General features: G+C 39.4%; 1 protein-coding gene and 1 long non-coding RNA gene across 3 annotated transcripts; both read left to right on the forward strand.

Moving 5' to 3' along the window:
- Positions 1-90,333: 90,333 nt before the first annotated feature.
- Positions 90,334-235,150, forward strand: LOC132650632 (uncharacterized). The gene is made up of 3 exons (XR_009588878.1): positions 90,334-90,408; positions 91,587-91,741; positions 235,075-235,150. It is a non-coding gene; the product is annotated as an uncharacterized LOC132650632 (long non-coding RNA).
- Positions 191,495-216,129, forward strand: LOC132650634 (vomeronasal type-2 receptor 26-like). Of its 2 annotated transcripts, XM_060375982.1 has the most exons (3): positions 191,495-192,074; positions 197,419-197,588; positions 215,796-216,129. In XM_060375982.1, the coding sequence occupies exons 1-3, from the start codon at positions 191,854-191,856 to the stop codon at positions 215,834-215,836; spliced, it is 432 nt and encodes a 143-aa protein (XP_060231965.1). In that variant the 5' UTR covers positions 191,495-191,853; the 3' UTR covers positions 215,837-216,129. The 2 variants fall into 2 exon arrangements, with proteins under 2 accessions (XP_060231965.1, XP_060231964.1); XM_060375981.1 differs by lacking the exon at positions 215,796-216,129 and having other exon boundaries at positions 197,419-198,173.
- Positions 235,151-288,358: the final 53,208 nt, after the last annotated feature.

Genomic DNA, 288,358 nt, shown 5'->3' on the forward strand with positions numbered 1-288,358 from the left:
TTGTATTTGTTTTTGACACTGGGTCTCTCTATGTAGTCCTGGCTATCCTGTACTCACGTTGTAGACCAGGGTGGCTTGGACCTCATGGAGTCCACCTACTTCTGCCTCCAAATTGCTGGGACTAAAGTATACACCCCCACTCCCTCCTTGATCAGACTAAAGTTTAAGGCAGTCAGCTGGAAGGGGTAGCATTATGAAGAAGGACCGAATTGAGGAAGGGGAATGTTTTTTTTTTATTTGTAATTTCCTAATACTTATTTATTAATTCATTAATGTGAATGAAAAGAGATCACATTGGTGGATGTACAATTTGGGTCAGGTAGCTTAATCCAGTGAATATTGAATTTCGAATTAAGGGACTGTCTTATGCCCATATGTACAATCCTCATTGACACTGTTATGTTATGTCAGTTCAAATTTGAGACAAAGGATATTAGCTAAAACTGTGTCTGTCAAGTTGTAGGTCTAAGCAGCTAACATTGTACATAGGGACAAGGTCTAATACTATCTTATTAATGGATTTGCCTCTACCACAGAATGGCCTATTCTTTTTCAAAGTAAGTATGTTTATGTGTTTTTTCAACTCTGAGTTTAAGAACACTGGCTGCTTTTCCAGAGGTCATGAGTGCAATTCCCAGAAACCACATGGTGGGGCACAACCATCTATAATGAGATCTGGTGCCCTCTTTTGGCATGCAGGTGTACATGCACACAGAACTTTGAATATATAATAAAGAAAATTTTTTTAAAAGTCAGTTGTTGGTATTGTTAAATTTTATTGTGTTGATGCATCACTGCTCTAGTATCTTATTAGTTAATATTTTCTGATAATACCCAGTCATTAAGAATTTCATTCATTTTTCTCTAGTGCTTTGATATTTGTTTTTGTGTAAAGCAAAACAAAACAATATTTGTTGTCTCCTGTAGATCAACCTTTCACATGTTATGTAACTGAGACTTTCTTTGCAGACTAAATGCTGCCCTTACTGCCCAGTGCCTAGAACATAGTCCTGCAGATCTTTTTATGTGGAGCCTGACTGGTGAATGTGAAGTAAAAGAGACCAGTGAATGAATGTCCACTGAGCACTCTGATACTTTTTGGAGGTGGGCAATTACAAATAAAGAGTGACCTGTGTAAGAATTGAGTTCACTGACCTACATTGAAGCTGATGTAGTCACAACACAGAAAGGGAGGGGGAGGAGGGAAGATGGCAATGAGTCAGGTAATCAATTTTAGATGGTCAATAAAAGTGAAAAATGTACATTTGGGAGTAGTTATACACAAAGGGAGTCAAGAATATGGATTAGTTGCTGAACTTGTTTCTGGAAAGCAAATATCTATAGTTGCACGAGTTCAAACAACACAGAAGTTCTGGATAAACTGCTGTGGTAGTGACTAACAGGAACGTTTCTCCTTCCCCCATTTGAAAATGTACAACCTGAGAGAAAAGTTGTAATACTTGGTGTGCTCTAATACATATTATAAGTCCCTGAATAATATTGGACTGTAAAACCATTTTCAACTTTTAAAAATAATTTTTGAGATTATAGTGAAATTGTTTTAACCTTTTCATTCCTCTCTACTCTTACATCTCAAATGCTGGGATGAATGGTTAAGGTGGCTACTTAACAATCAAAGAAGATAGGGTTGTCAGGTTCTCCCAGAATTTCTCAGTCCTTACCTGTTACAAGTTATGGGTGTCATACCCAGATTTCTAGCCCAGGAGTTGAACTGCCCTCCTCAAAGCTGTCTTTTCTTATGTATTCCAACCATTTTGGTTACCTGGTATTTTTCATTTATCATTTACCCTCCTGGCCTTTTGTTCTGGCCCTCCACTTTTCTCTTTCCTCTCTTCTCACATGGCTCAAGGTCATGTCATATCTAGACTGTCCCAGATGTTCCTGTATCTGACTCTGTTCTCCCTTCTATCTGTAATAAACTTTCAATTCCAACATATCAAGGAACAGCCACATCCTTTTTGTTTTATTTATCATTTTCATTGAGCCCCTATTAACTATTCCTTGCTTTCAAAGTCATGGCCATTTGTTTCTTTAATGGTTGTTACTGTTTGGCTTTGACTGAAGTTTGGCTGAAGGACTTCCCAACTATGAGGTAGAGATGACTGCACTGGACACTGATTCTGTAATACAATGTGCAGCATAAATGACCTGTATCTTGGAAGATGAGCTGGTGCCATGGGAAAGTGGAAGACTGTATTTTAAAACATTTCTAAGATGAGGGTGTTGCAGGATATTTGATCCCAGTGTGATCCCTTAGATTGTGAACGGTAAAAACCTGAGCTTTGTTTAGTGTGGTTGAGCCCTAACACAAACCTTAATTCCAAGAACTTTCTGTTTATTGTAAACAGGTGATTCTGGTGGTGTTCCGTCAGCCCTAGAACATACCTTTAATTCAAAAGCTCCCTGTGCACAGGATTTAATAATGTTAACCCTAGGTCAGGAAGCAAAGCAAGAAACCTGCTGACAGGGATTAAAGAGTAAGAGGAACTTTCAGCTGAAATGTATTTAAGACAGAGTGTAAAAGTGAAAGGAGGTTTAGTTTGGTGGCTTTTGGGCTTTTGGAGCTTTGAGGTAGAAAGCCTTTGGCCGTGGCTTCCTTTGGCCTATCCACCCTGAGCTGTCATCTGAACTGGTGAGATTTTGGGGCTTTTTCCTCTTGGAGGTGAGGTGAGTACCAGGGTCAGATGGCGCTTTCTCTGTCTCCCTGCACTAGCAGGTTTTAAAATCGAATAATTGGGGTTTTCATTCTTTTATAACAACACTAAGCTATTAGCTAGTGTTTCCCTAACTGTGCCCAGAGGGGTTAGGGAAAAGTTAGAATGCCTCTGCTATCTGCATCATTTGATCTTTGATCCACTGGTAGAGGAGCTACTACTCTCCTGAGATTCAGCTGTATTGTTCAAGCTAATTGGAAACCCTGGGTAGGCCTAGCAGTCAGGAGCAACAATGGGAGGTAGTTTATGAGGTTTTTTTCTGGGATTTTCCTTTGATGTAGCTCTAAAGAGCTGTGAGTGTGACCAGAGGCCATGTCATGCTGAGTGTGGGGTCATTGTCCCCAGGCCAGGAAGAGCAGGCTGCAGAGCTATTATAGCCTGATCTGCTTCGAACGATATGGACTGTGGTTCAGATTGTGTTTCAGGCTGTGGTTCTGTTGGTCTCCATGTGGTGATCTCAGCAGAGATACTTGGCCTCCAACCTGTCATGAGTGTTGATTGTACAGAGAAATGAGGACTTTGCAGCCTGGGCAGTAGAAAGTTGTGGTGCTTATAATATCACTATCTAGTGTGCATACTCAGGCATTGGTTTTGCAGTGGACAGATTGGAAAACTGAAGGTCTCATTTCTAGAAATAATGAATGTTGTATTCCACACATGGTTTTGTGTAACAAATTTTACAAATAGTTTTGAAACTGGAAGAAAAAAGTTGGTGATGATTATCCTTCAGCAATAATTATTTGTTTTTGATTTTTTTTTTACCTTGCATCTACCACCAGGCACAATGGCATGCTTTAGAGAAATTCAATTCCAGGGTACAAAATGAATTTCTGAGATGCAGAATTTTGTCAGGTGTGCCTGGTTGTAGGTAAGTGGATAGGGCAGATTCTACAACTTGTGGCATAATCCATGCATCAGGAAAAATATTAAAATATTCTCCAACATTGTTTTGTGTGTGAGTGTTGGCAAGAGCTGGGCTGTGCCTGAACCCACAAGGGAACATGAGGGACTGCAAGCCATAGCCCAGGTTTATGATCACCTCCATTTTCCAAGAGACTTCCAGAGCAAAAGGACTCTCTGTAACGGAGGTTAGTAGTAGCTGGAGGGTCAGAAATATAACAGCTTAGGTATCCCTTTGTGTTTGTCTTGTAGCAGTTGTGAAATCCGTGTTTATTTAATTTGTATTAATTAGAAATCAAAGGAATCTCTGGTCTAGTGCACATTTTTTATGCTAGATTTTCTTTGTCTATTCATGTAAACTTGACTATATTTTAGGCTTATGTTTTTGGCTTTTTCTCCCACCCCCTCATTCTTTCACAAACATTGTACACATTCTTGATTAGTGAAATTTGTGGTAAGTACAGAAGTCACATCATGCCAGAAGATTATGAGATTCATGACAATAGAATCATCCCTTATTTTTCTACTTTCCTCTGTTTCTTACCAGGTGGCTTTTCTGACATGAAATAGAGATTTTTGGATTGTTCTTTAGCAATCACATAAAGACATTTTGCACTTATGTCTGTAGAAGACAGAAGAGATAACATGAAGGTGAGTGATACCAGTTGGACAGTTTACTCCTTCTCTTTCGACATTTTCTTTTGGTGATCTGTCCTTTTCTTCATAAGTTTCGTGTGTCCAGTGGGCTACATATTCTTAGTTGGATGATTTTATTCTCCTGAAATGATTAAATCAAAACCCAGCCCCATCCCTAAATCAGGGATGAGGGTTGTACCGTTTTAGGCATGTTATATCTTTTATAGGGCAAAATGTTTTTTTGGAAATAGAAAAAGTATAGTATATCAATTAAAGTTAAAAAATCTTTGAAAGTTTACAAATATACCTTAAAGTGTATTTATTTTTAGATAATAAAGGGCATTCACTTTCATTTTCAGCCTGCCTTTTACAATCAGCTTTTAAATAAAATCACTGTAAATCCTATGTGCCTGTTTCTGCCTCCCAGGCAGTATGTAAAAGGCATGTGCCTCCCAAATGCTGGGATTAAGGCTATGAACCACCAACACCCTGTCACTGTAACTCCTGAATTTAGAAAACAACAAATTAATAGAGAACTCTTGTCTCTGCTGGGATTAAATGCATGGTCTATCACCACACTGCTCAAATATGTTATATTCACTCCAAATTATTCCAACTCAAACAAGTTTATACCTTTGAATTTACTTAAAACATTTTAAATCTCTTAACTCTTTTTAATATGAAACAACAAAATTATCCTTTTTTATTTAAGAAGAAAACTTTAGTCTTTATTAAGTTAGTTTGGACTGAATGACCACACTGTCTGATGAACAGTTACCTCTGCTTATTCAGGAGATTTCTACTATTCAAATCTAATCATTATCAATTTTGATAAAATCCACCTTTGTTTTCCTGTGGTAACATTCGGTTTTACCAGTGAAGATATAGTTCAGTAATTTCTCACTGTCTACTCCTTTTAGATTTGTTTACTTCTTTTTTTTTTCTAGAGTATTTAGGTGTGCTGTTAAGTTGCTACTAAGAGATCTTTCTGATTATTTTTTCTGAATGTACTTAGTGGTATGAACTGTCTTCTGGTCAACAATTCCGTTGTGTACTAAGACCTTTGATATTTGTGTATTCATTTCATCGACTTTTAGAAAGTCTTTAATTTCTTTCTTTATTTCAGTTTTGATCCATTTTTTATTCAATAGAGTGTTGTTCAATTTTTATGAGTTTGTAAGCTTTCTATTGATTTTGTTATTGGTGATGTGCTGCTTTAAACCTTAGTGGTCTGATAGGATGCAGGAGGTTATTGAAAGTTTCTTATATCTTTTGAGACTTCCACAGTTCAAGTATACCATCAATTTTGGAGAACAATATATGTGTTGCTGAGAAGAGAGAACAATCTTTTTGCTTGGGTGGATGTTCTGTAAACATCATTTGGGTAGTGTTTTGATGTTAGTTATCTGGACCATTTCTCTGTTCAGTTTGGTCAGGAGGACCTGTCCATTGGTGAGAGTGATATATTGAAGTCTTCCCCTATCGGTTTATGAGGGCCAGGATGTGATGCAAGCTGCAGAAGTGTTTCTTTTATAACTTGGGTGCTCTTCGGTTGGGGGCATAGATGTTAAGTATTGAAATGTTATATTGCTGGATATTTTTTTTTAATATGTCATGTCTTTTGCCATCTTTTGATTAGTTGTTTTTGAAGTCTGTTTTGTTAGATATTAAAATTGCTTTACAAGCTTGATACTCTAATTCATTTATTTGGAATATCTTTTCCAACCCTTTACCTTGAGATAATGTCTATCTTGATGTGAAGCTATGTTTGATGTATTTAGAAGAAGGGTGGATTTTGTTTTATCATCCATTTTTGTGAGCCCGTGTCTTTTTATTGGTGAATTTGGGTCAATGGTATTAAGAGATATCAAAAAACAGTGATTGTAAATCCTGGTATTTTGGTGGTGGTGGTGGTGGTGGTGGTTTTAGCACCCTGTGTTGGGCTATATTTATAGATACATATTGTTTAAATTTGACCTTATCATGAAACATCTTATTTTTATTCATTTGCTGATTGAAACTTTCTGGGCATGGTTAGTAATTTGTCTTGGCTTCTGTAGTTTTTTAGAGTCAGAAGCACTCTGTCTAAGCCTTTCAACTTCTAGCATTTTTACTGAGAATACAGGATTAATTCCAATATATCTGCCTTTTTTGTTTTTTGGTTGGTTTTTGTGTTTTTGTTTTTTGTTTTTGTTTTTTGTTTTTGGTTTGTCTGGTTGGTTAGTTTGGTTTTTTGTTTGTTTGTTTTCAGTTGCAGCTTTTCATATTCTTTCTTTGTTCTGCATGTTTTGTATTTTGATTATTCTGTGCTAAGAGGACTTTGTTTTCTGGTCCAGTCTCTTTGGTGTTTTGTATGCTTCTTGTGCCTTCATAGACATCTTCTTCTTTAGGTTAAGAAATTTTTCTTGTATGATTTTGTTGAAAATATCTTCTGGAACTTTGATCTCATCCTCTTCTTCTAATCTGATTATCAGCATGTTGTGTGTTATCATAATGTCCCAGAGTTCCTGGATGTTTCCTGAAAGTTTGTATGTAGACCAGGCTGGTTTTGAACTTAACAGCTCTAACTCCAGTCAAGTGTTGGGCTTAAATCTAGGCCAACATACCTGGCATCAACATCACCATCATTGGCTGCTGAGCATGGAATATAGAGTTTTAGGTATTTATTTTCTTTTGTTTTGTATATGTAAGCATAGGTTATTGTGTTGATATTCATCAACATCTTGCATTTGAAATTTGGCAGGGAGTATATTTAATTTCTTAGGATGCCATTTATTCATGACACTAACACTATCTGAGCTTTCTAAGTCATTGAATTGTAGGTGTGTGAAGCTCTTCTTACCAGTTGTATTTGTTTTTTTTTTAATTTTGTTTGTTTTATTCACATTTAATTTATTTTTAATTTAAATTTGTTTTTTTTTATTTATTCTCTGACATGAACTTGAGTCTTTGATCACCTCCTCCTGGGTGGTGCAACCTTGCAAGGCCACAGAGGAAGATGATGCAGCCATCCTTGATGAGACCTGATAAGCTAGAAGGGAAGGAATCCCTCCCCAATTAGGAGACTAGAGAAAGGGCATAGGGGCAGGAGAAGGAGGGTGGGTGGGACGGGGAGGAGATGAGGGAGGGGGCTATGGTAAGGATACAAAGTGAACACATTGTAATAAATAAATAAATTAAATTAAAAATAATTTACCCACTTAACATCCCAATTGTAATCATCTCCCTTGTCACTTCCAAGTCTCACCCTCCATTCTTCTTTCGCCCTTATCCCATTTCCTATATCTCAGATACAGGGAGCCCTCCTCTCCTACCATCTGAACCCAGCCTATCAAGTCTCATTAGGACTGCCTGCATCCTCTTCCTCTGTGACATATAAATGCCCCTCCACCAAGGGGAAGTGATCAAATAGCAGACAACAGAGTCCATGTCAGAGCCAGCACCTTCTCCCCTTACTATGGATCCCACATGGAGACTGAGCTGTCTATCAGCTACATTTGAGCAGCAGTCTGGGTCCTCTTCATGAATGGTCTTTGGTGGGTACATCAGTCTCTCCAAGTCCCATGGGCCCAGATATTTTGTCCTTGTTGGTCTTCTTATGGAGGTCCTGCCAGCTCTGGGTCTTTCTACATTCTATCTCCCCACTCTTTCCTATGATTTCCTGTGCTCTACCCAAAGTTTGACTGTGAGTCTTAGCATCTGCTTTGAACCCCTGCTGGGTAGAGTCTTTCAGAGAATATATATATATGTTAGGCTCTCATGCTATTCCCTCTCCTCTATCACTTCTGGTGTCAATTCTATTTGCCCTTTTGAATAAGAATTGACCATCCTCCATAGGGTCCTCCTTTTTATTTAACTCCTTTAGGTCTGTAGATTGTAGTATGTTTATCCTATATTATGGCCATTATCCATTTATAAATGAGTATATACCGTGCATGTCTTTCTGGTTTTGGAATAACTCACTTAGGATGATCATTTCTAGTTCCATCACTTGCCCGAAAATTTCATGGTTTCCTTTTTTCTTTTTTAAATACCCGAGTAGCATTGTACTGTGTAAATGTACCACAATTTCTGTAAAACAATGGTTCATTTGAGAGACATGTAGTTTGTTTCCCTATTCTGGCTATTATGAATATAGATGCTATGAACATAGTTGAGCAAATATCTTTGTTGAATGGTGGAGCATCTTTTTGATATATGCCCAGGAATGGTAGAGCTGGGTCTTGAAGTAACACTATTTCCAATTGTCTGAGAAAGCATAAGATTGATTTCTAAAGTGGTTGTATAAATTTGCACTCCCACCAGCAGTTGAGGAGTATTCCTCTTTCTCCACATTCTCACTAGCTTGCTGTCACTTCAGGTTTTGATCTTAGCCATTATGGGTTTAAGATGGAATGCCATTTGCATTTCCATGATGACTACAGATATTGAGCATTTAATGTCCATTTGATATTCCTCTGTGGAGAATTCTCTGTTTAGTTCTGTAGCCCAGTTTTCAAGTGGATTATTTGGATTGCTGGAGTTTAATTTCTTGAACTCTTTATATATCTTGTTTATTAGCCCTCTCTGTTGTATGAAGGGTTGGTGAAGATCTTTTGTCAGGCTGTAGGCTGTCATTTTGTTCTATTGACAGAGTTCTTTGCTTCATAGAAGCTTTTTGTTTCATGAGATCCTATTTATTAATTCTTGATCTTAGAGCAATTGTTCTTGGTGTTCTGTTGAGGAAGTTACCTTCTATGCCAATGAGATCGAGGATCTTTCCCACTTTTTTTTCTAACAGATTTAGTGTATCTGGTTTTATGTTGAGGTCTTTGAACAACTTGGACTGCAGTTTAGTGCAGGGTGATAAATATGGATCTATTTTCATTTTTCCACATGTAAACTTCAGGTTAGACCAGCACCATTTGTTGAAGATGCTGTCCTTTTTCCATTGCATGGTTTTGGCTTCTTTGTCAAAAATCAAGTGGCCATAGGTGTGTGGGTTTATTTATGGGTCTTCACTTCAATTCCATTGATCTACTGATAGTTTTTATTACAGTACCATGCAGTTTTTATTACTATTTATTTATAATAGAGCTTGAGATGAAGAATGGTGATACCTACTGAAGATCTGCTATTGTACAGTATTGTTTTAGTTATTCTGGCTTTTTTTATTTTTCCATATGAAGCTGAGAATTGTTTTTTCAAGTTCCTTAAGGAATTGTGTTGATATTTTGATGGGAATATCATTGAATCTGTAGATTGTTTTTGGTACGATGGCAATTTTTCCTATGTTGATCCTACTGATCCATGAGCATGAGAGATATTTCTATCTTCTGGTATCTTTTTCAATTTATTTCTTCAGAGACTTGATTTTTTTTTTCTTTTCATATAGGTTTTTCACTGGCTTGTTGAGGATAACATCAAGATATATATATATATTATTTTTTTCCTGGCTATTGTGAAGGGTGTTATTTTCCTAATTCTTTCTCAGTCTATTTGTCTTTTGCATACAGGAGTGCTAATGATTTTTTTTAAGTTAACTTTATATCCAGCCATTTTGCTGAAGTGTTTTTCAACTGTAGGAGTTCCCTACAGTAATATTTTTGGGATCATTTTTGTATAATGTCATATCTTCTGTGAATAGTGATATTTGACTACTTCCTTATCAAGTTGTGTCCCCTTGATTTCCTTTAGTTGTCTTATTGCCCTAGATAAAACTTTGAGTACTGTATTGAAGAGATTGGTAGAGAGTGTGTAGCCTTGTCTTGTCCCCAAGTTCCATGGAATTGATTTAACTTTCTTTTCATTTAGTTTGATGTTAGCTATGAAGTTTCTTTACATTGTCTTTACTATTTTTAGATATGTGACTTTGTTCCCAGTCTCTCCAAGACTTTAAACAAGAATAACTGTTGCATATTGTCAAATGCTTTTTCAGCATCTAAAAAAATGATCCTATGTTTTTTTTTTCGATTTGTTTATATGGTGGATTACATTGATGGATTCCATATACTTAACCACCCCTGCATGCCTGGGATGAAGCCTACTTGGTCATGGTGGATGATATCTTTGATATGTTCTTGGATTTAGTTTGTGAGTATTTATTGAGTAATATTTCTGCATCATTGTTCATAAGAGAATGGTCTGAAGTTCTCTTTCTCTTGGAGGATCTTTGAGGATTTATCAAGGTGACTGTGGTCTTATGAAAGGAGTTTGGTCATGTTGCAGCCATTTCTCTTTTGTATTATAATTTGAAGAATATCAGTATTCGCTCTTCTTTGAAGGTCTTGTAGAATTCTGCTCTGAAATCATCTGGCCCTTGGCTTTTTTTGGTTGGGAGTATTTTGATGGCTCCTTCTATTCCCTTAGGCAGTTTAAGACTATTTAATAGCTTTACCTGATGTTGATTCAACTTTGTTGAGTGGAATCTAAAGATAATTGTATATTTCATTTAGATTTTCATATTTTGTGGCATATAGGCTTTTGACATAAGAGTTAGTGGTTCTTTGGATTTTCTAAGTATCTGTTATATTTCTTTCTTTCAGATTTTGTTGATTTGGATAGTGTCTTTCTGCCATTTACTTAGTTTGGCTAAGAGTTTGTCTATTTTTTTTTTATTTTCTCAAAGAACTAGTTCTTGGTTTCATCAATTCTTTGAATTATTCCCTTTGTTTCTAATTTATTGATTTCAGCCCTGAGTTTGGTTATTCCTAGTGGTCTATTCCTGCTGGGTGTGTCTGATTATTTTTTCCTGGGGCTTTCAGGTGTGCCAATAAGTTGCTTGTATGGGATGTATCCAATAGCGTATGAAGGCCTTTAGTGCTATTAAAACTCCTCTTAGGACTGCTTTCATTGCATCCCATATGAAGTTCAGAATTTTTCTTTCAAGGTTTGTAGTTGTTTCAAGGTTTGAAGTTGTTATATATATATATATATATATATATATATATATATATATATGTTTTTCACTGGCTTGTTGAGGATAACATCAGGATACATTATGTTTTTTTCTGTTGTATTTTAATGGAAATTGCATTGAATCTGTAGATTGCTTTTGGTAAGATGTACATTTTTATTATGTTAATCCTGCTAAGCCATGAGCATGGGAGATAGTTCCATCTTCTCATATCTTTTTCTAATTCTTTCTTTAGAGACTTGAAATTTTTTTCATACAAGTCTTTGACTTGCTTGGTTATGGTCACAGCAAGGTACTTTGTGTCTTTTTTGTTATTGTGAAGGGTGTTGTTTCCCTAATTTCTTTCTCAGTCCTTTTATCTTTTGTATACAGAAGGACTACTGATTTTTTTGAGTTAATTTTGTATCCAGCCACTTTGATGAAGGTGTTTATCAGCTGTATAAGTTTCATGGTAGAAATTTTGGAGTTACTCAGGTATACTTTCATATCATTTGCAAATAGTGATACTTTGACTTCCTCCTTTCCAATTTGTATCCTTTTGATCTCCTTTAATTGTCTTATTGCTCTAGCAAGGACTTCAAGAACTATGTTGAAGAGATATGGAGAGAGTGGCCAGCCTTGCCTTGTCCCTGAATTCAGTGGGATTGCTTTAAGTTTCTCTCCGTTTAGCTTGATGTTGGCTATAGGCTTGCTGTGTATTGCCTTTACTATGTTTAGGTATGTGCCTTGTATCCCTGATCTCTCCAATACTTTAAACATGAATGGATGCTGGATTTTTTTCAAATGCTTTTTCAGCATCTAAGGAGATTATCATGTGTTTTTTTTTCTTTCAATTTGTTAATATGGTGGATTATAGCGATGGATTTTTATATATTGAACCACCCCTGCATACCTAGCATGAAGCCTACTTGGTCATAGTGGATGATATATTTGATATGTTCTTGTATTGGGTTTGCAAAGTATTTTGTTGAGTATTTTTGCATCAATGTTCATAAGGGAGATTGGCCTGAAATTACCTTTCTTTGTTGGGTCTTTCTTGGTTTAGGTTACAAGGTAACTGTGGCTTCAATGATTGAGTTTCGTAGTGTTATTTCTGTTTCTATTTTGTGGAATAGATTGAAGAGAGCTGGAGTTACTTCTTCTTTGAAGGTCTAGTAAAATTCTGCACTGAAACCATCTGGCCCTGAGCTTTTGGTGGATTAGAGACTTTTGATGAATGCTTCTATTTCCTTAGTGGATAAAGGACTATTTTATTGATTTACCTGGTCTTGATTAAGCTTTGGTAAGTGGAATAGATCAAGAAAATTGTCCATTTTATTTAGACTTTTCAATTTTTTTGGCATATAGACTGTTGAAGTAAGTCCTAAGATTGTTTGGAGTTCTTCAGTGTCTATTGTTTTCTCCTCCTTTTCATTTCTGATTTTGTTAATTTGGATAGTGTGTCTGCCTTTTAGTTATTTTGGCTAATGGTTTGTCTATCTTGATTTTCTCAGAGAACTAGCTCTTGGTTTCATTAATTCTTTGAATTGTTTTATTTGTTTCTAATTTATTGATTTTAGCCCTGAGTTTGATTATTCTACTCCTTTTTGGTGTATCTGCTTCTTTTTTCTAGGGATTTTAGGTGAGCAATTAAGTTGATTTTATGAGATGTAATAAATTTCTTCTTGAAGGCACTTAGTGCTATGAACTTTTGTTTGGCACTGCTTTCATTGTGTCCCATAAGTTTGATTATGTTGTGTCTTCATTTCCATTGAATTCCAGGAAGACTTTAATTTCTTTCTTTATTTCTTTCCTGAATCAGCTGTCATTTAGTAGTAAGTTGTTCAGTTTCCATGTGTGTGTAGGATTTTTGCTATTTCTGTTGTTGTTGAGGTCCAGCTTTAGTCCATGGTGATTAGATAGGATACAATGGATTATTTCACTCTTCTTATATCTGTTGAGACTCACTTTGTGACCAACAATATGGTCTATTTTGGAGAAGGTTCAATGAGGTGCTGAGAAGAAGGTAAATTCTTTTGTGTTTGAATGTAAGATTCCGTAGATATGTTAGGTCCATTTGATTCATGACCTTAGATATATTGTTTCTTTTTTTTTAATTTCTGTTTTGTTACCTGTCCTTTGTTGAGAGTGGGGTGTTGAAGTTTCCCAGTCATAATGTATGGGGATTTGTGTGCGGTTTAGGTTTTATTAATGTTTCTTTTACAAACGAGGGTACCTTTGTATTTGGGGCATAGATGTTCAGAATTTTGATTTCTTCTTGGCAGAATTTTCCTTTGATGAGTATGAAATGACCTCCCTCATGTCTTTTGATTAATTTTGGTTGAAAACCTACTTTATTAGATATTAAAATGGCTACTCCTACATGTTTCTTGGGTCCATTTGCTTGGAACCTTCCAGCTTTTTACTCTCAGGTAATGTCTATCTTTGTGACTTAGATGTGTTTCTTGTATGCAACAGATTGTTGGGTCTTGTTTACATATCCAGTCTGTTAGTCTGTGTCTTTATTGGAGGGTTAAGTCCATTGATGTTGAGGGAAATTAATGACCAATGGCTGTTAGTTCCTTTTATTTTGATGTTGCTTGTGGTAGTGTGTTTGTGTGCTTGGTTACTTTTAGTTTTGCTGTAATGACATTATTTCTTTCCTGTGTTTTCCTGAATGTAGTTAGCTTTCCTGGGTTGTAGGTTTCTTTCTAGGAGCTTCTGTACCTTTGGATTTGTGGGTAGGTATTGTTTAAATTTGCTTTTGTCATTAAATATCTTGTTTGCTCCATCTATGATGACTGAAACTTTTGCTGGGTATAGTAGCCTGGGTGGTCATCTGTGTTCTCTTAGGGTCTGCATGATATCTGTTCAGGCCCTTCTGGCTTTCATAGTCTCTGATGGAAAGTCAGGTGTGATTCTGTTTGGTTTGCCATTATATGTTACTTGGCCTTTTTCCTTTGCAGCTTTTAGTATTTTTTCTTTGTTCTGTATACTTACTGTTTATTATGTGGTGGTAGGATTTTCTATTCTGTTCTAATTTATTGGGTGTTCTGTAGGCCTCTTATATTCTTATAGACCTCTCTTTTAAGTTGGGGAAATTTTCTTCTATGATTTTGTTGAAAATATTTTCTGGGCCTTGGAGGAGAGAATCTTCTTTTTCCTCTATTCCTATTATTTTTAGGTTTTGCTTTTCATGTTGTCTTGGATTTCTGGATGGTCTGTGTCAGGAATTTTTTAGATTTAACATTTTCTTTGATAGCTACATCTGTTTCTTCTATTGTGTCTTCCACACCTAAGATTCTTTCTTCCATCTCTCGTAGTCTATTGCTTATGCTTACCTCTGTAGTTCCTCTTTTCCTCCCTAAGTTCTTTCTCTCAACAGTTTCCTCCACTTGTGTTTTCTTTATTTTTTTTTCAATTCTCTTTTCAGATCTTGAGCCATTTTATTCATTTCCTTCACTTCTCTGACTGTATTTCCCTTCAATTCCTTCAGCTGTTTGTTCAAACAATCCTCTGTTTCTTTAATATCTTTCAGTGATTTAAGTATTTCCTCTCTAAAGGCCACAAATTGTTTGGTTGCAACTTCCTGTATGTCTTTAACAATGGCAATAATTTGTTTGACTTTATCTTCCTCCATTTCTTTGCAAATGGCAATGATCTATTTGACTTTATCTTCATCTAGGTCTTTACGCAGTTTATTTTTTCCTCTATTATCCTGTTCATAAGCACATATGTAAGGTCATCTTCTTGAATTTCATTTACCCTGGTGTGTCCAGGGCTGCTTGCCCCTGAATAACTGGGTTCTGGAGATGCCATATTGCTCTGTCTTTTGTTGGTTGAGCTTTTACACTTGCCTCTACCCATTTGGCTATCTTAGGTGTTGGGTGTTAGTTTCTGGTGCTTTCTGGAATCCTGTGGTGGGGAGAATCCCGTTGGCAGGAAGATGATTTTCCCGGAGGAGGCCTCCCTAGCTTTTGGCGTATGGTCACTGAATAGCAGGTATTTTTCAGGAATTTTCAAAACTCACCTCAGGCGTACAGACCTGAGAGGTAATTGTGGTCTTTGTTAGTCAAGGGGGCTATCCTCTCACCCAGAGAAGTCCTGGAGACAGCTGTCCTGCTTCTGGGCTTCTTGCTGTAAATTTAGTGAGCTGCAGCTCCAAACTGGGTACCCCATGGTTTGGTCAGTTTAGTTAGGGATAACTGGTTGTCTTTTGGAGCAGTATCTGGGGGTTCATCTTGGGGATCCCAGGCTTCTGTAGGTCTGAGGTTGGAGTTCTGTGCCCCAGTAGCCAAGCGGTAATCCATGGCAGGTAAGCACCGCTCTCACATATGCAGCAGGAGGCTAGAGTCTGGAGCCTGTGAATAAGCAGAAACTTTTCCAGAGCTAGGTGTCCTGAGGTAGGGCCAGATGTTTTCCCCACCTTTGGGTTTTCTCCCAACAGGAAGACCCAGTCTGTGGTGCTTGAGGTGATGTGTAGAGTGTGTAGGCACTTGCCAATGATGGCTCCAAGCTGGGGACTGAGAAAGAAGCTGGGAACTTTTCCAAGAATGTTTCTGTGTGTGGTGGTGGTAGTGTGTGTGTGGGGAGTTGGCTGAGTGCTCTAAGATGGGACCTTCTATTTCTCTGCCTGTGGAGTTTTCTCCAGACACGGAAACCCAGCCTCTGTGTCCTGGGGCACACAGTTCTGTCTGTGATGGAGAGCAGGGAATGCAGGACTAGCGGCTGGAGGCCCACTTAGGCCTGGTGGCTGTGCATCCACCAGTCTGCAGGACCTTTCCAGTGATAGACTGGGTGACCTGAGGTCAGTCCTGCTTTCTTCTTCCTTGTGTTTTTTTGTTTGTTTGTTTGTTTGTTTGTTTGACTGGGGCTCCCAGTCTCTGGTGCCCTGCAGCACACAGTTTGGCCTGGGAAGGTGATCAGGACACACAGGTGTATCCTGTACCTGGGATATTTTCCGGGTTCTCACTGAGTGACCTGAGAGTGGAATTGAGTGATCCCCATACCACAGAGTTTCCTCTCACCTTGGAAACACGATTGCTGTTGTTTTAGGGCCAGAGTTCAGTCTTTAGTTGCTGTACCAACATTGCTGTCCTGTTCCTGTCCTGGTCCTCCTGGCAATGCCATCTTGGATTCCCCCTTCCTCATCCCTTTCAATTAATTTTGGTTGAAAGTCTGTTTTATTAGATATTAGAATAGCTACTCTTGCTTGCTTCTTGGGTCCATTTGCTTGAAAACCTTATTCCTGCTGCAACATCCAAAGAATTTTCACAGAGATTAGCTGGGTGCTCTGAGGTTGGACCCAATTGTTTCCCTCATCATTGGTTTTCTTCTTACCTTGGAAACACAGTCAGTGGTGTTTGGGGGCCCACACATCCAACTATTGGTCACTGTGCAGTCTCTGCTACCCTGCTGATCAGACACAGTGTGCAATCAGCCCAGCCATCTGGGATCTATTTTTAGTTTTTACTGAATATAAGTATTTTGATTGTATGCATGAATATGCACCTCTTGTGTGCCTAATCCTCACAGTAGTCTGAAGATGTCTTCAGAACTCATGAACGTATAGCAATTAAAAGTAGCAGGTCCCAGGTAAATACTAACAATTGAGCCCAATTATTTGCAAGAGCAGTAAGAGCTCCTCACTGCTGAACCATCTCTCCTATCTTATATTGCTCATTTATGATCAGCATTTACACTGCTAATATTTTGTCTTCTATTTTTACCTTAAACATGCATTCCCTTTTAATAAGATATCATTGAAGTTACAGTTTAAGCTGGGGCAGTACAGATTTCTGGAAAATAAATATACAACAGGAGTGAATGTATAATTCCTTGTAGAGGCTTCAGTAAAGACCTCTGAGTTCTTTCAATATTTTGTGTTTGTTTGATTGACTTTTAGGGGAGGCTCTGTCTTACTATATAGGTCTGGCTGTCCTAGAACTCTTTGAATAGATCATGCTGACATCCAGATCAATAAGATATACCTGCGTCTGCCTCCTGAGTGATGGAATTGAAGGCAAGACAGAATACCCCAGCTTGTCCACCATTTTTTGTAGTTAGTAACTGTTAATAAATTTCTGTTATCTGTACTTAGTATTGTTCATGTGTTAATTTCTCTCTGTGTGTCTCTGTCTCTATGTCTCTGTCTCTCTATTTCACACTCTTCTCTCTGTTTGTCTTTGTCCACATTAATTGCCATGTCTATTCCAAAGCTATATCCTCTTCAAAAACTTCAGATAAGATACAATTAAAACTTGTTATTCTGTTTTCTTCGAAAATGACTTAGTGATAACATTAACACTTCATTTTTAATAGAAAAGTTTTAATCTTTATTTTTAATCTATATACTACATTATTTAATAAGGAGGATATACAAAACAATGATTAAAGAATAATCATGTGCTCTATTCCTTTTCTTTTGTCTGGTCACTCAGAAATATGATGTTATCGGCTATGATTGTTGTTGCTTGCCACTCACATTATTTTTATCCATGTATTCACTGTAGTCCACTTTCCCTTCCACAAATATATGATCCCCATCTTCACATACTGATATGCCACATCCCTGAGCCCTCGTCAAAACATAATCAGTACCATGTTGTCTTTTGATTGATGTTACCCATCTATTCAGTGTCCCCTGGTCAACACATTTCATTTGTTGCTATATAAAAAATCATGACTGTGTTTTCTCCTTCCACCTGTCTCATGACAGGGTCCTGACCTACTCACCCAAGCAACTGAAGATGATTCATAGATTGCTCAAGAACCCAACTAATGGCTACTTTATATTCCTGTCTTACAAACTGATGAAACATAGGTTTTTGAAGCATGCCTTTGTTTTTTTTTTTCAATCTAACCTTTAGGCTTTTTCATTTCCCCTACTTCACATCACACACAGCACCCAACTGTATAACATTCGCACTTCTGTGTCAGAAAATAAATTGAAGAAGCAGTAGAATTATATGATTATATTGACAATGAAGTATAAATTTATATTGTTGCCACTGTTTCTGTTGTACAAATGCATGGCATATTTTAGAATTCAGTGACCTTCGATGATGTATATGTGAAATTCATTCAAGAAGAGTGGGCCTTGCTGGAAACTTCCAAGAAGCATCTCTACAAAGATGTGATGCTAGAAACCTGTGAAAACCTCACTGCTATAGGTAAGACTGCAATTTTTCTTTCACTTTTAAAATAAAGAGACAACTCTTACTTTGTTATTGATCCTCTTCTGTAATTCCAATTGAGAATGAGGAGGAATGAGGTAAATAAATCAGGCATGGTTCTAAGGGTCACAGAAGATAGTGATTTAAGTTTTGCCTTAATAATAACATGATATTTCCAATAATATATATTTTCTCATACTATATTTTAGGCTACAATTGGGATGACCACAATATTGAAGAATATTTTCAAAGTTCTACAAGTAATAAAAGGTAACTTTATGTGGATGTTGATACAGATATAAATCTTAAATTTTAATGTGTCCTGGAAGTTTGGTATTTTTTGTTTGTTTGTTTGTTTATTGGCTGCTTTTTATTTTCTCTTTCTGAAATAGATTTTTTTTTCTGGGTATCTGTGAATTTCTTAGACTTGCTTGTTAGACCAGCCTGACCTCAAAATCACACAGATCTGCCTGCTTCTACCTCCACAAGTGCTGAAATTGAAGGCATGTAACAGCACACATGGCTGTGTCCTGGAAGTTTTAAAGAAAAGCAACAGTGTATAAACAGCACTGCTTTACGTGTACTGATGATCATTAAAATCTCATAATTCCATGTACTTCAATGTCAGATATCTGATTTGTGTTTACAAGGCACTCCCCTAAGATAGAAGAAAATAAAATAATATTGTAACAAAAATACCATTTGAATCATATGGACATTACAGCTACTGACTTGAACTGCCAATCTTTTTAGTTTCATTCTATCTACTCAGATATTGTAAGAGGTATACACACTGAATTGGTGATCAGTATGTGTCCAAAACCTTCTAATAAGCAAAAATTTCATAGTAGAACCAGTGTTGCTAATTTTTGTGCAGTAACATTGTAAAGTTTAGTGAAAGGAGCAGTTTATGAGAATCAAGAATATTGTTGTGGAGAAACCTTAATCCCTATATGACATGTCTATGATGAACAAAAAACAAACTGTGTTAATTCAATGTGGAAATCTTCATTATTTTTGTAAATTAAACTGGTATATCATATGTCAAAATGATTCTAAGACACATGAGCATAGGGATATTGAAAGAAGCAGTGTCCCTGTCTTTCTCCAAGAACAATTGATTTGGTAGTAGTCCCCACTGTGAGTAAATTTTCTGAATGTGATAAATGGTTACTGTTAATTGGTTTTGCAACTTCACTGAGAATTCATCAGCAAAATCATACTGCTGAAAATACCTATGAATACTAGGAATTTGGAACTTTTGCTTCTCTTGGCTCACTTTGTAAATGAAGTATCATTCATAGAATATAAAAATTTGTGAATGGGATTGCTGTGGTAAAACTCTGAATTCTTATAATACTCTTCATATACGTGAGAAAACCTCTTATAGAAAAATGATGCTATAAAAGTGATCCACCTAACAAATGCTCTTACCACCACAGGAACCTTCAAAAATACCCATAACGAAGGGGAATACCATGAATGTAAATAAAGTGATAAAACTTTAAAATTTGATTCTTCTTTACCATTAGACCAAATTATGAAATTAATTCATATAGATAAATATATTTATTAGTGTAATGAAATGACTGTGGTAAATCTTTCACATATGCCAATTTTCTTTGCAGGCATGAAAGCAGTCATACTGGAGAGAAACCCTTTAAATGCACTCTATGTGGTAAAGCCTTCCCCTATATCACTGTTCTCATATGGCATAAAAGAACACACACTGGAGAGAAGCCTTATAAATGTAATCAATGTGGTAAAGCCTTTGCAAAAAGCAGTCATCTCACGCGACATAAAAGAACACATACTGGAGAGAAACCTTATGAATGTAACCAGTGTGGTAAAGCCTTTGCACAAAACAGTCATCTCATAAGCCATAAAAGAACACACACTGGAGAGAATCCTTATGAATGTAATGAGTGTGGCAAAGCCTTTGCAGAAAACAGTCATCTCATATGCCATAAAAGAACACACACTGCAGAGAAACCTTATGAATGTAACCAGTGTGGTAAAGCCTTTGCACAAAACAGTACTCTCTTAAGCCATAAAAGAACACACAGTGGAGAGAAACCTTATGAATGTAACCAGTGTAGTAAAGCCTTTGCAAAAAACAGTCATCTCGTAAGACAAAAGAATACATACTGGAAAGAAACCTTATGAATACACCCAACGGGATAAAGCCTTTGCACAGCAGGGTAGTCTCCGAAAACAGGAAAAGACACACAGTGGAGAGAAGCCTTGTGAGGGTAATTAATGTGATAAAGCCTTTGCATGTAACAATCATCTCCTAAGACAACAACACATTCTGGAGAGAAATCGTATGACTATAACTATGTGGCAAAGCCTTTGCACATAGCATCTCCTAATAAATAAAATAACACATACTGGAAAGATGTCTGACTGTAACCAATGTGAAAAAAATTTTGGACTTCAGGATAATCTCCACATTCATGAAAGAAATCCTAATGGACAGAAAGCCTGTGAGTGCTTTTAACATGGTGAAACCATTCCACATTTGTATAATCTTCATCATCATGAAAGGATTGTTAATAGAGGAAAAACTTATGAATGTGTTAAAATGGTGAGGCCTTGCACAAATCTAGAGTCATCATCAACATAAAAGTATCCTTACTAGAGAGGAATTCTGTGAGTATAAGCAAAGTGTAAAGGTCATTGTGTACTTTGGTCCACTGAGATGCAACAGAACTGTAAAACTAGCTCAATGGAAATGACCTCCCTTTTCTGAAGGGGAAAGGGGATAGGGGCAATAGGAACGGAGGGTAGTCATGGGGCAGAGAAGGGAGGGGGATTACTATTGGAATTTAAAGTAAATAAACTTATTTTTAAAAAGAATACAATGAATGGTGAATATCAATTACATGCAACGGTATTATATAATGTGTTTAGGGAAGACTTATTGATAATCCTGATTCTCAACATTTACTATTTTCAGTTGCCTCACTTTACACAAGAAACTTTTAGTCCAGTGGATGAATATGTAGGGAATGGTGAACTAACACCAGCCAGGAAGTTCTCTGAGAGTAACACAACAGTGGTAGCCTGTAGAAGTTTCTTTGTGTACACATACCTATTGTTCCAGGGGTACTATTGAAAAACATCACAGCCCACACTGAATTTTGAGATATAAGGGAGGAGGCTTTCTTTTCCATGTATGAACCTGCTTCTGGAGTAGATGTGTAACCATGTCAAGGGTGAGTTTTCTCTGCCTGACTTCATCTAGAGAGTGTCTTTAGACATAGACACCACCAATCAAATTTGATAGATGGCCTTTGACACAGATCACTGGTAAGTCTCCCCTCCCTTTAAATATAGGATAATTTGGATCTGTGTCCTTGTTCTTATTCATATAATAGGAATGTGCTGTTTAATGCAAATCGGGCATCCTTGAATTGCCTAGCATTAAACAATTATCTACACCTATGCTTGGAGCATCCCAGGCACTCCCCAAGGAATATAAGCCTCTGTTTTCTGTTTTCTGGAATTAAAGTTGAACCTACTTTCTAAGGTGGTTCCCAGAGTGGCTTACCACAGTTATCCTTTCGGGCTTTCTAAGCTTTATGCTAATCATCTTCTGCCCCTTATGCCTTCCTGGGCTGGTGGGAAACAACCCTCCAGGCAGCAAGAGAATCACATTCTCTGAAATGCCTGTGATAAAATGTTTCAGACATCATAGCATTTCAAAGTTCACATGTTTCTGGATGTGAGATGGTCAATCAGCAGTGTCTTGGAGTAGGACTCTTTAAAATGAGTTATACTTAGTGTTTTATTCATAGTAAGATTGCAGGCAAGCTTCATGGTATGAAATCTTCTGAGGTGAATACAGTGGCCTATGGAAAAGAAATAAGAGCAGAAATTTTATTTCTCTGTTTTTAATAGCTGAGTACTGTTCTGATAATGTATGGGTGGATGGCAGAGGAGTGGAACTCCCCTTTTGAGTGGTCTAGGGAAAGGCGATGGGGGAAGATGGAGGGAGGATGGGACTAGTAGGAGTTGAGGGAGTGACCTTCAATCAGCATATATAATGAATAAATTGTGAAAAATAAAAACAATTAATAAAATAAAACATAGTAAGAAAAACAAAACAAAAAAGCAAAAATTTGAGTCTAGTTTGGGTAACGGTCCTCCCTCAACGAGAAGAAGATATACAGAAAGAAACGAAAAAACATAATATTTGTCTTTGTCACCTTTCTTCCCTGTGAGCTCACTTGAAGATCATTATCCAGTGGAGACCATGCTTCTCTCTCTGAAGTTTAGATTACCATAGAAGTAGTATTCAAACCTGGAACTAATGGCAGAGGTTCCTAGTTAACATACCAAATCAAATCTACCTGCTATTTTCTCCCAGCAATCCTTCACTCCTTCTGTGTTATCTGGTCTTCCAGGCTAGTACAGCCCATGCATTACCCTGAATTCTCCTTCCCAGGGCCTGAGCTAACCTCACTCCCCCCCTTTCCCATTTATAGGCAAACTATTTTGGCTACCTGTCCCTGTCAAGAGCCATGCAGGAGCAACAGCAAAACAGCCTTAGAACTCATGGAATGTGGCTCCCCTGTTAGCATAGTCACAATGAGTTTGTCTTGGAGAAGCATAATCCCAAGAACTGATTTTCCTGAGGACTTTGTGTTCTTATGTAGCATGTCTCTGCTCGTTGCCCTTATGATGCTCATATTCCTCATAACATGAGTTGTATGAAAACTCTAAGGAGGCTTCTAGCCCATCACTGGGCGATATCACTGGCATTTAAAATTAACAATGCTTGATCTCTTTTCACATGTTTACTGGAGCAGATTAATGAATTAACCAGTGCCCTTGAAAGGAGTCATAGATATAGATTGTTAGCAATGACCATTATACTTAGAAACAATTTGGAAAAATAGATTGTTTAACAAGGACAGGGAAGATGTTTTTGCTAATGGCTCTGATGTAAAAAATCTTAGAGAACAATTTAAAGTTAAGAAAAGTCCACTGTTAATAGAAATGCCAGGGATGTTTTAAGGTTGATGATCAGAAACAATAGCCCAAGGCAGCATTGGCTGTCTGAGCACCCTAAAGCTGGGTCTGAAATTGAGATACCATGTGATTCACCTATACTTGTTTTTTCCCATCAGCTTATTGATATAATTTAATAAAAATGATTAATGAGTAGAGGCACACCTCATTAAAATTTAAAGTACAGGTGCCAGTACCATGCCATTTTTTATTACTGTTACGCTATAGTACTATTTGAGATCTCGGATGAAGATACCTCCATAAAATCTTTTATTGTACAGGCATTTTTTTAAATCAATTCTGGGTTTTCTGTTTTTCCATATGAATCTGAGAATTGTTCTTTCAAGTTCTGTAATGAGTTGTGCTGGTATTTTGATTGGAATTGCATTGACTCTTTAGATTTCTTTTGGTAGAGTGGCCATTTTTACTATGTTAATCATACCAATCCTGGAGAATGGGAGATCTTCTTATGTCTTCCTTGAAGGTCTTTTTTTTTCATACAAGTCATTCACTTGCTTGATTAGAATCACACCAAGATACTTTATGTTATTTGTGGCTTTTGTGAAGGGGTTTTGTTTCCCTAACTTCCTTCTGAGCCCATTTGTCTTCTGTATGCAGGAGGGCTTCACTTTTTTTTAAATTTAATTTTGTATCCAGTCATTTTGATGAAGTTGTTTATCATCTGTAGGAGTTCCCTGGTTGAATTTTTAGTGTTATTCATGTGTACTATCACATCATCTACAACACAAGCTGGACTGGATGTGGAGAAAAATGAACCATCCTCCATTGCTGGTGGGAATATAAACTTGTACAACCACTTTGGAAATCAATCTGGTGCTTTCTCAGAAAATTGTGAATAGTGCTACTAGAATATTCAGTTATATCAACCCTGGGCATATATTCAGAAGATTATCAACCATACAACAAGGACATTTGCTCAACTATGCTCATAACAGCTTTATCGACAATAGCCAGAATTTGGAAACAATTTAGATGTCTCCAAACCGAGGAATAAACACAGAAATTGTGGCACATTTATACAATGCAATACTATTCAGCAATTAAAAACAAGGAAATCAACAGGCAAATGGATGCAACTAGAAAAGATCACTCTGAGTGATCTTCTCAGAAAGACACTCTTAGTGTCTTAGTGGCTTTCTGAGAAGCAGAAAGACAATCATGCTATATTCTCACTTATATGTGGATATTAGCTATATAATATAGGGTTTAAAAATACTAAAATCTATAGTCCTAAAGGATCTAAACAACAGGAAGAACCCTAAGGAAGATGCTTAATCCTCATTAAGAAGGGCAAATGGGATAGACATTGGTAATGGGGGAAGATAGGAAACAGGGCCGGAAACTACCACAGAGGACCACTGAAAGAATCTACATAGCAGGGTATTGAAGCAGATGATTAGACTCAGCCAAATTTTGTGCAGAAAGTATGGATTAATATGGAAGATTCAGAAGCTAAAAAGACCTGGATGGGAGAGGCACTCCACAAGTAGGCTAATTGAGCCAAAAAATATGGGCCCAGGGGGTCCTGTTCCAACAAAGGACCATGCATGAAGAACACCTAGAATCCCTGCTCAGTTGTAGCTCATAAGTATCTCAGTTTCCATGTGAGTTCCCTATTAAGGGTAACAGGGGCTGTCTTTGACATGAATTCAGTGGAAGGCTCCTTGATCACCTACTCCTGGAAGGTGCAGCCTTGCCAGGCTGAGGAGGAAGAAGGTGCCGTCATTCTTTGTCAGACTTGATAAGATAGGCTAGCATAAGATAGTAGGGAAGTAGGACTTCCCCTATTAGTGGACTAGGAGAGACGGCATAGGTGTAGAAGAGGGAGGTAGGTTGTAACTGGTTGAAGATGTGGGAGGGGCTTACAGCCAGAAAACAAAGTGAATAAATTGTAATAATCAATAAAAAAATGAGGTTTTTTTTTCCTGAAATGGTTGGACTCAGGCAACTGTCTCTTAAAAACAACTAGAAAGAATTGTACTTCATCGCTTCACATTTTCCTTTTTCTTGTAATACTATATATAATAAATACCCTTGATAAAACTCAGTGGTTTATTATATATTCCTAGTAGTATAATATTATAAAGTATTTTAAAAATCAAATTTTGATATGTTAAGTGTGTAAAAATAGTTTATGAAAAAGTGCCTTGAATTTTCAAAGGAGCAAAGAGTGATTACTCAAAACTCAGGAGAGTGAAAATGGAAGGAAAATTGATGGAAGAATAAATAATATATAAATGAATTAATATCTCTTACACAGTAATTATAACATTTTGGTTATTGAGATTTCAAAAATATACACAGAATATTTCTCAAGTAAACAATGTAAGCTATTATTAATAGCTCTTATGCACACACCCCAAAGTATTTCTTTATATTATTCCTCTTGTCACTGAAATGTGTTCTTTGACAAGTCATGCCACTACACCATGATGTTCAGGCTCTAATACTGACTATTCAATTCTTATTTCAGAGCACTGACTGCTTTTAGCCAAATTAGGACTGAAGTCAGACAATGTTTGATTTCTGTGTCTAACTCAGGTCATAACTTTTGATGATACATTTTGAGTTCATCCACAATTTCAAAGTAAAATGATTGCCTTTCTTGAAATGTTAAATGTTCTCTCTCCCTCTCTCATACACGCATACGCACACACACACACACACACACACACACACACACACAAGCATGATACATATAATAGCAGTTATTGGCAACCCAAGACTTGAAATTGAAAGAGACAAAAGAGAGATATATGAGAGATTTTGTAGGTAGGACAGAGAAATGGGAAATAATGTGATTATATTAAAAATCTCAAAAAACAAAAGTACATGCTTTCCATGAATAAAAAAATTGAATAATATTATATTTTGCACTCATGTGATTCAGGACAATCAAGTCCATTCTATCTTAGCACACGGTAAGCTTTGCTTCAGTAAACATGAGTGTAGATGTGTGCTGGACCAGCCCTGTCATCTCTTTCATATGGATAATGGTGGAACTCCTCATTCGGTGTGTACAGTACATACTCTCTTTTAAATTGACTCAAGAATTTCTTGTATTTGTTTGTGTGAACTGTATAAAATAAAGTTCCCCTAAACTTCTTTTTTTTGGTCCAATTTCTTCTACTGTCTCCTTCCATCCTTTTACACACAGATGCTCTCCAACCTGGATGATAAAGAGTGTTCAGTAGGTGCAGCAGAAGAATGGACATTTTTTGTCTAGTCCATTCTGTTAGTTCCTGTCTTTCTACTGGAGAATTGAGCATCCAAGTTGAGACTTTTCAATGAGCAATTTTTATTATTTCCCTTTATTTTGTAGTTATGGTATGGGGGTTTTGCCTTTTTATTTGATGCTTGGGATTATTAATTTTTTGTGTTTTATTGGGTATGGTTAACATTTTTAGATAGGAGTTTTGATTGGCTTCTGTAGTGAAGGAGTTTTACAGACATACTGCTCATATTTGGTTTTATTGTACAATATATTTTTATTTCACCATTCATATTGAAAGTTTACTGGATATAGTAATAAGAATCCCTTAAAGATTATATACAATCTGTCTCAGCCATTCCAGTTTTAGAATTTCTTTTGAGAGATCAGGAGTTATTCTAATGAGCCTGAATTTATATGCAACTTAGTCTTTTCAACTTGCAACTTTTAATATACCTTCTTTGTTTAATATGTTTTTCTTTACATTTAGGGTTTGGTTTTATGTGGCAAAGACAAAGATTCTGTTTTTCTTTTCTTTCTATATATCTTCTTTTATTTCTTTGAGGGAGGGTGGTTACTCAAACTGACTTAAATTTTTGGTCTCCTGTTTTGCTTTTCTTACTATTTTTTTTATTTTATTAATTGTTTTTATTTTTCAAAATTTATTCATTATATATGCTGATTGAAGCTTACTCCCTCAACTCCTATTGGTCCCATCCTCCCTCAACCACTTTTCCTAGTCCATTCAAAAGTGGAGTTCCCCTCCTTTGTCATCCACTCATACCTTATCCACCCATTACTTTAAAAACAGGGAAATAAAATTTCTGCTCTTATTTCTTCTCCAATGGCCACTGTACTCACCTCAGAAGATTTTATACCATGACGATTGCCTTCAACCTTACTGTGAAATAAACACTAGGTATAACTCATTTTAAAGTGTTCCACCCCAAGACACTCTTTGATTTACCATCTCACATCCAGAAATGTGAAATTTGAAATGCTATGAAGTCTGAAACATTTTATCACAGCATTTCAGAGAATGTGATTCTCTTGCTGTCTGGATGGCTGTTTCCCACCAACCCAGAAAGGCATGAGGGGTAGAAGATGAGGTATAAAGCTTGGAAGACCCACAAGCATAACAGTGATCAGAACACTCTGGGAACCACCTCAGAAAGTAAGTTCAACTTTTTTTCTAGAAAACAGAGGGTATGTATCCCTTGTGGAGTGACTGGGATGCTCTAAGGATAGGTGTAGATAATTGTTTAAAACTGGGCACTTCAAGGATGCTTGATTTGCATTAAAAAGCACATTCCTATAATATGAACAAGAACATGGAACCTAATTATCCTATATTTGAAGGGAGGGGAGAGTTATCAGGGATCTGTGTCAAAAGCCATTTATCAAATTTGGTGGGTGGCATCTATGTCTAAAGACAGTATCCAGATGATGTCAGGCAGAGAAAACACACCCTTGCCATAGTTATACAACTAGGCCAGCAGCAGGGTCATACATAGAAGAGAAAGCCTCCTCCCTCACATCTCAAAATTCAGTCTGGGTTGTGATGGTTTTCAATAGAACCCCTGGAACAATAGGTATGTGTACACAAAGAAACTGCTACAGGCTACCACTGTTGTGATACTCTCAGAGTACTTCCTAGCTGGTGTTAGTTCACCATTCCCTACATATTCATCCACTGGACTAAAAGTTTCTTGTGTAAACTGAGGCAATTGAAAACAGTAAATGTTGAGAATCAGGATTATCAATAAGTCTTCCATAAACACCTTATTATATAATACTGTTGCATGTAATTGATATTCACCATTCATTGTATTCTTTTTAAAAATAACTTTATTTACTTTAAATTCCAATTGTAATCCCCCTCCCTTCTCTGCCCCATGACTCCCCTCCGTTCCTATTGCCCCTATTCCCTTTCCCCTTCAGAAAAAGGAGGTCATTTCCATTGAGCTAGTTTTACAGTTCTGTTGGATCTCAGTGGACCAAAGAACACAAAGGCTTCTCCACATTGCTTATAATCGCAGAATTCCTCTCCAGTAAGGATACTTTTATGATGATGATGACTCTAGATTTGTGCAAGGCCTCACCGTTTTAACACATTCATAAGTTCTCTCCAGTTTTAACACATTCATAAGTTCTCTCCAGTATGAATCCTTTCAAGATGATGAAGATTATACACATATGGAATGGTTTCACCATGTTAAAAGCACTCGTAGGCATTCTGTCCATTAGGATTTCTTTCATGAGTTTGAAGATGATTCTGAAGTGCAAAAGTTTATTCACATTGGATGCAGACAGCTTCTTTCCAGTATGTGTTCTTTTACGTATTAAGAGATGTTATATGCAAAGGCTTTGCCACATAATTATAATCATATGGTTTCCCTCCAGAATGTGTTGTTGTCTTAGGAGATGACTGTTACATTCAAAGGTTTTATCACACTAATTACCCTCACCAGGCTTCTCTCCACTGTGTGTTTTCTCATGTTTTTGGAGACTACTCTGTTGTGCAAGGGCTTTATCATGTTGAGTATACGTATAAGGTTTCTTTTCAGTATGTGTTCTTTTATGGCTTAAGAGATGACTGTTTTGTGCAAAGGCTTTACCACACTGGTTACATTCATAAGGTTTCTCTCCACTGTGTGTTCTTTTATGGCTTATGAGAGCACTGTTTTGTGCAAAGGCTTTACCACACTGGTTACATTCATAAGGTTTCTCTCCACTGTGTGTTCTTTTGTGGCTTAATAGAGTACTGTTTTCTGGAAAGGATTTACCACACTGGTTACATTCATAAGGTTTCTCTCCACTGTGTGTTCTTTTATGGCTTATGAGATGACTGTTTTCTGCAAAGGCTTTACCACATAGGTTACATTTATAAGGTTTCTCTCCAGTGTGTGTTCTTTTATGCCGTATGAGATCAGTGGTATAGGGGAAGACTTTACCATATAGAGTGCATTTAGAAGGTTTCTCTTCAGTATGACTGCTTTCATGCCTGCAAAGATAATTAGCACATTTACACTAATAAAGATATTTATCTATATGAATTAATGTCATATTTTGGTCTAATGGTAAAGGAGAATCAAATTTTAAAGTTTTATCACTTTATTCACATTCATGGTTTTTCCCTTCATTATGGGTATTTTTGAAGATCCCTGTGATGGTAAAATTATTTGTTACGTGGTTCACTTTTATACCATCATTTTTCTATAAGAGGTTTTTGTTTTGTATATATGAAGAGTTTTGTAAGAATTCAGACCTTTACCACAACAATACCATTCACAAATTTTTGTACGGTATGAATTACACTTCATTTAAAAAGTGAGCAGGACATGCAGAAGAAGTTCCAAATTCCTAGTATTCATAGGTTTTTTTCAGCAGTATGATTTTGCTGATGAATTCTCAGTGAAGTTGCAAAACCAATTAACAGTATCCATTTATCACATTCAGCAAATCTACTCAAAGTGGGGAGTACTACAAAATCAGTTTTTCTTGGAGAAAGACAGGGACACTGCTTCTTTCAATATCCCTATGCTCATGTGTCTTACAAACATTGTAATATATGATATACCAGTTTAATTTACTATAATAATAAAAGATTCCCACACTGAATTAACAGAGTTTGTTTTTTGTTCATCATAGACATGTCATATAGGGATTAAGGTTTCTCCACAACAATAATTTTGACTCTCATAAGCTGCTCCTTTCAGTAAACTTTACAATATTACTGTATGAATATGAACAACACTGGTTGTACTATGACATATATGCTTATTAAAAGGTTTTGGACACATACTGATCACCTATTCAATGTATATGCCTTTTACAATATCTGAGTAGATTGAGACTAAACAGATTGCCAGTTCAACTCAGTAGCTGTAATGTCTATATGATTCAAATGGTATTTTCTGTTACAATATTATTTTGTTTTCTTCTATCTTAGGGGAGTACCTTGCAAACACAAATCAGATTCCTGACATTGAAGTACAAGAAATTGTGAGATTTTAATGATCATCAGTATACTTAAAGCAGTGCTGTTTATACACTGTTGCTTTTCTTTAAAACTTCCAGGACACAGCCAGGTATGCTGGTACATGCCTTTAATCCCAGCACTTGTGGAGGCAGAAGCAGGCATATCTCTGTGATTTTGAGGTCAGGCTGGTCTAACAAGCAAGTCTAAGTCAAGCCACAGCTACACAGAAAAATAAACTATTTCAAAAACAGAAAATTAAAAACAACTAACAAACAAACAGAAAAACAAACGTCCAGGACACATTAAAATTTCTTAAGATTCATATTTGTATCAGTGTGCACATAAAGTTACCTTTTATTACTTGTAGAACTTTGAAAATGTTCTTCAATATTATGGTCATCCCAATTGTAGCCTAAAATATGGTACCAGAAAATATATATTATTTGAAATATCACATTATTATTAAGGCAAAACTTAAGTCACTATCTTCTGTGACCCTTAGAACCATGCCTGATCTATTTACCTCATTCTCAATTGGAATTATAGAAGGTGATCAAAAACAAAGTAAGAGTTGTCTCCTTATTTTAAAAGTGAAAGAAAATTTGGAGTATTACCTATAGCAGTGAGGTTTTTACAGGTCTCTAGCATCACATCTTTGTAGAGTTGCTTCTGGGAAGGTTCCAGCAAAGCCCACTCTTCTTGGCTGAATTTCACATGCACATCATCAAAGGTCACTGAATTCTAAAATATGCCATTCATTTGTACAACAGAAAGAGTAGCAACAGTATAAATTTATACTTCATATGTAATATAATCATATATTTCTTGTGTTTCTTTGATTTATTTTCTGACACAGTAGTGCTACTGTTAGACAGTTGGGTTCTGTGCATCAGGTGAAGGAGGGAAGAAGAAAAAGCCTAAAGGTTAGATTGTAAGGAAAACCAAAGGTGTGCTTTAAAAACCTGTGTTAAAGGAGTTTTATTAGTTTGTAAGACATGAGTATGAAATAGCCATTAGTTGGATTCTTGAGTGATCTATGAATCACATTCAGTTACTACTCAGTGGGTGAGTAGGTCAGGACCCTGTCATAAGACAGGTGGAAGAAAAAAAAAACACAATCATGACATTTTATCTAGCAACAAATGAGATGGGGCTACCAGGGGACAGTGAACAAGTGGGTGACATCAGTCAAAAGACAACATGGCACTGAATATCATGTTTTGACCAGGGATCAGAGATGTGGAATATCAGTATATGAAAAGGGGAGCTCATATACTTGTGGAAGGGAAAGTGGACTGCAGTGAATACATGGATAAAAATAATGTGAGTGGCCAGCAACAATAATCATAGCTGATAACATCAAATTTTGAGTGACCAGAGAAAAGAAAAGGCATAGAACACATGATTAGTATTTGATCATTGTTTTGTATATTGTCCTTTCTAAGTCACGTATAGTCTATATTTAAAAATAAAGATTAAACCTTTTCTATTAAAAAACTAGTGTTAAGTTATCACTAAGTCATTTTAGAAGAAAACGGAATAACGAAGTTTAACTGTGTCATATTTGAACTTTTTGAATAGGATATAGCTTGGGAATAATCATGGTAATTAATGGGGACAAAGACAAACAGAGAGAAAAGAGCAAAATAGAAAGAGAGAGACAGAGACACACACAGAGAAATTAAGAGTTGAACAGTATTAAGTACACATCAGAGAAATTTATGAACAGTTACTAACGATAAAAAATGATGGACAAGCTGGGTGTATTCTGTCATGCCATTAATTCCATCACTCAGGAGGCAGAGGCAGAGGCAGGTGTATCTTATTGAATTGGATGCAGCATGTTCTATGCAAAGAGTTCCAGGACATCCAGACCTATATAGTAAGACAGAGCCTCCCCTAAAAGTCAATCAAACACAAAATATTGTAATAACTGAGAGGTCTTTACTGAAGCTTCTACACGGAATTATACATTCACTCCAGTTGTGTATTCATTTCCCAGAAATCTGCACTGCCCTAGCTTAAACTGTAACTTTAATAAGATTTTACTAAAAGGGTATGCATGTTTAAACAGCTAAAAATAGAAAGATGAAAACAGCAATAAAAATGATGATCTTAAATAAGCAACATAAGGCAGGAGAGACGGCTCAGCAGTGAGGAGCTCTTGCAGCTCTTGCAAATAATTGGTCTCAAATGTCAGTGTTTAACTGGGACCCACTATTATCAATTGCTATAAGTTCATGAGTTCTGAACACATCTTTGGACTACTGTCATGATCAAGCACACAAGAGGTTCATATTCATGACTACAATCAAAATACTCATATTCAGTAAAAATTAAAAACAGATTCCAGATGGCAGGACTGATTGCATACTGATCAGTGGGGTAAAAGAGACTGCACAGTGACAAATAGTTGGAACAGTTGGTCCCTAAACAACATTGACTGTGTTTACCAGGTGATAAGAAACCAAATGATAAGAAAAACAATTGGGTTCAACCTCAGAGCACCCAGCTAATCCCTGGAAAATTTCCTGGGCTGTTTTGGCAGGAATAAGGTTTTCAAGGAAATAGACCCAAGAATTGTGTCCTGATCACCTTCCCAGGCTGAACTGTGTGCCACAGACCACCAGAGATTGGGAGTCCCAATCTCAAGAAAAACCCACAGGGAAGGAAGCAAGTGGGACTGACTGAATGTCACCCAGTCTATACCTGGAAAAGGTCCTGTAGACTTTCAGGTGCACAGCAGCCAGCCCTGAGTGGGATTCCAGACGCCAGACCCACGTAACTGACTCTCCATCACAGACAGAACTGTGTGCCCCAGGGCACTAAAAGATGGGTTTCCCTGTAGAAAGAAAACCCCACAGGGAGGAAAAACAGCAGGTCTCAGCTTAGAGCACTCAGCTGACACTCCCACCACCACTACCATGACCACTACCACCACCACATATGGGAATATTGTCAGAAAAATTTCCCAGTTTCCTGTCCAGTCACCAGCTTGGAGCCACCATTTGCAAGCAAGTGCCTATGCACTCTACACGCCCCCAACAGTACAGACTGGGTCTTTCTATTGGGAGAAAACCAAAAGGTGGGGGAAATATCTGGCCCTACCTCAGGACACCTAGCTCCAGAATAGTTTCTGGTTATCTACAGGCTCCAGACTCTAGCCTCCTGCTGTACACATGAGAGTGGTGCTCACCTGACACTGATTACCACCTGGGTACTGGGGCACAGAGCTCAAAACTCAGACCTACAGAAGCCTGGATTCCCTGAGAACAACCCCCAGATAATGCTCCAAAGGACAACCAGGTTTCCCTAACTAAACTGACCAAACCATGGGGTACCCAGATTACAGATGCAGCTCACTAAATTTACAGCAAGAAACCCAGCAGCAGGGCAGCTGTCTTTAGAACATCTCTGGGTGAGAGGATAGCCCCCTTTACTAACAAAGGCAACAATTACTACTCAGGTCTGTACACCTGAGATGAGCAGTGGCAATTCCTGAAAAACACCTGCCATTCAGTGACCATACCTAAAAAACGGAGGAGAGCTCCTTTGGGAAAAAATCATCTTCCTGCCAAGGGGATTTGACCCACCACAGGATTCCAGGAAGTACCAGAAACTAACACCCAACACCTGAGATATCCCAGTGGGTAGAGGCTAGTGTAAAATCTCAACCAACAAAAGACAAAGCAATATGGCATCTCCAGAACCCAGTTATTCAGGAGCAAGCAGCCCTTGATACCCCAGTATAAAGACAATTTCAGGCCAATCTCTCTTATGAACATTGATGCAAAAATACTCAACAAAATAGTTTGCAAACCCAATACAAAAACATATCAAAGATATCATCCACTAGAACCAAGTAGGCTTCAGGCCAGGTATGCAGGGGTGGTTCAATATACAAAAATCTATCGATATGATCCACCACATTAACAAATTGAAAGAAAAATAAACACATGATAATCTCCTTAGTTGCTGAAAAATCATTTGAAAAAATCCAGCATCCATTCATGTTTAAAGTATTGGAGAGATCAGGGATACAGGGCATATACCTAAACATAGTAAAGGCAATATACAGCAATCCTATAGCCAACATCAAGCTAAACGGAGAGAAACTTAAAGCAATCCCACTGAAATCAGGGACAAGACAAGGCTGCCCACTCTCTCCATATCTCTTCAACATAGTTCTCGAAGTCCTTGCTAGAGTAATAAGACAATTAAAGAAGATCAAGGGAATACAAATGGGAAAGGAAGAAGTCAAAGTATCACTATTTACAGATGATATGATAGTATACCTGAGTGGCCCCAAAAATTCTACCAGGGAATGCCTAAAGCTGACAAACACTTTCAGCAATGTGGCTGGATACAAAATCAACTCAAAAAATAAGTAGCCCTCCTGTATACAAAAGACAAAACTGCTGAAAAAGAAATTAGGTAAACAACAACTTTCACAATAGTAAAAAAGGACATAAAGTATATTGGTGTGACCCTAACCAAGCAAGTCAAAGACTTGAATGAAAAAATTTCAAGTCTCTAAAGAAAGAAATAGAAGAAGATATCAGAAGATGGAAACATCTCTCATGCTCATGGCTTGGCAGAATTAACATAGTAAAAATGGTCCTCTTACCAAACGCAATTTACAGATTTAATGTAATTACCATTAAATTACCAACACAATTCTATACAGACCTTGAAAGAAAAATTCCCAACTTCATATGGAATAACAAGAAACCCAGAATTGCTAAAACAATCTTCCATAAAGAAGATCTTCTGGGGGTATCTCCATCCTTGAACTCAAGCTGTACTATTGGAGCAACAGTAATGAGAACTACATGGTACTTCCAGAGACACCAACTAGTGGATCAACAGAATCGGATAGAAGTCTCAGAAATACACCCACACACTATGGACTCCTGATTTTTGACAAAGATGCCAAAACCATACAATGGATAAAAGATAGCATCTTCAACAAAAGGTGCTGGTCTAAATGGATGTCTACATGTAGGAAAATGCAAATAGATCCATATTTATCACTCTGCACAAAACTAAAGTTCAGGTGGATCAAAGACCTCAGTATAAAACCAGACATACTAACCCTGTTAGAAGAAAAAGTGAGGAAGAGCATTGAACTCATTGGAACAGGAAACGACTTCCTGAACAGAACTTCAACAGTACAGGTTCTAAGAGCAACAATAAATAAATGGGACCTCATGAAACTGAAAAACTTCTATAAGTCAAAGGAAACTGTTGTCAAAACAAAATTACTGCCTGCAGATTGGGAAAGGATCTTCACCAACACTATATCTGACAGAAGGTTAATATCCAGTATTTATAAAGATTTCAAGAAGTTAAACACCAACAAATCAAGTAACCCAAATTAAAAAATGGGGTACAGTGCTAAACAGAGAATTCTCAATAGAGGAATATAGAATGGCAGAGAAACACTTAAAGAAATATTCAACATTCTTCGTCATCAGAAAAATGCAAATCAAAACCACCCTGAGATTTCACCTTACACCCATCAAAATGACTGAGACAAATAACTCAAGTGACAACTCATGCTGGATAGGATTTGGAAAAAGGGAAACCCTCCTTCATTGCTGGTGGGAATGTAAACTTATACAACTACTTTACAAATCAACCTGACACTTTCTCAGACAATTAGGAATAGCACCTCCTCAAGATCCAGCTATACCACTCCTAAGCATATACCCAAAAGGCGCTCAAGTATACAACAAGGACATCTGCTCAACTATGTTTGTAATAGCTTTATTTGTAATAGCCAGAAGCTGGAAACAGCACAGATGGCCCTCAGTTGAGGAATGGATACAGAAATTGTGGTATATCTATATGATGGAATATTACTCAGCAATGAAAAATAAGGAAAACATGAAATTTGCAGGTAAATGATGGGAAATGGAAAACATCATCCTGAGTGAAGTATCCCAGAAGCAGAAAGACTCACAGGGTATATACTCACTCATAAGTAGATATAGGATATAAAATATAGGATAAAAATACTAAAATCTGTACACCTAAGGAAGTTAATCAGGAAGGAGTATGCTGGCTAAGATGCTCAAATCCCATGCAGAAAGGCAAAGAGGATGGACATCAGATGAGGGAGAATACAGGGACAGGACAGGAGCCTACCACAGAGGGCCTTTGAAAGGCTCTACCCTGCAGGGTGTCAAGGCAGATGCTGAGACTCATAGCCAAACTTTGGGCAGAGTGCAGGGAATTTTATGGAAGAACTGGGAGATAGTAAACCTGGAGAGGACAGCAAGGACACAAGGACAGTAACAGTTCCAAAAATTCTGGGCACAGGGGTCTTTTTTGAAACTGATATGCCAGCCAAAGACCACTCATGGAGATGGCCTGAAACCCCTAAACAAAAGGTAGCCTATAGAAGTTCAGTATCTATGTGGGCTTCATAGTAATGGGGACAGGGACTATCTCTGACAGGAACTCATTGGCCTGCTCTTTGATCACCTCACATTGAGGGGGAATCAGCCTTGCCAGGCCACAGAAGAAGAAAATGCAGCCACTCCTAATGAGACCTGATAGACTAGGATCAGAGTGAAGGGGAGGAGGACCTCCCTTATCATTGAAAACTGGAAAATTGTCAGGGGTGGGAAAGATGGAGGGTGGTATTGTAAGGGGTGGAAGGAGGGAGGTACAGAGGGGATACAAAGTGAATAAACTGTTATTAATAAAACTTTAAAAGGGACACAATAAAATGTTGAAAGATTTTTTAAAAACTATGCTGTTTCACATACTTTTAAACTTTAAAAATATTGCCTGATATTAGTTTTTGCTCCTAAATAAAAATAAATAAATAAATAGATAGATAGATAGATAAATAGATAAATAAATAAATAAAAATGAGGAAGGATACTTCATACTCACCAAAGGAAAATTCCACCAAGATGGCATCTGTATTCTGAGCAACAATGCCCAAATACAAGGACACCCACATTTGTAAAAGAAACATAATAAAACTTAAAGAACATATCAATCACCGTACATTAATAGTGGGAGAGGTCAACATGTCACTATCATCAAGGGACAGAGCAATGGAAAAGGACTTAAACTGAGAAATAATGACACAAATTGATGTCATGAATCAAATGAACCTAACAGATATCTAGAAATTTGTTTAACCCAAACAGAAAAGACTCTATCTTCTTTTAGCACCTCATGGACCCTTCTCCAAAACTGAACATACAGTAGGTCACAAACCAGATACAACAAGATTGAAATAATATCTTGTATCCTATCAGACCATGATAGACTAAAGATGAACCTCAACAATAACAGAAATAATAAAAAAGGAACTTCCTACAGTTGAATGAAAATGAATGCACATCATACCCAAACTCATGGGATGCAATGAAAGCAGTCCTAAGAGGACTTTTAATAGCACTAAAGGCCTTCATAAGCTATTGGAGACATCCCATACAAGCAAATTAATAGCACACTTGAAAGCCCTAGAAAAAAAGAAGCAGACACACCCAACAGGAGTAGACCACTAGGAATAACCAACGTCAGGGCTGAAATCAATAAATTAGAAACAAAGAGAATAATTCAAAGAATCAATGAAACCAAGAGCTAGTTCTTTGAGAAAATCGAATATATAGACAAACTCTTAGCCAAACTAAGTAAATGGCAGAAAGACACTATCCAAATCAACAGTCTGAAAGGAAAAGAGAGAGAGATAACAGACACTGAGAAAATCCAAAGAACCATTAGATCTTATGTCAAAAACCTATATGCCACATAATTTAAAAATCTAAATGAAATATACAATTCTCTTGTTAGATTCCACTTACCAAAGTTGAATCAAATCAGGTAAAGATATTAAATAGTCTTTTACTGCCTAAGGGAATAGAAGCAGCCATCTAAATACTTGCAACCAAAAAAAGCCAAGAGCGAGATGATTTCAGAGCAGAATTCTACAAGACCGTCAATGAAGAGTCAATATTGATATTCTTCAAATTATTCCACAAAATAGAAATGGACGCAACATGACCAAACTCCTTTTGTAAGACCACAGTCACCTTGATAAATCCTCAAAGACCCCCAAAAAGAAAGAGAACTTCAGACCAATCTCTTTTATGAACAATGATGCAAAAATACTGAATAAAATAATCGCAAACCAAATCCAAGAACATATCAAAGATATCATCCACCATTACCAAGTAGGCTTAATCCCAGGCATGCAGGGATAGTTCAATATAGGGAATCTTAATCCATCATATAAACAAATTTAAAAAAAAGGATCATTTCCTTAGATGCTGAAAAAACATTTGACAATATCCAACAGTTATTCTTGTTTAAAGTCTTGGAGAGACTGGGAACAGAGGCACAGATCTAAAAATAGTAAAGACAATATACAGCAATCCTATAGCTAACATCAAACTAAATGAAAAGAAAGTTAAATCAATTCCACTGAACTCAGGGACAAGACAAGGCCACACACTCTCTCCAAATCTCTTCAGTACAGTACTCAAAGTCCTATCTAGGACAATAAGACAACTAAAGGAGATCAAGGGGATACAAATTGATAAGAAAGAAGTCAAAGTATTGCTATTCACATATATGACAGTATATAAAAGTGATCCCAGATATTCTACTGTAGGGAACTCCTACAGTTGAAAAACACTTTATCAAAGTGGTTGGATATAAAGTTAACTCAAAAAAAAATCAGTAGCACTCCTGGATGCAAAAGATAAATGGACTGAGAAAGAATTAGGAGAAAAACACCCTTCACAATAGGCAGGGAAAGAAACCATAATGTATTTTGGAGTTATCCTCAACAAGCAAGTGAAAAACCTGCATGGAAAAAAACAAAACAAAACAAAACTTTAAGCCTCTGAAGAAAGAAATTGAAAAAGATACCAGAAAATAGAAATATCTCTCATGCTCATGGATCAGTAAGATCAACATAGTAAAAATTGCCATTGTACTAAAAACAATCTACAGATTCAATGATATTCCCATCAAAATATCAAAACAATTCAATAAGGAACTTGAAAGAACAATTCTCAGCTTCATATGAAAAAATAAAAAAGCCAGAATAGCTAAAACAATACTGTACAATAGAAGATCTTCAGTAGGTATCACCATTCTTCATCTCAAGCTCTATTATAAATCTATAGTAATAAAAAATGCATGGTACTCTAATAAAAACAATCAGTGGATCAATGGAATTGAAGTGAAGACCCATAAATAAACCCACACACCTATGGCCACTTGATTTTTGACAAAGAAGCCAAAACCATGCAAGGAAAAAGGACAGCATCTTCAACAAATGGTGCTGGTCTAACCTGAAGTTTACATGTGGAAAATGAAAAATAGATCCATATTTATCACCCTGCACTAAACTGAAGTCCAAGTCATTCAAAGACCTCAACATGAAACCAGATACACTAAATCTGTTAGAAAAAAAAAGTGGTAAAGATCCTCGATCTCATTGGCATAGAAGGTAACTTCCTCAACAGAACACCAAGAACACTTGCTCTAAGATCAAGAATTAATAAATAGGATCTCATGAAACAAAAAGCTTCTATGAAGCAAAGAACTCTGTAAATAGAACAAAATGACAGCCTACAGCCTGACAAAAGATCTTCACCAACCCTTCATACAACAGAGAGGGCTAATAAACAAGATATATAAAGAGTTCAAGAAATTAAACTCCAGCAATCCAAATAATCCACTTGAAAACTGGGCTACAGAACTAAACAGAGAATTCTCCACAGAGGAATATCAAATGGACATTAAATGCTCAATATCTGTAGTCATCATGGAAATGCAAATGGCATTCCATCTTAAACCCATCATGGCTAAGATCAAAACCTGAAGTGACAGCAAGCTAGTGAGAATATGGAGAAAGAGGAATACTCCTCCATTGCTGGTGGGAGTGCAAATTTATACAACCACTTTAGGAATCCATCTGATGCTTTCTCAGACAATTGGAAATAGTGTTACTTCAAGACCCAGCTCTACCATTCCTGGGCATATATCAAAAAGATGCTCTACCATTCAACAAAGATATTTGCTCAACTATGTTCATAGCATCTATATTCATAATAGCCAGAATAGGGAAATAAACTACATGTATCTCAAATGAACCATTGTTTTACAGAAATTGTGGTACATTTACACAGTGCAATGCTACTCGGGTATTTAAAAAAGAAAAAAGGAAACCATGAAAATTTCAGGCAAGTGATGGAACTAGAAATGATCATCCTAAGTGAGTTATTCCAAAACCAGAAAGACATGCACAGTATATACTCATTTGTAAGTGGATAATGGCCATAATATAGGATAAACATACTACAATCTTCAGACCTAAAGGAGCTAAATAAAAAGGAGGACCCCATGGAGGATGGTTAATTCTTATTCAAAAGGGCAAATAGAATCAACACCAGAAGTGACTGAGGAGAGGGAATAGAATGAGAGCCTAACATACATATCGTCTGAAATACTTTACCTAGTAGGGGTTCGAAGCAGATGCTAAGACTCACAGTTATCCTTTGGGTAGAGCACAGGGAATCATAGGAAAGAGTGGGGGGATAGAAAGTAGAAAGATGCAGAGCTGGAAGGACTTACATAAGACCAACAAGGACAACAAATCTGGGCCCATGGGGACTTGCAGAGATTGATGCACCCACCAAAGACCATTCATGAAAAGGAACCATTACCCTGCTCAGATGTAGCTGATAGAAAGCTCAGTCTCATGGGGGATCCATAGTAAGAAGAGTAGGAGCTGGCTCTGACATGGACTTGTTGCCTGCTCTTTGATCACTTTCCCCTGGTAGAGGAGGCATTGCTATACCACAAAGGAAGAGGATGTAAACAGTCCCAGTGAGCCTTGATAGGCTGGAGTCTGATGGTAGGAGATGAGGTCTCCCCTTATCTGAGAAATTAGAAATGGGATAAGGGTGAAAGAGGAACAGAGGGGTGAAACCAGGAAGAGACAAGGGAGGGGGGTAAAATTGGGATGTTAAGTGGATAAATTATTTTTAAATTTTATTTATTTATTTATCACAATTTATTCACTTTGTATACCCACTGTAGCCCTCTCCATCGTCTCCTCCTAGTCCCACCCACTCTCCTTCTTCTCCCCCTATGCCCTTTCCATAGTCTCCTGATAGTTGTCCCCTTCTGTCTGACCCTAGCTTTTCAGGTCTCATCAAGGATGGCTGCACCATATTCCTCTGTGGCCTCACAAGGCTACACCCCCCAGGAGGACGTGTTCAAAGAGCCGAGTTCATGTCAGAGAATAAATTATAGAAAAACAAATTTATATTAAAACAAATTAAGTGTGAATAAAATAAATAAATAAAGTCTAAAAAAAAAATACAGCAGGTAGAAAGAATGTTACACACCTGCAATTCAATAACTCAGAAAGCTCAGACCTGTTAGTGTCATGAATACATGCCATCCTAAGAAATTAAATATACTCTCTGCCAAATTTCAAATGCTGGATATGGATGAAGATCAGCACAACAACCTATGCTTACATGTACAAAACAAAACAAAACAAAATTAAAAAACAAAACCCAAAATGCTACATTCCAGACTCAGCAGATAATGTTGATATGTATGTTGATGCCAGGCATTTTGGACTATATTTAAGCCCAACACTAGACTGGAGTTAGATCTGTAAATTCAAAACCTTTTTGGTCTACATACCAACTTTCAGGACAGCCAAGGCTACAAAGAAACTTTTTATTCAGTGTCAAAGATAGAAACATGATCTTCTCTGGGAGCTTTTTTGATTCAATCAAATAAGTTCTGACCAAATTCACTATAGGATTATTGTCATCCCATGATGAAAATGTAGTCTAACTTCAATGATCCTAAAATTCTGCAATAGCTCATACACTGTACAAATTTTCATAGTCTCTTCTGATACACAAGAGAATTTTTGGGGTGCCACATCTTGTAACATCAGAAGCAAGTTACATCATTCCAACATAGATGCACAGAATACCCCTTTCCCATTCTTGTAGAGAGGAATTGTGTACATATTTAGGGAAGAGTAGACCAAGGAAAGAAGATCAGCAAGGAAAACACCAAAGCCTGATGCTGTTTGAAAAGGTTTAGATGGTCCTATCCCTGAAATATCTCATACATTTCCAAGATTGCTTACTTCCACTCCCTATAGGTAGCACTTTATGGTAGGTATCTCATAACTTAGGCACCTCAACATCTTGTACTGTCAAGACACAACTCAGGCTTCACCCTCACTGCTTCATGCAATGAACAGTTACAGTATCTTTCCTGGGGAGCTGACTCTGCCAAACACAGATGGCTGTCACAGTGTTAAATGAAATCACAAAGGAAGAATCTATTATCTTAAATTTTGCATTTTTCTTGTTTCCAGAATGTGCATAAGATGAGTGAGACTGTCAAGTTGGATTTTAAGTTGGGATGGACAAAATGGGATGGATCGTGCCACACTTGGAACACATTTGGAGCAGGTTTTATATGAAGTTCTTTCCTGGTATTAGGAATCACTTAGCCTACTTCTTTGATTAACAGAAGAATTATCAGGAGGGAGTGTTAATTTAAGGACACAAACTTAGGCTTCAAATCTAGACCTAGGACATTCTCTTTGATGATGATCTCCTTAAAAATTCCTGTCTCTGTTTCAGCATGTGACTGCCATCTGAAACTACCTAGTGATGCTTTTCTCTACAAACCAAAGACTACATTTATTTCTGCTCCACTTGACTCTTTCTTCCACTGTGGTCCTGAAGGTCTCATTAATAATAACCATTCAACAGATTCAATGTTCTTCCTAAGAAATCCAGCCCATGCAGGGGGTGCACGTGTTCTGGTAGGTTGTATGCCACCTGATACCATCAGTCTTCCATCATGGCCTCTGAGATTCATCATTTATTCCCATCTGGGCTTGCTCACTGGCCCACTGGGCCTAGGCCTCACTGGGTCTGTGTCTCACAAGGCCTATGTCTTGGTTGCAAGCCAACCAGGCATGGACTTTTACTTGAACCTCTGAGGTGAAAGTCCTTAGAGCAAGGCACAGCAGCTTATCCAAGAATGGTAACACTTTGGTATTGCCATAGGCTCTGGAATACCAAAGTTTCCACTACCACTGGTGATTTCATTTCAAAAGAGCTAGCTACCTGTAATAGTCAATAGAAAATTCTTTCCACACCCCCATCTAGTGAAAATGGGTGTTGCCCTAAACTGTTCTAGCTGTCCCTGAGAGAAATGGAGCCACTGTTCTCCATCTGAAAGCTGAGCTCCAGGCCTCCGCTGAATGGAGAATGACAGAATGAAGCACATTCTAGAAATATGGAAATATTATCAATAAAGAAAGCAAAAACAAGCTGGCCATGGTGGTGCACACCTGTGATCCCAGAACTTGGGTAGGTAGAGGCAGAGTGACTTTGAGGCTAGCCTGGTCTACAAAGCAAGGCAAGGACAGCATATGCTACACAGAGAATCCCAGGCTCAAAAATCCAAAAGAAAATTATTTTTTAAATGCAGAAATTTAGGGAATCCTGGAGTTCCCTATCACAAAACATCCAGGAATTCTGAGACATTATGAAAAGACAAAACATGTTGATAATCAGATTAACAGAAGGATGAGATCAAGGGTCCAGACGATATTTTTAACAAAATCATACAAGAAAACTTTCTTCACCTAAAGAAGATGTCTATCAAGGCACAAGAAGCATACAAAAATACCGAAGACACTGGACCAGAAAAGAAAGTCCTCTTACCAGAGAATAATAAAAACGCTAAATATACAGAACAAATAAAGAATATTAAAAGCTGTAATAGAAAAAAAATCAAACAGGCCACACTAACCAATAAAACAGACAAACCAAAACAAACAAAAACCAACCAAGAAATAAACAAAGGCAGATCTATTGGAATTAATCCTGTGTTCTCAGTAAAGATGCTAGAGGTTGAAGGACATAGACAGTGTGCTTCTGACTCTAAAAAACTACAGAAGCCAAGAAAAATTACTAACTATGCCCAGAACCTTTCAATCATCAAATGGAGAAAATACGATGTTGCATGTTAAGGTCAAATTTAAACAATATGTATCTATAAATACAGCCCCACACAAGGTGCTAAAACCACCACCACTTTCACCATCAAAATACCAAGATTAACCATCACTGTTCATTGATATCTCTTAATACCATTGACCCAAATTCACCAACAAAAAGACACAGGCTCACAAAATGGATGATAAAACAGAATCCACACTTCTAAATACATCAAACACAGCTTCACATCAAGATTGATATTATCTCAAGGTAAAGTGTTGGAAAAGATATTCCAAATAAATGGACTAGAGTATCAAGCTCGTATAGCAATTTTAATATCTAACAAAACAGACTTCAAAAACAACTAATCAAAAGATGGCAAAGGACATGGCATATTAAAAAAAAAAAATCCAGCAGTATAACATTTCAATACTTAACATCGATGTCCCAAACATAAGAGCACCCAAGTTATAAAAGAAACTCTTCTGTAGCTTGCATCACAGCCTAGTCCTCTTAAACTGACAGGTGAAGACTTCAATATATCACTCTCACCAATGAACAGGTTCTCCTGACCAAACTGAACAGAGAAATGCTCCAGCTAACTAACATAAAAAAAAACTAAATATACCCAAATGATGTTTACAGCAATCTACCCAAGCACAAAAGACTGTTCCCTCTTCTCAGCAGCTCATATATTGTTCTCCAAAATTGATGATATACTTGAAGAGTGGAAGTCTCAGAAGATATAAGAAACTTGCAATAACCTCCTGCATCCTATCAGACCACTAAGGTTTAAAGCAGCAAATCACCAATAACAAAAACAATAGAAAGCTTACAAACTCATAGAAATTGAAAAACTCTCTACTGAATAAAAAAATGGATCAAAACTGAAATAAAGAAAGAAATTAAAGACTTTCTAGAAGTCAGTGAAATGAATACACAACATATCAAAACTCATAGTACGAAATGGAAGTGCTGACCAGAAGACAGTTTATAGCACTAAGTACATTCAGAAAAAATAATCAGAAAGATCTCTTAGTAGCAACTTAACATCACACCTAAATACTCTAGAACAAAAAGAAACAAACATAACTAAAAGGAGTAGACAGTGAGAAACTACTGAACTGTGTCTTCACTGGTAAAACTGAATGTTTATACAGGAAAAGAAAGGTGGATCCTATCAAAATTGATAATGATTAGATTTGAATAGTAGAGATCTGAATAAGCAGAGGTAACTGTTCATCAGAGAGCTTGGTCATTGAGTCCAAACAAACTTATAAAGACAAGTGATTTCTTCTTAAATAAAAAAGGATACTTTTGTTGTTTCATATTAAAAACAGTTAAGAGGTTTAAAATATTTGAAGTAAATTCAAAGGTATAAACTTGTTTGAGTCGGAATAATTTGGAGTGAATATAACATATTTGAGCAGCGTGGTGATAGACCATGCATTTAAGCCCAGCAGAGACAGGCAGTTCTCTATTAATTAATTGTTTTCTAAATTCAGGAGTTACAATTACAGGGTGTTGGTGGTTTATAGCATAGCCCTAATCCCAGCATTTGGGAGACACATGCCTTTTACATACCACCTGGGAGGCAGAGGCAGGCACATAGGATTTACATTGATTCCACTTAAAAGCTACTTGTAAAAGACAGGCTGAAAATCAAAGTAAATGTCCTTTGTTATCTAGAAATAAATAGAGTTGAAGGTATATTTGTAAACTTTCAAAGATTTTTGTAACTTAGATTGAGAGATTATACTTTTTCTATTTCCAAAAACCATTTTGCCCTATAAAAGATATAACTGCCTGAAAAGGAACTATCCTCACCCCAGAATTAGGTATGGGGCAGGGTTTTGATATAATATATTCAGGAGAATAAAAACATCCAAATAAAGAATATGGAGTCCACTGGAAACATGAAACTTCTAAAGAAAAAGGACAGAGCGCCAAAAGATTATGCCCAAAGAAAAGGAGTAAACTGGCCAAGTGGTATCACCCACCTTCATGTTGTCTCCTCTGCCTTCTACAGACATAAGTGCAAATTGTCGTTATATGCTTGTTAAAGGACAACACAAAATCTCTATCTCATATCAGAAAAGCCACCTGGTAAGAAACAGAGGAAAACAGAAAAATAAGTGACAATTCTATTGCCACTAATCTCATAATCTTCTGGCATGATGTGACTTCTATACTTAGCAAAAACTTCAGCAGTCAAGAATGCACAGTATTTGTGAAAGAATGAGGGGATAAGAGAAAAAGCCAAAAGCATAAGCCTAAAATATAGCCAAGTTTACATGAAAAGGCCTAAAGAAACTCTAACATGAAAAAATGTGCACTGGATCAGAGATACCTTTGATTTTTTTTAATTTAATACAAATTAAATAAACACAGATTTCACAACTCCTACAAGACAAACTCAAAGTGACACCTAAACTGCTATATTTATGACCCTCCTTCTACTACTAATCTCCTTTCCAGAGAGTCCTTTTTCTCTGGAAGTCTCTTGGAAAATGGAGACGATAATAAAGATGGGTTATGGCTTGCAGTCCCTCATGTTCCCTTGTGGGTTCAAGCATAGCCCTGCCCTCACCAACACTCACACACAAAACAATGTTGGAGAATAATTTAATATCTGTTTCTTGCTGCTTGGATTATGTCACAAGATGTGGAATCTTCCCTTCCCACTTACCTAAATCCAGGCACACCTGACACTGACAAAATTTTGCATCTCAGAAAATCCATTTGAACCCAGGAATTGAATTTCCTTGAATCACACCATTGTGCCCGGTGGTAGTTGAAAGGTAAAAAATATTTTTTTAAAAAAGTAAGCAATTATTGCTTAATGATGACCACCACCACTTTTTTTTTACTAGTTTCAAAACTATTTGTAAAATTTGTTACATAAAACCATGTGTGGAATATAACATGAGGCATTGAGATTTTCAGTTTTCCAATCTATCTATCTAATGCACAGCAAAAGCAATGCCTGGGTGTGCACACTAGATAGTGATACTATAAGCACCACAACATTCTACTGCCTATCCACAGGGTCCCCTCCTCCTTGGACAGTCAACACTCAAGAAGGGTCTGAGGACAAGGATCTCTGCTGAAGTCACCACATGGAGAACAACAGAAACAGAATTTGAACCACAGCCCATCTTGGTCAAAGCAGATCAGGCTGTCATAGCTCAAAAGACCTGCTCTGCCTGGCCTGGGAACAATGACCCCTCACTCACCATGGCATGGGCTCTGGTCTCATTCACAGCTCCCTACAGCTACATCAGAGGACAATCCCAGAACAAACTCATAAGCTACCTCCCTTGTTCCTGACTGCTAGGCCCATGCAGACTCCCTCATTAGCTTGGACAATACAGCTGAGTCTCAGGAGAGTAATAACTCTTCTACCAGTGGATCAAAGATTAAATAATGCAGATATCAGAGGCATTCTAGCTTTGCCCCAACCCCTATGGGCACACAGAACCCTAGTGTTATTATAAATTAAGAATGAAAAATGCCAATTGTTCAATTTTACCAAAACAAACCCAGGAGCCATATACTTGGGTGAAAACTTGCTAGTTCAGAAAGGCAGAGAAAGCACCCAGCTGACCATCCTACTCACCTCACCGCTAAGAGGGAAAAGCCCCAAAAGCTCACCAGTTCAGATGACAGTTCAGGGGGGATAGGCCAAAACAAACAAAAAACAAACAAAAACACCCAAGGCCAAAGGCTTTCTAGCTCAAATCTCAAAAAGCCCAAAAGCTACCAAGCTAAAACTCCTTCTACTTTTACACTCTGTCATACATACATTTCAGCTGAAAGTTCCTCTTACTCTTTAATCCATGTCAGCTGGTTTCTTGCTTTGCTTCTTGACCTAGGGTTAACATTATTAAATCCTGTGCACAGAGAGCTTTTGAATTAAAGGTATATTCTAGGGCTGACAGAACTACACCATAATCACCTGTTTATGATAAACAGAAAGTTCTTGGAATTAAGGTTTGTGTTAGGGCTCAACCACACCAAACAAAGCACAGGCTTTTACAGTTCACAGTCTAAGGGATCACACTGGGATCAAATATCCTGCAACACTCTCATCTTGGAATTGTTTTAAAATACAATCTTCCATTCTCCCAGGGCACCTGTTCATCTTCCAAGATACAGGTCATTTATGTTGCACATCCCATTACAAAATCAGTGTCCAGTGCAGTCATCTCTACTTCATAGTTGGGAAGTCCTTCAGCCAAACTTCAGTCAAAGCCAAACAGTAACAACCATTAAAGAAACAAATGGCCATGAATTTGAAAACAAGGAGTAGTTAATGGGAGCTAAATGAAAATGATAAATAAAACAAAAAGGATGTGGCAGTTCCTAAGTATGTTGGAGTAGAAAGTTTATTATAGATAGATGAGAGAACATACTCAGACACAGGAACATCTGGGACAGTCTAGAGTTGACATGACCATGTGAGATGAGAGGAGAGAGGAAAGTGGAGAGCCAGAACAAAAGGCCAGGAGGGTAAATGATAAATGAAAAAGACCAGGTAACCAAAATGGTTGGAATACAGGAAGAAGGACAGCTGGGAGAAGGGCGGCTCAACTCCTGGGCTAGAGATCTGTTTTTGACACTCATACCTTGTAACAGGTAAGGACTGAGGGATGCTGAGAGAACTTGACAACCACGTCTGCTTTGATTGTTAAGTAGCCACCTTAAGAATTCATCCCAGCATTTGAGACGTAAGAGTAAAGAGGAATGAGGAGGTTGAAATGATTTCATTAAAATCTCAAAAATTATTTTTAAAGGTTGAAAATGACTTTATAGTCCAATATTCTTCAGGGAATTCTAATATGTATTAGAGCACACCAAGTATTACTCACAACTTTTCTCTCAGGTTGTGCATTTTCAGATGGGGAGGGAGGAAACATGCCTGTTAGTCACTACCACAGCAGTTTATCCAGAACTTCTGTGTTGTTTGAACTCGTGCAACTATAGAAATTTGCTTTCCAGAAACAAATTCAGCAACTAATCTATATTCTTGATTCCCTTTGTGTATTACTCCCCCAAATGTACAGTTTTCACTTTTATTGACCATCTAAAATTGATTACCTGACTCATTGCCATCTTCCCTCCTCCCCCACCCTTTCTGTGTTGTGACTACACACTCTTCAAAGTAGGTCAGTGAACTCAATTCTTACACAGTTCCCTCTTTATTTGTAATTGCTCACCTCCAAAAATTCAGGGTGTTCAGTGGACACTCATTCACTGGTCTCTTTTACTTCACACTCACAAGTCAGGGCCCACCTAAAAAAACTGCAGGACTATGTTCTAGGCAGTGGGCAGTAGGGGCAGCATTCCATGTTCAAAGACAGTCTCAGTTACATAACATGTGAAAGGTAGATCTACAGGAGACATTACTTTAAACATAAATATCAAAGCACTAAAGAAAAAGGAATGAAATTCTTAATGACTAGGGATTATCAGAGAATATTAACTAATAAGAGACTAGAGCAGTGATGCATCAACAAAATAAAATTTAATCATACCAACAACTGACTTTTTAAAGATTTCTTTATTTAGTATGTATACAGTGTTCTGCATGCATGTACACTTGCACACCAGAAGAGAGCACCAGATCTCATTATAGATGGTTGTGAGCCACCATGTGGTTGTTGGGATTTGAATTTGTGACCTCTGAAAGTCCAGCCAGTGCTCTTAATCTCTTAGTTGAAAAATACACATAGGTATACTGACTTTGAAAAACACAGGCCATTCTCTTGTACAGGGAAAGCCATTAATAAGATACTGTTTAAGGTTGTCCCTGTGTACCATATTAGCTGATGAGACCTGTAATCTGACAGACACAGCTTTAACCAATAGCCTGTGTCTCAAAGTTGAACTGACAGAACTGTGTTAATGAGGATTGTACATATGGGCATAGGACAGTCCCTTAAATCAAAATTCAATATTCACTGGATCAAGCTACCTGACCCAAACTGTACACCCACCAATCTGGTCTGTTTTCATTCTCATTCATGAATAAATAAATACACATTGGAAAACTTCAAATTAAAAAACCTCATCCTGCCACATTCCTAGATAATCCTGGTGAGCAAACATGTATCCCCAGATCCTAATCTCTAACAGGCCTGGTTAGCATACTACTTATCTGTGGAGTGTTTTACAGGCAGGCTTCCCTCAGCTAAATTCTAATTGGTGCCACTAGTTTCTCAGCAATAGGAAATCTTTTATATCATCAGTTCTACTCTTCTATATCACAGTTTAATATTGGAGTGCTCTCTGACACATGACATACAATTTACAATCCCCACAAAGTCCAAATGGATTTTTTAGAACTGAGAGAACCAGACCTGACACCCCTAAAGGTCACCAGGAACTAGGCCTAAAAAAAGTCACCCAAAGGTCACCAGACTACTGACTCTACCCCAAGGTCACCAGGAGAGATGATGAATGTGCCCCTATCTGTAAAGGGTGGGAGGGAACCCAGTTTTCTGTGATCTCTGAATCTTTGGATAAGGACAAGACAGGTAGCTCCTGCAGCACTGATTCACTGATGTCCTACTTTCAATTTTTCTGCTGCATGAGTAGTGGGATTTGTTGTCTGGCCCTGTGTTTTCTGTTGCACAAGCAGTGGGTTGTGGCTGTTTGTGTCTTTTTGTTTGACTGTATTGTCTGTTGCTGCCAGCTGCCTTTTTTTTTTAATTGGGACTGACTGAGGATATGTAACAGAATCCTTCTATCCCCCTTTACTTGATTCTTTCCCATTTCAGGAGGCTTGAGCCATGCTCCACAGGCTCCAGTGACAGTGGCAAGGAGACACCATGGGACGGATAAGGTATACGGAGCCCCAATCTTGGCACCTCTGCAAATGTTCTCTGGCCTCTGGTCTGGCAGAGCTTGGCTGCTGCTATGGTCTCTGGTTTGGTAGAGATTGGCTGCTGCTTTGGCCTCTGATCTGGTAGAGATCAAAAGATATGTTGCTGCTCTATTCTATGGTCTGTCTGAATGCGGTCACCAATCCAAACTCTGGTGTACTTGGGTGGAGCCTGATTTGGTGGTAGACCACCACTAATGGAACAGGATAGATGGCCAGTAGAGTGACAGGCCACTGTTCTGAGTTTTGGTATTTTCTTCTTCCATTCTCTTTGTGCACATTGTACCTGGTACATTCTTTTCTTGTGTTGTTCTTTTGTGGTTTTGCTTGTTTTTGATGGTCTCAGTAGGCCAGTGACCAAACAGCTGTGTTTCTTGGTGACTTTGCCTGCCCCATGTTTCCAGCACTACAAGTAGGGGCACCTCTGGTCACTAGTAGAAGCACACATTTCTACATGGTTGGCTGGGAAGGCTCAGTTGCAGAGGGGTCTGTGTGCAGAAAATCTTGCTGGGCTGGACCTCTTTGCCTCCTTGCTTCCTCTCTGAGGAAAGTTGGTGACCTGAGGTTAGCTCTGGCTTGGAATAATGATTTGCCAAATATGCTCACAGCCAAAATGTATTGTGGTTATTACTATTGTTATTATTTGGTCAGGGTTCCCTGTAGCCCAGCCTGGCCTGAAATTAAACAGCTATAAGATGACCTTGAATTTATGATCCTTCTTCTCCACCTCTTAACAACTGAGCTACCCCCCAATTCCTCAAGCTTCTTGTATTGAACCACAGGTGGCTTCCACAAGGAAATGGACCAAACCCAAAAGGAGAAGGCTTGGTTTCATTGAGCTCCTGGGTCTGTGCCAAGAATGCCCACCTGCACACCTTGGCACAAGGTTTATTAGCCTGACTGCACTTATGAAATTGTCACCTCAGAACTAAGCCAATTCTTTTCCTTTTTATTTTTATATTTATTTTTTTTATACAGTGTGCTGCCTGCATGTGTAATAGCAGGCCAGAAGAGGGCACCAGATTTCATTATAGATGGTCATGAGCCACCATGTGGTTGCTGGGAATTGAACTCAAGACCTTTGGAAAAGCAGTCATTGCTTTTTAACCTCTGAGCTATCTCTCCAACCCAGCCAATTCTTTTTTAGGTGAGGTCTCAGACTGGCAACTACAAGAATTTTGTTAGAAAATCTTAAAAAGCACATGTATGATTGTGGTTTCCTTAGGTGGGGATGTAATACCAGGAACACAAAACCCTCAGAGACCACCAGGAGATTAATTGATGCAAGAGCAAGAGAGCTTTTTTACAAGATGACTGAACTTGGGGCCCAAGTCTCACTGACACAGCAGTAGAGAACTAGGACCTTGAGCCCTGAGTGAGCAGGGTTTTTGAAGGGAAAGACTCTAAGCAGGTGGGTTTCCATAACAGCAAGCAGGAGGATACATGTTTCCATGAGAGAAAGCAGGAAGGTTCATGCCTTGATGTTACAGAATTGGGTAGAAGCCATAAGGGAGAGGTGACCGTTTACATGATCACAATTCCCCAGGAGATTGTCTCAATTTTTTACTAAACATTTATTCTGTCATATTTCCTGGAGGCCGTTGCTTGGAGAGCTAACTTTGTATTCTGTCAGGTGCACATTCTATGATATTTCCTGGTACCTGAGTTCAGCTCCTGGTCAAGATGGTGCCTTATTTCAAAATGGAGTCACACATGCTAACTTAAACTCCTCAGGGAACTTCTGTCAATGTGCTCTTCAAAGAGCAAAAGGACTTAAGTGGAGAGTGCAGTAGAGGGTGGGGAGATGGATAGATGAGGAATTCACCATGTCTGGGTATCTACCCCTCCCCCCAGAAAATAAGTTAATTTACTTAATCACTAGTGCAAGAAAAAATAGCTAGAATGTATTAGTTCAAGGTCTAAAAGTGAGGCTGGAGGGGTCCTTTTGGCAATGCTTTTGCAGAATTGCATTCATTCACTTGCAATGTTTGTAAATTCACACTGAGCAATGAAGGAAAGGAATGGGAGGAAAGTGAAGGGGAGGAGAGAGTAGGGGAATGGAGGGAGCGGGAAGGAACATGTTCAAAATCTTCCTGGAAAGAAAACAAAAAGGAAAAAAATCCTGCTTAATGAATTTCCACTTTTGTGTGTCCAAGAATCCTTAAGTTGTGTTTATGTGTACATCCTTTCATCATATTTACATATATGATGGAAAAGCTGGCTGAATAATGGTGTTTCAATGTCATCCTTAAATTTCAACTGAATTATTTTGGGGCCCTAAATCTAAACCTAATTTTTATCAATATTGTAGGTTTTGCTTGTTTTGAATGTGTTGTTTTATTTTCTTAGTTAATAGTGTGTCCACAGTCCATTACACCAGGGTCATCATACTTGGGTCTCTAGAAAAGTAATGAAAAACAATAAATAGTACTAATAATGTTGGTGAATAAAATGAAAGTAACTGAGTGCATTGTACAATGATCTCAGATGATCTTTTCAAACAGGTCATTTTATGATGAAATCTTTTTTTCATGAGGAATAAAATGTCTGTTAATCTTAGGGCTTGTTTACAGCATGCTCTTGAAAACAAGGTTCAAGATTCATCCTGAAGTCATAACATCTAATGATGTACAGAGAGGACACAATCAGCTTTGCGGATATGGTCTCCTAGGGATAAATATGGCAAGATGCAAAGCCCAGAACATATTCTGAGGATCTGACCTCTCATAAAACCTAATGAAAATATAGATTCTTCTCAGAAAATGAACATGTACATAAAACCAACTATGTATAAAACATGTATACAGCAAATGTCAGGAGAAGGACCAGGATAAAACTAACACCAAATAAGTAACACTGTTGCTGTACCTGTAATTTCTATCTTACCTGGAAGGCAGAAACAGGAAGACTGTTAACCCCTGTATTTAAAGCAGAGCATCTGCATAATGAAAAGCAATGCTTTGCTTCTCTTGTTCCTTTTCTTCCTCCTCCTCTTTCTCCTCTTTCTTTACCTTATATTGGTGAAGGAAATGTTCTACCTCTGAGATATATTCCTAGCTTCTGTACAAAACAGATAGATACAGATTGTCTTTGCATATGATAAAGCCAGATGTTAAAGCTTACAGAAAGTAACTTGTTATGGGAGAAATGAAAGAGAACACAGAGAAGGCAACAGACATAGAGACTGTCCTACTAACAGCAAAAACAGAACAAAGATAAAAAATACTTCAGGAGAAGTTTATTACAGTTGGTACAATGGCTGGCATTAACAAATAAAATGCTACATGCTCCCATCTTCTAGGTGGGAATGCTGTATTACTGTCAGATTATGAAGACTTTGTTAAAGGCATTTACTCTTTAAAAGGTTATTTGCCCTTCCCCAGATAGTTACTGTTTGTGAATTAGGTACCCAATACTGTGCTAATTCCTGTACACACAAAAATGATTCATGCAAACACTATTCTATCTCTATAAGCTTACAGTCTTCTGGGGTAATCCACCATAAACAAACCCATAGACCATGCATAGAAATGTATACATCACTATAAATTCCACTATGAAACCTCAAGAAAAGCAAGAGGGATGTAACACGCCAGAAGATATAGAGAACATACGTATTCAAAGGCTGAGAGTTGAGAACCTTTTAGTTCAGTAGGTGAAATGAAAGAAGGTGAATTTGTTTGGAATATACTAGGGAAGGAGAAAGGAATTATAATAATAATAACAACAATAATAAAGATTAAAGAGGAAGCCAGAGGGGCTGAAGAGATGACTCAGTGATGAGTATTACCTCCTGTGGGGCTGGAGAGATGACTCAGCTGCTCTTCCATAGGTCATGAGTTCAATTCCCAGCAACCACATGGTGGCTCACAAACATCTATAATGAAATCTGGTGCCCTCTTTTGGCATTCAGGTATATGTACAGATGGAACATTGTATATGTAATAAAAATAAATCTTAAAACAAAACAAATCATTCCCTGCTTTTTTACAGCGTTTCTAGCATGTCCATGGTGGCTGACCATCTTCTGTAGCTCCTGTTTTAGGGAATTTGATGCCATATGACCTCCTGGAATATAACGCACTCATGTAGTAAGCTTATATATATGCAAGTAAAGTACTCTTATCTCTCATCTACGCAAAAGATAAAAATACCTCCCCCTAGCCCCCCCCCAAAAAAAAAGAAGAGGCCAAACACATCAGATGTGAGTTCAAGGCCATCCTGGTCTACAGAGCCAAAGCTACACAGGGAAACTCTGTCTTGAACAGCAGAACAAAACAAACAAGATCATAAATCAAGTGTGTTGACACATGCCCGAAAATGGAGCATCAGGAAGGTCAGGAATGAAGGTCAACCTGGACTATATGAAACTGTCTCAGAAACAAAACAGCAGCAACAACAGCAAAACCTCACAAGAATCTGAGTGCCCGAGATGCTTTGGGATATTCAAATTTTTTATCTGAATTCTTGGCTACATAGGGAGCTATTGAGGAGTGTAGTTGTTTAAATGAAAATGACCCCTACAATCTCATATATTTGAAAATCTGGTCCCCAGTTGGTGGAACTGTTTTAGAAAAATTAGGAAGTGTGATCTTGTTGAAGAGGTGTGTTCCTGTGGGTGGGCTTTGGGTTTTTTTTTTTAAATCCCACACCATTCTCAGCTCTTTGCCTCATACTTGTAGATCAGGATGTAAGCTCTCAGCCACTGTTCTGTCTGGTTCTCTGCCTGCCATTCCTGTCTGCCACTATGGTCCTTTACCATCATGGTCATGGACTTACCTTCTGAAACTCTAGGTACCCAAACAACTGTTTTTTCTATAATCAGCCGTGGTCATGATATCTTAGCACAGTGATAGAAAAGTAGCTAAGACAAGAGGTTTGAGAACAGGAGAGAAATGCTTTGATGTACACTTATCTCAAAGATCCTTTTGTCCTGTAAAATTAATAACAAGATTTCAGAAATTTCAGGCCTCACAGCACCCAACCCAGAAGGCAGAACCTACTTGGGTGGGGTGGTGGAGGGGCTTGCGCGAGGCGTGGCGCAGGGGCAGTGCGTGCCTCCATTGTCAAGCGTGACTTAAGCGCCATTGCTATGGCTACAGACGCTGAGCTCGTCCCGGGACTGGTGGGCAGCAGCGTCGAGGGTGGCGACGGGAACCCACTTCCTGGGCGCGGTGGCGGCGGTCGTGTCACAGCTTCAGTGTGGTAGGCTGAGACCAAGAGAAGCCGGGTAAGGGTGTGTGTCGGGCTCCGCCTGGGCTCTACCTCCGCCCCGGGCTCCGCCTCCAGCCCTGGCTCCACCTCTGCTCCCCCGGGCTCCTCCCCCGTCTCTTCTCCGGGCTCCGCCTATGCCTCGGGGTCCACTCCCCGCCCTGGGCTCCTCCCTCCACCCAGGGCTCTGCCCCCGCCCCGCCCCACGTTCCACCTCCGTCCCTGGGCTCCGCCTCTGCCCGCCCAGGCTCCGCCTCCACCCCCGAGCTCCGCCTCCACCTGCGGGCTCCTCCCCCGCCTGTGCCTCTGGGCTCCGCCTCTGCCCCAGCAGCCAATCCAGTGGGTAGGTGGTGCTGGACCTGGCATCGCGGCTGGGAGGCAGGGAGGAGAGAGGGTTGCCTCCCGAGGTGGAGGAGCGGCGGATCCACGGGTGTTGGCAGCTCTGGCCATCGCAGAGCTGCCGAGCCTGGATGGCTGTGGGCATGTGTGAGGGACCCGCTGGAAAGCGGTCTTGGGGAGAGCCTGCAATGTTGCAGCCAGGGACTGGCGGGATGGGCGGATTGGGAGAGCCTGCCCAGGTTCTGCCAAGAGCTTCTGTGGAGGCTGCTGGTGCCCGGGACCGCGCCCTCTGGCCTCCGGGGTTGGGAGGGCAGGAGCATAGTGTGTGGAGTTCTAGGGGTACACTTTTGCCCTGCATCCTGAGGAAGAGTGATGCTGGGGCCAGTCCTCCCGGAAAGGAATTGAAGAGAGTCCAGTGCTGCCTCCTGCTTGCCCTCGGGCGGGTAAGGTGGGGGAGCTTGAGCATCCTGGTCGAACAAATGTACTTGGAAAGGCCACAGGATCCATGCACATTTCTAGGAATATTTTTTCAGGACCTATGTGGAGGCATTCCAGAATGAAATGTCTCTTAAAGACAGCCACTGCAGGTGCTCTCTCTCACTTAGCTTTCACGTGATTTTATTGTTCCCTTTATTCGTCAGAGAATTCTTCATAAGGAACAGTTTGGCAGATACATTGCTGTTTATACTTTGATGGACTTGCACAACCAGGAGTATACAGGGTTTAAGCAGGCTTATTTTCCTATTGGTATCTCTTTGTGTTGCTAAGTATAGATAACCAGGATGTAATTACAAGTTTACTGTAGAGCTGGGAAAGCTCTTTTATTTCAGGGTAATTCCAGTTCTACGCTTGCAAGGAATTTTATCTACCAGCCCTACAGCTCTTTGTCTCAGGAGGTGCTTAGGTTGTGTTTGGATGATTGTTAGTCATTGGTAGTACTAGGGTACTAATGTTCTTCTCATCACTTTTTATTATTTTTTCATCCCTAAGAATTTGTTTAAGAGAAGGGATCGTTCACATTTTTTCTCACCACTGCCTAATTGAGGTCACTTAAGAGAATAGCTTGCAGGCCGGTGAGATGGATCAGCAGATAAAGGCTCTTGCTGGGCAAGCCTGGAGACCTAAGTTCCATCCCTGAATGCATGAGAAGGTAGAAGGCAAGAAGTGATTGCATACAGTTGTGTTCTGAACTTCCTATGTGTATGTGTATGTGTATGCATGCTTTACCCGCATCATGAACACAAACACACACTAAAAAAAGAAGACATTGGGCTGTATTTTGAGAATCTTCTTGCTCCATAATGACATGTCATTTCAATTGTCTGTCTCTTACAGACATAGTCTTATCACACTGCCAGTGTGGAGAATCAATTTTGTTTTTAATGCTGTTAAGTTTTTAGTAACATTGTTCTTCCCCCTACAACAATTTTATTTATTTATGTATGTATTTACTTATTTATTTAGACAAATTCTCTCTGCAGAGCCCTGGATGTCCTGGAATTCCCTATGTAGACGAGGCTGGCCTTGAACATACAGAGATCTGCCTTCCTCTGCCTCCCAAGCGCTGAAGTTAAAGACCATTCCGAGTTTCCCCATAACAATTTTGAAACAATAAAAACTTGAAAAAGTACCAAGTATGGTACACAGTTAATTACTGTTTTACTTTGGACATTTTGAGAGCAAGTTGCTGATCTTATGCCCTGCCACTCTGAATGGTTTACTGTCAGTTTTATACAATCAAGAACCTTGTCCTACATAAAGTTCAGTCTCTATGAGGCCCCATGGTCCCAGATTAGCTGGCTATGTAGGTCTTATTGTGGTGTCCTACCCCTCCAGCTCTCTCAATCCTTCCTCTAACTCTTCCACAAGACTCCCCAAGTTCTGCCTAATGTATGTTTGGGTGTAAGTCTCTGCAACTGTTTCCATTAGCTGCTGGATGAAGCCTCTCAGATGACCGTTATGTTAGTTTCTTCACTACAAGCATAGCAGAGTATTACTGATAGTGTCAGAAGTTGGGTATCTTCATGGGTTGGGTCTCAAGTTGTGCCAGTCATTGGTTGGCCATTTCCTCCATCTCTGTTCCATCTTTTATCCCTGCATATCTTGTAGGCATACAAATTTGGGTCGAGGGTTTTGTGAGTTGATTGGTGTCCCCTTCCCTTCACTAGCTACAGGATGTGTCCACTTCAGTCTCAATATCCCTGCTGCTAGGAGTCTCAGCCAGGGTCACCCCCATATCTTCCCAGTTCCCTTCAAAATTCTAGTTCTTTGTCTTGTCTCAGAAATGCTCCAACACCAATTTCCCCTTTCTCCTAGCCCTTTCACCGCTATACATTCCCCACAGCTGATCCCTCCTGCTTTTCCTCTCTTCACTCCACTCTCCCATCCATTTCCTCTCTCCCTCCACTTCCCATGTTTGTGATGTCTATTTTATTTCCCCTTCTTAGTCAATTCAAGTATTCTCTCTTGATCGTTCTGAGTCACTTAGTTGATTTGGGTCTGTCAGTTCTACCATGCTTATCCTGTACTATATGGCTAATATCCCAGGTTAGTTATTTTTGTAGACTGTCTCTCAGCTCTCTGTGCTCTCATGGATCGATATGTATACTTGGGCAAGGGTATTACAACAGTGGTGCACCCTATGTCTTGTTAGGTGGTACACACTTTCATTTTCAGTGTCTGCCAGGCTTTTCTATTAGAGAGTTAATACCCTGCACCCCATGAGTACCTTGGAACTCGGTGTCTTGGTATTTATCAGAATGTTAATGCATTTGCCATTCACTTACATCAATATGGATTCATGATTTATGTGTCTTCTGTAGTGGACTGTACTGTTATTGTTTGTTTTACTCTTCTGGGGCTGCTCTGACAAATGATTTATAAAAAAAAAAAAAAGCCCTACTTTTCACAGTTGGAACCTCCGGGAAGTCTAAAGTTAAAATATGAGGTCTAGATGGGGACATGCTTGTCTACAGTCCTGTTCTCACTTTAATCTCAGTGGCCTAAAGGGCCACAATATGTTATAGGATCTCTTCAATAAGGTTATGAACCTATTTATAAATACTTCACCTCCAAGACCTGAATACCTCCCAAAGATCTCATGCAGTTCTGTTACTTTGGGTCTTAGGACTTCAACATAGGAATTTTGGGAGGACATAGATATTCAAATTATTTTGATGTTTAAATTGTTTTGTTATTTGACCAACAAGAGCTTATATATCTGGCCTCTGTGTTTTTTTTATAAGAATTTTTATTATTTATACAATGTTCTTCTGCCTGCATGTATGCCTGCAAGCTAGAAGAGGGTAATAGATCTCATTTTAGATGGTTATGAGCCACCACATGGTTGCTGGGAAATGAACACAGAACCTTTGGAAGAGCAGCCAGTGCTCTTAACCCCTAAGCCATCTCTCCAGATCCTTCTGTGTGTTTTTGATATGTCCCATTTCCATCATTTTTTTGAGCAGCATTACTTTTTGACCTAAGGTATTTCTGGCATACATACATGCCCATTTCTATAATCTCTATCATCTGTGTGTATGTTGTTGTCCCTATCCCTCCACTGGAATTCATAGCTGGCTATAGAGGTAGCCACTTCAGACTGCATATCCCTCATGCTAAGAGTCTCAGCTAGGGTCACCCATAGACATCCAGGAGCCTTCCGCATACCACCCTGAACATGTCCAATCTTGTCTGGTGTTTTGTTTTTAATACCTGAGTAGTTTTAATACCTGAGTGTAAAAGTACCACATTTTATGTATTCATTCTGTTTTTGAGGGACATTTAGGTTGTTTCCAGATATATAATAACAGCTTTATAAGTAAAGCTGTTATAGACATAGTTGAACAAGAGTCTTTTGGAATGGGATTGTTGGGTCTTGTGGTAAGACTATTTAAGTTTGCTGAGAAACCACCAGACTGATTTCCACAGTAGTTGTACAAGTGTGCATCCCCACCAGCAACAGGAGTGTTTCCCTTCTTTCACATCTTTGCCAGCATGCACTGTCTCTTGAGTTCCTGATCGTAGGTTCTGACAGGTGTAAGATGGAATATCACTGCTTCTCAGCCATTAGAGATCCCTGATGAATATTTTGTATTTTGTTCTGTACCCAATTTTTAATTGGATTATTTGGTTTGATGGTGTTTAATTTCTTGAGTTCTTTATATATTTTGGTTATTAGCTCTTTGTCAGAAGTAGAGTTGGTGAATATCTTTTCCAATTCTATCTGATGCCATTTTGTCTTCTTGACAGTGTCCTTTGACATGCAGCTTTTCCATTGCATGAGCACCCATTTATTAATTGCCTATTTTAGAGCCTGAGATGTTAGTGTTCTCTTCAGAAGCTTGTCTCTTGCACTGATGTGTTCAAGAATATTTCTACTTTCTCTTCTGCTAGATTTAGTGTATCTCGTTGTTTGTTGAAGTTTTTTATCTGCTTACATTTGAGTTTTATTCAACATAAATATTTGCATTCTTCCACATGCAGACAACCAGTTAGCTCCACACCATTTGTTGAAGTTCCCCCACCACTACCACCACTGTATAGCTTTGTTTTCTTTGTCAAATATCAAGTGTCTGTAGGTGTGTGGGTTTATTTTGGGGGTCTTCAGTTTAATTCAATTGATCAACCTCTCTGTTTTTATGCCAGTATCATGCAGTTTTTTATTACTAATGCTCTGTAGTACAGTTTGGAATGAGGGATGTTGATACCTCCAGAATTTCTTTTATTGTATAGGATTATTTTAGCTAATGTGAATTTTTAATTTTTCCACATGGAGTTGAGAAGTGCTCTTTCAAGGTCTATAAAGAATTGTGTTGGGATTTTGATAGCAATTTCATTGAATCTGTAGATTGCTTTTGGTAAGATGGTCAGTTTTACTATGTTAATCCTAAGGATTGATCCATGAGCATGGGAAATGTTCCCACTTCCATTTTTTTCTTCATAGACTTAAAATTCTTGTCATACATTTCTTTCACTTGCTTGGCTAGAGTTACAGCAAGATATTTTATTTTATTTGTGTCTTTTATGAAGGACACTGTTTCCATAATTCCTTTCTTGGCCTGTTATTTTTTTGTATACAGGAAGACTACTGATTTGTTTTTTAATTTAATTTTGTATCAACCACTTTGCTGAAGGTGTTCATTAGCTGTAGGAATTTTCTGGTAGAATTTGGGGGGTCACTTATGTATACCATCACGTCATCTGTGATTAGCAATAGTTTGACTTCTTACTTTCCAGTTTATATCCCATTAAGCTCCTTTAGTTATCCTATTGCTTTGCTAATTTTGTCTGTACAGCTGTCTTTGTACATATAAACTCACAAAAGATTATTCCTCCATCAATTTTGATTCATACCTTTGCTGACTAGAACATCTTGGCTAACAGTTATGAAGTCTCAGGAGTAAAAGTATATCTTTTTATTTTCTTCTGATGCTAAAGTTTATTTCAGTTTGGTATTATTTTAATAGGCTTGCACTTTTGTAAGTTATTTGATCTTTCTCAATTCAAATTTAATACTATTTTTTGTGTTTCTACTATTTTAAGTATAATACATTGTTAAAGTTCACATGTTAATCTCTTTCTCTCCCTCTCTCTATCTGCTTTGGCATGTTTCAGGTTAGGATCTGGGACAGGATGAAGATTCCCTGTGTGCTTTATCACTTGGGTCACCATGCAACTTACCAGGAAGGATGACTGAAAGGAAAAAGAAGTGGGGAAGGGTGAGAAGGCCAAGATTTATTTTCTAGGATTAGGGACCAGCTACACTTTTGCTAATGAGGAAAACTAAAGCTGACTACATATTTTTTTTTACTCTGACAAAAATTGTAAAGCATCTTCTAGGCAAACCTGATCTGAGATTAGTTCCTCTGAAGGAGCAGGCTTCTGCAGAGACCTCCAAGTTAGATCCCAAATCTACTCACGTATTTGTGAATTGATAAGAAAAGGAAAGAGGAAATTAACAAAACAGCATCCATACATAAGTGCTTAATGGAAATGGTGAATAAAATTAAAACCTTAAAGTTCAATTTTGACAAATTTTCACAAGTTTACATACAATAATGATGTTGCTTTTAACTAGCATCTCCTCTGTAGAAACTGCAGCAAGTTCAGGGTGCTGGTTCCCAGGTATCTACCTGTGCACACACATAGACAAACAATCAGACATATAGACATGTTCATATTCCTAAACACATCACATAGATGATATAAATGGGGCTCCTTACATACAAGTGACATACCCTCATGTAAAACACGTACAAGATACAGGCAGATGGACTTATTTACATATATGATTCTCAAGGATGAATCAAATTCTATCAGGCTCCACCCTAACAGGCTTCTACACGGTGGTTTTCTACCACCAGGCTTCAACCCTCATTTATTGTCTGGTTATCGTATTATACTTCAGAGACAAATAAATTACCTCATAGTAAAAGGGCATTTAATTACAAAAACAGATGAATTCTAAATACAACAGGTTATATATGTTAAAACTAAACATTTCTTATCTATGTATCCATTACATGCATTCATAGTGAGCTCAGAATGACAAAGGGTGAAAAAGGTCTAAAAGTTACAAGAATATGTCTTTTCAATTAGGACTGACCTGGCTACACATTTTCAGCCATCTCTATTTTACAGTGAATTCAGAACAATAACTTTCTCTGTCTGTCATTCTAACAAACAAAATTAATTTAAAATGACAATATATTTTGTCATTACTTGACAAGGTATGAGGAATTACAACAATATAGTTTGTATTTAAAGACCTTAATATTTATTTTTAATTTAGACATTTCATGGTAGCCCCATTATATTTTGGGTTCATGGAAATTATAAACCCGCATACCTATATTTATGTTGTATACCAGGAATCACGTTATCATCTGGAGTAAAGGCTATCTGTGGTCACGAATATGCCTCATACCTGTTCCTAGTGCACAAAGGTATTTATTGCAGACATAAACTTGCTAAAATGGTTTTGGAAGTTCTAAAGCAATATAACTTTAAAATTGTTTGAATCAAATCAGGAATTTCATAATCAAGAACTAATCCATCTATACAGCAGTACATCTTCAATAACATCATTTAGGAAGTTGTTGTTTTTTTTTTTTTCAGTCAGAATAGGTAAATACCCAGAAAGCGACAAATCACACCATACCAGATTTTAGAGAGATTCAGGAGGGCAAAAATGATGGGGTTGTCAGAGGTTGGACTAAATTCTGGGGTGAATCATGGTACAGATATAACATAATACCAGAAAACTCTCATACCTACTGAACTTCCCTAAACAAATGGTTCTTGACATCATGTCAGAGGCTAGAAGCATTTCTGGGCTGCATCACAATACAGATGCAAAATGCCAACTCATCTTCTAGAAGGCCCACTTGCCTAAAGAGCTGCTTTTACAGAGTGGATCCTGATGATAGATTCTGGAGAATTTATCTTATAATCTCATGTAATTGGCATTATGTAATTCACTCAGAACTTCTTAGGCATCAGTTTTATAAGCTTTTGGAAATTTTCTTCAATATTTTTACTGAATATACTTTCTGTGCCTTGGCTGATGTTTTCTTCTCCTCTTTTTATAATCATAAGTCAGGGATTAAGTATTTTCTTGGTATGCCAAAGTCTCTTATCCTCCATGCATATGTGCTTTTAAATTTCACATTTTCAACATCTGCTTTGATATTCTGCTGGTTAATCCAATTGGTAATACCAATCCATGAGTATTGGAGGTCTTTAATATCTCTTGGGTATTAAAGCAGATGCTGAGACTCATAGCCAAACTTTGGGCAAAGTGCAATGAATCTTATGAAAGAAGGGGGAGCTAGAAAGACCTGGAGGGGACAGCAGCTCCACAAGGACAAAACAGAACCCCTCAAAAAAATCTGTGCATAGCTGTCTTTTCTGAGACTGATAGTCTAACCAAGGATCATTTATGGATATAACCTAGGACTCCTGCTCAGACATAGCCCATGGCAACTCAGTGTCCAAGTAGTTTCCCTAGTAAAGGGAACAGGGAATGTCTCTGACATGAACTCCGTGGCTGGCTCTTTGACCACCCAACCTGAGGGAGGAGCAACCTTGCCAGGCCACAGAGGAGGACAATGCAGCCAGTCCTGATTAGACCTGATAAGCTAGGGTCAGATGGAAGAGGAGGAGGACCTCCCATATCAATGGACTTGGAGAGGGAGGAAGGGTGGGGTTGGGAAGGAATGAGCGAGGGGGCTACAGCTGGGATACAATATGAATAAACTGTAATTAATATAAAAATAAAAGATTTTAAAAAGTGAATGAATTGTAATTAATAAAAATTAGTTAAAGGAAAAAATAAACTAAAAAGGAAACAAACTACTCATATCACATTGATGTAATATTTCTGACTTCTACAGCAATGAGGTAATAAACATTTCTCATTTCAATTAAAATGTTTCTTATTTTCTGTTATTGAGTATTTTAGTTCTCCTAATTAGCCTTCTTTCCTCAACTCTCTGTTTTCAACATGATCATTTTTGTTAGTGTGGATTTACACTGAGGTTTGTAATTGTGTGTGTCTTTTTGCTTCTGTGATACCTCACTCAAGATGATCTTTTCTAGTTCCCACCATTTTCCTGCAATTTTCATGATTTCATTGTTTTTAATTGCTGAGTAATATTCCACTCTGTAAATGTACCACATTTTCTGTATCCATTCCTCAGTTGTGGTACATCTGGGTTGTTTCCAGGTTCTAGTTAATAGGGTTGGTGAAGATCTTTTCCCAGTGTGTAGGCTGTCATTTTGTTCTGAGGACAGTGTCCTTTGCTTTACAGAAGATTTTTCTGTTTTCTGAGGTCCCATTTATTGTTTGTTGATATTAGAGCCTGTGCTATTGGTGTTCAATAGATTGGAAAGATCTCCTGTGCTCATGGATTGGTAGGATTAACATAGTGCTAATGGCCATCCTGCCAAAAGCAATCTACAGATTCAATGCAATTCCCATCAAAATACCAACACAATTCTCTACAGAACTTAAAAGAAAAAGTCTCAACTTCATATGGAAAAACAAAAAATCCAGAATTGCCAGAATGATCCTGCACAGCAAAAGATCGTCTGGAGATATCTCCATTCCTGATCTCAAGATACACTACAGAACAATAGTAATAAAAACTGCAGGGTACTGGCATAGAAACAGAATGTTGCATCAATGGAATCAAATAGAAAACCCAGAAATAAACCCACACACCTATAGATACTTGCTTTTTTGACAAAAGAATCTAAAACCATACAATGGAAAAAAAAGCACAGCATCTTCAACAAATGGTGCTGGTCTAACTGGATGTCTACATGTAGAAAAATGGAAATAGACCCATATTTACCACTCTGAATAAAACTAAAGTCCAAGTGGATCAAAGACTTCAGCATAAAACCAGACACACTGAATCAGTTAGAAGAAAAATTGGAGAAGAGCATAGAACTCATTGACTCAGGAGACAACTTCACAACTTCCTGAATTGTGGAAGTCTTACCAGTGATTTTAAATGCTGAACCAGCTCTCCAACAACAATGTTGGTGCCTTGATTTACTCTGTCTGATCTTTGGGATACAGTCTTCATTCAGGTCTCCTTTTTCATGGCTACAGTACAGAACTTCCAATAGTTAGGAAAAGGAATCTACAAAAAAATTCCTCTAACAGTGTCAGTGATCCTGGGTCTCAAGGGTGGATAGGGAAACTGAAAAATTCTAGTAAGACATCTTTTATGTATATATGACTCTGGGTCATGTGTGGTTCTTATAGATTCCCTGGGTCTGCGAAGTATAGTTTTAAAGTGTCTGTGTTTATATGAAGAGTTGAGTGACACCCAGAAGAACACAGATTGAGAAAAAGTATAAATGAATATGTTTTAACTTTACTCTCATACTTGAATTTGACAGATATGAAAGTAAGACTAGTGTTAACATAGCCTGCTCTCCTAGCTTCTGATGAGGACATGGTGCACAGTGCTGCACTGTTGCACCTTAAAAGTCAGGAAATGAGCTTATATTTCACAGACAGTCCCATCTGTTTACTAAAGAACTTATATTTCTCTTCAATTGTCATCTCTAAATAATTGTGAGAAAATAGTTTGCTGTATCTTATGTTCTTCTTAGATTATTATAACTGTATGAGTAATAAACTGATTATATTTTCAAAATCACTCTCTTCATACCTTGTAACAATGATTTTTTGTCAGAAAATCTATAGAACAAAAAGACTTAATAGATGCCCACTCCTCTTACCAGGACATTCTCTCAAGCCTACGAGTTTAAGTCTCATGGTTATTCTGCATCAAAGGATCTTGTTGAAGAATTTCTCAATAAACTCCATATTATACACATTTAGTGCTCTAAGGGAGGATCAACTTTGAATTGATTGAGACATGGGTTTGATCTATTATCCAGAATTGCACAGAACTTTGGTTTACTCAGAAACAAGTTTCCCTGCGCCTTTTCATTACATATAGTCTTATAAAAGATAGGTTCTATCTCTTATGTAGTCATTGCAAATTGTTAATCTGAAAAAGAAAGGAAGTCATAACAAGCCACAGTATGGCCAGCTAACATATCTTTTTGTAGTGCTTTTATAATTGTTATGTCATTTGAGCTTCTGTTCACTCAAAACTCAACCATCCTTTCTTAGGGAAGTCAATTTATTTTAGGGGTCCTGCTGTCCTTACCATATCATAATACATAGTATATTTATTGACCTAAACTCCTAGTGGCTAGGGAATAGATCCCTGGGAAGAATAGCTTTCATCAATGTAGTATGTGAAAATACAGACTGTGAAAGCTTAATATTATTGGATGTTTTACAGAACTGAGTAGTATCTCTCTCTCTCTCTCTCTCTCTCTCTCTCTCACACACACACACACACACACACACACACAAATGTTTTCAAAGCAGGCTAAGGAGTAGATGGACACTGATACTGATCAAAATGCAGGAATGGAGGACACCTCTACTTAGTGACTAACCCAGGATGAAAGAGTAGTGTAGGACTATGGAAGTTCAAATCTCAGAATATAAACAGGAAACTTGATTTCTGCACTGAAATGAAGTAAATTATTTAGAAGGAAAGAAAGCAGCAGGACTATTGGCTTTTCCAAAGTGGGAAATGAGCTGATTTTGTTGAGTGTGGACATCACAGCCATTTGAAGATACAGATGTATGTATCATGGAAGACTATATGAAAGACTTATACTTATTAGGAAGAGTCAATTCCACTGGCTGTCTTTGATTTGGAAAAGCATGGTCCTCTTATTTTGCTGTGTATGCACAACATGTGCATTTTCAGGCCTTCCTCTGATCTAGGATGCCTTCACCAGGCAAACTTGTCATATGAAAAGTTTCTTGCTTCAAACTTGGCCAAAACACCCCAATTAGGAAGTTGATCCCTGAGCTCTTACTGTCTATTTTCTTTGCTGAAATCATGGTGCCTGTGGCTAGAGAAGATTCAAAACATATTTTCCTACTTGTTTTCAAGCAGAACACAGGACCTCAGATGCAGAGCATAAGGGCAGAGTTTCAGAACTCTCAGTGGCAGTGGAGGAAGTGTCAGGAAGAACTTAGGGTGATTAGTGTGACAGCTGAACTCATTAACAAAGTGAGAAACACACGTTCCCAAACACTTGAGCTTAATATATACCTACTGGACATAGTTAGAGCTGTATGCACCAGTCTTATGGCTGGGCATATGTGCTTGTTAATACAATGATCTGGGTTTTTATCTTCGATTTCCTATATATTCCCAATTTTGTTTGTGCCTTTACTGACAATGAATGCTATGGAAAAATCGAGGAAGATTTTCACCGTGAAGGAGATGTGATGCTTGGTGCATTTTCCCTCTTCATATTGCTTATACAACCAAAACCAGTCTAAAGGAAATCTATTTCCAAGACTTTTATGTACAGTAAGTATAATTATTCATTTTAAAAGTTCAGAATTCTGTGACTTAAATGATGTATGAATTAAATCTTCCTTTTTTTCACAATATTTTCCATGATCAAGTATGTTCAAGTATATTTTCATGTGGACTTATTTACCTCTTTCAAAGGAAAAATGATAATTTTTATGTTATTTAGTTTGCTTTCCTCTTATGCTTTTGGAACTTCCTGATTTTTTTTATCATGCTTGTAATGGAAAATGATTTGAATATTTTTGGAGATATGTTTTTAGAGTATGGATAATTTTACCTAAGTACAACATGATAAAGAAAGCTTCTGGGCTTTCTTTAAGTCCAGATATGCTCTTGTAAGAAGAAATGATGCCACTGAATGTAGAGACTCCTGAGTGCCTGCAATGTTGCTAAAGTGACAATATTGTCTATGTTACATACAGTTGATTTTACAGCATATCTGTCACCACTTTGGGTACAGTACATCATTTTGGGAGTACTTTTTTCTCAACATATAACTTTTTCTATCTCATATTCTTTATTTTGCATCTCAGTGTTTCCTTGCTATTTTTTTATTATCAGACTGATTTTAATATGTTTACCTGTTTGCCATATGTTTCCAGTGCATTGGTTCTAATTATATGGTTGTGCACATTAAAATGCTCATTATGTGAGAGTGGCCACTTAAGACTGTTTTTACTGTAGCTTTTCAGAAGTATGCAAGTTTAAGGAATAATGTCAGAAAAGTCAGATTTCCCTAGAGAAATATTCAATTGTATCTCTTATAGAGGAAATAAAGGGTGCTTATCTAATACAGACATCATAAATCTCTATGAATAAATTAAAAAGACCATGAAATAGAGCAATAGAACTTGTAAATATATGAATACACAGGAAATTGATAGAAAGACAATAGGTTTTTACAACATTAAATATAGTTATGAAGGTGAATTGTGCTCAGTGTGACATTACATATTTGTTAAAACCTTGGTGGGATGCTAAGTAAAATAAAACAAGGACAGTGAAGTAAGAAATATGATCAGATGTAAAAAGTTATCAGATATATGAGGGTAATGACACATTTATTTTAAAACAAACACATCAAGGATAGCCACAGATTCAAAATTTTATATGTAGATGCAATAATTTGTAACTCAATAATTATAATCAGCAATTCAAGGTAAATATAAGTTCTTAAGGATCATATTTTCTTTCAAAATCACAAATATGTCTCATAGGCCTAGCAGACTGGGGACTTGGGATGCTGGGTAGAACACATTTACTTCATCATAACTAATACCAATTGTTACTCTCCCTTTCCCCTGCTCTCTGCTTTCAGCAGCTCAGGCCCCAGTGTACTTTTCTCAATCATCGTGTACCAACAAGCCAATATGTGAAAAGACTTTACTTTCAGTTATATGACCCGTGAGCGTCTTGTTGTAATTGATGAATGAAAGGATTGTAACCTTTAAAAAGCAGTTAGCTTTTTATATAGTCAAAATAAAATCAAAGTAATTCACAACCGGAAAACAGTATTTTTACTATAAAATATCATCAATTTCTTTATCCAAACATTTTTCTAAGTACACATACACTAGTTTGTATTATTTTCTCCTGGAGATATATATACGTGTGTGTGTGTGTGTGTGTGTGTGTACATGTGTATATGAGCAACTGAAAGTTTTCTACAAGTATGTGTAAAAATCATCCTGGAATTTTTTTCTCCATTTTGACCCTTCCAAATATTTACAGTGAAAATTGTATCTTGAGCATGAGTACATTCCTCCACTCCTGGCTGCAGCCTTATAAATGAGTTCTCTATTTTCATGAATTGCAGTCCTGTGGCCTTTTCTTTGTACACAGTCAGAATGGCCATTCATGTCCTTTAAATCCTTTTGTGGAGATCTATAATGTACCTGGCCTGCATTCATTTACCTGAGAAGTACACCTTTGGTGTCTGCTCATCTGTATTCACTGATCCTTCTACATCTCCAAATTGTTCTTTTAACTGGTTCCCCAGTTGTATTTTTCAGCTCCACTTTTCTCAGATAATTTAATAAAAAATGTAAGTTTTTTTTTCAGAGTCTAGCAGAAGTGAGTTCTGATGGCAATCATTGTCACCATTGTTCTACCATTTATTGTTCAACCAGTTATCTCAAAATCTTACTTACAGAAATTGAGGTGAATTCAGAACTGTGTAGATTACTTAGTAGATTACTTTTCTCTTATAATTTAGAGATTATAAGAGTATTACATTGTATTATGTTGCAAATTTATTTACTCTAATTAAATAAGTAAACACTTCATGAAGTATTCTCCCATTTTCATAAGATTACCTGCACTCTGACTAAAGTGTGGCTATAAGTCTCAGCCTCTTCTTTGATACCTCAATCAGTACAGTCTCTCAGAGGCCCTTTGTGGTAGGCTCCTTTCATGTTACCTGTCTTCTCCTGCTTCCAAAGTCTATCCTGTTTGTCCTTCTGAATGAGGATTGAGCATCTCCCCTAGGGTCTTCCTTGCTGTTTGGCTTTTTTAGGAGTTTAGCTTTTAGTATGTTTCTCCTTTATTATTATTTATTATTATTTACCACTAATGAGTTGAGTATATACCATGTATGTCTTTCTCCTTCTGGGTTACCTAACTCAAGATCATCTTTTCTAGTTCACACCATTTTTGCCTGGAAATTTCATGATTTCCTTGTTTTTAATTGCTGAGTAGTATTCCAGCATGTAAATGTACCACAATTTCTGTATCCATTCCTCTGCTGACGGACATCTAGTTTTTTTCCAGCTTCTGGTTATTATGAATAGAGCTATTAAGAACATGGTTGAACAAATGTCCTTATGGAATTGTTGAGCATATTTTAAATGTATGCCTAGGAGAGGTATAGCTGGATCTTGAGGTAGCACTATCCCCGATTTTCTGAGAAAGTGCCAGATTGATTTACAAAGTGGTTGTACAAGTATACATTCCCACCAGAAATGGAGGAGTGTTCCCCTTTCTGCACATCCTCTCCAGCATGTGTTGTCACTCGAGTTTTTGATCTTAGCCATTTTCATGGTTGTAAGGTGAAACTCAGGGTTGTTTTGATTTGCATTTCCAGATAAATAAAGATTTTGTGCATTTAAAAATTATTTCTCTGGCATTCAATATTCCGTTATTGAGAATTCACTGTACCACATTTTTAATTGGATTACTTGGATTGTTGGTATTTAACTCTTACATTCTTTATGCATTTTGGATATTAGCCCTCTGTCAGATATAGGGTTGCTGATGATCCTTTCCCAATCTGTATGTTGTTTTGTTCTGACAACAGTGATACTTGCTTTACAGAAACTTTTCAGTTTCATGAGATCCCATTTATGGATTGTTGATCTTAGAGCCTGTGCTGTTGTTATTCTTTTCTGGAAGGTTGTCTCCTGTGCCAATAATTTCAAGGATCCTCCCCACTTTTTCTTCTTACAGATGTAGTATGTATGGTTTTATGTTGAGGTCTTTGATCCACTTTGACTTTATTTTTGCAAAGGGTGATAAATATGGGTCTTTTTGCATTTTCTACATGTACACATGCAATTACAACAGGATCGTTGGTTAAAGGTGATATATTTTTTTCCATTGTATCATTTTGGGATCTTTGTCAAAATCAAGTATCCAGAGCTGTATGGGTTTATTTCTGGGTCTTCCGTTTGATTCTATTGATACACCATTCTGTTTCTATGCCAGTAACATGCTGTTTTTATTAGTGTGCTATAGTTCATCTTGAGATCAGGGATAGCGATACCTCCAAGATGATCTGTTATTATACAGGATTGTTTTAGCAATTCTGTTTTTTTTTTCCGTATGAGATTGTGAATTGTTCTTTCAAGATTTGTAAAGAATTGTGTTGGTATTTTGAAGGGAATTGCATTGAATCTGTACATTGCTCTTGGCAGGATAGTCATCTTTACCATGTTAATCCTAACAGTCCTTGAGCATGGGAAATCTTTCCATCTTCTGATATCATCATCTATTTCCTTCTTCAAAGACTTCAAATTATTTTTTTCATGGAAGTCTTTCACACGCTCTGATTCTGTAGAAATTTAGAAAAAAAACACAGAAATTTGTCTCATGTATGATCTTTCCTATTAATTTTTTGTATGTTCTGTTACTGTTATTATCCTAATGAAAATATTGTAAATTAACCACATTTAAGAGCATCAGCTGCTTTTCCAGAGAAGCAGTGTTCAATTCCCCACATCCACATTACAGCTCACAACCATCTGCAACTCATTTTAGGGGATTTGGCCCACTCACACAGATATACATGGACAGAAAACACCAATGTATATAAAATATATATAACAATAAATCATTTAAAATTAACCATATAATAAGATTATTTTTTGAGCTTCATTACCTTATACTTTTATTCAGCTATTAATAGTAATTTCTTTTTTATTTTTTTATCAGTTACATTTTATTAACTCTGTATCCCAGCCATGTCCCGATCCCTCATTCCCTTCCAGTCCCTCCTGCCCTCCCTCATCTCCACTGTGCCCCTTTACAAGTCCACTGATAGGGGGGGAATCTTCTCCCCATTCATCTGATCCTGTTTTATCAGGTATCTTCAGGACTGGCTGCAAAGCCCTCCTCTGTGGCCTAACAGGACTGCTCCTCCCTTCGGGAGTGGGGAGGCCAAAGAGTCAGTCATTGAGTTCCTGTTAGAAATAGTCCTTGTTCCCCTCACTTTGGGAAACCAATTGAGCTACCACAGGCTACATCTTAGTGGAGGTTCTAGGTTATATCCATACATGGTCCTTGATTGAATGTCAGTCTCAGAAAAGACCCTGTGCCCAGATATATTTGGTCCTTGTGGAGCTCCTATCCTTTCCCCATCAGACTAACTCCCCTTCTTTCTTATGATTCCCTGTACTCTGCCAAAGGTTTGGTCTTGAGTCTTTGCTTTGAAAACACTGATGTAAGAGTCTTTCAGATGCGCTCAGTAGACTCCTGTCATACATTCAATGCACATCCGATCTGTCTTTCTAAACAAGGATTGATCATCTTGCCCCATGTCCGCTCAATTGATTATCTTTTTTAGGTGTATAGATTTCATTATGTTTATCATATCTTATAGGTTTATATAAGTGAGTATATCCCATGTTTGTCTTTCTCCTTCTGGGATATTTCACTCAGAAAGATCTTTTCTAGATCCCACCATTTGCCTGCAAATTTCATGATTTCCTCCTTTTTGATTGCTGAGTAGTATTCCATTGTGTAAAAATACCACAATTTCTGTACCCATTCCTCTGATGATGGACATCTGGGTTGTTTCCAGGTTCTGGCTATTACAAATAAAGCTGCTATAAAAATGGTTGAGCAAGTATCCCTTTTGTGTACTTGAACGAACTTTGGGTATATACCTAGCAGTGGTATAGCTGGGTCTTGAGGAAGCACTATTTCTAATTGTCTTAGAAAGTACCAGATAGCTTTCCAGAGTGGTTGTACCAGTTTACATTCCCACCAGCAGTGGAGGAGGGTTCCCCTTTCTCCACAACCTCTCCAGCATGTGTTGTCGCTTGAGTTTTTGATCTTGGCCATTCTGATGGGTGTAAGGTGATATCTCAGGGTCGTTTTGATTTGCATTTCCCTGATGGCTAATGAGGATGAACATTTCTTTAAGCGTTTTTCTGCCATTCGATATGCCTCTGTCGAGAATTCTCTGTTTAGCTCTGTTCCCCATTTTTTAATTGGATTACTTGGTTTGGTGCTTTTTAGCTTCTTTAGTTCTTTGTATATACTGGATATTAGTCCTCTGTCAGATAAAGGGTTAGTGAAGACTCTTTCCCAATCTGTAGGCAGTCGTTTTGTTTTGATGACGGTGTCCTTTGCTTTGCTCTTAGAGCCTGTGCTGTTGGTGTTCTGTTCAGGAAGTTGTCTCTTGTGCCAATGAGTTCTATGCTGTTCCCCACTTTTTTTTCCAATTGATTTAGGGTATCTGGTTTTATGTTGAGGTCCTTGATCCACTTTGACTTTAGTTTTGTGCAGGGTGATAAATATGGATTTATTTTCATTTTTCTGCATGTAGACATCCAGTTGGTCCAGCACCATTTGTTGAAGATGCTGTCTTTTTTCCATTGAATGGATTTGGCTTCTTTGTCAAATATCGAGTATTCATAGGTGTGTGGGTTTATTTCTGGGTCTTCTGTTCAGTTCCATTGATCCTCCTTTCTGTTTCTATGCCAATACCATGCATTACTGTTGCCCTGTAGTACAGCTTGAGATCAGGAATGGAGATACCTCCAGACGATCTGTTGTTGTACAGGATCGTTTTGGAGATTCTGGGTTTTTTGTTTCTCCATATGAAGCTGAGAATCTTTTTTTCAAGGTCTGTAAAGAATTGAGTTGGTATTTTGATTGGAATTGCATTGAATCTGTACATTGCTTTTGGCAGTATGGCCATTTTCACAATGTTAATCCTAAAAATCCATGAGCACGGGAGATCTTTCCATCTTCTGATATCTTCTTCGATTTCTTTCTTCAGAGACTTGAAGTTTTTCTCAAACAGGTCTTTCACTTGCTTGGTTAGAGTCACACCAAGGTACTTTATGTTATTAGAGGTTTTTGTGAAGGGTGTTGTTTCCCTAATTTCTTTCTCAGTCTTTTTGTCTTTGGTATATAGGACGGCTTCTGATTTTTTCGAGTTGATTTTGTATCCTGCCACTTTGCTGAAGGTGTTTATCAGCTGAAGGAGTTCTCTGGTGGAATTTATGGGCACACCTGAATTTTCAACAGAGACTATGAAAGCCAGAAGGGCCTGGACGGATATCATGCAGACCCTAAGAGAACACATGTCAGCCCAGGCTACTATACCCTGCAAAGCTATCAGTCCTCATAGACGGAGAATATAAGATATCCAATGACAAAAACAAATTTCAACAATACCTACACACAAATTCAGCATTACAAAAGACACTGGAAGGGAAAATACAACCCCAAAAAATTAGCTTCTTTCAAGAAAACACAGGAAATAATTAACCTTACTACAGTAAAGCAGCCAAGCACACAACCTGATGACCACAGCCAACATCAAAATCAAGGGATCTAACAGCCACTGGTCATTAATCTCTCTCAACATCAATGGACTCAACTCTCCAATAAAAAGACACCGAATAAAATGGATAAGTAAACAAAACCCAGCATCTGTTGCATACAAGAAACACACCTAAGGCACAAAAATAGACATTACCTGAGGGTAAAGGGTTGGAAGATGACTTTCCATGCAAATGAACCCAAGAAGCAAGCAGGAGTAGCCATTCTAATATCTGATAAAATAGACTTTCAACCAAAATTAATCCAAAGAGATGGGGAAGGACACTTCATACTCATCAAAGGAAAATTCCACCAGGAAGACATCACAATCCTGAACATCTATGCCCCAAATACAAGAGCACCCACATTTGTTAAGGAAACATTAATAAAATTTAAACCACATATAGATCCCCACACATTAATAGTGGGAGACTTCAACACCCCACTCTCAACAAAGGACAGGTCAACAAAACAGAAATTAAACAAAGAAACAATGTCTCTGACAGAGGTCATGAATCAAACGAACCTAACACACATTTACAAAACCTTACACCCAAACGCAAAAGAATTTACCTTCTTCTCAGCACCTCATGGAACCTTCTCCAAAATAGACCATATAGTGGGTCACAAAGCAAGCGTCAACAGATACAAGAAGATTGAAATAATCCCTTGTATCTTGTCTGATCACCATGGAATAAAGCTGGACCTCAACAATAACAGAAATAGCAAAAAGCCTACACACACAGGGAAACTGAACAACTTGTTACTAAATGACAGCTGGGTCAGGGAAGAAATAAAGAAAGAAATTAAAGTCTTTCTAGAGATCAATGAAAATGAAGACAGAACATACCCAAACTTGTGGGACACAATGAAAGCAGTGCTAAGAGGAAAGTTCATAGCACTAAGTGCCTTCAAGAAGAAATTTGAGACAGCTCATTCAAGCAACTTAATGGCTCACTTAAAAACCCTAGAAAAAGAAGAAGCAGACACACCAAGAAGGAGTAGACGGCTGGAAATAATCAAAACTCAGGGCTGAAATCAATCAATTGGAAACAAATAAAACAATTCAAAGAATCAATGAAACCAAGAGTTGGTTCTTTGAGAAAATCAACAAGATAGAAAAACCCTTAGCCAAGCTAACTAAAAGGCAGAGAGACACCACCCAAATAAACAAAATCAGAAATGGTAAGGGGGACATAACTACAGACACTGAGGAAATCCAAACAATCATTAAGACTTACTTAAAAAGTCTATATGCCACAAAATTTGAAAATCTAAATAAAATGGACAATTTTCTTGATTGATTTGACTTACCAAAGCTGAATCAGGACCAGGTAAATCAACTAAATAGTCCTATATCTCCCAAAGAAATAGAAGTGGTCATCAAAAGTCTCCCATCCAAAAAAAGCCCAGGACCAGATGGCTTCAGCGCAGAATTCTACCAGACCTTCAAAGAAGAGCTAACACCAATTCTCTTCAAACTATTCCATAAAATAGAAACAGAAGGAACATTAACAAACTCATTCTATGAAGCCACATTCACCTTGGTACTTAAGTTCACAAAGACTCAACAAAGAAAGAGAATTTCAGGCCAATCTCCCTTATGCACATTGATGCAAAAATACTTAACAAAATACTTGCAAACCGAATCCAAGAACACATCAAAGATATTATCCACTATGACCAAGTAGTCTTCATCCCAGGTATGCAGGGGTGGTCCAATATATGGAAATCCATCAATGTGATCTACCATATTAACAAACTGAAAGAAAAAAAACACATGATAATCTCCCTAGATGCTGAAAAAGCATTTGACAAAATCCAACATCCATTCATGTTTAAAGTATTGGAGAGATCAGGGATACAAGGCACATACCTAAACATAGTAAAGGCGATATACAGCAAGCCTATAGCCAACATCAAACTCAATGGAGAGAAACTTAAAGCAATCCCACTAAAATCAGGGACAAGACAAGGCTGCCCACTATCTCCATATCTCTTCAACATAGTGCTGGAAGTCTTTGCTAGAGCAATAAGACAGTTTAAGGATATCAAGGAGATACAGATGGGAAAGGAAGAGGTCAAATTATCACTATTTGCAGATGATATGATAGTATACATGAGTGACCCCAAAAACTCTACCAGGGAACTCCTACAGCTGATAAACACCTTCAGCAAAGTGGCTGGATACAAAATTAACTCAAAAAAATCAGTAACCCTCCTGTATACAAAAGACAAAAGGGCTGAGAAAGAAATTAGGGAAACAACACCCTTCACAACAGCCACAAATGACATAAAGTACCTTGGTGTAACCCTAACCAAGCAAGTCAAAGACTTGTATGAAAAAAATTTCAAGTCTCTGAAGAAAGAATTAAAAGATATGAGAAGATGGAAAGATCTCCTATGTTCATGGCTTGTCAGTATTAACATAGTAAAAATGGCCATCTTACCAAAAGCAATCTCAGATTTAATGCAATTCCCATCAAATTGCCAACACAATTCTTTACAGACCTGGAAAGAAAAATTCTCAACTTCCTATGGAATAACAAGGAACCCAGAATTGCTAAAACAATCCTCTACAATAAAAGATCTTCTGGAGGTATCTCCATCCCGGATCTCAAGCTATACTATAGTGCAACAGTTATAAAAACTGCATGGTATTGGCATAGAAAAAGAATGGTGGATCAATGGAACTGAACAGAAGACCCAGAAATAAACCCACACACTTATGGACACCTGACTTTTGACAAAGATGCCAAAGCTATACAATGGAAAAAAGATAGCATCTTCAACAAATGGTGCTGGTCTAACTGGATGTCTACATGTAGAAAAATGAAAATAATCCATACTTATCACCCTGCACAAAACTGAAGTCCAAATGGATCAAAGACCTTAACATAAAACCAGACACATTAAATCAGCTAGAAAAAAATGTGGGGAATACCCTAAAACTCATTGGTACAGGAGAAAACTTCCTGAACAGCACACAAACAGCACAGGTTCTAAGAGCAACAATCAATAAATGGGACCTCATGAAACTGAAAAGCTTCTGTAAAGCAAAGGATACTGTCATCAAAACAAAGTGACTGCCTACAGATTGGGAAAGAATCTTCACCAACCCTTTATCTGACAGAGGACTCATATCCAGTATATATAAAGAACTAAAGAAGCTGAAAAGCAACAAACCAAGCAATCCACTTTAAAAATGGGGAACAGGGCTAAACAGAGAACTCTCTGTAGAGGAATATCGAATGGCAGAGAAGCATTTAAAGAAATGCTCAACCTCATTAGCCATTAGGGAAATGCAAATCAAAACAACCCTGAGATTTCACCTTACACCCATCAGAATGGCCAAGATCAAAAACTCAATTGGCAACACATGCTGGAGAGGTTGTGGAGAAAGGGGAACCCTTCTCCACTGCTGGTGGGAATGTAAACTTGTACAACTACTCTGGAAATCAATCTGGCACTTTCTCAGACAACTAGGAATAGTGCTTCCTCAAGATCCAGCCATACTGCTCCTAGGCATGTATCCAAAAGACGCTCAAGTACACAAAAAGGAAATTTGCTCAACCATGTTTGTAGCAGCTTTATTTTTAATAGACAGAAGCTGGAAACAGCCCAGATGCCCCTCAACTGAAGAATGGATGCAGAAACTGTGGTACATCTATACAATGGAGTATTACCCAGCAATGAAAAATAAGGAAATCATGAATTTTGCAGGTAAATGGTGGGACCTGGAAAAGATCATCCTCAGTGAGTTGTTCCAGAAGCAAAAAGACACACACGGTATATAGTCACTCATATAAACATACAACATAGGATGAACCCACTAAAATCAGTACATCTAAACAAACTAAACAAAAGAGAGGACCCTACCTAAAACAGTAAATCCCCATCCAGAAAGGCAAAGAGGATGGACCTCAGAAGAAGAAAACAGGAAACAACCTAGGAACCTGCCACAGAGGGCCTCTGAAAGCCTCTGCCCTGCAGACTATCAAAGCAGATACTGAGCCAGATGGCCATCTGACGGCAGAGTGAATGGAATTTTATGTAAGAAGTGGGAAATAGCAAGAGCTGGAGAGGACAGGAACTCTACAAGGAGAGCAACAGAACAAGAAAATATGAACACAGGGAACTTTCCAGAGACTCATACTCCAACCAAGGACTAGTCATGGAGATAACCTAGAACCCCTGCATAGATGTAGCCGATGGCAGTTTAGTGTCCAAGTGGGTTACATAGTGATGGGAAGAGGGACTGCCTCTGACATAAACTGATTTGCCTGCTCTTTGATTACCTCACCCTGAGGGGGGAGCAGCCTTACCAGGCCACAGGAGAAGACAATTCCTGATGTGATCTGATAGATTAAGATCAGAAGGAAGGAGAGGAGGACCTCCCCTATCAGTGGACTTGGGGAGGAGCATGCATGCAGAAAGGGGAAGAAGTGTGGGATCCGGAAGGGAGGAGGGAGGGACATATGGGGGGATACAAAATTAACAAAGTGTAATTAATAATAATAATAATAAAATTAAAAAAAGAAGTAATATGGGAAGTCCATTCACATAGGGGGAGAAATCCAGCAGCCATTTATCAGAGTCTTCATCACCTTTAAGCGCTAGGAGACAGAAGCACAATACAGCATCTTCATCCTCTCCATTATAATGACATCACTGGGATCTAGAGAGTTAGTGGTACTACTACCTTTTGAAGCCAATTTTAATTCCTAGCACTTACATCAAGGGCTCAGAACTGTCTGTTTCCAAGTCCAGGATATCAAATGTAGTCTTTTGGCATCCTAGAGGATAAGACAATGAAAATGGTGACAATACACATGCACATGTAATTTCCTAAGGTTTTCTTCCTGTATATGTTATTTTTTCTTTAGAAATTAAAATAGATTTATTTTAGGTGCATAAGTTTTGCCAGACCCTGCTGTGTAAGACCCTAGTTGTGTAATGATGGCAAGAGTGAGTTTTCTCTGATTTTCTGTGTTCTTTAATCTGGACATTCTTACTTTCCTTTTCCTTCACTACAGACACTACAGACCTGATTCCTGTAACTGTTTTTGACTGAATTCTACAACCTAGAGAAGCTTCTAAGGATTGTTGACTCAGGCAGCCAATGTGTCCTTCAGTCTTTTAACAGTTTACATACTGACCTTGACTGCTCTTAACTGACTCTTGGTGTTGACAAGGCATGATTCCTTTTATGGCATAATATATTAAAAATTATGTTTGCACTATTTAAAAATCTTCACAGAAATGCAAAACCATAACTATATAAGATGCTGTCATTGATAATGGAAAAAAAATGATGTTGGTAATTGCTAGAGGACCTACCTGGGCAGAAGGCCCTCGCCTTGATTCTCATCATCACCAAACAGCGAACAGACAGGCTGGTACTGCATAAGGAGCACTGTTAAACTGTTGATACTGAGGAGTGGTTGCAGAACCTCAGTTGTGGGACTCTGAATATAATTTTGTAGTATGACCATTCCAGATAGCCTCTGAACTTGGTGTGTAACAGTATACTCACTTTCTCAGTGGAATTCTCTCTTTGCCTGATCTGGGGAACCTCAGATCCTATAAGGAGCACCACATAGCCCTAAGTGACAATTACATGCCTGTCCTTTTCCTGATAAGAAACCTTCTCAGCAAGCACCTGTGGATTCCTGAAAATAATCTACCCTATCCTAAGGAGATCTTGGCTTTCAGCAAATGCCCTTCAACTGTACCTGGAGATGTTCCCACATGAATAGGATAATTAATTAACATATTCTCCTTGTAATAGTACTGTGATACTACATGCAAATGAGGTACTGTACCACAACATGTAAATCAACTATATCCCTAGCATCTCTATCCCCAGGGAATCAAATACATGTACCCTTTAATCTCACCTAAGGCCCAAGGATTATAAATCCTTGATATCACAGGACAAAAATGCATTTCATGATATAATCAGCTTTCCACCATGGCTACTTGAAATTTGTCAATCATTTATCCTGGGGGGAGGGAGTACTCCCCTCCTTCCTGGAGATTTGCCACTGAATTCTCAGGGCTTGGCTGCCAACTATGGTGGCTGGATAGTGCAGTATATCCACAAACTCTGTCGACCTCAGGTGAAGCACCCATTGGGCTGAGACCTGCCTTTTAGTCCAAGAGGCCTGCACCTCCTGGCTTTCTGGATCTGAGCCTGGCCAGGCCTGTGATTTTTCTGCAATCCCACAGCACTGATCTTAATACAGTAGCTTATCCAAAGAGATGGAACACTTCCACATAATCACAGGCACTGATGTGTAATACCGAAAACCTCATTTTAAAAAGCTAACTAACACCTGTTGTAAACCTCATTTCCATCTCCCACAGTGAGACCATGTGCCTGGCCTAGAGCTTGAACTAGTTTTCTCCCTTGAACAGACTAAGTTGTTTTACAGAGAAATGGTACCTATGGTCTCAGGATCCCTCTTTTCTTTGTCCAGAAACTGAGAACTGGTTCCAAACATATCACCAGATGAAAAAATGACACTCAATGCTTTATGAGAACATGAAACTATTTAAAAAGAAATTAAGTAATAAACACTCAAAATATTAGTCTACATGGCTTTTTGTTTGTTTGTTTGGGTTTTTTTTGTTTGTTTGTTTGTTTGTTTGTTTTTTGTGCTGCATATCCCTCAAATCTTTTAGTCAGCTAAACTACGATTTTTTTTTTGTTTTTGTTTTTAACTATATTTATCCTGGACCTCCCTCTGTAGATCAGACTAGCCCCAAACTCACAGGGAATTCTCTGCCTCTGCCTCCAGAGTGCTGGAATTAAAGGCCTAAGCCACCCACCATCCAGATGATTCTGATTAATTTTTAGGTAACAATATGACAGTGTTAATTGTATTCAACTGTTATTAGTGTTTTAATTATTTTATTTTGAATTATGTATACACACACAAATATATATATATACTGTGTGCCTATTCACACACAGATTACAGTTCTGTATAATTGATAAATTTCATTAATGAAGCAGTATTTTTGAAAATGTGTATAAAGACTTTGATGCACATGGCTTGTAATATCAACATTTGAGAGAGGAGAAGAATAAGGAACACAGAAGATCTTCAGCTTTTTACCAAGTTACATGCTCATCTATCTTTAGTAAAAACAAAGTATAAGTTGATTTTTAAAGATATATTTTTAGGTTTATTTTATTTTTAATTAAGTATATTTGTAAGAGTCTGTATGGACGTATATGCACAGTAAGTGCAGGTATCCCTGGAGGCCAGAAGAAACTTTCAGACTCCTTGAAGGTAAGGTTAAAGGAGATTGTAACCTGACTGATGTGCACAGTAGGAACTGAACTGGTACTCTAGAACAGTGGCTGATTAATTGGCTAATTAATTGGATAAGAGCACTTTTTGCTCTTGAGGACCCGAGTTTGTGAATTTGAAAAGATCTGCCAACAAAAGATCTCCATTTTTAGTTGTTAATTACATGCAAATTGCAGGCAGAATGTCTCTTCTCTGGATAGAAGTACCCTGCTGTTTAAGGTTGCAGCCCTCCCTTCTGTATAGCCATTCAGAGCTATGCATTAAGATGCAGGACTCCCTCTCCCCACCAGAGCCTCCTGATCTCTCAGATGTCACCAACCACATTTGATGGATGTCCTTGGACACAGCCTAGCTAATTCTCCACTCCCTTCACCTATAGGATAATTATTTGGTACTGTGTTCTTGTTCATATGATAGGAGTGTGCTGTTTAATGCAAAGCAAGCATCCTAGATGTGCCTAATTTTAAACAATTATATACACCAATCCTTGGAGCACCCCAGTCCCAAGGGATATGTTGTTGGGAGCCACTGTTCTGGCAGCTGCTTTGATATATTTAAATCTCAGTGGAAAGACTGCTTTACCAGGCCTTCACTGAAGTCAGGGAAGAATTTCCAAGCCCATCTCCTTTTGTTTGTGACAGCAGGTGAGATAGCTTGTCAAGATCACACCTCTTGTTTCACCTTCTTGTAAATTTAACCCATTGTTCTGAGCTGTTTTTACTCTGGCTTAAAAGCACTCAGCAATAAAGCCAGGCTGCTGATTGAGTCTACTCTCCAATAGAGCCTCTCAGAAAGGTTCCATGTGTTGTGTGTTAGTTTATTTATTTTAATCCTCACTCCCAACTCAAGAACCATTCAACTCAACTGGCAGGCTCCAGCAACATATAGTCTTTGTTTTCTTGAATTAAAGTAGAACTTGTGCTCTGCGGTGGTTCCTAGAATGTCTGATCTCAGTCATGTTTGCTGGGCTTCCAAGCTTTTCACCCAATCTTCCCCTCCTGCTTTCCTGGGCTGGTGGGAAACATGCCCTGAGGCTGGAAGAGAAACACCTTATCTCTGAAATGCTTGGGATAAAAAGTTTGAGACGTCACAGCATTTCTTATTTCAGATGTTTCTGGATGTGAGATGCCCACTCACCCAGTGCTTTGGGGGTGGGACTCTGTAAAATGAGTTACAGGTAACGTTTATTTCTCAGTGATGTTGCAAGCAAGACTCAGGTTACAGAATCTTCTCAGTTGAACAGAGCGGCCTATGGAGAAGAAATAAGAGCAGAAATTTGAGGCCAGCCTGTGTAACTGCCCTCCCTTACAGAAAAGAAAGGAGATTTAAAGAAAGTAAAGAAATTATAGAATCTTCTTTGCCACCTGTCTTTCTTGTAGGCTCATTTGATAATCATTACCCATTGGAGACCATACTGCTCTCTAAAGTTGTTATTTCCATAGATGTAGGTTTCAAATCTGAGACAAATGGCAGAGGTTCCTTATTATCACATTAAACCTAGCTGCCAATTTCCTCCAAGAAATCCCTCAGTCATTCCAAAGCATAATATGGTTCTTTTGGCTGGCATACCCCACTCCCTACTATGAGTTTACCTGCTCAGAGTCTGGGCTAACCTCTCTTCCCCTTAGCAACTTGTAGATTGTTTTGCAAGGTCAGGGAAGATGTTTTTACTAATGACTAATGTAAAAAATCTTAGAGAACCATGTAAAGTTAAGAAAATACCCTCTTAGTAGTAAAGCGAGGGACTCTTTAAGGTTGATGAGCAGAAATCAAAGCCCAAGATAGCACCTCCTGACTGACACTCTCCAGCTGGGCCTGTAACTGAGACAACAATTGATTTCCTTATACTTGTTTTTGGCCCTCAGCTTCTTGATATGTTTTAATAAAGTTATTAATGAGCAGATGCACACCCCACCCATCAAGATTTAAAGTAGAGGTGGCTTATTTTTTATATAAAAGTTTAGATTTGTGATACTTTAAAGACTTTCATAAGATTATTTTTATTGTAATTGATTCTTGGTTACCCCAAATTTCACCTTGCCAGTAAAGAAATGCTGGCTGAGAAGTTAAGTTGCTGGCTCATCTTGTTAATTTATCACAAGTTGGTTAATTAGAAGTGTATATGGGGTCTTGGGACTAACTTGTTTTTTTATATTTGTTTTTCACCCATAATACATAAAACATTTGATCATGTGAAGGTATGGGGGAATATGTGGTTTTTTTTCATATATTCATTGTACTCACTCACTTAAAGAAAAATTGAGTGTAACCATATTGTGTGTTTAGCTTGAAAGATCTTGCTGGGATAGATAAGCTGCGGAAAAAGAGTAAAAGTGTGGTCTGAACTGGCCTTCTGGGTCTTGTTCCATCCACCAAGGTGTATGTATGTTGGGTGGTTTGCACCTCACTCTTTGGAGTTAGTTTCATCTGAAAAGATGTATGTATATGTATGTATGTAAGGTTGGGATGGAGCTTGCTCTTTTGTGTTTGTTCCATCCATCATGATGTATGTATATGTAGGTAAGGTGGTTTGGTGCTTGCTCTTTGGAGTTTGTTCCATCCACCTATATGTATGTATGTAAGGTGGTTTGGAACTTAATCTTGCAAACAAACAAAAATATTCACTTGAGTGCTCTATCACATCCCAGAAGAGAGCCTCAGATACCAGTGTAGATAGTTGTAAGCCTCCTTTGTGGGTGCTGGGAAATGAACTCAGGACCTCTGGAAGAGCAGCTGGTGCTCTTAACCACTGAGCCATCTCTGCAGCTCACAAGTGCTTTTCTCTTATACTGCTCAAAATCCACTGCCTCGGGAATACCACTGCCCACTAGGGCCTAGAACTTCCTTTATCAATTAACAATCACCATTTCTGAATTTCAGTAACCTGATAATTACTAACTGACCATCTTCACACCTAATGGACTAGCTTTGATAGCTCAGTATGGCCAAATTCCATGTTGTATGATTGGCTTTCCTTTATGATCCCGTGGCTTAAGCTGCAGCCCTGGCCAGTGACACAAGAAGGAGGGTTCATCTGCCTCCTCCTTTGTGGCTAGACTGTAATTGTTGGTTCCACCATATGTGTGCACTTTGATCTCTAGTATATACATGATAATGTGTCTCTGTCTCCCTCCCTCTCTATCTCTCTATTTTTAATTTTTTTTTTAAAGACGTGATTTCTCTGTGTAGCCCTGGCTGTCCTGGAACACCTCTATAGACCAGGCTGGCCTCAAACTCAAACATCCACCTGCCCCTGTTTTCCAAGTGCTGGGATCAAAAGTGTGTGCCCCCACTGCCAGGCTCCATATCCTTCTCAAATTTTCCTTCAGAAACTTATTCTCAAAGACCCACTGTGGTTCTTCAGACGGTTCACTGAAGGAATGTATAGTCTTGCTGTACAGATCTGTTTTGGATGAAACTAATGGTGGCCAGTGCCTTCACCATGTGCTTTCACCTTCTAAAACCCATTTTAATTGTCACCTTGAGCCCTAGGAGGCTCATCTGAGAGAAAAGCTTCGACTGAGGAATTGTCTAGATTAGTTTGACCTTAGGACATATCTGTGGGAAATTGTCTTGGTTATTCACTGATTAAGGAGAACCCAGCCCATTTCAGGTGGCACAATTTCAACTCCAGAAGTTTTGGGCAGTGTAAGAAGGCTAGCTAAGTGTGAGCCTGTAAGCAAGCAAGCTAGAGAGCAAACCAGCAAGCAGGGTTGTTCCTCTGTGGTCCCATCATGACCTCCCTCATTGATGGATTGTGACCTGGAAGTGTTAAGTCTAATCCTTTTCTCTGCCAGTTGCTTCTGGGTAGAAAATTTTATGATCACAACAACAAAATGAAAACAGAATGGCACCCAACTCTTTAAGCAGCTGATGAGGAGTATCAGTCTCATAAAAGATCCCTAGGCCCAGATTTATTAGTTCAGTTGGTCTTGTTACACCCAGTTCGCGAGCCCCCAAAAGATCTCCAGGAATTGACTCCCTTGCAAAACACATGAGGGTCTTTTTTATTGAAAAATTACAAGCTGCAGCTTGGGCTACACAGCCCCATCGCCGAAGCTGTGGGAGCTGAGCGCGCTGCGCTCAGGTTAGTTGGGTGATATATAGATTCTGGTTCCTCCCAGCATGCCCAAAGCAGGGGCAATTCTTGCCTGGCAAGCATCCATTGGTCAAAATGCTACATTTTGAATTGGCTATAGGAAGGTCCCCAGACCATAATGACCTGGTGTCCCTCCCTAGGGAGATGGGCCAGTTTCCTAGCAACTGTTATCTCTAGTAGGTGGGGAAATAATGCAGTAAGGCAGTCCTTCCCCTCAGGGCATCAACAGACTTCTCCACCCACATAGTTTAGCCCTTAATAATAGCTGCTAATTTTTAATCTTTTTGGTCTCTCAGTCTCTTTGTAGTCCCTTCTTTCATAAGATTCCCTGCACTCTGCCCCAAGATTGGCTATGAGACTCAGCATCCACTTTGATACCCTGCTGGATAGAGTCTTTCAGATGTCCTCTGTAGTAGGGTCCTGTCTTGTTCCTTATTTTCACTTTCTTCCAATGTCCATCCACTTTGCCTTTCTGAATGAAGATTGAGCATCTTACCCAGGGTCCTCCTTGCTTAGCTTCTTTAGGTATACATATTTTAGTATGATTATCTTATAAGTCTAATATCCACTTATAAGTGAGTATATACACCATGTGTCTTTGTGCTTCTGGGATAGCTCAATCAGGATGATCTCTAGTTCCCACTATTTGCCTACAAATTTCATTTTTTTTGTTTTTAACTGCCGAGTAGTATAAATGTACCATAATTTCTGTATCCATTCCTCAGTTTAGGGACATCTGGGTTGTTTCCACATTTTGTTTCTGACATGAACTCAGTGGCTGGCTCTTTGATCACCTCCCCCTGAGGGGGGAGCAACCTTACCATGCCACAGAGGAAGACTAAGAATGACAGTCCTGATGAGACCTGATAGGTTAGGGTCAGATGGAAGGGGAGGAGGTCCTCCACTATCAGTGGACTGGGGAAGGGGCCTGGAAGGAGATGAGGGAGGGAGTATGGGATTGGGAGGGGATGAGGGTGGGGCTACAGCTGGGATACAAGTGAATAAATTGTAATAAATTATAAAAGAAATTACAATAGTTGGTGTATTTATCCATTATGAAAAACTGTATGAAATAAAATATAATTACACATACACACGCAAAGAACTGATGACGAAGGGCAGACTATCCCTCAACCAATGATGGAGATTCCTTAAAGCTACTTTCTGTTCTTTTCGACTTCATTTCTCTGTAGCTAAACAAGGCTCTCCCAACTGGGCAACTCTACCTGTCATGGAGTTCATGGAGGAAACATTTTAAGCGGCAGAAAGATGGAGGCAGGAGGTGAAGAAACCGGCAATCAGCACAGTCCCACCGAACCCTCAAATACCCCCACTGATATCCAATTAGATCAGCACGTCCTCCTAAAATTCTCACAGTAGGCACAGTGCATGGAGAAATGAAAGGTTAAATAAAGTCAGGGGATGGAGACATGGTTCAGCTGACCAAATGCTTAGCAACCACAAGAAAATCTGAGTCCCCTCTTCACCACTGCTTGAACTGAGGTGTGGTGCTGCACACCTGGAATCCAAGCACCCAGGAGTTAGAGGCAAGATGATTGGATCAAGGTCATTTTAGTTTATATGTGCTTTTAAAAGACAATACAAATGGGAGATCCTGTCATACACACACACACACACACACACACACACACACACACTCACACTACCCTTTCCCCCTCTCACTTTCCTCTCTCTCTCTCTCTCTCTCTCTCTCTCTCTCTCTCTCTCTGTGTGTGTGTGTGTGTGTGTGTTTACAGAGGAATGTGGGTCCTCACGGAGGCCAGAAGAGGGTGTCAGATCACTTGGATCTGGTGTTACAGACCATTGGGAGTAGGCCAATGTGAATGCTGGACACTAAATTCAGTTCCCCTGGCAGGGCAGCAAGTCCTCTTAACTGCTGAGTCATTCCCCCAGTCCCGATTTTTAGCCTGTAATTTGTGACACTCATTTTCCTGTGGAGTTTGTGAAAACATAGTCCAGTCAAAACAAGCGATACAGAAAGGAAACACTAGTCACTGATTGGCAGTAGAATACATTTATGTCTCCAGCAGAATTTTACATTTTAACTTTGGGTACATATCATGTGTGCATCTTAGTTACTTTCCTACTTATGTGATTGAAGAGTTTAAGTTAGCTTGGGTGACTCCATTTTGAAAGGAGAAGCCACAGAGAGAGACAATGCAGCCACTCCTGATGAAACCTAATAGACTAGGATCAGAAGGAAGGAAAAGAAGACCTCTCTTATCAGTGAACTTGGTGAGGGGCATGCGTGGAGAAGGGGGAGGAGGGGAGGAGTTGGGAGGGGAGGGTGGAGGGAGCTACATGGGGGAGACAAAATGAATAGTGTAATTAATAAAAAATTTTAAAAAAAGTCCCCCTCCAAAAGAAGGGGGTATTCATGTAAAAAAAAAAAAATACTGTCTGTGTCTGACTCCCAGTGACATAGGAAAAGCTACCAGGGACAGGACTTTTTACTGTAGTAGCAGGAGCAGCTACTGTGTGTTGACTTCATGGACAAGGGGCGGGGCGATGACGTCACAAAGCTCCTGATCCCAAGGACAGTAAGGAGTGGCAGAGAGATTGACAGGGAGAGCAGGGGAAAGGCTGTGCGGGGTCTGAGGACAAAGATTTCTCGTGCCTACTTCCACGCTCCTCGCCAAGCCAACTGCTGGTAATCAAGGAACACATGCATATGATGCTGGCAACAGCACTCAGCGGATTCTGGGATTTGTAGGCGACTCCTGGGCCACGGTCTAGGCAACAGAGAGGGAGAGACGCAGGCTCGTGACTACAAACAATCCCAGTATGCATGGCGCCGCCTGGACGCCATTTTTGTAGTTCTAGTATACAATCCCAGAAGTCCCTGCTCCGAAGCCATGTTTGTAGTTTTCGCGCCGGTGAGTCTCAGCGGCGATTCCTCTTGGGACTCTTAGGACTTCCGTGACCAGCAAGAGCTCTGAAGTGAGAAACGAAGGGATAAAGGTATGTCTGTGACTAGACGGTTTGTGTTTACATCCCCGTGGCGGAGGCCAGGGAGATGGCGGGGCGGCCTTGGTGCCTCCGAGCCCGGAAGTCTCTGCGGGGCGGATCTGGAAGCGAAGCTCTAAGGGGCGGGACTTCCGCCAGAGACGTGCTGCTACCCGGAACGGTTTTTCCAGGTCAGCAATCTTCTTATCCCAAGCAGTTATGAATTCATAGTCCTGCTCACACGTGGGGTGGGTGCGGGGAGTTAGGGGAGAAGGAGGGAATCTGGGGTTCCCCGCTTCCCTCCTCTGTCCGCTCCTCGCCTTCCATCCGTCCGCCTGGAGTCCCCCAGCTGCTGGTGCGGAGGGCAGAACTGCAGGCAGAGGGTTGGCGGGATGAGAAGACGCACAGTCCTCTGCTCCCTCCAGGCCTGCAAGCTTCCTGGGGGAGATGGGTGCACCCCGTCCTGGGTGAGGCTGTGCAAGACCTTGTATTGGTTGTTTTGGCGCCCTCTGCTGGCCTGCGGGTGCACGAGCAGGGAAGATCCTATAAATAATTTTTAGGGGGCTGGGGGTTGAGTAGGTAAGGTGCACAGGGCTTAGTTGTTAGGGTGCTGGGGACTCAGTACATAAGCATCTAACCGCCTCTGCTGGGCTGAGGGCATATACATATGGGCAAAGAGAAAAAAAGAGATGGAGGAGGAAGAAGAGGGAAGGAAGGAGAGAGAGAAGAAAGAAAGAAAAGGAAGGGAAGAAGGAAAGAAAGAAAGAAATCTGTTTGGCTTTGCAGAAAAACAGCCAGCTAATTGAAACTTGGGTACTATTTGCTGTTGATTTGCTGAATTTGAACCAACATACACAGGTAAATGTGCAGGTATTCTGTAGTCATATAAGTAACTGAAGTTTTTTCACATGGTAAATAAATTATTTTCAACCAGAAGGAAAGTGTAGAACATGGCAAACCAACACATTTTATTTTGAGTCCCTATCAAATAGGAATGACTTGATGAACTTTTTCAGAGGAAGCTTCTCATATTCGAAGACAAGAGCTATCCCTGGCTTAATGAACTTTCTGTCTTCTGCAGCCTCCCAGTACCCAGGAGATTTTTACTTCCATAAATTTTGGATTGACAGGATTTATTTGCTCACCTCCTGCTTTGCTATGTGAAAATCATGACCCATACCCAATTTCTATAGAGATTAAACCAGAAGAAAATGATGTGGTGACCATTTCTGAGCCCAGCTATTCCATATGGAATGCAGTGTCCCATGCCCTCCATAAAACGCTGTTGAACAAAATTGAAATGGGATCTAAAGCATACAGAAACATGGACCGGCTTCTTCCATGCCAGGTAAGCCTCACTGGTAAGCAAGGGTAGCATCAGGATCCTATATTATTGGTAAGTAATTCACTGTCATCAAGCCAATAAAACATTTTCACCTTATAGTTGAAAGTACAAAATAAAATGGAAAAAGGTTCTGTCAACATGTATGTGTATATATCTGTATCTTAAATGATTTGGAGACTGCAAGCACTCACTTGAAGACATTTAATTTGAATGTCTTTCAACAAATGCTTTCCTAGTGTGAGATGAAATTCTGTAAGATATATGTGTAAATATGTAAAAATATGGCAAGTTCAATAACAAGATTTTCATGATTTCATGGAATATGTCCAGTGCCATAAGATGTATATATACGAGAGGACTGTATCCAAAGCAACCATTTCACATAAAATAGAATCTATATTTATGGCAAAAAACCATAAAAAGATTCTTTTGTGGACAATAAATAGACTGTCTTAGAGTCACAAAAAAAATTCTGCTCAGTTCCCTCTCTTCATCCACTTCTGCTATCTATTCTGTTTTCTATTCTGGGTGACATTCTGGCACCCTCCTGTGGACCCTTCTTGTTATTTAGCTTCTTTGGGTCTGTGGATTGTAGTACGGTTATCCTGTATTATAGATCTAATATCCGCTCATAAGCGAATTTATACTATGTGTTTCTCTCTGTGTTTGTGCTACCTCACTCAGGATGATTTTTTCTAGTTCAATCCATTTGCCTGCAGTTTCCATGATTTCTTATTTTTAATAACTGATGAGTATTCCATTATGTAAGTGTACCAGAAGTACTTTATCCATTCTTCTAGATTTGAGGGACACCTAGGTTGTTTCCAGTTTCTAGCTGTTATGAATAAACAGCTATGAACACAGTAGAACAAATGTCCTTGTTATATAATATAAGGGAACAACTTTTGGATATTATTCCTGGAGTGCTATGGCTGGGTCTGGAGGTAGAACTATTCCCAATTTTCTGCAAATGCACCAGATTGATTTCCAGAGAAGTTGTACAAGTTTGCACTCCCATCAGCAGTGGAGGAATGTTCCCTTTTTACCACATCCTCACCAGAATATGTTGTCACTTGAGTTTTTTATCTTAGCCATTCAAGTGGTTTAAGATGGAATCCTGGAGTCATTTTGATTTTTGTTTGATGACTAAGGACTTTGATGATTTCCTTTAGTGCTTCTCAACCATTCGAGATTCCTCTGTGATGAATTCTCAGTTTAGCTCTGAACCCCATTTTTAAATTGGATTAGTTGATTTGTTGGTGTTTAATTTCTTAAGTTCTTTGTGTATTTTGGATTTTTAATGCTCTGTCTGATATAGGGTTGGTGTTGCTATTTTCCCAATCTGTTGGCTGCTGTTTTGTTCTTTTGATAATGTCCTTTGACTTACAGAAGCTTTTCAGTTTCTTGAGATCCCATTTATTAATCGTTGATCTCAGAGCCTACGCTGATTTCTTCTATTGTGTCCCATGTTACTGAGTTCCAAACTTTTTTCTACCTTGTCTTCTAAATGATTTAGAGTCTCTGGTTTTAGGTCAAGGTCTTTGATCCACTTGGACTTGAGTTTCTGCATGGTGATATACAAAGGGGTCAATTTGCATTTTTCTACAGGCAGACATCTAGTTAGACCACAACTATTTGTTGAAGATGCTGTCATTTTTCCATTGTATGGTTTTGTCTTTGTTGAAAGTAAAGTTTTAGTAGGAGTGTGGGTTTATTTCTGTGTCCTTATTCCAATTGTACAGGATTTGTCTTCTCTCAAGGGTGTTTTTTGGTTCTCTGACTATTATTTCTTACCTTTCTCAGACCCATGAGACTTTGGGTATTTGTGGGCACCCCATGCACAAACAGCCAATGTGAAGGTATTTGGGGGAAATCCTAATAAAAAATCCTATTGTTTTCCTGAGCATATCTTAAATGATAATATAGGAACCATATGCTGAGATTTGGTTGACCTCACTGTTTGTCCTTGTGAAATATTGAAGACTCTGAAAATCAAGGCAGGGCCAGCATGGCTCCTGTTATCATGCTTTGGCATACTTGATTCACTTTAGGACACCATCCTAGGGAATTTACTCTTTTCCATCTTCTCTGGAGAGGTGCACCAGCTTGGGTGACCCCATCAAAAAGGAATTCACCAATTCCATTTTGATAACTACATTTGCTCAGGAAGAAAGAAATAGCTGCTGGGTTATAACATTCATTTTGGTTTGAGAAGATACTGGGATTGTAAGAAAGGAACTTTGGGACCTAGAAAATCATAGCTACACTGAGAATTTGCTGTGATGAATGAGAGGGGGAAAAAAGGCAACAATACCAAGTTACATTGATGCTTCCTGTTGTGTGTTTTGGAAGATGTCACATTATTTAAACATTTTGTATGATCGTGGTGAAAGCCACGCAGTTACTACTTCCAGGATAAGAACAGACATTTTCCTGGCTGGTTCAGTGATGTCAAGCACACATCAGGAAGTGTTCATGTTCTTAGAAGTGTTGGAGATGCTTCACTGTCATTTGGAGCTAGCTGGAAGGTAGGGGTACTGATGGTTTTCTGGGTTTAGGCTGAGCACAGTTTGGGAGAATGTGAAGACTGGCAGGAAGAGCTGAGCTGCATGTCTACTTCTGTGGCTGCTGGGAGTGATGCTACTCTCACAAGCACAAATCTCCCTCTCTGACTCACCTGGACAGTCTACCATGCAGAGTGATTATTGGGTTAAAGACTATAATTTTATTTGAATTCCACTATAACACTGGTCAGTGGGCAGCCTCACTGTGATTGTCTGGTTCATACTGGCCATCTTGGTACATGATGATGGTCATTGTATCAAAGGTTCTTATACTTCGTGATAGGTGCATGTGTTCTGGGTGCTAGCTAGTGAGTTTTTGGCAGTGTAGGCTCTTCAGAAATTATGATTTTGTCAGACATGGGAAAAGAGTAATGCTGTATTTTTTTTTGAGTGTGTGAAAGTGGTGCATGTAGGGGAGAGTCGTTTTAGAAAACCTTCCACATGTTCCTCAGAATATGAATTTTCACCAGAGATGAAATTGAGTAACAGGAATAACATCATCATTTGCTATTTAAACTTCACTAAATATTATGATAGTCTTTTAAGAGGCCATGACTGAAGACATATGCATCCTCAGATATTCCTCAATAAATGGAGATCAGTGGGAATTTGCTCTCATTTGATACCAATTAGGAGCCAGAACCAAATCCCTCTCCAAATTTTTTCTGTATGTGGGCCATTAAAATGAAAACAAAACAAAAATTGTTCAAAACTACTTCAGGACCTGGAACCCTTGTTATTTGAGAAGGAATGAAGTGGTCCTCAAGTGTGTGTGTGTGTGTGTGTGTGTGTGTTTGTCCATTTACACATCCGGGAATGGTTTGTTTGGTTTTTATCCTTTGTATCAAAGTTGCTGCACCTTGCCCCTTTATGTACCTGGGTGGGTACACCTGATCACCCTATGTGTTATCACCTGTGGGATCATAACTGCTACAGCACTGCAGAAAACTCAGAAACACAAAACCAGCCCAAAGCACAGCCATGTTTTCCTCCAAGAGTGAAGTAGTGTCATGTACACTTTATGCTTTTTGTGTGTGTGAGCAGAGGAGAGCAACTGAAATTGTTGTGCATGTACAATACAGGTCAATTACTTGTTTGTATTAAAATTTGGAATAAATTCTCTCAAGTTTTTTTTTCTAAATTAAGGGAAAACCTGTGTCCTCCATAGCCTGCAGCAACAACTTTTAGAGGTTGAATACAGGTGCAGGGGCCCAGGTAAATGCCTTAGCATCCCCCTCCCCTCCACTCCCTTGAGCTTAATTCTGGCACAGGGTCCCTCCATGCTTAGGGCAGAATAAGGCCATTATCTTTCAGTGGTTCATCCAACGATGCCACAGGACTAGAGGATGTGGGTACTCAAGACAGTTCTGTCTTTACTAAATTAAAATATATAGTATTAAAATTATCTCATATATAAATCTAGCTATTAGGTGCAGGAGCGCTCTGTCTTCATGGACACGTGCACATCACCAGAGGGAACCAGATGTTCATGCACCACCCTGTTGTCCCTGGGGATCCAACCTGTTGTCCCTGGGGATCCTGGGAAAGAAATAGCGATTCTGTGTCCCTGTCTTTCCTGGACTCGCTTTCTCTTCAGGAACACACTGAGAACCGCCTGCCCCTGCCTCCCCAGTCCTGGGATCCTAGGTGTATGCCACTGCGCCGCCTTTTGTTGTTGATGTTGTTTAATCTTTAAAAATATTTATCAGGGTGAGCGCATTTCTGCCTTCCCGAGAGAGCAGCGCTGCTTTGACTGGGAGGGCCGCAATTACAAAAAAAAGGGGGGCCGAGACCCCAGGATTCCTTTCCCATAGACGAGGTGGGCGGCCTCTGAGCAGAAGAATGCAAACTGCACATTCTTCCTCTACACAAGCTACTTCCAGCAGCTGGTGTTTACTTCCATTACCAGGGGGCGGGGCGATGACATCACGGAGATGCTCCTAGAAAGGTCTTGATTCCTAAGATGGCAAGGGGCAAAGGGAGGGGACATTTACAGAACCGTGGGACCGGGGGAAAGGATGTGTGCACTGGTTGGTCGGTGACTTCCCAGACCAGGGCCTCTGCAGCAGTGGAAAACAGCTTCAGGGCGACTTCCGGTCCAGGCTACCCTACCAGGGAGGGAAAACAACCCAGGCTGCCTTGTGAAGGCATAAACAATGCCCGCAGCATTCTGGGAATTGTGTTTCTGCGCCTGCACCACGTTATGGCTTGGCCGTAAGCGGAGATGACTACAAACAATCCCAGAAATGTTTGCTCTGCAGCCCGCCATGTCTGTAGTTCTCATTGAGACATGCTTATAGTTCTCACAGAAGCTTGCTGTGGGCACAATGCATTCTGGGACTGTTTGTAGTTCTCTGACTTTGGTGAGCTCTGTATTGATCAACGAAAGGGGTAAATGGCTCCTGTGCTTTGCAGGTTTCTGTTTACAGTTCAGAAACATGGTGGCCTGGGAGATAGTTCGGAGGCTACCGAGCCAATGTCCTAACTGCTGAGTCATCTTCCCAGCTTTTTGTTTATGTCTCGGGAATGCCTCGGAGTGAATATTCTCATAGTTTAAAAACCATTGACAATGGAAAATGCATCACCTACCCAATTTCTCATCTGCACTCATTCAATTTAAAGCCGAACAGTACACACCATGAGCATTTAAAAATTCGCATGCATCTATGCGATGTCCTGTGACAATCCATTGTGTCTGCAGTGCTCCTGTTGTGCAAAATGCATTCTTCGGGAGTCTGAGGACACCTGCACTCATTTGCATAGACCCTTCTGGCCTCATACTCATAATAGAGACCTGCTGCCTGAGCTTTCCTCTTTGCTAGCTCTTCAGTCTTGCCATTTACAGGTCAGGGGAACATCCACTGACACTTGCGAGTAGACATGGACTAGAGAATTTATTAGCAGGGCTATGGGTCCCTGTGAATCAGGATGGCAATTTCTGACACTTGCGAGTAGACATGGACTAGAGAATTTATTAGCAGGGCTATGGGTCCCTGTGAATCAGGATGGCAATTTCACCACTCATACTGAGTTCCAGGGCAACAGAATTTCTTAATCTATAGCCATATTTGGGATTCACAGTGTGACTGTCTTAAGCTAGTGGTATACAAATAACACCGAATTTAGGCTCATTCTGGCCTTTTCAGTTTGTTTGTATTGAAGGAACTGAGGATGGCAGTGGTGGCTCCATTTTGTTTCTCAGACTCTATCTTAAGTTGACTGACCTTGGAATGATTTGGTCACCACCTTTGGGTTCCAAAAAGGGCCACATGGCCCTCCATCCTGCAGGTTTTGTGGATACCACAAAATGTGTAAATAGATAATTATAACCAGGCCTCCACCCCACATGTTATCATAAATGCCACAGAGTGTGTTAGTGGATCCTCCTCTTCACCCAGCTGGCTATCATACAGATTGCTATTGAGAGACCAAAAAGATTAAAAATTAGCAGCTATTATTAAGGCCTGAACTATGTGGGTGGAGAAGTCTAGTAATGCCCTGAGGGGAAGGACCGCCTCGCTCCGTTCTTTCCCCACCCACTAGAAATACAGTTGCTAGGAAACTGGACCCTCCCCCTAGGGAGGGACACCTGGTCATTAATGGTCTGGGAATCTTCCTATAGCCAATCGATTCAAAATTTAGCATCTTGACCAATAGATGCTTGCCAGGCAGGAAGCGCCCCTGCCTTGGGCATGCTGGGAGGGACCAGAATCTATATTACCCAACTAAGGGTGTGTCGCGCTCAGCTCCCACCGTTTCGGCAGTGGGGCTGTGTAGGCCTAAGCTGCAGCTTGTAATTTACAATAAAAAAGACCCTCATGTGTTTTGCAACAGAGTCGATTCCTGGAGATCTTCTGGAGGCTCTCGAACCGCGAACTGGGTATAACACTATCTGTCGGTTTGGCCAGGGTGCTTGGAACAATTAACCAAAAGGTCAGATTGCTGAATCCCCTACCTAAAACTTATCCTCTGTAACTCTAAGGCTAGGAATCCCCTGCTTGCCGTTTTTTCCCTTTAAAAAGTCTGCCTCCCTGAGATTAAGGGCCTCACTCTCTAACCTGCTATGTTGGGGAAGATTGGTGGCCAGAGATTTAGCTTGAATAAAGATCCTCGTGTGATTTTCAATGGACTGGACTCCTAGTGGTCTTTTGGCATTTCTCAAATCAGGCACATCATACCTACCTTGTCCTCATAAAAAACTGGGTGCTCTCCCACCCTTTACAGATAGGGGTGCATCTTTGGTCACTCAGATGGGTAACTATCTAGGAAAGAAATAGTCTGAGATAATCATCATTCTGGAAAATTTTGGTAAAGTCTGCCTCTGTAGCAAGAGGTAGGTGAGGTCTGCCCCCACAGCTAGCAAAGAAGTCATTAACAAATTCCACTCCCAGCCTTTTGGATTGAATGCAGGTATTTGATCTAATGCACTGAGAAGAGGCCTCTGCATGTTTAACATTCCTGGTTTCCCTAGTGATCTGTGGGTACAAGGACCTTTGTGGTTCAAGATCCTGTTATTCATTGAAGAGTGGAATTTTCCTGAAAGTAGGATAATTAGCATCAAACAAGGATGAGCTCCCTAATTGATTTTCCAATACAATGTGGTCAGTCCTGAAACCATATATAAACAATCAACAGAAAGGGACTCAGCAAGTTTTATTCAAATATTTGAGCAGACTTATTCACCCATACTTAGCTTGGAAGAAATAGCCTGGGAAGAATAAGGAATAGATAGAGGACAAGAAATGGGTAAAGCAATGTAATATATTTTAATTAAATATATTTTAAATTAGAACATGGCTATAGAGATAGTCTAGCAGTTAAGAACAATGGATATTGGTACAGAAGATAGAGGTTCCATCTCCAGAAACCACGTGGTAGCTAGCCATTTGCTCTAATTCCAGTCAATGTCATCTCCTGCCATCTTCTGGCTTCTGTTGTTACTGAACATAGACACACACAGAAAAACACCCATGTATATAAAATAAAAATAAAACTTAAAATTGTAGTAATCTCTACAGAGATATCACAGCATTGAGACAGACAGCAGCCAGGGCTAGTTAAAAATGAACTCTTTCTATTCCTGTATGAAAGTAGCTGCAGCATTCCTCTGAACCAGCCATCTCACAGGCAAAAACAGGCTCATTGTGAGGTTAGACTAGCTCAGCAAAGCTGTTCCTCTAAGAATAGTGTCCATGGTGCTGATAGGTGACTTCCTTGATATTTTCTGAATCTGTATTCTCTGAATTTGTATGTGTGAGAAAATGGCCTTGATACTTCTATCTGTGAAATCATACAACATGATTGACAGGTAGCACTGGCCACATGCAAACGATTTCTAGTGTCCCTTATTTTCATCTAAGACCTTGTGGTACCAGATGAACATTCCAGAGGCATTTCTGTCCACTTTTATAATTTACATATGTTTCTGCATGACTTTGAGCTAAGATGCATTTAAATATATCTCCTTATACACTACCACCATGTTAAGAAAAATGATTTAACTTAGCATGCTTTAACATAGGCAAACCTATAATTGAACTTTTCCAGATTCCCAAAGTAAAACATCAAAGATTCCTTTGATGAAGAAAATCATGCTTTGGAAAAGACTCCCATGCTCTCCTTTCCTGCCACAGGGGAAAAAAATCTGTTTTCACTGTTGTGATGGCTATTCTAGGCAGCCAAATTGACTATATGTATGGAATTAACTAAAACCCAAATTGTTGGGAAGTGGAAAAACTCTTCAATCACGATCTAGATTTTTGATGTGATAAAACCCACCTTTAATCTCATCCACAGTCTCTGATGGTAACATACATACATACACACACACACAATACATACATATAATATTGGAGATGGTAGCTCTTTTTCTTTGTCTGCTGGCCCTACCTCTGGCTAGCAAGCTCATTTAAAAAAAAACTGGCATTAAAGCTTATTTCTTAAGAATTATGGTATATACTGAAGACCATCTGAGACATCGAGCTACATTGGCTGAACCATTACTGTATTTTTGGTTTTTAAGCAAAATCCAAAATATTGGATATCACCAATAAAGATGCTGGAATCAGATGCCTGGGTGAAAACTTACTATCTCAGGGAGGCAGAGAAAGCACCCAGCCTACCTTCCTACTCAGCCAAAGGCTCAGAAAACAAAACAAAAACTACTTCACCTTCCATGCTTTTTTTAAAATCCTCTCAAACTGAATGTCCCTACATTCCACTTAATGTGAATCTCTCCCAACTGGTTGCTTGCTTGGCCTCTTGACCTATGGTTGAATTAATCCAAGCCTGTTTCGTGGATTAAAGGTATATGCTTACACTAAACCACACCACAACTAGAGACAGATTTTTCCAGGATACCATCTCAGGGTTCACAGTATAACTAAATAATCCTGCAACATGTGTTCTTCAACTTTCCATTGGTAGACAGGCATTATTGGACCAGTTGGAACACTGCCTGTGAGCCATTCTAAAAAACCCACTGTCTACATATGTACATGCATTCCATTTGTTCTGTTCAGCTAGAGAATCTTTACTAATATGTATGTTTTGTTTTGTTTACCTTTCCATTTGGGAAGCTATGGCTGCTAAAAACACTGCTCCACAAAGTTTTTCATTTGTTAACTGTTTTTCTCTCAGGGTGTTCACAGATACCAGGTGAAACATAGGTGCAGTTATCTGAGCCCAGTATGAAGCCACAAAACACAAATCTTGTTTCTTGAAATTTCTCTGATAGGTCTCATCAGGAGTGGCTTTAATGTCTTCCTCTATGGCCTGCTCCTCATTCAGGAGGAGGTGATCAAAGAGCTAGCCACTGATTCATGTCAGAGACAGTCCCTGTTCCCATTAATATGGATCCCACATGGATACTGAGCTACCATGGGCTACATCTGTGCAGAAGTTCTAGGTTATCTCCGTGCATGGTCCTTGGTTGGAGACTCAGTCTCAGAAAAGACAGATGGAGTGGGGCATGGATGGAAATGAGGGAAAAATGAGACTGGGAGGGATTGAGTGATGGGGCTACAGCTGGAATACAAAGTGAATAAACTTAATATAAAAAATTTAAAAATATTCATAACATTAAGAAATGAAATGTATAAGGAACACACAGTCCCAACCAAAATTCTGTTATCAGATTTTATACTTTTTGCCAAGCGTGCATTTTGCATTTATTACAAAACACAATTCATATTTTTCTCTGAGAAGACTATATAACTCTCTGATAGTCATTTATAAAATCTAATAAATTCCTTTGTGGTACTTGTAAATCACTATAAACTAGATATTCCACCAAAGATGAATATGATTTAGCACAACTTATGAATCCTGCAATCATTTTGTCAGAGTTGTTTGATTGTACTGAATATGTTCTCTAGACATGTTAATCATCTCACAGGAATGGGGTTCTTGGAGTATGTGATTCCTACCTTTTATATTTTATAGTTAAAAGCTTTAGCAGTAATATACATATATACATATATATATAATATACATATATACACATATATACGCGTGTATATATGTATATTACTGCCAAAGCTTTTAAACACCATGGCAATTTAATTGATTTGTATTTTGTTCTTTAATAATAAAATGTATGAATAATTTAAAAAGTTCTCCTTACCTGTTAATTATTCTAGGACCCCTTCCATTTGTGGGACAGATGGGCAACTCCACTGCACTTTAGTAATGGGCTGTGGAAGCCTGATCCACCAGGAGGAAGAAGCAGAGCTGTGGGGGAGCTCAGGAATGCCCTGAGATCTTGAGTTGGGGAGCCTAGTGTCCCCTTCCACAGAGGAGAGCAGCAGATGGCCGAGCGGCCAGGGTAGGAGGGCTGGGTGGTCCCGAGGCTGGGTGTGCAGGCAGACTTGTAGGCAATGGGAGGACAGGCACTAGTGCTGATGAAATGCGAATCTCTGTAGATATGGAGAAGGCGCAGTCCTGGACTGGATGCCAGAGTCAGGAACTAAAGGGCTGTGTCCCTTCCACACACTCTAACCCTAAGGGAGACACCCTACCCCTAAGGGAGGGGCTCCTGTCACTCAAAATGCTCTGGCCAATCAGGTCCCCGCCTGGGCCCACCAGTGAAGAGGGGGCGTGTCCTTCCGGATCCCTTTCTGCTGGTTCAGCTTCCGCTGCTGAGCAGGCTCTTGTGGTTCCGGGTGAAGTGCTCTGAGCGCCATCGCTGCTGCTTCTTGCTGCGAGGTGAACTGAGGCAAGCTCCAAAGTCGCACTATGGTGAGTGCAGGGAGGAGAAGGCAGCTGAGCGGCGGGAGCTGGTATGCGGGGTCTCTTCCGAGACTGGCTGATCAGCAGCGGCCCCTGGGGAGGGACCTTGTGGTCCTGGGCGCTTGCTGGACCCAGTGGTGGCAACTGAGTCACTCATGTGCTGGAGCCTTATCCGCGTAGAGCGTTTGCAGCAGGGGTTTGTGTGCAGAATCATACTCATGGCGGGAGTCTTTGGTGTTCCAGTTTCTCTCGTGTCTTCTACAAGTACTGCTCTTAGCATTTAACCTTTAGGTGTGAGTTCCATTCGGAGGTAGTTTTGGGGGGGTTGTAAGTGGCATCTTGTATGTTGGGTAGCACTCCAATATTAAGCTGTGATGAGGAAGAGTAGAATTGATGATGTAAAGGATTTCCAATGCTTGGGAAATAGTAGGTGACAGTAAATACAATTTAGCCAGGGGAGGACTGCCTCACAATCACCCCACAGGTAAATAGGATGCTAACCAGGCCTGTTAGAGATTAGTACTCTAGCAAACACATGTTGACCGGGCTTGTCCAGAAATTTGTCTCCAACCATAGCAAAGGAGAGAGACAACTCTGATTTACAACCAGCTACCAGGCCGATCCTCATATCCAAAAAACAGGCCTCTACCAAGCTGCTCAAGGCAGTTTTACAGGGTCACAACCAACATTATAGCCTGTGGTGACATAAAGGTGTTAAAGTAACATTTATTTCCCTGATGTAATTGTCCTCCAGGAGCTTAGTGCCTTCATCTGCTAACCTAGGCCTAGTCTTGCAAGCATCTAGCCTCCATACAATCAAATCTAGGCCTAGAATGTTTTCATCCTCTGAGACTTAGTGCTGAATAAGTTCAACCTTTCTAGTTGTTTCTGAACTCTTACTGGCCTTTTCAGCTCAACTGTTCTGGCTCAGACTCCCCTCCAAGTTGACTGAATCAACCCGCCTTTTCTGATTGAATTGCTCTGCTAATTTTGGCAATATGTTATAATATTCCTGATGGTTTTCATTCTCAGGCTCTGTCTGTCTTCACCTGTGTCTAGTTTCTCTCTTCAACGTGTGTCTGTAAAAGTCTCCCAGTGAAAACTTTTTCTGAATTCTGCAAACTCAACTTGAGCTCACTGCCTCTCAACTCACTGACTTACCAGAACAGCCTGAGCAGAAATGTCTAGAACTCAGTCATCTGAATGCCTCTGTTTCCTGAGGGCTAGGGTTAAAGTTTTGTACCACCACACCCAGACCTAAGCTTTTCTTTACCTGAAGCTTGCTCTACTGGCTGGCCTTGATGACAAAGACTGCTTATCTCTTTCTCCTGGGAGTAAAGGTGTGTCTGTTTTCCAACCAGATCATATAGACCTAGAAAGTCTTTGGATGTGTTCTCTTGCCAGAACAGCCATGTTTTGAATTAAAATTCATTTACCTAAAGATCCAGTTTTGTTTTTGAGAAAAGAATAGTTTTGCCACAGGGGCGAGCCTATACTGGTTGACAACTCTTTGAAAAGGGAAAAACAAACAAACAAACAAAAAACTTGTTTGTGTTCATGGCTGACTTGATCAATAAAGGTATTCCATGAGGCCTTCATATAAGGGGAATGGCATAGTTCTTTCTTAAACCCATTAACATTCTTGGCATAGCCAGTAACAGACTGGGGCTTAGGCCTTTGGAACTTTCTCTACCGTCTCCATGTATTGAGAATAAAATTGAGTTTATTCTCAAAAGCCACAAAAATGTTTGGGAGAGACTGTTATGTTCTGGGCCCCAGGCCTTTGGGGAGGCATTGCTTCAGATCATGAGATCCCACCTCTTCCCACCACATTGGGCTGTGGTTGTCAATTCCAAGGCCACTGTAGGCTTGGTTAGTAATGTTCTTGAGAGAACCTGTGTTCCTCTTAATGCAGCTCTGTTTCATTAGACTCCTCGTGAATTTGTTTCTACTTATGATATTTTCTTCTGACATCACAGAAGTTAACCATTTCCTTCCATTTCCCCTGAAAGTAGTATACCAGATGCTATTCTTGAGAAGCTAACTTGGCCAAGGACCTCTCAGAGGCTGAACCACCAACTAAATAGTATTCATGGGCTGGACATAGAACCCCTCCACATATGTAGCAGATGTGCAGCTTGGTCATCATGTAGCTCACCTAACAGTGGGAGTCCTGGCTGTTTCTGACTCTGTGCCTGAGTTGGGATCACTTTCCTTCCACCTGGACTGACTTGCCTAGCTTCAGTGGGAAAGGGTACAATTGGCCCCATTTAGACTTGATGCATCAGGGTAGGTTGGTACTTAAGTGGGGAAGTGGTTATGCTTCTATGAGGATAGAGGTAGGGAGGAGTGGGGTGTGGGGATGAGACAGGGAGGAAAGGAGGGTGGCATTTTCCAGCTGGCTGTTAAGTGATTAAATAAATGAACTGAAGGACAAAAATGCTTACTCGGCTTAACACATACCTTGCATAAGACCTCCCCGCCCCAGCTTTTATTTTTTCCAATGTTACCTTTTCCTGTCTTTTCCTCTTCTGGCATACTTACTTCAGGACCCTGTCACTGAATAGTGACCTGCTGTTTGAGGGCACTTGTCTACTTCTGGCAATATTTTTGCTGTGTAAATCTCTCTAAGTGGTTAGACTTAGAAGTCTCCAGTCCACATTCAAATTGTTGAAAACAACCTGGGACTGAACCTAAAAGTGACTTAAGGGTTACAAGATATGTGTAATGCAAAATTCTGTCCTCAACTGGCTCCTTTTAAGCATTGGCCAGAGCTGAATGTATGCTGTCATTAAATGTATTCTGTCTTAATTACTCTTTTAATTGTGTTTGCAGTGATTTCTCCTTGGGAGGGGATATTAGTTCTAGAACAGTTGCATCTTCACCCTTGTAGATAAATGTTTTCAAGGCAAGCTATTCGGACTGAGGTCACCTTCATCCCTGTCTGTTTCTCCCTAGGGCAATGACCTTGCTTTCCTCTTGATTAAAATTTCTAAATTCTTTAGTTAAATGGCTGTACCACAAAAGAGCTTTATAATTTGAGTTAGTAATAAATTGTCCATTGTAGTTACAGTGAAAGGATTTACATGTAGAGCATGGTTTGTGCCTTCTGTTCAGAACAGGAAGAACGATCTATTATATACAATTGCTGTGTGAATCACGGAAGGCAATAGCTAGATCAAAGACTAAGGCAGTCAGCTGCAGGCACATCTCACAACTGTCTGTAATGCCAATTCCAAGCAATCTGACACCTTCATACTACTGCACAAAAAATAAAATTAAATATTTTTTAAAAAGAATTTTATGCCTAATTAAAAATGATTTCTCATTATTTTCTGTTTAGAGAAATGTCTCCAAAAACTCAGCCTTTCTTTATGCTATGTAGTTAAGACTTGCTTTGAACCACCTAATCCTGCCTTTGTGGCCCAGCGTCTTGCAACTCATGTCAGGCTGGACTTTAACCTGATCAGTGAAATAGAAAAGGAACCAGTGAATGAGGTCCCTCAAACATCCCTGGCTTTCATAGGGTAGGTAATTACAGATAAAGAGGGACCTGTGTATGAATTGAGTTCAATGACCTACTTTGAAGCTGGTGTCATCATAGCACAGAAAGGGATGGAGAAAAAGGATGGTGAAAGCTTTCCTGCTTGGACAGAAGTGTCAGTTATTCAATTTAAATGGTTAGGAAGTCCAAACTGGCACTACTTGGAGTTCACAGACCAAGGCAATCAAGATTCTGGAAGAGGAACTAAACTTATTTCTAGAAACCAAATTTCTATAGTTACACTGGTTCAACAAACACAGAAGACCTGGGCAAACTGGTGTGGTCGAGCCTAACAGGAATGTTATTACTCTAACAATAATGGTGCATCCCAAGAGAAAAGGAGTGCATAATACTTGGTGTGCTCTTCTATGCATGTCTAGTCCCAGAAAAATCTTGGGGCATGAAGCCAGTTTCAACTTTTTAAAACAAGTTTTGAGATTATAGTGAAATCATTTCAACCTCTTCATTCTTCCCTACTGTTAAGTCTCAGATCCTGGGACAAATGGCTGAGGTACCTATTTAACAAATAAAAGCAGGCTCAGCTGCTGGTTCTCCCAGCATCCCTGTTTCTACCTGCCATAGGGTAATTGTTGGCATACCCAGCCTTCTAGACCAAGGTCTGAGTTCCCCTTCCCCTGGGTGGTCTTCCTTATGTAATCCAACCATTTTGGTTACCTGGGCTTTTTCATCTATCATTTACCATCCAGGCCTCTTGGTCTAGCTTTCCCCTCTCCCCTCCTACTTTTCCTCATAATGCTCACAGTCATGTCCCCTCTGGACTCCCCCAGATGTCCCTGCATCTGGCTATTCTGTCCCTTTTCTCTATAATAAACTTTCTACCCCACCATACCTAGAATCATCCATGACCTTTCCTTTTTATTTCTTTTTTTTTTTTCATTTATTTCCCATTTACCACTCCTTTCAAATTCTTCGACAGTTTTTGTTTTAATTGTTACCATTTGACTTTGACTTGTCTGGCTTCAGGATTTCTCAGTTATAAGATAGAGATAGCGACACTGAACAATGATTGTGTGTTGGGATGTGCACACAAAGGACCCTGTGAGGTAGAAGAGGAACTGTCTCCTTGTGTCTTGGAGACGGGAAAGTCATACTAAAATACAGATTTCTTAGAGTACGACTCTGTGTGTGCCTAAGGTGTGGGCCCAGCTGGGAAGGTCTCAGCTCCCTGAGCTATTTGATCTTATCCCCCAGTAGAGTAGCTGTTAGTGTCCTTAAGCCCAGCTGAGTGGTCAAAGGAAATGAGGGACTCTAGGCAGACCTATCAATCAGCAGCACCAGTGGGAGGTAGCTCATAATTTCTTTTCTGGATTCTTTTCTGATGCAGCTGAAGAGAACTGTGAGGGGGACTTCAAACCATGCAATGGTGAGTGTGTGGCCCACTGTACCCAAACCAGGAGGAACAGGTCTGCTAAACTCTCAGAGTCTAATATTATAATGCTGAGACTGTGGGTCAACTGTCATTCTGTTGATCTATGTGGTGACTTTGGGATTGGTCCTTGGTCTCTGACTCTTCCTTGAGTGTGGATTCCATGGGGGCAGTGGGTGGGGTTGGGAGAATTCCTCTGCATCCCTGGCAGCTTAAAGGTGTGATACTTAAAATATCACTGTCCATTGTGCGCGCACACACACACACATTGCTTTTGATGTGTGGTAAAAAGAGAAATTGGAAAACTGATGGTCTGCTCTCTAGAAGTTCTGAACCTTGCATTCTACATTCAGTTTTGTGTGGCAAATTTTATAAGCAGTTTTGAAGCTGGTAGAAAGGGGGCAAGGTGCATTCTTCAGCAATTTTTGTTTGGAATCCTTTTATCTTTTCAATACTTTCAACCATAGTGGTGTGATTCAGGAAAATTTAATTTCAGGACACAAAAGGAATTTCTGAGATGCAGAGGTTTTTAAGGTGTGCTAGTGTTGGGGAGGTGGATAAGGCAGATTCCATATCTTATGGCACAATCCATGTGGGAGTAAGCAAACATGAAAACACTAACCAGATTGGTTCGTGTATTGCTTTCAGTGGGGCTGGATTTGCCTGAAACCACAAGAAGGCATGAGGGGCTTTAGAATCGTAGCCCTCTTTTTTGATCACTTATTTTCCACAGTGAGCTCCAGACCATTGAGCATGTGGTCTCTCCTTTTGGAAGAGCGATTTGTAGTAGCTGGTTTGTCAGAAATATACTTTAGGGGTCAGTTTGAGTTGCTTTTGTAAGAGTTTTGCAGTCTGTGCTTATTTAATTTCTATACACATATAACCATAAGTAACCTTGGTCAAGTCACATTTTTCCTGGCAGAATTTTCTTGGGTCTTTTGAGGAAAACTTGAATATATTTTTAGGCTTATGATGTTGGCTTTTTCTCTTTGTCTCCTAATTTGGTCACAACTGTTGTACACATTCTTGATAGTTGTAGCTCTGAGATACGTTCTGAGGTCACAGCTGCATATGTGTGTACTCTTACTTCATTATCCTATTTGGAATTCTTTGTCATTTTTTCATGGGACATAGCTTTGGAATCAGCTTTCCTCTTAGAAATTCATAGAAATTTTCTTTGGATTCTGGTGAATTCATACTGAAATAGAAAATAGCCAACATCTTTTTTTTTAAATACATCATCCCATTGGTGTTGTTTACTCTAGTATAAAAGGGTAAATGATATCCTACATAATCATTTGTTTAGCAAACTACAGTTAGTATATAAAATTGAAAGTGATGAAATAATTTACGCAGCCATAGAAAGAAGACTTCAGTATAGAGTTTACTGACACAAAATGCATTGCTATGGTCACAGAAGCTATCCCCCCATGTATAATTTGAGAAGACAAAAAGTGAAAGTAAAACATGGTTCTCAATTGAACAATAAATTTGAATGTGGTATGGGATCATGTATTAGCATACAAAATAATCTCATGATAGCAGAATTTAGGAATTCCCACAGATTCAAACTAAAATTAAGTAACATCAGGTTGTGTTCTTATAGTTCATGTAAAACTGCAAGTATTTAGTGTTTGTAATCTGATGCATTTGTTAGTGTTACCTACAACCACACCTCCTCATTACCAAAAAACTCACAATAAATCATGTTCTTCTCACATTCTCTTTGTATCCATGTGTTTATGTGTGCCTACATTGCACGTAGCTCTCATAAAATGACAAAATTGCTATTGATCCCAGCAGTCTTCTCAGTAAAGTTTTATGTACTTTTGATTGGTTTTAAAACAGTATTTGAATTCTCATGATTTTTGCGTTCATGTTCATGGTAAATAACTTTTAAAATAACCTAATTCCTTATTTGTTGAGGTTATGGTTTGTGTCTCAGAAGGATGGTAAGGTAAATCAATGAAGACAATAGCAATGGTAAAGGGATTACACACTTATAAAAGACTTTCACAGTCAGTGCTGTATTGGTCATGAAACTGTATAATTACAGCATAATCAATGTCAAATCAAGAAACTTCTCTCTCTCTCTGATTTCAATCTTGCTGCATTCCCATTTATCCTTTGGGTAGGAGAGCTTCAGTCATCTTGTCTACCTTATAGTTCACAAGAGAAAATGAAGGGCAGAAACAGCACAACCTAGCTGAAGCAATCACTTTCAAAGAATTTTTGTAACTTATTTTTATTTGGTATGTGGAGAAGGAAAATCAAATATCAGGCTTTTTAGAGCAAAACTTGTGACAGAAATAAAAAGCAAGTGTACTTTTACAATATACTATAAAAATGCAGAAAGTTGGTTTATTTTGATGGCATAAGAGTTTTCTGCCAATGAGTCATGCTGCATGAAGTGAAAATGAGTTAAGAAACAGAATGACTTGTTTTGTTTGAATTGAAATAATGACAAATTACAGTTGAATAAAAATGTAATAGTCTTAGACAAGTAACACTTTTCTTAGTTTTGTTTTGATCAGCTAACCCACCTTAAATGATGACACTTTTATTTTTATTGGGAAAACATGCTTAAACACTTAGCATTTTAAAATATCAGTTTGTGTATGCTTAATGTATTATATAGTTAATGTATAAATAGTGTATAACATTACATACTTATTTCTATTATTGTGAATATTATTCAAATTTACTTTTTTGTTTTCTTAAAGGCTTTATTTAGTTAATTAATGTTCTATCAGCATTTGTACCTGCATGCCAGAAGAGGGCAACATATCTCATTATAGATGATTGTGATCCACCATGTGGTTTCTGGGAATTGAACTCAGGACCTCTGAAGGAACAGAGGGTGTTCTTATCTGCTGAGCCACCTCTCTAGCTCCAAACTTCAGTTTTTATTATAGAGAAGAAAGAGTACTCTTTTGGAATTAAGTGAGCAGGGACCCCTGTAATTCCATATAACAGCAGATAATTACCTTATTTTACCTGCATGATATATATTTCACATTGGTGGGAGCAAAATATCTGATTTCATAGATCTAGATAAGACTAAAAAATAAGCTTGTTAAACTCCTGAGTGATGTTTCCCTCTTTACACACAGAATAATAACTGTACATCATGATTTTGTTTTCCTTGTCTTCACTATTTCACTTCTCTTTGATTTCTTCCCTTCTTTGCATTTTTAGGTAGGAAAATTAAATTAATGCTTTTTAATTGAAAATGATTCTTCCCTCATACAATATATTCTGACCACTGTTTTCCCTCCCTCCACTTCTCCCACATCCAGCATACCTCCCTTCTTTCCCCATATCTATGTCCTTCCTCTGTATCCATTTCAGAAAAGGCCTCTAAGATAGGACTGCCAAACAAGATACAAAAAAGACAAGGCCAACAGACCTCACAGTGCAGATGGACAAGGAACTCTAAATAGGGGAAAAAGAGTCTCAAGAGCAGGTGAGAGAGTCAAAGCTATACCTGTTCTTAATGTTAGGAGTCTCACAAAAATATAGAACTAACAGCCATGACATCTCAGCAGTGGACCTGTAGCGGACACATGCAAACACAATCCTTAATGTTTATGTCTTGGAGACATTCCTGGCCATCAAGGGAGTGGGTTCCATCTAATGGATTGTGCTGCAAGTTAAACCAAACATTAGCTCACCACTCAAGCAAGTTTGGTGTAATCGTGCCCCCTTTACATCTTGTAAGCAGTACAGATTTTAGGTGGAGTGGTTTTTATTCTGGGTTTATGTCCGGGTTTCTCTTTTGATATCCTATACAGTACTATCTTACCCCAAAGAGACTAGAACATAGGGGTGAAATCTTTTAACCTGCACCTCGTCCACCTCTCCACTTTCAGTTCACTGTGTATAAGCTTTCCTCCAGAGTGTGGCCCTGCTGTTGTTTTTCAGAGAGCAACGCTCTCCCCTAACATCAGCCTGGGCTTTTAGGCATCCTCATACAACCTCCTGGGACAACAACCCAGTTGTGTGAGAAAATACAATGTTGGCTGTATTTGTTTGCCCTCCAACCAGCAATGGAGGAGTGTTCCCCTTCCCCAACACCTTTGTCAGTGTGAGTGAGCTGTCACTTTTCCTGTTCAACTTGACCATCTGACATGTATAAAATTAAAGCTCAAAGTAGTTTCCATTTGCATTACCTTAAAGGCTAAGGATGCTGAACCTGAACAGTGTTTCTCAGCCATCTGAGATTCTCCTGATGAGAATTCTACATTGAGATCTGTTCTCTGTTTTTTATTTTATTTATTTTATTTTTTTAATATTAGTTACAGTTTATTAACTTTTTATCCCAGCTGTAGCCCGCTCCCTCACTCCCTTCCAATCCCACCCTCTCTCCCTCATTTCCTCCATGCCCCTTTCCAAGGCCACTGATAAGAGAGGTCCACCTCACCTTAGCTTATCAGGTATCTTCAGGACTGACTGCAATGTCCACCTTTTTGGTCTAGGAAGGCTGCTCCTCCCTGGAGGTGGGGGGTAGATCAAAGATCCAGCCATTGAATTCATGTCATAAACAGTCCCTGTTCCCATTACTAGAGAACACACTTGGCTACTAAGCTACCATGGGCTCCATCCGAGCAGGGGTTCTAGGTTATATCCATACATGGTCCTTGATTGGAGATACAGTCCCATAAAAGACTCCTGTGCCCAGATATATTTGATCCTTGTGAAGCTCCTGTCCTCTCCAGGTGATACTAACTCTCTCTTCTTTCATATGATTCCTTGCCCTCAGAGGATCAGACCCACAGTGCAAGTGATGCTCAGCACAGAACTCACTGCCTGCGGAGATGTTTTTCTAAAAAAATAAAATAAAATTTCTTAAGCATAAGAGTAAAAGCTCTGATCTAAGAAGGTCTGTGAGGATGGCAACAATGTCTGATTTAATGCACACACAGACACATATAATAATAATCAGAGGTCCCTCATCCACCCAGTCAAAAATCTTATAAAAATTTAGTTAGATAAGAAACCCTCCCTTAAAGGAATCCTTAAAAGTCTAAGGTCTTGCCAGCCATGCATGCGCAAGCCTTTAATCCCGGCACCTGAAAGGCAGACACAGGCTGTTCTCTGTGTGTTCAGTGTTGGCCTGGTTGACAAAGAGTCCAGCACAGACAGGCCTACATGATGAAACCCAGTCTTAAAAAAAAAATTAAACAGAAAATCTGAGATGGATTTAGTGGCACAGGGCTTGAATCCCAGCCCTCTGGCAGGAAGAAGCAGGCCAGTCTCAGCGAGTTCAAGGTCAGCCTGGTCTACAGATCTAGTCCAAGACAACCATGGCTAAAAGAAGAAGCCCTGTCTCAAAATACCAAATCGTGTGTGTGTGTGTGTGTATGTGTGTGTATACATACATTTATATGTATTAGCTGTATACATACACAGAGAAATTTATTCTGTCAGGTCATTTCATGCAGAGAGCCTTCACTAGTGCAGGTTTCTGTTTTCTTCATCTTCCTATTGAGGAAGAAGTTTTACCTGATGATGGTATTCCAAAGTGTCATGTTTCCCCTGCTTTTTTTCTCCTGGGTTGTCTCTTATCTTCTAGGAGAAAAGTGGCTGCAGTTTACCTGACCCAAGTGTGAAGTCACAGAACAAAAAACTATTTGCATTTTCTTAAATCTCTCTTTAATTCTTAAAATTCTTGGCACCCTTCCACCTGTTGGACAGAGTGTTCACTCTGCTGCAGGTTGAATAATGGTTGTGCAGCTATCCAAGCTGATTCAAGGAGGAAGAGGGTAATTGTATCCTGAGTGCTGAAAGACACAGGGTAGGCTAGGGGAGGACAGGCACAAATGATGAAATGCAAACATGTGCAGATCTGAAGAAGGTTTGGTCCTAAAAGAGAAGGCTGGACCAGGAATTACTAAGCCTTGTCCCTTCAATACACTGTAATCCTAAGGGAGGTGCTCATGTCACTCAAGACTCATTGGCCAATCAGATGCTTTCATTCCTGCAGTCAGAGGGAGAGGCGGGTTCTTCCTGGCGCCTTGCTGCATGTTCGCTCTTTAGCTGAATGGGGTTGAATGGTTGGTCTGTTCTGGTATAAGCGGTACTGCTGTGTACTGTGAGGGGATTTCAGCCAAGTTCCGAAGTTGCAACATGGTGAGTGTGTATCCACTGCCCCCGGCCTGGTGGAGCAGGAGGCTGAACAGCAGGAGAAGCTGTTAGGCTCCTTCCTGAGCTGGGTGGGAACCGGCAGACAGAAACAGTCACCAGAGAGGCCCCGTTTCCTAGCCCTGAGCATAGCAGGGCATCTGAATATCTCGAGTATATTGACTTCTGGTTGGGAACAGAGAGAACTCACTTCCGGAACAGGAGGTTAAAATGAATGCTTTATTTTCTGAGCTCAGGGAAGCGGCCAGTTCAGATCTGAACGGTGTCCCAGGGTATGCTTTATTGTATATTTAAAGGGTTAAATCCACAAGGTGAGGGCCACTTGGAGAGAGTCGGGGTCATCCAATCAAATGTGGGTTAAGCAAGGGAGTTTATGTTGGAGGCTATGCTGATCCAGTACACCTGGGCTCAACACTTTTAAATGTTTTCTGAGACATTCGGCCTGGAACCTAAGGCCTCTAATTTATATCACTTGACATTTGTTCCAGAGCTCAAGGTGATAAGGCAACAGAGAAGTGTGTCATCTGACTGTTAGTAAGTGAGGGCTTTGTAAGATATATATATATATATATATATATATATATATATATATATATATATATATATATATATATAATTTAAAATATATATACAATTTATATGTATATAATGTATATAAATATACAATTTAAGGAACCTGGTTAAAGTAACAGCAAGTTTAACCAGTTAACTGATAATTAGGATAATGTTTCAATGTGTTCTGTGGAAAACGGCGCGGCAACCTTGGGACTGTAAAGTTAGGTTTATCTTGCTAGTAAAATGGAAGACCTGCTTGGGGAAGGTTGGGCTCCGGAGGCCACCTCTTACACCCTATGTGTATGCATGTTTTGTGGAAGTTGTAAATAACATATATATTGAGTAGCATTTCAGCTGTAATGTAAATGCATAGAACCGTTGATGTACAGGATTTTCAGTGCTTACGTGACAGGACATCACACCAAGTAGAATTTAGCTAAGGGCTGTTTTAAAACAATCCATCTATAAGTAGCATCCCAACCCAGCCTGTTATAGATTGGGATGCTAGGAACCTCGTTTACTCAAGAGGATAGTCAACAAATTTGTCTCCAGCCATAACCAAGGAGAAAGCCTCTGATTCATACTAACCATTGGCCCATCTCCATGTCAAGGAAGAGACATCTAACAAGCTGCTTAGTGGGCAGAATCACAACATTAAAGCCTGATGTGCCATGAAGTTGCAGTTTTCTTCTTAAGAAAATCATAGTTCAGCCACACGGGCAAGACATCTGATGAAAACAGTTGAACAGAGAAAACACTGTTGTGTTGAGGGCTGCCCTGACCAAACAAAGCCTTCCTTGAGGTCCTCATGATGGAGAATAATCTAACTTCTCACACTCCTCAAATATGCTTGGCAGAGCCACTATATCCTGTGGCCTAGGCCTTGGGAGATTTCCCCAAGATTCTGAGTTATTTAAAATAAAGCACTTTTCCTTTTCTAAAACCAGAAATAGGGTGAGCAGCAGGGTAAGGACATTTGAGGAGTGCTTGCTTCTGATTCAGAGAACCCAACTCTTTCAAACACAAGGAGTTCCAAAGTCACTGTGGTGTTGGTAAATAATGTTTTTGAGATCTTGTGTTTCCTTCATGCAGTATTGTTTTTTTAGAATCCTCATGATTTTATCCCATTGTATGAGAATTTCTGATCAATTCATAGATGTTTCCTGTTTCCTTCCATTTCTTTCCAGGAAGTAGTGTACAAGATGCTATTTTTCTCAAGAAGCTTAGTTAGGATAAGATGTAGCTTGTACAAGACCTTCCCACCCTAGCTTTTTGTTGTTGTATTTTTTTTAATTTTATTTTTATTAATTTTTATTTTATTAGTTTATTCACTTTCCATCCCAGCTGCATCCCCTTCCTATTTCCTCTCCTAATCCCACATTCCCTTTCTCCTTCTCTCCCATGCCCCTCCCCAATTCCAATAATGGGGTAGGTCCTTCCCACTTCCATCTAACCCCAGTCCATCAGGTTTCATCAGGACCAGCTTCTCTGTATTCTTCTCTGGACTGACAAGGCTGTTCCCCCCTCAGGTGGAGGTGATCAAAGAGCTAATCATTGAGTTCATGTCAGAGACAGTCCCTGTTCCCTCTACCAGGGAACCCCCTTGGACACTGAACTGCCTTGGGCCACTTCTATGCAGGAGTTCTAAGTTATCTCCATGCATGATCCTTGCTTGGAGTATCAGTCTCAGAAATGACCCCTGTGCCCAGAGTTCTCGGTTCTGTTGATCTTGTGGGGCTTTTTTTCCTTCCAGGTCCCCCTCTATCTCCCCCTTCCTCCCCCAAATTCCCTGCACTCTGCAAAAAGGTTGGCTCTGAATCTCAGCATATTTTTTTGATATCCTGCTGAGTAAAGTCTTTCAGAAGCCCTCTGTGATAGGCTCCTGTCCTGTTTCCTGTTTTCTCCCTCTTCTGATGTCTGTCTTGTTTGCCTTTCTCAATGAAGATTGAGCATCATACCAGGGTCCTCCCTCTTGATCAGCTTCCTTAGGTGTACAGATTTTAGTATGATTATCCTATATTATATGTCTAATATCCACTTTTAAGTAGTATATACCATGTGCCTCTTTCTGCTTCTGGGATACCTCGCTCAGGATGATCATTTCTAGATCCCACCTTTTGCTTGCTGATTTCATGCTTTCTTTGCTTTCAAATGCTGAGTAGTATTCCATTGTGTAAATGTACCATAATTTCTGTATCCATTTCTCCGTAGAGGGACATCTGGGTTGTTTCCAGCTTCTGACTATTACAAATAAAGCTTCTATGAACATGGTTGAGCAAATGTCCTTGTTGTATACTTGAGTAACTTTTGGATATATGCCTAGGAGTGGTATAGCTGGATCTTGAGGAAGCACTATTCCTAGTTGTCTTAGAAAGGGCCAGATTGATTTCCAAGATGGTTGTACAAGTTTAATTTCCCACCAGCAATGGAGGAGGGTTCTTCTTTCTCCACATCCTCTCCAGCATGTGTTGTCATTTGAGTTTTTGATCTTAGCCATTCTGATGGGTGTAAGGTGATATCTCAGGGTCATTTTGATTTGCATTTCCCTGAGACTAAAGATGTTGGGCATTTCTTTATGTGTTTCTCTGCCATTTAATGTTCCTCTATTGAGAATTCTCTCTTTAGCTCTGTACCCCATTTTTTAATTGGGTTACTTGATTTGTTGCTTCTTAATTTCTTTATGTATTAGGATATTAGCCCTCTGTCAGATAGAGAGTTGGTGAAGATCCTTTCTCAATCTGTAAGCTGTCGTTTTGTTCTTATGGCATTGCCCTTTGATTTATAGAAGCTTTCCAGTTTCATGAGGTCCCATTTATTGATTGTTGATCTTAGAGTCTGTGCTGTTGTTCAGGAAGTTGTCTCTTGTGCTAATGAGTTCCAGGCTCTTCTCTACTTTCCTTTTTAAGATGTTTAGTGTGTCTGGTTTTATGTTGAGGTTACAGAATGGTGTCAAGGAAGAAATGTTGATGAAACTTCAGCAGTATTTTTCCTTTCCACTAACAGCAAGCACAATGATGTGCCTTAAGGAATTCAATTCCAGGATTAAAAGAAGTTTCTGAGCTGCATAGGTTTCTCAGGTGTACATGGTGTTATGCATTTATATAGGACAGATTTCACATCTTCTGCTGGAATACATGTGGCAAGAAGGAGACATAAAATTACTATTTAACATTGTTTTGTTTATGGGAATCAGTAGGACTGGGTTTTCCTGCAGTCACTAGGGGGAATAACCTACAGCCTAATAGCCCACCTTTCTGGTGAGCTCCATTTACAGAGAGAGGTCTAGAGCATGGGGACTTTGAAAAAAGATCAGTTGTATCTAGAAGATAATATGAATAGTGTAGGTGTCACTTTGAGTTATTTTGTGGGTGTTGTGATGTTTCTGTTTATTTAATTTCTATATTTATACAATCATAGGTAACATTGGTCTACTTTTTTCTTGGTTGAGTTTCCTTAGGTATCTTGATGAAATCTTGACTATATTTTTGGGTTTATGTTCTTGGCACTTTTGATTCATTCTTTCACAAAAATTTTGCATAATTTTAATTGTTGTGGTTGTAAAGTAAGTATAGAATTCATATTTGTCTCTGTGTGTAATACATCTTCATAATCCTGTTGAGAATTCTGTGTTAGTTTTTCACGTGGTAAATTCAGTTGGTGGAATGCCATCATAAAATGGCTGGTTGCCACCAACTAAAGAGCATGCAGGTGCTGAACCTAGGCATCGTATGCATATCAACTGCTAGGCATCTTTGTCTTCATGTCGGTCACTAGCAATTGAAATAGGGCTGTCTGTGACATGGACACAGTTGTCTGTTTATGAATCACTTTGCACTAGCTGGGCTGCCTTCACTGTCCTCAGTGGAAGAAGATGCACTTAGTTCATATGTAACTTGATGTGTTGAAGGAGAGTTGGTGTGGGGAGGCTTCCCTTGCCTGAGAATAAGGGGAGGAGGAGTAGGGTAAGAGAGTGGGTGGATGATACTAGGAAAATAGGAGGTATGAAGCTGCAAGCAGGATATAAAGTGAAAAAATAAATAAAGTAATGAGAAAATGGCTGGTTTCTATGTAAGTTAGAGATTCTTGTTGAGTTATGATTTTTATAGGATGCTCTTCAATTGAGGGTGGCAGTATCCCTAAGCAAGTGGCCCTGGGCTGGGTAATAAAGCTAGCATTACATGAGAGGATGAAAAACAAGAGAGCAAGGCAGGAAACAATATTTACCATGGTTTTCGCCTAAGATTTTTTAAAACGTGAGTTTTCTAAGCTTCCAAAATGAGGAGTCTGATCTGACAGGACCAAATAAGTTAACCCATTCATGACATGAGATGTTTGTGGTTAGGAGATTCATTCAAGGCATTACAGTAGCAGTTAGAAGAAAAAAGTTATGCCCCAAGTGACTTGGCTCCTGGAAAGAACTGATAATGTTCTCTTCTTTGAGGAATGTGGAAAATATTAGGACTTGAGATAGCAAAAGTCCAAAGCTTAATTGGCTCTTCCTGTAGGACCTGGAATTTCAGAATGTTGAGTGTAGTACATAGAGAGGAAATGGAGCTCATAGGATTTCAGTAGAAAATAGGCTCAATGAAAAATTATGCTAGAGGACATTTGTGTTTTAATTTGGCCTCAGATCTTTCTTATTATGGTCATAATCTAAAAAAAAATTAAGTAAGGTAGAGTTAAAAATTGGGGACTTATTACTTAGGTTGTGATGTTTGTTTTAAAATCTGGCTTGGATTTTAGTAATTAGTCAAGGCTATATTTGAATTCTTGATTCTCATGTGTCAGCTTTCTCAGTACAAGTGCAAAGATGGAAGATGCATCCCCAATGTGTTCTGTTTAGTCAACATGTTACCAATGTTAATATTAAAATGCTTAATAGAATGTATATATGTATATGTATGTATGTATGTATGTATTGTTTGAAATTACATGCTTCTTTACGTTCTCATTTGTTACTCTATGGCACATCATGCAGAAGTTATACCTTGTACAACAATTTTCTAGAGGTTCTAGATAATACCACCACAATGACATTTCAAAAAAGAATGTCTGGGATGAAGCCTACTTCATCATGTTAGATGGTATTTTTGGTATGTTCTTGGATTTGGTTTGCGATTATTTTATTGAGTATTTTTGCATCATTGTTCATAAAAGAGATTGGTCTGAAGTTCTCTTTCTTTTTGGGGGTCTTTGAGGATTTATCAAGGTGACTGTGGTCTTCCAAAAGGAGTTTGGCCATGTTGTGTCCATTTCTATTTTGTGGAATAATTTGAAGAATATCGGTTTTCACTCTTCATTGAAGGTCTTGTATACTTCTGCTCTGAAATCATCTCGCCCTTGGATTTTTTTGGTTGGAAGGATTTTGATGGCTGCTTCTACATTTTTAGGCAGTATAAGACTATTTAATATCTTTACCTGATTTTGATTCAACTTTGGTAAGTGGAATCTAACAAGAGAATTGTATATTTCATTTAGATTTTTAAATTTTGTAGCATATAGGCTTTTGACATAAGAGCTAATAGTTCTTTGGATTTTTTCAGTGTCTGTTATCTTGCTCTCCCTTTCAGACTGTGAATTTGGATCGTGTCTTTCTGCCATTTACTTAGTTTGACTAAGAGTTTGTCTATGTATTTGATTTTCTCAAAGAACTAGCTCTTGGTTTTGTTGATTCTTTGAATTATTATCTCTGTTTCTAATTTATTGATTTCAGCCCTGAGTTTGGTTAGTCCTAGTAGTCTACTCCTGTTGGGTGTGTCTGCTTCTTTTTTCTAGGGCTTTCAAGTGTGACATTCAGTTGCTTGTATGGGATGCCTCCAATAGCATATGAAGGCCTTTAGTGCTATTAAACTTCCTCTTAGGACTGCTTTCATTGCATCCCATGAGTTTGGGTATGATGTACCTTCATTTTCATTGAATTGTAGGAGGTTCTTTATTTCTTCCCTGACCTAGATTTCATTGAGTAGAGAGTTGTTCAGTTCCTACATATGTGTAGGCTTTTTGTTATTTCTGTTATTGTTGAGGTCCATCTTTAGTCCATCATGGTCTGATAGGATACTAGATATTATTTCAGTCTTGTTGTATTTGTTGAGGACTGGTTTGTGACCTACTATATGTTCAGTTTTGGAGAAGGGTCCGGGAGGTGCTGAAAGAAGATAGATTCTTTTCTGTTTGGGTTAAAAAATTCTCTAGATATCTGTTAGGTTCATTTGATTCATGACATCCATTTGTGTCATTTTCTCTCAGGTTAAGTCCTTTTCCATTGCTCTGTCCCTTGATGATAGTGACATATTGACCTCTCCCACTATTGATGTATGGTAATTGGTATGTTCTTTAAACTTTGTTAATGTTTCTTTTACAAATGTGGGCATCCTTGTATTTGGGGCATTGTTGCTCAGAATACAGATGCCATCTTGGTGGAATTTTCCTTTGATGAGTATGAAGTATCCTTCCTCATTTCTTATTTATTTATTTATTTATTTATTATTTAGGAGCAATAACTAATATCAGGCAATATTTTCAAAGTTTGAAAGTATGTGTAACAGCATAGTTTTTTTAATCTTTCAACATTTTATTGTTTTCTTTTTTAATTTGTATTAATAATAGTGTATTCACTTTGTATCCCCCCTGTATCTTCCTCCTTCCTCCCCTCCCAATCCCACCCTCCATCTTTCCCACCCCTGTCCCTCTCCCAGTCCACTGTTAAGGGAGGTCCTCCTCCCCTTCATTCTGATCCTAGTCTATCAGGTCTCATTAGGAGTGGCTGCATTGTCTTCTTCTGTGGCCTAGCAAAGCTGATCTCCAATCAAGGGTAGGTGATCAAAGAGTAGCCCAATGAGTTTCTTTCAGAGACAGACCTTGTCCCCATTACTATGAAGCCCACTTGGATACTGAACTGCCATACTGAAACTTTGTGCAGGCGTTTCAGGCCATCTCCATGAGCGGTCCTTGGCTGGAGTATCAGTTTCAAAAAAGACCCCTGTGCCCAGAATTTTTGGAACTGTTGCTGTCCTTGTGGAACTCCTGTCCTCTCCAGGTTTACTATCTCCCAATTTTTTCATAAGATTCCATGCACTCTGCCCAAAGTTTGGCTATGAGTCTCAGCATCTGCCTCAATACCCTGCAGGGTAGAGCCTTTCAAAGGCCCTCTGTCGTAGGCTCCTGTCCTGTTCCCTGTTTTCTCCCTCTTCTGATGACCATCCTTTTTGACTTTCTGCATGGGGTTTGAGCTTCCTAGCCAGCATATTCCTTCCTGATTAACTTCCTTAGGTGTACAGATTTTAGTATTTTATCCTATATTTTATATCCTATATGCACTTATGAGTGAGTATATACCCTGTGAATCTTTCTGCTTCTGGGATACCTCACTCAGGATGATCTTTTCCACTTCCCACCATTTACCTGCAAATTTCATGTTTTCCTTGTTTTTCATTGCTGAGTAATATTCCATCGTATAGATATACCACAATTTCTGTATCCATTCCTCAACTGAAGGGCATCTGTGCTGTTTCCAGCTTCTGGCTATTACAAATAAGGCTATTACAAACATAGTTGAGCAGATGTCCTTGCTGTATACTTGAGCGCCTTTTGGATATATGCTTAGGAGTTTTATAGCTGGATCTTGAGGAGGCACTATTTCTAATTGTCTGAGGAAGTGCCAGGTTGATTTGTAAAGTGGTTGTATAAGTTTACATTCCCACCAGCAATGAAGGAGGGTTCCCCTTTCACCAAATCCTATCCAGCATGAGTTGTCACTTGAGTTATTTGTCTTAGTCATTTTGATGGGTGTAAGGTGAAATCTCAGGGTGGTTTTGATTTGCATTTCTCTGATGACTAAGAACGTTGAACATTTCTTTAAGTGTTTCTCTGCCATTCTATATTCCTCTATTGAGAATTCTCTGTTTAGCTCTGTACCCCATTTTTTTTAATTTGGTTTACTTGATTTGTTAGTGTTTAACTTCTTGAAAACTTTATAAATACTGGATATTACCCTTCTGTCAGATATAGGGTTAGTGAAGATCCTTTCCCAATCTGCAGGCAGTCATTTTGTTTTGACAATAGTTTCCTTTGAGTTATAAAAGTTTTTCAGTTTCATGAGGTCCCATTTATTGATTATTGCTCTTAGAGCCTGTACTGTTGAAGTTCTGTTCAGGAAGTTGTCTCCTGTTCCAATGAGTTCAAGGCTCTTCCTCACTTTTTCTTCTAACAGGGTTAGTATGTCTGGTTTTATACTGAGGTCTTTGATCCACCTGAACTTTAGTTTTATGCAGAGTGATGAGTATGGATCTATTTGCATTTTCCTACATGTAGACATCCATTTAGACCAGCACCTTTTGTTGAAGATGATATCTTTTTTCCATTGTATGGCTTTGGCATCTTTGTCAAAAATCAGGAGTCCATAGTGTGTGGCTGTATTTCTGGGACTTCTATCCGATTCCGTTGATCCTCTAGTTGGTGTATATGCAAGTACCATGCAGTTCTTATTACTGTTGCTCTATAGGACAGTTTGAGATCAGGGATGGTGATACCCCCAGAAGATCTTTTATTATGGAAGATTGTTTTAGCAATTCTGGGTTTCTTGTTATTCCATATGAAGTTGGGAATTTTTCTTTCAAGGTCTGTAAAGAATTGTGTTGGTAATTTGATGGGAATTACATTATATCTGTAGATTGCTTTTGGTAAGAGGACCATTTTTACTATGTTAATCCTGCCAAGCCATGAGCATGAGAGATCTTTCAATCTTCTGATATCTTCTTCTATTTCTTTAGAGACTTGAAATTTTTTCATACAATTCTTTGACTTGCTTGGTTAGGGTCACACCAAGGTACTTTATATCCTTTTTTACTATTGTGAAGGGTGTTGTTTCCCTAATTTCTTTCTCGGCCCTTTTGTCTTTTGTATACAGGAGGGCTACTTATTTTTTGAGTTGATTTTGTATCCAGCCACATTGTGAAAGTGTTTGTCAGCTTTAGGGTCGCCATGGTAGAATTTTTGGGGTCACTCAGGTATACTATCATATCATCTGCAAATAGGGATACTTTGACTTCTTCCTTTCCCATTTGTATCCGCTTGATCTTCTTTAATTGTCTTATTACTCTAACAAGGACTTCGAGAACTATGTTGAAGAGATATGGAGAGAGGGAGCAGCCTTCCCTTGTCCCTGAATTCAGTGGGATTGCTTTATGTTTCTCTCCATTTAGCTTAATGTTGGCTATATGTTTGCTGTATATCGCCTTTACTATGTTTAGGTATGTTCCCTGTATCCTTGATCTTTCCAATTCTTTAAACATGAATGGATGGTATATCATATGTCACAATGTTTATAAGACACATGAGCATAGAAATATTGAAAGAAGCAGTGAATCTGTGTTTCTCCAAGAATAATTAATTTTGTAAGAGTCCCCACTTTGAGTAGATTTTCTGAATGTGATAAAAGGTAACATTTAATTGGTTTTGCAACTTCACTGAGAATTCATCAGCAAAATCATACTGCTGAAAATACCTATGAATACTAGAAATTTGGAACTTCTTCTGCTTGTCCTGGCTCACTTTGTAAATGAAGTGTCATTCATACCGTACAAAAATTTGTGAATGGGATTGCTTTGGTAAAACTCTGAATTCTTACAATACTCTTCATATACACGAGAAAACGTCTTATAGAAAAATGATGCTATAAAAGTGAACCACATAATAAATGCTCTTACCATCACAGAGATCTTCAAAAATACCCATAATGAAGGGGAATGCCATGAATGTAAATAAAATGATAAAAGTTTAAGTTTTGATTCTTCTTTATCATTAGACCAAATTATAAAATTGATTCATATAGATAAATATATTTATTAGTGTAATCAAATGACTGTGGTCAGTATTTCACCTGTGCCAATTATCTTTGCAGGCATGAAAGCAGTCGCACTGGAGAGAAACCTTGTAAACGCACTCTATGTGGTAAATCCTTCCACCATACCACTGTTCTTATAAGCCATAAAAGAACACAAACTGGAGAGAAGCCTTACAAATATAATCAATGTGGTAAAGCCTTTGCAAAAAACAGTAAGCTCATACGTCATAAAAGAACACATACTGGAGAGAAACCTTATGAATGTAACCAGTGTGGTAAAGCCTTTGCACAAAGCAGTCATCTCATAAGCCATAAAAGAACACACACTGGAGAGAAACCATATGAATGTAATGAGTGTGGCAAAGCCTTTGCAAAAAGCAGTAATCTCATAACTCATAAAAGAACACACACTGGAGAGAAACCTTATGAGTGTTACCAGTGTGGTAAAGCTTTTGCAAAAAACAGTCATCTCATAAGCCATGAAAGAACACACACTGGAGAGAAACCTTATGAATGTAACCAGTGTGGTAAAGCCTTTGCCGAAAACAGTCATCTCATAAGCCATAAAAGAACACACACTGGAGAGAAACCATATGAATGTAATGAGTGTGGCAAAGCCTTTGCACAAAGCAGTAATCTCATAACTCATAAAAGAACACACACTGGAGAGAAACCTTATGAGTGTTACCAGTGTGGTAAAGCCTTTGCACAAAACAGTACTCTCTTAAGCCATAAAAGAACACACACTGGAGAGAAACCTTATCAATGTAACCAGTGTGGTAAAGCCTTTGCCGAAAACAGTCATCTCATAAGCCATAAAAGAACACACACTGGAGAGAAACCTTATGGATGTAACCAGTGTGGTAAAAGTTTTGCACAAAACAGTCCTCTCATAAGACATAAAAGAAAACATACTGGAAAGAAACCTTATGAATATACCCAATGTGATAAAGACTTTGCACAGCAGTCTCCGGAAACATGAAAAAACGCACAGTTTAGAGAAGCTTGGTGAGGATAATTAGTGTGATAAAACCTTTGCATATAACAGTCATCTCCTAAGACAACAGCACATTCTGGAGGGAAACCATATGACTTAACAGTGTGGCAAAGCCTTTGCACATAACATCTCCTAATACATAAAAGAAAACATACTGGAAAGAAGCTGTCTGACTATAACCAATGTGAAAAAACTTTTGCACTTCAGAATCATCCTCACACTCATGAAAGAAATCCTAATGGACAGTGCTTTTAACATTGTGAAACTATTCCATATTTGTATAATCTTCATCATCATGAAAGGATTCATACTGGAGAGAACTTATAAATGTGTTAAAATGGTGAAGCCTTGCACAAATCTAGAGTCATCATCATCATAAAAGTATCCTTACTGGAGAGGAATTCCTTGACTATAAGCAATATGGAAAGGCCTTTGTGATCTTTGGTCTACTGAAAAATTAGCTCAATAGAAATTACTTCCCTTTTGTGAAGGGGAAAGGGAATAGGGGCAATAGGAATGGAGGGTAGTAATGGGAGAGAGAAGGGAGGGAATTATGATTGGAATGTAAAGTAAATAAACTTATTCTTTAAAATAATACAATGAATGGTAAATATCAATTACATGCAAAAGTATTATAAAATGTGTTTAGGGAAGACTTATTATAAATCTGATTCTCTACATTTACTGTTTTCAGTTGCCTCATTTTAGACAAGAAAAGTTCAGTCCAGTGGATGAATATGTAGGGAATGGTGAACTAACACCAGCCAGGAAGTTCTCTGAGAGTAATAGAACAGTGGTAGTCTGTAGAAGTTTCTTTGTGTTTACATGTATATTGTTCCAGGGTTCTATTGAAAACCCAGACTGAATTTTGAGATGTGAAGGAGGAGGCTTTCTCTTCCATGTATGACCCTGCTGCTGGCCTAGTTGTGTAACCATGCAAGGATGAGTTTTCTGTGCCTGACTTCAACTGGGGAGTGTCTTTAGACATAGATGCTACTAGCCAAATTTGATAGATGGCTTTTGACACTGATCCCTGCTAACTCTCTCCTCCCTTTAAATATAGGATGATTAGGATCTGTGCTCTTGTTCATACGATAGGAATGTGCTATTTAATGCAAATCAAGCATTCTTGAAGTACCTAGTTTTAAACGATTATATACACCTATCCTTGGAGCATCCCAATCATTTCCCAAGGGGTTTATAGCATCTGTTTTCTGGAATTAAAGTTGAACTTATTTCCTGAGGTGGTTCCTCTAGACAGAAGGAGAACCAAGTTCTTTGAAATGCTTGTGATCAAATGTTTCAGACTTCATAGCATTTCATATTTTACATGTTTCTGGATGTGAGATGGTCAATTAAACATTGTCTTGTGAGTGGGACTCTGTAAAAGGAGTTATACTTAATGTTAATTTCACAGTAATGTTGCAGGCAAGCTTCAGGGTATGGAGTCTTCTGATGTGAGCAGAGTGGCCTATGGAAAAGTATTAAGAGCAGAAATATTATTTCCTTGTTTTAATAGCTGAGTAGTATTGTGATAAGACATGGGTGGATGGCAGAGGAAGGAAACTCACCTTGTGAGTGGACTAGGGGAAGAGTATAGAGGGAAGGGGAAGGATGGGACTAATAAGAGTTGAAGGAGGGGCCGTCAGTCAGGATATATAATGAATGAATTGTAAAAAATTAAAAATAATTAATAAAAGAAACAAAGAATTAGGAAAACAAAACCAGAGAGTAAAAATTTGAGTTCAGTCTGGGTAACTGCTCTTGCTCAAAAAAAAAAAAAGATATAAAGAAAGAAAAGATTAAGCATCTTGCCATGCTCTTCCTTCTTGATTAGCTTCCCTAGGTCTACAGATTTTAGTATGATCATCCTATATTATATGTCTAATATCCACTTATATGTGAGTATGTACCGTGTGTGTCTTTCTGCTTCTGAGATACCTTACTCAGGATGATCATTTTTAGATCTCACCATTTGCCAGCAAATTTCATGATTTCTTTGTTTTTAATTGCTGAGTAGTATTCCATTGTGTAAATGTACCGCAATTTCTTTATCCATTCCTCAACTGAGGCTTGTTTCCAGCTTCTGGCTATTACAAGTAAAGCTGCCATGAACATGGTTGAGCAAATATCCTAGTTGTATACTTGAGCATTTTTTGGATATATGCCTAGGCGTGGTATAGCTGGATCTTGAGGTATCACTATTCCTAATTGTCTGAGAAATAACAGGAGCCTATCACAGAGGTCCTCTTAAAGACTCTACCCAGCAGGGTATCAAAACATATGCTGAGATTCAGAGCTAAACATTTTGCAGAGTGCAGGAAATGTTATGAAAGAAGGGGGAAATAGAAATATCTGGATGGAACAGGAGCTCCACAAGGAGAACAACAGAATCAAAAGGTCTGGGCACAAGAGTCTTTTTGAGACTGATATGCTAAACAAGGACCATGCATGGAGATAAATTAGAACCCCTACACAGAAATAGTCCAATGCATCTCTGTATACAAGAGGGTTCCCAATAATAGTACTAGGGACCATCTCTGACTTGAACTCATAGGCTAGTTCTTGGATCAGCTCCACCTGAGTGGGGAACTATCTTTCCAGTCCACAGAGAAAGACAAAGAAGCCAGTCCTGATGAGACCTGATTGACTATAGTCAGATGGAAGGGGAGGAAGTCCTCCCCTATCACTGGACTGGGGGAGAGACATAGGAGAAGAAGAGGGAGGGAGGGTGAGTTTGAGAGGGGATGGTGGAGGGGCTACAGCTGGGATACAGAGTGAATAAACTATAATTATTAAAAAAGAAAAAAATTTAAAAAATGTTTAATAAAAGAAAGGAGAATCAAAGATGGTGGTACCAAGAGGACAGTTTCTGCAGAGCAGTAGAGCAGTGACTACACAGCAATCAACAGACCAAACTTTGAGCCCTAAAACAACAGCAATTGTGTTTCCAAGTTAAGAACAAACCCCATGGAGTGGGAAGTAATCGCTTCTTTTCTCAGGCCACCCAGATAAACCATGGAAGAGTTCCTGGGTCCCTGCAGGCAATAGGTCACCAGCCAAGAGCCACATGACTGTGTGCTCTGGTCACCATCCCAGACTGTACTGTGGGCCCCATAACACCAGAGATTGGGATTTCCAGGCTAGAGAAAACCCCATGGAGTAGGAAGCAATCAAGACTAACCTCAGGTCACCCAGAAAATCCCTGAAAAAGGTCTGGGCTCTAGAATGTGCTCAGGCCAGAGAACTGCTTATATGCCCAAATCACTATCCCACACAGAACTGTGGGCACCAAAGCACCAGGGACCAGGTTTCCTGTTGGGAGAAAACCCCATGGTGAAAGAAACATCAAGTCCAACCTCAGGGCATCCAGTGGAATTCCCCCACACTCCCCCAACAAGTTCTCATGAAAAGTTTTTGGGTTCCTTCAGATGCCCAGTCAGCAGCATAGAGCCACTTACCTGCTCCTGTGTGTTCTACTCAACATCCTAGACTGAACTGTGGACCCGAAAACAGGACAGACTGGGTCACCCTGTTGGGAGGTAACCATAGGGTGGGGGAAACATCAGTTCCAAACTCGGAACAGCAGTTCAGGAAAATTTTCTGGGTTTCCACAGGCTCCAGGATCTAGCGTCCTGCTGCATGCATGACTGCTGCACTTACCTGCTGCTGATCATCGCTTGGGTACTGAGGCACAGAGCTCCAACCTCAGATCTACAGAAACCTGGGATCCACGGATCAACACTAGACAAAACATTCCCAGCATAATTCTTAAAGCCCTAGCAGGGTGGCAGTTCTACCCTAGCCTCGCTCTAACAACAGAGGAAACATTCTGTCTGTACGCTCTCAGGGACACAGAGCTAAAGTCAGTCTCACTGTTATCTGCAGTCTGTGGCCTGGAACACAAAATGTGTACCTGAAACCATTCAAGAAAAAGACTGGCAGGCATAAAGGTGCAGACTTGTAATTGGAGGACAAGAAGCTGAGGGAGGAAGATGAGTTCCAGACAAACCTGGGCTTCATGTTTCCAACTTCTTGTCTCATCAAAACCCAGAGAACTGTACTGAAGAGATGGCTCGGTAGTTAAGACAAATGCTGCTCTTGCAGAGACTGAGTTAGGATCTCAGAACCTGTATCACGTGGATCACAACAACCTCTAGCTCTTGGGCATCTCTTACCCTCTTCTGGCCTTTGCCAGGCATGTATACCCACATGCACACAGATACATAAAAGAAATCTACTTAAAAACTGAGAATGACAGACAGAGAGAGATGGACGGGTGGACACAGCATGAGCTCACCCTGCACTGGAGACTACTACTGTGCCTAAGACCACTTTGCCTGCCAAGGTGCTGTGCCCATGGACGTGCTGCAGCTCCTGCACCCATCGACCTGCTGTAGCTCCTGCTAACCCTACTGTCAAGTCCATCAAATCTTCTGCTACTTTCTCTGTTCATCACTGCACACTAGTACACTCTTTTTGTTTCTCTTTCTTGAGGTGTGGTCTCATATGCCCTTAATCTCGGTCTGTAGTTGAGGGTGACCACAAGCCTGAATAGTCTTTTGAGCTTTTGATGTTAGCCATTCTGATGGGTGTAAGGTGAAATCTCAGGGTCATTTTGATTTGCATCTCTCTGATAACTAAGGGCATTGGGCATTTTTAAGTGTTTCTCTGAGATATTCCTCTACAGAAAATTCTATGTTTAGCTCTATCCTCATTTTTGACTGGATTACTTTTGATTTAAAACATTGTTTTTGAACAATTTTTGAACCACGTTTCTTTGGAAGAAATAACAGATTTTCACAATAATATGTGTGTGTAATAGATATATGACAAAGATTATAGATGATAGATGTGAGATAGATGGCTAGATAACTGAAATAATACATGTGCAACAGTAGGAAGGATACTTGCTTAAAACATGGTGATAGGCTAGGGTCAAATAGAAGGGGAGTAGGACCTTGCCTATCAGTGGAAAAGGGGAGGGGCTAAGGCACAGAAGAGGGAAGGAGGATGTGAGCAGATGGACATGAGGGAGGGGGGCACAACCACAGTTCAATTTGAATAAATTGTAATAAATGATAATAATAAAGAGTAATGTAAAAAAAGCATTGTGAAATTTATATTCATCTTCAAAGATTATGAATTCCTAATTCTTTTAAACTGTTAAAGGTCCATGTGAAAACAGGCAGCATTTAAAATCATTAAGACTGTGAACCTTAGAGTATAACACATGCAAAATTCACAGCAGATTTTAAAGATGATTGCACTGTACTGAGATATAGTCAGAAAGTTTCATGCACAGAGAAGTCAGAAAGATTTGAAGATTAGAGAGGACTACACATGCTTATTAATATATAACAAATTTTATATATTAATCCTAGAGATACAAAGAATTTTGACTGAAGAGATATTCTGTCAATTTCATAATAAAATATGTAGTATACAATGGACATATAATAATCATGGACAAATTATTCAAAATTAGAATGCCTGTTTTTAAAATGATTGTATTTTGGTAACATTAAATATTTTTAGCTCTTGGAAAGTATTTAATTTTATTAATACATGTCATTATACAGTTCTAATTACGATAACAAAATTCCACCAGACTGTAAAGTTTCTCATTAAGATATTCTACTGAATAATAGTGATATTAAAATTATGACATTTGGTTATGAGTCCCAGCATCTGCTTTGATACACTGCTAGGTAGAGTCTTTCCAAGGCCCTCTCTGGTAGGTTCAGGTCCTGCTTCTTGTTTTCTCCTACTTTCAATGTCCATCCCATTTGTCTTGCTAAGTGAAGACTGATCATCTTACTCCAGAACCTCTTCTTTTTAGGTATACAGATTTTAGTATATTTATCCTATCTTATAGGTCTAGTACCCACTTATAAGTGAGTATATACTGTGTGTCTCTTTCTGCTGCTGGGATACCTCACTCAGGATGATCTTTTCTAAATTCCACCATTTGCCTGCAAATTTCATGATTGCCTTGTTTTTAGTTGCTGAGTAGTATTTCATTGTGTAAATGTACCACAGTTTCTGTTTCCATTCATCCTTTGAGGGACATCGGGGCCATAACCAAACTTTGGGCAGATTGTAGGGAATCATATGAAAGAAGGGGGGGGGTTAGTAAGATCTGGAGAGGATGGGAGTGCCACAAGGACCAAATATATCTGGGCACAGGGGTCTTTTCTGAATCTTGATTCTCCAAACAAGGACCATGCATGGATATAACCTAGAATCCCTGCTCAGACATAGATCATGGCAACTCAGCATCCAAGTGGGTACCCTAGTAAGGGGAACAGGGACTGTCTCTGACATGAACTCAGTGGCAGACTCTTTGACCTCCTCCCCCAAACCCCCAAGGAAGGAGCAGCTTTGTTAGGCCACAGAGGAGGACTTGCAGCCATTCCTGGTGAGACCTGATAAGATAGGGTCAGAGGGAAGGGGAGAAAGACCTCCCCAATCAGTGGACTTAGAGAGGGGCAAAGAGGAGATGAAGGAGGGAGGGTAGGATTGGGAAGGAATGAGGGAGGGGACTACAGCTGGGATACAAAGTAAACAACATGTAATTAATATAAATAATAAAAATTATTTTAAAAAATGACATTTGAATATTAGAAACAAAAACACATCAGAAGGAAATCTATGTAATGGTATGTCATAAGTAAACCCATTACTATTTAAAAGGACATGAATACGTGTGATGAAGGTAATCAGGCCTTCCTAATAGTTGAAACTAGTTAGGTCCCAGGGAATACAAAAATGCAAAAATGCTAGTCCTAGACCTGCTCAACATGCATTATCAAAGGAATTCTGGCGATTAGAACCAAATAAGCCACAAAAAGCAAACATACAAAAAAAAACAACATTCAGCAAAAATTTGTGAAATACTTCTTGTCCATCAAAGTAACCATTTTCCTTGCTCCAACAAAAGGGACCTGAGGATCTCTATTGACCTGTGGCTCCTATTGGATATGAACACCCATGGTGGCCTCCAGGTTACCTGAAGTGGAAGTAAATGTACTTGTTACACATCTCAAAATGCACATCTAGATTCCTGTCCCTTCCCAAACATCCTCATCTCTCTTTGCACTATCTGAATCTCCTAAATATTCTAGAAATACCCCATCTTTTTTCCACTAATTAATTTATCAATTTTATATCTTCATCATAGGCCCCTCCCTTCTCTCCTCACAGTCCCACAATCATTCTCCCCTCTCCCATTCTTTATTTCTCTTCAGAGAGACACCCTAAATGTACCAACCCACCCTGACACATCACATCAGGCAGGACTAAGAGCATCCTATCTCACTAAGGACAGGCAAGACAGCACCGCTAAGGGAAACAAAAGTAAGGGCAAGCAACGGAGTCAAAGAAAGCTCTCAGTCCAATTGTTAGGGGACCCACATGTTGAGTAACCTGCACATCTGCTACATATGTGTAGAGGGACCTAAGTTCAGCCTATGCATTTATGAAAGCACAGTTTGTCTCTGTGTAAGCTATTTCTATTTTTCTCATACTAGTCTCTATTCTCTTCTAGGCAGTCTTGGTCATATCAAATCTGCATCTTTTACTCTCTGCTCTGAACTCTTCCAGGTGCCTCTGAACATTTTCCCTCTCTAGCCCATAACAAAAACATTCCCTGTAATAATGGAGTGCTTGCTATTTTGCTGGTCTCTTTTCTGTCCCTGCTTAAAAAGTTTGAATATTTAAAGTACATATTTTATTAAGTGAATATTACTATGCTTAAATCATGTTACACCATTCAAGGAATATGTATCGAAAAGCCACAGTTTTCACTTGGGGAGGATTAAAGATACCTGTGAATAGAAGAGTCAAAGAGAGTCAATAATATAAAGGTATTTTATAAAATATTGTCAACTAGGTTTTATGATGAACTTGAAATTAAATGTGTATGTCTGTAAAGTCATTTCTTTCTAGTTGAATCAGTGTTAAAATACTGACAAATAAATGTTTAAAACCAGAATGTTGTTGGACTTTGGACTGAAATCTGACCAGTTTCCAACAAATCTTTGTTGGCATAGTGGGTAAAACAACTAGATGAAACAGAAAATAATCTCTCATAATTTAGGCTTTTGAAGAAACTTAGGTTTTGAAGATACATAGATATCATTCTCTTGTATAGCTCAGAGCATACCTCTCTGACCTGAAAACTTCGTTTTTTGGAGGTATTGGTATTGATTTTTTCTAACAGGAGTAGTTGTCATGAAGCAACTGTTAAGAATTAGTTCACATGTTCTAGAGAAATCAAGACCGAACACTTCCTGAAACCACTAGTCTATCAAGAGAATAATAATAGTCATTTTAAAATACCTTCACAGTGAAGCCTGGAAGAGAGAAACTCTCATTGATCATGAAATTATCATTTTCTTTGCTGGTGCTAACAAAAAATTATGTTACATCAGTCTGTATACAATCAGTCTGTATACAAACCACTGAAGTGTAATATTCTGTAGTAGTCAGGAGGAGAAACCCCTGTGATGTCAACATCCCAAAGCTCAGGCTATAACTGACAAAGTGACACATGCATTTCATTTCCTTCAAACATTTGACTTTAAATCACTCTTTTGGATCAATTTTTGAAACACATGTTTTTGGAAGAAATAACATTTTCACAAATTTATGTGTGTGTATGTACGTGTGTAATAGATATGTGATATATATGATAAACAGATGATAGATGTTAGAGAGAAAGATAGATAAGTGTAATAATATGTGTGCAACAATAGGAGGAATACTCGTATAAAACATTGTGATAGGCTAGGGTCAAATAGAAGGGGAATAGGACCTTGCCTATAAGTAGACTAGGGGAGGGGCCTAGGAGCAGAAGAGGGAAGGAGGGTATGAACAGACAGATATGAGGGAGGGGAACACAGCCACAGTACAATTTGAATAAATGATAATAAACAGTAATGTAAAAAAAGCATCGTGAAATTTATATTCATCTCCAAAAATTATGAATTCCTAATTCTTTTAAACGGTTAAAAGTCCATGTGAAAATAAAAGAACAATAAGGCAAGAATCCTAGAAAAACCAGAGTGCGTAATATTGACTCCTTAGAAGGACAGAAAGGCCCCAGTTGAGGCTTACTTATCAAGCATTATTAACTACTCATACAATGTCTTTGAGTCCTTTAACAATGTCTTCAGTAGCTTCAAAGCTCATTACCACAAGTAAACAGTGAACAGGTCTTACAACTTCCTAAGAGAGAAAGAAAGGAGACTAGGCCACCAGTCTGGAATCAAAGGCATTGACCTGTTTTCCAGTAAAGCCACATTTCCCAAGGTGTTACCTGATTAGTACTTGTAGCTGAAAAGGAATGACAAGGCTTTGAAAGTCTTTAGCAGCGATTCCCTAGACTTCAACACTAAAACAGTGTTTACAGCTTCCTGAAAGCTAATTCTGGTGGGCATGATACCTATTTCTTCTAATTTTACTTACAGAATACAAAGAAAAATTATTCTATTTTTTGGAAATACTGAATATTAGATTAAGTCCTGTGCTTTCCTTTCCTAAGGTAGAATGTACACCTTATGAAACTAAAACCTGCTTTATTTATGGAACTTTATTCACTGTTTTTCTATGGTTTAACAGTTGTCCTGGTTTGTTTCTCTGTTGCTATGATAAACACTGATCAAAGCAACTTTGGAAAGGGTTTATCTGGTTTATAATCCATTGAGGGAAGACAGGACAAAAACTCAAAGCAGGGACTGAGGCAGAAACCATGAAGGAACAACACTCATTGGTTTGCTCAGTTACCTTTTTTATACATCCCAGGCCCACCTGCAGGAATGGTACCATCTACCTGCAGGAAGGTACTTCCACAATGGACTGGACCCTCCTACATCAATTAGCGATTGCCCCCATGGCAATCTGATGGAAGCCAATTTTTATTTAAAGTTCCTTTCTCTCAGGTGAGTCAACCTGACAGTTCGAGTTAGCCATTATAACAGTCTTTGGCTATAGAAAAAAACATGGTTGGTCATATAGCTCAGTCTGGTAGGGAGGTAAGAAGAGGGGGTAGGAAAGAGAGGGAGCAAGAGAAGGAGGAAAAAAAGAGAGGAAATGTGTGTTTTCTAGGCACAGTCCCTAGTACAGGGAAAAAAGAAGGGAAGAAGGGAGGAAAAGAAGAAAGAAAAGAAAATAAGGTGAAACAAAGCCTCCTAATACTCCCCAACACCCAGGACTGAGAATTGAACCTGGGGCCTCACTAGGTGGGTGCTTCCCTATACTGAGCTATGGCCATAGACATATATATATATATATATATATATATATATATATATATATATATATATATATATGGTTTGAGATTCAGTTTCCCAGTCAGGCAATGAACTCATTCTGTAACTCACAAAAGCCTTGAACTTGGCATCTTCCAGCATCTGTCCCCCCAATAGCTGGGATTATAGACATGTTCCACCAGGCTGAACAAAGAAATTGATTTTATGAAAAAATGAAAAAGATTTAAACAAAGAAAGCCATGTGAAGAGAGGACAAAAAATAGAATTATGGTGCCATAAATGGTAGAACAATAGGGACCACCAGAAACTAGAAGAGATGAATATTCTTCCCTAGAAACCCTCAAATGAGGTTACCTCCTGACAAGTAAATTTCAGAGCAATTCCCCCAAAATTATGCAAGAGTAACCACCTGTTGTTTTAAGCACTGACATTTATACTTTGTTATAGCAGCCCCTATTCTGGAAAACTAGCTTGTAACTAGTATGTAATATGTCATTAAGAAACAGATTTAAGCCTGATGGTGATGGCTAACACCTTTAGTTCCAGAATTTGAGAGGCAGAAACCAGCAGATCTGAGTTATGGGACAACCAAGACTACACAGAGAAACCCTATTTCAAAAATTTAAAATATAAAAAGTGAAAGTGAAAATGAAATAAACTGAGAGAGGAAAATAAAATGTTTTTAAAAAATAAAGATTTGAAGTTGGGCTTCTTGGTGCAAGCCTACAATTCCAGCAACTCAGGGAGGCAGAGGTAGGTGAATCTTTGTGATTTCCAGGCCAGCCTGGTCTACAAAATGAGTGCAGGCTACAAAGATCAACCCTGTCTCGAAAAAAAAAATACTTCCTTTGTATTTTCCTTTTAAAATGTAAGTTTGCAAGTACTGGTGGCAACTACCTAGTGAGTTTCAGGCCAGAGTAGGCTGCAGAGATCCTGTCTTAAAAGGAAGGAAGGAAGGAAGGAAGGAAGGAAGGAAGGAAGGAAGGAAGGAAGGAAGGAAGGAAAGTAATAAGCCAGACCACACTAGTACATGGAGCTGGTCTTTCTAAGTTTTAATAAAACACATTCAACGTTTTCCAAACATATGTTCATACCTATCACAATGAGATTCCTCACATGGATGTGTTTAATCAGCTAACCTCAATTCTTATCATTTCTTCTACCAATATTCTGCAATTTGGTTAGTAAAACAACAATCAAATAAGAAAAGTCAGAGTTAAAAATGATCCTTTATGCCAAGCAGTAATGGCCCATACCTTTAATCCCAGCAGTTCTCAGGAGGCAGAGACAGGCAGATCTCTGTGTTTGAGAACATTCTTGATTTACAGAGGAAGTTCCAGGATAGTCAGGGCTACATGGAGAAGCCCTATCTTGGGAAAACAAACAAACAACAACAACCAAAAACTGAAAAAAAAAACCCTGTATAAATTCTCAAAAGAGTACATCATTCATTAGAGTAAACTTGCAGTTCATGATTTGCTGTTCAATGATGGAGTTAAATACTCACAAGAAAAAATGGGAGGCCACAGGAAGGAGGGAGACTTTACAGTCTCCTCCTTATCTGTACATTGCTTATAAGTAGATCATCTGTACATTCAACCACAAAGTTCTTCAATAAGTGCTTCTCTCAATGATGCCCTCAATTGGTTACACATGACACTGAAAAATATTCCTTCACTATCTATGTCCCTGGATCCTGATAATCCATCCTGTCACCTTGTACCTGTTTTGCCAGCATGAAACTGAAAACTCGGATTTACAGTGCTTTAAACATATAATGTTATTATTTATCATGTTAAAAATAAAGAAAAACAAAACACAGAGCAGCTATCTAGATCTGCTATGGCAACCCTACTGTCAGTCATTAGTTATCCAGGATCTTTCTAGCTCTTTGCTCTGTTACTCCTACCCAAGATGGCTGCTACATCTCCAGTCCTTTGCTTGCTTGCTTGCTTGCTTGCTTGGATTGGGTTTCTCTGTGTAGGTTTCCTGGCTGACCTGGAACTAGATCTATAGACCAGGATGGCCTTTAATGCAGAGATCCAAATGCCTCTGACTTGCCTCCCAAATTCTGGGATTAAAGGTGAGCCACAACCTCCCAGCCAATCTCCAGTCTAACCTAATGAAAGGCTGGGGATACACACCATTATCTCCTTAGAACACTTTTGAAACATTATATTCATCATCCTATTTATATTCAACTAATGTAGACATAGTCACATGATTGTATCTGTTAAAATTTTAAAGACAGCTGGAGATGATTCAGTGATTAAAGAGTACTGACTGCTCACCAAGTGGTGCAAGCTCTTAATGCCAGTGCTTGGGCGGCAGACGCAGGTGGACCTCTGTGAATCTTAAGCAGAGTTCCAGAACAGCCTGGATACAAACACAGAGATACCATGTCTTGACAACCCCTTCCTTTCCCCACAAAAAAAGAAGGAAAAAAAGAAAAAAAATAATTCTAACAAAATTGTTTTAATTTGAAAACAATCTCTTCTGTACAGCCATGTAACTAAACAAAAATTATGGCTCATATCACCTACAAGAAAAGTAATATCTATTAGGGAGAGCTGAATATCTCTTCCAAGTTCACCAAATGCATTTTCTGCTCCTCTTCTTTCATCCCCTAAGCAATGGTGTACCCCACAGCCTAGGCCCTTGTCAATTATTCATATCTCTGCTATGCTTGTAGACAGGAGACCACCATAACTGTCATCTGAGAGGCTTCATCCAGCAAATAATGGAAACAGTTGCATAGACGCACAGTCAAAAAAACATTAGGCAGAACTCTGGGAATCTTGTGGAAGAGTTACAGGAAGGATTGGAGAGATAGGAGACCATAAGAAACCCTACATAGTCAGCTCACCTGGGACTATGGGGCCTCATTGAAACTGAACCACCAACAAAAGAACATGCCTGGCCTAGCCCTGGGCCTCTTACACATATGAAACTGATGGGTTGCTTGTCCTCAAGTCAGTCCCTTAGCAACTATAGCAGGAGCTGTCTCTGACTTGGACTCTGTTGCCTCCCTTTGGATCCCATATTCCTATCCAGGGCTGCTTGTCTTGCTGCAGCGAAAGAGGAGGTACTTAATCCTGATATAACTTGATGTGCCTGGGTTGGTTGGTTGGGGGACGTACAGGGAAAGTGTTTGGGAGTTTGGGACTGGCAAGAGATGAGGGAGTAGGGTTGTGATTGGGCTGTAAAATGAAAAAAATAAATAAATGAATGAAGAAAAAATATAACTGACCTATAGTCATCAAAGTAACAAGATCATGAAAAAGTTTAGGGAACTGTTCCATACTGAAAGAGACTAAAGAGATAAAAAAAATGAAACACTTAAATACACCAGCTTCTTTTGACATTTTTGTGAGTAATAACATAGTCAATAAAACCCACATTAAATGGAATATTATGTTAGCGTGAATTTCCTATTTTGATAACTGCATTGTCATTATGTAGGACAACATTCTTGTTTGCATAAAATTGACACTAAACCATTCAGAGTGACAGGGCATAAGGTCAACAGCTTCCTCTCAAAATGTCCAAAGTAAAACAGCACTTAACTGTGTACCATACTTGGAACTTTTTTCAAGTTTGTTATTGTTTTAAAATTGTTGTGGGTAAGCTGGGCATGGTCTTTAACCCCAGCAATTGGAAGGAAGAGGAAGGTGGATCTCTGTAGGTTCAAGACCAGCCTGTACTACATAGGGAATCCCAGAACAGCCAGCCAGGGTTCTGTAGAGAGAATTTGTCTCAAAAAAACCCTAAATAAAATTATTGTAGGGGGAAGAACAATGTAACTGAAAACTGAACAAGATTAAAAACAAAACTGAATCTCCACACTAGTAGTCTGGGTAAGATTATGTCTGTAAGAAACTGACAAGTGAAATGACATGACATTTTGGAGCAGCAAGAATATTCTCTAAATAAAGCCCAATGTCGTCTTTGTGTGTGTGTGTTCATGATGCTGGTGAAGCATGCATACTAGGGAACACATAGGAAGGTTAGAAGACAACTCTGTGCAATCACTTCTTGCCTTCCACCTTTTCATAAATTCAGGGATCGAACTCAGGTCTCCAGGCTTGCCCAACAAGAGCTTTTATCTGCTGACCCATCTCATCGACCTGCAAGCGGTTTTTTAAGTGACCTCAATTAGGCAGTAGTGAGAAAAAACTGGGAAGAATCCCTTCTCTGAAACAAATTCTTAGGAATGAATAAATAATAAACATTGGTGCTCTAGTGCTACCAACGACTAACAATCAGCAAAACACAACCTAAGCACCTCCAGAGACAAGGGGATGCAGGGCTGGTAGCTAAAATTCCTTGCAAGTGTAAAACTGGAATTACCCTGAAATAAAAGAGCTTTCCCAACTCTACAGTAACTTTGTTATTATGTCCTGGTTATCTATACATAACAACACAAAGAGATAAAAATAAGAAAATAAGCCTGCGTGAACCGTGCATACTCCTGGTTGTGCAAGTCCATTAAAGTATAAACAGCAGTGTATCTGCCAAACTGTTCCTTATGAAGAATTCTCGGACAAATAAACGGAACAATCAAAACTCATGAAAGCCCAGTGAGAGAGAGCACTGGCTCTCTTTACCCAAGAGTCTGGCTGGCTTTACTTAAGAAGAATCATTTCATTCTGGAATGCTGGCATATACATCCTGAAAAAATAATATTCCTAGAAATGTGCATGGATCCTGTAGCCTTTCCAAGTACCCTGATTTCTTTCAGCCCAGATGTGTAAGCTCCCCACCCCATGAGCTCCAGAGCAGGGGGGAGGCAGCACCGGACACTCTGCTCTTACTTTCCAGGAGGACTGGTCCCCGCATCACTCTTCCTCAGGATGCAGGGCACAAGTGTATCCCTAGGAACTCCACACAGTGTGGTCCTGCCCTCCCAACCCAGGCGGCCCGAGGGCGTGGCTCCGGGTAGCAACAGCCTCCACAGAAGCTCATGGAGGAACTCGGGCAGGCTCTCCCGACCCAGCCAGCCCACCAGCCTCCAACTGCACAGCCCTGGCCTCCTCCACAACCGCCGTCCTGCGGGTCCCTCACATATGCCGACAGCCAGCCAGACTCAACCGCTCCGAGATGGCCGACACCCGTGGACCCGCCGCTCCTCCACCGCGGGACCCAACCGTCTCTCCTCCTCGCCTCCCAGCCAGGACGCCAGGCCCAGCACCATCTAGCCCAATGGATGGCTGCTAGGGGCGGAGGCCGAGCCCAGAGGCGGAGGAGGGGGAGGAGCCCAGGGCAGGGACAGAGCCCGAGGGGGCGGAGGCGGAGCCAGGGGCGGGGAAGGGGGAGGAGCCCGGAAGATGAGGGAGGCGGAGCCCGCAGTAGCAGAGGCGGAGCCTAGTGGAGGCGGCGGCGGAGCTCGGAGTGGAGACGGGGAGGGGCCTGGAAGCGGAGGAAGGCGGAGCCCTGGGAGGTGAAGGCGGAGCCCGGGGGAGGAGGGAGGCGGAGCCCGGGGCGGAGGCGGAGCCTAGGAGGCACCCGCTCAACACCCTTACCTGGCTTCTCCTGGTCTCAGCCCACCACGATGAAGTAGTCCACTAGCTGAGCCATGACCGCCACCATCGTGCCAGGGAAGGGGGTTCCGGTCCACCAGCCCTCGCCGCCACCGCCCACCAGGCCCAGGAGAGCCCAGCGTTTTCCCTTTAGCGTCTGTAGCCATAGCAACGGCGTTTACGCCACGCTTGACAATGGAGGCGCGCACTGCGCCTGCGCTGCGCCTCGCGCAAGCCCCTCTCCCGCCCCATCTGAGAGGGCTCGCCCTTCGGGTTCCCCCGAGGCCGCTTGGACCCTCGGCTCAGGAAGTGGGCGGCTGCACCGAGGGGGAGCTCTTAGAGGCCGCCCTCTGCCTCAACGCCCCCCTCCCCTATTCTTTATTTTCCTCTATCAGGGGTCTTTTCTTCCGCCTTCTCTCTCCCTTTTGCAGTGGGGGGAGAAGGGCATGGAGGGTCGTGAGGTCACTGGAAAGCTTGCACTTCTCTGCTGCCTGCTTGCCACTGGCCGCGCATCAAAGATTCTCCCGCCCTCTGCTGGAAGCTTGTAATTTGCACCACCGAGGCTTTCTGGCTGCACGTTTTCTGTTTATGTTGTGCAGATTGGGATTTTAGAAACATGCCCCCGAGCTGGCCGGGGAGGAAAAGACTTGCGCAATCTTCAGAGACACCTATGGCTTCTGGGATTCCTGGGCTGGGAGCGTTCACCTTGGGCTTTCCTCTCAGTGCCCAAGAGAGTTGGGTTCCACCTAAGAACAGGGCATCCCAGGGATCCTCTTGAAATGGTCCTGTCGCTCCCCAGGGAGCCCTGCCCACCTGAATTTCACTGCTTTTTTGTTTCAAAGCTCTGGTAGCTGAAACAGGTATTAACTTCCAAGTTGTTCTATTGCAAAAGTGCAATCAGATAAATTCATGGGGCTCTTTGTCCAGTCTAGAGATTATCCTAGTCGACTGAGTTTATTTTTTATTTCTTTTTTATTTTTAGTTTTAATTTTCATTAGTTACAATTTATTCACTTTGTATCCCCCCTGTAGCTCCCTCCCTCGTCCCCTCCTAATCCTACCCACCCTCTCCCTTCTACACCCATGCCCCTCCGCCAGTCCAATGATAGGGGTGGTTTTCCTCCCCTTCATGCTGATCCTAGTCTATCAGGTCTCATCAGGACTGGCTGCATTGTCTTCCTCTGTGGCCTGGTAAAGCTGCTCCTGCCTCAGGGGGAGGTGATCAAAGAGCAGGCCAATCAGTTCATGTCAGAGACAGTCCCTGTTCCCAAAATATCCACTACTAATGTTTTCAGATTTGGCTGGCACAACACTTGGATGAGTTTACTTTCTCACTTCTTAATGATTATGAATTTTTAGTAGTAGAATATGTATGCAAATTAAGACTGAAGTTTTCGAGACCTTTGGTTTAGAAATTATTTTAGTGAGGACATCATTTGCTGAGGGGATTTATTCTTAATATATTGTATATTGTAGATGCCAATGTTCTTAGCACAACACTTAAACCCTCTGCCAATGACTAGCAGAAAGCTAACGACTAGAGCTGTGAACTCATAGAGTCCAAAGGGTCATCAGTTCAGCAGTGCCTTCAAATTTTTCTCAAGCAATTGGCACAGTGAATTCAGGTGGTACTAACCGCTCTGGTGACTGCAGGGAATTTGAAACTCCTCCAGAACTCCTCTCATCCAGGAAGGGTTTGGATGAATTCCTCCGCAAAGGTTCCTGGGTGTGTCTGAGCTTGGAGAGCATCTCTGGAGAGGAGGAGGGGGTCTTCCTTTCCTCACCCTTAGTGTCTCTCATCATCTAACTGTGCAGGCCTGACCTGGGCGCATTTGCCATTTATAAAACCATGAGGGTGTGCATTTGTGGCCTGTGGTCTCCTTAAATACCATAATCACTATGACAATATTCTATCCTATTCTAATCTGATAACTATATTCCTAGAGAAACTCGTTCCCCCCCCAGAGGTCCCGACCCAAACGTGAAGTTGTTGTCATATGCAGCTGATATGGGGGGAGGGAATGGGGTGGAGTGGGTAAGGTGTGTCTGTGTGTGCTCAATGCAAGATTTCTTTGCCTGATAAGAAACAGAGAATTCAAAAAAAAATCTCACCGCTGGCTGGAGAAAGCAGTGGAAGTTGATTGCTTTGTTTTTAATGGCTGAGTATTATCTTTTGTGTAAATGTGCCACGGTTTCTTTATCCATTCTTCAGTTGTGGGACATCTAGGTGGTTTCCAGATTCTGGCTACTACAAATAAAACTGCTATGAATCTCGTAGTTGATTAGGTGTCCTTTTGTAGAGCCTCTTTTGGACATATATCCAGTAGTGGTATAGCTAGGTCTTCCCAATTTTCTGAGAAAGCGCCAGATTGTTTTCCAAAGTGCTTGTAAAAGTTTATACTCATACCAGTAAGGAAAGCATGTTCCACTTTGTCCTCATCCTCACCAGGATGTGCTACAATTTGAGATTTTTGATCTTAATCATTCAGACTGGTATGAGATGGAATCTCAGAGTCATTTTGATTTTTATTTCTCTGATGATGAGGGAAGGTGAGCATTTCTGTAAGTGCTTCTAAGCCATTCAAGATTTCACTGTTGAATATTCTTTGTTTAGTTCTGTGCCAATTATTTAATTGGGTCATTTTTTTATTGGAGTTTGATTTCTTGAGTCCATTGTATAGCTTGGATATTAGCACTTTGTTAAAAATAGGATTGATGTGTTCTTTTCCTAATGTGTAGACTGACATTTAGTTTCATTGATAGTGTTTACTCCTTATAGATCTGTTGGTGTTCTGTTCAGGAAGTTGTCTCCTGTACCAATGAGTTCAAGGCTCTTCCCAACTTTCTCTTCTAACAGATTTAGTGTATCTGTGGTTATATTGAGGTCTCTGACCCACTTGGATTTGAGGTTTTTGTTTTGTTTTGCAGGGAGATGAATATGTATCTATCTGTACTTTTTTTACATGCAGAGATACAGTTAGACCAGCACCATTTATTGAAGATGCTCTCATTTTCCCATTGTATGGTTTTGGCTTCTTTGTGAAAAATCAATTGACTAAAGACATGTGTGTTTATTTGTGGGTCTTTGATTCAATTCCATTGATCAACCAACCATTCTATCTCTATTACATTATGGTATTACAGTACCATGCAGTTTTTAATTACTATTGCTGTGTGGTATAGCTTGAAGTCAGGGGTAGAGATAACTCCAGAAGTTCTTTTATTGTATAGGATTGTTTAACCTCTTCTCGGTTTTTTGTTCTTCCATATGAAGTTTAGAATTGTTCTTTCAAGTTCTGAAAAGAACTGTTGGTATTTTGATGGTGATTGCATAGAATCTGTAGATTGCCTTTGGTTAGATGGCCATTTTCACTGTTAATCCTATGAATCTAGGAGACTGGGAGATATTTCCATTTTTTGACATCTTCTTCAGTTTCTTCAGACACTTGAAGTTCTTTTCATACAGGCCTTTCACTTATTTGGATAGAGCCACATCAAGATTCATTATAGTATTTATGGCTATTATGAATGGTATAGTTTCCCTAATTTCTTTCTCAGCACATATGTCCCTTATGTACAGGAGGGCTACTGATTTTTAAAATTAACCCTATATCCAGCTACTTTCCTGAAGCTGTTTATGAGCTGTAGGAGTTCCCTGGTCGAATGTTTGGGGTCGCTTACATACACTACCACCTCATCTGCAAATAGCAATATTTTGACTTCTTCCTTGCTGATATGTATGCCCTTGATTTCCCGTAGTTGTCTTATTGCTCTAACTAGAATTTAAGTACTATATTGAAGGGATACGGAGAGACTGGGCATTCTACAACTGTCCCTGATTTTGTTGGAATTGCTTTGAGTTTTTCTACATTTAGTTTGATGCTTGCAATCAGCTTGCTGTATATAGCCCTTATTATGTTTAAATATCGACCTTGTATTCTTGATTTATCCAAGACTTTCATCATGATGGGATGTTGGAATAGGTCAAAGATATTTTCTGCATCTAATGCTATGAACATGTGATTTTTTTCTTTGCGTTTGTTAATATGGTGGATTACATTGAGGATGTTTTGTATGTTGAACCATCCCTACATCCCTGGGTTGATGTGTATGACGTGTTCTTAGATTCATTTTGTATTTTACTGAGTTTTTTATATCAAAGTTCATGGATGAAATTGGTCTGGAATTCTCTTTCTTTGTTGGTTCTTTTTGTGGTTTAGGTGTGAGGGTGATGTAGCCTCATAGAATGAATTTGGCAATGTTCCTTCTGTTTCTATTTTATGGAACAGCTTGAAAAGTATCTATATTAGCTCTTCGTTGAATTTGTGGCAAAATTCTGAGTTAAAACAATCTGGAACTGGGCAGGTATTTTTGTTGTTTGTTTGTTTGTCTGTTTTTTGGTTGGGAGATGTTTTAATGATTCCGTCTATTTTCTTAGTGGTTATTGGACTGTTTAAAATTTTTCCTGATCTTGATTTTTCTTTGGTAGGTGAAATCTATCCAGAAAATAATTTTTTTTAATTTAGATTTTTTAATTTTGTGGAATACAGGCTTTTGATGTAAGAACTCATTGTCTGTAGTTATGTACCCCTTTTTGTATCTGATGTTGTTGATCTGGATAATCTCCCTTTGCCTTTCAGTTATTTTGCCTAAGGTTTGTTTATCTTGTTGATTTTTTCAAAGAACCAGGTTTTGGTTTATCGGTTCTTTATATCTATCTCTTTGTTTCCAGTCCCAAGTTTAAATAATACTTGTCATCTGCTCCATGTTGGTATGTTTGCTTCCCTCTGTTAGAGAGCTTTCAAGTGTCTTGCTAAATTATTAGAATAGGATCTCTCTAATTTCTTTATGAAGGTACTTCTGTTTTCAAAGTGCTGTGAGCTTTTCTCTTAGCACTGCATTCATTGTATCTCATTTGTTTGGGTATGTGATGCCTTCATTTTCTTTGAAAACTAGTTTGTCTTTAGTTTCTTTGTTTCTTCCATGGACCAGTGGTGTTTCTATTGTTGTTGAAGTTCAGCTTTAATCCATGTTTGTCTGATAAGACTCACTGAGTTATTTCAATATTCATATATCTGCTGAGGGTTATTTTGTGATTGAATAGATGGTCAGTTTTGAGGATGGATCCATGAGTTGCAAAGAAATGTTCTGTAGATATCTGTTATACCCATTTGATTCAAGATATCCGTTAGTTTCTTTATTTTCTTATTTAGTCTCTGTCTTGATGATCTCTCTATTGGAGAAAGTGGGTGATGAATTCTCCTACTATTCATGTGTGGGATTCAATGTGTGATTTAAGCTATAGTAATATTTATTTTATGAATGAGGCTGCCTTTGCATTTGGGTCATCGATGTTCATAATTGAGTGGTTGTTGGGGTGGATTTTTCCTTTGATGAGTATGAAGTATCCTTTTTCTCATCTCTTTTGATTAATTTTGGTTGAAAGGCTATTTTATGAGATAGATAATGGCCACTCCATCTTGTTTCTTGGGTCTGTTTGATTGGAAACTTTTTCCAGCCCTTTACTCTGAAGTAAATTTTATCTTTATTCATCATTATTTTTTATTGTAATCACCAATACCTAAAAACAGTGGCTAGATACAAAATCAATGAAAAAATCAATAGCCCTCCTGTATACAAAAGACAAAAGGCTGAGAAAGAAATTAGGGAAAACAACACCCTTCACAATAGCCACAAAGGACATAAAATACCTTGGTGTAACTCTAAACAAGTAAGTCAAAGACTTGTTTAAAAAAAACCTTTCAGTCTCTGAAGAAATGGAAGAAGATACCACAAGAGAATTCTTAAAGAAATAATTCAAATGGCTGAGAAACATTTAAAGATATGTGCAAAATCGATAGTCACCAGGGAAATGGAAACAAAAAGTAGTTTGAGGTGTGGTCTAAAGAGAGTCACAATGGCTAAGAATATTCAGGCATTGCTGGTAGGAGTACAATAATGTTTAGCCACTAAGGACATATTTGTGGCTTTTTCCTCAGCAGTATGGAGAATGTTCTGCTGCAAGAACCAGCTATATCACTCTTGGGGATATATCCAAAGAATGTTTCATGCTTCCATGGATTTGTGCAAACATGTTTTTGATTGCTCTAATCAACAGAAATTAGATATAACCCAGATGCCCATCAACAGAAGAATAGATAAAGAAAATGTGGACCTTTACATAACAAAATAGTACTCAGTCATTTTACAAAGTAAAACATGAAATTTGAAAGAAAATGCATATCTGCAGGCAAACTAGAAAAAAATCAGTCTGAGTATAGTAACACAAGTTCAAAAATACAAATATGGCATGTATCTTCTTACATGTTAATATTACTTTTAAAGTGAATGATAAGCAATGTACAGTACATAAAACCATTTAGGATACATACAGAATAAGGGACTAGTGTTTGAGAACAAGTAACTAGATCTCCCTAGGATAGGACAATAAAATAAAATAGTTATTTATAGATGGAAGATGGGCTCATAAAGAAGAATTGGTTGGAAGTGGGGAAGAGGACATTATGCAAAGTAATATGAAGAGAAACAGTGAAGATGAAATGTAATTGAATGTTACTGTAGTAACCTAATACAGCAAAAGCTGCCTAAAATATATACATATCTGAAGGTGATCCAAATGAAATAAGATGAGAGAGTCACAACAGGATGTAACTTGTCATCAAATTAAATATCGGTTATATCTACTTGAAGTGGTGGCCAAAGGAGTCTTATTAGAATGCCCAAACAATGCACACTTTTATCAAGATTATAATTTGTTCTCCATAAATTCACTGCAAGTTTCTATCACTGACTACAGCATTTACACAACTCACTGAACATAAATTAAGCTGGTGCCTACATAGAAATTTCACTATATAGGTATATTTATCTATATCTGGATTGATATATAGAGAGATAGATAGATAGATAGACAAATAGATTTATTTGTGTGTGTAATCTGTATATATATTTTTAAATTCCAGTAACCAAATTTTGCAAGATTATACATAGGAGGCATCAATTAATTATTTTGTTTGTTTATATGTAAGAATTAACAGTACATCATTTTTTCACTTTCCTACATTCAAAGCCTCTTGCAGTGTTAGCTGTTTTGAAATTTCATGGCTGTGTTTTCATGAATGGATTTTACATAAGTTAGATATCAAATTTGATTTGCATTATATTGTATATATTTTATTATAATAATATATATAATAAAATATCATGAATTATATCAGTAGTAAACAGTATTACAGTAAAGTAGAGAAAGTATAGAGATCAAGTACTTTTCTTTTTGGTTGTTTTTAAGAGATAATTGACTGAGTCCAGCCATCTCAAGACTTCTGCTGCCAGGTTCAAAACTGAGTTCATATTCATAGGCCCCAAAACTTACTCCTATCCTGATTCTTAAGGTGATTAATGTTTGTCTTTTAATCAGGAAAGAATGTAAAGAAGAAAGTGGCTGATAATCTAAGCTAAGCATACAAGTTATAAATGTGTTCTTTGTCATGACTTAAATTGTATATAAGCAGGTTGACCCATCTTTTGGTCCTGTATAATTCTGAATTTGGTGCCAGACATCCAGGAGGAAATCTGAATGCAAAAGCTGAGTTGAGAACCCGGAACCCGGGTGTCCTGCAAAAGGCTGAGTCACCAGTGTTTACTTTGGTCAAAACTCCATGTCAAAGTAAGATTGAAATCTCTCCCTCTGAAGCCCCTACCCCGATGTCCCTCCTCTAGTCCACTGATAAGGGATGTCCTCCTCCTCTACAATCTTACTGTAGCCTATCATGTCTCATCAAAAATGTCTGAATCTATTTTCCCTGTTGCTTAATTTAGCCACTTTGACTGGTGGAAGTGATCAAAGAGGTAGCAAAGTGATCAAAGAGTGACTGCCCCTGCTCCCCTTACTAGAGGAAATCAAATGTTCAAACTACTTTTCACAACAGCAATCCAAAACAAACAAGCTGGGTTTTTTTTGTTTGTTTGTTTGTTTTTAATGATCTATAATTTTGTCTCAGACTCTGGTGCTCTCCAAAGTCACTGTGGACCATGATGAAATCATACAAGTTTTTGAAGAAAGAAAGAACCAAACATGTTTTTCACCCACATAGAGGAACCAGGTGCAAAGCCCCAGGGCTATGGGATTCCAAGAGTACATGGATGAGAGGCAAATAGAACAATAAAAAGACAACAAATTCAGAGCAAGTCTGGCTACAGAGACAGAAATATCTCAGTACTGTGACCCACATATGTCTGGACTTTGCTGCAGTTTTTGTGCTGGCCCATCATGAGAACCATTGGGTGTGCACAGACTGAGAGCCTGAAGCAACAGGAGGAAGTAGCTTAGCATTAAAAGTCTTCTCTGACATTGTTGAGGTCTCAGCCTGTTGCAGGACCTAAGCCAATAATCTCCTTGGATCTGCCTTGATGCAGGGGACTCTCTCTGGGTAGTGAAGAGCCTGACATGTCCCTTCTTTTGCTTTGCCTCACACTCCTCCTGCAACCTGTGTATACATCAATTGAGATATCTCTGTTTGGTTGTGACAATTACTGGGAGACAAACACCTACAAGGAGGCAGATGTTAACATCGCTACATTTATCCCCATTTCCATCCCAGTTGATGTATCCCAAACTGACGAGATCTTTTTTGACAGAGAACCAAGTCTACTATGGAAGTTAGACCTGTGAGTACTTGCTTGAATGTGCTATGGTTGTTCTGATTAAAAGTTAGTACATGACCTGCTAAACACATGTGATTCTATTGAGAATAATGAACTAGATATAGAACAATGTGAAAAGCAGTTACACATTTTTTCTGCTTCATTGTGCCTCTGCAAACATTTCCACTTTTCTTTGTTATGCTTCCAGTCAGAAAGAAATCAGGGATAGAAAAAGAGAACAACTTTTGTGTCAATCCATGGTGCGATTCCATGGTGAGACTTACATATTTTTAACACACTGACTCTAATATGTCAAGAAAAGTTTCCATTCTTCTCAGGTCTATTTGGCCATCTAAATGTCTTATGCTTGAATATCTGTTTCTTTCCAGAGACTTGGAGAGTTTCTGCTAAAGTGAACTTGAGTATACCTATGTGCTCAGTACAAATCTTAGAATCTCCAGTTTCATGTGTTCTGTCTTTAGTATCTTTAAAGTATCTCAGAGTTTAGACACTGTGGTCATACTTATAACTTATTTATTTATCACTGATTTTGTAATGTAGTGTTCTGAAATTCATGTCATTTATGCCCATATTCTGTTCTCTGCTTAGTTAGCTCTGCTGGAAACCCAATGTTCTCTGATTTAATTGGAGGTTTTATGATTTTAATTTGCAACATTTCTATCTGTCTTTGTCCTCCCTCACAATCTCAGTTTTGTCTTATTGTTTGTCTTTTATTCTACTCAGTCTTTCATGTGTACAGCTGTTTATTCTTTCCTTCTTCTGAGTTCTCATGGAAACTCCTGATCCTTGTCTCGATACCCCGTTGAATTCATTGCTTGGTTCTTTCTCCTTTTCTGTTGTTCATCTTTTTACTTTCTGAAATATTCATCTGCCACTTTATATCTCTGAGAAACTGTATGGTAGGTTGTTGGTTATTATGATAAGTGGAGGAATCATTAGGACTTTTCATATTCCTGTTTTTCAGGTGATGCTATAATTGGTACATATGTTCATTTGAACATCAGTGTTAGGAATAGGATGGTCCTCTGCTGAAAAGTCCCTTCATGAAACTTCAATACATATTTCCTCTCTGAGTAGGAAACAAACATACTAGCCTAAGGTCCTGTTACTTGTATTGTTATGGAGTACTTGCATAGAAAAAAAAAGCCAAAGAATGTCTTTACTTATTATATTCTGGAAGTAAAGAACTCTTAGGAATGCTTTCACAAGATAGAGTTCAACTATGGTTTCATAGTTCAGCCAGAGAGATAAGGAATCCCAAAACAGGAGGAAGAAAAGAGCCCATCCTCAGATATAGATAAAAGACAGAAAAGACCGAATTGTTAATTGACTGGTCTTAATCTAGATTCTGTTTGACATGTGATAGGTGGATCAAGTCTCAACTCCTTGAAGTTTAAATCAGAGTTGTTTAAAGTTTACACACAGATATACAAGTTCTAAATATATTAACATGACCACAATCTATAATCTACACTGAAATTCTCACTGTAGGAAAAGCAGGTAACAAGTGTCTGTAAACAGTTGGAGTAGACTGATGTTTTACAGATAAGCTTGGGTACCAAAAAAGGATGGTTCTGGGCTAAAAACAAACAGCCTTTCCTTTCTCTGAATATTTTTTTCTCCTTTTATTTTTATTTTTTTTCAATGCAGTTTATACAGGAACCTTGAACAATCATCTGACCCTGGGGAAAGCCAGCCCACAGCTTAAATAGCCTCTGGGTAGCCAACCACAGCGTGTCTCGTGGACAATGCAGATAGGTCCACATACACGGAAGCAAGCCAGATCCTCAGCCTTAGCCAAATGTGGAGTTGTTTGTGACAGAGAGCACCCAGCATCGGGAAGGTAGAAGGCGGAAACCAGCTCCATCTTTAGGGCGCAGCATTTCGCAGCTCTCTACAGTTCCCCCTTTTTGTTTTAGACGCATCAGGCAAGAGTAGAGGTCTGATCTCTGATATTAAAAATAAATTGAGACTTTGTACCAATGTTCATTTAGGTGTCATCCACCCAAAGAGCATCAGACCCGTCTGATACCTTTTTATCAGAGGCGGGACCTGGGGCATCAACCTGCATGCAATCAGATTTGCTCTTCTCTGGGTCCAAAGAGGCTGGCCCTGAGTGCAGTGCTTAGCCTTGCATCCTGAGTGTAACATTGTAGCTTTTTATGGTAGCCAACCATGCTTGGGGAGACTGTCCTGCTTCAATGGCTGTAAAGGCCTGAATGATCATGGCTGCATTACGCTGTTGTGAGACTCTAATCTTGCATATACACCACAGGCAAACCAAGGAGACCAATACCAGAAGGCCTGCTAAAGCTCCCATGCCCGCCCATTCCTTCAGATGATTCATGGCTGCAGCAGTCCATGATGATAATCCTGTGGCTAGTCCTACGTCCACTCTGGTAGAATTTACCATGACAATGGCCACTCTCAGCTGCTCCATCGTAGTATCAAATTCTCCAGTCCAATTACCTAAAATATAGCTCGACAATTGTTTAGACAGATTTGCAGCACAGGAAAAATTCTCATGTTGTATGCTAGTGACACAAAGTCCAGCATACTTTCATTGACGGCCAAGTTGAGCGATTTGCCATAGGGTATCAATTTGCTCCTGCACGAGGTCAATCCTCTGATTGAACACCATCAAGCCTCATTTTAGTTGAGCATTAATTCCTTTTTGTACATCTAAGGCATGAGCTACATTGGCTAAAAGATTATTCAGGGTCTGAGCCGTCTGCACAGTATGACTCATGGCTAATGCCGCGGTGGTAGCTCCAACAGCCACCAATGAGATGGCAGTAAAAATGGAGACTGTAGTTCCAAGATTCCTTTTCTGTCTGAGGAGAGTCATAGTGTGAGGAGCATCAATGGGCACAGGCACCCAGCGAGGTATGCGAGTAACCAGGGCATACCTAAATTCACTAGTATTCCAGCATTGGGCAAAAAAGCAAGTATCATTACCACAATTACTTGGCTCTATCTGGCTAATAATGAATAAAAATGGGGAATAAAAACAAACAGGTGTGTGCTTATAGGAAATATTATGAGAAGCCTTAACCCCCTCGTTGGAACATTCTGCATCAGTTCTAGAACTAGCAGTGGTGGTGTCCGAGGTCTGAGTAGGTTCAGGAGACCATTGCCCCCAGGGGTGAGATGTGCTCCATGTAAATTGACTAACTCCATGTTTTCCTCCACTTTTGAAAGTCATTTCAGGTTCTTAAATTATTTTTCCCCCTTTTTTTAATTTTTTTTATTTTTTCATCAATTACACTTTATTCATTCTGCATCCCCCCATAAGCCCCTCCCTCCTCCCCTCCCAATCCCACCCTCCCTCCTCCCTATGCTTGCATGCCACTCCCCAAGTCCACTGATAGGGGAGGTTCTCTTCTCCTTTCTGATCTTAGTCTATCAGTTCACATCAAAAGTGACTGCATTGTCCTCTACTATGGCCTGATAAGGCTGCTCCCCCACAGGGGGAGGTGATCAAAGAGCAGGCCAATCAGATTATGTCAGAGGAAGTCCCTCTTCACATTACTATGTAACCCAATTGGACTCTGAACTGCCCTGGGCTACATCTGTGCAGGGGTTCTGGGTTATCTCCACGAATAGTCCTTGGTTAAAGTATGAGTCTCTGGGAAGTTCCCTGTGTTCAAATTTTCTTGTTCTGTTGCTCTCCTTGTGGAGACCCTGTCCTCCCCAGTTCTTACTATTTCCCAGTTCTTACCTAAAATTCCATTCACTCTGCCCAACAGTTGCCCATCAGGCTCAGCATCTGCTTTGATAGTCTGTAGGGCAGAGGCTTTCAGAGGCCCTCTGTGGTAGGTTCCTGTGTTGTTTCCTGTTTTCTTCTTCTTTTGATGTCCATCCTCTTTGCCTTCCTTTCCGGATGGGGATTGGACATTTTTGTTAGGGTCCTCTCTCTTGCTTAGTTTCTTTAGATGCACAGGTTTTAGTGGGTTCGTCTTATGTTGTATGTCTATATGAGTGAGTATATACCATGTGTGTCTTTTTGCTTCTGGGACAACTCACTCAGGATGATCCTTTCCAGATCCCACCATTTACCTGCAAATTTCATGATTTCCTTATTTTTTATTGCTGAGTAATATTCCATTGTGTAGATGTACCACAATTTCTGCATCCATTCTTCAGTTGAGGGGCATCTGGGTTGTTTCCAGCTTCTGGCTATTACAAATAAAGCTGCTACAAACATGGTTGAGCAAATGTCCTTTTTGTGTACTTGAGCCTCTTTTGGATATATGCCCAGGAGTGGTATGGCTGGATCTTGAGGAAGCGCTATTCCTAGTTTTCTGAGAAAGCACCAGATTGATTTCCAGAGTGGTTGTACAAGTTTACATACCCACCAGCAGTGGAGAAGGGCAGCATGTGTTGTCACTTGAGTTTTTAATCTTGGCCATTCTGATGGGTGTAAGGTGAAATCTCAGGGTTGTTTTGATTTACATTTCCCTAATGGCTAGTGAAGTTGAGCATTTCTTTAAGTGCTTCTCTGCCATTCGGTATTCCTCTACAGAGAATTCTCTGTTTAGCTCTGTTCCCCATTTTTTAAGTGGATTACTTGGTTTGCTGCTTTTCAGCTTCTTTAGTTCTTTATATATACTGGATATGAGTCCTCTGTCAGATAAAGGGTTAGTGAAGATTCTTTCCCAATCTTTGTTTTGATGACGGTGTCCTTTGCTTTACAGAAACTTTTCAGTTTCATGAGGTCCCATTTATTGATTGTTGCTCTTAGAGCCTGTGCTGTTGGTGTTCTGTTCAGGAAGTTTTCCCCTGTACCAATGAGTTCTAGGGTATTCCCCACTTTTTTTCAAGCCGATTTAATGTGTCTGGTTTTATGTTGAGGTCTTTGATCCACTTGGACTTCAGTTTTGTGCAGGGTGACATGTTTGGATCTATTTTCATTTTTCTACATGTAGACATCCAGTTAGACCAGCACCATTTGTTGAAGATGCTATCTTTTTTCCATTGTATGGTTTTGGGGTCTCTGTCAAAGATCAGGTGTCCATAAGTGTGTGGGTTTATTTCTGGGTCCTCTGTTCAGTTCCATTGATCCACCATTCTGTTTCTATGTGGGGCAGGGTTTTGATTTAATCTGTTCAGGAGAATAAAATCATCCAACTAGAGAATATGGAGACCACTGGACAGGTGAAAGTTCTGAAGAAAATGACAGACCACCAAAAGAAAATGTCAAAAGAGAAGGAGTAAACTGGCCAACTGGTATTACTCACCTTCATGTTGTATCTTCTGCCTTCTACAGACATAAGTGAAAATTGTCTTCATGTGATTGCTAAAGAACAATCCAAAATCCCTATCTCATATAAGAAAAGCCAACTGGTAAGAAACAGAGGAAAACAGAAAAATAAGGGATGATTCTATTGTCACAAATCTCATAATCTTCTGGCATGATGTGACTTCTGTACTTACCACAAACTTCAATAATCAAGAATGTGTACAGTGTTTATAAAAGAATGAGAGGGTGAGAAAAAAAGCCAAAAAACATAAGTCTAAAATATAACCAAGTTTACATGAAAAGACCTAAGGAAAGTCTAGCATGAAAAATGTGCACTGGATCAGAGATACCTTTGATTTTCTAATTGATACAAATTAAATAAACACAGAGGTCACAACTGCTACAAGACAAACACTAAGTGACACCTAAACTGTTATATTTCTGGCCCTCCAGCTACTACTAACCTCCTTTACAGAGAGTTCTTTTGCTCTGGAAGTCTCTTGGAAAATGGAGGTGATCATAAAGATGAGCTACAGCTTGCAGTTGCTCATGTCCCCCTGTGGTTTCAGGCACAGCCCAGCCCTTGCCGACACTCACACACAAAAAATGTTGGAGAATAATTTAGTATCTTTTTCTTGCTGCATGAATTATGTCACAAGATGTGGAATCTGCCCTATCCACTTACCTAAAACCAGGCACACCTGACAAAATTATGCATCTCCGAAATTCCTTTTGTACCCTGGAATTGAAGTTCCCTAAATCACACCATTGTGACTGGTCGTAGTTGAAAGGTTAAAAAACATAATCAAGTATTGCTGAAAGATGATCACCACCACCTCTTTTCTTCCAGTTTCAAAATGACTTGTAAAATTTGTTACGCAAAGCTGTATGTGGAATACAACATTCATCATTTCTAGAAATGAGACCTTCAGTTTTCCAACCTGTCCACTGCAAAACCAATATCTGTGTGTGCACACTAGATATTTATTTTATAAGCACCACAACTTTCTAATGTCCAGGCTACAAAATCCTCACTTCTCTTGACAACACTCAGGAAGGGTTGGAGACCAAGTGTCTCTGCCGAGATCACCACATGGAGACCAACAGAACTATAGCCTGAACCACAGTCTGAACCAGAGTCCATCTCATTCAAAGCAGATGACGCTGTGATAGCTCAGCAGCCCGCTATTCCTGGCCTGGGGACAATGGCCCCACACTCAGCATGACATGGCCTCTGGTCTCATTCACAGCTCTTTAGAGCTACATCAGAGGAAAATCCCAGAACAAACCCATAAACTACTTTCCACTGTTGCTCCTGACTGCTAGGCCTGCCCAGAGTCCCTCATTAGCTTGAACAATGGAGCTGAGTCTCAGGACAGTAGTAGTTCCTCTACCAGTGGATCAACGATCAAATAATGCATATAGCAGAGGCATTCTAGCTTTGCCCTAACCCCTATGGGCACACAGAACCCTAGTGTTGTTATAAAAGAATAAAAATCCCAATTATTCAATTTTAAAACCTGCTAGCACAGAGAGGCAAAGAAAGCACCCATGTGACCCTGCTACTCACCTCACCTCCAAGAGGAAAAAGCCCCAAAAGCTCACCAGCTCAGATGACAGCTCAGGAGGGATAGACCAAAGAAACCCAAGGTGAAAGGCTTTCTAGCTCAATGCTCCAAGAGCCCAAAAGCTACCATGCTAAAACTCCTTCCACCTTTACACTCTGTCTTAAATACATTTCAGCTGAAAGTTCCACTTACTCTTTAATCCCTGTCAGCTGGTTTCTTGCTTTGCCTCTTGACCTAGGGTTAACATTATTAAATCCTGTGTACAGGGAGCTTTTGAATTAAAGGTATGTTCTAGGGCTGATGGAACACCAACAAAATCACCTGTTTACAATAAACAGAAAGTTCTTGGAATTAAGGTTTGTGTTAGGGCTCAACCACACTAAGCAAAGCTCAGGTTTTTACAGTTCACAATCTAAGGGATCACACTGGGATCAAATATCCTGCAACACCCTCATCTTGGAAATGTTTTAAAATACAGTCTTTCACTTTCCCAAGGCACCTGCTCATCTTCCAAGATACAGGTCATTTTTGTTGCACATTGCATTACAGAATTAGTGTCCAGTGGAGTCATCTCTACCTCATAGTTCAGAAGTCCTTCAGCCAAACTTCAGTCAAAGCCAAACAGTAACAACCATTAAAGAAACAAATGGCCATGAAGTTGAAAGCAAGGAGTAGTTAATAGGGGCTCAATGAAAATGAAAAATAAAACAAAAAGGTCGTGGTGTTCTTATATATGTTGGAATAGAAAGTTTAGTACAGATAGAAGGGAGAACAGAGTCAGACACGGAACATCTGGGACAGTCTAGAGTTTACATGACCCTGAGCTATGTGAGACGAGAGGAGAGAGAGAAGTGGAGAGCCAGAACAAAAGGTCAGGAGGGTAAATGATAAATGAAAAATACCAGGTAACCAAAACGGTTAGAATACATAAGGAAAGACAGCTGGGAGGATGGCAGCTCAACTCCTGGGCTAGAGATCTCGGTATGACACCCATATCTTGTAACAGGTAAGGACTGAGGGATGCTGGGAGAACCTGACAGCCACATCTTCTTTGATTGTTAAGTAGCCACCTTAACCATTCATCCCAGCATTTGAGATTTAAGAGTAGAGAGGAATGAAAAGGTTAAAACAATTTCACTATAATCTCAAAAATTATTTTTAAAAGTTGAAAATGGCTTTATGCACTCTGCCCAACAGTTGGCCATAAGTCTCAGCATCTGCTCTGATAGTCTGCAGGGCAGAGGCTTTCGGAGGCCCTCTGTGGCAGGTTCCTAGGTTGTTTCCTGTTTTCTTCTTCTTCTGATGTCCAACCTCTTTGCCTTTCATGGAATCTTATGTAAGAAGTGGGAAATAGTAAGATCTGGAGAGGACAGGAACTCCACAAGGAGAGCAAACGAACCAGAAAATTTGAACACAGGGAACTTCCGAGAGACTCATACTCCAACCAAGGACTATTCATGGAGATAACCTAGAACCCCTGCACAGATGTAGCACATGATAGTTCAGTGTCCAAGTGGGTTACATAGTAATGGGAAGAGGGACTGCCTCTGACTTAAAGTGATTGGCCTGCTCTTTGATCACCTCCCCCTGAGGGGGGAGCAGCCTTACCAGGCCACAGAAGATGACAATGTAGCCACTCCTGATGTGATCTAATAGACTAAGATCAGAAGGAAGGAGAAGAGGACCTCCCCTATCAGTGGACTTGGGGAGGAGCATGCATGAAGAAGGGGGAGGGATGGTGGGATCAGGAGGGGAGGAGGGAGGGGCCTATGGGGGATACAAAATGAATAAAGTGTAATTAATAGTAAAAAAGAAAATGGCTTTATGGTCCAATATTCTTCGGGGACTTCTAATATGTATTAGAGCACACCAAGTATTACAACTTTTCTCTCAGGTTATGCATTTTTCAAATGGGGGAAGCAGAAATGTGCCTGTTAGTCACTACCACAGCAGATTATCCAGAACTTCTGTGTTATTTGAACTCGTGCAACTATAGAAATTTGCTTCCCAGAAACAAGGTCAGCAACTAATCCATATTCTTGATTCCCTTTGTGTATAACTCCTCCCAAATGTATATTTTTCACTTTTATTGACCATCTAAAATTGATTACCTGACTCATTGCCATCTTCCCCCCTTCCCCTCCCTTTCTGTGTTGTGACTACACCAGCTTCAAAGTTGGTCAGTGAACTCAATCTTTATTTGTAATTTCCCACCTCTAAAAGACATCAGAGTGCACAGTGGACACTCATTCACTGTTCTCTTTTACTTCATACTCACCAGTCAGGGTCCACCTAAAAAGAGCTGCAGGACTATATTCTAGGCACTGGGCAGTACGAGCAGCATCCAGTGCTCAAAGAAAGTCTCACTTACATAACATGTGAAAGGCTGTTCTACAGGAGACATTGCTTTAAACAAAAACAAATATCAAACAACTAGAGAAAAAGGAAAGAAATTCTTAATGACTAGGGATTATCAGAGAATATTAACTAATAAAAGACTACAGCAGTGATGCATCAACAAAATAAAATTTAATAATACCAACACCTGACTTTTAAAAAAAAAGATGTATTTACTATGTATACAATGTTCTGTGTGCATCTACACCTGCATGCCAGAAGAGGGCACCAGATCTCATTATAGATGGTTGTGTGCCACCATGTAGTTGCTGAGAATTGAACTCATGACCTCTGGAAGAGCAGACAGTGCTCTTAACCTCAGAGTTGAATAACCACATAGGCATACTTACTTTGAAAAGGAATAGGGCATTCTGTGCTAGAGGGAAATCCATTAATAAGATACTGTTTGACCTTACTCCTGTGTACAATGTTAGCTGCTGAGACCTGTAACCTGACAGACACAGATTTAGCTAATAGCCTTTGTCTCAAATTTGAACTGACATAACATAATAGTGTCAATGAGGATTGTACATATGGGCATAGGACAGTTCCTTAATTTGGCATTAAATATTCACTGGATCAAGCTACCTGACCCCAATTGTACACCCACCAGTGTGATCTGTTTTCATTTATGAATTAATAAATACGTGTTAGGAAATTACAAGTAAAAAACCTCCCCCTGCCTCAGTTCAGTCCTTCTTCACAATGCTACCCCTTCCAGCCTACTGCCTTAAACTTTATTCTGATCAAGCAGGGAGTGGGGGTGTGTACTTTAGTCCCAGCACTTTGGAGACAGAAGTAGGTGGACTCCATGAGTTCCAGGCCAGCCTGGTCTACAAAGTGAGTCCAGGATAGCCAGGATTACATAGAGAGACCCAGTGTCAAAAACAAATACAACAAAAACCATAAAACAACACAAACAACAAAACACTCTAGTCTGTGATTTAGCTATTTCCTACCCTGTTTTCCCCTGCAATGTACATAATAACTGTTTCTCCTATTCTGGTCTGAACACAGAAGCTCCACATGGAAATCCTTTTCCTGTTATGAAATGGAGAGTTCATTAAATGATCCATCTGAATAATTTTAAAACTGTGTTGTGGTACAGCCCTTTAACTAAATAATTCAGGAAGTTTAATGATGAAGAAAGATGGTCAATGGCTTGGGGAGAGACAAATTGGGATCAAGGTGACCCGAGTCAGAATAGTTTGTCTCAGAAACATTTTTCTATGAGGCTGAAGATGCAGCTGTTCTAGAATTAATATGCCTTTCCAAAAAGAAATGACTGCACACACAATTAAAAGATTAATAAATAAAATTCTCTTTAATGACAGCATCCTTTCAGCTCTGGATAATGCTCAAAAGGAGCCAGGTGAGAACAGACTTTACATTCCACATATCCTGTCACCCTAAGTCACTTTCAGGTTCAGGTCCCAGGTTGTGTTTTGAACAATGTAAATATGGACTGGAGACTAAGTGGTCTAACCACTAAGACAGTTGGGAGATTTGCACAGCAAAGATATACCCAGAATTATTTCTTAAATAAAAACAGCAGGTCACTCCTCGGTGAAAAGGTCCTAAATGGAATATCTCAGAGAATGAGAAAGATAGGAAGATTAGAATGTCAAAAAGATAAAAGCTGCAGTGGGAGGTCTGTTATACATCTCAAATCATTCAATTTTACCAATGAAAACCCTGGAGCCAGATGGTGAAGTGAAAGCCTGATAGCTGAGAGAGGCAGATAATCACACACTTGACATTCCCAGGCCTACATCCCAGAATTAATCCCTTTTTCCCAGGCCTTCTAAAATAACCTCCTCATGACTGAATTTCCTCCTACTTCCAGGGCCTCTCTCTATCCTTCCTCCCAACTCCTGCTTACTCTCTCTATTTTTCCTTAATAATCCTATGTTCACTTCCTGTCACCTGGATTTTGCTCTGCAACTTGGCCTACCATTAACTTCATTTAATCCTGCTTACAATATTGAAACTGAAAGCTCTTGGATTAAGGTGTTTGCTGTGGTTCAACCACACCACAACTTCCAGTAATTAACACAATCTTTGGGTTCAGAGTGTGAGCAAATATCCTGCAGTCTTTTACAAGCTATGTCCCATGCCAAGTAATCTTATTAAGAAAAACAGCATCTTGTATATTTTCAGGTGAAAAATACAATGGGGAAAAAAAAGAATAAAATGCCTTCTATGAAGTCAACGCAAACTATCACACAATGGATTAAATGCAAGAGGCATCTAATAGAACAATGCTGTACAAAGGGAGCACAGGGCATCTCAAGAAATTTATTGACCAAGCCTATAGTGGCCTTGGGACTGACAGCTATAGCTCTATGTGTTGGGAAGAGTGGGGTTTCCAGGTTCTAAAGCAATGCCTTCCCAAAGGCCTTGGACCCAGACCATTACCAGTTCTCACAAGTAATACTTTCTTTAGAGAAGTACCTCTGTTTTGCTCTCTATACATTGGGGCTAATGGAAAGCTCCCAAATCTCTAGGCTGTTACTGGCTCTATCAAGCTTATTGTTGGGTTTGGGGAGGAACTATGCAATTCTCCATACATGAAAACCCCTGGGAAATCCTTGCTTGATCAGGCTAACCCTCAACAGAACAGAGTTTTTTCCTTTTCAAAGAATTGTCTCCCTGTGTATTCTTGCCTATGGGGCAGAACTATGTTTTTCTCAAGTAGAAAACTGGACCTTTATGGCACACTAGGCCTTAATGTTGGCTGTGACCCTGTAATGTCCCTTTGAACAGATTGTTAGAGGCAAATCCTTTGATATGAAGATGGACTTCATGTCTGGTTTTAAATCAGTTTCCCTTTTGCTTTGCTTTAGAGCCACGTTTCTGTATAATCCTGGTAAGGAAATGTGTATCCCAGAATCTTAATCACTAACAGGCCTGGTAGCATACTACTTATCTGTGAAGTGTTTTACAGGCAGTCTTCCCTCAGCTAAATTCTAACTGATGCCACTAGTTTTTCAGCAATGGTAAATCCTTTACAACATCAGTTCTACTCATCTATATCACAACTTAATACTGCAGTACTCTCTGACACAGGACATACCATTTACAACCCCCACAAAATCCAAATGGATCTTTTAAAATTGAGAGAACCAGACCTGACACCCCCAAAGGTCACCAGGAACTATGCCTAAAAAGGCCACCTAAAGGTCTCAAGACTAGTGACTCCACCCCAAGGTCACCAGGAACTAGGCCATGCGTCAGCATTTCCAGAAACAAAGTCATAAGATTCCCTACCCAAGGAACAGACAGAGGATAACCACACGAATGGGAAGGTATCTTATCTCAGGGTGGGGCATTTGTGCTGAGCATCCCACTAACCTTGTGGTAGAACTATTCCATGGCACAGAAATTACCCCACATTCCTGAGGCCTATAGATAGCTCACTTCAAAGGGGTGCATCTGCAAAGGGAGCTTTGCAGTTTTCTGTGATGTCTTGATCTCAGAGGGGATGAATGTGCCCCTATCTGTAAAGGGTGGTAGAGAACCCAGTTTTCTGTGATCTCTGGATCTTTGGATAAGGACAAGGCAGGTAGCTCCTGCAAGCACAGATTTCCTGATGTCCAACTTTCAGGTTTTTTCACTGCATAAGTGGTGGGATCTGTTGTCTGGCTCACTTTGTTTTCCTGCTGTGCAAGCAATGGGATCTAGCTGTTTGTGTCTTGTTTAACTGTTTTGTGTGTCGCTGCCAGTTTTTTTTTTTTTTTTGTCTTTGGGACTGACTGAGGACATGGGACAGAATCCTTCTATCCCTCTAGACTTGATTCTTTCCCATTTCAGGGAAGCTTGAGCCACGATTCACAGGCTCCAGTGAGAGTGGTGAGGAGGTGCCAAGGGATGGATACAGTATGTGGAGCCCCAGGCTTGGCACCTCTGCCAATGTTCTCTGGCCTCGGGTCTGGCAGAGCTTGGCCACTGCTCTGGATTCTGATCTGGCAGAGATTTTCTGCTGCTGTGGTCTCTGGTCTGGCAGAGTTTGGCTGGTGCTTTGGCCTCTTGTCTGGAGAGATCAAGAGATATGTCGCTGCTCCATTCTCTGGTCTGGCTGAATGCAGGTTGCCATTACAAACACTGGTGTAGTTGGGTGGAGCCTGATGTTGGGGTAGGCCACCACTAATGGAACAGGATAGAGGGCCCATAGAGAGACAGGCCACTGTTCTGAATTTTGGTATTTTCTTCTTCTTCCATTATCTTTGTGCGCATTGTACCCAGTACATTTTTTTTTCTTGTGTTGTTCTTTTGTGGTTTTGTTTGCTTGTGATGGTCTCAGTGGGCCAGTGACCAAAGACCTGTGCTCCATAGCGACTTTGCCTGCCCCATGCTCCCAGCGCTACAAGCTGGGGCACCTCTGGTTGCCAGCAGGAGCACACATTTCCATATCGTTGGCTGGAAAGGCTCAGTTGGAAAGGGGTCTGTGTGCAGAAAATCCTGCTGGGCTGTTCCTGGTTGCCTCTTCCTTCCTCTCTGAGGAAGTCGATGACCTGAGGTTAGCTGTAGCTTAGAACAATGATCGTTAATTATGCTCATAGCCAAAATGTATTGTGGTTATTACTATTATTATTATTTGGTTAGGGTCCCTTGTAGCCCAGCCTAGCCAGAAACTAAACAGCTCTAAGATGACCTTGAATTTCTGATCCTTCTGCTCTACCACATATCAAATGAGCTACATTCCTAATCCCTCAAACTTCTTATTTTTTATCCATAGGTGGCTTCAACTAGGAAGTGGACTGAACCCAAAAGGAGAAGGCTTGGTTCCACTCAGCTCCTGGGTCTGTGCCAGTGTACTGGCACTGTGCCAAGGATACCCACCTGAGCACCTTGACGTTTTACTTATTAGCCTGGTTGCACTTATGAGATTGTCACCTGAGAATGGAACCAATTATTTTTTAGTCGAAGTCTCATACTGGCAACTAAAAGAATTTTGTTAGAAAATCTTAAAAAGCACATGTATGATTGTGGTTTGCATGGGTGGGGAACCTCTGTCATTGTGCTCCCCAAAGTGCTAAAGGAAATAAGCTGGGGTAGGAGGGAGGGATAGATGAGAAATTCACCATGTCTGGGAGTCTACCCCTCCCGCCCAAAAACATCACCAGTGCAAGAAAAAAAATAGCTAGACTGCATTTTGTGTTCAAGGTCTAGAAGTAAGGTAGCAGAAGGCCTTTGGGCAATGCTTTCACAAATTGCCTCCATTCAAGTACAATGTTTGTAAATTCACACTGAGCAAGGAAGGAAATGAAGGGGAGGGGAGGGAAGGAACATATTCAAAATCTCCCTGGCAAGAAAACAGAAAGGAAAAAATCCTGCTTAATGATGTTTCACCTTTTGTGTGTGTGCCCAAGAATTCTTTAAGTTGTATTTATGCCTGCATCCTTTCATCTTATTTACACACACACACACACACACACACACATATGTATATACTCTAAAAGCTTGCTGAATAATGGTGTCTCAATGTCTTCCTCAGATTTCAACTGAATTATTTTTGGGCCATAAATCTAAACCTAATTCTTATTAATATTTAGAGGTGTTGCTTGTTTTGCGTGTGTGGTTTTATTTTCTTAGTTAACAGTGTGTGCACAGTCCCTTACACCAGGGTCATCATGCTTGGATCTCTAGAAAAGTAATGAAAAACAACATACAGAACTAATAATGTTAGTGAATAAATTAAAGTTACTGAGTGCATTGTACAATGAACTCAGATGCTCTTTTCAGACAGGACATTTTATGATGATTTTTTTTTTCCATGAGGCACAAAATGCCTCTTAAGCTTAAGGCATGTTTACAACATTTTGTTGAAAACAAGGTTCAAGATGCATCCTGAAATCATAACATCAAATGATGTACAGAGAGGACATAATCAGCTTTCCAGATATGGACTCCTAGGGATAAGTATGGTAGGATGCAAAGCCTAGGACATTTTCTGAGGACCTGATCTCTCATAAAACCTAATGAAAATATAGATTCTTCCCAGAAAATGAACATGTACATAAAACCAACTATGTATAAAGCACTTACAGAGTGAATGTCAGGAGAGTGACTGAGTTAAAAACTAACACAAAATAAGTAGCACTGTTGCTGTATCTGAAATTTCTACCTTGTTTGGAAGTCAGAAACAGGAAGACTTTAACCCCTGTATTTAAGGCAGGGCATATGTATAAAGAAAAGCAATGCTTTGCTTTTCCTGTTCCTTTTTTCTCCTCCCCTTCCTCCTCCTTCCTTATCTCCTATATGTGAAGCAAATGTTCTACCTCTGAGCTGTATTCCTAGCTTCTGTACAAAACTGGCACATACAGATAGTCTTTGGATATAATAAAGCCAGTTGCTAAACCTCACTAAAGCTTAAAGGAAGTAACTTTTTATGGTATAAATGAAAGAGAACACAGAGAAGGCAAGAGGCATAGAGGAGGCTGTCCTAGCAACAGCAGTAACAGAACAAGATAAAAAGACTTCAGGAGAAGTTTATTACAGATAGCACAATGGCTGGCATTAACAAATAAAATGCTACATGCTCCCAACCTCCAGGTGAGAATTCTGTATTACTATCATATTATGAAGACTTTGTTAAAGGCATTTACTATTTAAAAGGTTATTTGTCCTTCCCCAGATAGTTACTGTTTGTGAATTAGGTACCCAATAATGTGCTAAGTCCTGAACACACACAAAAAAAATGATTCATGCAAATACCATTCTTTCTTATAAGCTTACAGTCTTGTAGGGTAATCCACCATAAACAAACCTATAGACCATGCATAGAAATGTGTATATCACTAGAAATTACACTATGAAACCTAAAGAAAAGCAATAGGTACCTAACACCCCAAAAGGGATAAAGAATATATATATTCAAAGGCCTAAAGGGGAGAACATTTTAGTTCAGTAGGGGAAATGAAAGAAGGTGAATTTGTTTGGAATATACTAGGGAAGAAGAAAGGAACAATAATAATGATGATGATAATTAAAGAGGAAACCAGAGGTGCTGAAGAGATGGCCTAGTGATGAAAAATACTTTCTGTGTGGCTGCAGAGATGTTTCAGAGGTTAAGAGAACTGGCTGCTCTTCCAGAGGTACTGAGTTCAATTCCCAGAAACCACATTGTGGATCACAACTATCTATAATGAAATTATAGTGCCCTCTTCTGTCATGCAGGTGTACATGCAAACACATTGTATACATAATAAATAATAAATCTTAAAACAAAACAAAACATTCTCTGCTTTCTTTTTTTTTTTTTTTTTTTTTCTGTGTTTCTAGCATGTCCATGGTGGCTGTCAATCTTCTGTAGTTCCTGTTTCAGGGAATTTGATTCCATATGTCCTCCTGGAATATAAGGCACACATGTGGTACACTTATATTCATACAAGTAAAATACTCTTATCATCATCTATGCAAAAGATAAAAATACCCCCATAAAAAAAGGTCAGCTGGCTTAGTGGCACACATTGGATCTCTATGAGTTCAAGGCCATCCTGGTCTACAGAACTAGTCCAGTCCAGGCAAAGCTACAAGGAAATGCTCTCTTGAAAAGCAAAACAAATAACAACAAAACAATGCAAAAATAAGCAAAAAAAAAAGATCATAAAGCAAGTGTGGTAACACATGCCTGTAAATGGAGCATCAGGAAGGTCAGGAATGAAGGTCAACCTGGACTATAAGAAACTCTGTCTCAACAACAAAACTGCACAAGAATCTGAGTGTCTGGGGTGCTTTGGGACATTCAAATTTTTTATCTTAATTCTTGGCTCCATAGGAAGCTATTGGGGAGTGTAGTTCTTTGAATGAAAATGACCCCTATGTTTGAAAATATGGTCCCCCATTGGTGGAAAAATTAGGAAGTGTGATCTTGTTGAATAGGTGTGTCACTGTGGGTGGGCTTTGAGGTTTTAAAATCCCACACCATTCTCAGTTAGCTGTTTGCCTCATACTTGTAGATCAGGATGTAAGCTCTCAGCCACTGTTCTCTCTGGTGCTCCGTCTGCTATTCCTGTCTGCCACCATGGTCCCTGCCGTGATGGTCATGGACTTACCCTCTGAACTCTAGGTACCCAACCGAATGTTTCTTCTATAAGCAGACTTCGTCATGATATCTTAGCACAATGATAGAAAAGCAGCTGAGGCAAGGGGTTTGAAAACAGGAGAGAAATGCTTTGAGGTACACTTATCTCAAAGATCCTTTTGTCCTGTAAAATTAATAGCAAGATTTCAGAAATTTCAGGCTTCACAGCGCCTGGACCCAGAAGGCAGAACCTACTCGGGTGGGGTGTGAGGCGCAGTGCAGGCGCAGTGCGCGCCTCCTTTGTCCAGCATGACAAAAGCGCCATTGCTATGGCTACAGACGCTGAAGGGAAAACGCTGAGCTCGCCTGGGCCTGGTGGGCGGCGGTGGCGAGGGTTGGCGACTGGAACCCTCTTCCCGGGTGCGGTGGCGGTGGTCATGGCTCCACTAGTGGACTACTTCAACGTGCTAGGATGAGACCAGGAGAAGCCAGGTAAGGGTGTGGGGCGGGAGCCACCTGAGCCCCGCCTCCGCTCCTGGCTCCGCCTCCGCCCCCTCGGGCTCTGCCTCAACCCCTGAGCTCGGACTCCGTTTCCCCCGGGCACGGGCACCGCCTCCGCCGCAGGCTCCGCCTCCGCACCCAAGCTCCGCCTCCCTCCTTTCCCGGGCTCCGCCTCTGCTCCCACGGGCTCCGCATCTGCTCCCGGGGGCTCCGCCTCTGCCCTGGGCTCCACCCCGCTTTCGGGATCCTCCCTCCACCCTAGGGCTCTGTCCCTGCTCCGTCCCCGGTCCCGCCTCTGCTGCAGGCTCCGTTCCCAGGTTCAGCCTCCGCCCCGGGCTCCTCCCTCTGCCCCAGGGCTCTGCCCCCTTCCAGGTCCAGTTTCTGCCTCCATCTCCCGGGCTCCGCCTCAGCTCCCACTAGGCTCCGCCTCTGCTCCCTCAGACTCCGCCTCCCTCGGGCTCCGCCTCCACCTCCCAGGGCTCCGCCTACCTCGGCTTTCGGGGCCCTCCCCGACCCCGCCCCGAGCTCCGCCTTTGTCCCTGGGCTCCGCCCCAGCTTCCACTAGGCTCTGCCTCTGCTACCGTGGGCTCCACCTCCCTCCTCCCCCGGGCTCCTCCCATGTCCCCGCCTTTGGCTCCGCCTCCCCTCTCGGGCTGCTCCCCTTTCCTCCGCCCCTGCGCTCCGCCTCCACCCCCAGCAGCCATCCAGTGGGCTAGGTGGTGCTGGACCTGGCTTAGCGGCTGGGAGGCAGGGAGGAGAGAGGGCTGGGTCCCGTGGTGGAGGAACGGTGGGTCCAAGGGTGTCGGCCATGGCCACAGGGCCGAGCCTGGCTGGCTGTGGGCATGTGTGAGAGACCCGCTAGACAGCGGTCTCGGGGCGAGGCCGGGGCGGTGCAGCTGGGGGCTGGCAGGCTGGGCGGGTAGGGAGAGCCTGCCCGCGTTCATACAAGAGCTTCTGTGCTGGCTGCTGGTACCCGGGACCGCGCCCTCGGGCTGCTGGGGTTGGGAGGGCTGGAGCACACTTTGAGGATTTCCTAGGGATACACTTGTGCCCTGCATCCTGAGGAAGAGTGATGCTGGGGCCAGTCATCCCGGAAAGGAATTGCAGAGAGTCTCGTGCTGCCTCCCGGCAGCCCTCGAGCTCGTGGGGTGGGGGAGCTTGGACATCCGGGGCGAAAGAAAGCAGGGTACTTGGAAAGGCTACAGGATCCATGCACATTTCTGGGAACATTGTTTCAGGACCTATGTGCAGGCATTCCAGAATGAAATGATTCTTCTTAAGTAAAGACAGCCACTGCAAGTGCTCTCTCTCACTTAGCTTCCATATGATTTTATTATTCTCTTTATTCATCAGAGAATTCTTCATTCTGGAACACTTTGTCAGATACACTGCTGTTTATACTTTGATGGACTTGCACAACCAGGAGTATACAGGGTTCACACAGGCTTATTTTCTTATTTTTATATCTTTGTGTTGTTATGTATAGATAAGCGAGATGTAATAACAAGGTTATTGTAGAGCTGGGAAAGGTCTTTTATTTCAGGGTAATTCCAGTTTTACACTTGCAAGGAATTTTAGCTACCAGCCCTGCAGCCCCTTGTCTCTGGAGGTGCTTAGGTTGTGTTTGGATGATTGTTAGTCGTTGGTAGCACTAGTGTACTAATGTTCTACTCATCTGTTTTTATTATTTATTCATCCCTAAGAAATTGTTTAAGAGAAGGGATGCTTCAATTTTTTTTTTTTCTCACTACTACCTAATTGAGGTCATTTAAGAGAATCGCTTGCAGGTCAATAAGATGGCTCAGCAGATAAAGGCTCTTGCTGGGCAAGCCTGGAGACCTGAGTTTGATCCCTGAATTCATGAAAAGGTGGAAGGCAAAAATGACTGCAGAGTTGTCTTCTGACCTTTCCATGTGTTCCTTAGTATTCATCCTTTATCCATATCATGAACACTCCTCTCTCTCACACACACATACACAATAAAAAAGACTTTGGGCTGTATTTAGAGAATCTTCCTTGCTGCTCCAAAATGTCATGTCATTTCACTTTTCAGTCTCTTACAGACATAATCTTACCCAGACTGCCAGTGTGGAGAATCAGCTTTGTTTTTAATCTTGTTCAGTTTTCAGTTACATTGTCCTTTATTTACTTTGGCTTTTTGACACAAATTCTCTCTACAGAGACCTGGTTGTCCTGGTCTTCCCTATGTAGACCTGGCTGGCCTTGAACTTACAGAGATCTGCCTTCCTCTGCCTCCCAAGTGCTGGAGTTAAAGACCACGCACAACTTCCCCACAACAATTTTGAAACAATAACAAACTTGAAGATATTTCCAAGTATGTACAATTAATTGCTGTTTTACTTTGCACATTTTGAGAGAAAGATGCTGACCTTATGCCCTGTCACTCAGAATGGTTTAGTGTTGATTTTATAAAAACAAGAACTTTGTCTTACATAATGACAGTGCAGTTATCAAAATTGGTAATTCACGCTGACACAGTATTGCATTTAATTTGGGTTTTGTTGACTATGTTATTACTCACATAATTGTCGAGGAAGTTGGTACATTTAAGTGTTGTATTGTTTCCTTATCTCTTTAGTCTCTTTCAATATGGAATAGTCCCATCATCTTTTTCATGATCCTGTCACTTTTGATGACTGTGGGTCAATTGTATTTTGTCTTCATTAATTTATTTATTTGTTCATTTTACATCCCACTCACAACCCCACTCCCTCCTCTCTTCCCAGTCCTGCCCTCATCCCACCCACCCATTTTCCCCAGGTAGCTCCCAACCAACCCTCCCTGGCACATCAAGCTACATCAAGATTAAATACCTCCTCTTTCACTTAAGCAAGACAAGGCAGCCTGCTAGGGAAATGGGATCCAGAGGGAGGCAACAGAGTCCAAGTCATAGACAGACCCTGCTTTAGTTGTTAGGGGACCCACTTGAGGACAAGCAGTCCATCAGTTTCATATGTGGAGGGGACCTAGGAGTAGTCCAGGCATGTTCTTTTGTTGGTGGTTCAGTCTCTATGAGTCCCCATGGTCCCAGGTGAGCTGGTTATGTAGGTCTTGTAGTGTCCTACCCCTCCAGCTCCCTAAATCCTTCCTTTAATTTTTCCACAAGACTCCCTGAATTATGCCTAAGATTTGTTTGGCTGTGGGTCTCTGCAACTGTTTCCATTATCTGTTGGATGAAGCCTCTCAGATGATAGTTATGCTAGTCCCCTGTCTACAAGCATAGCAGAGTATTATTAATAGTGTCAGAAGTTGAGTCTTTCCCATGGGTTGGGTCTCCAGTTATGCCAGTCATTGGTGGCCATTTCCTCCATCTCTGTTCCATCTTTTATCCCTGAATATCTTTTAGGCAGAAAATTTGGGTTGAGGGTTTTGTGAGCTCATTGGTGCCCCCCTTCCTCCTCTGGCTACAGGATGTGTCCACTTCAGTCTCAATATCCCTGGTGCTAGGAGACTCAGCCAGGGTCACCCCATATCTTCCCAGGCACCTCCAATATTCCAGATATTCATCTTGTCTCAGATATGCCAATTTCCCTTCTCCCCAAGCCCTCTCACCACCATCCCCACTATCCCCACTATCAGAAATCCCTGATTTCCCTCTCCTGTTCCTCTTTTCACCCCCTCTCCCACTCACTTCCTCTCTCCCTCCACTTCCTATGTCTGTGATGTCTATTTTATTTCCCCTTCTTAGTGGGAATCAAATATCTTCTCTTGATCCCTCTGTCTGTGGGTTGTACTAGATTATCCTGTACTATATGGCTAGTATCCTGGGTTAGTTGTTATATATATATATATATATATATATATATATATATATATATATATTACAGGTGATTTACTTTGTATCTCCCCTGTAGCCCCTCCCTCAATCCCTCCCAATCCCACGCTTTCTCCCTCATCTCCTCCCTGCTTCTCTCTAAGTCCACTGATAGGGAGGACCTCCTCCCCTTCCATCTGACCCCAGTTTATCAGGTCACATTAGGACTGTCTGCAGTGTCCTGCTCTGTGACCTAGCAAGGCTGTTCCTCCCTTGGGGTCAAAGAGCCTGCCACTGAGTTCATGTCAGAGACAGTCCCTGTTCCCCTTACTAGAAAAACCCAGTTGGATGCTGAGCTGCCATGCTTTCATGGATCAATGCATATGCTTGGGCAAGGGTATCACAACAGTGGCACACACTGTGTTTTCTCAGGTTGTACAAACTTTCATTTGATTACATATAATCAGTGTCTGCCAGGTTTTTCTACTATAGAGTTAATACCCTGAACAACAAGGAGTACTCTAGGGAAAATGCTCAGAAGGGCATATGGGATATACATTGGAAGCAGAAGTGAGAGAAAGCAGGGATCAGGACATGTGCCTACCACAGAGGAACTCTGAAAGACTCTACGCATCAGGACATTGAAGAAGATGTGGATACTCATAGCAAATTTTGGGGCAGAGTTCAGTGAATCCTATGGAAGAATGGGGAGAAAGAAAGACATAGAGGGGAAAGGATCTCCACAAAGACACCACAGCAGCCAAATACTTGGGTCCAGGGGGACCTGTAGAGACAGATACTCCAACCAAGGACTATACTTGAAGAGGACCAAGACCTCTTGCTTTGACATAGGCCATACGGAGCTTAGTGTCCAAGCTGGTGCTTTCTTAAGGGGAGCAGGGCCTGTCTCCGACATAAACTCAGTGTTCAGCTCTTTGATCACCTCCCCTGAGGGTTACAGCCTTGCCAGGCCACAGAGAAGATGCCTCCAGTCCTGATGAGACCTAATAGCCTAGGTCAGATAGAATCTGAGGAGGACCTTCCCTATCAGTGGAGCATGGGAGGAACATTAATCAAATAGAGGGAGGGAAGTTGGGGGGCATTTTGCAAGTAGAGGGAGGGAGGGTGAGACAGGAAAAGATGAGGTATGGGGATACAGCTGGGATTCAACTTAAATAAATTGTAATAAATAATAAATCAAAACATAAAAATGAAATATAAACAACATTTAAAAGTAGTTAACTAATATATATAGAATAATCCAGTTTTTGTAAGCCTACTGGGTATCAAGTATATATATATACATATATATATATACTTTTTATATATGAACTTTGTATATCTTTGTTATACTAAGAATTTATTTATATGTGATATGTGTGTTGTATAAGCGAATATGTCACATATACATGAGAGTGTATATGCCCCCCAGGCATACCAATTTTTGTTCTATCACTCTTATTTTCTTCAAACTAGGTCTCTCAATTCTCATTGGAAGCTTGCCATTTCAGATAGTTTGGTCACCTAGCAAACAAGCTTCAATGATAGTTCTGTCTTTCTGGATACTGAGGTTATAGTTGCTCAGAGCTATGTCTGCATTTTGGGGAATCTGGAGATAAAAACCAAGTTCCTATACTTGTTAAAAAAACAAACAAAATAAACAAACAAAAATAACATAGGCTCCAAGAAGGCTGCAACAGGGACCTAAAACACCAGCGATTTTGTTTCCCAGGAGAGAAGAAACCTCATGGTGTGGGAAGCAACCTGGTCCATTCTCAGATCACCCAGCTAAACCCTGGAAGAGTTCTAGGGTCCCTGAAGGCATGTGGTTGCCATCCCAGAGCCACAAGCCTGAGTGCTCTGATCACCATCCCAAATTGAATTGTGAGCACCACAACACCAGAGACAGGTATTTACAATGTAGTAAAAACACCACAGTGAAAGGACCAACCTCAGGTTACCCAAACAATCACTGGAGAAGGTCCCAGGGTCCAGCAGGTAATCAGCCACCAGCCCAGAGACCTGCCTCCAGGCCTGACTCATCATCTTAAATAGAATTATGTTCCCCAGGGCACTAGAGACTGGGTTTTCTTGTCTGGAGGAAACCCTAAGTGAGGGAAACATCAGGTCCAACATCAGGGCACTCAGCTGACCCACACCTTAAAAAATAGTTCTCTGGAAAAGTTCTTGGGTTCCTGCAGGCACCCAGTCACCAGCACAGAGCAACTTGCCTGTGACTACCTGCTCTCCTCACCATCCTAGACAGAACTGTGAACCCCAAAAGACCAGACTCTGTCTCCCCTTCGGGAAGAAACCCCACTGTGGGTAAGATATCAGGTATGACCTCAGGACACTCAGCTCCAGAAAAGTTTCTGGGTTCCCTAGAGCAGGAGGCTCCAGGCTCTTGCCTCCTGCTCCACACATGAATGCTGCACTCACCTGCCACTGATTACCACTTGGGTACTGGGACACAGAGCTCCAGACTCAGACCTACCCTCACTTCCAGCCCTGTTGGATCTAAGAACCCACGTTAGGAGGCGAACACACAGGGTCTAACCAACTTGCTTATACTCTGATGGTGCTTGTGTTTATGATGGTTTTTGTGGATGCACTTCTCATTCTGCTCATGCTCTGACCTCACATTTAGGCATCTTCACCCTCACTCCCTTTCCATCTTAATGCTCAAGGCCAGTTTGTTCCTTGAACTTTGACCCACAGTTTCTGATACAATGTGTTTGGCTTTGGCCATTCTCTGACCACATGAACAAAGGGAAGATTTCTTTCTTTCCTTTTTTTTTTTTAATGAAACTCACACTGTTGCGTACATTATAATCTGAAGTGTGAAATGTATACTTTTTACTGTTATATTTTTGTATGATTTATGTGGCTTATTCAAGCATAATCTTTGTGCAAAAAATTAGGCAAACAGTTCAGTGGTTTTAAGCAATTATATACACTAGTATAATCACTATCACAACCAAGTTATTGTACATTTTCTTCCCTATAAAAAGTACTCTTATAAAGCAGAGCATGGTGGTGCATGCCTGTAATACCAACACTGAGGGAGGCATCTGCAGCCAAATCTTTCTGAGTTTGAGGCCAGGCTGGTCTACAAAGAGATCCCAGGATAGCCAAGGCTAAACAGAGAAGTTCTGTCTTGAAAAACAAAACAAAAATCCTCTTATACTCTTTTTCAGTCTATTTTGTCCTTTTTTTCTCCTGGTTACAGATCTGCTTTCTGTCTGTATGATTTTCTTCTTTGTAGAGTGGCATATATATAGAATCAGATATTAAAAAAATGTTTGGCTTATTTTCCACTTTGATTCATACACTGAGATTAACCCATGTTGTATAAGTTTACCCTTGCACTGCTCCCCTTTCTCTTCAGTGTTGATTGAATTCAGTGCCTCACCCATGCTAAACATGTACACTACCACAGAGGTATAATCTTTGCTCTTCCTTTCCTTCCCATTCTGTTCCTTCCTTTCCTTTCTCTTAATTTTCTTTCCTTTCCTTCCCTTTCCCTTCCTACCACTCCCCTACCTTCCCTTCCCCTTCCCTTCCCCACCCCTTTCCCTTTCTTTTCCCTTCCCTTCACTTTTCCATCCCATCCATTCTCCTCTCTCTTCCCTTCATTTCCTTTTATTCTTTATCTTTTCCCTTCCCTTTCCTTTCCCATTCCTATCCCTTCCCTTCCAATTTCCCTTCCCTTTCTCTTTCCTTCACTTCCCTTCCCTTTCCCTTTCTTTTCCCTTCCCTTCTATTCCTTTTCTCTTTTTTCTTCTTTTCCCTTCCCTTCCTCTTTCTTTTCCCTTCCATTCCATTTCCCTTCTCTTCCCTTCCATTCCCTTTCCCTTTTCTCCTTCTTTTCCCTTCCTTTCTTCCTTTCCCCTTTCTTACCTTTCCCTTCTTTTCCCTTCCCCTTTCTTTTTCCTTTCCTTCCCTTTCCCTTCCATTCCCTTCTGTTTCCCTTCCCTTTTCTTCCCTATCCCATCCTTTCCCTTCCCTTTCCCTTCTCATTCCCATTTGTTAGGTATGGTGTATGATTTCCACATAGGAAAGCAGAAGGTGAGCAATCAAAATTGTCAATCCAGAATTTATGGAAGTAAGAATCGCCTAGGTACTGGGAGGGGGTTGGTGCCTCGAGAAAATGCTTTAAGAGAGGGATGGTTCTTGTTTTTGAATATGAGAAGCTTCCTTTGAAAAAGTTCATCAAATCATTTTTATTTGATACTTTTTATTTGATACAATAAATATAATGTATTGCTTTGCCATGTTCCACAACTTCCTTCAGGCTCAAAATATTTTATTCACCATGCAGGAAAACATCAATTACTTATATCACTACAGAATACCTGAACATTTACCTGTGTACGTTGGTTCAAGTTCAGCAAATAAACACCAAATAGTACCATGTTTCAATTAGCTGGGTGATATTCTGTAAGAAAACAAACATACACATCTTTCTTTCTTTCCTTCCTTCCTCCACCTCTTACTTTTTCTCTTTGCCCATGTGTGTATGTGTCCAGGACAGCAGATGTGCCTAGATCCTTATTAACTAAGTCCCTAGCACCATAACCACTAAGTACAGAGCACCTTATTTACTCAGGCCCAATACTCTAAGCAGTATTTGTACATTGTTCGGCATGAGTATATGCCTTCAGGCCAGCAGAGGTGGCAGGATCCATATGTACTAGGTCCCCAACAACCTAACCATTAATGACAGAGCACCTTACCTACTCAGCGCCCAGCACCCTAAGCACTATTTATAGTGTCCTGCCTGCTCGTGCATCCACAGTCCAGCAGAGGGCGCCAGAACACCCTATACAAGGTAGTGCACAACCTGACCCCCGAGGGTTAGGGGTGAGGGCAGAGTTCACCAGTCTCCCCCAGGGTGCATGCTGACATGGCAGAAGTTCCTCTCTCCCGCCATCCCCCTGCCTGTGGTTCTGCCCCAGGCAGGAGTTGCTCCAGGACTCCTGGCAGTCAGATGAATGGACACTGGGCAGTGGGTAGGAGGGAGTCGGTGAACCTCGGAGCCACCCCACGTGTGATCGTGATGTGGAACTCTGTCAAATAGCTTGGGATAGGAAGGATGCTGACCTGGAAAAACGGTCCGGATATTGGCTCACCTGTCACAGAAGTCCCGCCACTTCCGGCTTCGATTCCTTATCCGCCCTTGGAGAGCAGAGACTTCTGGGCTTGGAGGCTCGGGGGTCACTCTCCTTCCCCACCTCCCCACTTCCCGCCATCTCCCTGACCCCGGGGGATACAAAGCTTCTAGTCACAGAAGACCTTCGTTTCCCACTTCGGAGCGCTGGAGGCTCAGGGAAGTAACAACAATCCCAAAAGATGCATTGCAGCAAGGGCCTCCTACCTGAGAACTACAAACATGGCTCGAAGCAGGGACTTCTGGGATTGTACTTGAGAACTATAAAAATGGCGTCCAGGCGGCGCGACGCGTGCTGGGATTGCTTGCAGTCACGCCTCTGCGTCAAGGGCCTGGGCCACAGGGTGCCGCCTACAAATCCCAGAATCCACTGCGTGCGGTTGCCAACATCACGTGCAGGCGTTACGCAGCTTCCCTCGCCGTTGGCTGACGAGGAGGCCAGTAGCCGCTCTTCACTCTGTGCTGCTCTGTGACACATCGTCGTCCTCGGAGCACACAAGGCCTTTCCCTTATACTAGGCGTCTGTGCATCTCCCTGGCACGCCATAGTCTCCCTGGGATACGATTGTCCAGGTGCATTGTGACGTCATCGCCCCGCCCCCGTCCCAGAAGTCAGCACACTTTGCTGCTGCTCTTGCTGCTGCTCCTGCTGCTGCTCCAGTAAAAAATGTCCAGTCCCTGGGAGCTAGAGAAGAGGTTGCTACTAATTTTAGTGCCAATAGCTTGTGAAGGGTCTTTGGGTCTCTGCAACTTTGATTACGTCAATCAGACACAGGTAATAAATCCCTTTTAAATATATTTTTTAAAGAGCTGGGTGTGGCGGCCCACCCCATCGTCCCAGTGCAGGCAGTGGCAGGCGGTCTCTGAGCTTTTTTCACGCCAAAATCCCACTATTAGATGAATTGTAGCTATTTTGTGTGACAGTGATTAATACTCCATTTTTTAAATTACATGACGCACTGCTGGAGTGGTGGCTCAGTCGTTACGGCGGTGCCTGCTGCTCCAGATGGACCTAGGTTCAATCCCCAACACCTACTACTGTCTGTGAATCCAGTTCCAGTGCATCTGACTCCCTCTTACACACAGGAAGGCTAAGAGATACTTTTCTAAAAAAAATAAAATAAAATTTAATAAGGAGAACAAAAGCTCTGATCAAAAAAGGATTGTGAGGACGTCAGGGATGTCTGATTTAATGTCTGTGCACACACACACACACACACACACACACACACACAGATAATATAATCAGAGGTCCTTTCATCCACCCACTCATAAATCTTATAAAAAATTTAGTATATAAGAAACCCTCCTAAAAAAATTCTTAACAGTCTAAGGTCTTGCCAGATGTGATTACATAAGCCTTTAATCCAGGTACACAAGAATCAGACACAGGCCGATCTCTGTGAGTTCAATGTCAGCCTGGTTGACAGAGAGTCTAGGACAGACAGGCCTACACAGAGAAACCCGCTATTCAAAACAAAGCAAAACAAAAAATAAGATTCAAACAAAAATCTGAGCCAGGTTTGGTGGCACAGGCCTTTAGGACCAGCACTCTGGCCGGCAGCAGCATTCCAGTCTCTGTCAGTTCAAGGTCAGGTTATTCTACACATCTTGTCCAAGACAGCCACGGGTAAAAGGAGAAACACTGTCTCAAAAATACCAAATCATTAATGTATCTAAATATATTTTAACCTGTATGTAAATATATATTTATTCAATCTATATTTTAATATATTTATATAAAATATTTAATAAATACATAATGTAATTAATATATATTTAATAAATAGTGTTTTAATCATATATATAAAATCTGAGCCAGGCATGGTTGTACATGTCTATAATCCCAGATCTCCAGGAGGCACAGCTATGCTGTTTTGTGTGAGTTAAACATCACCCTGGTCTATAAAGCAAGTCCAGGGTATGCAAGACTACAGAGAGAAACCTTGCTGAATAAAACGAGGGCTTTCATACCCACATGTCTAGATATGTCTGAAATCACATACTGTGACTTCAACTAGGCTTTTAGAAAGTCATGTCAGGCATGGTAGCACAGATCCTTAGTCTCAGCACTTGAGAGGCTGATGAAGGTGAATCTCTATAAATTCAAGGTTAGCGTGATTTACAGTGATATTCCTGGATTGGCAATGATGCACAGAGACACCATGTCTCAAAAAACAAAACAAAACAAAACAACCCCCCACACACATTAACTTAACTTAACTTAAATTAAATTAAAACAAAAAATCAGAGCCTAGCAGGTTGACACATGCCTGTAATGCGAGTACTCTGTCTAGAAGTAGGAGGTTGATCTATGTGAGGTCAAGGCCTGCCTTGTCTAGAAAGTATCTCAGGTAAGTCAAGTCCATTCCGAGAATCTGTCTCAAAAAAATAGCATCCTGGTATGTGAACAAATAACTTCTAATAATGGAAGGCCACTGCTTTAATCATTTCTGGGGGCTGTGGTTGGAGCTGAGGACAGAGGTCTGCTGAGCTGGAAAACTACCCCAGTCATTCCTTTATTTTTTATTTTTATTTTTTCATTTTATTCACATAGCCCATGGTCACGTTCACTTTGGATTCATCCAGATGTCTCTGCTCTGCTCTGTCTACATTCTTCCCCACATCTACAATAGCTTTCTTCTCCCCCATACCTGGTACCTATCAGGTTCCTTTCTTTTATATTTCTGTTTTTGTTCTCACAGCACTTCTGGTCACTCACTCAAGGGAGAAAAATCTTTGCATTTTCCCTGTGGAGACACGTGACTCCCACTAAACTGACCCACTAAACTAAGCGGGAAACCCAGTCCCCAGGAAACAGCCTGAAAGCTCTCTTATGGACTTAACTGTGTTCTTTAAACAACATGTTGTAGGCCTGCGTATGTATTTTAGTTAGTATAGTATTTGTCTGGCATGTAGAAAGCCCTGGTTTTCATCTCTAGCACCACATACACTATGTATGTTGGTCCCTTCCTGTGATCTCATTATCTGAGAAGCAGAGGCCAGAAGATCAGAGATTCAAGGTTAGCCTCCATTTTATACTCTGACTTCAACCTGGCTACAAGAGACCCTCCTTTAACACAACCAAACACACAAACCTTTAAATGTCAACACCAACTGAAATACAACAGGTGAGAGAGCAACGGCAGAACTGACACCATCTTGTCTTTCAGACACCATTTTGAATATCCCTGTCCTTTAGGTGACCCAAGTTCTCCCATGAAGATCTTGGCAAATAAAAATATATACAGAAGGAAACTGGCAAGTGAAAAATGCCAGGGAAAACTTGGCAACAGCAAATAGGCCCACAGGATGAACTTGGCAAGAATAATTAGGCCCAGCACCTGGAGCCAACCAGTGAAATAAAAGTACATACATAGTTCAGGGCATTGCCCAAGTCAAAGTTCCTTTTTCAATAGCCTGTTTCCTCCTTATGGATTGGCCAACTGATCCAAAACAATCAGCTTAAAGGTCAATCTACCTCAATCTACCTACTCACTTCTTACCAAACTGTGTAATAATACCAAGGCTTGGAATTCCCCGCTTGTGGTTTTCCTTAAAAACTCTACCTTCTCTAGGCTCAGGGACTCTCTTTCTGAATTACTGTGTCAGGGATGATTGATGGCTTAAGCTCAAGCTTGAATAAAAACCCTTATGTGTTTGCATCATACTCATATTCCTGCTGGTCTCTTGGAGGCAGGGGATGTCTCATGATCTAGGCATAGCAACAGGACATTATCTTTTAAATATAAACCTTTTTTTTTCTCCCAGAATTACCATGATCAGATGAATTTTTTATGCTGTAACAGTTCACACAGAATGTTGGGTGAATGTTTTGAATTGCAAACGTTGTTATAAACAAAAATGAAAATCCCAAACATTCAATTTTACCAATAAAGAGTCAGGGGCCATATGCTGCAATGAAAACCTTCTAACTCAGAGAAGAAGAGAAAGCACACAGCTGGCATTACTTTCCAGATCAGGTCCAGATAAATAAATAAATCCCAATAGGTTCACTAGGTAAACTAATACCCAGGAGGAAAAGGCCAAAAATCTAGAGGCTGAAGGCTTACTAGGTCAAAGTCCCTAACACCAGAGAGCTAAAAGATGAAGTATAAGCTAAAGCTAAAGCCAGAGTTTAAGATAACCCCTTTCTTCTTCTCCACACTGTCTTCAATACACCTCAACTCAAAGTCCCTCCTGCTCTTTAATCTCTGTCAGCTTGTTTTAGGTCCAACTCTTGACCTATGGTTAATTTGTCAAATCCTGTTCACAGAAAGCTCAAAACATAACCTTAATTTTGTATCATTATACAAATTATCTATACCAATGTAACCAATTATGAGCTTAATTTGGGTATCAATGTCCAAACATCTATAAGAATAGATTCAATAATCTACTATTTTCCTATTGTTCCTATATTCCTTCTGTTTTTAAATTTATTTTTTATTAACTTTAAATTATGGTTGTAGCCCCATCCCTCCTCTCCTCTCAGTATCACCTTCCCTACCTTTCTCCCTGATCCTTCTACCCTTTCTTGTTCCTCAGTAAAGGGAAATCCCCTTTCCCATACAACCCAGTTCATCAAGTTGCATTAGGAAATACCATGTCCTCTTCACTTTAGTCTGGCAAGGAAGTCCCACCAGAGGGAAGTGATAAAAAAGCTGGCAAGTTAGTCAGCCTTCAGTGCAGACCTCACTTCCCTTACTAGAGGACTCACAAAATTCCTAAACTTCCCATCTGCTACATCTTAGTAAGGGCCTAGGTTCAGCTGATGCATGGATCTTGGTTGATGCATCTGTCTTAGCTAGCATCCCTGGGCATGGTTGTTTGCTCTCTTGGTTCTCCTGTGGAGTTCCTGTCACCTCCAGGTCCTTCTCTCTTTCCTCCCACTTTTCGACAAGACTTCCTTGTCTTGATCGTCATATGTTGGCCTATTAATTTCAAGCTATGTTTTGAGGCACTACTACATAGAGTCTCTCAGAGGACATCTCACAGGCTCCTGTAAGGAACCTTAGCAGAGTATCATTTATAGTAAGAGAAATGGCCACTCTCCCATAATATGGGTATTGAGTTTGGACAGGCATTGGTTGGGTATTCCTTCACTCTTGGCTCTAACTGCTCTATCATTTTTCCTACACATCTTGAAGGCTGGGTAAATTTGGGATTGAATTTAGTGAGGGTATGTTGGTGTTCCCCTCCCTGTGCTGGGAGACTACTTTAGTTAGTGGGTGCACTCTTCAGTCTCTATGGACTCTGCTAATAGGAGTCTCTGCTTGAATTTCCCTCATATCCTCACAGGAGTCTGCTCTGAGTTAGATCTCCAGCTTGTCACAGAGATACCACACCCTCAGGCCATTTCCCTAAAAGTCTTCTGTCTTCTCTCCTCATTTTTGATCTCCACTCTCTTAACTCTCTACACCCCCCTCCCTTGCTTTGTTCCCTCTCTTCAACCACTATTTATGTCCATGCTGACTCTACAACCAAGTGAGATTTATATATCCTCCCTTGGATCCTCTTATATTGCTTATCTCCTATGGGTCTGTGCCTCATAGTATACTTATCCTGTATGATGTGGCTAAAATCTACATGTAAGTGACTACACACCATGTGTGTCATTCTGGGTTTGCATTTCTTCACGCAGGATGATCATTTCCAGTTCCATCCATTTCCCTACAAATTTCATGACTGCTTTGTTTTTAATGGCTGAGTAGTATTCCATTGTGTAAATGTGCCACAGTTTCTTTATCCATTATTCAGTTGTGAGACATCTAGGTTGTTTCCATATTCTGGCTACTACAAATAAAACTTCTATGAAAGTGGTTAATTAGGTTGTCCTTCTTGTTGAGTATCTTTTGGGGATATATCCAGTAGTGGTGGAGCTGGGTGTTGAGGTAAGGCTCCTCCCAATTTTCTGAGAAAGCACCAGTGCTTGTAAGAGTTTACACTCGCACCAGCAAGGAAGGACTGTTCCCCTTTGTCCTCATCCTAGCCAGGATGTGCTGTAACTTGAATTTTGATCTTAGCTGTTCAGACTGGTATGAGATAGAATCTCAGAGTCATTTTGATTTGCATTTCTCTGATGATGAGGGAAGGTGAGCATTTCTTTAAGTGCTTCTAATCCAGTCAAGATTTCCCTGTTGAAAATTCTTTTTAAATCTGTGCCAATTATTTAACTGAGTCATTTTTTTATTGGCGTTTGATTTCTTGGGTCCATTGTATAGTTTGGATATTAGCACTTTGTTGAAAATAGGATTGATGAGTTTTTCTCCTAATGTGTAGACTGACATTTAGTTCTGTTGATATTTTTTTTTCTTACACAAGTTTTCAGTTTCATGAGGTCCCATTTTTTGATTGTTGATCTTAGAGCCTGATCTGTTGGTGTTCTGTTCAGGAAGTTTTCTCCTGTACCAATGAGTTCAAGGCTCTTCCCAACCTTCTCTTCTAACAGATTTAGTGTATCTGCTGCTATATTGAGATTTCCGACCCACTTGAATGTGAGAGGTTTTTTTGGAGGGAAATAAATATGTATCTATTTGCATTTTTCTACATGCAGAGATACAGTTAGATCAGCACTATTTGTTGAAGATGCTGTCTTTTTTTCCATTGTACAGTTCTGGCTTCCTTGTCAAAAATCAATGGACCAAAGGTATGTGGGTTTATTTCTGGGTCTTTGATTCAATTCCACCAATCAATCAACCAGTCTATCTCTATGCCAGTACCATGCAGTTTTTATTATTATTTCTGTGTGTTGTAGCTTGAAGTCAGGGATAGAGATAACTCCAGTTCTTTTATTGTCTAGGATTGTTTAAGCTGTTCTGGGTTTTTTTATTGTTCCATATGAAGTTTAGAATTGTTCTTTCAAGGTCTGAAAAGAACTGTGTTGGTATTTTGATGTGATTGCATTGAATCTGTAGATTGCCTTTGGTTAGATGGCCATTTTCACTATGTTAATCCTATGGATCCAGGAAATTTGGAGATCTTTCCATTTTCTGACATCTTCTTCATTTTTTTTCTTCAGAACATTGAAGTTGTTTTCATGTAGGTCTTTCACTTATTTGGTTAGAGTCACACCAAGATATATTATAGCATTTGTGGATATTATGAATGGTGTAGTTTCCTTAATTTCTTTCTCAGCACATATGTCCCTTATGTATAGGAGAGCTACGGATTTTTAAAATAAATTAATCTTGTATCCAGTTACTTTGCTGAAGCTGTTTATCAGCTGTAGGAGTTCTCTGGTGGAATATTTGGGGTTGCTTACATACACTACCACCTCATTTGCAAATAGCAATGTTTTGACCTCTTCCTTGCTGATTTGTATGCCTTGATCTCTCTTAGTTGTCTTATTGCTCTAGCTAGAACTTAAAGTACTATATTGAAGAGGAACAGAGAGAGTGGGCATTCTTCTCCTGTCCCTGATTTTAGTGGAATTGCTTTGAATTTTTCTATATTTATTTATTTTCTGCAATAGTTCTTCATTTATTTATTTTGATACTTGCAATAAGCTTGCTGTATATAGCCTTTATTATGGTTAAATATAAACCTTGTATCTTTGATCTCTCTAAGACTTTCATCATGATGGGATGTTGGATTTGGTCAAACATATTTCCTCTATCTCATGAGATGACCATGTGATTTTTTTCTTTAATTTTTTTTAATATGGTGGATTACATTGATGATATTGTGTATGTTGAACCCTCCCTGCATCCCCGTGATAATGTATATGATGTGTTCTTGGATTCAGTTTTATTTTACTGAGGTTTCTTTTGCATGGAAGTTCATGCATGAAATTGGTCTTGAATTATCTTTCTTTGTTGGATCTTTATGTAGTTTAGGCATTGACTGTGGCCTCATAGAACAAATTTAGCAATGTACCTTTTGTTTCTATTTTGAATGTCTGACAGAATTCTGCACGAAAACCATCTGGATCCTGGCTTTTTATTTTATTTTCTTAGTGGTTACTGGATTGTTTAAGCTTTTTCCTGATCGTGATTTATCTTCAGTAGGTGAAATCTATCCAGAAAATCACTTGTTTACTTTAGATTTTTGAATTGTGGAATACAGGCTTTTGAAATAAGTCCTATTGATTTTTTTGGAATTCCTCATTGTCTATAGTTATGTCCCCTTTTTGTTTCTGATGTTGTTTATCCGGATCCTCTCCCTCTGCCTTTCAGTTAGTTTGGCTAAGGGTTTGTTTATCTTGTTGATATTTTCACAGAACCAGCTTTTGGTTTTATTGATTCTTTGTATCAGTCTCTTTGTTTCCAATGTATTGGTTCCAGCCCCAAGTTTGAATATTTCCTGTCAACTGATCCATGTTGGTGTGTTTGCTTCCTTCTGTTAGAAAGCTATCAAGTGTGCTGCTAAATTACTAGTATGGGATCTCTCCAATTTCTTTATAAAGGCACGTCATTTATCAAAATGCTGTGAGCTTTTCTCTTAGCACTGCTTTCATTGTGTCTCATAAGTTTAGGTATGTTTTGCCTTCATTTTCATTGAAAACTAGAATGTCTTTTACTTCTTCCTTTGTTTCTTCCATGATCAAGTGGTGTTTCTTTTATTGAAGTCTAGCTTTAATCCATGGGTGTCTGATAAGAGTCATGGAGTTATTTCAACCTTCTTATATCTTCTGAGGCTTGCCTTGTGACTGATTCTATGGTCAAATTTGGAGAAGGTTTCATGAGTTGCTGAGAAATGTTCTGTAGATATCTGTTTAGTCCCATTTGATTCAAGATGTCTGTTAGTTTCTTTATTTCCCCACTTACTTTTTGTCTTGATCTGTCCTTTGGAGAAAGTCAGTGCTGAAGTCTCCTACTATTGATGTGTGAGATTCAATGTGTGATTTAAGCTTTAGTAATATTTCTTTTATGAATGATACTACCCTTATATTTGCATCATAGATGTTCATTATTGAATGGTTGTAGTGGTGGGTTTTTCCTTCAGTGAGTATAAAGTGTTCTTCCCCATCTCTTTTGATTAATTTTGATTGATAACTTATTTTTTGAGACATGAAAATGTCTACTTCATCTTGTTTTTTTGGGTCAATTTTCTTTCCAAACCATTTCCAGCCCTATAATCTGAGGAAAGGGCTATCTTTATTCATCATTATTTTTTAGTGTAATCACCCACACTTAAGAACAGTCTCTCTCTAGTATTCCTAATGACCTATCAAGGCACACACTCAGAAGAATTCTCTACAAGACAATACACAGCTAACACCCTTCCCTAAGATCCAGAGGGAAAAACAGAAGTGAAGAAATTAAACATCATAAACCTAAAATAGAAAAGTCCAGATAGCAACAGCTAGAATCACAATCATCCCAAACCCAGATCACTAGACACCAGAGAGAAATCAAAATCATTAACACCCAAGACACCAAATCACCACAACCCTACTAGAGGAGACCCTGAGGAATTCAATATAGCCACAGAACAAGACAATGATTTCAAAACATAGATAAATCAAGGATATAACAGAGGATATGGATAAAACCTCAATGATGTTTGTGAAAACAAATAAAAAGAGAAATAAAACACTGAAGATAGTTGAAGACATTTTATTACAAAAGAAATCGATAAACTTAAAACCTGAGATGTATCTAGATATAAAAACTGAAGAAGTCTAACAAAAACTTAAGTGATAAGCCTCACCAACACAGTCTAAAACATCAAAAAGTCATTCTCATGACTAGATAAAACACTATTCCTTAATTTCTCATCCATCAGATTCTCTGTTTCTTGATTTTTACTGAGCTCTTTAATCTATTCTGGTGAGTTTTGTGCAGAGTGATACATAAGCATCTTTTGAATTATTTTATGTGCATACTTCTAGTTTGACCACAACAATGTGTTGAAGATGCTGTCTTTTTTTCCAGTATTTATTTCAAGATTTCTTATCTTAAAAATATCAAGTGTCCATAGGTATTTGGATTTCTGCCTGGATCTTTGATCCCATCATCGACCAAAGTGTTTTTTACTCTGCCAATACCATCCTGTTACTTACTACCAATGTTTTTTTTTTTTTTCAATGCAGTTTATTCAGGAACCTTGAACAATCATCTGACCCTGGGTAAAGCCAGCCCACTTTAAATAGCCTTTGGGTAGCCAACCTCAGCATGCCACGTGGGCAATGCAGATAGGTCCACATACATGGAAGCAAGCCAGATCCTCGGCCTTAGCCAAATGTGGAGTTGTTCGTGACAGAGAGCACTCACATTGGGAAGGTGGAAGACGGAAACCAGCTCCATCTTTCAGGCGCGGCATTACGCAGCTCTCTACAGTTCCCCCTTTTTGTTTTAGATGCATCAGGCAAGAGTAAAGGTCTGATCTCTGATATTAGAAATAAATTGGGACTTTGTACTGATGGTCATTTAGGTGTCATCCACCCAAAGAGCATCAGGCCCGTCTGATACCTTTTTCTCAGAGGCGGGACCTGGGGCATCAACCCGCATGCAATCAGACATGCTCTTCTCTGGGTCCAAAGCGGCTGACCCTGAGTGCAGTGCTTAGCCTCGCATCCTGAGCGTAACATTTTGGCTTTTTATGGTAGCCAACCATGCTTGGGAAGACTGTCCTGCTTCAATGGCTGTAGAGGCCTGAATGGTCATGGCTGCATTACGCTGTTGTGAGACTCTAATCTTGCATATATACCACAGGCAAACCAAGGTGACCAACACCAGAAGTCCTGCTAACGCTCCCATGCCCGCCCATTCCTTCAGATGATTCATGGCTGCAGCAATCCATGATGATAATCCTGTGGCTAGTCCTGCGTTCACTCTGGTAGAATTTACCATGAAAATGGCCACTCTCAGCTGCTCCATCATAGAATTCTCCAGTCCAATTACCTAAAATATAGCTAGACAATTGCTTAGACAGATTTGTTCAGAGTCCAATTGGGTTACATAGTAATGTGAAGAGGGACTGCCTCTGACATGAACTGACTGGCCTGCTCTTTAGTCACCTCCTCCTGAGGGGGAGCAGCCTTACCAGGCCATAGTAGAGGACAATGCAGCCACTTTTGATGTGAACTGATGGACTAAGATCAGAAAGGAGAGGAGAACCTCCCCTATCAGTGGACTTGGGGAGTGGCATGCATGCAGAGGGAGGAGGAAGGGTGGGATTGGGAGGGGAGGGAGGGGCTTATGGGGGGATGCAGAATGAATAAAGTGTAATTGATGAAAAATTTTAAAAAAAGGGAAAAATAATTTAAGAACCTTAAATGACTTTTAAAAGTAGAGGAAAACATGGAGTTAGTCAATTTACATGGAGCACATCTCGCCCCTGGGGTCAATGGTCTCCTGAACCTACTCAGACCTCGAACACCTCCACTGCTAGTTCTAGAACTGATGCGGGATGTTCCAACGAGGGGGTTAAGGCTTCTCATAATATTTCCTATAAGCCCACACCTGTTTGTTTATATCCCCCATTTTTATTCATTATTAGCCAGATAGAGCCAAGTAATTGTGGTAATGATACTTGCTTTTTTGCCCAATTCTGCAATGCTAGTAAATTTACTAGCTGGTTACTCGCATGCCTCACTGGGTGCCTGTGCCCGTTGATGCCCCTCACGCTATGACTCTCTTCAGACAGAAAAGGGATCTTGGAATTACAGCTGCCATTGTTACTGCCATCTCATTGGCGGCTGTTGGAGCTACCACCACGGCATTAGCCATGAGTCATACTGGGCAGACTGCTCAGACCCTGAATAACCTTTTAGCCAATGTAGCTCATGCCTTAGATGTACAAAAAGGAATTAATACTCAACTAAAAGGAAGCTTGATGGTGTTCAATCAGAGGATTGACCTCGTGCAGGAGCAAATTGATACGCTATGGCAAATCACTCAACTTGGCTGTCAATGAAAGTATGCTGGACTTTGAGTCACTAGCATACAACATGAGAATTTTCCCTGTACTAGTATAGTTTTTTGTTTAATTTAAGTTTTGGATGGGTGATACCTCTAGCAGTTCTTATTTAGGATTGTTTTAGCTGTCATGGTTTATTTATGCTTCTATTTGAAGCTGAAAATCGTCCTGTCAACATCTAGGAAGAATTGTCTGGAACTTTGATGAGGATTGCACTGAATGTTGATGTTGATTGTTTTTCTTAGGATGGAGAGTTTTACACTATTCATCTTATCTATGAGCAGTGGAGAGCTTCCTTGCCCTTGCCCAGGCATAAAGATAAATAGTCTTCAGAAATACAGCAGAAAACTGAAAATCTTCTGTATAACAAAGGACTGCCATCATTCTGAAAATGTAGCAGTATATACAAAACTAAAATACTTCTACCATCTACCCACCCAAATAAAGGCTAATATTAAAATGCATAAATAAATCAAAAGAAAAATATATATATCAAGAAAATAGACAATCCAAATAAAACAGACCTACAATTCTAAATAAAGAATTTTTTTTTATTTTTATTAATTACAGTTTATTCACTTTGGTTCCCAGCTGTAGACTCCTTCTCCAACCCTCCCAATCTCTCCCTCCATCCTTCTTCTTTTCTTATACCCCTCCCCAGTCCAATGATAGGGTAGGAGCCCCTCCCCTTCAATCTGACCCTAGTCTATCAGGTCTCATCAGGACTGGCTTTTTTGTATTCCTCTCTTGGTAAGGCTGCTACCCCCTCAGGTGGAGGTGATCAAAGGACCAGCCCATGAGTTCATGTCAGGTCACTATTTGCAGATGTTATGATAGCATACATGAGTGACACAAAAAATTTTATCAGGGAACTCCTACAGCTGATAACCTCCTTCAGCCAAGTGGCTGGATACAAAATCAACTCACAAAAAATAGTAGCACTCTTGTATGCAAAAGACAAAAGGGCTGAGAAAGAAATTAGGGAAACAACACCCTTCACAATAGCCACAAAGGACATAAAATACCTTCCTGTAACTCCAACCAAGCAAGTCAAAGACTTGCATGGAAAGAAAAAACTTTCAGTCTCTGAAGAAAGAAATTAAGATATCAGAAGAGAATTCTTAAAGAAATAATTCAAACAGCTGAGAAACATTTAAAGATATGTGCAAGGTCCATAGTCATCAGGATCAGGGAAATGAAAGCCAAAAGTGGTTTGAGATATGGCCTAAAGAGAGTCACAATGGCTAAGAATGTTCAAACATTTCTAGTAGGAGTACAAACATGTTTAGCCACTAAGGACATCTCTATGGCTCTTCCTCAGCAAGATGGAAATTGTTCTGCCTCAAGAAGTAACTATAGCACTCTTGGGCATATATTCAAAGAATGTTTCATCCTTCCATGGAGACATTTTTGCAAAGATGTTTATGACTGCTCTATTCAACACTTCCCAAAATTGGATATAACCCTGATTTCCATCAACAGAAGAATAGATAAAGAAAATGTGGACATTTACACAACAAAATATTACTCAGTCATTTAAAAAAGTAAATCATGAAATTTCAAAGTAAATGCATATCTACAGGTAAACTAGAAAAAAAATCAGTCTGAGTATATAATAACACAAGTTCAAAAATACAAATGTTACATGTACCTACTTACATGATATTATTACTTGTAAAGTGAATGATAAGCAACCTACAGTACATAAAACCATGTAGGATACACAAAGAATAAGGGACTAGTGTTGAAGAAGAAGTAAATAGATCTCCCTAGGATAGGGTAATAAAATAGTTATTTATAGATTGAAGAAGGGCTCATAAAGGAGAATTGGTTGGAAGTGGGGAAGAAAGAAGACATTAAGGAAAGTAATATGAAGAGAGACAGCCAAAATTAAATGTCAATTGAATGTTCCTGTAGCAAACTAACACAACAGTTTGCTTCCTACAATATATACATAACTGAAGGTGATCCAAATGAAATAATATGAGAGTCCCAATACGATGTCACTTGGCATCAAATGAAGACTAGGTTATATCTACTTGAGCTGGTGGCCAAAGGAGTCTTATTGGAATCCCCAAACAATGCACACTTTTGTCAAGATTATAATTTGCTCTCCATAAATTCACTGCAAGTCTCTTTTGCTGAATACAACACTTATTCAACTCACTGAACATAGAGAAATTAAGCTGGTGTCTCCAAAAAAATTTCACTATATAGTTATATTTATTTATAGGTAGATAGATAGAGAGGGAGAGAGAGATAGATGATAGACAGATAGATAGATAGATAGATAGATAGATGATAGATTTGTGTGTGTAATTTGTATATATATATATATATACATATATATATATATATATATATTTAAATTACAGTAACCAAAGTTTTGTAAGATTATACATAGGAGACATCAATTAATTATTTTGTTTGTTTATATATAAGAATTAACATTACTTCATTTTTTCACTTTCCTACCTTCAAAGCCTTTTGCAGTTTTACCTCTTTTGAAATTTCATGGCCGTATTTTCATGAATTTTACCTAAGTTAGATATCAAAATTTGATTTGTGTCATATTGTATATATCATATTATAACAATAATATATAATAATACCATGAAATTATATCAGCAGTAATTATGATAAATAGTGTTACAGTAAAGTAGAAAAAGTATAGAGATGAAGTATTTTTCTTTTTGGTTGTTGTTATGAGACAGTTGACTGAATCCAGCCATCTCAAGACTTCTGCTTCCAGGTTCAAAACTGAGTTCATATTCATAGACCCTAAAACCTACTCCTATCCTGATTCTTCAGTGATGCATGTTTGTCTTTTAATCAGGAAAGAATGTAAAGAGGAAAGTGGCTGATAATCTAAACTAAGCACACAAGCCGTAAATGTGTTGCCTGTCATGACTTAAATTGACTATGAGAAGCTTGCCCCCTCTTTTGGTCATGTATTATTCTGAATTAGGTGCCAGACATCCAGGAGGAGGTCTGAATGCAAAAGCTGAGTTGAGAACCCTGAACCCAGGTGTCCTGCATATGGCTGAGTCACTACTATTTACTTTCTTGGTCAAAACCCCACGTCAAAGTATGACTGAATTCTCCCTCTCCACCCCCCCACCCCCTGTCCCTCCTCAAGTCCACTAAGGACGTCCTCCTCCTCTACTATATTACTGTAGCTTATCAGATCTCATCAAAACTGTCTGGATCTACTTTCCCTGTTGCTTAATTTAGCCACCTTGAATGATGGAAGTGACCAAAGAGCTATCAAAGTGAACAAAGCATGACTGCCCCTGCTCCCCTTCTTAGGAGAAATCAAATGTTCAAACTACTTTCACAACAGCAATCCAAAACAAACAAGCTGTTTTTGGATGACCTACAATTTTGTCTGGGACTCTGGTGCTCTCCAAAGTCACTGTGGACCATGATGAAATCATACAGGTTGTTGAAAAAAGAACCAAACATGTTTTTCACCCACATGGAGGAACCAGGTGCAAAGCCTCAGGGCTATGGGATTCCAAGAGTACATGGATGTGAGGAACAGAACAATAAAAAGACAGAAACTTCAGGGCAAGTCTGGCTACAGTGACCGAAATATCTCAGCACTGTGACCCTCAGTTTTCTGGACTTTGCTACAGTGAGTGAGCTGGCCTATCATGAGAACCTTTGGTTATGCAAAGACTGAGAGCCTGAAGCAACAGTAGGAAACAGCTGCAGCATACAAAGTCTTCTCTGACATTGTTGAGGTCTGAGCCTGTTGCAGGACATAAGCCAACAATCTCCTTGGATCCTCCTCGATGCAGGGGACTGTTTCTCTGTAGTGAAGAGCCTGACATGCCCCTTCCTTTGCTTTGCTTCAGCCTCCTCCTGAAACCTGTGTATACATCAACAGAGATATTTCTGATCCATTGTGGTTATTATGGAAAGACCAACACCTACATGGAGGCAGATGTTAACCTTGCTACATTTATTCCCATTTCCATTCCACTTGATCTATCCCAAAATGACCAGAACTTTTTTGACACAGAACCAAGTCTACGATGGAATTTCGACCTGTGAGTACTTGCTTGAATGTGCTATGGTTGTTCTGGTTAAAAGATAGTACTAGATGACCTGCTAAACACATGTAATTCCATTAAGAATAATGAACTAGATACAGAACAATGTGAAAAATAGTTTCACATTTTTTCTGCTTCATTGTGCCTCTGAAAACATTTCAACTTCTCTTTGTTATGTTTCCATTCAGAAAGAAATCAGGGATAGAAAAAAAGAATGACTTTTGTGTCTCTCCATGGTGTGATTCCATGGCGAGACTTACATATTTTTAACACACTGACTTTAATATGTCAAGATAAGTTTCCATTCTTCTCAGGTCTATCTGGCCATCTAAATGTCTTATGTTTGTATATCTGTTTCTTTCCAGAGACTTGGAGAGTTTCTGCTCTAGTGAACTTGAATATCCCTATGTGCTCAGTAGAAATCTTAGACTCTCCAATTTCACGTGTTCTGGCTTTACTATCTTTAAAGTATCTCAGAGTTTAGACACTGTGGTCATACTTATCACTTATTTGATCATCACTGATATTGTAATAAAGCGTTCTGAAATCCATGTCATTTATGCCCATATTCTGTTCTCTGCTTAATTAGTTTTGCTGGAAACCCAGTGTTGTCTGATTTGACTGGTGGTTTTATGATTTTAATTTACAACATTTCTATCTGTCTTTCTCCTCCTTCACAATCTCAGTGTTAACTTATGATTTGTCTTTTATGCTACACAGTCTTTTCTGTGTACAGCTGTTTGTTCTATCCCTCATCCAAGTTCTCATGGAGACTTCTGATTCTTATCTCGATGCCCAGTTGAATTCATTGCTTGGTTCTGTTTTCTTTTCTGTTGTTCATCTCTTTACTTTCTGAAATATATATCTGCCACTTTATCTCTCTGAGAAACTGTATTGTAGGTTGTTGGTTATTTATGATAATGTGGAGGAATCATTAGGCTTTTTTATATTCCTGTTTTTCAGTTGATGCTATAATTGGTACATATGTTCATTTGAACATCAGTGTTGGGAATAGGGTGGTCCTTTGCTGAAAAGTACCTTCTTGAAACTTCAATGCCTATTTCCTCTCAGATTAGGAAACAAACATACTAGACTAAAGTCCTGGTACTTTTACTGTTATAGAGTACTTGAATAGAAAAAAAAAAAAAAAACAATGACCAAGGATGTCTAATTTATTCTGGAAGTAAAGAACTCTTAAGAATGCTTTCACAAGATAGAGAAACCATAGTTCAGTAGCCCACTGCAGCAAGAGAGAGAAGGAATCCCAACACAGGAGGAAGAAAAGAGCCCATTCTCAGAGATGGATAAAAGACAGAAAAGACTGAATCGTTAATTGACCGGTCTTAATCTAGATTCTGTTTGAGCTATGATAGGTGGATCAAGTCTCAACTCCTTGAAGATTAAATCATAGTTGTTTAAAGTTTACACAGAGATATACAAGTTTTAAATATATTAACATGACCACAATCTATAATCTACACTGAAATTCTCACTGTAGGAAAAACAGGTAACACGTGTCTGTAAACAGTTGGAGTAGACTGATGCTTTACAGATCAGATTGGGCACCAAATAAGGATGGTTCTGGGCTAAAAAACAAACAGCCTTTCCACTCTCTGAAGATTTAATGACAGATAAGATTTCAGCACAATGAGAAGCATTGAACTATATCTTCAGCAGGAATGAAATGACATTAAAAATTTTGGTCCTGTAACTATAAGAAGACTAGCCAGTGCTTTCACCTGGTGCTTTTCATAGCATATCATTACTCCACTGATTAATATTTTAAAATTATGAAATATTAAACTCATTAAGTCTCATTTTCACATACTTTAAACCACTTTCTCAGACATTTACAACTTGCATTTACATACATTAAATAACTTTCTTAGACATTCAAAATTTCCATCAACTTTAAGATATTTGTTTCCCCCATCCATGCATTTACCAGGAGACAGATTGACAAGCAAGTTCTTTTAAATGAAAGAATCATAAAATGTAAACTGTTAGGTATTAGTAGATTCATTTTGAATCTCATTTAAATCTAATTTTGTGAGATTGGATGTTTCAGTGTGAAGCCAGCAAGATAATGCCTTCTTCAGCAGGGGATCTAGATATCTGTAGAAAAGAACAAAGCCTGGCTTTCATGCATGATATGGACTAACCATGCAGCTGCAGCCTTGTTCAGGGGAGCTGTATAAAGTTTCATAAACTCTGCTAAAATTCTATGGTGACAACATGCTCTGAACATGACAAGAGATCTGAGAGGGGTAAATTTGAGCAGGAAGTATAATCCAATTGGCCTCTATATCAGTCAAAATGACAGAGACTTACTGGAAACCTGGGCACCAAGTCTGGGATCCTCCATGCTGTTCTCAAAGACTTTGTAGGGAACAGAGGTTGACAGTCTTTGGATGCCACACAAAACAACATTGTCTTCAGCTGCCACACAAGGCATCATGAAAACTAAACATCAGACTTGTGAGGCCTTTGCTTTTTATTTTTTTATGGAGCAGGAACTTGGAAAAGTAACCTACCTTGGTCAGGCAGAGTAGAGCATTTAACTCAACAGTGTCCAAAGGTTAGGCAGGGATTTATTGTTAGGTGAAGCATGTGGCAATTCATGGTTCAGTCGTCATCATCATCACAGTTGAAATATGATCAAAGGAAAGGCCATTTCTGCATATCTTAGCAACCAACTCCAGATGTCTGGCAAAGAAATAATTTTCATTACATTCCTTAAATCCGTACTCAGCAGAACTCTCTGAGGGCTTTGAGGGAGAACATCTAGCTTATTATCGTATTTTTCACTGGAATATTTTTTATTGATTAATTACATTTCCATCTTAGTCATAGGCCCCACTCTTTTCTCCTCCCAATCCTACTCTCTCTCCCATATCCTCCTCCACTCTTCTGCCCCCTACCTACACACCCCAGCCCCTGTAGTCTTATGATGATTGAGTTTGTGTTACTCCCCTGTGGTCAGTTAGATAAGTTCTATCAGGGTAAAGTGATAAACAAACATACAATATAATCCATGTCCACTCCATTAACTAGTGTGCCCACATAAAACCTAATCAGCACATCAGCTACTTATATGTAGAGGAGCTAGGTTGAGACCCTGTATTGTGCTTGGTGGGTGCATCAGACTTCTTAGAACCCTCTGGGGCCTGGTTGATTGACCCTGATTATCTTCTTGTGACGTTCCTGTCACACAAATATAAATGAATAAATATACAGACATAACCAACTGAATCGATTCTTTAGTCTTTAGTATTGCTTTCATGTGATTGGAAAAACATAAGCCCTCAGCTCAAATGGAAAAAAAGATAGAATTTCTTCTATAAATTTGAGAGTCTGTGAACACAATTTAGGCTATCACAAATTCCATGATACAATGTGGAAGCAGCTTCATGAATTTTCATAGTAACAGCATATATAAAGAAAACTATAAATCCAATAAAGCACTGGAAACCTCAGAGAGGATGTTGACAGTAAAATGGAGCAAGTTATCATATAGGCCCAAGATGGCTATGTGATGTCATTCTTGTCTTTTAGATTGGCAAAAGCTAGGAATGTGCTGGGTTACTACATTCTAAAATTATTTTATTCATCATCTCAGCTATAGCATATCTAGATAGATAGAAAGATAGATAGATAGATAGATAGATAGATAGATAGATAGATAGATAGATAGATAGATGATAGATAGAGATGCAGATGCAGATACAGATATAGATATAGGCATCATCTTAACCATAACTTGTCCAAGAAATGGCTACTCAGGGTGCTACAGGTAGCCTGGGCTATGTTAATGAACCTCTCAAACTACAACATTGCAATCTCTCCACATCAATGAATTTTTTATAGCCAGTTTTTGTAGACACAGCTCTGTCCAGGAGTTCTCATTGATACATGCATACATTCCTACAGTTCAATATTTAGTATGAGATAATCCTTAAGGAAGACAAATTCTCTTTCTCTATGTTGTTGCTAATTCCCTGCTTTTGCCCAATAGATTCTTTCTTAACAGAACATCTAGCCACAGATCCCAGACTAATGTGGTACAACCAAATGGAATTTCTTTCTGGTGATGGCAGGTCAGAAAGCAGAATCCTTCCTTCAGTAGAACCCAGTGGATTTCAGGCTAATAATTTCTGTTAGCTCCCTCTGTTAGGGTCACCCAGATTCTTATATACTAAATGTTTGAAACAAGCTTCTGAGGACCCAACCCCAAGCACTGAAGGCTATGTGTGACACAGTTCAACTCACCTACCTGCAACAAAGTACTACTTTCTCCCATTATGAGCACTTTTGTACTGTCTTAATGTATTTTGGGTTTTCCTCTTTTTTATATGTTATTTTAAATTACTTTTTCCCCCTGCTTTACCTAGAAAACTCTACTCATTCATTTAATTTGCAAGCTTAGAGAAACACCTTTCCTTTACTAATTTTTAAATACTTTTTGAGTTTTTGTAAAGATTTAATAAAGTTTACATTATGTTTATGAGTGTTTTGCCTACATATTTTTGTGTGTACCACTTGTATGCAGTGTCCCTTCAGAGGCCAGTGGAGGACATGGATCCTCTAGAACTGGTGATACACACTGTTGGAACCTAAAACTGGCTACTGTGACTTGAATAAGGGTCCTCCACAAGAGCAGCAACTAGTCATAACATATCAGTCATTTTTCAAACCCAAGAACACTATTTTGCACATACTTATTTATTCTTATTTCATTTATTCGAGAGCTCACCTTCTTATATATGTGTGAATACCACAGGTGTCCTTGGTGACCAAAGATGCCAGAAAGGATCTTGTGAATTGGAGTTAAACATGTTTCCAAGGCCACCCTGTGGGCACTGAGAACTGATACTAGCTTTTATTCAAAGGGGTCTATACCACAAAGAGACAATTTAACACTAGGAATGCACATAAACTTGTTAGAATTTTCAAAAGTGAGTATGACATTAAATCATTACAAAAGAAAAGGTTGTGAAGCTCTTACTTATTATATTCCTAGTGAACACCTTAGTGACTCTTCTATAACCCAGGGCTTCCATGAGCTGAAATGTCATAAGCACCTAAGTATTCAGTAGTCATAAGATACAAAGAAGTGATATTTTACGCACACAATGAACACCAAAAAATATTAGAAACAGTTAAATTTCTGAGAGTTTAGGAGCCATTCCATGACGTTCCTGACTTGTCAGGGGCTTATTCACACAAGATTTACATGTAACAGGAAAAGTCAAAGGCTAGGACCTCTAGAGTCCTGTATTTGATAAAGACTTTTTGAGAAAAATGTACTGACAATACCCATCCTTCTATCCCTCGGGTTTAGACTGAAATGGAGAAACTATCAATATTTGCTGACCTTATACTTTGCCATTGAAGAGATCAACAAGGACTCAAACCTGCTTCCCAATATGACCTTGGGTTTTCACATCTACAATGCCTTTAATTCTAACAAAATGACCTTGAAGGGCCCTCTGATGTGGCTGTCTGGAAGAAGTGAGTATATCCCTAACTACAAGTGCAACACTCAACACAAAGCTCTAGGAATCATTTCAGGAAAAAAGCCGGAATTTTCTGCTGCAATTGAAACACTTTCAGAGCTCTACAATGTCCCACAAGTAAGTTAGAAACATATTTTTAAGCACAACCACATCTTAGACCTGACTGAAACAAACAAACCAACAAAAGAACAATAACAGAAGAAACAAAAGAAAACAGAAAAGTGGATTATGTTTACTGTAGGCAGATTTCAAATAGTAGTGAACAAATTATTTTGATTTAGCAATAGTTAACAGATGACAGAGTGTGGTGAAAACCATGGACAGCAAATTCTGGGAATTTCTAAGCAGATCACTTAGTAGTATCCATGATTCTATCTTCAAACAAACGATTGTGTACTGTGGATACTCAGTCTGCATTTGACCATAAGTCAAATTCTACAGCAAAGATTCCTAACTACCCAATCTAGCATATAAACATCTTAAAATTCCTATGGTTGTCAATACTGGACATATGGAAAAAGAAAGTCGAGGAAATGTAACTAAGTTTTTGGAACAATGTTTAACGCCATCACCGATGAAAATCTTTCAAGGAATTAATGATCTCATTCAGGAAAGTAGATCTTAGAATAGCAGTCACGGAGACCAACCACTTAGCTGTATCAGCACAAATGACTCTTGCCAGGCTACACTGAAGAAATGCATCTGTCATCAGGCATTACTACAAACAAAAAATACTTGGTGACAACAAGAATCAGCAATAATCAAGATTAAAAAACCCACATGGTAACTCATTGTTATCACTCAGTTAAACAATTCATCAATGTATTTTAAGCTAAGTTAATAAAAATAAAAGACAATAATTTTCATCTGTCTGAGATTTGTCTCTATCAAATCTAACTAGAGGGATGATACAATAAGCCGTGGCAATGAGGCCCCAGGTCATCACAACTTGCACCATTTTAACTTAGGAAACTGAATCTCTAAAAACTTTGTTAGTCTCTTTCTGTATTTGCTTTTATAAAGGTGAAGGTTCTCTGAAATATGGTGTTATGTGATTAATGTTAATGCTTTCTGCAGTTTTCTCTACATCAGGTACTCTTGCATTGTTAATGCAACAAGAGAGATCTTTCGTGCCTTTCAAAGCCAGTGAACAGCTTATTGTTTACTTCTTGGCTGCTGCAGACACCTTAGTAACTTTGGAGCCTATGGTATTTGTAAAAGACTGTATTCCACCACATAATTTAGGGACAAGCTAATTTCACAGAAGACATTCTCCTTAACAGTATTCAGTCCTTTAACCTTCATATTTGAATAATGAAGTCACTTCCTCACACAGGGTGATGATTCCAAATACCTGAAACTCAGAATCACTTTTTTTCTTTGCTTCCTCAGGTCACATATGGACCATTTGATTCCATGCTTAGTGACAAAGATACATTCCCATCTTTTTATCAGATGTCTACTAAAGACAGAGGTCTAGGCCAAGGGCTAATCTCTTTATTACTCCACTTTGGCTGGAAGTGGGTGGGGCTCATTGTTTCTGATGATCAGAGAGGAAGGGAGTTTCTCTCTGACCTGAAAGTAAAGATGGTGTCAGAAGATATCTGTGTGGCTTTTGCAGAAAAACTCCCAGAGAATTGGAATGAAAATGTAAAATATGATTATGGTTTGCTGAACTTGAAACAACATACAGGAGTAAATGTGAATTTATTTTATGGTGATATGGATGACTTGCTGTTCTTCTGTGTAAACATCCATATCTTTGTCACCAGAAAGAGGGTGTGGATCTTTGCAAAGCCACACTCGACATACTTAGAGTCTATACTAAATGAAAAGCATGTTTTGATAAACCTATTCAGTGGAAGCTTCTCATTTTTAAAAAAGAGAACTATCCCTGGCTTCAAGCACTTTCTTGAGGCCCTTACACCCTCCCATTACCCAGGAGATGTTTACTTCTCTAAGTTCTGGATTGACAATTTTGATTGTTCACCTCCTGCTTCAGGATGTGGAAATCATAAACCTTGTCCAGTGAATATTTCCCTAAAGACTAACGATAAAATAAATGATATGGTGACTATTTCTGAGCCAAGCTATTCCATATGGAGTGCAGTGTATGCAGTGGCCCATGCCCTGCATAAAATGCTATTAAGCAAAACTGAAATGGGATCTAAAGAAGACAGAAACACAGACTGGCTTCTACCATGGCAGGTAAGCCTCACTCATAAGCAGGGGAAGGTGAGAATCTTACATTATTAGTAAGTAATTTGCTGTGGTCAAGCCAATAAAACATTTTCATCTTATAATTCAAAGTATAAGTGTCTGCTAGTTTTCCCTCCAGGGATTTTATGTGTGTCATTAAGTTGCTTGTATGAGATGTCTCAAACTTCTTTCTGGCAGCACTTTGTGCTATGAACTTCCTCTTGGCACTGCTTTCATTTTGTCCCATAAGATTTTATTACTATTGTTCTGTAGTACAACTTGAAGTCAGGTATGGAAATGCCTCCAGAAGTTCTTTTATTATACAAAAAGTTTTAGCTATTCTGTTGTGTGTGTGTGTGTGTATGTGTGTGTGTGTTCCATATGAAGTTGAAAATTGTTCTTTCAAGGTCTGTGAAGAATTGTGTTGGTATTTTGATAGTAATTGCATTGAATCTGTAGATTGCTTTTAGTAGGACTGTCATTTTTACTATGTTCATTTGACCAATCCATGAGCATGGGTGATATTTCCATCTTCTGATGTCTTTTTCAGTTTCTTTTTTCAGAGATGTGAAGTTCTTGTCACAGAGGTCTTTCTCTTGCTTGGGTAGTTACCCCAAGATATTACTTCTGGTTATTATGATGTATGCTGTTTTCCTGATTTTTTATAAGCCCATTTATCATTTATAGTCATGTGGACTACTGATTTTATATGTTAATTTTATAACTTATAAAATTCTTCTTAGCACTGCTTTCATTGTGTCCCAGAAGAATAGGCATGTTGCCCCTTCATTTTCATTGAATTCTTGAAAATCTTTAATTTATTTCTTCCCTGACTCAGTGGCCACTGAGTTTTTCAGTTTCCATGAGTTTTTTTGTTTTGTTTTGTTTGTTTCTTTGTTTTTTTTTTTGTTTTTTTTTTTTTAGGTTTTCTCTTGTTTCCATTGTTATTGATATCTAGCTTTAATCCTTGGTGGTCTGATAAGATAAAAAGGTTATTTCAACTTTATTGTACCTTTTGAGGCTCACTCTCTGTCCAAGTCAATGGGCAATTTTGGAGAAGCTTCTGTAAGTTGCCAAAAAGAAGGTATATTCTTTTTGTCTGGGTAAAAATTCTATATATGTCTGTTAAATCTATTTGATCTGTGCATATGTTAGTGTAACTGTTTCTCTATTTTCTGTCTTCATGACCTGTACTTTAGTGAGTGTGGGGTTTTGAAGTCTCCCTCTATTACTGTGGCTGTATTAGTATATAATTTAAGCTTCAGTAATGTTACTTTTACAAATGTAGGTACCCTTGTATTTGGAGCAAAATATTCAAAATTGAGACATCATCTTGGTGTATTGTTTTCTATTATATGTATCCTTTTGCTATGATATGTGTCCTCTCATATCTGTTTTGAATAAATTCAGTTAAAAGATCATTTTATTAGATATTACGATGGCTTCTTTCAACTTGCATCTTGGGTCAGTTTCCTTGAAAAACCTATTTCCATCCCTTCACTCTGAGGTAATGTCTTCCTTTGTTTTTAAGATTTTTTTGTATGCAGCAAATTGATAAGTCCTGTTTTATGCATCCACTGTGTTAGTCTGTGTTTTTTATTGAGGGACTGTGTCTATAGATGTTGAGTGATACTAATGATTAATGATTGCTAGTGCCTGTTATTTTGATTTTTAAGATTGCAGCAAGTTTTTGTGTTTCTGTACGTTTGGTTTTGCAGCAGTGGTGTTATTTATTTTCTGTCTTTCTCTGGGTGTTCTTTACTTTCTTTGGTTGGGCTTTTCCTTCTAGTATCTTCTTTACAGTTGTGAAGCATAGACACTGGCATTTTCTAGTCCACAGCATGACCTCTCACTTGCTGTGACGTCACTACAGTCAAATCCTTAGTAACCATGTACACTGGGTGTTGCCATTTTGGATCCTCTTCAAATCTACATCTTCTAAATGGAAATATTATTTTCTGGTCCTGGAGAAAGACAGAGGACCTTTTTTCAACTAAGGACATGCTACACACTATACTATCTTGCATCTCATAGACAATATTTCTACTTGTGTTCAGTAGCTTTTGCATTATTTCTATGGGGAATAATTTTAATCTCTCTAAACAACTGGGAAGACAAATAAACAAACTAAGCACTTTCAAAAAGAAAGCCATGTTAAAGAAAGGGAAAATGAAATTTTCTTTAAAGTCAGCCAGTAATCTGTGTGGGCCACTCATATTATATGATGTCTTTCTTCAGCTTCATCCATTTCTGAGAAAAATTAAATTTATAAATGCTGCTGGAGATGAAATAAGCTTTGATGAGAACAAGAATATTAGGGAAATGTATGACATACAAAACTTTATTGCATATAGTTTTCGAAATGCATTACTACTTAAAGTGGGAGAGTTTGTCTTCAAGAGTGCACAAGATCAAGGCTTTTTCATCAATGAAGTTCTGATTCAATGGCCAAGCAACTACAAACAGGTCTGGAAATTTTTCAGTATTTAATATGAAGGGAATTATTTGTGAAAAATTATAAAAAATGATTGTGTAATGATTCTTTAACCTTTTAAAATAATTGTGAAATTTTAATTCTTAGCTCTATTGTGACTGTGAGCTTGTGTGGATGTTCATGCACATGAGCACGTGTGCTTCTTAAGTCCACAGTAAACTGTGGTTATCTTCTTCAGTTGCTGTCAACTTTATTTTTATCTGTGTGAAACCTGTACTTTTTGATTTTGCTGAAAACAGTGGCCAGCATTACCTAGGTTCTCTCTCTATCTTCATGATCATAAAGTTTGGATGACAGGCCTATTTTTCTGCACCCAGCTTGTCTTCCATCCTTTCATCATGATCAAATTCACATTTTCCTGCTTATGTGGCAAGCATGTTAAATACTACAACATTTCTTTAGTTCTGTTTGATGCCTTTAAATCAGAAATAAACCAATATTTCAGAACTACATATATGTATATATACATAAATACACATACAAATGCATACATAAGGTCAGTTAATTCCTTAGCTAGAATTAGATGAATTGAATTTAAATGTTTGTGTTTGTTCATAATGCAGTGAATGAATAATTGAGAGCTCATGGTTATATGGTGGTATGTATGAGTGTTTCTATATGTAAACATGCACATGCACAGAAACTTATGAAATTTTCTCATATGTTAATTATACAGGCTAGCTGAGGGTCAAGCATTCTTCCATTCACACAACTCATGTTCAAGCATATCAATAATTCCACAAGGTTGTGCGCTAGCATAAACAATAAATTATGGATTTGGACACAAGACATTTCTGTAAAGAATGTATATGAGCTGCCCAATATGTGTGTGTCAGGAACTGAACTCATATTTCAGTGCAAGAGCTGTATGCACTCTTAACAGCTGATCCAGTTATCCAGAAACACATTACTGTTAATATGTACATATTCATTAGACAGAAACTGAATCCAAACCAAGGCAGAAAAGAGGTCTAAGATGGAAATATTTCCTGTCCTACAAAATTTCTAACATATAACAAACTAAAATTGCATTAGAATTGTATTAGTTATGTGATTATCTAAGAATGCAACTGCTGAAAATCCCATTTGATGACTATACTAACGTTTGAAAAGAAAGGCATAGAACAATCCCTAGCATTGGGAGTCAAGTGTAAAAGTCACAATAACAGAGTATAATTCACCAATGGCCAAACCATTTCACAAGAAAATTGAACTTCCTTTTGAAGCTGAATCAGAGTGCATGGGTGTTACTACAAGACTGGAAATATAAAGGTAGAAACAATGTTGCTTGGAGGCAAGTATGATTGGATTCTTGTCTTAAAATCCAAATGTCCCAAAATTCATACAATAAAATGAGTTCAGGCTTACTGCCTCACTGAAGAGAATATCTTGATGTCCTACACATTTCACACAAAATAGACACAGTAGTGAGTCATAGTTTGGTCACCAAAAAGGGATGTTGAACATTTAGTATTGAAAAGTGTGGTAAGTTTAAATCTCCATTCCACATTCCCACATTAAAACCTCAGAGTTCCTCATAAACAAATACAATTTCCATAGGTTACATGTATTTAGCCTAAACTATTTTAAACTGATGTTTAATATCATGACCAGTTTTTCTGTGCTGCCTTCAGACTCCTCAATCTGTATGTACACAGAGCTGTGGTCCAGGATTCTGGAAAGTTCTACAAAAAGAAAGACCGATCTGCTGTTTTTCTTGTGCATTTTGTCCAGAGCAGCACATTTGCAACCAGACAGGTAGAAAAATAATGTTTTTACTCAAAATGCTTGGGAATGGAGATGGGGAAAGTTAAGAAGTGACCTTGGTGTCCTAATGTAGTGCTGTTCCATATGTCTCTAACACTCATCCCCAAATCCATTAATCATTGCTGAAGCCACACAATGTGTGAATTTAGAGTGGCAATTCTCATGGTGTTGTGTCATATGCACCCTACTTTACAAAACCTGCCTTTTGGTGCATGGAATGGCCATCTCAGTTCTTGCAGTGTTCCATGCTATGAGTTCCCCATTAAATGTGAGATCTCCTGTTGTCCAGGATCAATTTGTATTTCTGTGATTAACAAACCTAATGATTCTTGCCTTAAAATAACTCCAGGAAAAGTTTATGTCTAATTGTTTCTGAATGTGCAAGAAACTGATCTGCATTTACAGCACAGTTGTCATTTTCAGTATAAACAATAGAAAAAGCAAGTCTTTGTGAATGAAAAGATGGCTGCCTGTTTAGGGTCGTGGTCAACCATGTGATAACATATATAATAATATCATATGGAATGAGCAGGTCGCATTTTTATATACAAAAACACACACAAATACACAAACGCATTTAATGAAAAAAGAGCCCATATATTTGAGAGAGAATAAATATAAGGTGGGTCAGGCAGAAGGTTTAGAGCAATGAAAAAGAAGAGGCATAAAGAGGTAATTATACTATTTTTAAAATGAAATTTTTTATGAAAAAAATTAAAAGTCAGAAGGGAAATACATCAATATAATGATGAGAATCTACTATTTATTATATTAAAAAAGGCCAATTCTTAGACAACCATAATACAAACAGGATTTTTATATATTATTGCAAATGATCAAATGTTGAAAAATTAATTAAATATCTTTATATTCTATGATCTAATGCTATCATAGGTCAAATTCCTTGCAGAGTGACACATGACTTCAATTCCTATATTAAAAAGATATGGAGATAGCAGGCAGCCTTGCCTTGTCCCTGATTTCAGTGGGATTTATTTGAGTTTCTCTCTGTTTAGGTTATTGTTGGCTATAGGGTTGCTGTATATTTGCTTTACTATGTTTAGGTATGTGCTTTGTGTCCTTGATCTCTCCAAAATTTTATATATGAACATGCATTGGATTTTTGGCTTCTATAGAAATGATCATGTGGTTCTTTTACTTCTCTTTGTTTATGTGGTAGATTAAATTGATGGAATTCTATAGACTGATCCACTCCCGCATGTTTGGGATGAAGCCTATATGATAGTGGTGGATGATATCTTTTATGTGTTCTTGTATTTGGTTTGTGAGTATTTTACTAAGTATTTTTGTGTCAGTGTTCATGATGGAAATTGGCCTGAAGTTCATGTCTTTCTTGGGTCTTGACTGTGACATAACTGTGGCTTCATAGAATCAATTTGTTAATGTTCCTTCTGTTTCTTCTTTTGTGGGATAGTTTGAAGAGTATTTGTATTTACTTTTCTTTGATGGTCTTGTCGAATTCTGAGCTGAAACCATCTGGCTCTGGGCTTTTTTGGATGGGGACTTTTGATGACTTCCTGTATTTCCTTAGGGAAGATAGGACATTTTATTTACTTGATCTTGATGTAACTTTGGTAAGTGCAATCTATCAAGAAAGTTGTCCATTTTATATAGATATTAAATTTCTGTGGTGTGTAAGCTTTTGAAGTAAGACCTAGTGATTCCTTTGATTTCCTCGGTTTCTGTCCTATCACCGTTTTTTATTTTGTTCATTTGGATAGTGTCTTTCTGCCTTTTAGTTAGTTTGGCTAAGAGTTTGTCTCTCTGGTTGATATTCTCAAAGAACCAGCTCTTGGTTTTGTTGATTCTTTGAATCATTTCATTTCTAGTATGCTGATTTCAGCACTGCAGCACTGAATTTGATTATTTCCAGATGTTTACTCCTTTTGGCCCTGTGTACTTTTTTTTTTTAGGTCTTTCAGTTGTATCATTAGATTGCTTGTATGAAATATCTCAAATTCCTATAAGAAGGCACTTACTGGTATGAATTTTCCTCTTAGCACTGCTTTCATTGTGTCCCATAAGTTGGGCATGTTGTGCCTTAATTTTCATTGAATGCTAGAAAATCTTTAATTACTTTCTTTATTTCTTCAATGACACCTGTTATAGAGTTGTTCAGGTTCCATGTGTATGTGTAGACATTTTGTTCTTTCTGTCGTTGTTGAGGTTCAGATTTAATACATGGTGGTGTAATTGGATCCAAGGGATTATTTCAGTCTTATTGTATCTGTTAAGACTTGCTTTTTGCCTGAATATATGTTCAGTTTTGGAAAAAGTTCCTTGATTTGCAGAGAAGAAGACATATTTGTGTCTGGGTTAAAATTTCTGAGGACTTCTATTAGGTATTTGATTCATGACCTATATAAGCTTCATTATTTCACTGTTTAGCTTCTGTGACAATGATCTGTCACTTGGTGAGAGTGAGGTGTTGACGTTTACCATTATTACTGATGTTGGGACTGATGTGTGATTGAACCTTAGTAATGTTTCTTTTACAAATGCAGGTGCTCTTCTATTTGGGGCACAGTTGTTCAAGATGTTGTTGTCCTCATGGTGGATTTTTCTATGATGAGGACGAAATATCCTTCACTTCTCTTTTGATTAATTTTGGTTGGAAGACTATTTTATTAGATATTAAGATGGTACTGCCACTTTCTCCTTGGGTCCCTTTGATTGGAAAACAATTTTCGAGTACTTTACTCCAAGGTAGTGTGTATCTTTGGGGCTGAAGTGTGTTTATTGTAGGCAGTAGAATGTTGGCTGTTGTTTCCATTACTATTCTGTTAGCATGTGTCTTTTTATTGGATTTCTCATTCCATTGATGTTGATAGATATTAGTCACCCATGAATTTCAATTCCTTTTATCATGATGTTATTGTGGATAGTGTGTTTGTGTGTTTGTTTTCTTTTGATTTTTTTCTGATGTTACATATATCATGTATTTTGTGGGTGCAGTTGATCTCATTGGGTTGGAGTTTTCCTTCTAGTAGCTTCTCAAGGTCATGGATAGTGCATAGATATTGTTTTAATTTAGTTTGTCATGGGATATCTTGTTTCCTCCTCTCTGTTGCTTGTAAATTTTGCTGAGTACAGTAGTCTGCTTTGGCATCCGTGGTCTCTTTGCATCTGCATGACATCTTCCCAGGACCTTCTGGGTTTCATACCCTCTGGTGGAAAGTCTGGTTTGATTCTGATAGGTCTGCCTTTATATGTCACTTGATCTTTTTCCTTTGTTGCTTTTGATATTTCTTTCTTCATTGTGTAGATTTATTGTTTTGATTATTTTATAGCAAGAGAATGTTCTTTTCCGGCCTAGTCTATTTGGGATACTGTAAGTCTCTTGTAAGTTTAAGGTTATCTCTTTCATAAGGTTGGATAAATTTTCTTCTATGATTTTGTTAAACGTATATTCTGCACCTTAGAGCCTGGAGTCATCTATTTAGTATATTCCTATTGTTCTTAAGTTTCACATTTTCATTGAGTCCTTGAACTGTTATGGTTTTACATTTTCTTTGAGAGAAAAATCAGTTTTTCCAATTGTATCTTCAATGCCTGAGATTCTCTCCTCCATTTCTTATCTTTTGTGGGTGATGCTTATCTCTGTGTTATTTGATCTCTTCTCTAAGTATTCCATCTCCAGAGTTTTCTCTGTGTTTCCTTATTGAGTCAAATTCCATTTTCAAGAATTGAATGATTTTAATAATTTACTTCATCTGTTTAATTATGGTTCTTGTCTATGATGGCCTCTCTTTGTTTTCCTTTTATTTCCCTGTATTTCTTTGAGACGTGTTCTTTTCCTCTTTATATGTCTCTAATAACTGTATAAACATAGATTTAATGTCTTTTTTCTGTGTTTCATCTGTATTAGAATATCCATTGCTCTCAGGGGTGGGTTCTGGTGGAGCTAGGATGTCCCAGTTTTTGTTGACTGTGTTTCTCTGTTGGCCTTTAGCCATCTGGTTGTCTGTAGCCTTACCTGTTTCTTCCTGGAAACTGCAACAAAGACTGGATCCTCCTGTTTTTGGAGTTTAGAGTAGTTATCAGGAAGATGTCAAATGTGCAGTGGCTCAAGAATGGGTGCATCTTAAGATACAAAGAATGACAGCATCTTGAAGGGGAAGGCACAGGGCAGTATATGGACACAGAAACTTGTAGGGGCTGGTGAATTGAAGGAGAGGGGTGTGCATGCACTGGAACCCTGAATTTTGAGGTGCAGGTACTGGTGCCCCAGGTTGCAGGTACCTCAGGTTGCGTCCCTGGGATTCCTCAGAATAAAGCTGGGGTGCAACTTACAGGCCTGCCCCAAACTGTGTTCCCTGTACTCAGATTCCTCTGAGATCTGTTTTCTTGGATCTGGAATCTCTGAAATTCTATTGTTCACCTGCTGTCCATGGAGTGACTAGAAGAACAGTGGCTTGGTGGCTGGAATGCTCTCCCAGTAATCATGAAGCTAGCACACAGGGAGCAGGAGGAATCTGAAGTCTGGCTGCTAGAGCACAGAGTCCCTGGATATGGGGATCCAAACTCACTGGAATATGTGAAGGGGCAGGTGGTCCAAAATTTACTACTCCTGGATCCATGAGATGGCCACAGGGGGCCTAGATCAGATCAACTCCATTCCATGGATGACCTGTCCAAATCAGGAAGCAGCAAAGTTGATGCTCTGGATCTAACCACCTGTCCATACACTGGTCTCAGATTATCTGAATCTCTGCCCCTCAGATATTGGGCACACTGGTCTCCACCATATTGAAGTCTCCATTTCTTGATCTTTCATCCTTCTTTTCTTTTTTTTTTTGAATTTTATTTTTTTTCTTATCAGTTACATTTTATTAACTCTGTATCCCATCTGTGTCCCGCTCCCTCATTCCCTCCCAGTCCCTCCCTCCCTCCCTCATCTCCACCGTGCCCTTTTCCAAGTGCACTGATATGGGGGGACCTCCTGCCCATTCATCTGATCCTGTTTTATCAGGTATCTTCAGGACTGGCTGCAAAGCCCTCCTCTGTGGCCTAACAAGTTTGCTCCTCCCTTGGGGGGTGGGGAGGCCAAAGAGCTAGTCATTGAGTTCCTGTTAGAAATAGTCCTTGTTCCCCTCACTTTGGGAAACCAATTGGTTACTGAGCTACCACAGGCTACATCTGAGCAGAGGTTCTAGGTTATATCCCTACATGGTCCCTGGTTGAATGTCAGTCTCAGAAAAGACCCTGTGCCCAGATATATTTGGTCCTTGTGGACCTCCCATCCTTTCCCCATCAGACTAACTCCCCTTCTTTCTTATGATTCCCTGTACTCTGCCAAAGGTTTGGTCATGAGTCTTTGCTTTGTCATCCTTCTTTTCTTTTTTGGTGGGAGCCTTTTGTGAACTTTTGAATTTCCTCATGGGTCTGTTTAGGTCTATTTGGATTGTTGAATTCATCTCTGAATAATGGTTGCTTAGGCAAATCTAAAACTTATCCATTTCATGTACATTTTTAAGCTTACTGGAATATAGTATGTTTTAAAAATATTTCCTTAGAATATTCTGAATTTTGTTGGTTTCTGTAGTAATGTTTTTCTGTAAATTCTGATTCTGTTAATTTGAGTACTGTATTTTTTTCTTTAATTTACTTGATCTATGGGTCTGTCAATTTTGTTTATCTTCAGAAAGAGCCAGCTCTTCCTTTCGTTAATTCTATGTATTGTTTTCTTTGTTTCTGTTTCATTCATTTCTATTACAATGTTATTATTTCTTTCTATTATATTATTAATTTGTTTGTGTACTATCAAGCTTCTGCTCACACCTCTCCTCCCAGACCCTCTCTCTCACCTCACCTCCCAACCCAATGTGCCCCTTCTACATTTCTTTAAAAAAAAAAAAGTCTCCCATGGATATCAACCAGCCTTGACATTTAAAGTTGCAATAAGATTATGCACAACTTCTGTTATTGAGGCTACACAAGGCAGTTTTAGTCTTTCTGTTAGGTGTCCCCATAAAGACCAAGCTGCACAACTTGGTCTTTATGTGCAGGGAGCCCAGATCTGTCCCATGCATGCTCTATTGTTGGCTGTTCATTCTCTGTGAGCTTGTTCCAGGAGCCTTTCTGTGGGGCAAACCTGAGCATGGAAAGGAGAGGTGTTTGTCTACAGGGTGCTCCAGAGAGCAGATCAGGGGTCAGCAAGGAGAGGGAATTAGTCAGCTGAGGTGGTTAGGGGAATATAGAAGCTGATTCCTAAAATTTATACATTTCTTTGGCTCTGACTTATTGCTGACAAGGCTCTTGTTTGTTTTTAGAAGTTTCACAGTACAAACACAGATTAATGATTATACAAGTGGTATAGAATGGGTGTTTGATTTTTTTTCATAATCCAGGGATAAAAGCTCAGTTACAATTTTAAAAGTACATACAGAGCATATTTGATTATCATTATTAGCCCTATAACTCTACTTTAAGGAATCTAAAGAATGTCTCCTTCAAAGAAAACACATTTAATATATGAGAGCCTGCTTTTAGGTTGGAATTGTTTACAGTATCAGTGCAGTCCAGAGAAACAGAAAATATTTTAACTAATCTTTTTATGCATAGCAAATACAAATAAATATCTCCTTTTACTATATGTATCATCATCTATGCTACAATGTAGAAAAAAAGTTTATTTAAGTCAATCTATTTTATTTACTGGGTTTCGTTCCATAAGGAGTATACCCTCTTTGATCTTTTATCTTTAAGCTACATTTTCCAGGAGCTCTAAGCCTATAATAAAACCATCTTAAATGATACCTGAATATCCAGGCCTCTCAGGGTTAGCATATTGCCTTTGTTTACCCTGCACCAATATACTATTTAGGGGCACATACCCCAAGAAAACTCCTGAAATAATGGCTTCATCTCTCTATATGGCTACTTCTGCTTAATTATCTCCAGGGCATAAAGAAGTTTTGCAAACAGTGGACAAATAAAGTTAAGTTTAGTATTTTCATAAGACTCAGGTATCATCAGGACAGGCTGCATTGTCTTCCTCTATGGCCTGGTAAGGCTGCTTCCCGTTCAGGGGTGGTGATCAAAGATCCAGCCACTGAGTTTATGTCAGAGACAGTCCCTGTTTCCCTTACAATGAAGCCAGTCCTGATGAGACCAGATAGACTATGGTCAGAGGGAAGGGGAGGAGGACATCACTATCAGCACACTTGGAGAGGGGATTGGGAGAAAATGAGGATGGGAAGGTGTGGAGGGAATAAGCAAAGGAGCTATAGCCAAGCTACAAAGTGAATAAAGTATAATTAATTTCAAAATGCCTAATTTTTTTTGACAATGGTCATTTGTTTTATTCTTTTTTTTTCTTCCATTTCATATTTTACTCCTTTCTTTTTTTTTTCAATGCAGTTTATTCAGGAACATTGAACAATCCTCGGACCCCGGGGAAAGCCAGCCCACAGCTTAAATAGCCTCTGGGTAGCCAACCCAGGCGTGCCACGGGGGCAATGCAGATAGGTCCACATACATGAAAGCAAGCCAGATCCTCGGCCTTAGCCAAATGTGGAGTTGTTCGTGACAGAGAGCACTCACCATCAGGAAGGTGGAAGGCGGAAACCAGCTCCATCTTTAAGGCATAGCATTCCGCAGCTCTCTACAGTTCCCCCTTTTTGTTTTAGACGCATAAGGCAAGAGTAGAGGTCTGATCTCTGATATTAGAAATAAATTGGGACTTTGTACAGATGTTCATTTAGGTGTCATCCACCCAAAGAGCATCAGACCCGTCCGATACCTTTTTCTCAGAGGTGGGACCTGGGGCATCAACCCACATGCAATCAGACATGCTCTTCTCTGGGTCCAAAGCGGCTGACCCTGAGTGCAGTGCTTAGCCTCGCATCCTGAGCATATCATTTTAGCTTTTTATGGTATCCAACCATGCTTGGGGAGACTGTCCTGCTTCAATGGCTGTAAAGGCCTGAATGATCATGGCTGCATCACACTGTTGTGAGACTCTAATCTTGCATATATACCACAGGCAAACCAAGGAGACCAACACCAGAAGGTCTGCTAACACTCCCATGCCCGCCCATTCCTTCAGATGATTCATGGCTGCAGCAATCCATGTTGATAATCCTGTCAAAATGCCTAATTTAAAAAAAAAAATCAGACATAATTTTTCTGTAGAAAAAAAAAACAGAAATTAAATCATAGTGAAGAAAGTCCAGTGTAATGCAACACACAAACACACACACACAAACAAAAAAAATACAACAACAGAAGTTAGAGATAGAAGAACAATGATTGTAACAATCTGCACAGCTTTGCTGGAATAGCACCAAGGAACTGTGCTTCATGACTCTCAGCAATTTCAATGAAAATGGCTGTGTCATTCTCCCTTTCTGATTTAACATTTTTATAGATTTATGGTATTTATGACATGTAGGTTATTTTTTTAGTCTTTAGAATATTACTGGAAGAACAAGAGTGTAAATTATAACAATTCCCAGGATTATCCTGGAATTAATAATGAGAGAGAAAGAGCCCTGGTCTGAGTCAAAGGATGTCAAAGACTATAGAAATTTATTTCCAACTTCCACAGCTGAGATAGGTAATAATTGGTCTGAGCTTATAGCTGGAGTTTGTTGATGCAAGGGCTGTATATTTACCACCAAATCAGAACTGTTCCATAGGTCATGGAGGTGAGACCTAATTTATTCCCATGTTACCTTAGAAAAATTATAGGAGTGGGATAACAAATATCCACTGAAACAGTGAGTAACAAGAAAAATGAGAAGAACCCATGATGATGGAAACAAGGAATATTTTTATATATTTAATATATATAAAATATTTAATATACATAAAAATAATATTTTTATACATTGATGTCACCAAAATACAATGTACACATACTTAGAAACTCAAAGTGTAAAAAAAGTTTTGAAGGCTCACTTGACAGTATTACTTTATCTGAATACGAGTAAAATAGATTTCACTGTCCTTGAGAAACAGTGATAAGCTGCTGAGAAGAAAGCTTATTTTTAATTTAACAAGACAAACAGTACAAATGCAAATTCTAAAGAGTTCATGTACTTGGCAGAAACAGGAAGCAGAATATACCAGAATACACACATCACTGGAAAGCAGTCTAAATGTGCAACAAATATATACATATATATATATATATATATATATATATATATATATATATATGGTGAAATGTTGATCCAATTTCTCCATACAGATCAGCAGGTGTGCATCCCTTGCCCAAGTCAAGAGTACCCAAACCCTGAGAGAAACCACTGCCTGCCCAAGGCAGTGACCTTCCTTTCATTTGATGATCCTCTGGGCATGGCGCTGGCATGCACAGCTATGTGCTTCTCTGTCAGCACAATTGCAGTTTTGGGAATCTTTCTCAAACACAGAGAATCAGCCATTGTGAAGGCCAATAACAGAACTCTCAGCTACATCCTGCTCATCTCCATTCTCCTCTGCTTCCTCTGTTCCTTTCTCTTCATTGGCCGCCCAAACACAACCTCCTGCATACTGCAACAAATAACATTTGCAGTTGTGTTCACCTTGGCTATTTCCACTGTTTTGGCAAAAACTATAACTGTAATTCTGGCCTTTAGGGTCATGAAACCAGGAAGAACAATGAGAAGGTTGTTTGTCTCAGGTGTCTATAATACTGTCATCCCTATCTGTGTCCTGATCCAACTTATTCTCTCTGCAGTCTGGCTGGGAACCTCACCTCCTTATATTGACACAGATGAACACTCTGAACATGCTCATGTCATCATTTTATGCAACAAGGGCTCAGTCACTGCTTTCTACTGTGTGCTGGCTTACTTAGGGACCCTGGCCTTAGGCAGATTCACAGTGGCTTTCCTGGTAAGGAACCTGCCTGACACATTCAATGAGGCCAAGTTCCTGACATTCAGCATGCTGGTCTTCCTCAGTGTCTGGGTCATCTTCATCCCTGTCTACCAGAGCACCAAGGGCAAAGCCGTCGTGGCTGTGGAGGTCTTCTCCATATTGGCCTCTAGTGCAGGGCTGCTGGGGTGCATCTTTTTCCCAAAGTGCTACATTATTCTCTTAAGACCTGATAAAAACTCTTTGAGATGTATTAAAAACAAAAAATAGCGTATAAAAATGATCATTTTGATGTATTAGTTTTCTTTTTTCTAATAAAACCCATTTGTATACTAAAATTAAATTATTTACCTTTTAAGTAACTTTTTTCTTAAATGTATATTTAAACAAACATAAGAGCCCCTCACTTTGTAGAACAATCACAGACACTCTACTTTAGAATAGAAGCTGCTGCTGGAAACACATTTAAGTAAGTTATGCATGTTATTTATTATTTTTTGGACAATATACATATTCAAAATGTAATTACATGAAAGTAATTGAGATAAATAGTATATGAACTAAATACTTGTTTTCTTTGTTAATTTGGTGTGTATACAGGGCTTTGAGTGATATCTGAGATTCTTCTATAGACCAGGCATGAAAATCAATTTCTGGAAAGGGGTTGGTGGTGTTTCTTTTAAACAGGTTGAGCCATTCCAGAAACCAGAGTAGAGAATTTTCTAAAGGGTAAAAATAAAAATAAATCTACTGCCTGACCCTGCTCTCTTTTCCTAGACTCAGGTAAAAATGACTTGACAACCCACTCTACAAATACTTACTCAGTCACTTTCATTGCTATTGTGTTCACAATAGGTAAAAAATGGAAAATCATAAATATGTTTAACATGATAAATATCATACACATAAATATTTGTAAGTAGAAAAATTATAATTTAGGTAACTCATATCCAGAAGAAAAATATCTCTCATTCTCTACTCTGGGGCATCTAGCTCCAAAGTTTCAGATGTGAATATCACCATGGAATAACTCTAGAAATAAAACATGTTGGGCAAGCAATACAATGGCAGGAACAATTGATCTGATTGGGAACATGTGGGGAAGGTTCCCTAATTATCAAGGTGGATAAATATGAAAGAAGGAAGTGGGAGAAATAACAGTAAATATTTGTGAAAGAGTTTTAAGCAATCATACTGTGAATTATCTACATAAAATCCCTATAATACAAGTAAGTCCATGCATGAATATAAACATGTTACAACCTAAATATTTTTAATAATGCACACAGATAAGTATAGTTCACCACTGTCAGAAGAAGCTTTCCTTTGCAACAGCAATCATGACTGAAAAGCACAACCAATCACAAGGCAGTATTCTGGAGAACACTCACACCTGATAAATCTACAAAACAATCTAGATCTAAGGCTCAGAGATCAAGCAGAACAAGTGATGAAAAAATTATATAAGGCAGAGGATCAGAATATGTTCTGGTAGTGGGCCTCCTAATAATACCAGAAGCTACACCCATAAGACAAACCAATATTAAAAAAGAAAAAAAAAACTTACCAATATGCCTGCACAAACATGAACTGAAAAATGGAAAACACCAATAGGCATGCAAAAGTGGTCCAGGAAGAAACTATTGTCCTGAATCCTATGCAAAAATCTGCAGGGAACTAATAAAAACTGAGAGTGTGAGGAAAAAAAAAGTAAAAAAAAACCTTCCCAGGAAAGAGCATAAAATCAGTTAGTTATTCAACACCAAATAATCAACCCTGAAAACACACAGGGGACCCAGAAGTATCCCGAGAAGCATTTTCCTGTCACCAAAGAGCACACAGCATTCCTCCACCACCACCCTGTGTCATGTAAATGTCCCTGTCCTTTGCCTCTAGCTGTCTTCAGGATCCAGAGCTTCCAGGGAGAGGATTCCTGATGCCATTGCCCTGCCCATCTGCTTCTGGAAGTAAACACGCCTGGCTGCTGGAAGTCATTTGTGTGAAGGAAAAATGTGCACTTTGAATTCTCCTGATCTGACATAGTTGGAGAAGGGATTCTGGGATCCTTGTCCCCTTTTTTTAGTCATTTTGATTCTCCCAGTCAAAGCAGGGCTGGTCTCAGGAAGGCAGAAATGCCCTCACAAAGATAATAAATATTTTTTTAAAGTTTAAAAACAAAAAGCCAGAGGCTGGAAAGATGGCTCAAAGATTAACAGCACTGGCTGCTCTTCCAAAGGTCGTGAGTTCAATTCCTAGTTACCACATGGTGGCTCATAACCATCTATAATGAGATCTGGTGCCCTCTTATAGCGCACAGGCATAATGCTGGAGAATAAATGAATGAATGAATTAATTAATTAATTAAAAAAAATAAAGAAACAAAACTCTGGACTCAGTTTCTCATGCCTGTCATCCCAAAAGCCAGGGTGCTCTGTGAAGCAGAGATTCCCTCTCTCTTCCCTAGGTGCTTGGTTACATCCCCACCGACCACAGGGTCATCTGTCAAGTGATGTGGTGCCCTCTTGTGGCAAGTATGTGTCACTTAATAACACGCTTTACATAGATGTTGTACTTAATATAATACTATATACTTATTTTAATTTAATAAGAACAGAGCAAGGAGTGTCTGGAGAGCCGGCCTCCTCCTCGAGTCCTGTGGCCTCGGGATGTGGGAGGACTCTGTGCTAGATCAAAGCAGGGCCTGGGACCACCTAACTTGTGTCCACCCCCTTGGGCTCTCCACAACCTGATGGTAAGATTCTATTGCTGAGAACAACACTCCACAAGTCATTGGACACAGGTAATCCCACTTGGCACCTACCTAGAATGTTCACCCCCTATGGACTACTCTTCATGATGCTGGAACATACCCTGCATACCACCAGAAGAGAAAAGTGCACACCAACCCATCCATACAGCCTTCGCTCTCCAATGGTGACCTGCCTACAAGATTTGCTGGTGCGCTTGTGGCACAAACATCATGGAAGTGACCAACTAATATCTGGTTGGGTTTCAGGAGGCCCACTCCATGAAAAGGAACCTGGATCCAATACTGCTTGGGTACCCAGGAGCCTGAGTCTACACAAGCCAGGAACATAAGAGAAATCTAAATGTTACAGTTACTGTAAAGGAGCACAGCCATAGTCATAGATCTGTGCCTTGCTTGGCCATCATCAGAAATTTCCTCCTGCAGCACATGAAAACGAATACAGAGATCCAGTTGATACACAGAGAGGTGAGAGGCATTGGACCATTCCACCCTAAATGAGATGTCTCCAGAAAACTCTCACCCCTAAGGGCTCAAGGTACTCTGTGTGCAGAGTGTAAGCACCAGAGGGAATGAAAGACATGAGGGTAACAGTCCTTGTAAACACTTCATGACCAACACACATAATGTACCCTGACCTACAAGCTATCTTTTCTATCAATTTGCCTTTCAGGGCTACCTCGCCAGGCCACAGGGGAAGAGGATGCTCTCTGTCCTGATGGACTTGATATGCTGGCTTGGGTGGGTGGACACAGGATTCTCTGAAGAGCCAGGGGAAACAGGGAGGTTAGGCCTGGGAGGAGAAGAGAAAGGGATGAGAAGGATGTATAATGAATAAATAAAAATAAAAAAATAAGGGATCTGGAGAGATGGCACAGAGCTTAAGAGCACCAGCTGTTCTTCCAAAGGTTTTGGGTTCAATTTCCAGCACCCTTGTGGCAGCTCATAATCATCTATAGTGAGACCTGGTGACCTCCTCTGGCAAGCAGACAGAATACTGTACAAATAATAAACAAATCTTCCATAATAAAAATAACTACACCATGAATCATAAAGTTTCCCTCCCTCCAAAAAGCACACTCACTACCTCTTTAAGTAATAATAATAATAAATGAAAAACTTAGTTTTCTCCAAGGGAGTTTCATTGGGGAAAGAAACCAGACTAGGTCCCATGAGCCACAACAGATGGTAACAGAAAAACTCAAGGGTATACTTGTAAGGTGTCAATTCTTTATATGCCTGTATATATATATATATATATATATATATATATATATATATATATATTGCTTTAAAATAATTTAGTGGGGGGTTGGACAGGACTGTGGTGAATGTTAAGTGTAAATTATGTCTTCTCGTTTCATGGTTTTATGGTATTTTCATGTGAACGAACATCTGTATCTCTACCCACATGTAGTCCTCATATTTTTTTCTTCACTCTTTTTACTAATAACAATAGACATGTCAATTATTTTAATGTTTTCTGGAAAACTGGAGCCTAACAATTTCCTCTTTATGTAATACAAAATGTGTGTCCGTGAGATAAAGCCCCTTCTCCAAACAAGTGATCTGCCCTGCCTTTTAGGGTCCTCTGGTTATGGTTTTGGCATAGCTCTGTGCATCTCTGTTATCATTGCTGTGGGTTCCAGTCATTTCATGGAGTACTAAACCTTGCCCAATTGTTGATGGCTATCCCAGAATTCTAAGCCATCTCTTAATTATCTGGTGCTGTTGCTGCTTCCTCTGCAGTGATGTGGCAACATTGGTATGTCCAGAGCCAAATAACGATTTGTGTTGGGCCATCTTTAGCCCTTATTGGCCATTGCTTACCAGCCTCTTTGGTGGACCTAGTGTACTAACACTGAGGAATACCTGTAAGCTTGTGCTAACTGTAACAGAAGCTTCTACCAGGCCCAGTGTTAAGAATTCCACCTGATGGCACTGGAGGCCCATACCTGAGTTTTCTATGTTCTGCCATAACCCACTTTTCTAAAGTCTAACTGAAGAGCATTTATGGCTATTCTGAAAGTAAATATCCTCCATAGGACTGCCTCTGTTGTGCCCAGTTTATGAGAACACAAAAGACCACCAGGAGATGAGCCACTGCAGAACACATGAGGATCTTTTTATTAAAAGCTATAGCTTGAGCCCACACCCTCACTGACTCAGCAGTTGAGAGTAGAGTTTCTCATGCTCAGGGCAGGTGGACTTGACTACTTTCTTTTAGTGAGTGCCGACTCTCCTAGTCAAACCAGGGCTGGTCTCAAGAAGGCAGACACATATACAGAAATTATAAATAATTTTTAAAGATTATAACAAACAGCCAGGTGTGGCATCATATGTCTGTGACCATCAGGGGGGCAAGCAGAGGCAGGTGTCAGTTCCAAGTCATCTAGGTTTGCAAAGGGAGTCCAGGACATACAAGGTCACATAGATAAACCCTGTCTCCAAAAACAAGGGCTTGCACCCCCTGCCAGCTCTTCACACTCACATGTGTGGACATGTCCTAAGTTACACAGTATGACTTCAACCGGGCTATAAGAATGTCCTGCCTCAAGCATGGTGGTACATACCTTTAATCCCAGCACTCGAGAGGCAGAGGCAGGAGGATCTCTGTGAGTTAGAGGCCAGCCGGGCCTACAGAGCAAGTCCAAGACAGCCAGGGCTACACAGAGAAACCCTGTCTAAAAAATCTATAATAATAATAATAATAATAACAATAATAACAATAACAATAATAATATTAAACCAAACATCAGAGCCACCCCTGCTGGCAGTTTGCAAGGTTCTTTTCACAAGGAAGGCACACAGTAGAGTTTATAGAAAAAAATGGTGATGGAAGAAAGATTTAAATCTCGATTTTATTTCAATTTTTAAATCTCAATTACAAGAAATTCTTAATGATTTGAAAACAAAAGAAGTCAAAGGTGGCAAGAGAAATGACAGAAGACCCATGGGGCAAGGGCTAGGGGGACACACAGGGTTCTATTTTTATTTTGTATAGAGGACATGTGAACACCTTCTACTGAAAAAGAATGGTGTGAAACACTTGAGGAAATATTCTGTTCGTAAGGTCACATTATCACAGTGCTTCTCAAAATGTGCTTTTCTAGTTGTGATTGCACATTTACTTTTTAAAAGACACATACGTGTGTGTGTGTGTTTGTGGAGGATAGAAGAGGATAGTGGATAGTGGATACCCTGGAGTTGGAATTCCAGTTGGTTAGGGGTTGCTTGACATGGCAGAGTGATACATTTTAATATTTTATTAAATGTGTGAGATACATTAAACACATCAAGTTTGGAATTCTTAAAAGGTGATAATCCCCACAAACAGATAAATGTACCATCTGCTTCAGTGTTCTCATTTTAGCAGCCCAAGCCTAGATCCCCAGCATTCACAAGGCTGAGAGAGTAGGATCACTAGTTCAAGGATTGACTTCCCACCTCTCCATGAAAAGGTTTAATTTACTCATCCATCCAGTTAGATCAGCTAAGGCAGCATATAGCCTCCTAGTGATTGTGAGTAAGAATCATCATCCTGAAAACACAATGATAAATTTCATTCACCACATTGTGACATAAGCCATTTAGATGAATGTGACAATATTCATTCAAACTTATCTATGACCATAGTAAAGAATCATTAAGACATTTGTTAAGCATCTTGGCTACCATCCATTTTGACACTTCACATTGTTTCCTTGAAAAACAATGCCTCCTTCTACATATGTTCATAACACATTCATTTATGTTTTAGAAAATTTAAGCAACATGAAGTAAAGAAAAATGGGACCAGGGCTAGAGAGGTAGCTCAGATGTTAAGAGCACTGGCTCTTGTAAAGGTCCTGAGTTCAATTCCCAGCAACCACATAGTGGCTCACAACCTTCTATAGTGAGATCTCATGCCCTCGTATGGCTTGCAGCAGTACATGCAAGGAGAACACTGTATAATAAATAAATAAATAAATAAATAAATAAATAAATAAATAAATCGGAGGAAAGAAAGGAAGTAAGGAAAGAAGAAATGGAGGGAGGGAGAAAGAAAGAAATAAAGAAAGATAGAATGAAAAAGAAAGGAACCTGAACAATTTAATACCACAAATTCCTTCTTAAAAATGTTCTTGGATGAGGCTGGAGAGGTGGTTCAGAAGTTAAGAGCACTACTCACTATTCTTCCAAGGGCCATGGGTTCAATTCCCAGCAACCACATGGTGGCTCACAACCATCTATACTGAGATCTAGTGTGCAGGTAGAATGTTGTATAAATAATAAATCAATTTTTAAAAAGTTTTGGAAACGTGATCCTCCTGCCTCTGCCTCCTGAGTGCTTACCCTGCAGGTGTGTTCCCCACACCTACCCTTACCAGGCCACAGAAGAATACAATGCAGCCACTCCGGATAGGTACTTATAGACAAGGATCAGAGGTAAGGGGAGGAGGACCACCCTTATCAGTGGACTGGGGGAGGGGTACTACTAAGGGATAGGGAGGGAGAGTGAGATTTTGAGGTGAGGTGGGTGAGAGCTACAGGGGGGGATACAAAGTGAATAAACTGTAATTAATAAAAATAAAAATAAATTTAAAAAATTCAAAAATTATGTAGCCTTGTAAGAGACATGCTAATTAACAGACATAAAGAGGGGGAGACAAGGAAAAAGATCAACTGTGCTTAGCCCACCTCAGAGAAATTCTATGAACAGTTCCTAAGTATAAAACAATGGGGAAGCTGGGTGTATTTTGTCATGCCTTTAATTCAAACAACCCTCAGGAAGCAGAGGCAGGTATATCTCATAGAGCTGGACAGGAGCCTAGGTTATGCAATGAGTTCTGGAATAGTCAGGGGCACATAATACTCTACAAAAATTAATCAAACAAACAATAGATAAAAGAACTGACAGATCTTTGCTCAAGTTTCTGCAAAGAGTATTTATTCCCTCTAGTTATGTACACATTTTCTAGAAACCTGAAGTCCTTCACTGTAAATTGTAACATTAATTTGATCTTCCTAAAATGAAATCTGTGTTTAAACAGTTACCAAAAAAAAAAAAAAAAAAAAGATGAAAGCATCAGCAATGTAAATGTTGGTCAAAAATAGGCAATATAAGGCATGAAAGTTGGTTCACCAGTGAAGAGGTTTATGTGGGAATCAGGAACCACAGGGAATTGGAGTGAGTGGCAAAAGAGCCCCACACGGAATCCTGGGAATCAAACTCCAGAGACAAGACTAAAAGGGGCAAATCTAACTTCATTATCCATTGTAACAGCCTGTAAATGACTGAAAGCCCAATCAGAACATCCCATGCTATCCTCAAGTACCAGAAACAATCAATTTGTTTGGTACAACTATAAGGAAATATAGTAGTTGAGTGGGGAGGCAAGGTCACCTTAGGAGATTCATAAAGAAGGGGGAAGCAGTCATCGCCCTTGGCTACCATCCATTTTGATACTTCACTAGTGTGGCAGCAGTCCCTATTAGATCAACACTATGTGCAGTGGATCAGGACCTTTCAATGAGTCATAGGATTCACTGAAGCTTCACTTGCCATTCCTTATGGGCTTCTGAAAGCCTTACCTTGACATACATAGAAGTATACACCTACCTTTACTCTAAATTCAGAGTTCAGGAGTTCTGGGGCCATCTTCTGACTACTATGAGGACCAGACACACATGAGAAAAATAATAGTATTCATTAAAAAAATTAAGACAAGCACTAAAAAGGAAAGAAAAGTACCACACAGTTGAAATAATATGACTCAGAAGGTTCAAGTATTATTAATATCCTGATGAAAATCAACACAAGAGTATATGCTTGACATGTACAAAACCTACACTCCAGGCCTATCAGATAATAATATAAAAACAAAACAAAATTGCCTGAATGTGAGCCACAACCGCCATAAGATTAACTCTAAATGGATTTTACACCTGAATGTTAAATGCTAAGGGCAGAACTTGGTGAAGATTTTAGAAAAATTAGTGCTCTCTGGGTTTGGCATCTTAAGAAAGATGCATCTGCACACAAGCCCCTGCTCCAAAAGTTGGCCAAATGTATCCTCATAGTGAAGTTATTCAGAGGCCACCCTGGGTCAAAGAAATGACTAGGACCATAAGAGACCTAAGAGGTAGCTGAATATGGTCGCTGCTTACCACCCAATTTCAGCGAGAATCCACCACACCAGCTCCAGGAGTTCAGCTTCTTGCTCTTCCATGTGGTGGGCAGTGAACCTGAGCTCACCCTGTTGAAACTTTAGATCTTGCCAGATCTCCCCTCACAGCACCCTGTGGTGCTCAGAGGTGCTGCAACAAGCTCAGAAAAGGCAGAACCTTCAGCTTGGGGCCTGGAAGAACATACCTACTCTTATGCCTGCAGGCCCTAAATGGACAGTGTGTCTTGAGTGACATGAGCCCCTCAGGGTTAGTGTGTGGTGAAGGAGAAAAGCATAACTATCAATCCTAGGCTTCCAGTTCAGGGCCATGCCTTTTCCAGATGTGCACACATTTTCATTTCAGTAGCCCTTGTGCCTGTCCTCCCATAGTTTACTCATCTGTCTTCTCATCCAGCCTCAGGCAGGACCCTCCACTCCCGATAGCTGTGTTTAGCAGCCTGCTCCTCCCATTTGTGGGCAATGACCCTCCACTCACCATTTTTAGACTTCAGAATTTGATCTAGCTTCCCTCACAACATCCAGCAGCAGCTCTTACATCTCATCACACATGGACATTCTGCTCAGAAATAGAGTATTACCTAGAGCTGGGCACCCAAAAAGACCTGCCTTCTCTTCTGCTAGATGCCCTGATTGGCCAGTGAGTCATGAGTGACATGAGCCTCTCTCTTAAGAATAGAGTGTGCTGAAGGACACAGCATAATACTACTGGGCCAAGGTTTCCAGATGAGTGCTGGGTCTTTTCCACACCCGCACAGATTTGCATTTCAGTAGCACTTGAGTCTGTCCTCCATCTGTCTTCCCAACTATTCCCAGGCAGGAACCACCACTCCATCTAGCTCTGATCAGCAGCCTTCTCATCCTATTTATGGGCAGTGACCCTCTACTCACCATGTCTGGAATTTGGAACTTGCTTGAGGTTATACCCTCAGAACACCTAGCAGCAGCACTCAGAACACCTCACATGGAATCATTCGAGCCTGATCAGCTACAAAGCAGACTCTAGCATGACTCTCCAAATAACCTGTCTCCTAGCATGACAGACAACTCTCACAAATGGACCAGTCCTTTGGATAAAACCCATATTTTTGGCCTGCCTGCTCACATGGGAAGCTGTCTTGGGACTTGAAAGCCTAGGAACAAGATAGATCTAAGGAGAGACGGTATCCCAATGAAAAGGCATCCTGGAATATAGGAGCCCATAAACCACACAGCTCTGAGGTGGGACAATGTACTTATAGAATGGAATCTTGAGACAGGAGAACCAAAGAACCACACAACTCTGAGAGGAGGCCTCTTCAGCAGAGGTGTTGCAGCTCCCATGGGAGGGTATCCCCAGTTGAACTTAGGAAGGACATCAGGAACCTTGGCCCTACTCCTACTTCACCTCTCCTTTGCTGTGCTTATTGGCTCCTTCCAAGTAGAGTCAGAACTGGCAGTAAATCTCATAAAAGGGGTTTATATTGGAGAATCCAGCCAGTGGAGGAAGAAATCCAGGAGTGGCTGTCTCTGCTCCCTGGAGAAGGCAGCAGAGAAGTGAGAAGGCAGAGCCTTTTAATGTGATTTGTTATGCGGTGGAGCTTTGTAGGGCAGAGATTTTCAGAGTGAGGATTGGGAAGATTTCAAATTCTGCACTTAGGGGAGTTCAGGATTTCCTGGTTATCCTGTTCAGAGTTTGGTCTGAACTCCAATTCATGGATAATGTGTGGGGGGGGGGTAGCTCAGGAATTGGTGAGTTTTCCTGCTCAGATATTAGTGAAGTGTTGTTTAGGGTTTTCACCTAAACTTATCATAATATAGGGTAGGTCCTACATACTTGCTCAAGCTGGCCTTAGTGACAGTTACAGAGGCAGAAAATGCCATTGTAATAGTTACAGCAGTTGTGGGTGAGGGACCTATTCACTTCTGCCTCAAGGCATTTACACAGACTTCATTTCTGAGCTAAGCAAAACAATTTTCCTCAAATAAATTGTGAACTTATCCTGAAAGGGCAGAGAGCTGATCAAGTTCACCATGCCAGACCAACTAAAGCTCCCTGAATCAGGGTAATGGTTAGTTTATACATTGTTGCCACAGATATGGTGCTGGAGCTCACAAACTATCTTCATATAGATAAATCAGTCAGCAGCAGCCCCACCTGTGGCTTCAGGAACTGTACCGTCTCCTCCTTTTATGGGCTATGTACATTATTTCATATCAGTGTTCAGAGTTACACACTTAATGTAGTTTGCTAAATAAATGATTATGTAGAATAATATCTTTTACCCATTTGTATTACTGTAAACAACACCACTAAAACAATGTCTTAAATAAAGATAACAATTTGCAGCACAAATTCAATACAATCCAAAGAAAATTTCTAGAAATGTATAAGAGGAAAGATGATTCCAAAGCTATTTGTCATTACAAAACCTCAGAATTCTCAATAGGACTATGAAGAAATCGTACACACATTGGGACAATGTGACTTCTGTACTCAATACAAAGCTGTAACCATCATGACTGTGTACAGTATTTCTGAAAGAATGAATGGGTGACAAGAAAAAGCCCAAAATATAAGCCTAAAAATATATTCAAGTTTTAATCCAAAGACCTAAGGAAGGTCTATGAAGACAAGTGTGAATTTGACCCAAGTTGCATTCATTCTATGTGTAAAACAAAATAATGCAGAGTTTACAACTCCTACAAAAACAACTCGAAGTGACCCCTAAATTAATGTATTTTTAACCCTTTACCTACTACTGATCTCTATTCCAAACTGATGTCTTGCCCCTGTGACAAAACTATGCTTTTCTCCAGAAGAAAACTGCAACTTTATGGCACATGAGGCTTTACTTATGGCAATGATTCTGTAATGGTTCATTAAACAGCTTGTTAGATGCCTCTCCTTTGAGATGGAGATTGGCCAATTTTTGGCATAAATCAGGGATGTCTCCTTGGTTAGAGCTGGAGACAAATTTTTTTGACAATCCTCTTGAGGAAATATGTTTCCTAGCATCCTAATCTCTAACAGGCCTGTTTGGCATACTACTTATCTATCCAGTGTTTTAAAACAGCCCTTCGCTGTCACTTGGTGTGACTTCCTTTCTCCAAAGCACTGGCAAATCCTTTACATCAACAATTCTGTTTATGCCACAGCTTTCAAATGAAGTGCTACTCAACACATATGTTATTCACAATTACAACCTCAACACAATTAACTCTAAGTGAATCTTACACCTACATGTCAAATGCCAAGGGCAGAACTTTTAGAAGATACTAAGGAAAGGAGGCCTCTCTGAGTTTGCATCCTGAAAAGGACATTTCTATATTCATTCTGCTGCTGCAAATGCCTTTTGAAATGCAGCCCCATTGTGTGTAAAGAGGCAGCCTCCAGAGCCCAGGCTTCTCTAAGCAACTCTTATATTTCACTTCCCTATTTTGCAAGAAAGGTTAAAACAACTTCACATTCCCAAGTTTCAAGAGCAGTCTACCATTTTGCTCTTTGAAACATTTTCCTAAGTATCTGTTAACTGGTTGAACAGTTACCTTAATGGAGGTGCCTAAATTGTAAAAAATATATCACCTTCAAAGCCCTCACTATGGACTCACTTCTTTGTTCCCTTATCACCTTGAACTCTGGACCAAATGTCTAGATGGATAAATCAAGGACCTTGGATTCCAGACCTAATGTCTTGGAAAATAGTTGAAGGCCTTGAGCCCAGGTGTCCTGGATCAGTACAGCCTCCAACAGAAACTCCTTTACTTAACCCACACCCACAATTAGCTGCCAGAGGACCCAGGTTCGAGTCTCCCCGCCCCATCCCACAGCACCTCATGGAAGCAGTAGCTCCTGAGGCACCCAAGGGCAGGGACCAAAACTGCCTGAGGTGAGCGAAACTTTCAGAATCCTAGGGAGGGAGGGAGGGATCCCTGGGTGCCTGGGTACCCAGGTCTCTGGGTCCCAGTTTCCAAGATCTTCTCAGGCCCTGGTTATCTAGGGATTTCCCTGCCCAAGGCTGTTTCAGCCTCCTCGGAGGAAGGATTGGAAAGAGCAGCTTGTTCTTAAGCAGCTGCAGCTGCACCTAAACCCCTGTTGGGGTTTCCGTGCCTGGACCTTAGTTAGATATTGTACAGAAACTTATTACACGTATGCTGAGAAAACAGGAGTGCTGCTGTTGTGAATGTGTAAAAATCTGCATAACCCTGGACTCTGGACACACACAATGGTCTGGGGCCTGGGGCGAGGTCCTTGCACTGGGCAGGCCCCTACTCCCTGCCCTGTTGGGCTTTCTTTCTGAGCTCTCTCCCCTTGGCTTGCCTCGCCCAGCCAGGACTCTCCCCCAACCACAGGGCAAAGAATGGCCCCGCCCACAGTGGGCGTGGCCTCCCCACCACAGCCTTGGCCCCCTTAGGGCACCTGGACCCCAGCCTACAGATGGCTTCACTCACAGTGGGCGTGTCGTCGTGGCCTCCCCTCCCCACCCCTGCATTCCCCCAGTCCTGCAATCTCATGCCTCCTTTCTAGGAACCCAGAATCCAAGCAAGCACCAGGGTTGGTCACTACTTCTTGTCATTGTTTTTCGTGGGTTTGTGTCTTTGAGAGGGGATCTCTTTGTGTAGCCCCGCCTGTCCCAGTGTTGTGTCAGATTCTCGAGACCCTCTCCTCCCTTTCTCCTCCCCCCTTTCCATCCAGAAGACCACCTGGAGTCGAGTCCTTGGTGAAACCCAGGAGGACGTTTTCATGGAGAGCAGTCACTGGGGCTCACCTACCCTGCCTCCAAGACAGTGGATCCTCCTGGCTCCCAGAAGGGGTGAGTGGGGATATTCCAGCTTGGCGCGAAGGTCTGTAGGTGGAAACAAGAAAGCAGATGATGTCACCTTCTGAACTGACTGGCTGTGGGAAGGAAGCCCCCCCCCCCGAATCCTGAATGGTCTGGCTTCCCCTATTTCACTGTACTAGGGGAGGAGAAGGCCATCCATTGCCTGCAGTGAGCTAGACTACAGAATTCTGGCAGCCCTAGGTTCCCTGTCCTCATACAGCAGCACATCAAAGTTCAGGCTGCGACCAGAGGCCCTAGTCACCGTCACCAGGGCACACACACCGGGGCACATGCAAGTCTCCCCCCTTTGTCCCCCACCCCCGGGAGGGACACTCCTGCTCAGAGGTTGTGGCAGGAGCCTCGGAACCCTGATGGGAAGGAAATGGCAATGGAAACCCCTATTCATTTTTCCTACCCCTTCTCCCCACCCCTCCTTACTACCCTTCCCCTCTTCCCACCCCACCCTTCCTTCCCACCCTCCTCCCCACCCAGCTCTCCTCCTCATCCACTTCTCCTCCCCACTCCACTCCCAACCCTGCAAACCCAGGGACCAAGAATTCAATTAAGCACAGGGCTTTGCCATTACTTCTTTGTTATTGTTTTTAATTTATTTTTCTGAGGCAGGCTCTCTCTCCACTTAGCCCTGGCTGTCCTGGACTTGCTCTGTAGAGCAGGCTGGCCTCCAACTCACAGAGATCCTCCTGTCTCCAACGCTCAGAGTGCTGGGGTCACAGGCATGCCACATTCATCCCTGATGCCCCAGTCTCTACTTTGAAGAAGTTGATTTCTATCAGGCAGGATTGTACTTTTTCTCTCCTCTCTCCTGTGTGTCCATCATCTGCCACACCTGCTGCCTGCCTTCCTTTCTCCAGGGGCAAGCACGAAGCCCTCCGTGCCTCTCTCCCTCCTTCTCTGATGGACTCATCTGGCCCCAGGCAGCAGAGCACAGGCAGATGGGAGCTGAGGGTGCCTCTTGGGGAATGGACTCCATACTTCCTCCTGATCCATCACCTGTGATCTGACACCTGTGAAGAAGAACACCAGTACTAGGGATATAAGTAAATTTGGGGACTCTGAGGATGTAGCTCAATGTTAGGAAGCATGCTAAGAATGTATAAGAGAAAAGATTTCATCCTCAATGCTGAAAAAAAGGGCCTTGTTTTGATTTGCTTTTCCTTTTCAGACAGGAACTCATTTATCAGAGGATAGTAAAAAACTCACTAGCAGAGGATATTCTTAAACTTCTGATTCTCCCACGTGTATCTCCTAAGTGCTTTGATTACAGGTAATGCCATCATGTCAAATTTTATGTGGTGCTGGGCTTCATCCCACTAGGAAAGCACTGTACCAACTGAGCCACAACAGAACAACAAATTTTTCCTGTGATTTCACAGAAAAAAAATCTCATTGCATTTTCTAAAATTTCTCTTTAATTAGCAATAGTCTTGGCACCCTTCCTCCTGTGGGACAGATTGTTCACAATGCTACAGTTTGAATAATGGGCTGTGCAGCTATCCACCTTGATTCCAGGAGGAAGAGAAGTGTGAGTGCTGGAAGACAGAGGGTAAGCTAGTGGAAGACAGGCACAAATGATGATGAAGCTCAAATCTCTGCAGATCTGGAGAAGGTCTGGCTCTGAAATGGAAGCCTGGTGTGGGAATCGCTAAGACTTTTTCCTTCGGTATATGCTAACCCTAAGGGAGGTGCTAATGTCACTCGAGACTCGCTGGCCAATCAGGACCCTGAAGCTGTCCCTTCAGTGAGAGGAAGAGGCGGGTTCTTCTGGGTACCGTGCTGCATGGTCGCTCTGTAGCTGAGCAGGCTTGAATAGTCGTCGTGCTGTGGTCTGAGTGCAGCTGCCGTGTGCTGAGAGGGGATTTCAGGGGAGTTTCAAAAGTCGCAACATGGTGAGTGTGTGTCCGCTGCCCCAACCTGGTGGAGTAGGAGGCTGAACAGCAGGACCTGCATTTCAGTTCCTTCCGGGGGCTGGGTAGGAACCAGCAGCCAGAAGCAGCCAGAGAGAGATCCCTTGCCCTAGCCATGAACGCAGAAGGGCATCTGAATATCTTAACTGTATTGGGATTGGGGTAGAAGCTGAGAAAACTTACTACTGGAACAGAAGGTTAAAATGAAAGCTTTATTTTCTGAGCTCAGGGAGGTGGCCCATTCAGGATCTGAACAGTGCCCCAGGGTAAGCTTTATTGTATATTTAAAGGGTTAAATCCACAAGGAGAGGGCCCCTTGAAAAGAGTCGGGGTCATCCAATCAAATTTTCACATTGGGTTAAGCAAGGGAGTTTCTGTTGGAGGCTCTGTTGATCCAGGACACCTGGGCTCAAGGCCTTTAAATGTTTTCCAAGACATTCGATCTGGAATCAAAGGCCTCTAATTTGTGTCCCTTGACTTTAGTTCCGGAGCTCAAGGTGATAAGGGAACAAAGAATTGTGTCCTCTGTCTGTTAGTAAGTGAGGGCTTTGTAAGAGACATAGTGTTCACAATTAAGGCACCTTGGTTAAGGTAACAGCAAGTTTAACCAGTTAACTGATAATTAGGAAAATGTTTCAATGTGTTCAGTAGAAAACGTCGCTGCAACCTTGGGACTGTAAAGTTAGATTTATCTTGCCAGTAAAATGGAAGAGCTGACTGGGGAAGGTTGGGCTCCTGAGGCCACCTCTTACACTATGTGTATGCATGTTTTGTGGAAGTTGTAAATGTACTGAGTAGCACTTCAGTGTAAAGCTGTGATGTTATTGTATAGAACTGTTGATGTAAGGGATTTATCAGTGCTTAGGTGACAGGACGTCACACCAAGTAGAATTTAGCTTAGGGCTGTTTTAAAACACCCCATAGATGAGTAGCATGCCAACCCCACCTGTTAGAGATTAAGATGCTAGGAAACATGTTTGCTCAAGGGGATAGTCAACAAATTTGTCTCCAGCCATAACCAAGGAGACAGCCTTGATTCATAGCAACCTTTGGCTCATTTCCATGTCAAAGAAGAAGCATCTAACAAGCTGCTTAATTGACATTGCAGACTCACAGCCATGACTAAAGCCTGGTGGGCCATAAAGATGCACTTCTTGAAAAAGCATAGATCTGTCACATGGGCGAAAACCAATTGAACAGGGAAAACTCTGTTGTGTTAAGGGCTACCTTGATCAAACAAAGCTTTCCCTGAGGTCCTCATGTATGGAGAATGACCTAACTTCTCACAGTCTTCAAATATGTTTGAAAGAGCCAGTACAACCTGTGGCCTAGGCCTTGGGAGATTTCCCCAAAATTCTGCGGTATTTAAAATAAATCAGTGTTCCTTTTTTAAAACCAGGAATAGGGTAAGCTGTGGGACCAGGGCATTTGAGGAGGGTTTGCTTTAAGATTCTGAGAACCCAACTGTTTCCAACACATGGAGATATACTCATCAGTTCCAAAGTCAATTATTGATTTCTATTAAATTTGTTGTCTCTAAGTGTGTCACTGCTCTAATCTCTCATGTGTTGTTCTTCCCTGATGTTTCCCTGTCATTGGGAATGTCTTTCCATTTTTCTCAAGTGCTGTTGATTATTTTTTTCTATATAGAGCAATGTCTCCTATAGCCCAGGCTTGCCTCATGCCATGTTATCAAGAATTGCTTTGAACACCCTATCCCACCTCTGCTGCACAGTGCTGGGGAAACAGTCCTAAAACTCCTTCCACACTGGGCCTTGACCAGTCAGTGAAGAAGAGAAACAGGCCAGTAAATGAGTGTCCTCCAGTCTTTCTGGCTCTTATTCCGCTTACAAATGAAGAAGGGCTTTTGCAAGAATTGAGCTCTGTGCCTTATTCTGCCTCCTGAATTCTGGGATTAAAGATTTATTTATTTGTTTGTTTATTTTTTGTTTGTCTTAGTTACAAACTTTTTGTTTTAGATGTGTTTGTCATCTAAAGAGGTCAAAATAATTCTTGGTGTCCTGTGGAGGTGGATCAGCTGCTGTGAGCTACCCTAAGTGGCTACTATGAATCAAACTTAGCTTTATTTTTGAAATAGCAGGAAGTGTTCTTATCCATTCCTTTAGCCCTCTCCTTTTTTTTTTTTTTTTTTTTACTTTTAATTGATATAATTAACTTTGGGGAATTTGAGCATGTAGCTCAATGGTAGAAAGCATGTTCAGCATGAATGAAACCAAAGATTTCATTCTCAATGCTGTAAAAAAAAAAGCTTGTGTAGTTTTGCTTTTCCTTTTCAGACAGGACATCATGGAGCAGATTATGGTCATAAACACACTAGCCAAGGATGTGCTTGAACTTCCTATTCTCCCACGTATACCTCCTAAGTGCGTTGATTACAGGCAATGCCACCATGTCAAGATTTATGTGGTGTTGGGCTTGAACCCACAGCTTCATGAATGCTAGGCAAGCACTGTACCAACTGAGCATCATCCCTTCCTTTTTTTTTTCATTGCATTTTCTAAAATCCCTCTTTAATGCTTAGTATGCTTTGCATCCTGCCACCTATGAGACATCCTGTTCACTCTGCTGCAGGTTGAATAATCGCCTGTGCATCTATCCACCTTGATTCCAGGAGAAAGAGGGACAGTGCCTACTGCATGCTGGAAGACAGAGGGTAGGCTAGGAGAGGAAAGGTACAAATTATACTGAAATACAAATCTCTGCATATCTGGAAAATGTCTGGTCCTGAAATGTAAGCCTGGGCTAGAAATCACTGTACCTTTTTCATTCAATTCACTCTAACCCAAAGGGAGGTACTCATGTCACTCAAGACTCACTGGCCAATCAGGATCTTCAGGCCATCCCTATAGTCAGAGGAAGGGGCAGGTTCTTCCGGGTGCCACCCTGCTTGCTCACAGTTTAGCAGAGCAGGCTTGAGTGGTTAATGTGAGTGCAGCTGCTGTGTGCTGTGAAGGGATTTCAGCTGGCTTCCAAAGTCACAACATGGTGAGTGTGTGTCCCCAACCTGATGGAGCCAGAGGCTGAACAGCAAGACCTGCTTGTAGAGTCCTTCCTGGGGCTGTGAGGGAACCGTCATCGAGAAGCAGCCACGAGAGAGATCCCTTGTACTAGCCATGAACTCAGTGGAGGCATCTGAATATCTTCACTATATTTGGGTTCACGGTGAAGGTCGAAAAAACTCACATCGGGAACAGAAGGTTAAAATGAAAGCTTTCTTTTCTAAGCTCAGAGAGGCAGCCAGTTCTGAATCTGAACGGTCCTGGAAGGTAAACTTTATTGTATATTTAAAGGATTACATCCACAAGTTGAGGGGCCCTTGGTGAGTGTTGGGGTCATCCAATTAAATTTTAACATTATGGGTTAAGCAAAGGCGTTTCTGTCAGAGGCTGCACTAATCCAGAACACCTGAGCTCTAGACCTTTAACTGTTTTTCAAGGCATTCGGTCTGAAATCCATTGCCTTAATTTATCCCCGTAGATATTTGGTCTAGAGCTCAAGTTGATCAGGGAAAAATGAAGGTGGTCATCTGTCCATAGTAAGTGAGCTCTTTGCAGGTGATATAGTTTTATATTTTAGGTGCCTCAGTTAAGGTAACAGCAAGTTTAATGAGTTAACAGATACTTAGGAAAATGTTACAAGGGCCGGGTGGAAGATAGCTCTGTAAGTAAGGTTGGGAATGTGAAGTTAGTTTATCCTTGCTACCAAAATGGGGAAGAAGGCTGGGCTCTGGAGGCTGCCTCCTTACACACTATGGGGCTGCATATTCACAGCATTTGCAGCAGGGACTTCAACATAGAAATGTCCTTGGTAGGACACAAACTTGGAGAGGCCTAGTTTCCTTAGTATCCTCTCAATGTTTTGCTCTTGGCATTTGACATGTAGGTGTAAGATTCATTTGGACTTAATCTTGTGGATGTTGAAAATACATATGTGTTCATAGCACTTCATTAGAAAGCTCTGTTGTAAACAGGTAGCATTTTTGATGTAAAGGATTTACCAGTGTATAGGCGACAGTAAGTCATACACCATGTTGACTTTAGCTAAGGACTGCTTTAAAACATCCCATAGCTTACATTCCCACCAGCAATGGAGGCAGGTTCTCATTTCTGCACATCTTCTCCAGTGTGTGTTGTCACTTGAGTTTTTGATCTTAGCAATTCTAATGAGTGTAAGGTGAAATCTCAGGACTGTTTTGATTTGCATTTCTCTGATGACTAAGGATGTTGAACATTTCTTTTTTTAATTTTTTTATTTAACTTTTATTAATTACACTTTATTCATTTTGAGAGCATTTCTTATGTGTTTCTCTGCCATTCAGTGTTCCTGTATTGAGAATTCTCTGTTAGCTCTGTACACCATTTTTTTTAATTGGATTACTTGGTTTGTTGGTGTTTAACTTCTTAGGTTCTTCATATATTCTTAATATTAGCTCTCTGAATTTTTAAATTTGGCAGAGTATATTCTGTTTCTCAGGATGTTATATGTTTACCACATCTGGGTCTTCAGAGATATTGCATTCCAGGTGCATGACATTCTTACTACCTATCTGTTTTGAAGTTTTTCAATGAATGAATATGAGTATTTTACCTGTATGCATGAATATGCCACCTCTTGTGTGCCTCACAGTAGTTAGAGGTAGTCCTCAGGTTATTCATGAGATGACCTCAGAGCTTCTGAAGTTGTAATAGTGGATAGTTGTGAGCCCCATGTAAATACTGGCAACTGTGTTCAATTATTTTCCAGATCAGCAGGAACTCTTCACTGCTGACGCATTTGATCTGCCTTATGTTGCTTATGTATGATCAACACCTGAATTGCTAATATTTAATTTGTCCATTTATAACTGTTTAAACCTGCATATACTTTTAGTAAGATCTTATTAATATTATCGTTTAAACTGGGACCCTTCAGGTTTTTAGAAGGTCAATACAGAGCTTAGGTGAATTTATACTTCTCTGAAGGGAAATGAGGAAAATCCCCTGAGTCCTTCGATTCATTTATGTATATTAGAGTGATTATTGCAGTGGATTTGGAGCCTTAATATGTACGTATGCCTGTCCTAGGACAAATACCATAAACCAGGATGGAATCCAGTTCAATGAGATACACCTGTTTTTGCCTCAAAGTGCTAGGATTAAATGCATGAGACAACACTCACAGCTTGCGCATCAGTTTTTGTAGTCAGTAATTCTTCATACAAGTTCTCGGATGTGTGCTCAGTACTTTTCTTCTGTTGGTTGCTTCTCTCTTTTTCTGTCTGTGAATTGGCATTTCTCTTGCCAGGCCATATCCTATGCAAAAGCTGAAGAAAATACAGAGGTGAACCTTATTAATTTTCATTCTAAAATGACTTAGTGATTTCATTAATACTTCTGTGTCAGGAAATAACTTGAGGAAGCACGAGACTTTTGTGAATATATTTTCCATGATATATACAGTTACAGTGATGCCACTATCATGGTTTCTGTTGTACACATGTATGGAATATTTTAGGATGCATTGACCTATGATGATGTGCATGTGAACTTCACTCGGGAAGAGTGGGCTTTGCTGGATCCTTCCCAGAAGAGTCTCTACAAAGATGTGATGCTAGAGACATACTGGAACCTGTTTGCTATAGGTAAGACTACTAATTTACTTCACTTTCTAAAACAATGGGGCAACTGTTGTTGTTTTTGAGGTAATTCTGTAATTTTAACTGTAATGAAGGAAGAATAAGCTGATTAACTCAGGCATCATTCTGCAGTTCACAGAGGATAGTAACTTTATATTTTGGGATTTCTTATAATAGATCAAACATTTTCTGTTATACATTTTAGGTTACAATTGGGAACACCATAATATTGAAGAACCTCGTCAAAGTTCTGGAGGACTTGAAAGGTAATCTTCATGTGCAAATTGACGCAAATATGTATTTTCACAGTGCCTCTGAAGAAATGTTAATGTGTCCCAGAAGTTTTAAAGAAAAGCAACAGTGTAAAAAACACTACTTTAAGTATATTGATGATTATTAAGTTCTCACAAGTCCAAATACCTCAGTGTCAGGTACATGAATTGTGTTTGCAAGGCATTCCTCTAAGAAAGCAGAAAAGGGAACAATGGATTAACAGATATCAGCCATTAGAATCATAGGTACATCAGAGCTATGCTGTAGAACTCCAAATCTATTATCTCATGCCACTCAGACATTGCAAAATGAATATGCATTGAATAGGTGATAAGTTATGTCCAGTAATCTTCTAATAAGCAAATAGTCCACAGTAAAGCTGGTGATACTCATTCATGTACTTGCTAGTAAGAGGGGCAGTTTGTAAGAGTGAAGAATGTTGTTGTGGAGAAACCTTAATCCCTAAAGCACATGTCCATGAGTAACAGAATGTCAAACTGTGAATGTGGTAATCTTTCACCTAGTATTTTTCTTTTGATAGGTATATCATTTGTCAGAATAATTGCAACCTACATGGGCATAAGGATACTGAATGAAGCAACATATATCTCTCTTTGAATAAAGTTGAAAAATATGTAGTATTCTCCACTTTGAGTGCAATTTCTGACTGTGATACAAGATTAGTTACTTCATTATTAATTAATAATTAGTTAATAATGGTTAAATTACTATTAAATAGTAAAAAATCACTGTTCAACTTGTAGGCGTGGGGTTCTTGTAGGTCACCAACATGACCTGCTTGTAGAGACTTTTCTTAGTGCAAATCTGGCAAAGTGTACTCTTTCCAAGTGAAGTTCACATTTGCAACATCATAGGTCAGTACATTCTAAAATATCCAATACATCTATACAATAAAAAAATGCATAATGAGAATACTGTGAATCTATATTTCATTTTAGTTGAATAATGAATTGTTAATAAGTTAATTGTAAACTGGTATCACATTCACAAAATCTGTTCTAACTGGGGGATTACTAATATGTTAAACTAACATAATTAATTACCTTTCCGACTTCATTGGGCTTACATCCACAATCTTACACTGTGGAAAATCCCTGGAAGTACTATGAATGTGGAATTTCTTCTGTTTGTCCTGGTTCACTTTACTAATGTAATATGAAAAATATAGAAAACAATCTGGTAATGCAATCAGTATCATATAGCACTGAGTTCTTCCAGATAAAGATATGTAAAATCCTCAAAGTATGCTATAATGTGAGCCATGTAATTAATGTTCTCACCATGACAAGTAGCTTCAAAGAAACAAAACATTCCATAATGAAGGGGAAAATGATGAATGTAAACAAAGTGATAAAACCATAATATTTGATTTTTCTTTACAATTAGACCAAATTATAAAATTAACTCATACAGATAAGAACATTTATCACTTTATTAACTATGGAAAAGCTTACACATGTACCAGTTGTCTTTGCAGGCATGAAAGAACACATACTAGAGAGAAACTGGCCCAGGCCAGTATATATAGTCTTCCCTGTAGCTCCAGAAATTCAGAGCCATGGAACCAGCATTTGTTTGCTAAGGTATTTACTACTTTGTGTTTTCTAATGTTCTGTTTCCAAGGCAGCTTAGGGTCAGATTCCTGTTAGTCATTAATAAATGGAACTCTCCTGAGAGAGACTGTAGTTAGGGCTAGTTGAAATGAATCTTTTTGGTCCTGCATATAAGTGGTTGTGGCTTTATTCTGAGCCAGCCTCCTCAGGGGCAAAAGCCACTGTATTCTGAAGTTAGAATAGCTCAGTATAGCTTTCATCTAAGAACTGCAAACACAGTGTTTATAATTAACTTTTCTGTGATGTTTTCTACATTAGTGTTCTCTCTCCTTTGCATGTGTGAGAACTTTGACAATTATAAATCCTTTCAGATTATACATTATTGTCTAGAAGATAGATTTGCTTTCTAAAAGTCTGTGTGCTTATGGGGCTAGACTTTCAGTCTTCTTTTCCTATTGGAATTTCTCAAAGTTTAACCTGGAACCTGAACCTAAAAGAGATTTATGGGTGACAACATACATGGAATGTAAAATCTGTTGTGGTCAGTTCCTCTTTAAGCAGTATACAGAGTTGAATGCATTCTATCTTTGAAGAGGTTTTTCTTCATTAAACTCTTAGATGTAGGGAGTGATTTCTCCCTGTGAAAGATGTAAAAGAAAAATGTTTCTGAGTCAAGTTCTTCTACATTGACTCACATGACCTTGATCCCAGCCTGTTACTCCTCAGGACAAGGACCTTGTCATCTTGATTAAGGTAAATAAAACTTTCAGTTAAAGGACAGTACCACAACTGAGTTTGAAAATTACTTATTGAGGTCATATAGTCAACTCTCCATTGCAGTCGCAGGAAAAAATATGCATGTGGAGCTCAGCTTCTGATTTCAGCTGAGAATAGGAGGACTGGCTTATTATGCACCTCACAGGCAGAAATAGATTAGGCCAACAACTGCTGATGTCACCATTTTAAAAAAGGTTCTGATCATGATTTTGTTATTTCACCGCATGTATGAATTAATGTCAGATAAATGAAGACGAACCAGATTGGTGGGTGTACAATTTGGGGAGACTAGCTTGATCCAATATATATTGAATATCCAACTGGAGGACTGTCTTTTGCAGATATGTCTAATCCACTTACACATTTATGCCAGTCCTGAGGGTTGAGACAAAGGCCGTTCATTGTAGCTGTGTGTGTCAGGTTACAGAACTAAGCAACATCACAATTGAGGGAAGGTCACACAGTATGTTATGAATGCTATTACCTCTGCCAGGGATTTGCCTGAGCTTTTTCCAAGTCACTATACCTATGGTCTATTGCTTTTTAAATTATATTTATCTTTTTAAAAAGTCAGTTATTGATTTCTATTATATTTGATTGTCTCTAAATGTATCACTGCCCTTATCTCTTCTTATCCCCAGTGATTCTATATCATTGGGAATGTCTTTCCATTTTTCTCAAATGCTTTTGATTATTTATTTCTGTATAGAGAAATGTCTCCTAGATCCCAGGCTTGCTTCATGCCATGTTATGGGGAATTTCTTTGAAAACCCAATCCTACCCCTGCTGCCCTGTGTTGGGAAAAGAGTTCTAAAACTTCTTACAGGCTGGACCTTGACTGATCAGTGAAAATGAAAAACAGGCTACTGAATGTGTGTCCTCCGGTCTCTCTGTCTCTTATTGGGCTTACAAATGAAGGACTTGTGCAAGAATTGGCCTCTATGACCAGATTTTAAACTGGTATAGTCACAGCACAGAAAGTGATGGAAGAGAAAGAGATGGACAGCTTTTTTGCATTAACAGTAGTTGGCACTAGCTGTTTGTAGTGAGGTACCAATGTTATGATGATCAACAATTCTCAGGCCAGTACACCATGGTACGCCTATGGGGAGTGGGATTCAGCATTATCTTCTTGGAAGTCCTGCATGTTCATTTCTTCAGGAAGCTGGGGTCTAGATGGGTCAAAATCATCAACAGTGTATAGTCCTCGCAGAAGACAAGAAGTGATTTTTATGGTGGTGCCTCTGACGAGGAGAAATGCTGAGCTGAGCATCAGGCTGAGCTGATGTCTATGGATTCAGTTGGGAAACTTCTCATTTAAGAGGCAAGGCATGGGATCTTGAGGAATTAGAAGGAAAGGGTACAGGGTTCTGATGTTGGGTACAGGCCAGACACATAAGGCAAACACAAGTGAGGTGTTTAGGAGGACATAAATAAAGGGAATAAAGGTACAGATGGAATGGTTTCTGGGACACTGCTGGTGGATTGGAGGGGGACACATATGGTGAAGCTCAGTTCCATAGATATGTGTATGGGAAGCCAAGGACAGGTTCTGAGAGAGGGAGGAGTCCTGTGAAAGATGTCTAGGGATCCTGATACTGTGTGGGGAATTGTGAAGAGGAGACATGAGGTCCTAGAAGCCCTGAGAGGGATGTGGAGGGAGAGTGCAAAAGTGGGTGGGATGAGGACTGAGTTCCAGCGTCCAGAGCTGGGAATGCCTTGTCCATGCTTCTAGCATGGTTGTGGAGGTGAGGTGACCCCATGTCATGCCCTAAGCTTGGCTTCCCCTGCAGTGCCTGGCAGCACTTGATGCCTCCAGGAGAAGAGGCCATCTGGAGCAGGTTTACCAGTTTTTGAGATTGGCTGGCCTTTTTAGATCAATGTGACATCGTTTCTCTCTACATAAACCTAAAATTGGTATGTATCCAATTTTTAGAACAGTAAAGACATAGAACTTATTATTAAGAAAAAAGAACTTTCATGGTAACCTGAAGAAAAATGTTGTCACTTTGAATCTTAGACTATCTCTGCGAGTGGCTATACAGCAGGAGATGCCACCCTTTTATTATGTAAATTAGACTGATCAGGAACTCAGTGATTGCCTGATTCTTTTTACTTTGTGTTGGGATTAAAGGATTGTGCCTTCACCAATTTGTTTAAATATTCTCAAATCCATATCATTGTAAAGCAAAGCCTTTAAATGAAAATCAAGCAAAGAGACAAGAAAATATTATGTTTTGGGTCAGTTGTGTGAATTAGACTGTAACAAGCAAGTTGGTTATTTTTTTGGATTTAGTTGTTGTTATATTTAAATGGCGGACCTTTACCAGAAAGAGCTGACAAGTATCTTGCAGCCAGAGAGCTTTGGATTTTAGTCATTATTAATCTAATTTTTATTAGGGGGGTGCCCTTTCTGTTATCTGTAACTTAGTATTCCAATCTTTGGGTTTTCTCCCATTTTCTCCTTGAACTTTCTCTGAAAAGGCATGGAGACGACCCATCACCATTAAACATATTGCAACCAGATCCATGACTATGACAACCAAAACAAAGCCAAAGGGATTAAAACCCCCTCTGCCATGGCATTTTGTTGTTGCTGTTTTAGATGCACTTCTATGCCAAGCTCTGTCTAGAGATCTGTCTGCCTCCAGTTCCTTTCCTTCCAGCCATGGCTGCTGCTGTTGCTCTGAGCCAGCCACAGTATAAGGAAGCCATGCTTGTGTCCCTCTCCTGTTAGACTGTAGCAGCTGTCAGTTTTGTTATGTTCAGTCTCAGATCTGCCCACAGTAGGCTGTCTTTTGCTCGTGGGCCTGTTAAGAGTCTCTCTTAAAGGGAAAGTAATTGACCAGGAAGATTTTAGGTTTTAAATTTGGGTTATATCACTGGGAGCTTATTCCTCCCACCAAATTATGTTGAAGTATGATCTAAAGGGTGTCGATACTTAGATTAGTTGGGTGCCATTTGTTGTGTTTCTTAATGATTACTATTATTTACCTTTAGTTAAGCAGTGGTTTTTTTGCTGCCCGCAGTGACAGTTGAATCTGCCTAAGTGAGGCCTGGGGTAAAAAGAGCAGGGTGACACAAGGAAGACACCAAGTCAAGACTCTGATCAAGGTGCCATTTATTGAGCCTTTAAACAGTGCTTATAAATCAAAATGTCACAAGCAATTATCTCACGGTAACAGTTTCACTTATCAAAGCAGCTGAGGATTTACTTAAGGTTACAAAAACTTTACTTATCTGGTATCCATGGTTGCAATGAATTTATATCTAGTTCTCAGGGACAGAATACCCAGCTGTAAAGAATGCCCAGGTCAGTCTGTGAGAAACTGAGCTTTAGATAATACCCATGTTTGCCAAGGCCATGTTTGCAAAATTCCAATTACCAGAAGCCACTGCTCAAATTCAGCACCAAACAGCAATATGCACTCTTTTTGGCTACCAACTCCATTTTGGCTGCCACAGTGGTTAATTCTAAACCAACTATATACCCAAATACCATACAGAGAATGGGATTTATTTAATTAACCCAGTGCACAATGCTGGGCAATAGTTATTTCATCTTAAACCTCCAAGCCTGCATTGTTTCCAACGATTCAGATTTCACCCATTATTGCTTTCAGTCATATTCTAGGGTCCGGCTTATCTCTACTCATGGTTCCAAGTTCTCTCCTGCTGATCTCTCCTCCTCACTTTCTTCTCTCCTTTCCTAACCAGGATGTCCTACCTTATTCTCTCCATTGCACAGTATTGGGGCTGGTTGTTTAATTGACAATATAGAGAAAAAGTGGTGGCATGTTTACACAAACTTGAGACAGGTGATACTTAGAATAAGCATCACAATGCAGTGTCTGGATTGAAACCAGATAGTGGGGTAGAGAAATCAGCCTTTGAATGAACAAGGATAAATTGTATATATTCCAAGAGAACATAATACGAACATATATGTTCAATAATATTCTAATAAGCAAATAATCCATAGTAAAGCTGGTGTTACTCATTCATATACTTGTTTAGAGAGGGGAAGTTTATGAGAGTCAAGAATGTTGTTGTGGAGAAATCTTAATACTTATACCACATGTCCACAAGGAACAAAATGTCAAACTATATGAATGTAGTAATCTTCCACTTGTTATTTTTTTAATAGGGATATAATTTGTCAAAATACTTACAAGCCATGTGACTCTAGGGATACCTAAAGAAGCAACATAATTCTCTCAGAGAATAAGCAGAAGATATGTAGTAGTCACTACTTTGAGTGCACTTTCTAGTTGTGATAGAAGATTACAATTACATTGTTATTAATTATTAAGTAGTTAACAATGGTTAAATTGTAAAATAATCACTGTTCAACCTAAGGAATTTGTAGGTCACCAAAATCACATGCTTGCTGAGCTTTTCTTAGAGCAAATCTGGCAAAGCGTACTCTTTCCAAGTGAAGTTCAGATATACAACATCATAGGTGAGTACATTCTAAAATATCCAATACATCTTTATGATGAAAAATTGTATAGTGATAACACTGTGAATCTATATTTCATTTTTAGTTAAAAAATTAACTGTTAATAAATTAATTGTAAATTTGTATCACATTCCCCAAATCTATTCTAATAGATCACTAATACATTAAACTAATACATTAAACTAATCACTGATACATTAAACTAAAACATTATACTAAGATAATTAATTACTTTTCCAACCTCATTGGGAATACATCTGCAATGTTACACTGTGGAAAATACCAATAAGTATTAGGAATGTGGAATTTCTTCTATTTGTCCTGGTTTAGTTTATTAATGTAATGTGACTCACGCTACAAAAAAAAATCTACTAATGCAATCAGTGTCATATAGCTCTGAGTTCTTCCAGATCAAGTAAAATATATATATATATATACTTATCTATGAGGAATGTTGTTTTCCTTTATCATCCAGTCTGTTATAACTCATCTAAAGACTGGGGCAGATTTCTATCATTTTACAGAGTGAAACTCAGGCTCAATGAGATAAACGTTTTGCAATGTGTAACTGCTCATCTTACTCAAATAGTCATTCTATAACATCACTAAATGAACTGAAGCCACAACAGCCAGGTATTGCACCACAAGTCTGTAATCATGGTGCTTACAAAGAGGAGGCAGGAATTTCAAGGTTTCAAAGTCACCCAAGGAAAGAATGGTCAGTGGTATGGTGGGAGGCCCTCAGAACAAAGAGAGGTGTTGATTGGCCCAGGACACTATCCATAGTCTTCCCTGCAGCTCCAGAAACTCAGAGCCATGGCACCAGCAATTATTTGCTAACATATTTACTTACCACTTTGTGTTTTCTAATATTTCTTGTCCAAGGCAGCTTAGGTCAATTCAGGGTCAGACTCCTTAAATGGAACTCTCCTGCAAGTGGGAAAATTAGCCTCAGGTGGGGATGAGTTCCCTCATTACATATCCAGTGGAAAGTCTTCAGCCCTGAATCCATATACACAGAAGCAACAGAAATGGACTCAGGTATAATTCATATATTTGCACATAGTTGCTCACATACTTAAAAAGAAATATTGGAATGGAAGAATTTGGGAAGAGATGAAGAAAGGACATGGCAAGGGGAAATTGATGTAATATATTTTAATTAACATGTAAAATAATAAATTTTAAAGAAAAATGGCATAGCAGTTAAGAGCACTGGGTGTTAAGAGGACACAGATCACATTTCACAAACCAGCTAGTAGCTGACCATCTGTAGTTTCATTTCCAATGAATTTGATGGCCCCTTCTGGCATCTGTAGGTACTGTGCAAAGACACATGCCAAACATCCATATAAATTAAAATAAAGCTTAATGAAATGGAATTTGCTGCAGTGATGTCATAGCCCTGAGAGAGACTGCAGCTAGGGCTAGTTGAAATGAACTCATTTTGGTCCTGCATATTAGCAGTTGTGGTATTGTTGTGAGCCAGCCTCCTCAGAGGCAAAAGCCACTATATTCTGAAGTTAGAATAGCTCAGTATAGCTTTCATCAAAGATCTGCAAACACAGTGCTCATAGTTAACTTTTCTGTGATGCTTTCTGCATGAGTGTTCTCTCTCCTTTTTGTGTGTGGGAATTTTGACAATCACAAATCCTTTAAATCTATCTTATAGATTATATATTGTGCTCTAGAAGACAGATTTGCTCAGTAGAATTTTGTCTGCTTTCAGGACTATACATTCAGTCTTCTGGCCCTGTTGGAATTAGTCAAAGTTTAACCTGGAATCTGAACCTGAAAGAGATTTAAGGGTGACAGCATATGTGGAATGCAAAATCTGTGTAGTCAGTTCCTCTTTGAGCAGTATACATAGTTGAATTCATTCTGTCTTTGAAGACATTTTCTATATTAAAGTCTTAGATGGAGGGAGTGATTTTTTTTCCTGTGAAGGATGTTAATTCTAGAACATCTGCAGCCCAAAGCTTTTAGAAAAATGTTTCTGAGTCAGCCTCTTCTATGTTGACTCATTTGACCTTGATCCCAATATGTTGCTGTTCAGTGCAATGATATTGTTATCTTGATTAGGGTAAATAAAATTTCAATTACAGGGCAGTACCACCACTGAGTTTTAAAATTACCCATTAGAGTCATATAGTTAACCTTCCATTGCAGTAGCAGAAAAAAAAATGTACTTGGAGCTTGGCTTCTGACTTCAGACGAGAATAGGAGGACTCACTTATTGTGCACATCATGGGGAGAAATAGGATAGGTAACTAGCTGCTGGTGACACCATTGTGAAAAAGGATCTGCTCATGATCTAATTATTTTACAGCACGTATGAATTAGTGTCAGATGAATGAAGATAAACTAGATTGGTAGGTGTACAATTTGGGGAGAATAGCTTGATCCAATGAATAATGAATATCCAATTAGGTAACTGTCTTTTTCAGATATGTCTTATTCACTTACACATTTATGTCAGTCCTGAGGGTTGAGGTACAAGCCATTCACTGTAGCTGTATGTGTCAGGTTACAGATCTAAACAAGCAACATTGTGCTTGAGGGAAGGGCACACAGTATCTTATGAATGCTATTAACTCTGCCAGGAAATTGCCTGATCTTTTTTCAAGTCACTATAGCTGTGGTCTTTTTATCAATTATATTTATCTTTTTAAAAATTCGATTATTGAGTTCTCTTAAATTTGATTGTCTCTAAATGCATCACCGCTCTAATCTCTTATGTGTTGTTATTCCCGATGTATCCATGTCATTGGGAATGTTTTTCCATTTTTCCATGTGCTGTTGATTGTTACTTCTGTATAGAGCAATGCCTCTTATAGCCCTGCCTTGCCTCCTGCCATGATATTGAGAATTGCTTTGAACACCCTACCCTACCTCTGCTGCACAATTCTGGGAAAACAGTCCTAAAATTCCTTCTATGTTGGATCTTGACTGGTGAGTGAAAAAGTAAAACTGGCCATTGAATTGAGTGTCCTCCAGTCTGTCTGGCTGGCTCATAGTGTGCTTACTAAGTGAAGGCCTTGTGCAAGAACTGAGGTCTATGACCAGATTTTAAGCTGATATAGTCATAACACAGAAAGTGATGGACAAGAAGGAGGGGACAACTTTCCTGCTTTGACAACAGTTGACATTAGCAATGTGTAGTGAGATAACCAATTTTATGATGATCAACACTTCTCAGGCCCACACACGAGGGTGTGTTTAGGGGGAATTGGTGTTAACTTTATCTTTTGGGAGCTCCTGGGTGTTCATTTCTTCAGGAAGCTGGTATCTAAATGGGTCAAAATCAGGAACAGTCTATATTCTTCTCAGAAGACAAGAAGTGATTTTTATAGTGGTGCCCTTGACCAGAAGGAATGCCAAAAGAGCAGGCTGAACTGATGTTTATGGATGCAGTTGGAAATCTCATTTTAGAGGTGAAGCATGGGTTTTTCAGGGAGTCAGAAGTAAAGAATATAGGGTTCTGTTGTTGGGTTCAGGCCAGCCACATAAGATTAACACACAAATGAGGAGGCAAGGGAAGTGCAGATGGGAGGGTGTGCGGGACCCTTCTGGTGGATTGGAAGGGGTCATGCATAGTGGAGGGCAGATCTACACATTGGTGGATGGGAGGCCCCGGACAGGTTCTTAGAGAGGGTTCCTGGGAAAGATGTACAGGGATCCTGATCCTGTGTGGGGAGCCCTGGAGAGACAGGAGGTCCTACATGCCCTGAGAGGGACTTGTAGAGATATTGAAAAAGTGGGTGGGAGGAGACCTGAGTTCCAGGGTCCAGAGCTGGGAATACTTTGTTAATGATGCTAGCATGTTTTTGGAGGTGCGGCAATGCCAGGACATGTTCCTAGCTGGTATTCCCCACAGTGCCCTAGAGCACTTGATGCCTGCAGGAAAAGAGGCCATCTGGGACAGGTCTACCTGCATAGAGAGTGCCACTATCTCAGTGCCAAGCTTCACTGTACTGCTTCTCCAATGCCGGCGGTCATGCCCTACAACCCCTGCAAGCTGGGCTCTGTTTTTAGGCTTCCTGGATCCAGAGGACATTGACAGCTCGCTAGCTGCCATTTCTCCCACTGATGGGAGCCACTGCCCTGACTCACTACAATCACATTCAATTAATTTACTGCCCCTTAGGTCCAGTAGAGAAGACTAACAAAAGAACCGGCGCATCTATATGTGACCCATGAGGCGAGGCCCATGCTAGGGGATTCCTACCCAGTCATGAGAAGTCCAGAGATATCTATTTTCTACTACAACCTTGGTCCTGGCCCTTGGCCCTAGGAGGAGGTACGCTGTGAAGAAGATTGATGTAGAAGCAGCCAGTGATACTGGTGGAAGGTGGGCCCTTGTGGTATTTGACAAATGGAGTCATGAGAAAGGGAATTAGGTTGGTGTCCTGGGAATTGGGACTTGAGGCCAGGGACTAAATGACATGGTGGAGGAGCTAGTTGAAGAGGCATGTCCCAGTGCAAGTATAGGTGGGATCAGACAATGGTGGGGCTTCTGGCTTGGGTCTTAGAAGGCGTGAACAGAAAGAGTATCTTTGGAGTTCAGGTTTGTGTCATGGCAGCGTGGTCAGGTCAGGTCTGTTGTGCGATTCTGGCATCAAAACTCTGATTGCATCATCCACCTATCAGAACTGTTACCTGTGTTGGGGCATAGCCGTAATGGGAGAGGGCAGGTGTATGTGTTTTGTGTCAGGTCTTTTTGGTCAGCAGCCACGCATGTTAAAGCTGCTTATAAAAGCTTGAAGAATGAGTGAATGAACCCGTGATGCTTTTGATTCCTCTTCTCTTCCTGTTCCTTCTCCTTTCCTTTCTTTTTTTTTTTTTTGAGGTTTGAGACAGGCTCTCCTGTAGATCAGGATGACTTTGAACTTTTCTATGTAACAGAGGATGACTTTGAACTTCAGATCCTTCCTCCTCCACCTCCCATTCATCACCATGGCCAGACCCTAGATTCTCTTAATAAGTGAGGGCAAAGGCCATGTTTGGATCATCAGTGACAGCCAGCATGACTTATAAATTTGATATTCTATCTTTGTGGGGATGGGCCTTGGACAGGCTGGGTAGGGAGGGATGTGTCATAGAAGGAAAGGTGAGATCATAGACTCAGCAGGAGTAGTGATTCCCCTCTGGGCAAGACTGTTGAGTAGTTGATGACAGCATGATTCACAGAAAGAGTTCTACATGAGTCTAGGTAAAATAAAATTCAGCACGGTAATGAATAGCTTAACTTAGCTTGAGTGACTCCATTTTGAGGTGAGAAACCATCCTGTGTGCACCTGTGACAGGCCACTGAACTCCAGTTCCAGGAAAAAACATGGAATGTACATTTGGCAGAAAACAAAGTGAACTCCCTAGCAACAGCCAATGAAAGCAAAATAGAATATTCCCAAATGTTCCAGATGTACTTTCAGATAGCTTAGAATAGCAGTTATTGTTAAGCATCAGTGGTCACCTCACTCCTCAGGTGTTACCCCGTCCCATAACACCAAGGCATGGAAAAATCCCCTGCTTGCAGTTTTTTCCTTTAAAATCCCTGTTCACCCAGGGCTCAGGGTCACACTTTTCTACTGCTGTAGCAGTGAGATGTAGGTCCCAAGATTGATTGCTCTCTCAATAAAGCTCTCTTGTTTTCCCAAGGGAGTTGTCTCCTGGTGGTTTCTGAGGATCTCAAGATCAGGGCATAATAGTAACTGTAGATAAGGAGACAGGAGGAAAAACAAGGATATCTATTTAGAGTAAGGAATGTCAGGATCTCTAAAGTCTGAGATCTTAACCTTTCATTTAATTAGGGGTTCTATTTTATCATGGGAGTAACAGTTGTCATTCTCGTGGGCCTTTATTTTTTTTTTAATCAGGTATCATCATGGGAGGAAATCTACCCTATCAGGGCACTAGGGAAAGGGCATAAAGGGAGAAAAGGGAGGGTGGGTGGCATGAGAAGGAGATGAGGGAGGGGGCTGCAGCAGGGATACAAAGTGAATAGATTGTAATAAATGAATGAACAAGCAAATAAATATATATATTTTTTTTTAATTTAAAAAAAGTATTTTATTTTTGATATAGTTTCTCTACATAGCCAAAGATGGACTTCAACTCACAGTGCAGCTGAGACTGGCAACAAAGTCTGAATTTACCTACCTTGGCTTCCAGAGTATAGATATTACTGGTGTGTATTACTAGGGCCACACATACTCTCTTCCTCTACATTGCACACATTAAAATTTTGAAGCTGTCAAGAAAGTCCAAAGTATTACTAAAATTTCATGTGAGAAAAACCAATGAACTGCTCCTGCCATCTACTTTCCTCTGTTCCTTTATGCTATTTTTAAAAAGATGTTCTTCTACAGCCAGTTTGTGTGCTGGCTTCTGATGAACAGCATCAAGATGATATGGACCTCCTCCTGAGGCTGTAGCTCAGTTGGTAGAGTGACTAGCTAACATGCATGAAGCCCTGGGTTTGAGCCTCAGCACTTTTGTAAGAGAGATATGGTAGTAAACACCTGTAGTCCCCAGCACAGGAGAAGGGAAGGCAGAAAGATAGAAGTTCAAGGTCATTCTCAGCTACATGTAGAGTTTGCAGGCAGCCTAGGTTACATGGAATCATGTCTCAAAAGGAGAGGAGCCAGATGGGTCAGGAGTTAAGATTGGTAGTTACTCTTGCATATGACCTGAAGTCACTTCCCAGCACGCACATCTCATGGCTCATGGCTACCTGTAACTCTGCTGTAAGGTAGCTGCTTTGCCTTTTGGCCTGTTAATGCACTGAAATTAATTTGAAAAAAAATTAAATTCTCTTATATATTTATTTGTTTGGTCAGTTTGTTGGTTTTGTTTTTTCAAAACAGTGTCTTACTATGTAGTCCTAGATGTCCTGGAATTGCTCTGTACACCAGGCTAGACTTGAACTCACAGGAATCTGCCTCCCAAGTGCTGTTATTCAAGGCTTTTCTCTTTCTTTCTTTCTTTCTTTCTTTCTTTCTTTCTTTCTTTCTTTCTTTCTTTCTTCTTTCTTTCTTTCTCTTTCTTTCTTTTGTTTTCTCTTCTTTTATTCTTTTCTTTTCTTTTCTTTTCTTTTTCTTTTAGTTCCGTTCCTCTTTTTGTCATCTGAGTAGGCCAGAAAAAGTCACAAAATCCTGTGGAGGTGGACCAGCTGCTTTGAGCCACCCTAAGTGGATACTGTGAATTAAACTTAGATTTATTTTTGGAATAGCAGGAAGTGTTTCATTCACTGAGTCATTTAGCTCATTTTTGCCCTCTCAGGTTTTTTATTATTATTATTTTTAATAGATATAAGTAAATTTGGGTAAACTGGGGAGGTAGCTCAATGGTAGCAAGTGTGCCAAGCATATATGAGACCAAAGATTTCATCCTCAATACTGAAAAAAAGCTTGTTTTGTTTTGCTTTTCATTTTCAGACATGACCTCATTTAGCTGAGGATGGTCATAAACTCACTAGCCAAGGATATGCTTGAACTTCTGATACTCCCACATGTACCTCCTAAGTGCTTTAATTACAGGCAATGCCACCATGTCAAATTTTATGTGGTGTTGGGCTCGAACCCACAGCTTCATGCATGCTAGGCAAGCACTATACCAGCTGAACCACATCCCCAGCCCATTTTTTTTCTGTGAAGTTACAGGAAAAAAAAAAGCTCATTGCATTTTCTAAAAATATTTCTTTAATTCTTAATATTCTTGGCACTCTTCCACCAGTGGGAAAGATTTTTCACTCCCCTTCAGGTTGAATAATGGGCTGTGCCATTATCCACTTTGATTCCAAGAGAAAGAGGGAAAGTGCCTACTGAGTGTTGGGAGACTGAGGATAGGCTAGGGGAGGACAGAGCAAAATGATACTGGAATATGAAACAGCAGATCTGGAAAAGGTGTTGCCCTGAAATGGGAGCCTGGACCAGAAATCACTAAACCTTTTTCTTTCAGTACACTCTAATGCTAAAGGAGATGCTCATGTCACTCAAGACTCATGGTTGGGTTTCCTTAGGTATCTGGATGGACATTTGACTAGATTATTGGGCTTATGTTCTAGGAATTTTTGCGTTATTCTTTCACAAATATTGTGCACAATCTACATTGTTTTTGCTGTAAAGTAAGTGCAGAAGTTATATTTTGTCTCTGTGTGTAAAATGTCTTCATAATCCTGAGAATTCTCAGTCTGTTTGTTTTTTTTCACATGGTAAATTCAGTTAGCAGCATGCCATCATAAAATGACTGGTTGTCACCATCCAAAGAAAATGCATGTGCTGGACCTAGGCTCCCTACATACATCTAGCTGATGGGCAGCTTTTCTTCATATCAGTCATGTAACATTTGAAATGGGGGCTATCTGTGACATGGACACATTTGCCTGTTTATGAATCACTTTACCCTTGTTGTGCTGCCTTCGCTGGCCTCACTGGAGGAAGATGCACTTAGTTTGTATGCAACTTGATGTGCTGAGAAGAGTTGGTATGAGGAGCCTCCCCTTTCATGAGAAGAGGAGGAGGAGTAGGGGAAGAGGATGGGAGGATGATACCAGGAGGAGAGGAGGTATGGAGCTGCAAGGAGTATATAAAGTGACAAAATAAACTAATGAGAAAATGGCAGGTTTCTATGTAAATGAGAGATTATGTTGACTGAAGATTTCTATTGAAGGCTCTTCAATTGAGTATGACAATATCTCTGAGCAAGTTGCCCTGGGCTAGAAAAGAGCTAGCTGAGCATGGAATGATGAAGATACAAGAGCACAAGGCAGTAAACAATATTTGCCATGGTTTTTGCCTTAGTTTTCTCGAAACTTTAGTTTCTATCCTAGGCTTCCACAATGATGTACTTTGGTCTGACAGGACTAAACAAGTAAACCCATTCATGACCTGAGATGTTTTTGTTTAGAGTATTCAATCACAGCAGCGCAGTAGCAGGTTAGGAAAAAGAAAATATGCCGAAAGTGACTTTGCTCCTGGACAGACCTGAGAATGTTCTCTTTTTAGAGGATTGTGGAATATATCAGATCTTGAGGTGGCAAAAGTCCAGAGCTTAATTGGCTCTTCCTTTAGGACCTGGAAGTTCAGAATGTTGAGTGTAGTATATACAGAGGAAGTGGATAGCCTAGGATTTCTGAGGAAAATTGACTCCATAAAAATTTAAGCTATAGGTCATTTGAGTGGTAATTTGGCCCCCAATCTTTCTTAGTCTGCTCATGTTCTAAGAAATTAAGTAAGGTAGAACTGAAAAATGCTAAATGATTTCCTAGATGGTGATGCTTGCTTTCAAAGCTGGCTTGGATGTTAGCCAAGGCTACATTTGAAATCTTGATTCTCATGTGAGAGCCTTCGGAGTATGAGTCCAAGGATGGAAGATGTACCCACAATATGTTCTATGTTGTCAACATAATTTACCAATGTTAATATTAAAATGCTTAATAGAATATATGTATATATGTTTGTATGTATTGTTTGAAGTTACATGCATCTTCATGTTGTCGTTTGTTACTATAAGGGACATCATGCTGAAGTTCTGCCTTCTAAGAGAATTATCTAGATTACTAGATAATGTAACAACAGTGAGATTTGTTTTAAAAAAAAGCATGTTATATGTGTGTAATGTAACTATGAGTTCTTAGGCCATGACAGATATGTGAAGACATGATGAGAATTTTTGGGATTTATTGTGATCATTCCTACATGATGGCCAAGATCATGTTGCCAGTTTGCACTCTGGATTGTTTAGACAGTGTATTTTTTTGTTTTTATTCTCTTTTATTTATTACAATTTGTTCTTTTGTATCCCAGCTACAGCTCCCTTATGCCTTCCCAATCCCACTGTTCCTCTCTCTGAGTCTATTAAATTAATATATATTGTTTTTTGACTTTACAACCCAATGTGATCCCTCCTTCCTGTGCTCTCAGTCCACCCTCAGACTTCTCCCTCTCCTCCCAGAGAAGGGATGCTCTCCTCTCCCTGTATCAACCCCTTGCAACACATTAAGTCACATCAGGACTGATAGATCCTCATCCACTGAGGCCAGGCAAGGCAGCCCTGACAAGGGGAGGCAGTAGAGTTCACATTACTCCTCTTCGCACTCCACCCACATGGACCAAGCTGCTCACCATACAGATAAGTTCAGTGGGCCTAGGTCCACACTATGCATATGCATGCTCTTTAGTTGATGTCTCATTTTCTGTACCCCTGCTGGGTCTGGGTTACTTGTCTCTGTTGGTCTTGTGGCTTTCTATCCCCTCCAGGTTCATCAATCTTTACCCTAGTACTTCCACAAGACCCCCCGAGATCCACCCCATGCTTAGTTACAAATTCCAGCTTCTGTCTCCATTGGCTGCTGGGTGGAGCCTCTGAGATAACAGACACGTTTAGGCTCTTCTACAAGCTTAGCAAAGCAAAATCTACAGTTTCATTGGCTGGCTCTCTAGTGTTAGGTAGATCTCAGGCTCACCCAATTATTGGTTGGACTTTCCCTCAATCTTTGTTCCCTCATTATCATCCCTAAACTCCTTGTAAGCAGGGTAATTTTTGGATCAGGAGTTTTGTGGTCCAGTTGTTGTTTCTTCTCTTCCCTAGTCCTGACTGTCTAGGAGGTGGTCACTTCTTTTTCTATGTCTCTTTTTCCCTGCCCCTCTGTTAGAAGTCTCAGCTGGAGTCACACCCAGTCACACCCAGGTCCTCTCAGGAACCTTCCCTATCAAATAACTCCAAAGAGAAACCGCCTCAGTCTCCTTTCTTTTTCTCAACCCTCTCACCTCCTACTACAATTCTCCCCACATCTGATACCCATATTTTTCCCCTCCCTATTCCAACTTCTGCCTTCCTGCCCAGTTCCCTCTTTTCATCCACTTCTGCTGTCTGTTCTGTTTTCTATTCTGAGTGACGTTCTGGCAACCTCCCATGGACTCTTCTTGTTACTTCGCTTCTGTGGGTGTGTGGATTGTAGTATGCATATCCTATACTATACTATAGGTCTATTAGCAATGTGTTTCTTTCTGCGTCTTGGTTACCTCTCTCAGAATGATCTTTTCTAGTTCGATCCATTTGCCTGCAATTTCCATGATTTCTTATTTTTAATAACTGAGGAGTGTTCCATTGTGTAAATGTACTAGAAGTTCTTTATCCATTCTTCACTTTCTGGCAGCTATGAAAATAGTAGAACAAATGGAACATCTTTTGGATGTATCCCCTGGAGTGGTATAGATGGGTATTGCGGTAGAACTATTCCCAATTTTCTTGAATGTACCAGTTTGATTACCAGGGAAGTTGTACAAGTTTACACTCCCATCAGCTCTGAAGGAAAGTTCTCTTTTCTCCACATCCTCACCAGAATGTGTTGTCACTTTAGTTTTTTATTTTAGCCATTTGAGTGGTGTAAGATACTTCTTTTTTCCATTGTATGATTTTGGCTTCTTTGTTGAAAGTAAAGTTCCAATAGGAGTGTGGGTTTATTTCTGTGTGCTTATTCCAACTGTACAGGATTCTACTGCTATCAAGGGTGTTTTATTTTTCCATTTGAAGTTAATGTTTGCTCTTTCAAGGTCTGTAAAGAATTGTGTTGGAATGTTGTTGGGAAATGGATTGAACCCATAGACTGCATTTTTTAAGAATGCTGTTTTAAAGAAGGGGGATAAAGGGAGGGTTTTGTGAAGGAAGGAGGAAGTGTGCTACAGGGGGGATACAAAATGAATAAAGTATAATTAATATTTTTTTTTTAAAAAAAGAATGCTGTTTTACTATGTTAATCCTATATATCCATGAGTTTGGGAGATCTTTCTATCTTCTGATATTTTTTTTCGTTTCTTTCTTTAAAGACTTCAAATTCTAGTCATAGAGGTCTTTCACTTCATGTTGTTTGTGGCTACTGTTCAGGGTGTTGTTTCCCAAATCTCATTCCCAACCCATTTTTCATTTGTATACAGGACTAATGAAATTTTTAGTTAATTGTGTTCCCAACTACTTTGTAGAAAGTGTATATCAACTGTAGGAATTCTCTGGTAGAATTTCTTAGGTTACCGAGGTATACTAGTAAATCATCTGTGAATAATGATACTTTGAGTTTTTCCTTTCCAATTTGTATTTCCTTGATAACCTTTAATTGTCTTATTGCTTTACTAGGACTTAAGGGGTATAGTGAAAAGATATGGAGAGGGGAGGCATCCTTGTCCTGTACCTTATATGAGTGGAATTTCTTTAAGTTTCTCTCCAAATAATTTTATGTTAGCCCTCACCTTGCTTTTTACTGCCTTTATTATGTTAAGTATGTGCCTGATTCCTTATATGCCTGATTTCTCCAAGTCTTTTAACATGAAAGGGTGTTATATTTTGTCAAAGGCTTTTTCTCATCTAATGAGATGATCATGTGATCTTGATATTTCAGTTTGTTTATATGGTGGATTACATTGATGTATTTTCATATGTTGAACCATTCCTGTATCCCTGACATTAAGCCAATTTGTTCATCGTGTATATCTTTGATGTGTTCTTGGATTTGTTTTGCGAGTATTTTATTGAATATATTTGTGTTACAGACAGCTATTAGCTGTCCTGTGGGTGTGGGAATTTAATCCAGGTCCTCTGGAAGAACAGTGTTCTTAACCACTGAGCCATACCTCCATTCCCTGTGTTGCCTATTGATGATCAACATTTAAATTGCTAATATTTTCATCTCTCCTTTTGTAATTGTTCAAGCATACATTTCATTTTTAAAAAGATCATATTAATATTACAGTTTGAAATGAGGCACTTATGGTTTCTAGACATGTATGCAGAACTGGAGTGAATGTGTAACTCTTTGTAGAAACTTGAGAAAGATCTTTAAGTTTTTTATCTTGTTTGTTTGATTAATTTTTGTGTATTATTCAGGATCTGATTATGTACCCCTGAGTGTCCTGGAACTTATTGCATTGAGCAGGCTACCATCCAGCTCTATGAGATACACCAGCCTCTGTTTCCTGAGTGATTTTGGAATTAAAGTCATCAGATAATACACCCAGCCTGCCCATTCTTATAAGAGTCAGGAATTGTTTATACTATTTCTCTCATCTGGGCTCAGTACTGTTGATCTGTTTACTCTCTCTTTATCTGTTGATTGACATTTCTCTTGCAAGTCTGTATCCTAGTTAAAGGATGAGAGAGATGAACTTCACTATTCAGTTTCCTCCTAAAAAGAGTTAGTTATTGCCTTAAAACTTGTGTGTCACAAAATAAGTAGAAGAAAAACCAGAATACTTTGAAAATATTGTAAATGAAGGATACATTTCCAGTATTCTAAGCATCATGCTTTCTTTTATACGTGTGTGGTTATTTTAGACTGCATTGACCTACAATGATGTGCATATGAACTTCACTCAAGAAGAGTGGGCTTTGCTGGATCCTTCCCAGAGGAATCTCTATAAAGATGTAATGTTGGAGACCTACTGGAACCTTACTGCTATAGGTAGGACAGTGAATTTTCTTTACTTTTTAAAATGTGGGGAAAAAATCTATATTCATTATTGATGTGTTTCTGTAATTTCTCTTGAAAATATGGAAGAATGAGGTGAATGGTTCTTTGATTGACCATAGATCACGATTTTAATTTTGTCTTATTTCCAATAATAAAGCATACATTTTTTGTTACTATGTTTTAGGCTACAGTTGGGAAGATCATAATATGGAAGAGTATTGTCAACCTTATAGAAGACATGCAAGGTAATTTTCATGTGTAAGCTTATATGAATATGGTTCTGAGAAAGTTTTAATATGTTTTGGAAGTTGGAAAGAGAATGGACAGTGTAAATGAACTGCTTTAAGTGTATTTATTGATGATGACTAACTTGTTACTAAACCATGTACCTCCATGTTAGGTATTTGATGTGTTTTTGCAGGGCATCCTCTAAGAAAGAATGCAAGGAAAACATACCTTACACAAGGTCAATTTTTAACTCATAGCCTCATTACTGTAATAAGGTAGAACTGCAATTTGTTTAGTCTCCTACAACTCAGATATTGCCAAATGTATTCAAAGTAAAGAATGATGAAAGTATATCCAAAACATTATACTAATCAAGTAGTCCATAGTAAAACTAGGTTACTAATATACTTGTAGTAATGTTGCTAAGTTTGTGGAAAAACCATAATCCCTATAGCACGTCTGTGATGAAAAAAATCAAATGTCTGAATGCATCATGAAACCATGTCACTTATTATTCTTTTAATAGTTTTATCATATATCACAATGAGTACAGTCATGTTAGTATATGTATATTGAAATAAACAATGTACTATCCACAACAACTAAAAGGTATAGTAGTCCCCATTTTGAGTAGATGTTTAAAAATTGATACCTGTTATGGATTATATGCCCTAATTAGAGCTGTCAGCACTACAAATAATGACACAGAGGCTTTTTAATATTTTAAAGCTTAGGCAATTTTCCTGGGCATATTCTGAACCATTTTTTCCCTAACACAAATAAACCTAGCACAGTGTCCTGATGCATGGCCAGCTCTACTTCTCTGTTCATATTCACGTCCTTCTGTTAACATCACTGGCCTGTGGTGAATTGCCTGTCATTTGCTTTCTTCCCAGCAACCCTCTCTCACTCAGAAGTTCTGCACTCCATTTTGTGCCCTGCTATCAGTTGTTAGCTCTTTATTATTCCCAATAGATAAGTGATGAAAGACAAATGTTTACAAAATATAGGACAGGTGATGGGCCACAGAACTAACAATACTATGATCTCATTAGCACGTATCTCTCTGCTGACTTAGCAGTCGGCATTCACACACTTTCACAAAGTATGCACCAGCATCAATGAACTTGTTATGCATCTTCATTAGGAGTTCTCACAAAATCACACTACAGAAAATATAAGTTTTAGGAATATGCAAATTACTCTGCGTGTTTTCTTTGCATATTTAGTATGGCACACAGTATAGGGAAATTGATGAATCCTGTCAGTGTGTTAAAGGTCTGAGGTCTTGCAGTTTTCTACAAATCTGTGGTAAAACATTATATAGAAGAAAGTGTAATATAAATGTGAGACAGGTAACAAATATTTTTACCACCACAGGTATTTTGAAATATGCAAAACAACCCCCTAGATAATATCACCATGAATGTAAAAATAATGATGAAAACTCAAGATGTAATTATTCTTTACCTTCCCACCGAATTGAAAAATTAAGTCACATAGACAATAGCATTCTTTAGTGCAATGAATGTGGTAAAGCTTTCATATGTGCTGATTATCTTTGCAGGTATGAAAACAGTCATAGTGGAGACAAACACCCTGAAGATACTCAATATGACGAAGTCTTTGCACATCACAGGTGTCCCTACACATATAAAAGTGCGCATACTGGTGAGGATCACTATGAATGTAACGAACATGATAACACCTTTGCAAATAACAGTCTTGTTCTAAGACGTAAAAGGACACATATAGGAGAGAAAACTCATGAATGTAACCAACGTGGTAAAGCCTTTGCATGTAACAGTAGTCTCAAAGTACATAAAGGAATTCACACTGGAGAGAAAACATATGAATGTAACCAATGTGGAAAAGCGTTTGCATCTAACAGTGATTTCCGAAGACATAAAAGAACACACACTGGAGAGAAACCTTATGAATGTAATCAGTGTGGTAAAGCCTTTGCATGTAACAGTAATCTCCTAATACATAAAAGAAGTCACACTGGAGAGAAACCTTATGAATGTAATCAGTGTGGTAAAGCCTTTGCATGTAACAGTAATCTCCTAATACATAAAAGAAGTCACACTGGAGAGAAACCTTATGAATGTAATCAGTGTGGTAAAGCCTTTGCATGTAACAGTGATCTCCTAATACATAAAAGAACTCACACTGGAGAGAAACCTTATGAATGTAACCAATGCGGTAAAGCCTTTGCACAGAGAAGTACTCTTCTAATACATAAAAGAACTCACACTGGAGAGAAACCTTATGAATGTAACCATTGTGGTAAATCCTTTGCATGTAACAGTAGTCTCCAAATACATAAAAGAACTCACACTGGAGAGAAACCTTATGAGTGTAACCAATGTGGTAAAGCTTTTGCACGTAACAGCATTCTCCAAATACATAAAAGAACTCACACTGGAGAGAAACCTTATGAATGTAATCAGTGTGGTAACGCCTTTTCATGTAACAGTACTCTCATGCTACATAAAAGAACTCACAGTGGAGAGAAACCTTATGAATGTAACCATTGTGGTAAAGCATTTACACATAAGGGTAATCTCCTAAAACATAAGAGAATGCACACTGGAGAGAAACCTTATGAATGTAACCAGTGTGGTAAAGCCTTTGCACAGAATAGTCATCTGGTAGCACATGAAAGAACTCACACTGGAGAGAAATCTTTTGAATGTACCCAATGTGATAAAGTCTATGCATTTCCCGAATCGTCTCTAAAGACAAAATGAACACATCCTGGAGAACAACCTTATGAATATAAGCAGTGTGGAATCACCTTTGTACAACACAGTCATTTCCTAATACATAAAAATCCATGTTGCAGAAAATCCTTATGAATATTGTCAATGTCCTAAAGTCTTTTCATGTAAGAGTCATCTTGAACAAGAACACTTTCTGGAGTGAAACCCTATGAATGTAACCAATGTGTCAAAACCTTTGTATGCCATAATAATCTGCATGCACATAGAAGAATGCACACTGGAAATTGTATGAATGTAACCAATCTGATAAAGTATTTTGACAGGATAGTAATTTCCTATAACATGAAGACATATTGGAGAGAAACCTTATGAATGTAACCAATGTGGAAAAATTTGCTCCTCACAATCATCCTCAAAGTCATGGAAGCATTCATATTGAACAGAAAGACTATGAATGTATTTAAGGTGGTTAAGCTGTTCCACATTTGTATAACCATCATCATGAAAGAATTAGAACTGGAGAGAAACTTTATAAATGTTTCAAAATGTGAGCCCTTTGCATATGTCTATTGTCTTCATCATAAAAGTTTCATACTGGAGAGAAATTCTGAGTACATAAGCAACATGGTAAGGCCTTTGTGTTTTTCGGTCCACAGAATCCAATACAACTCAAACACATGTTCAGGGCAAATGACAAAAATGTATTTTCACCCAGTCACTACTGGTTGGTTAGTGGTACATAACATTCTTGGGAACTGAACTGTGATACCTATCCACCCACTAAGCCAGAAAGTTACAGAGGTTCTGAGTTGAAAATCATAAACATCTCTGCCATTTTACAACTAAGTTATTTCCATCAGTCATGGTTAAGGATATGGGATTTGTTTATGGCATTGAGGAATTCACCTGATGCAAAAGTGTAGATTTTACAGTCCAAACAGTCATATCCATTTGTTCTTTTGTGGTTAGGAAAAGGTATTATGTTTTAGGGAAGAGAAAATGTGGTTTGGGACAGTCACTATGTTTGGCAAAGTGAATATATGGTATGGAACAGTCGTGTTTTGGGAAACAAAAGATGAATGATGAAAGCTTGTCAGCTATTGGGAAGTCTGCAGCTTTCCTAGGAATGATGAACTTAAATTTGGGTTCACCCCATATTTCATTGGGAATTGTTATCTAAAAAGCAATACATAGAGAAAATTTTTTTTAGCATATTCACACCTACAAATTACTTTTTCATGTTTTGCATGTCAAAGTCAACTTCAAGTCTATAAAAGAGTAGATAGTAGCGAGAAACCTTGCACATGTAATCAATGTGATAAAGTCTTTTCTTAATGCAGTTATTTCCACGTACTTAGAAGAACACATACCTCAGTGAGACCCTGTGAATATGCAATGTGGTAAATCCTTTTCATGGATTTGTCTTTGAAATCATGAGGAAAAAGTCATGCTGCAAAGAAACCCCATGAATGTAGTCAGTACAGTAACCTTTTGTACTTCGTATTACCATTATAGAAGAGTAAAGGCTTTAGTGTGTGAGCAAGCTCTTAAAGCCTTTGCATATCACAGGAGTCATTGAGAACCTGAAAGAATTCATTCTCAAGAAAACCTAACAGGATAAAAGATTTGTTGAGGTCTTTGACAAGTCAACTTGCATTCAGTTACAGGAGATTTGGGAGGAAAATTGTAACAAGTGTCAACAATGTATTCATGCATTATGATATCCATCTTCATTTTGTTTCCAATTAAAAACTGATATGGACAAAAGACCTAGGAATTTAAACCACTAGGTAAACCTTTTAGATTTTAAAATTCTTTTCAGTTACCTGAAGTAAATCGTCCAGTTATAAATTTTACATGTATGTATTATTGCCCTTTCTGTGACAAAACACAATGTCAAAGGCAACCTCCAAATGTCTTTAATTTGCCTTAAGGTTCCAGAGGGATATGGGATCACTATGAAATGGGCATCACAAGTATCATATATGGCAGATAAAGTAGTAAGCTTGGAGTTCACATCCTCAACCTGCAGCATGAAGCAGAGTGTGAACTACAGATGAATACAGTTGAATACTATCATGCCCTTCCCAAGTAAGATACAGCCTCCAAATACATAAAAGAACTCACACTGGAGAGAAACCTTAGGTTTCTGCTGTATTTCCTAAACATTCACAAATGATACCACCAACTTAGAAGGATTCATTTCTCTCACTTCACCCTACACATTTGATTTCACTTACATGAAGGAATTTTTGATGAAGAAAAATTCTGTGGATAAGACTGTAGTTGCCTCAACCCTTGAGTTACAGGAATGCATGCTTACACAAGTAAAACATTCTTGAGTAAACATATATTTGGTTAAGAATTTATTTTAATTTCCATCATTATCTCAGTGTGTCTTTGTGTGTTTATATGCCTGTCCATTCTGGTTTCCATTTGATCTTCTTGTAACAGGAATTACAGAAAGTTGTCAAAAACCTGACCTAGGTCCTGGGAATGAACTTGTCTTAACTTCACAGCCATGTCTCTAGTACTGTAACTATGTTAAATCTTTATATATCATCTTGATGTCAAGAAGTAGAAAAGAATTCCTAGAAGAGAGCAAACCTATTTTTATATAAGATGTGATGACTTTGGACATAATAAATATATTCTCTTTCAAGAAAAGAAACTCCTTTAAATGTTTTTCTCATAGTCTTGGAGGAAGTAAATGATTTACAATATTCACTTAAATGTAATGGAGGAGATCACCAGCTGTGGTTGTGGTCATTATTTTGAAACACTGGAGTAGATATTGAAGTATGCTGTATGTGCAGCAAATCTACTCACAGAAGTTTATTAGGTTGTTCTGATATTCTTTCTGTGGTGGCTTTCATGTTCTAATGCATTTCCACTTGGTGAAAGTTATTTTTCTGCTGCAATGTATAGAATGGGATCTCCATCATCTATGTGGCCCATTGCTTATTTATATCAGGCAGTCTGTGATCATAGTTTTCAAGGAAGGGTCTCTGAGAAAGCGTGGTACTTTTTCTATGTTACAAATTCCATTAAGACGTTTGTTTTCAGTCTTGCTTGGTTGTCAGTAATTAGTATTAAGATGCTCAATAGTAAGTGTTTATATATGTATATATTGTTTGAAGTTCCATGCTTCTTCGTGTTCACATATTTACTATATGTCACATCATCTTGGAGAACTGACTTCTAAGAGAATTATCTTGAGGTGTTAGATAATGTAAAAGCAATGAGATGTATTTCAAAAAAGCATGTTGTGTGTGTGTAATGTAAATATGGGATCTTAGGCCATGGCAGATATATGAAGGGTGTGTGACACTTTGTGGGTTTTGTCATTGTTATATGATGTTCAAGGTTATGTTGCCAGTTTTACATACCACAGTCATTCCCCCACCGAGTTCATTGATACTCAAATAAACTTAGTTGAAACAGTACATCAGTATAATATTGTCTTCTATTCAGATTGTAAACAAATTGTCATCTGAGGATGGAGGAAAAATGATGTGACTTGAATAATAAATGCTATTAGCAAATGAAAATAATTTACTGTTTTGTGTTTTGAAATGGGTTAGTTCATTCTTAGGAGTAAAGACTTGTTCATAACACTTTCTCAGAACTACAAGTGAATGTCAGAGAATTGTCTCAGTGGGTAAAGTTGGTTGTTGCTAACCTTGATTTGAGCTCAAACTTTGAGTAGCCTATATCACTCCTACAAATGTTTTTAACATTTGTAAAATTGTGCCGTTGTATATGCAAACTCACACACTAGCACATACACAAATATTTTTTCAACCTAAATAAAGGCCATTGTGGTCACTGGCCAAAAGACTCTTTGAGTTCCATGCTGAGAACTCACATATGGGATGCAGATAATAAATAGCAACAAGTTGTCCTCTCACTGGCACATATACACACACCATAGCATAGGTATGTACACAGAAACACACTCAAACAAGTTTAAATGGATAATATTAACAAAGCAAAGAACCCACTTATTGATGACAAATGATTTTCAGGTGTAAATAATTGTAGCATTTGAAGATTTACCACTGTTCATTAAAAGAAAAATGTTTCCTTTGTACATCTTATTTTATCATTTCGTTCCTTGATTCAAGGATAGGTCATTTTAAAAACATATCTCCATTTGGATCAGAAGTACATCACTGTCAGCCTAGACCTGGGAGTCCATGGTAGGCTAATTCCTCTGAGATTATGGTCATCTTGGTCCACAGAGTGAGTTGTCTGCTTGTTTGTTTGTTTGTTTGTTTGTTTTACAGACAGAATTTCCTTGTGTAGCCTTGGCTGTCCTGTTCTCAATTTGTAGACCGGGTTGGCCCCAAATTTGGGCTTCATCCTTCCTGAGTGCTGTTATTCTAGGTGTGTGCCACCATGCCCAAATCCACAGATTAAATTCTAAAGCATCCATTGTTATGTGGAAGTATTATGTATCAAAACGATTCCAAAAATATACAGTATATTGCATTTTCCCCTCAAGGATACTGGCCCTAGTGCTGACAGATGTATATTTGAATTGAAGTTTTGTGAATTGGTGCTCTCTGTCCTTTGTATAAGTGGGAAATGTAGCATTAAAACATCAACCTGATAGATCAGAAATCATGATTACTAGAAGGCATTGCCTACTGAGCAATCTACTTTAGTAGAGTCATTTACTTAATTTTCAGGTAAGAAATTGTGGTCCAAAATAAAAGTTCCAAAGGCATTTCTGTCCATCATTCTTTGAAATTACATATATTTCAGCATGACTTTGTGCAAAGAGTGCCCTTAAAGCTCTGATTTTACATTGTGATTACATTCAGAGTAGGATTTAATTTAGCATAGATATTATTTAGCATGGCTCAGAGTAGGTGAACCCACATTTAGCCATATCCATATTCCCTAAGTGAAATCCCAGTGCTTGCTTTGTTGAAGAAAACCATTGCTTTGGAAAGGCCTCACATGCTCTTATTGCCTGCCCCAGCAAAAACCTCTTTCTCGGTTTTTCTGCATTGCCTAGTGTGATGGCTAATCTAGGCAGTCATTTTGACTGTATGTGGACCTATGGCAAACACAAAGAGTTGGGTACTGTGGGGAATTTTTCATACTCATAGCTTTTAAAGTGGAAAACAACCCTTCTTTAATCTCATCCACAGCTAGTGTCTAGTCTGATTATATTCTATCTATGTAAAGGACATTGAAAGTATTAGCTTTTTCTCTTTTTCTGCTTGCCCTACCTCTAGCTACCAAGTTCATTTTTTTTTTTACTCTCATTAAGCCTACTCCTTGGAATTCTGTTATACACTGAAGACCATCTGAGATATTCAGCTACCTGCACTGAATAACTATTTGCTTCTTCAACTTTCGATTGGTAGTCAGCCATTGTTTGGACTAGTTGCACCACAGCTTGTGAGATATTCAAATGAATAAACTTTCTATATACATAGAGATTTAGTCTATGAGTTCTGTTCATCTATGGAACCTTGAATTATATATATACATATATATATATATATATATATATGTGTGTGTGTATATATATATATACAGATATATATATATATATATATATATCTGTGTTTCTTTTTCCCTTCCTCACTGAGGAAGATGTACAGGCTAACAATAATGCACTTCAGTGTTTATCATCACTTTCTTGCTCTTTTGTTAGGTTTGTCTCATGCCTACCATTTAAAAAGTAGCTGCAGTTTACCTGAACACAACATAAAGAAAAAAGCTCAAACCCTTGTTTCCTAAACTCTCTTTTTGTAATTGTGGGACAGACTGATAACTCCAATTTCATTATACTAGTTATCCACCTTGATTCCAGTAAGAAGAAGGGGAAGTATTCATTGGTGCTATTACTTGCTGAGTTTGGTATCACTACAAACAAAATGAAGGATCAGGCAGCTGAACAGAGCAAGCTGAAGTGGTTAGTCCTCCCTAGACTGGATGGGAAGACAGACAGGAAGGTAGGAGGAAAGGACAAATGCTGCTGAACTGTGAATCTCTGCATACCTGGAAAAGTTTTGTCCTTGGATAGGAAGCCTGAACCAGGAACCAATATGCTATGTACCTTAAGCACATTCTAACCCTAACAGAGGTGTTGATATCACTCAAGATTAAATGGCCAATCAGGGTCTCCATGCAGAAGAGAAGGCAGGTCCTTCTAGATGCAGCACTCTAGGTTCTGCTCTGTTTCTGAGCAAGCTGGAAGGCCCCAGTGTTCTGAGATTTGAGAGTGGACATTGGATCTTTTGAGGAAAGCTCAAGGAAATTCTGAAGGCCCAAAATGGTGATTGGAGTGTCATTGTTCACAAATAGGAGGTGCAGGATGATGAGCATCACTAAGTAAAGTGCTGGGTCCTCCCTGGGCTGGATGGGAAGACAGGAAGGCTTTGAGATAAGGCACCAAGTGTTATTGAATTACAAATCTCTGCATACCTAGAAAAGTTTTGCCCATGTATAGGAGACCTGAATCAGGAACCAACAGGCTAGGTACCTTCAGCACATTCTACCCCTAACAAAGGTGTTCATGTCACTCAAGACAAACTAGCCAACCAGGGCCTTCAGGTAGACTTGCCTGTCAGGCCAGGAGGCAGGTTCTTCAGGGAGTTATGCTGGAGGTTTTGCTCTGTTGCTGATCAGGTTTGAATGATTCCATATGAAGTGCTCTGAGCACTGCTGCTAGGTGTTGTGAGGGAAGTTCAAGCAAATTCCAAAATACCAACATGGTGAGTGGTGTGTCACTGCCCATAAATGGAAGGAGTAGGCCACTGAGCAGGGCTGATTGAAATGATGGGCCCTGCCTGGTGGGATAGGTGGAAAGATAGATGGAAGACAGGCACATGTGTTACTGAAATGCACATCTCTGCAGGTCTGGATAAGGCATGGGCTTGAATGGCTAACCTGGGACTGGGACTATTATACTGTGTACCTTCATCAGGCACTAACCCTAAGGGAAGGGCTCCTGTCACTCAAGACACTGGCCAATCAGTGTCTCCAGGGAGACTTGCCTGTCAAGCTAGAAGGCAGGTTTCATTTACTGTGCGTTAATTTTAAATTGATGACGACCGTTTTTATTAATTGTTGTTACTGTTTGACTTTGAATAAGGTGGGCTGCAGGGGTTCTCAGCTATGAGGTAGGGATATCAACACTGGACGTTGAATGTGTAATTGAATGTGGAAATGAATGTGCCTTTTAAGAGGAACAAGAAGAGCTCCTGGAGATTGGAAAATTATACAGAAATAGAAATTTCTCAGATGAGGGCCCTGTTTGCCCCTAGCTGGAAAGGCCTCAGCTGTCTGAGTCATTTGATCTCTGATTCCCAAGTAGAAGACCTACTCGCTGCTAATGTTCTGAGGTCCAGCTGGGTTGTCCAAGTTAATAGGAGACTCTGTCAAGGCCTAGTAATCAGGAACATCAGTAGAAGATAGTATTCAAGTTCTTTCCTAGATTCTCCCCTGATGTAGCTATTGGACACTCTGAGGGAGGCTACAAACCATACAATGGTATGTGTGTGAAGTGTGTTTTCCCTGGGCCAGGATAAACAAGTCTGCTGAGCTATGTATAAGAGTCTACTGGGAATGACATGGACCTGGGTCAGACTGTGGTTCTATTGGTCTATTGGGTGACATGGGCAGAAGCCCTTGTCATCTGACCCTTCCCATGTGTGGTTTCCCAGGAACAGGGAAGCTCTTTAGCCCTGGCAGTGGAAAGGTATGGTTGTTATACTAGTACTGTCAGTGTGCACAAACAGTTTTGCTTATGGTGTGCTATTGGATGACTGATTAAAAAACAAAAAGTCTTGTTCCTAGAAGTTCTGAACCTTGCCTTCTACATCCAATTTTATGTGACAAACTCTATACATAGTTTTGAAACTAGTAGACGTGACATGATTAGGATCATGTTTCAGCAATACTTGATTAGAATCTTTATTGGCTTTCTAGTACCACCAGTTTCAATGGCACAATGCAGGGAAATTCAATTTAAGGATACTAAAGCAATTTCTGAGATGCAGAGATTTCTCAGGTGTGGATGGTGTTAGGTAGGTTGGATATGGCAGATTCCACATCCTGTGACACAGTCCCTGTGGGAGGAAGTAGATGTTAAATAATTTTTCATCCTTGTTATGTATACGGGATTCAATAGTGCTGGATTTGCTTGAATACACAATTGGGGGTGAAGGGCTGCAGAGCCATAGCCCACCTTTTGATAAACATTATTTCCCACAGAGACTGCTTGAGTATGGGGCTTCTCTGTTTGGAAGAGAGATCAGTAATAGCTGAAGGGTTAGAAATACAACAGTATTAAGGTATCACTTGCAGTTGTTTCTGTAGGAGCTGTGAAGTCTGTTTCATGTATTTTTTTGCACATAGAATGAAAACTTACAGGTCAAATTCACATTTTTCTTTCCATAGTTCCCTTAGATCATTTTGTTAGAACGTGAATATATTTTTAGGCATGCATTTTTGGCTGTATCTTACCATCCCCTCATTCTTTCAGAAATACTGTACATATTCTTGATTGTTGTAGCTTTGTGCTAAGTACAGAAGTCACATTGTCTCAATTTGTGTACAATTTCTTTGTAATCCTATTGAGAATTCTTAGGGTTTTTTTTTTTACATGACACATAGCTTTGAGATCATCTTACCTCATATACATTTGTAGAAATTTTCTTTGGATTGCATTGAACTTATGCTGTAAATTGAATATAGCCAACAATTTTTAATACCTCATTTCAGTTGTGTTATTTACAGTAGTATAAAGGGGAGAAATATCATTTGTTTTGCAAATTACACTAAGTATGTAAATCTGAAAACTGATATGAAAGAATGTACAAAGCTATAAAGGGAGGAGAAGGCAGCAGCTCTTGAAGCCTCAGGTGGGGCTGCTCCTGACTGACTAATCCATTTGTAGCTAGTGTGTGAGCTCCAGCACAATCTCTGTTAGAACAATGAATAAACTAGCCATTCCCCTGATGCAGAGAGCTATACATGCTCTGGCATGGTGAGCCAGGGACCAAAGCCATGTATGTGTCCCCTCAGCATAAGTTCACAGTTTGTTTGAGGTGAGTTGTTTTGTTTAGCTCAGAATTGAATTCTGTGAACCCCTTGAGGAGTCCATTGGACCCTCTCCTGCACACCACTGTAATTGTCATAATTCCATTTTGCCTCTGTAAAGGTCACAAAGGCCAACTCCAGCCACTATGTAGGACCCATCCCAGATTATGCTAAGTTTAAGTGAAAACTCTAAACAAAAATTCACTAATATTTGAGCAGGAATACCCATCAATTCCTGAACTATCCTCCCCACACATATATTATCCCTGAGTTGGAGATTGGACCGATCTCTGAACAGAAAAACCAGGAAATCCTTAACTCCCCAAAGTTCAGAACTTGAAATTCTACCGATCCTCACTCTGAAAATCTTTGCCCTAGAAAGCTCTCTTATGAAAGCTGAGACTGCTCAGTTCTCTGCCGCTGTCTCCAGGGAGCAGAGGCACCCACTCCTGGATTTCTTCTTCTGTTCCCTGGACTCTCCAATATAAGTCCCTTTTTTGAGGTTTACTGGCTGCTCTGACTCTCAGTGGAAAGAGCCAAGAAGCACAGCAGATAAGAGGCAAAGGATTAGAGGTGAAGATCCTGATGCCCTTCTTCAGCTCAACTGGGGATACCCTTCCATGGGAGCTGAAACACCTATGCAACACCTATCCTCTCAGAGTTATGTGGTTCTTGGGCTCTCATGTCTCAGCATTCCATTCTATGGGGACCCTGTTCCACCTCAGAGCTGTCTTGTTCCTGGGCTCCCAAGTCCCAGGACAGCTTCCCATGTGAGCCAGAAGGCCAACAGTTTAGTTTTTGTCTGGAGGACAAGTCCATTGATGAGAGTTACCTGTCATGCTGGGAGGCCGGTTCTTCAGGTAGTCATGCTGGAGGTTTTGCTCTTTAGCTGATCAGGCTTGAATGATTCAGTGTGAGGTGCTCTAAGCACTGCTGCTAGGTTTTATATGGGAAACTCAAGCAAGTTCCAAATTCCAAAAATGCTGAGTGGAGGGTCGCTGCCCATAAATGGGCAGAGCAGGCTGTTGAGCAGAGCTATCTGTAGTGACGGGCAGAGCTAGCTGCCTGTGGAAAGGTGTTAAGACAGATGGAGGACAAGCACAAGTGTTTCTGATATGCAAATCTCTGCAGGTGTGGAAAAGGTACAGCCCTGGGCTGGAAGTCTGGGCCTGGTAGTTTTATGCTGTGTCCCTCAGCAAAATCTACCCCTAAGAGAGATGCTCATGTCACGCAACAATCACTGGCCAATCAGGGAGTCTAGTCAAAAGAGAAGGCGGGTCCTTCTGGATGCCCTACTCTAGGTTCTGCTCTGTTTTTGAGCAAGCTTGAACGTCTGCCTTTGATGAGATGTGAGAGGTGCTGCTGAATGTTGTGAGGGAAGCTGACACAGGTCCCGAAGTCCCAAAATGGTGAGTGGAGGGTCATTGCCCACAAATGGGAGGAGCAGGTTGCTGAGCACAGCTAGAAAGAGTGGTGGGTCCTGAAGCTGGATGATAATACGGAATTGTACACTGTTGGAGGACAGTCCCAAGGGCTACTGAAATACAAATGTGTGCAGATCTTGAAAAGGTATGGCTCTGAACAGGAAGCCTGGTACTGATAGTGTTATGCTTTTTCCCCTTCTGCACACTAACCCTAAGTGAGGGGCTCATGTCACTCAACACACACTGGCCAATCAGGGCCTGCCAGCATAAGAGGAGGTGTGTTCTTTCAGGTACCGAGGTACAAGTGTTACTATTTAGGCAGCTTGTTACTATTTAGGCATCATCATCCAATGATGTCATCATGTGTCACCTGCTAGGTAGCCACGCCTGGCAGGCATGATTAAGTTTGTCCTCAAAAGGATCAACCTGCCACTTTGTCTCTCTCTTGCCCTCTCTTCTCTTGCCCTCTTGCCTCTTACCATCTTCCTTTTCTCTGTGGGGGCACACTACTCTCTTCTCCCTATCATATCTTGCTCTCTTTCTCTCTCTCTCTCTTCATCTCCATCTAATATTTCATATAAAATCTGCTGTGCGTATTACCACTTCATTGGGCCTAATGAAGTGCTTTTGGCTGGGAATTGCTCTTCTGGTAGCAACTGGTCTGGTCATGATAGGAGCCCTTTCATTGGACCATGATGTCTGCCCCAGATTTTTTTCTGTTCTGTCTACCCCTAACCACCACTTAAAACCTACACTTTCTCTCAGCTGCCCTTACTTCACACACCTGTACCTCTGCTCAAGGCTGCTCAGACTCAGCATCCTGTCAGATGCTCTGACCTCCAAGCACCAGGGAAAAGGCTAACTCACACGATGCACCAAAACCAGCTTGGGGAAACTAAAACTGCTCATGCCAGATGCTGAAACTGCCACTTCAGACACAGACACAGCCTGCTTCTAAACTATTGCTGTTAGGAAAGCAATTGCTGGGGACCCTGTGCACACACAGGTGGCTTTAAATTGCACTGCTGCCTCGGGCCCCATGGGAGAGACTGTAAATCTCCTGCTGAATGGCTGTCCCAAAAGGCTGTCTTGCAGAGGAAGGTTTTCAGTTGTGCAGACTTTCAATCAGCTGTGCCACATGCAGGCAGATTTTCAAACCAGGCCATTGCAGCCTTCCCACCAGAAAGCACCTGGCCTCTCTGTGCATCCACAGTTGCACAACGCACATGGCAAGCTGCCTGTTGATTTAAAAATAGAGAATCCACGCCATGTACTTGCCCCACCCTCACTCCTGTAAAACTCCATGCAGCACATTATAAACACTGGCTCTCAATATTTCTGACCTCAAAGGTACTACTTCCAAGCTTTTAAAAATCTTTTCTCCCTGATTTCTGTACAGTATGCTTTTAATATATAAATATATTTAAATGCTATAAATTCTTATGTACTTATTTTTATACTTTTCTCTGTGTTTACGTACATAAGACTCCCTTAATTATAACTAATTCTGTTTATTTTTATCTCCTTTTAGAGTAGGACAACAACAAGCCTCATTTTAAATGGGTATGCATTTTTTATAAAACTTCAAAATTATGTTTTACAATATATATGATTCAACCCTGGTTCAAAATCAATTTTTATAATGCTAAAATTGCAAAGTTAAAAAGCCTATTCAATTAAGCTAATTTAAAATGTATGTCTAACTGCCTATGTCTTTATCAATTCCTAAATTAATAAATGCTGTGTCTCCTGCTATGAACTGCCTGTGATCCAGATTCACCATTAGGCTTTCTGGCTAACAGGTTTGCTATACTAAATTCAAATGTAAATTTAAAATCGTTTTATACTGTTCTACTCTATTGTTTGTTTTAAAACTCATAACTCAAGGGTTACTATGTACCATTAGTAATAATACTTTATCAATTGTTATAATAAATTAGGATCTATTAATTTTAGAGGCATTTATTTATGTTAAAACTTGATCATTGTGCTATATCTTCACTATCAAAAGGTTAAAATATGCTTGATCTTCTTTTCTTAAAAAAATGGTATCATTATTAATGTGTTCTATAGCCTTAGACTTTTATAAGCTATAAACTTTTTATATTCTAAATCACACAATAAAATTTCTGTGTTGTCACTTAAATGGACTATATTAATGACTTTTAAGGCTCCAACTTAACAGGAACAAAACCTAAAGTCCTACTATTTGATGGTTAATAAATGCTAGTTAATAGTCAGTCATCTCATAGCTGATCAAGTCCTCTAACAAATCCAGAAATATATTTATAGTCCTACAGATGCAAACATGGTCTCACTGCCTTCTTTAATAAACAGCTGAGAATGGTCCTTAGGTCACCATACCGGAGGTGGTAAAAGTATAGAGCCTTCCCGAAAGGCTCACCTACAGCAAAAAGTATGCTCCAGAACTTGGCTGCTGGTCTCAGGCATTTGGCTTTCCCGCACAGAAAACAAGAGGTCTGCAATGCCCCATTTCACTGGGGTATAGCCAAAAGTCAATTCCACAGATGAGTGTTTCAAATGCAGCCAGAAAATGCTGGTCGCATAGCTGCCTCAACAAGCTATGGCTGCCTGCTGGCAGACTGCCTCTGGAAGTCAAAATGCTCCCATGCAGGCTTGTTCTCTGTGCCCAGCCATGGAGGCTCAACCAACACAAGAGCCATAGACAATTCCAGCCTTCCAACTCCTTGGCCTGGCAAAGGACAAATGGCTCCTTGATTCAGAGACCTCCACCACCCTCGCTCACCCCAGGATAACATTACAGGTCTGTTTTGGCCTTACAAGGGGTCACACAGACATGTTACCAACTTCTGTCTTGGGAGACTTCAGATGTCTTCTGAGTTCTGTTCATATGCAGGAGACCAGGCTTAAGCCTGGGTCCTAGAGCTCTTACTGTCAGTCCTAGACACAACATGCCTTGTTGTCAGACTCAAGAAATAGGCCAGGATATAACCTTTTGTCATCTCGATAGCTAAAGGACAATAAATGTTCATAACAGTCTCAACTATGTCTCATAGTAAGTGACTAGATTCTTAGGCCTAATAATGTTTGAGTATCTAAGAAAATATTTTAAGGTTGGTGAAAACTTATAGATGTTTGCAAGTTTAAATGTTTTAAGGTTGGTAAATGCAAGATATAAATGTTGCAAGGTCTAAGGTGATTTAAGGTATCCTAAATAGGTAAAAAGGCTTAATATTTCCTCCTCTTGCTATGCTACTGTTACTTTGATGGTCCCGAGCTTTGACCTTTATCAATAGAGTTCTGATTTATTCATCTGACTCTAATTCAAAACATTCCGCTATACTACACACTTTCATGGTTCCATTTTAAATCTCTATAAGGTTCAGATCAAGTGAGCTTTGTCCCTTCAACTTCACAAAAGTTTTTTGCTTTCTCAGAGCTCACCTTAAAGAATGCTTATCGTGTTAACACAAATTGTATGTCTACTCCATTTTCTACAAGTTATATTTCAGTGCAGATTACAGTTGTTATGCTAACATGTCTTAAGTTTTATCTCCTTCATAAAACTTAAAAATAATTCTTGTAAACTGAAGGCAATTCATCAGAATCCACCTCTCGGGTCAATTGGGCTCCAGGTAAGGACTACATTTATTGTCTATATCAGAGGGTGGTATTCTTCCCCTTTCCCTGGTTTTGGGACTTCCCTTTCCTGGCTACCTGATTGCTGCATTCCTACATCCAACACTGGCTTATTGGTGAGTCTTTCCTTCTGGTTGGTATCAATTCCTTGCTACATCCATACATCCAACACCAGCCATTTGGTGAGTCTTCACTTCTGCTTGGGGCAAATCCTACCATTCTCACCAACCTACATTCAAACCATTCACCTAGGACCTCCTTCTCTCTTGGTTAAGACTTTCCTTCTACTGGCATGGTTTCTCTCCATCCACCTCTCACTTGTCTATGAAAATCCTAGCTAGGTAAACCATATCTGCTATATGCTACTGTGCCCTTGATCTCTGGCCAGTGCTGACCAGCTGTTGGAACAGATTGTACATACTACTATAATTAAACCTTGCTCTTTGGATGCCGTGACAGTCACTGACTCCTACCTCTCCAGTAAATAGTCCATTCTTCCATTCCTCTAGATTCTCTTCTGGGATGTCTTCTGGAGAACTTAAGATTTCTACAGCTAGTGTTCACTTTAAGTGCCTCTAAGCTTACACACCTCTGTAACCAAACTTGACTTCAATTTTCTTAAATGACAGATCCAAAGCAGACCCTTCCTAATTACAGCCAGTGATTTGGTAAATGGAAGTTACTTTAATTAAATGTAGGTTCCCATGTTCAAGTCTCTTTGACCCAAAGTTTCCAACTCTGTTCTCTCTCTCAAAAGTTTTAAATGTACACCTGAATAAATTTTCTGCATAACTTACTTGACTTTGTATTATATATATACATATATGTATGTGTATATATATATAGACAGAATACCAATATATAATACATATATATAGAAAGAATACAAATATATAATACATATATACATATATATATGTATATATATATAGACAGAATACAAATATATAATATATATATAGAAAGAATACAAATATATAATACAAATATGCATATATATATACAGATATATAAAATACAAATATATTTTTCAGTATCCTGCCAGATGCAGATATTTCCTATATCCACAACAGCACCAAAGCATCTACCACAAGTATTCCAGTCTGACCTCACACACTTCCTCAAGCTGGACTTGCAGTTTTTCTCCCAGCCATGGATGTTCTCACAAACACTAAACAGCATCAAAATAGCTTGTTCTTCCTGGACTTAACCAGAGTTTCAGCCTTTTGACCTACCTACAGAGCCCCCCAGTATCAGCAGGACATATCCAGAAGAGAATCTACACCCGTTATTCACTTATTATTATCAAAAGCCCAGCATGATGTGTTTCAGTCCCAGTACAGGTAGTTCCAGGTTCTCCCAGCATTCCTCAGTCCTTACCTGTTAGCTTGCATGGCTGGCAACTCTACAGCCAACCCTCTACCCTGAACTTTCCAGGGCAGTGGATTCTTCTCCTCCTCTTGACCATGTAATCTGGATATTTTGTTATTATCTCTCTCTCTCTCTCTCTCTCTCTCTCTCTCTCTCTCTCTCTCGGCAACCAAGAGCTGCTTCCAATGAACCTAAATGTATATACTTTAACTTGCCTTACATGAGAAGCAGCCCAAGGTCTTTAGTTTTTTAATTATAGAAAAAGGGAAGAAAGTTAGCATTTAGGCAGCCTGCTTCTCAGTTACCTAGCAACCTATGATGTCATCATGTGTCACTGACCAAATAGCTACACCTGGCAGGCATGGTTGCATGTTGCTTCTTAACAGGTTCAACCTGCCACTTTGTCTCTCTTGCCCTCTCTTCTCTTGCCCTCTTACCCTCTCCCCTTTCCTGTCAAGGCATCCCCTCCCTTTCCTCATCCTGTCTCTCATTCTCCTTCTTTTTCTCTCTTCATCTTCTTCCAATAAACCTCTTTCATATAAAATCTGCTGTGCACATCATCATTTCTTGGATCCTAACAGTCCTGGACTTTGTCAACCAGGCCAACATTGAACTCACAGATACAGCCTGTGTCTGCCTCTCATGTGCTTGGATTAAAGGCTTGTGCAACCATGCCTGGTAAGACCTTAGATTTTTAAGGATTTGATTAAGGGAGGGTTTCTTATATCCTAATCTTTTTATAAGATTTCTGAGTGGCTGGATGAGGGGACCTCTGATTATTATCTGTGTGTGTGTGCCTGTGCTTGCACAGATGTTAAATCAGACATTGCTGCCATCCTCACAGTCCTTCTGAGATCAGAGTTTTTATTCTCATATTTAAGAAATGTTATTTTTTTAGAAAAATATCTCTTAGCCATTTTGTTTGTGTGAGGGTGTGAGATCCGCTGGAACTGGATTCACACACAGTGGTAGGTGTTGGGGATTGAACCTATGTCCATCTGGAGGAGTAAGCACCACTTTAACCACTGAGCTGTCCCTCCAGCAGTTCATCATTATGTTTAATGATGAGAATAGAGTATTAATTACTGTCAAACAAAACTGTACAATTCATCTGGCAGTGGGATTTTTGGGTGAATAAAACTTAGAGACCCAGAGCTGGAGAGATGGCTAAGAGGTTAAGAGCACTGTATTGTTCTTCCAGTGGTCGTGAGTTCAATTCCCCGCAACCACATGGTAGCTCACAACCATCTACAATGAGATCTGGTGTCCTCTTCTGGTGTGCAGGTGTACATGCAGACAACATTGTAATATAATAAATAAATGAATATTTAAAAAGTCAGAGACATGCTTGCCACTGCTTGCAGGAATGCTGGGGTGGCAGGCATGTGCCGACACACCGGCTTTATTTTTTTTTTAATATTTTAAAAGATTATCTGTGTCTGACTCCCAATGCTATAATCAAAGGCGCAAAGACCCAAGACTACCTTCTCAAAATGCCAGGGACTGGACATGTTTTAATGAAGCAGCACCACCAGCTTCTGATGTGGTGACTTCTGGGAAAAGTGGCTGTGCGATGACCTCACGCAGCTCCTGGCCAGTTGTGATCCCAGGGACACTACAGCATTGCAGGGAGACCAGGGGAAAGGCTGCGTGGGCTCTGAGGATGACAATGGGCCACAGCTGCTTATAGCAGCATGAAGAGGCTTTCTGAGCCTCCTACTTCCAGGCTTCTCACCAAGTGAGCGAAGCTGAGGAAGAAGGACACTTTTTATTGGGAATAGCACGTGGTGGATTCTGGGATTCCTAGGTGGCACCCAGACCACAGTCCAGGCAGAATACTGGCAGAGACATAGATGCCTGACTCTAAGCAATCCCAGTATGCATTGCAACGCCAGTATACCGTTTATACAGTTCTCAGCTACAATCCCAGAAGTCCATGGTCTGAAGCCATGTTTGTAGTTATCAGGCAGGTGGACCTCTGCTGCAATAAATCTTGGGATGGTTGGTACTTCCCTGACCAGGGAGCACTCTGAAGTGGGACCTGAAGGGATAGAATTCTGTATGTGACTAGAAGCTTTGTGTTTACATCCCCGGAGCAGCGGCCAGGCCAGGGAGATGGTGGTATGGCCTTGGAGACTCTGATCCTGGAAGTCTCTGCTCCCAGTAGGGTGGATCCGGGAGCAAAGACTGAAAGGGTGGGACTTCTGCTAACCTGCGCCACTGTAGGACTGGCTTTCCCTCGTCAGCATCCTTCTTATCCCAAGCTGTTTGCCTAAACTCTGAGTCCCACTCACACGGGGAGGCTGTCCATCTTTCTGTCTCTCTGAAGTCCATGAGTGGCTTGTTCGTGAGGCTCCCACCATGTCTGCATGCATCCTGGAGGACGTGGGTGCACACTGCCAGGGGTTCAGGCTGTGCACGACCTTGTATAGATTGTATAGGTGCCCTCAGCTAGCCTTCAGGTAAGCAATAAGGCAGGACACTATAAATAATTTTTAGGGTGCTGGAGACTGATTAGGTAAGGTGCTCTGTTCTTAGTGGTTAGGGTACTTGGTCTCAGTACATAAGGATCTCGCCGCAGCTGTTGACCTGAGGGTATACACACATGCTGAACAGTGTATAAATAGTGTTGAGGGTGCAGGGGCCTGAGTAGCTAAGGTGCTCTGTGCTTTGTTGTTAGGGTTCTTGGGACTCAGTACATAAGAATCCTGTCACCTCTGCTGGCCTGAAAGCATACACACGTGGGCAGAGACAAAAAGGAGGAGGATAAAGAAGAGGAAAGGGAAGAAGAAAAGTAAGAAAGATATCTGTGTGGTTTTTACAGAAAAACTCCCAGCTAATTGAAACATGGGTACGATTTAGTGTTGATATGCTTTATTTGAACCAACATACACAGGTAAATGTGCAGGTATTCTATAGTGACATGAATAATTGATATTTTTCTGCACGATAAATAAAATATTTTCAACCAGAAAAAAAGGTGTGGAACATGGCAAAACAACACATTATATTTAGAGTCTGTATCAAATAAGAAGGGTTTGGTAAACTTTTTCAGAGGAAGCTTATCATATTCAAAGACAAGAACTATCACTGGCTTAAACCATTTTCTCGAGGCACCTACACCCTCCCAGTACCCAGCAGAGTCTTATTTCCATAAATTCTGGATTGACAATTTTAATTGCTTACTTCCTGCTTTGCTATCTGAAAGTCATACACAATACCCAGCAAATATTTCAATAAAGATTAAACCAGAAAAAAATAGTGTGATGACCAATTGTGAGTCCATCTACAATATATGGAATGCAGTGGCCTATGCCCTTCATAAAATACTGTTGAGCAAAACAGAAATGGGTCTAAAGAAGACTAAAACAAGCTGGGGCTTCTAATATGGCAGGGAAGCCTCACACATAAGCACAGGAAGCATTAGGATCTAAGATCATTGGCAAGTAATTTACTGTGGTCAAGCCAATACAATATTTTTCTTCTTATAATTAAATATATAAGTTTAAATGGAAAAAGGTTCTATCACAGGCTATTTGACTATATTGGTAATTATCTTACATGATTTGGGGACTGAAAGCACTGATTTGAAGACATTAAATTTAAATGTATTTCAGAAAATATTTTATTAGTGTGAGATGAAATTCTATCTCTGATATGAACTCAGTGGCTGGCTCTTTGAACACCTACTCTAAGCAGCATGGCCAAGCCACACAGGAAGACAATACAGCCAGTCTTGATGAGACCTGATAGGCTAGGGGCAGAAGGAAGGGGAGGAGGACCTCCCCTATCAGTAGACTTAGAGAGGGGCTTGGGAGGAGATGAGGGAGGAGGCTACAGATGGGATACAAAATGAATAAACTATAATAATATAAAAGAATAAAAAATTTAATAAAAATGACAAAGAAGTCATAAAAAAGATGTATGGGTAATCAATTGAAAAATATAACAAGTTAAAAGAACCAAAATTTTTATAATTTCATTCAATATGTCCAATACCTTAAGATACAGACAAAGGGATCATATCCAAAGCAGCCATTTCACCTAAAATACAATCTATATTTATGACACAAAACTCTAAGAAGATCCTTTTATGGATGATAAATAGCTTGTCCAACAGTCAGCAGTAATTGAAAAGTAAATGCTTTCATAGATTATTGAGTATTAATAAGGTAAGATGAAGGTGAAACCAAAACTGTGTTTCAATTATTAAATTTTAGAACACAGACAGTGCTCCTGAGACTGGGCCATATCTCAAGATGTTAGTGATAAGTATAATGTGTGGGTTTCAAACCAACAAGATATAACTTAAGACTCATTTAAACATACATGCCTTCAAGGAGGGTATTATTGAGAAGATGGCTGAGCAAGTTAATTGAACTTTTCATTCAGTCAATGGTAAGTAAATAAAAGAACTGTGAATGTTTAGTATACTATGTAATTTTTAGTATTATGTGAAGCAGTAATATTTGTCATTGATATTGACAAAATCTGTAATCACAGCTTCTAGTCATAGTATATTAGGTAAGTTAGTACATCTCTTGTACACATGACTGTGTATCTATATAGAAGTTTTTTAACACAAGTTATTAATTAGTTAACAATATTAGGTTGCATTATTAATTTTCAGAAGTTGATTTTTTGTTATCAAGATAATACTGGGATCTCAACAAAAATTTGGAATATTTTTCCTTTTATTTATTCTTTTCTCTTCTGTGGAATACTTTGAGGAGTATTGCAGTGAGTACTTTGAGACCCTTGTAGAATTCATGCTGAATCTCTGGACCTAGGCTTGCTTTCTTTTATTTTTACATTTAATTGAGAGATGTGAATTACTGTTTTTATCAGTTTGTGTTGTGTCTGTTTAAATAATTTACTTCATCTTGATTTAATGTTGTTAGATTTTATAACTGTAGAAGTCAACATTTTTTTTTACAATTTAAAGTTTAGTTGAATAAAGTCATTTAAAATATGAACCTATGATTCTCTGCTTTCCTCAATGCACATTGTAGTGTCTGTTAGATCAGGATTCATGCAGTTGACATGGAATTAAAAGAGAGAAGACAGGCATGTCCAGATGGAGGATTTTTCTCTCAAACAGAACACTGATGCACTAGTCTTTTTGAGGGGGGAGGAGTGGAGATTCTGCGCTGTAGTACCATGGGCTGCAGGTTTTAAGTGGCTTGATGGGGAGAACATATCATGGTGGTTTAGTGTATAAATTTCTGGTCTTAGTCCTGCCTCTAACGTTTCATTAATAAATTGTGGGTTCTGGCAGTTATTCTTGAGCATGGGGTAGTTTTTGGGGAAGCATTTTCCAGTCTAAGATTTTTTCTTTGTTAGTGTTTCTATTGCTATGATCCAACATTGTGTGTGTGTGTGTGTGTGTGTGTAATAATGAAAAAAGACACCACAATTTCACAAAAGAGCAATGAGGAATGTATGGGAGTGTTTAGAAGGAGGAATGAAGAGAGGTAATGATGATGTTATATTATGCTTGAAGTTATATCAGAACTGAAAAATAATAGAAATAAAAATAATAAATCAAATCTCTATGATTGATGTATTAAACTTTCTTAAAGGCAGCAAAAATTCTAGTCAATTTTTTTGTTTAACAATTTTTGCCACTTTGTGTTAAATTGAGTCTCTTACTACTAAGGTTTTACTGGAACATGTTTATAAATTCCCATTATTTTGTTGATTTTGGTGTTATCTCTAGATTTAAAATATGATTATTATTGCTTTTATTTTCATCATATTTAACTATAACTTAACTACAATCACTTAGAACATTCAGTTTCCTTATAAAAGGAAATATGTTGTTCAGCCCTGAAAACATACATACAGATAACATTATAAAAAAAATCAGCAGTTTATTTTTCAAAATACATGTCTATATATAACACATGAAATAACCATGAAGAAAGAAGCTGTGAATTTGAAGGTGAGAAGATGGGAACATGTGGGACGTACTGGAGGGAGAAAAGGGAAGGAAGAAATTTTGTAATGAAATTATAGACTTAAAATAATTTGTAAGTGTTAATATCCAGAAGTCAATACCCAGAAAGGAAAAACTGAGGCAGGTGAATTCAGGTTCAGGTACTGATATCTGTATCTTTGTGTATACCTAAACTTAATTTATTTGGGCATCTTGATGAGGAAGTAAATAGTTTTATTTAGGTGTGAACCCCAACCTCCAGACTTGGAGCCTACCACTTTACCAGCTGAGCCACTTAAGGTTTTCTGCTCTCTTTGCCACCAAAATCACTCTTTCCCTAAAGTCCTTATTCTTTAACAACAGGTGGTCTTAATTAGACTGACAAGGAGTTCCAGGCTTGTTGAATCATAGACTTTCTTCAGGCTTCTATGGGCTCAGTGGCAATCCTCTGTCCTCTCTCTACTGTAGGCTCAGAGGGCTGGTAGAGGTTTAGGGGCCCATTAACCTCCTGCAAATTAAAGAGAAATGGGGGGAAGAGGTCTCAGGCACATAAGCTCACTGAAAAAAAAGTGGATGGAACAGGAAATTTTACTAAGAAATTCCCACAAGCTTACATAAAATGATGATGTTGATGTCAGCTAGCATCTCCCCTGTTGAAATTGTAGCATGTTCAGGCTGTCCTTGGGGAACACATTTTCGACCAGCTGGTTCCCTCATGCATGCATATAAACAAATGATCAGACATATAAACCTGTATATATTCACAAACATATTGCATGGATGATAAAAAGGATCTCCTTACAGCCAGAAAATTGACATACACTCATGTAATGTACAAAATATACATATATATATATTTCATGCAAACACATCAATATACATATTTACATACTCACAATTCACAGATAAAGCAAATTCCAATGGGCTTCTATCTTGCTATTGTCTGTTCATAGCTTTTATATGTCTGAGACAAAGGAATTACTTCATAGTAAAAAATGATTACAGACTGAAATACCCAGATGCAAGTTCCCAAATGACCGACAGGCTTTGAGTCCGATGTAAAACACCCACGGGTCCTTTATTACAAACTCACTGGGTGGCTGCCCTTTATAAGAACAAAGGGGCAAGTGACCCCCAACTCTGAGGGAACAGGGTTTTTAAGGGGACAAAATGCAAACAGGGAATTGCAGGTCTTGGCATTATAGGATTGAGTGAGAGGGTCTCTAGGGGGAGCTGACCTTTAAAATGAGTGGTTTGTTTTTAGGTGCCAAAACTGCAAACAGTTAAGTCTGGCTACCTGGGGGACACCTGCCCCCCCATACTACGCTGTAACGTGCAGGTTAGGCTATAGCAAGGGGGAGTTCACACATTCCATGGGCTTTCTTAGGGTCTTATGTGACCCTAGTGACACCCTAAGGTTAATCTAGATGCTGGAGTTTTGCTCTGAAAAGACTGTGACTGCCCCTCCCAAAATTACCTCTAAGTTTTTCAACCTCTCAAGATAAAGATGCATTTGAACATGGAACAGGTTACATGTATTTTCATTAAAACTAGACATTTCGTATTTGTGATTCCATTATAGAAGTTCATACAACAATAGTTGACAAGGGTTAAAGGGTAACAGGGTCCAAGAGGTTACAAGAAGATATATGTCCCCATTATATTTTGGGTTTGGGAAAGAGTAAACTTGCCTATATTTATGGTGTATAAAGAAATTAATGGATCCATCCCTAGACTGAGAGCTTACCTGAAGCCACAAATCTGTCTCAAGCTTTTCTCCTAGTGAGGCATATGGAGGCATTCAGAAAGGTATTTATTGCTGCCATGAAATTGAAAACTTGTTTTAGAAGTTCTTCAACAAGTTAACTTCTAAGATTGTTTTAGTAAAATCAGGAATTCCATAATCAGGAATTAATTCATGTGAACAGCATTGCCTCTTCATGAAGATCCCATAGGAAGTTTATCCAATCAGAGATGGTAAAAACCCAGAAAGTGAGTGTTCATGCCAACCCAGAATTTTTTTAAGAGACACAGTAGCACAGAATAAAGGAGTATCAGAGTCTGGAAACAATTCTGGGGTGTATCAGGGTACAGACCTTACAAAATACCAGCTCTCCCTTCCAGAAAGCTCAGATGGCTATTGAACTTCTCCAAATGAATGGCTCTTAGACTCAAAAATTAAAAAAAAAAGTAAATAAAAATTTCATAAAAGTAATCATGGTCTAAGAAAGCCTTTTGTATTTATCTCAATCTCACCTCCCTGATTATTATAACCCCCTCATGTTTTTCCCATTTCCTTTTAAAATCACATATACCCTTTAGTATTCTACTGCCCCCACAACAGCACCATTCTCACCTTGGAAATGGTCACTTTCCTTTCCTGGTTTTTGCAGTTACTGCCAGATATAGACTCATATCTGAGTACATACATACTCAAGTTTTAGCTAGGAATCTTATAAGAGAAAACATGTGAAGTTTGTCTTTATGAGCTTGAATTACCTCACAGAACATGATTTTTTTCTAGTTCCACACATTTCACTGCAAATTTTATTTTCTCAACTATTGAATAGTAATACATTTTAAAATCATGAACTAATGAACCAATATGTACTTTATTTTTGAGGTTATAGTATAATTACATAATATTCTGCTTTCTCTTTACTTCCCTCCAGATATTCCTAAATACCTCTCCTGTCTTTCTTTCAAATTCATGATCTTTTTTCATGAATTCATATTATGTCAATATATGTTTGATATAGACTTCTAATTATAAGTTGCTTAGTCTAATAATGTGACTTCTATGCATGTTTTAGGGCTGGTTGTTGGCTTTTGGATAAATAACTGATTTTATGCCCTTTCCTTAGAAAAATCTATATCTCACTGTCAGCCTTTATTAGTTCCCTATAATTTTTTTTTCATAGGATTGAGGCCACTGGTTTCTTCCTGGAGCATGTTCGCATGTCTATTAGCATTTTTCAATGTTTAGTTCATGTTTATGCAGGTATATTGGTAAGCATTTTTATTTATTTTTTTTATATTGGTTAGGCTTATGGGTGTAGGTTCTGGTATTACTAGGAGAGACACTATCAAAACATACTCTGATCTTCTGCCTTATTATAATTTTTGTCCTCACCTATTCTGCATGATCACTGAGCCTTAGATCTAGGAATTATATTGTAGATGTATCAGGTGTGAGTTTTCTTCAGAATTCTGCCTTGTGATTGGTTGTGGTCTTCAGTCATGATTGTTGTTGCAAAGAAAAGATTCTTTGGTCAGTGGTGAACTATACTTATCTATGTGCATTATTAAAATATTTAGGTTGTAATGTGTTTATATTCATGCATGGACTTACATGTATTATAGGAATTTTATGTAAATAATTCACAGTATGATTTCTTAAAACTCTTTCACAAATATTTATCGTTATTTAACTCACTTCCTTCTTTCATATTCATCCACCTTCATATTTAGAATAACCCCGGCACATTATTCCAAGCGGATCAATTTCTCTCTGCCATTGTATTGCATGCTCAACATGTTTTCTTGTTTCTACAGTTATTCCATGGTGAATACTCACATCTGAACATTTGGAGCTAGATGACCCAGAGTAGAGAATGAGAGATATTTGATTTCTGGATATGGGTTGCCTAAATTATAAATTTTCTACTTACATGTATTTATGTGTATGACATTTTCTTATCCATTTATCATGTTAAAGATGTTTATGAGTTTCCATTTCCTACCTTTGAGAACAGAATAGCAATGAAGGTGACTGAGCAAGTATTTCTAGAGTGGGATGTTGAGTCATTTTTACATATGTCTAGGAAAAGAGAGCAGGGTCAGATTTATTTTTCCCTTTTAGAAAATCCTCTACACTTTTTTTCTGGAATGGCTTAACTTGTTTAAAAGCTCCCTTCCTCTTCCAGAGGCCAATTTTCTTACTTGTTCTATAAAAGAATCTCAAACACCACCCAAAGCCCTGTTATACTCCCAAGAATAACAGAGAGAACAAATATTTAGTTCATGTACTATTTATCTCAATTACTATCATATAATTACATTTTGAATATGAATATTGTCCACAAATTAATAAGTAACATGCATAACTTACTAACGTGTTTTCAGCAGCAGCTTCTATTCTGAAATACAATGTCTATGATTGTGAGACACAGTGAGGTGCTCTTATTTTTGTTTAAATATACATTTCACAAAAAGCTTCTTAAAAGTAGGTAAATAATTTAATTTTAGTATACTAATGGGTTTATTACAAAAGTAATATAACAAAATAATCAATTATTATTTGCTATTTTTTTGTTTTTAATACATCTCAAAGAGTTTTTATCAGGTCTTAAGAGAATAATGTAGCACTTTGGGAAAAAAAGATGCACCCCAGCATCCCGGCACTGGAGGCCAAGATGGAGAAGACCTCCACAACCACCATGGCTTTGCCCTTGGTGCTCTGGTAGACAGGGATGAAGGTGACCCAGACACTAAGGAACACCAGCATGCTGAATGTCAGGAACTTGGCCTCATTGAATGTGTCAGGCAGGTTCCTCACCAGAAAAGCCACAGTGAAGCTCCCTAGGGACAGGGTCCCTAAGTAGGCCAGTACATAGTAGAAAGCAGTAACTGAGCCCTTGTTGCATAAAATGATGACATGAGCATGTTCAGAGTGTTTATCTGTGTCAATATAGGGAGGTAAGGTTCCCAGCCAGACTCCAGGGAGAATAAGTTGAATCAAAACACAGATGGGAATGACAGCATTAAAGACACCTGAGACAAACAACCTTCTCATTGTTCTTCCTGGCTTCATGACCCTAAAGGCCAGAATTACAGTTATAGTTTTTGCCAAAACAGTGGAAATAGCCAAGGTGAACACAAGTGCAAATGTTATTTGTTGCAGTATGCAGGAGGCTGTATTTGGGTGGCCAATGAAGAGAAAGGAGCAGAGGAAGCAAAGGAGGATGGAGATGAGCAGGATGTATCTGAGAGTCCGGTTATTGGCTTTAACAATGGCTGATTCTCGGTGTTTGAGAAAAATCCCCAGAACTGCAATTGTGCTGATAGAGAAGCACAGAGCTATTCAGGCCAGAGTCATGCCCAGAGGATCCTCAAAGGAAAGGAAGGTCACTGCCTTGGATAGGCAGTGGTTTCTCTCTAGGTTTGGGTACTCATGACTTGGGCAAGGGATACACTCCTGCTGATCTGTGTAGAAGAAATTGGATCAACATTTCACCTTATATAAGTATCTACTCATTGCACATTTAATTCATTAGACTGCTTTCCAATGATGTGTGTACATTGGTATATTCTGCTTCCTGCTGAATAATACCTGTCCTTGGTATTACTGCCAAGGACATGAACTCTTTATAATTCCCATTTCTACTGTATATTTTGTTTAATTATAAATAAGCTTTCTACTCAACAGCTTAACCTGTTTTTGTAGGACAGTGAAATCTATTTTACTCATATTGAGATAAAGTAATACTGTCATGTAAGCCTGCGATTGTTTTTTATATACTTTGAGTTTCTAAGTATGTGTAGATTGTACTTTGATGACATCAGTGTATAAAAATGCACTTCCTTGTCTCCATCATCATGAGTTAATCTCATGTTTCTTGTTACTTGCTGGTTCAGTGGATATTTGTTATCCAACTCCTATAGTTTTTCTAAGGTAACATGGGAGCAAGACAGGTTCCATCTCTATGACCTATGGAACAGTTCTGATTTGGAGATGAATATACAACAGTTGCACCAACAAACTGCAGCTATAAGATCAGACCAATCATTACCTATCTCAGCTGTGGAAGTTGCAAATAAATTTCTATGGTCTTTTACATCCTTTGAGTCAGGACAGGACTCTTTCTCTTTCATTATTAATTCCAGAATAATCCTGGGAATTGTTCTAATTTTCACTCTTGTTCTTGCACTAATATTCTGGAGACTGAAAAATGACCTGCATGCCATAAATACCATAAATCTACAAAAATGTTAAATTAGGAAGGGAGAATGACACAGCCATATTCAATGAAATTGTTGAGTCATGAATACAGAACAGTTGCTTGGTGCTATTCCAGAAAAGCAGAGCATATTGTTATAATCATTGTTCTTCTATCTCTAACTTCTGTTTTTGTTATTGTTGTGTGTTGCATTACTGGGGAATTTCTGCATTATGATTCAATTTCTGTTTTTTTCTACATAAAAACTATTTCTGAGTCTTTTTTTTAATTAGGCATTTTTGATTAATTATAGTTTATTCAGTTTGTATCTTAGCTGTAGCACCCTTGCTCATTCCCTCCACACCTTCCCACCATCATCTCCTCCCATTCCCCTCTCCAAGTCTGCTGATAGTGAGGTCCTCCTCCCCTTCCCTCTGACACTAGCCTATAAGGTCTCATCAGAGCTGGCTGCATTGTAAGGGGAACAGGGACTGCCTCTGACAGAAACTCAGGGGCTGGCTCTTTGATCACCTCCCCTGAATAGGGAGCAGGCTTACCGGGCAATAGAGGAAGACAATGTAGCCAGCCCTGATGAGACCTGAGCCTTATGAAAATACTAAATTTAACTTTATATGTCCACTGTTTGCAAATCTTCTTTATGCCCTGGAGATTATTAAGCAGAGTTAAGCAGAGAGATAAGGCCATTATTTCAGGAGTTTTCTTGGGGTATGTGTCCCTAAACAGTATATTGGTGCAGGGTAAATAAAGGCAATATGCAAAGCCTGAGAGGCCTGGAGATTCAGGTATAGATTTAAGATATTTTATTATACGCTTAGAGCTCCCTGAAAATTTAGTTTAAAGATAGGTCACAGAGGATATACTCCTGACCGAATAAAATTCAGTAAATAAGATAGATTGACTTAAATAAACTATTTCTTCTTTGTAGCATAGATGATGATACATAGAGTAAAGGGAGCTATTTATTTGTATTTGCTATGCATAAAGAGACCAGTTAAAGTGTTTTCTGTTTCTCTGGACTACACTCATACTGCAAACAATGGGAGCCTGAAAGCAGGCTTTCACAGATTAAATGTGTTTTCTTTGAAGGAGACATTCTTGAAGCAGAGTAAAGCAGAGTTATAGGGCTAATAATGATAATCAAATATGTTCTGTGTGTACTGTTTAAATTGTAACTGAGCTTTTATCCCTGGATAATGAAAAAAATCAAACACCCTTTCTGTACCACTTGTATAATCATTAATCTGTGTTTGTACTGTGAACCTTGTATAAACAAGAAGAGCCTTGTCAACAATAAGTCAGAGCCAAAGAAAGGTCTTAATGTTATAAGTCAGCTGCTAGATTCCACTGACCACATCAGCTGACTAACTCCCTCTCATCGTTGACCCCTCATCTGCTCTCTGGAACACCTTGTAGGCAAAAACCTCTCCTTTCCATGCTCAGGATTGCCCCACAGAAAGGCTCCTAGCACAATCTGACAGAGAATGAACTCCCAACAACAGAGCATGTATGGGACAGATCTGGGCTCTCGGCACATATATAACAGTTGTGCAGCTTGGTCTTTATGGGGACACCTAACAGCAAGACCAAAGCTGTCTCTGCTTCTTTTGTCTCCTAATTGGACTGCCTTGTGTAGCCTCAATGACAAAAGTTGTGCATAATCTTATTGCAACTTTATATGCCAAGGTTGGTTGATATCCATGGGAGACTTCTTTTTTTTTAAAGAAAGGGAGAAGGGGTATATTGGGTTGAGAAGTGAGGTGAGAGGGAGGGTCTGAGAGGAGAGATGTGAGCAGATGCTGTGATAGTACACACACATTAATTGATAATATAATAAAAAGAAATAACATTATAATAGAAATGAATGAAACAGAAATAAATAAAACAGTACATAGAATTAACCAAAGGAAGAGCTGGCTCTTTCTGAAGATAAAGAAAATTGACAGGCCCTTATCTCAAATAAATTAAGGAAAAAATAGTGTACTCAAATTAACAGAATCAGAAATTACAGAAAAACATTATTACAGAAACCAGCGAAATTCAGAATATTCTAAGGAAAAGTTCTTAAAACATTCTATATTCCAGTAAGCTTAAAAATGTACATGAGATGGATAAGTTTTAGCTTTGCCCAAGCAACCATTATTCAACAATGAATTCAACAATAATTCAACAACCTAAATAGACCTAAACAGACCCATGAGGAAATTCAAAAGGTCACAAAAGGCTCCCACCACAAAAGAAAGGAAGAATGAAAGATCAAAAAAAGAAGACTCCAAGATGGTGG

The sequence above is a fragment of the Meriones unguiculatus genome (assembly GCF_030254825.1).
Source record: "Meriones unguiculatus strain TT.TT164.6M chromosome 13 unlocalized genomic scaffold, Bangor_MerUng_6.1 Chr13_unordered_Scaffold_28, whole genome shotgun sequence".
NCBI lineage: Eukaryota > Metazoa > Chordata > Mammalia > Rodentia > Muridae > Meriones > Meriones unguiculatus.

Coding starts and splice junctions, on each gene's coding strand:
- LOC132650634 (XM_060375981.1), top strand. CDS start 191,854: ATGCCCCTTCCTTTGCTTTGCTTCAGCCTCCTCCTGAAACCTGTGTAT. Junction 192,075..197,418: donor CTACGATGGAATTTCGACCT/GTGAGTACTTGC, acceptor CCTCGGGTTTAG/ACTGAAATGGAGAAACTATC.